The 288,358-nt window shown below is 40.7% G+C and overlaps 4 protein-coding genes and 2 long non-coding RNA genes across 54 annotated transcripts; 3 read left to right on the top strand and 3 right to left on the bottom strand.

Moving 5' to 3' along the window:
* The first annotated feature begins 7,923 nt into the window (after window positions 1-7,923).
* On the top strand, window positions 7,924-14,638 carry LOC102150724 (uncharacterized). 4 transcript variants are annotated; one of them, XR_011429871.1, is made up of 5 exons: window positions 7,926-8,171; window positions 8,378-8,779; window positions 13,168-13,390; window positions 13,982-14,034; window positions 14,172-14,638. It is a non-coding gene; the product is annotated as an uncharacterized lncRNA (long non-coding RNA). The 4 variants fall into 4 exon arrangements; XR_011429872.1 differs by lacking the exon at window positions 7,926-8,171 and adding an exon at window positions 12,045-12,149; XR_011429873.1 differs by lacking the exon at window positions 8,378-8,779 and having other exon boundaries at window positions 7,924-8,032.
* A 60,343-nt stretch (window positions 14,639-74,981) lies between these two features.
* Window positions 74,982-155,587, bottom strand: LOC111769246 (uncharacterized). 2 transcript variants are annotated; one of them, XR_011429869.1, is made up of 7 exons: window positions 155,450-155,587; window positions 154,652-154,846; window positions 82,656-82,702; window positions 81,308-81,360; window positions 79,438-79,559; window positions 76,945-77,056; window positions 74,982-76,378 (listed from the first exon to the last, which is right to left on the bottom strand). It is a non-coding gene; the product is annotated as an uncharacterized lncRNA (long non-coding RNA). The 2 variants fall into 2 exon arrangements; XR_011429870.1 differs by lacking the exons at window positions 79,438-79,559; window positions 81,308-81,360; window positions 82,656-82,702.
* A 441-nt stretch (window positions 155,588-156,028) lies between these two features.
* Window positions 156,029-180,296, top strand: ECI2 (enoyl-CoA delta isomerase 2). 5 transcript variants are annotated; one of them, XM_070244855.1, is made up of 11 exons: window positions 156,137-156,414; window positions 159,916-159,960; window positions 160,047-160,209; window positions 162,408-162,506; window positions 162,740-162,928; window positions 165,327-165,396; window positions 173,029-173,131; window positions 173,900-174,020; window positions 177,664-177,753; window positions 179,189-179,332; window positions 179,971-180,296. In XM_070244855.1, exons 3-11 carry the CDS (start codon window positions 160,102-160,104, stop codon window positions 180,124-180,126), a joined length of 1,080 nt encoding a protein of 359 aa, XP_070100956.1. In that variant the 5' UTR covers window positions 156,137-156,414; window positions 159,916-159,960; window positions 160,047-160,101; the 3' UTR covers window positions 180,127-180,296. The 5 variants fall into 5 exon arrangements, with proteins under 5 accessions (XP_005603601.3, XP_070100956.1, XP_070100958.1 ...); XM_070244857.1 differs by lacking the exon at window positions 156,137-156,414 and adding an exon at window positions 156,424-156,729; XM_070244856.1 differs by lacking the exon at window positions 156,137-156,414 and adding an exon at window positions 156,533-156,764.
* On the bottom strand, window positions 162,088-197,811 carry LOC100630279 (testis expressed protein 56). Of its 4 annotated transcripts, none has more exons than XM_023624390.2 (7): window positions 197,459-197,811; window positions 190,527-190,728; window positions 180,340-180,562; window positions 175,966-176,116; window positions 167,820-167,884; window positions 167,010-167,236; window positions 162,088-163,152 (listed from the first exon to the last, which is right to left on the bottom strand). In XM_023624390.2, exons 1-4 carry the CDS (start codon window positions 197,649-197,651, stop codon window positions 175,985-175,987), a joined length of 750 nt encoding a protein of 249 aa, XP_023480158.2. In that variant the 5' UTR covers window positions 197,652-197,811; the 3' UTR covers window positions 162,088-163,152; window positions 167,010-167,236; window positions 167,820-167,884; window positions 175,966-175,984. The 4 variants fall into 4 exon arrangements, with proteins under 4 accessions (XP_023480158.2, XP_023480160.2, XP_070100960.1 ...); XM_023624392.2 differs by having other exon boundaries at window positions 176,018-176,116; window positions 197,459-197,791; XM_070244859.1 differs by having other exon boundaries at window positions 176,022-176,116; window positions 197,459-197,791.
* On the top strand, window positions 197,802-238,486 carry FAM217A (family with sequence similarity 217 member A). Of its 6 annotated transcripts, XM_023624383.2 has the most exons (10): window positions 197,802-198,189; window positions 199,697-199,929; window positions 204,564-204,668; window positions 205,642-205,729; window positions 207,383-207,467; window positions 207,619-207,632; window positions 208,270-208,344; window positions 208,435-208,502; window positions 223,315-224,501; window positions 235,663-236,149. In XM_023624383.2, the coding sequence occupies exons 1-10, from the start codon at window positions 198,172-198,174 to the stop codon at window positions 235,692-235,694; spliced, it is 1,905 nt and encodes a 634-aa protein (XP_023480151.2). In that variant the 5' UTR covers window positions 197,802-198,171; the 3' UTR covers window positions 235,695-236,149. The 6 variants fall into 6 exon arrangements, with proteins under 6 accessions (XP_023480151.2, XP_070100952.1, XP_070100954.1 ...); XM_070244851.1 differs by lacking the exons at window positions 207,619-207,632; window positions 235,663-236,149 and having other exon boundaries at window positions 207,383-207,481; window positions 223,315-224,781; XM_070244852.1 differs by lacking the exons at window positions 197,802-198,189; window positions 199,697-199,929; window positions 204,564-204,668 and adding an exon at window positions 204,950-205,247.
* On the bottom strand, window positions 228,958-267,254 carry PRP4K (pre-mRNA processing factor kinase PRP4K). 33 transcript variants are annotated; one of them, XR_011429868.1, is made up of 24 exons: window positions 267,010-267,250; window positions 258,388-259,587; window positions 254,977-255,153; window positions 250,244-250,399; window positions 248,811-248,892; window positions 247,291-247,501; window positions 244,029-244,102; window positions 242,779-242,869; window positions 241,980-242,127; window positions 240,458-240,595; window positions 239,648-239,801; window positions 238,252-238,393; window positions 237,694-237,817; window positions 236,893-237,007; window positions 236,638-236,799; window positions 236,151-236,302; window positions 234,714-234,800; window positions 233,323-233,600; window positions 232,861-232,995; window positions 232,303-232,348; window positions 231,701-231,788; window positions 231,371-231,443; window positions 230,878-230,923; window positions 228,958-229,134 (listed from the first exon to the last, which is right to left on the bottom strand). XR_011429868.1 is itself a non-coding variant. In XM_014734704.3 (15 exons), exons 1-15 carry the CDS (start codon window positions 267,144-267,146, stop codon window positions 233,397-233,399), a joined length of 3,126 nt encoding a protein of 1,041 aa, XP_014590190.1. In that variant the 5' UTR covers window positions 267,147-267,254; the 3' UTR covers window positions 232,098-233,396. The 33 variants fall into 33 exon arrangements, 1 of the variants encoding a protein (XP_014590190.1); XR_011429866.1 differs by having other exon boundaries at window positions 228,958-230,923; XR_011429867.1 differs by lacking the exons at window positions 231,371-231,443; window positions 236,638-236,799.
* Between the last annotated feature and the right edge of the window lie 21,104 nt (window positions 267,255-288,358).

Below are 288,358 nucleotides of genomic sequence, written 5' to 3'. Positions count from 1 at the left end.
GAAACGCCTCTGCAAGGCCACAGCTGCCACGTCATTGTTTCCCAATAGACTCACCGGCAAGTCTCTACAGGCACAGAGTACTGGCCTCTCCCTGCAACCACCGAGTCACGTTTCTGGGAGTGGGATCTGAGAAGCTCTGTGTTTAAAAAGCTCAGCCAGCTTTGGAAACTCTTGTGCATTACCATACTCCACGTCTGCAAGGGACAGGGGATGGGGCCTGGGTCGTGTGGCAGACGGACCTGGGTCAAGGGCTGCCAGCTGTGTGACCTCAGGCACATTCTGAAATTCTCCAGGTCTCAGATTCCTCATCTGTAAAAGGAAAGTAATACCATTTACTGCCTCATTAGGCTACATAGAATTAAAAGAGAAAAGTCATGTACAGCACATAGCAGGGTGCCTGTAGTAAAGACTCATTAGAATTCAGCTATTACTAAATCGTTATTCACAAACAAGTGAGCACAACACTTACGAAGCCTGATCTTTGGGCCACACTCCTCGCCAATGTCAGGGGCTGGGTCTCGCCCTGTTATTTTCTCCTCTGATAAGGCTCAGGCTGTTCTCCCTGCCTGGATATCTTTCTCCACCTGTCAACATCCTGCTCACTCTGCAAGGTCAAGTGCCACCTCCTCTTGACACCTGCCTTAATCCCCAGAGTCAAGTGATGGCTCCCTTCCTGAGTCCCCAGCCCCTCATCCAAGCCTCAGTAGGCCTTGTCACAGGCTGATTGGTTGTGGTGTTAATGGTTCCCGTCTGTCCCCAGTGAGCACTGTGTCTGGTGCAGAGGAGATGTTCAGGACATGTTCCCTGAATTGGATGAAATACCCATGCCCGTTCTGGTCCCAGCAAAGCCCTGCTGGACTTCTCTGTGGGTCATGAGTCAGGACTCTGGGTGATGGTGATTCAGCGACAGCGCCTTCTATATGAGGACAAAGGATGACCAGAGGAAATGTTCCTGTCAAGGGAGGCATTCAACCTCAAATGTAATTACTAGGGGATGGCAAAAGGATTCTGGGTCAAGGGTTTCTGAAAGACTCTTTCAGAATCTGCAACAGGCTGCAATGGGAGTCTGGTCGTGATCTCCAGGGAGTCCGCACGGCCCATCCTGACTCTAACAGAGCGAAGCGGGCCAATTCCCCAGAGGAACGAGTGGTAGTTAGGGCACAAAAACATCAGCTGCGTGCAGGGCTATATTAATCATGCTTGCTGCTCCGTGAGGATACCATTTCACAGGATGCTATCGGTGCCTAGGTTTCTTATCACAGATGTTTCAGGGTATTAGGTCAGGCGACAAGAAAGAGGGAAAATTGATGAATGGTGTACTGCTGAGTTATTTTTCTCTTAAATATCTTCTCTTTTTCATCTGTTATAACATCCTGACCCGAAAGGAAATTTCTTTCACTCTCTCCTCTTAATGAAATGTGGCTGCACAGGTTTTCGGTAGACAATGTCACCCACGTGGACCACTGTGAACAAAAATAGAGGCAGCTCTGAGGGGTCGAGGAACAGATGACACAGCTGATTAAAACCCACCGGAAATCTCCAAGCTTCTGTTTACCATAACTTCTGACTTCTCTCCCCACTCTCCCAGGTTTACCAGCACTGTCAGTGATTTAGCAAATGCTGAGGAACTTGGGGACTTGAAATTTTCCTTCCATTGTGCAGGAAACTAGTAATCGCTGGAGAGAAAGAGGTTTTCCATTTCTCTCCACAGATCCTCTTCCTCCCGAAACCCAGTCTCTAAACGGTGCTTCCTCGTGCCCCTCTTTCCACTCTAGACAGCTATCCTTAATAATCGCCTGGTCCTCCTCTGTGGTGGCTCTTAATGTTATTCCTTTCTGTCCTCCCACTGTCCCACTTTAGCCTAGAATTTCATCACTTCATGCCTGCATCTCTGCAACCTCCTTCCTGCTCCCAGACTTCTCACAGGCAACATCAGCCGTGAATCCACATCAGACACCAACAAACTACTCATCCTCACAGTCAAAGCCTTCCATATCCTACCCCTCTGGGCCGTGTCTAATATTTCTCTCTCCCTCCATCATCCACCCATCCATCTCACTCCTATCTATCTATCTATCTACACATCTCCCTCTAGTCTCACACACAGGTCTTTACCTGAATCAGGACCACGTTCCCTCTGCCCCTAGAACACTTCTGTTCATTCCTGAAGCCCTTCCTGTTTTTTCTAAGTCCTACAAGATGCTCCTCAAATAAATCAGAGCTCCATGTCAGCAAATTTAGGGAACGCTGCCCATCCCAGCCCCTCTTAGGGTTCACAATGCACATCTATACTTTAAAAGCCCTTAGAAGTCCTATAGCCAAATATGTGCTGTTCTCTCTACCTAGAATACTCCCCCAAGCCTTTTCCTCTACTCATCTTTTAGGCCCTGCTTAAACGTCACTTCCTCAGGGAAGCCTTTCTGCCCCTCCTCCCGACCTAGGTGAGGCCCCGTTACAGCTTCCGCAGCACCTTCCGTCCCTCCTGCACCCCAGCCAGCCCATTTATAACGGTTGTAATGTCTGCATTTCCCACTGGAATGCAAGTTCCCCAAAGGCAGGGACCACCATTCTTTCACTGTATCTTGTCCCCAACACACAGCACAGTGCCTGACATACAGTGGGCTTACACATATTTATTGACCAACTAAAGAAAAAAAATGTGACTTTGGGAAACGTTGCACCAAACAAATATTTTGACTTCGGAAGTTTCTCCCTTGTTAACTAACAGGCTTTGCCTGCTGTGACACACATTTGGAAGGTGTGTTCCTTTCCCTTTGCCTGAAATGCTTCACCTCCTTGACAGGTAAGGAATCCTAAGCATTGTTATCAGTTAGCACTCTTTGTTGAGAGCCATAGAAAATCCAACTAAAACTAGTCTGTATAATAAAAGACACTGAAAAGTCTAGGGCTAGGACTGGCTTCCAGCAAGGGTCTATGTAGCAAATCAAATGATGTCGCTAGTGGCCTGGTTTCTCCCTGGCTCCCTCCTGTCTCTCCGATTTGCTTTCCCGGCTCAGGCTTCCACCCAGCACCCACACCCTCCCTGCAGCAGCCCCAGGCTCCCTGTTTGAAGTAGAAGGGCAGTCTCACGACCTCGCCCCACATCAAGTGTCTTCCTACATGCAAAACACAGGAAGCTTTCTCCCCATGAAGTCCCGGGCATGTGTGGTCTTCTTGGCTCTGAACCAGTCCTCGTTTAATCCAATCACAGCCCAACTGGACTGAAGCATCAATTCCAGGGAGATGAGAAGGGGAGAGGAGAAGTTTGTCAAAGGAAATGCAGGGTTCTGTTTGGAAGAGGAAGCGACTGCAGGGTGGTCAACAGTCTTTCAAGGCTGGATTGAAGCCTGAACTCCTCCAAAAAGCCTTCCCTGGGAGCTCCAGACAACTGTGAAGTCTCCTTTCCATGATCTTCCATATTGTGCTTAGGATCTGTACCACAAACTTTGCTCCTTTTACATATGTGGTAGATTGTCCTCTAAGTGACTTGGTTACATAAGCCTGTCCTCCTGCTATAAGAGTCACGTATTTCTGCATGACAATTTACCCTCAAATTTAGTTGGGTTAAAATAATCAATTTACTACGCTCATGGATTCTGTGGACCAAGAATTCCCAAGGAGCACACTGGGGATGGCTTGTCTCAGTTCTATGAGTTCAGGGGCCTCAGCTAGGAGGGTTCAAAGGCTGGGAATGACTCAACGACTGAGGGCAGGAATCCTCCAGAGGCGTCTTCACTCATATGTCTGGCAGTTGATGTCAGCTGTCAGCTGGCACCTCAATGGGGCTGTAGGCCAGGACTACAAAACATGACCTCCTCATGTGACCTGGGCTTCCTCACAGCATGGCAGCCTCAGACTTCCTACACGGGGGCTGAGGGCTCCAAAGGCAAATCTTCCAGGAAACCAAGGGGACTCCTGCCTTTTAGGACCTAGCCTCAAAAGTCACAGTAGTTACAAGCCCATCCAAATTCAAGAGGAAGAAACATAAGGCCCACCTCTCATTGGGAGGGGTGTCAAATCATGTTGTAAAAAGTGTGTGGGCTAGGAAGTATCGTTGTAGCCATCTTTGGGAAATACAATATGCCACACCCCATTACATATTTTGAGTATCTTAAGGGCAGGGGCTCTTTATAACTACTGCTTAAACTAGCCATTAAATCTAATAACAGAAATAATTTGCCAATTGTATGTTAATTTAATCTGCAACAAAATCAAATAAACCTTTCTTAGGTTTTCTATTTCAAATGTTTAAAAGGTTTTGCTTTGTTGGAGTATATATAAGAAAAAAGCTTGCGTGCAAGATTCAAATAGAGAGGGAGAAGCCAGGGGCAACCACTTGACTTGAAATAGTAATTGGAAGTAGATTTGGTCTTGGGAAGAAATTGCCTCTAGGAACCGTCCCAACAATTTTCCAAGCTCTGCTTCAGAATCCTCACCCTCAACTCTAGAATCCACGCATATCAGATTGCTTAGAGATTCTCAAAGCTGGCGCAAATTCACTTTCCTCAGGACCTTTGTGAGTGCTGCTTCTCCCAACTGGGAATATGTCTGGTTGTAATGAAGATCAGCTTAGATTTCACCTTCTCCAGGAGGCCTTCCTGGACACACTTCTCTTTTCTACCATCACAAAAATCCCGTCTTTTGGGCATTGCCTGCTTACTTCGTTGTCTCCTCCACTGAGCTGTAAGCTCTGTGAAGACAGAGACAAAATCCATCTTGGTAACCATTATCTGACTGTGACTAGCACACAGGAAGTCCTCCAAAAATACGCAGCAGATGCTGCCATGGCCCCACCCACAGCCTCTTGTCCTCACCATGTTAGTCCAGGCTGGCACAACTTCCAGCTGCTAACACCTCCACTCCCTTGGCTGAGCACTTTCTCTGGCCACCAATGGGGGCTTTGCCTCCTCCAGCGGCACAGCAGAAGTTGCAGGAAGTCACGCTCCCTGGGAGCAGTCCTCCGTCAATGATTGATTGAGTCAGTGTACAGATATCCCAGCTCCCTCTCCCCCGGAGGGATAACTCTGAGGCATGTGCTCTACATCGGATCCCAAGGTCCCAGCATGACTCAGCGCCCACAGTGGCTGCAGACTCCACAATGCACCCTTTATTAGCTGCCTTCCTTTCTCTGTCGTACTTCTCACTCCATAACCAGGATTTTCTTCAGCTTCCCAGTAAAGGACTTGCTCTCAAATCCTTGACTCAGGATCTGCTTCCCTGAGAACCTACACTAGGACAGAATGCTTGTTGAATGAATGAATGAGCCTCTATCTTAGTCCCTGCCCACCCTCTCAACACACCACAGCTGATGCATGAAAGCTGATGCCAGCAGCCATGCACATTCAGAGCCAGGGAGAGCAAAGATTAGAGGGAAATTTCAAACCTTCACTTCTATCTCCATTGACATTTGTAATTGAGACACGCGCACAGAAACATTATTTTACTTAAAAGTGCAATGTTGAGAAGTGGCACTGAAAGAGATGATTAAATCAGTAAATAATGTGGCACCTGGGAATGAAATGAGCTCTGGCACAGAGCCAAAGGCTGGCTAGATCAACTGCCAGACAAACACTACTACTTGCTTTTCATCTGCTCGGCGCTTGACAGGCATTACACGACCTGCCTTCCATCCTGCAGAAGTGGAGACCAAGAGCCACCCCAGTGGGTCACCCAACAACGGAGGGGAGCAGATGCTGCAGGTGGGGACGGAATTCGGGGCTTCTCCCCTTGCTCTCCTCCACAAGCTGTTATGACAATCCGGAAAGTGATGCGTGATGGATTACACGCAGCTCTGGGGTCAGCAAGGTACCTGGTCTCTTATTCCCTCATCACACTTCCCCCTACAATTCTCTATTTTTCTCCCTCCCAGTTAATTAATAGGTGTTTGCTGGCACGGGAAAAATACTAGAAACTTGACAAGTACGAGGCTTAAACCTGCAAGGGGCCCTCAAAGGTCAGAAAAATCAATGGATAGGGATTTTCTCCTTAGGCCACAGCCCAGCCCCATCTATGAGGGGTAAGTGGGGGACAGAAGGGAGAAGTGAGCCCTAGGAGAAACGACATTTGCACTCCCCCCTCCCCAAAGAAATCATCTTTAAATTGAACGTTAAAAAAATCTAGAAGGGGTAAAGAAACCCTAAGAAATCTAAGAACTCAAAGTATTGAGAAAGAGGGAGCTGTTTTGCCAACTTTAAAGTGTGCGTGTGAGCACCTGCACGTGTGAGCATGGGGGGTGTGTTTCCGATGTTACTTGAATCTGTCCCCTCCTTTCTGAGGCTGATTGACAGGTCTCCTCGCTTCCAGTGCCTTCCTCTCCATTCCACTCGCCTACGAAATTTATCAATCCCAATCCTACCACTTGACTCTCTCACCTAAAGTGGCTCCCAGTTGCCTCCAGAGGGTGCATGGAAATACCGGCAGAGCCCAGGAAGGTGCTCTGGAAGCATAAGGGAATGGTGGGGACTGAGGCAAAGGGAACGCCCAGGCCTGGTTTAGAGGAGGTGGCTGGCCATAACCCAGCGCCAGCTCATTGCAGGATCCTGAGTCCATCCACGTCACATCTTCCGATTCTTCCAAGAGGTGCTAAAAATGTACTGACTTTTAAAACTTTATGAGTTAAACAGAACAAGTCCCTAGGATTAGGAAAAAAAAATCATCTCGTGGCCACCAGCTTGCAAGCTCCCGCCTACAGGATAAAGTTAAGCCCTTTAGCATGGCATCCAATGCTGGTCGTGGTCTTATCTATTATTCTTTCTGTCCCAGTTGTCTGGAACTACTTGTTAATACCTTTGTCCCCAAAGCCCCACAATCCCAGAAGCAGCTCTAGTTAATATAGAGGATTGAAAGGGGAGGGTACACGCTTGTCTTGGAGTCCACAGAGCAAGCTCACAGTTTTTGCTTACATTGCTTATTTAAGGTGCCTCTGAAACGAGCTACAGGAGATTATGGGGGGCACCCAGCCCCCCTCGGGCTCCTTCCTGGTGCACATTCCCCTCTAGCTCACCCTCTGAAAGTTTAAAGACCCTGTTTCCTCTAACAGGATGTTCTGCGCTCTTATCCACCCTCGAAAATTTGTATTCATTGTTCAGCATTCGGCCCAGACCTTGCCTCCTCCTCCCTGAAGACTCTCCAGAAAGAATTACTCCCTTTGACTTCGGTCCCTGCACGCGTACACACTATTATATACACCGTCACAAGGCGGTGTAGATATTGCTTCCTGGGTTCGACCCCCGTGGACTGTGAACTGAGTTCCCGCCGCGTCTTGCGGTCCTCAAGGTTCACACAGCCTTTCTTCTACTTCTGTAATCCGACATCTAGAATCATCTATCAACGTCGACGAACGGGCTAGACATTCAATAACTGCTTGTGGAAATGAAACCAAAAGGAGAACCGAGACTTCACGTCGCCAGGCTCCTGACTCACTTCCGCCCGGAGTGCAGCCTAGCCACCTGCCTAACCCACTTACGGGGCCCCGCGTCTCAGAGGCCCGGTTCCGCCCGCAGCTTTCGCGCGGGCCACCTGCCGCGGGGTCGGGACTGCACCGGCGAGCAGGTGGCCAGCAGAGCGCAGTTATGCAGGGCCGAGTCTGGCCAGGTTGGAAAAGGGGCAGCTTTGTCAGGATGCCTGGACCGGCACCTGTGCCGAAACAGAAGGGAAAGGAAAGAATGCAGGGGCTCACCGGCGGGCGGCGCGCAGGAAGCCCGCTGCAGAGCGGGAGGGGCAGGACCTGGGGGCGGGGGAGGGGGTGGGCTCCGGGATAGCCCGGGGGATTTCTGGGGAGGAGGAGTCAGGGGAAAGGCCTTGCACAGGGGCGATGAAACAAGCTTCTATTTTTGGTCGAAGCCAAGGGGAGTGACTGTACCGAAATGCCCCGGCCTTGTGGGCTGAAGGGGGGGGGGGGGGGGTGGGCTGGAACACTTTGCCCCATCCTGTCCTGGGCAGAAAGCAGCAAGGAGACGCGGTGCCCTCTGTGTTGTGGCACCAGCTGGCGAAACCCATAGACAGGCATCCCTCATCCCCAAGTGCCTGGCAGGTGAGCAGAGGAAGGAATTCTGACTCCCAGTCTGATCTGCGTCCTGGACTTGATGGAGCCAGACAAGTCCATAGGAAGGAGGGGGTTACCCTGGAGTCTTTCCCGGAATCACGGCGCGGGCGGAACTTCCCCTGGGGAAGTGAGAAGTATTTGGAAAATGTTTCTTTGAGCAGAAAAGGGATCTCGTTGTCACCTTTGATATTTTAAAGGGAAGTCTTCTTTGTGCCAGGGACTTTTTTTTTTGGCGTTATCTTATTTTTATTTTGCATTTTTTTTAAAGATTTTATTTTTTTCCTTTTTCTCCCCAAAGCCCCCCGGTACATAGTTGTATATTCTTCATTGTAGGTCCTTCTAGTTGTGGCATGTGGGACGCGGCCTGAGCCGTGACTCCATGAGCGGTGCCACGTCCGCGCTGAAGACTGGAACCAACGAAACACTGGGCCGCCTGCAGCGCAGCACGCGAACTTAACCACTCAGCCACGGGGCCGGCCCCTTATTTTGCATTATTTTAATTATTTTTATTTGCATTACTTCAGTTAATCCTCATAACGCCGCTTGGGGGTAGTCTGTAGTACCACTTTCAACCAACAGAAACTCACGTTTGCCCCTGGAGCCAGCCGGCTGCTGGCTGGAGCCGGCGCCCCCGCCCCCGCCCCTTTTCCTGCATAAATTCAAGCCTCCGTTTGGCGACCTGGGAGGGAGGAAGAGGTTGGGGCGAGGCGGAGATCATGAGGAACGGCGGGGAAGGTATCAATAGGATGCTGCCTTTTCTCCCTCCAAGTGCTTCAATCCGATTCGAGTGTGGTTAAGGGTCCGAGGCTTATTCCATTTTTCAAAAATAACTCAGAAGGCCTCGAACTGGGCAGGGCTGCCTGCTGCATTTAGGGTAGAGAAGACCATTCTCTTTGTCTACACAGAAACGGCACTGGTCTGGTGCTCACAGGATGGGAAGGTTTAAAAGAATCCCCAAAACAGCAGTGTCGCGTGGTTGTGGGAACCCAGCGAAGGGCTCTCCTGGAGGCCTAGCGGAAGTGAGGGGGTGGGGACAGATGCGGAAGAGGCAGCAGGGCGCTCCTGTGATGGAGAGGATGACAGACTGGCTCTGGGCCTGTGAGGGGGTTCTAGGGAGGCACAGAAACAAGTAGGGGACACTGTGAAGGGGGTCAGTTTCTGGCAGCCAGACCTGGGGGAGCTCAGGCACTATAATTTGTCATTAAAAGTAAGTGTGAGTTATATTACAGACACAGGCCCATGAGGTCACCTGGGCACCTGGATCACACCGTGATTATAAAGAAAAGGAAACAGGTTGAGAGAAATTAAATTTCACACAAAGGCAGAGGAGTGGAGAGCAGTTGGTATTCGAAATCGGCTCTTGCTAATACTCTGGGAGAGCACATATGTGAGGACCAAGAGCCTTTCATTTTCATCCCAGACCCACCTGTTCTTTTGTGGCAAGTTGGGCAATGGTTTGAATGTTTGGTTTTTGCCTTGGCTTTTCCATCTTTTAGTGAAATTCATATGGTATTTAGCCCTGATAACTTTACTAAAATAGAATCCGTATGATTTAATAAGGAAATATAGAAAGTCAAGCTTGTCTGGTAAAAGAAGACAATGCCTTTAAAGGCAAAGCATCCCATTTTAAAAAGTAGCTGGAGAAAATACAAGCTTCCGTGTTACAGAGAAACAATAATTGTTTGTTATGCGAGTTGGGTAACTGTTGAGGTTTGTGGTTTGTTTTGTTTTTAAGAATAGCACTCTGTTAAGACGGCAATACTCCCCAAATTGGTCTACAGATTCAACACAATCTCTATCAAAATCTCATTTGCCTTTGTTGCATAAATTGACAAACAGATTCTAAATTCCTATGGAAATGCAAGGGACCCAGAATAGCCAAAACAATCTTAGAAAAGATCAAAGTTGGAAGACACAGACTTCCCAATTACAAAACTTATGACAAATCTACAGTAATCGTACTCGCATAAGAATAGACATATACTGAGAGTCCAGAAATAAACTCGTATATTTATACGTAATTGATTTTTGACAAGGGTGCCAAAACAATCCCATGGGGAAAGAATAATCTTTCCAACAAACGGTGTTGGGATAACTGGATATCCACATGCAAAAGAATGAAGTTAGATCTATATCTCACACCATATACAAAATTAACTCAAAATGAATCAGACATAAGTGAAAATGCTAAAACTATTAAACTCTTAGAAGAAAACAGGACTAAATCTTTGTGACCTTGGATTAGAAATGACACCAAAAGCACAAATAACAAAAGGAAAAGTAGATAAATCAAACTTTATCAAAATTAAAAACTTTTGTTTCAAAGGACACCCCCAAGAAAGTGAGAAGACAACCCACAGAATGGGGAAAAATAGTTGCATATCTTATGTATGGTAAAGGTCTTGTATCCAGAATATATAAAGAACTCTTAAAACTCAGCAATAAAAAGACAAATATCTGAATTTAAAAATGGGCAAAGGATTTGAATATGCATTTCTCCAAAGAAGATATACAAATGGTCAATAAGCACATGAAGAGATAGTCAACATCAGTAATCATTAGGAAAATGCAAAGCAAAACCACTTCACACCTACTAGAATGACTATATGCCAAAAGACGGACAAATAACAAGTGATGGCAAGGATGTGGAGATATTGGAACCTTTATACATTGCTAGTGGGAATGCAAAATGAGTTTCCCCTTTGGGACACAGCTGGGCAATTCTTCAATAAGTTAAACACGGAGTTAAACAACAATTCCACTCCTAGGAATATATTCAAGAGAATTGGAAATATATATGCACACAATAAATGTTCACACAGCAGCATTATTCACAATAGCCAAAAGGTAGAAACAACCCAAACATCCATCAACTGATGAATGGATAAACAAATGTGGTATATCCGTACAATGGACAGTATTTAGCTATAAAAAAAAGAAGTACAACATAGATGAACCTTGAAAACATTGTGCTAACTGAAGGAATCCAGACACAAAAAGCCACTTATCATAGATTCCACTCGTATGAAGTCTGGAATAAGCAAATCCATAGAGTCAGGAACGTAAATTAGTTGTTGCAGGGCCCAGGGGGAGGAGACAATGGGAGAGTGACTGCTAATGGGTGTGGGTTTCTTTTTGGGGTGATGAAAATGCTCTGGAATTAGATAGTGGTGATGGTTGCACAACTTCGTGATTATATTAAAACTGTAAAAGAGTGAATTTTATGGTATGCTACTTATAGCTCAATTAAAGAAAAAGCTCAGATGTGGGTCAAAAACAAATAGCAGAAGAATAACACTTCAAGAGGTATGGCCTGGGAGTGCAGCCATCAGCTCCTAAGACATGAGCCCAGACTCTCTCCAGAAAAAGGGCTGGCCTGACCCTCAAAGAGAACTGGAGGCAGGACCCTCCACTGTCCCTCAGGCTCAGGCAGCGAGCACGGCTCCTTACAGCTGGAATAAAGAATCTCCTCCAAGACTCTCAGCTGTGCTCCCCAGGGCCTCTTCTGTGCCAGATGTCACAGCTGACCCTCCAACGCTACTACAGCCCAGAAATCAGCTGTGTCTAATCCAATGGTTTTCTCCCCGCTACCCAGCTCCAAACCTGAATGGCCTTGAAGAATTCAGACTGTAAAGGAAGCAATCCAAAGTTCACAGATAGGACCATTGCAGCAGTTTTTTATAACACTGAAAACTAGAAACAGCCTAACTATCCAACAATAGGGAATTGGTTAGGAAAATTATGGTGCATCCTTAAATGGGATATTATGGAATTACTGAAAGTAATGTCTATACATAATTTTTAGTGACATGGGGAAACATGGTAATGGCAAGCAAAAAACACAACACAAGATACAAAGTCATATGGGAATTATGTTCTCAACTGTTGCAAAAATATACTTACCTTAAGAAATATGGGGAGAAATATTCCATGATATTAATAATGATCATTAGTGGGTGGATATTTTCATTCTAAAATTCTCTTTTCAAATTTTCCACAGTAAGTATGGAATACTTTTGTTATCAGAAAAAAATAAACATTTTGGGGAGAAATTCTAGGTGGCAAGATGGAAGAGTTTTAACAAAGGCCTGGACGCACAGAGGAGGTGAGTGGGAAGACCTCATCGATCTCACAGCCTGTCCTACTGCATCTGTGGGGAGAAGCAAAAGTGGGAGGGGTGACACCAGCTTGGACATGAGCAGTGTCCATGACAGGGCTTGAGGTGGTGGCTTGTGGTTCCAGGACTCCTTCTGCTGGGGGAGTCTGACCCAGTGTCGCCCATGGACAGAGAAACTATGGATGTAGTCAGGCGCCAGTAGCTCTGTGACTAGGCTGATTACTAAGATTGACGATCAGGACTTTTAGAGTTTCTACAGTGATTTCCTATACGTTATTTCTTTTGATCCTTATAGCAACTGAGATAAGGACCATTATTACCCCATGGCATCAACAAGGAAAATGAATCTATATTAGCAAAGGTAACACTAGATGCAGTAACACCCAAAATTATCAATGGCTCAACACAGTAAGTTTTTTCCCTAGTCACAGAACAGTCATGTCTACAGACCACTTCTGGTGTGGTGGCCTTTCACATGGCATTTGGGGACCCAAGTCCCTTCCACCTAGAGGAGGTGCTCAGAGCCTTCTCTTCCCCTCCAGCAGGTAGGGAGAAGCCTGTGGAGGTTACAACTGGCCAGGCCTGGATGTGGCATATGTGCCTTCCATGTACATCCCATTGGCTAGAATCAGTCCCGGGACCGCTGCTAGCTTCCCGTGCCTAGGAGAAAGGAAGCTATCTGAGGGAGAGCTAGCAATCTCTGCCAGAGTCCAAAGAGCATAAAGTCATTGGCTGAAGGTCACACAGCTAGTAAGAGACACAGCAAAGATTCCAAATCAGGGCTGAGTCTCAGTGTTGTCCATCTTGAGGCTCTGCCCTCTTCCAGACCCTCGAAGTCCTTTCCCCTCCGGAATGTTCTCTAGTCTCCTGCTACTAGCATCCATCTAGGGCACTGAGGCTGAAGTGGTCATTGGGGAGGGTAAGAAAGCCTGATGAAAACATGTTAAATATAGTTTTGAGGCTTCCCAGACCTGTCAATAATCCTTGTGCAATCTTTTCTTCCCAGGTTTTCCTGCTTTGATTAACTTCTGCAACTCCCCATTAAACATTAAAAGTGAAGCAGACACCAGTTTTAAGGCCGTTTTCATTACTGTGCTTATGACGTATGCCATCATTTATGGGTTGTTTTTGCAAGGCTTCAGAGGCTCCTCCCTGTGTCTCGGCCGCTTACAGCAGTGGGATCTGCTGCCTGGCGGGGGACGGTGCTCGGCTCTGCCCCTGTTCTGACGGTAAGGAATGTCGTTTACTAGAAAAGCGGAGTATAAACATGAACTTGATTGACTAATCATTATCATTCAACAGAGGGTTAATAATTCAAACATGATTTAAAGAAATACAGATTCCTAGATGTGCTTATTTATTCACAAATATTTATTAAAAGAAACAAGATGGGATCATAATATTATCTTGACACTTCAAACTCATTTTCCCATCTGACTGTCACGTGAATGCTGCTGGGATGGGCTTTCCCGTTCACTGTGTGTAGGTGGAAGCTGGTACACTGGATGGTGAGTGATGGACTTGGGTTCACCTTCTTGCCAACCTCTTGCTCCTGGCTTTTAACCCCTTTGAACCCATTTCCCTGTCTGTAGAATGAAGAAAGAGTAAAAGCTAGTACAAAATAATATTAATGCTTACCTCTTAGAGTCTGGGGGAGAATTGAATGGGTTAATGAATTCATAGCATCTGGGACATGATTACAATGACTGTTTCATAGCCTCAGACAGTAATCTTCTCAAATCCAGACAGTAGTAGGGCTGGGGTTTGCGCCTCCCAGGCCTGAATCTTTCTCTTACTTCTTGCTGCCTTTTATATTCTAGGAAACACGAGGAATCAGGCAGGAAGACACTACACTTGAGCTCATAGTTCACAGGTAAGGGTCCTTTCCATTTAATTCATAAAATATTTCAATCACTGTCTAATCAAACTCCACTACTTTTTAAATTGTTCTTTATTCCAACTTCTTGAATTGATAACTTAGTTCATTTATTTTCAATCTTTCTCACCCAGGATGAATGCTTATTGGAAATACTGGAATTTCTGGGGCCAGCTCTCCAAAATGCAGTAAGAATTTATCACGGTCTCCACCCACCTCCTGACAAGGGCTGGAGGACATCAGTATAGGAGGGAGAGAACGTGCCACCTGGAATCAGAGACCTGAGTAGCAGTCCCACCACACACCAGCTGTCGCACTTCATGCAGCTTCTCCGCTCTGAGCCTCGGGTTCCTTAACTGTGAACTGGAGATACCCATGATATGCTGACTTCCCTCACCATCCTGTGAGATCTGATGGAGTGGAGCCCACTGCAAATTGTACAGTTCTGTGTGATTGTTTTTACTATCCAAACCACAATCCATTGCCCGGCAGTTCTTCAAATAGGAGACAGATTTCCTTCCCTTGGCGATGATCATGACTAATATATTCCGGGATGTGTTGCATTTTCCTGGCCTTAAAATAAAACTGAGCCAAACAAGGACGCAGACGCGGTCTGTCATTCAATTTGGGACCATCTCCTATATGCAAGGCTCTGCGTGAAGTGCTCGAAAGCAAGCGAGGATGGATAAGGTTTAGTGCCTACCCTCAACCAGTTCACGGTCTGGAGGACACCAGCCGTTTATATAAAGTGTTTCATACCTTAAGAGAGGAGCAGATAAACTGTTAGAAAAGTTGAAAGAAGCAGGGGTTACTTTCAGTTTAGTGAAGTCAAGGAAAGCTCCTTGGAGGAGAGACTATTTGAAATATGTCTTAAAAGTAGGCTAATATTTGGGCAAGTAAAGAGAACCACTTGAGTAGAGGCTTGGAGGCAGGAAACTGCGGGCTGTGTATGGAGAGGAGGGGGGGTCCTTTGACTTGACTCCATCAGCTGGGACATACAGAAGAAGGTGGGAAACAGGGACAGAAAACAGGGAACTTGAAGGTTGGACTGATGACTTGTGTTTTAAGCAGGAAATAGAGAATTGATCCAGCAGGAGGTTACAGATGACCTGGAGTGGATGGAGATCGAAGGCAGGCAGAACATTTCTGAGGTCATTGCAGTGGTCCAAATGTGAGGAAATTCTGAGTTAGGACTGCAGCAGCAGAACAAGAAGATATCTTGTAGGTGTAGAATCCAAAAGACCTATCAGAATAAAGAATATCAAAGATCTGGGACTCTAAGAACTGATGAGCAAATTAGGATTTGTTTCAATGTTTTAAAAGCTCCACAAATTCATCCATTCAACAAATGTGGGTCAGATGTGTGCTACGGGCTGAGAATAGAGCAGTGAGCAAGACAGACAGGATCCTTCGTGGGAGTGAGACCCTAAATAGGTAACTCAGTATGGAAATGAGGGAGGAAGTAAGAGAGCACTATGACAGAATGTTCTGGAGGCAGGACTGGGGTGTAGGGAAGATACTCAGGTAAGGAGGTGACATTTTGGCTGAACCTTACCTGATAGGCATAAGACAGACAGGGGAAAGTTGGGGGAAGAGCAGTCTTTGCAACTTTGAATCCAAATAACTTTTTAGGGAATTATCTTTTGGTGTTAAGACATGAGCTCCTGCCTGCTATAGCCCCCAGACAAGGGACAGTCTGTCCTGCAGAGTAGATGACCTCACTTTTCTCTTGCATGTAATAGATTTTCAACCCCTAACAATGTCTTCTTTCTCCCAAAGTGGCTATGGGCCAATTTCCCATCTCTTCCTCCAAATAGCTGAACTTAGGATGTCCAAATGAGTTTTTATTAAGCTTCTCTAAAAGACCAGCTTTATAGATAACATTTAGCACCGAACGGAAGTGTCCCAGAAGTTCACATACATTGGATAATCAAGACTCGTCCATTGATATACGATATAACAAATGTCCGCACTCCATTTATTAGACCACTAGACAGTTTTCACAAAAAGGCAGGTGAATTTTTCAGTCCAAAGGGTGAGTCAACCCATCTGGTATGACAAATGCTGTTTCTGGCTTTATTCCTTGTCTGAGACCATTTGCCAAAACCTTTTTCATGAATCAATAGTTAAGATAATCTAAGCTGTTCCCAATAGATTCCGTAGTGCACTGGTTCCAGGCATAAGACATCAATTTGGTTAGGTTATAAAATTTAATATTCTATAATCTGCAGAGAATCTAATTCATGTACCATCTGGTTTTGGAAGAAAGAGCTCTGGAAAAATTCAGGGGCTTTCAGGATTAACATTTCTCATCTTCTTCCTGATCTCACTCAAGACCTTTCCACTCACACTCAAAGGTCAATAATCTCTCAGGGGTATTGCCCCTTATTTAAAAAGTGGTAAATTCATTCCACCCGGTTCACTTTGTAATACGTCCATGCATTTTCCTCATTGTCTTGCCCTGGCTCCAGCCTCATGAAACGTTCCCTGCTCCACAGTTGAAGTGTGTGTGAATTGTGTGGTGTGAAAACACACAATTGTGTGTGAATATAGCATCAAGTCACAACCTGGTCAGTCTCCCTAAACCTCTTTTTGATTTGATTCGATACTTGGTAACCTGAAAGGTTTACAAAGCACCCTCACTTAACGTCATTTCGCTTTGCTCCCACGCTGACCCTGAGAACAGCCCCGTTTTACAGATGAGGCCATAAAGCCCATAAAGGTGACTTGTCTGAGACCTGGGATCCCTGGTCGTCAGTGTGAATCCTCCCCAGTCTGCATGCCACTGCAGGGTACAGTGATGTTCCCTAACCCCTGCCATCCCAGCCTCTCTACAGAGCTTTCCAACCTCTTCTTCTCTTCTCCCATCTCAAGCGTCGTTCCAATGGACTAGGTGTTGCTGGTGTCCTCTGCGCCTGTCATGCCTCCACGGGCCTTATCTGGCCTCCTTGGATCCCCCTACTAGGAGCCCATGGATGGGCTTCAGGAAGTCTGAGGACCCTGCAAGGATGCAGGTGGAGTTTTGCATGTGTGCTTCTGTGAGTCTGTCTGGGGAAAGAATCCAAAGTTTTCATCAGATCCTCAAAAATTCAATGGCATCCCCCTCAAAAGAAGGGTTAACAAATAATTTTATACATGTCTTCCTTGCCGCGAATGTCGTCTCCACGCCTCTTGACCTATCTCATGCTATGCTTCATAATTTCTCTTCAGAACTTACAACAAAACCAACTCCTGACCCTGGGGCTTCATAGATTTCCCTTCCTGGAATAGTTTAACTATTCTCTTCTTTCCAAATATTAATTCTGAGAGGGAGAAGCCAGAGTATTCCTAGGGTGGCCTTTATATATGCAAATAACATGTGACAACTTATCCCAATTGATAGCAGTTATCTGTAAACCTTAATCATTCCCTTCAGGGTTGATTTAATCCTTCCATTAGCAAAATGCTTCCTCTGAGACGAAGAGCTGAGTAGATATATTTAACTACATCGATACAGTTGTGGTATCAACTATGAAAGGAAAACCACACTGATCTGTAAGGATTGAATAGCGACATTCCAGATGAAAAAAATAAAATCAGTAAAGGGTCAACCACTCCCTAGACACCAAAACAGGCCAATCCCACTGCTTCTGGGGACTCGAGGGCACGTGAAGCTTTGGAAGAACAGATTTGGTTTGGGGAGCTCTGGGTGAGCCATCGGGAGCGGGGAGGGGAGGAGAAGGCCGGAGGGGGCTCCGGCAGAGGATGGTGGGGATGCTGGCTGTGGATTCAAGGCTTCAGCCTCGGCATCCTTCCAGCCTCTGAGCCTTGACACACATTCTCTGACAATTTCTCACTGTATTTGCCTGAAACCTTTCCCGCTCCCTGCTCTAGTCCATGTTCTGAACATGGCATACACTGTCCCCGTCGGAATCTGCTATATTTTCAGTTGCTTCAGGCCACTGTCCCCCTCTTTCTGACCCTGCTGAAGCCAGATTTTCTCATGAGTGATGCTTCCCTTGAAGCCCTCTGCCTAGAGGTGTAGACTGTCTACACCCTGTGTGGCTCTACCTTGGTGCGATCAGCTTCTCCCACCTCCTCAGCGTTAGTCATCAGTCACTATTCTGGGGGACTGGTCTTGGCCACGCCAAGATATGTCTCTTTGGCATGAGGATTATTGGGCTGATTGCTTTTGATAAACTGGACAGGGAAGGAGGCTCTGACGGGTGGAACTTGCTTGCCCTTTGTTAGGAGACATTTACATTGTAAGGTAAATCTCTATCTGTAAAGGTGCCTCCCTCTCTGTACCAGGAAGAAGAAAGGGGATGACCTTCTCTCTAGAAACTCTTAATCAATGCCAAAGGCAAGGACTTAAATCTGCATAATAATCTTATTCCTGTTTCTGGTAACCTCCTGTAACTGACTCCCCCCCACCAACATCCTCCTTTGTCGTTAGCTGAGATGATTTAAGGTGGGAGCTTCAGCCATTTTGGCGAGTTGCTCAGCTTGCCTGACCTCTCCCATGTATACATGTTATAAAGCTTTGTTTAATTTTCTCCTGCTATTCTGTCTCATGTGAATTTAGTTCATTCTCTGGCCAGACGAACCCACTTTGGGTAGAGGAAATGTCTTCCTGCCCTACACTATGAACCCTTCCTCTTCAGGCCCATGGCATCTGCCTCTGCCACCCTCTGCCTTCTTGCCAGCTGGTGCTTCCAGGACATTCATTGCAGACTTAGGTGCTGCCGTGGGCTGAAAAGTCGCCCCAAAAAGATCTGTCTGTGCCCTAATCCCTGGAACCTATGAATGTGAAGTCATTTGGAAAAAGACTCTTTGCAGGTGTAATTAAGTTAAGGATCTTGAGAAGAGAAAACCATCCTGGTGGGCCCCAACGTCTAATGACAAGTGTCCTTGTAAGAGACATGCGGAGGAGAGACAGACAGAGGAGGAAGAGGCCGTGTGGCCACCGAGGCAGATTCTGGAGTGATGTGGCCACAAGCCAAGGAACGCTGGCAGCTCCCAGAGGCTGGGAGAGGCCAGGACTGGAAGGTCCCGGGAGCACCCGGAGGGAGTGCAGCCCTGCCGCCACTGTCGCTTTGGATTCTGACTACCAGGTGGGGACAGAATGAATGTCTGCTGTTTCCAGCCACCCAAGGTGTAATCATTTGTTACAATAGCCACAGGAAACTAATGCAGGTGGCTAACTCCACTACCTTGCATGGAATCACACTACAGGGTAGGTATTGTTACATCCCCCGTGTACAGGTAAGGACGTGAAAGCTCTCAGAGGATGAGCAGCATGCCCACCGTCATGCAGGTGGGAGTGAGGGGCTCGGTGGGACTCCAGTGCAGGTGCCCTGTCTGAGCATAAACCCACGTGCATCACCTCTAGGTGACACTGCCCCTAATGGGTGACATCGAGTCCACTTGGACATAGGGTGCCACTAAGTCTGCAATGCCTGCACATGTCAACTATCCAGGTCACACCCTCCATCCTCTCACACCGCCATCCCCAGACCTGCTCTACCGCTGACGTCACCAGGATGCCACTTGCAGATCACAACCCTCTCCCCTTTTAGCCATCTCACATGCTCCCTCCCACTCCACCTAACCTTTGATCTTCTGCCAGCAGTCCTCAAATCAGACTACATGTATCCTTGGGGGTGTGCAGGGACTTTCCAAGGAGTAAATGGGTATGGGTGGTTTGAGAGAAACCGTATGTTGGATGCTAAACTTACATGGGAACATAACTTGTCTCATTCATCTATTGCAGCAATAATGCTGCAGAACAAACCATCCCAAAATGTAGTGGATTAAAACAACAATCATGTGTTCTCATGGCAACTGTGAGGCTGGTGGAGTGTCCCTTTCTAAGCTGTAGGTCTGTAGTTTGCTGGGCCAGGGCTGGCTTCCTGTTGTGAGACCAGTGCAGTTGACCAGAGCCCTGCACTCAGAAGGACCCTGCAAACATTTGTGTCGGTGCAATGGAGCATGCGCCAAGGGCTGAGTGCCACTGTTCACACACGGGGCTGCCTTCCACCACCTCCCCAACCTCCAGGATAGATGGCTCCTCCTCCATCACTGCCTGTGACCACTGCTGCCCTCTGCCCCTCTTGGGGGCCTGGGCACAGGCACGGGGAGGGTTAGGGTCAGCTGCACGGCACCCTGCAGTGTCTCAGGGAAGAGCAAGGTGGTGGGTATCCCTGCCCCAGACTGACAGTGCCATGGCACATTTGGTGGGTGCTGAGCAGGGACTTCCTGTTAACTCCCAGGAAGTTAACCTCCCAGGAGGTTGCTATGCTTTGGGGGTTGCCTACGTACCATGTGTTGGGGTGACGACCTGTGGGAAAGGGAGATTGACTCCTGATCCCCAAATACTCATTTTGCAGTGGGCCCTGCAATCATGTAGCAGGCACTGGCTGGGCCAGCTCAACTGCATATCTCATTGGGGCCCAGTTGGAGGGCAGCAGTTACCCAGGGTAAGGTCTTCCTTCTCACGGCAATGGCAGGAGCTCTAGAGGCCAAATCAAATTGTGCAAGCATATTGCAAGGCTCTGATCACATTATGTCCACTAAAGCAAGTCCCTAAACCAAGCCCAAGGCCATGAGGCCACGGGAGGCTATGGGCGCATAGTTTTATTAAGGGGCAATAGAGAATGACTGGTCATTCACCCCACCACAGTCCTTGTTTCTAAAACTGGTCTCCCTGAGAGTGAATGAGCCTGTGTCACACTAGTTCTTTCCACATCCCCTTTCACAACTGTTCCTCTCCCACTTTTACCAAAGAAAGGCGTGGGCGTGTGTGTGGTTTTAATCAATGAGGCATTAAATGTAACGAAATTCAATCCTGGAAAAAAGGTTCATGTTCCCAGCTTAATGTTCATAAGAAATATTCTAAAATCTTATTTCAATTTATATAAATATTTTTGTTATGGGGAAATATGATAGGGTCAACAATAAAAAACTTTCAAGCACAAGAATCTAAAATGGGGCAAAATTCTTTAGGGAGAGTGGGACGAAAATATGAAAAGGACTGTTGAAAAATATCCCTTTGCGAAAGAACAGCTGGTGGCTATCAAGGCAGTGTGTCATTTAAATGCGACACATTGAAATCAGAAATACAACTGTTTTATTTTACAATGTCAATATTTACAATATCCTGAAAATTACACCCTTTGCTGCTACCTAAACTTGAAGCAAAGATTTTTAGGCGTTAGCTTAGAAGTGTTAGAGCAGGTACCTGGTTTCTCAAGAGCCCCTCTCGGGGGTGAGCAATCAGAGTTTGAAGTCCTTCCCTTGAGGGCAGGGCATCTTCCCTTCTACCCCACGTCTCACTCCCTTGAGACTTGACTTTCTTCCCCGCCCTCTGAGCCCCACAGGTAATCGGCTTAAACTACTAGCAAGACCTCCCTCCACTCCTTTGTATTCCTATCCTTCCGATCCACTTGCTTGGGGAAAAGTCAGCCTGGATCACTTTCACAATTCCGCTTGTTTGTTTGCTCCTATTCCTGGGCAGCTGAGCCCTGACATAGAAAAGTCTAGAGCCATGACATCTGTATTAGTCAGAATTCTCCAGAGAAACAGAAGCAATAGGAGATATATATTTATATATGAGAGATTTATTGTAAGGTATTGGCTCACATGATCATGGAGTCCAAGAAGCCCCACGATCTACTGTCTGTAAGCTGGAGACCCAGGAAAGTCAGTGGTGTAGTATGAAGACTTGAGAGCCAGAGAGCCAATCGTGTAGATTCCAGTCGGATCTGAAGACCTGAGAACCAGGAGCTCTGAGGGCCAGAAAAGATCAATGTCCCAGCTCACGCATGTCCCAGCTCGAACAGTTCATTCAACCTTCTGCCTTTTTGTTGCCTCTTTGTTTTATTCAGGCCCTCAGTGGATTGGATGATGTCCACCCACAGTGGGAAGGGCAATCTACTTTACTGAGTCCACCACTAACCTCTTCTGGAAACATCCTCACAGACGTATCCAGAAATAGTGTTTAACCACCTATCTGGGCATCCCATGGCCCAGTCAAGTTGACACATAAAATTAACCATCACAGTGTCTATCTGATGGCCCAGCAAATTCATCATTGTCCACCTCAGAAGGATTTGACAATCCTCTTACTTGTCATTAGAAAATAATGTTTTCTCATTTTCATCAACATTTATCCAAATCCTAAGTCCTTACCCACAAACCATCCCCACCTTCCTCATTCTCAGGACACAGACTTGCCTCCCACTTGATTATATTGAGGCCACAGAGCCTAAACGCCCAATTTTCTGCTCTTCTCTGTACTCAGAGGATGCGGTGCTCTTCCCCCTGTTCTGGACCAATCCCTCCATCTTTGCCCTTCATCCATTCCCATCTTATCTTGAGCCTTGCTCTACGACATTTAACAAAGAGTACTCTGCCTTCAGACTCCTTTTCTTGGCTCTGTGACACTACTTTCTTCTGAAGCACATACCATGGTAATACACCGCTAACCATTCCTCTGTTTTTCTAGTCACATCCTCCAAACCCCTGCACCATTCCTCCTGCCTTTGTTTTCGGGCATTAGCTCCTGGCTCAATGAAGACCTTTACACTCTGTTCTGTCCTCATTTTGATAACTTCACCAACCTCATGAATGTCTCCGCCCACACCCAGCCCTCAGATGCCGACTTTCTATCTAGAGCAATCTTTTCCTCCTCCATCTCAGTCACCTGCTCCCAAGATCGCATCCTAAAACTTGTTTTTACTAATGACTACACCATGCCTGAAAGCCCTTCTTCAAGCATCCTATAATCTGACTTCTGCCTCTTCTCCTTTCAGTATATTGGTTCTAGGAACCCGACAACATAATTTTTCACCTTATCAAGACTGCCAATCCATGAGCCACAACTTTCTTTCAATAGCCATCACATAATTATAAACATCAACTTGCAAACAGTCTCAGCTCCTTTGTCCTTTTCTCCCCTCCTCATAGTCATCAGGGAAAAATCCAAGCCTGGTTCAATCCACTCTGGTGTGATTCCATCCAAGCAACCAAACATTGCTCAAGAAAAATTACGCAATTTGGCTGACTGATTGCACAAGATCAAGACCACAAACGTTAAAAACATACTGCCCTCCCTAGGGTTCCCACCACCCCAGTAGGTTTGTTTTCGTATTCTCTGTATAGCTTCGTCCTCTTCAAATCTCTTTCTCTCTCCACTCTCAGCTGATGGTCTTACTTCATCTTTACGGGAAAAATAGACGCCATCTAAAGTTGATGACTCCATATTTAAAAGCCCAGCCTGACGGCCGCACTGCTCCAACACTGTATCTCCAGCAGCAGACTTGACATCTCCATTTGGATGTGTGATAAGCAACTCACATTTGGCATAACAGCACTCCTAATTTCTCCCAAAGAAACTGTTTCTCCCCCAGTTTTCCCGGTCTCAGCAGGCGGCATTACTTTCTACTGGGTTGCTTCTTCAACCAAGTGTTCAGATTCTTCCAATAGGCCCCACTGCTACTTTCTACCCAATATCCATCCTTCTTTCCAAGTTCAGGGGGTCAATGTGAACAGCCAAAGTACCTAATTCCCCAAACTTATTTACAGAGAGGAGTGAGCATATGACCCCAGTTCTAGCCAATAAGATGTACTCGGAAGTCCCAAGGGCAGGTGTCTCCAAGGAAGCTTCTAAAAGGGGAAGACCCAGTGGGTATTACTGCTTTCGCCCTTCCCCCTTTATCTTTCTTCTTGGCGAAGATGCGCACATCATGCCTGGGGCCCGGTAGCCTTCTTTTGAGCAGAACAGAAGTCACCTGGGAAGGACTCCTGCCGCCTGGAGGGACAGCTGTGCTAGCCTCGCACTGCCTCTCCCTGGCCTTCTTGCTGCTTTTGAAAAGACCAATCCCTATTTGGTTAAGCCACTGCAATTAGGTTTCCATTACGTGCCGCTGACTGTAATTTTAGATGATATGTGCATGATACCGACGGTAGGCACAGTCAGCCGTGCCTCAGAACTGCCCTCTCCCCCTCAAGGGAGGCAGATGTTTTTGCTGGGTTTTCATTCCAATCGGCTTATCAAAGAAACAAACAACTGGAGGCAGATGAGTTCCTAAATAGATGTTTTCTTCTTTTTCTACTTAGACGCTGAGTTCCCTTGCTTTGGTTTTGAGTTGCACAAAAATATCTGGATGTTTTTTCCATGATTTCTCCCCTCATATACTTGGAGACTGGCATTTGGGTTCCTCACATGTTTATTTATGTGGGTTTTCCCGTATAAGCCCCTTCAAGTGCATACAGGTCAGAGCTTTCCTAGGCCCAGTTAATTTTTTAACTGAATCCTTACATAGTGCTTACTATGTGCCACGCCCTGTCCTGAGGGTTTTACAAACACGGCCCACTTAATTTTCTTAACAACCCTGTGAGGTAAGTGTAATTTTTATCTCCATTATCCAGATAAGGAAACTGAGGCACAGAAAGGTTAAATAACTTGGTCAAAGTCACACAGCAGGTAAATGGCAGAGCTATTGTTCAAACCCAGGCGATTTGACCTCAGAGCCTCTATGCCAGGCTAAGCCCATGTGAAAGGGGAGGAGGAACCAACCAAACAGAAAACAGAAACAACAACTATACTTGAAGGTATAATCTACTGGGTTTAAAGCACTTTCTAAACCTAAGAAATACAGGAACTAAATAATACATGCTCTCTGTTCTCAAAGAGCTCGCAACAGAGCAGAGGACAGACCTCTCCAGCCACCTACTGCGTCTAAAGCAGGACGGCTTCGGGTAGAGTGAGGTGCGGGGATGTCCCCGGGCCGCGCAGGGACGTGGGGTAGTATTATGACAACGTTGTCCAGGAAACATCTAGACGTCCCTGTCCAGGGTGTGATGGGGGCACAAAGCACCCTTCTTCACAGCAGACTCAGACTCATCTCAGTTAACTGGTTGTGTGGCGCCATCGAGTCACCTCCTCTCTAGGACCTGGACTTCAGCATCTGCAGGGAGGCCTGTGGACTTGGAGACGTCACAGGGGTACCGCCAGTTCTGACAGTCGATGGGGACGTGGTGTTTTTATTACTGAGCCTCACCTTGCCCATCCTGTAAACCTGAAAGCTGAGCTTCGGCCCTGCAGTCGGCTCTGAGGTATTTTTTTAAATTGGGAACCTCTTCGCATGTCAGTAAACATAACACTAATTCAAAATTTTTAATGCCCACATAGTAATATTGTCAGTATGTCCCTAATTTATTTAACCAATCCTGTTTTATTCACAGTTAGATTGCTTCAGAATTTGCTGCCATGAATACCTTTGTACTCATATCATTTGTCAAATTGTTTCCTAAGAAAAAATTCCCAGATGTGAATTTTTTAGGTCAAAAGGAGAGCAAAATTTTCAAGATTTTGGTACATATTGTCAAATTTCTTCCAGACGGTTTGCCCCAAATTACACTCTCACTAGGAGCATATGAGAATCTCTTTTCCTGGTAACTTCATCAACCTTGAGTATTATCTTTAAAAAAAAAGAAAAAATTTTGCTATTTTACTGACAAAATAGTTTTATCATTTTAATTTGTATTTCCTTGATTATAAGTGATGGTACCAATTTTTCATACGATCATAGTTCTTCAGTAGTGAATTGGCTATTTGTCACCATTGCCTATTTTTCCATTGGTACCATTCATGTTTTTCTTTTTGGTTTAGATATCAGCATATTTTTGTATTTTACATTTTATAGCTGTTATATTTTATAGTTATTTTAAAGCTATTAATCTATTATTTATTACATTTGTTGCAAATATTTTCTCCATTTTACCATTTACTCTTTAACATTGTTTATGGTTCTTTAGTTGAACAGAATTGGTTAACTTTCACTTAGACTAGAAGTAGGCAAACTTTTTCCGTAAAGGGCCAGAGACTAAATACTTTAGGCTTTGTGGACATACGGTCTCTGGCGCAACTACTCTGCTCTGCTGTTGTAACATGGAAGCCATTGACAATACACAAATAAATGGACATGGCTGTACTGCCATAAAATTTTATTTACAAAAAAAGATGGTGGGCCAGATTTGAACTTCAGACTGTGGTTTGCCAACCCCTAACCTCAAGTCACCTATACATCTGTTTCTTCATTCTTCCAGCTAAGGATACGGTGTCTGGTCCTTGTAGCTTCAGCCATATCTCATGCTGATTCAGACCTGATCCTTGATGAAGTCCACAACGAGTGAGATGCACGAGCCTGCAACCTTGACCTGTCTTTCTTTCTGGGACAGTGCCCCATCTCTGCCGTTCGGCCAGTGCTGCTTTACTTAGAGAACCAAATGCTGCCATGGCTCTAGGCATTCACTTCAACTATGTCACTGTATGAAATAAAAATCTAAGAGCATCCCTGGCTTTATATTTCTCTTGAGTGTTTCCAAAATATATTTTAGAAAAAGATTATTTCCCATATTTCCAAAGAAGAAGGATGGCTCTCTCTGCAATCTCTGTTTCCATAAATCTGTTATTTTCCCTAATCGCATGTGGCATTCACCATTTGATAGGCTAAGTTCTTGAGATTAGCCCTGTAGAGATGTATATTTTCTCTTTGGTACTTTTCTTGTAATTAGGGAGGTTGCCAACAGGTAAAATATGAGGCCTTGGTAATGGCCTGTGATCTGAATCATTAGAGTCCCTCCAAGTACATTTAAGTGAGAAAAAGAGAGCATCACACTTTCCCTCTCAATTATGCCTTTCATTTTATGTTACAAAAATAATAATTTATTAAGACAGGCAAGTGTTAAGTATTCAAAAGAACTAAAATAACTAAATTTAAATTGATAGGGCACCACTGAAAGCATTCTTTAAAGAAGGTGAAGCACTAATCATGGTGTGAGAAACAGAGTTAATATTTTTGAGGATTTGCTATGTATCAGGACTATGCTGAGAACTCTTCGATTAACTTATTTAACCCTGACAACTCTACAGTGTGTATACTAACACGACCCCCATTTTATAGACAAAGAAGCTGATGCATAAAGATATAAAGTTTCTTGGGGCCAGCCCAGTGGCATAGTGGTTAAGTTTGCTTGCTCCACTTCGGTGGCCTGGGGTTTGCGGCTTTGGACCCTGGGTGCTGACCTACACATTGCTCGTCAGCCATTCTGTGGCAGTGTCCCACATACAAAATAGAGGATGATTGATGCAGATTTTAGCTCAGGGTGAATCTTCCTCAAGCGAAAAGAAGAAGATTGGCAATGGATGTTAGCTCAGGACCAATCTTCCTCACCAAAAATAATAATAATTATATACATGTATTATATATATATATATATATATATATATATATATATATATATATATGAAGTTTCTTGCTTAAGTTCACGCAGCTAGAGGCTGAACTTGAAACCTGGTGTGTCTAAATTTAGGGTCCATGTTCTTTCAATTGCTTTTCTCAGTAATTCTGAATTACAGTTCTTAAAAATTGCTCACCTCCCTCACCCCCAATAATAGCAGTAGTGATAGCAGCAGCGGCAGCCGCTGCCGTTTACACAGTGCTTGGTATGTGCCAGGCCCTGTTCTAAGAACTTTCCATGTACTGACTCTATTAATCTTTCTAAAGACGTTTATTAGGTAGGGACTGTAACTTTCTCCATTTTTTTGATGAGGAAATTGAGGCACAGAAAAGTTAAGTCAGTAAATGTCAGAACCAGGATTAAAACCCAGCCTGTCTGGCGGGCTCCAGAATTTATGCTCTTAATCACGTTGTTTCACTTACAGGATATGTGGAAATCACAGGAAAACATGAAAACCAATAACCAATTTAATGCAATCCTTATCAAAATTCTAATGACATTTTTCACAGAAATAGTAAAAAAAATCCTAAAATTTGTATGGAACCACAAAAGACCCTGAATAGCAAAAGCAACCCTGAGATAGAAGAATAAAGCTGGAGGCATTATACTCTCTGATTCAAACTATATTACAAAGCTATTGTAATGAAAGTGGTATGATTTTGTCATAAAAACACACACATAGACCAATGGAACAGAATAGAGAGAGCAAAAACAAACTGATGCATATACGGTCAACTAATCTTTCACAAGGGCACCAAAAATACACAATGACACAATGGGGAAAGGATAGTCTCTTCAACAAATGGTGTTGGGAAAACTGGACATCTATGTGCAGAAAAACGAAATTGGACTCATACATCATACTCAAAAATCAACTCAAAATGGATTAAAATCTTAAATGTAAGAGCTAAAACTATAAAACTCCTAGAAGAAAACATAGGGGAAAGCCTCCTTGACATTGGCCTTGGCAATGAGTTTTTGGATATGACACCAAAAGCACAAGCAACAAAAGCAAAAGTAAACAAGTGGGACTCCATCAAACTAAAAAGCTTCCGTGCAGCAAAGGAAACAATCAACAAAATGAAAGGGCAGCCTATGGAAAGGGAGAAAATATTGCAAACCATTTATCTGATAAGAGGTTAATATCCAAAGTATATTAGGAACTCATAGAACTCAATAGCAAAAAAACCCAAATAACCCAATTTTATTTGTCCAATTTATCTAATGGGCAAAGGAACTGCATAGATGTTTTTCGGAAGAAGACATACAATGGCCCACAGGTATGTGAAATGGTGCTCAACACCACTAATCATCAAGGAACTGCAAATCAAAACCACAGTGAGATGTTTCACACCTGTCAGGATAGCTACTATCAAAAAGTCAAGAGATAACAAGTACTGGTGAGGGTGTAGAGAAAAGGAACTCTTATACACAGTTGGGGGGAAAGTAAATTGCTGCAGCCATTATAGAAAACAGTATGGAGGTTCCTCAAAAAATTAAAAATAGAACTACCATACAATCCAGCAATTCCCCTTCTGGGCATATATCCAAAGGAAATGAAATCAGCATCTCAAAGAGCTATCTGGACTCCCATGTTCATTGCAGCATTACTCAATATGGTCAAGATATGGAAACAATGTGTGTGTCTGTTGATGGATGACTGGATAAAGAAAATGTGCTGTATATGTACACAATGGAATATTATTCAGCCATAAACAGGAAGGAAATCCTGCCATTTGTGACAACATGGATAAACCTGGAGGACATTGTGCTAAGTAAAATAAACCAGACATAAAAACAGAAATACTGTTCAGGTTGCTTAGATGTGGAATCAAAAAAAAAAAAGTTGAATGCCGACAAATAGAGCAGGGCTGCAAAGGGCTGGGAGTTGCGGGGAGTGGGAAGAAGCTGGTCAAAGGATACAAACTTCCAGTTATATGATGAGTGAGTTCTGAGGATCCAGTGTACTGCACAGCGTGGCAACTATAGTTAACAAAATTGTCCTGTGTACTTGAAATTTGCTAAGAGCATAGATCTTAAGTGTTCTCACCACCGAAAAAACAAAAGGTAACTGTGTGAGGTGATGGATGCTTTAATTAACTTAATTGTGGTAGTCATTTCACAATGTGTACGTGTGTTAAATCATGTTGTACATTTTAACAAAAAACATCACATTGTACAAACTTCAAAAAAAAAACCCAGAAAACCACTAACCACTATCAATCACAGCTTAATTTATCTGTTGTTGATGTGGGGAGGATGCAACTATCTAAATCATATAAAATTTTTCTTCATATTGGACTTGGCCATGGCTTTCTGTGGCAAAAACCCTCGGAAACAACTTTCTTTCTGTCTCAGAACTTCTTTTAGCAAGAAGGTCCCTGATTTCTTCCAAATATAGGGCATTGTGCTGCCGCCTTAGAATTCCCCATCATCTCTTTGACAACCAAGTATTCTTGAATCTTTTTATTCTATATGCAGATGAAGAAGACGAACACAATCCCGCTCTCTATTTAGATGTGTGCTATCAGGCAATCCGGTGATTTCTGTGTTAGGATTCTTCCTCCTATCAGAAGGGAGTCATTTTCCTTTCTTCTAACCTGGGCAAATTGCCGTGTGGTGTTGTGCCTTTAAATTGGTCCTAATATTCGTCCTTCAAGAATCATCAGTAATTTCTGACTTGACATGCTTCAGCAAGAAATCTGTCAGTAAGAAAGTAGGGTTATTGGTCCATAACTTTTTATAACACACTTAAAACAAACATAACAGTTTAAAACAAGGAAGGGACTTACCCCAGCCCAAGTGCAAGCTTGAAACCTTGAGAGGAGAGGGCTGCCTTTGGAGACACTATCTGAGCCATCATGGCTGGTGTGCTAGCGCGAGTTGGTGCACGGACACACTTTTACGCTGTGTCCCAAGACCCTCATTGCTCCCTCCTTCGTCTGTATTACCCCTGCCGTCGGTAAATGTGCCTTCATGCCAACCTCTGAATAAGCTGGGGCTGTACCTAAGGGACTGTGTTTCTGACTTGGCCAAGTTGCTTAAAATGAGCCCTAATGCAATTAAAATGGGATGTTGAGACTGTCACTGTGATGGTTAATTTTATGCACCAACTGCATCAACTTGACTGAGCTAAGGGATGCCCAGGTAGCTGGTGAAACAGTATCTCTGGGTGTGCCTGAGGAGGTGTTTCTGGAAAAGGTTGGCACTTGATTCAGCAGACTGAGTGGAGAGGTCCGCCCTCACCCATGTGGGTGGGCATCATCCAATTTGTTGGGGGCCTGAATGGAACAAAAAGGCAAAGGAAGGGTGACTTTACTCTCTCTTCTTGAGCTGGGAGGTCCATCTTCTCTGGCCCTCAGAGACTGGAGCTCCTGGGCCTTTGGACGTCGGCGCTTCCACCAGCAGCCCATGGGTCCTCAGGCCTTTGACTTGGGACTGGGAGTCATAGCATCAGTTCTCAGGCCCTCGGATTAGAACTGAATTACACCATCAGCTGTCCTGGGTCTCCAGATTGCAGACACCACATTGTAGGACTTCTCAGCCTCCATAACCATGAGAACCAACTCCTACAATAAATCTCCTCTTATCTATATCTATATCTATATTTATATGTCCTATTTGGAGAATACTGACTAATAGTCACTATGAGGAATGGTTGCAAAACGAGCTTTTGATAATGAGAATCTTATTTATGTCACAAGAGGAGGTTATCGCTCTGACTGTGGCCTGTTCCCCCCGGTCTCAGCCAAAGGCCCTCGACAGTGGAGCAGAGGCAGAGGAGAAGCAGCTCAGAGACACTCCGCAGCCTGGGGCGAATGCAGCTGTCGTTCTTTCGGCTGACAAAATGTAACCTGCGAACTGTTCTATCAAACGGCCGTGCTGCTCAGAGGTGCTCACCATTCTGTTATCTCTAGTCCCGCTTTCCGGATTGAAGAGCCTCAGAGGCTCGTGTATAGTTTACAATTGCAGTGAGACCTCAGATCAGTTCCAGTGTGTCAGGAAATCCAATGAGAAGAGACACTGAAATTTAAGTCTTTATTTAAAGCTTGTTGCTAAAACAATTACCTGCATCTTACTTATACTCATATACTACAGTTTATAAGTTACCAGCCACAGCAGATTGTGGGATTTTTTGAGACAGGAAAATAAATTAAGTCCCTGTATCTTGTGGTTCGTCTGTCTGACGGTCCAAGATGAGAAGCCGTGAAAGCCGCGTAACTGGGGGATGCAGGGGCTGCTGTGGTACTGTGCGTGTTGCTGTTTTCTTCTTCACTTCAGCAAAAGGAGAGCACAGCTAAGGAACAGGATGCTGCAACCTATCATTTACTGATAGCGACTTCGTACAAGGCAGTCTGCTAGATATCTAAGGGCTGCACAGAAGCCCAAGACAGCACCCTCTCAAGAAGCTAAATGTCCCCCTGAAAATAACCTTAATGCCAAAGACAGAATGTGCTAATTTTCAAAGGAACACTAGACAGCAGGTGTTGTTGGAGTTCAGAGGAGAAAGACGTGTGCCTGCTGGGTGGCGAGGGAGGGCTTCCCAGAGAGGATGGCATTCAATGAGTCTTGAGAATGGGCAGCCTGGGGGAGGCAGGGATGCGGGAGAGAGGACATTCAGGAGGGGGAAGCACCTGAGCCAAGGCACAGAGCTGGGGGGCCAAGATGTGTTGGGAAGATTGATGGCCGTCACTCGAGCGCAGGGAATGAGGATACAAGGCCCGAGGGGAGGTGGAGGCCAGCATGTGAGGATGCAGAAGGCCAGTCCTTCTCCGTATCTGAAATGCCGTTCTAGTAGATGCTGACCCAGAGTACCTACTAGAGGACCCTCATACGGGAAGGTACTCCTGGGGGAACTTTTACTCCTCCAGCTTCTGAGAGACCTTTGAGCACCACATGGCATTAATATGCTAATTGGTTCCCTGGTGCCCTCAATGAGCAAAGGGGAAATTAAGTAAGATACTATCCACCCCAGCACAGGCGAATGTTAACCAGGAATCCCTGTCTCTCCTCTCTTCTTCATCACCACTTTTTAGGACAAAAACCTTGACAAGCCAAGAGAGAAAGCAACGTCAAAAAGTGCCCCCTCGTGCACCAGAACAAACTAAGCAAAAGACCAAGACTTTGAGGCAGGCGCTGCAAGGAGAAACTTCACACACTAACTTGAGCTCCTGTTCTTTGCCAGACACTCGGCTATGCCCTGGGGACACCACAATGAATGAACCAGTCAGGGCCCAAGGCCTCGCAGAACTTACAAACCATTGAGGCAGGCAGCTAGTAAACAAGGGGAAAGATGGAAGGCAAGTTTAGGGAGCTATGCGAGACCACAGCGGGCACAGGGAGTGCCTGTCTAAGCACTTGCGGCTGTTGGTGAGATGTGAAGGACCAGGAGCATCAGCCAAGAGAAGAGGGTGTCGGTGGGGGGGAAGGCTCCTTGCCCTTCATTCGTGCTCCACCCTCAGTACCTTGAAGCTCCTTTACAATGACTGTGGGTTCTAACAAATGCCCTGAAGGCTGGTACAGTCCATGGATATGAGGTGAGTGTGCAAATATTCTTCTCTCCTCATAATACTCAGGCACCTTCCAGACACCAAACGTAGATCTGTTGGAGGGTCATGAGTATCTGCAGATGCTGCAAGGAGGCTTTTCATTTTGGTTTACAGTTAACCTGGGACAGTGTTTACCTAAAACCACCATGACCCCTGAGCTGTCAAATATAGTGTGTCTGTTCTCAGGCCTCCTTCTCTTCCGCACTGTGGGGTTACCACCTCTCTGAAATTCTTCCTTCCTTGGTTTCCATGACACTGTATCACTCCTGTTCTAATTTTCTGGCCATTTCTTCCCCATCTGCTGTTACTTTTGCTGTGTCGGTTGCAATTAGGTTTGTCTGCAAGCAACAGAGACCCACAATAACAGTGGCTTAAGCAATATAGAATCTCATCTCTCCCTTATGTCAAATTCTGGAGGTCAGCATTCAAAGGCTGGTATAGTGGATCCACAGAGTCATCTAGAGCCCTGGTCCCGTGCCAGCCTCTATTATTCCATCCTTAGGATGTAGTATCCATCCTCACATCCCAAGGAGACTACTGGAACTCCAGCCCTTCACATCACAATTCCAGGAAGCAGGATGGAACATGGGGAAAAAATAAAGGGACAAAGGGTACGTGCCAAATGTCTATGAAGGACAGGTTCCTGAAAACAATTACATGACACTGATTCTTAAATCTCTTGACTAAAATTAGTCTCATAACCACAGCTAGTGACAAGAGAAGCTGGGATATATAGTCTTTATTTCAGACAACTCTCTGCCCAACTATAAATGTGGGTCCTGTTATTGTGGAAGAAGGTGAGGATGGATAATAGCGGACAGCCACTAGTCTCAGCACACACACTTAGATGTGGGCACCATGAGAGATTCTGACTTGGCTGTCCTTTATAGCCCCATACTTGACAGTCTCATCCAACTAGACCTGCATGCAGAGGATGCCCATATTCCCCACTTCTTGACTTTTCTCTTAAGCTCAACAACTGTATTTCCAACTGTCGGCTATATACCTCCACCTGGATATCGATAGACCTCAAACTCAACACCTCCAAAATGCAAAATTTTTTTCAATTACCCAAATATTTATTGAATAATTATGTGGAAAGCATAATACTCACACTCTATGAGACTACAAATTCGGTGAGATGCAATTCACATGTCAAGAGATAACAGTACAGTGGGGCAGTGTGGTAAGGAGTATCTAAAAGACAGGGAGGGAAAGAAGAAGATCCCAGGGCTAAACCTAAGATCTAATCTACATGCTGCACAATTCACAATTCAGGTATTAAGTCTTCTTTGGATGTTTGGTCAAATTCACCAGGGAAGCCATCTGGTCTGGGACTTCTGTTTTTTGGGAGGTTTTTGATTACTGTTTCAATCTCTTTGCTTGTGATTGCTCTATTCAGGTTCTCTATTTCTTCTTGGTTCAGTTTTGGGAGGTTGTATGATTCTAAGAATTTATCTGATTCTTCTGGGTTATCCAATTTGTTGGCATATAGCTCTTCAGAGTATTCTTTTATAATCCTTTATATTTCTGTAGTGTCTGTTGTAATTTCTCTTCTTTCATTTCTGATTTTACTTAATTTGAGTTTTCTCTCTTTTAAAAAAAGTGAAGAAATTCTTTGAGAAATATCTGACTCAATTAGTAAAAGTAACATAAAGATTATAGGTATCTCAGAGGGAGAAGGGAGGGATAATGGAGCAGGGAGCATATTCAAAGAAATAATAGCTGAGAACTTCCCAAACCTGGAGAAGAAACTGGACATGAAAGTACATGAAGCCGATAGAACTCCTAATTACATCAATGCAAAAAGACTTTCTCCAAGGCATATAATAGTAAAACTGGCAAAAGTCAATGACAAAGAAAAGTATTAAGGGCAGCAAGAGAGAAGAAAATAACCTATAAAGGAACTTCCATCAGGCTTTCTGCAGATTTCTCAGCAGAAACCTTACAGGCTAGGAGAGAATGGGATGATATATACAAAATACTGAAAGACAAAAACTATCAGCCAAGAATACTCTATCCAGCAAAATTATCCTTCAGATATGATGGAGAAATAAAAGCTTTCCTAGACAAAAGCTGAGGGAGTTCATCACCACTAGACCTGCCTTACAAGAAAGGATGAAGGGAGCTGTCATGCCTGAAACAAAAAGGCAAAAGTTTACAAAACTTTGAGCATGGAGATAAATAGACAGACAAAATCAGAAAATGGCAGCTCTATATCAGAATAGGTTAGCAAACACTTAATTATAAAATAAAAGATAAAGGAAAAGAAAGCATCAAAAATAACTATAACCACTTCGATTTAGTTATAAATTCACAACACAAAAAAGAACAATTTGTGACAACAAAAATATGGACAAGGAAGAGGAAAGGGATGGAACCTCTATAGGCTAATGGAGATAAGAGTCTACCAGAAAACGGACTATCTCATCTATGAGACCTTTTATACAAACCTTGTGGTGACCACAAAACACAAAAATCACAGCAGAGTCACAAATCATAAATAAAGAGAAAACTGAGATAAGCATCACAGAAAACCACCAAACTGAAATGGAAGACAGAAATACAATGAAAAAGAAACAATGGAAACATAGAACAATCAGACAACAAGATAAAATGGCAGTATTAAGCCCTTGTATATCAATAATTACTCTAAATGTCAATGGATTGAATTCACCAATCAAAAGGCACAGAGTAGCAGGATAGACTAACAAATAAGACCCAACAATATGCTGCTTCCAGGAAACACATCTCAGCTCTAAAGACAAACATAGGCTTAGAGCGAAGGGATGGAAGATGATACCCCAGGTAAATAGCAAGCAAAAGAAAGCAGGTGTAGCCATACTTACATCAGACAAAGCAGACTTCAAGATAAAAAAGATAATGACAAAGATGGCCATTATATAATGATAAAAGGGACATCCCACCAAGAAGACATAGCACTTGTTAATACATATGCACCTAACATGGGAACACCAAAGTATATAAAGCAACTATTAACAGACCTAAAGGGAGAAACTGACAGCAATGCAATAACAGTAGGGGACCTCAACACCCCACTTACATCAATGATAGACCATCCAGACAGAAAGTCAATAAGGAAACAGTGGCCTTAAATGAAACACTAGACCAGATGGACTTAATACCTGTTTAGAGAACATTCCATCCAAAAACAACAGAATACACATTCTTCTCAAGTGCACATGGAACATTCTCAAAGATAGACCATATGTTGGGAAACAAGGCAAGCCTCAATAAATTTAAGAAGATTGAAATCATATCAAACATCTCTTCTGACCACAATGCTATGAGACTAGAAATCCACTACAAGAAAAAAGCTGGGAAGGTCACAATGTGTGGAGATTAAGCAACATGCTACTGAACAACTATTGGATCAATGAAGAAATCAAAGGAGAAATTAAAAAATACCTAGAGACAAACAAAAATGAAAGCTCAACATATCAAAACTTATGGGATGCAGCAAAAGCATTACTAGGAGGGAAAATTATAGCAATACAGGCCCACCTCAAGAAACAAGAAAAATCTCAAATAAACAGTCTTACCTTATACCTAAAAGAACTAGAAAAAGAAGAACAAACAAAGCCCAAAGTCAGTAGAAGGAAGGAAATAATAAAAATCAGACCAGAAACAGAGACTAAAACAACAATAAAAAGGATCAATGAAACTAAGAGCTGGTTCTTTAGAAGATAAACAAAATTGACAAACCCTTAGCCAGACTCACCATGTTTCTATTTTTATGCCAGTCCCATACTATTTTGATTACTGTAACTTTGACATATAGTTTGAAATCAGGAAGTGTGATGCCTCCAGCTCTGCTCTTCTTTCCCAAGATTGTTTGGGCTATTCAGGGTCTTTTGTTGTTCCATATGAATTTTAGGGTTGTTTTTCCTATTTTTGTGAAAAATGCCTTTAGAACTTTGGTAGTGCCTGCACTGAATCTGTAGATTGTTTTGGGTACTATGGATATTTTAGCAATATTAATTGTTTCAATCCAAGAACATGGAATATCTTTTCATTTATTTGTGTTCTTTCAATTTTTTTCATCAATGTCTTATAGTTTTCAGTGTATGGGTCATTCACCTCTTCGATTAAATTATTCCTAAGTATTTCATTGTTTTTGATGTTGTAAATGAGATTGATTTCTAAGTTTCTCTTTCAGATAGTTTGTTAGTGTATAGAAATGCAAATGATTTTTGTATGTTGATTTTGTATCCTTCAACTTTAGTGAATTTATTACTTCTAACAGTTTTTTTTTTTGTGGAGTCTTTGGGTTTTCTAGATATAAGATTATGTCATCTGCAAACAGAGACAGTTTTACCTCTTCCTTTCTGATTTGGATGCTTCCCCCCCACCCCCATCCTTTTCTTGCCTAATTGCTCTGGCTAGGATTTCTAGTACTATATTGAATATAGATGGCAAGAGTGTACATCCTTGTCTTGTTCCTAATCTTAGAGGAAAAGTTTTCAGCTTTACGCTGTTGAGTAGGATGTTAGCTGTGGGCTTGTCATATATGGCTTTTATTATGTACATTCCTTTTATACCTAATTTGTTGAGAGTTTTTATTATGAAAGGGTGTGGACATTTGTCAGATGCTTTTTCTGCATCTATTGAGATGATTGTATAATTTTTATCCTTCATTCTGTTAATGTTGTGTATCACATTTACTGATGTGCATTTGTTGAATCATCCTTGCATCCCAGGGATAAATTTCAATTTATCGTGCTGTTTGATACTTTTAATGAGCTGTTGAATTTGATTTGCTTGTTTTTTTTTTTTTTTTTGAGGATTTTTGCATCGAGGTTCATAAGGAATATTGGCCTGTAATTTTCTTTACTTGGAGTGGCCTTGTCTGGCTTTAGTATCAGGGTAATGCTAGCTTTGTAAAGTGAGTTTCGAAGTCTTCCCTTCTCTTCAACTTTTTGGAAGAGTGTAGGAAAGATCGATGTTAATTCTTTAAATGCAAAATGTAAGTAATTAAATAATTTTCCACATTCCCTCTTTGTTCTTCTGTGTTCCTTACTTTTACACATCACCATTCCTTCCCCACCCTATTCCCATTACCCACAGTCAAATCTTTGCTCTCATGTGCAACTTCTCATCTCCCTCCACATGCTATCTGTGGCTAAGCTCCTATTACCTCTTGCCTGGACACCTGCAGCAGCCTTTTGGAAATTTCCTTACATTCTCTTCCCCAATCTTCCTGACTTATGATTGTCTGATTAATATTCCTGATATCTAGAATGGGTTGCCTTCTCTTACTCCAAAATATTCAAATGTCTCCCTATTTGAACAAAACCAACACTCCTTAATCCTCTATAAAGTGATCCTAGACTCTCTTACACTCGACAAACACCGCTGAGTTTCACCTATGTGTCAGACGCTGTTCCAGGTGCTTAGGTGTCATCGTGGAACAAACAGATTCCCCCCCCAAACTCCCACTCTGTGGAGCTTATATTCCAAACTCTCACTGTTTTGCCTGAGAGTCCTCGTCACACACTTCTTCATTCCAGGGAAACAGAGTCACCAGCTGTCCATTCAGAGCCTGTCCTTTGCTCATGTGTTTTTTGTTCTCTCTAGAATATTCTTTTGCCTATTCCTTTATATCAGTGGTTCTCAATCAGGGTGATTTTTCTCCATACGGGACATTTGGCTATGTCTGGAGACATTTTGATTGTCAAAGCTGGATGGGGTCTAACTGGCATCTAGTGAGTAGAAGGCTGGGATGCTGTTAAACATCCTGCAATGTAAGAACTGCCCCTGCAAAAGAGAATTTTCTGGTCAATAGTACCGACGTTGAGAATCACTGCTCTAGAGCCCACTATAGTCTCCCTTCAGTGCCAGCTCAAACTGCACCTTCGTGAAACGCCCATGATGGCCTCCTCCCCTTCCTGTTTGCTCAAAGCTGTCTGCTCCCCGACTGAATTCCCGGTTACTCTGTATAGCTCTTGAGTGGCACTCATCACTTTCCACAGGCTATAGAGCTCCGCGTGGGTGGGTTCACACCTGATTCATCTGAGTTCTTAGCAGCTGGCCTGGAGCTTAGTCCGCAGCAGAAGGGCACTCAGATGCTCAGGACATGCGTGAGTGAGGAATACCCACCATATGTCTCTGCTCCCAGACTTCAGTTCCCAGGAACTAGGCAGCCTGAAAGTTCCTGCTTCAGAGGGGAATGTGCCAGGCCCCTTCCAGTCATACCTGGAAAAGACTCAACTGGCATCAAGCCGTAAGGAATACTCTGCCTCTACCAGCCTGAAGGGAAGGGGCCAGTGGAAAAAGACTAAACGAACATGGCAAGAAATACGACTCTGTGCAAACAGAGGCTCTTGATAAAAATAATTGAGAGCACAAGGACATGTGGTTAGACGGGAGCTTGGCCAGTTTTATAAGTGGGTTAGGGCAACTAGTAATCTCAGCTGCCCTCAGAGTTTCAGTCCTGACAGTTCAGAAATCAGGAGCCACATGAAGCCACACCCAGGGGCTGGCTCCCAGCCCAGAGGCTCTGTCTGTCCCTGGGCCATCTCCCAATGAAGGCCTGAACACACACACACTGCTGCCTCAGGGTTCAAGACAGTGTGTCAGCCATCACTCAGTAACCCAACTCTTGCTGTCCTAGTCCTTGAGTTGTCTAGGAGGCTGAGGTGTCCTGGCAGGCCTGCAAAACTGCTGCATCCCGGGAAACTGGCTCAGTCATCGCAGGCTCCTCCTGAATCAGCTTGGGCCAGCTCCAGCTTTCTCTCCTTGAGCTGCTCGGAGCAGGGAGCTCTGCTCTGAGCCATTTTTTATCTGCCTGGCAGCTGAAATGGCAAAAAGGTGCATGGAGTCTCAGCTTGGAATCCCTGAGAGCAGGCACAAGGGAGCTGAGGGCTTCTGCAAAAGGAGTGATTGAAGTCGGATGGAGGAGAAGAAAATGGCTCAAAGCTGCAGTCAACGCCCGAAGCCACAGAGTATTTGGGAAGCACTTTATGCTCCATCTGTTCCACCTGGGAGTAACTGTCACTCACCCAAGTTAACGCAGAATGGACCTTACAGTTAGTAAAATAGCGTGACCAGCCAAGTTAATTCTCTCATGCTCTACAGAAGCCTCTGTTTCCACAGGCCGTAATTCACGCTCTATGGTGGGTTGGGTGTGGAGAGAGGATGAGACAGTGGTTTCTCCTCCCCCGGGGATTTGGAGGCTTGAGCAGAGAGCAGGGGAGGGTGCACTTTCCAGAGAGGGGGTGTTAGTATGGGGCCCAGACTCCAGCTCCGAGCTCTAAATCAGCCTCTCAACAAAAATGTGATGCCAACCACAAATGCAAGCCACATATGTAATTTTAAATTTTCTGGCAGCCACGTTAAAAATATATTTTAAAAATTAATTTTAATAAAATATTTCATTTAATCCAGTATGTCCAAAATATTCTTGCTTTAACATGCAATCAATATAAAGAATATTATGAATAAGATAATTTATGTTTTTATCATATGAATTCTTTGAAATTCTCTGTGTATTTTACAGTTACACAGTATCTCAATTTGAACTAGTCACACTTCAGATGCTCGTCCACAGTGCAGGTCTAGAGTAATTCAGCCTTTTCACAAGGCACCAGTGGGTGCCCCAGGCACTAATGTATCGTGTATGCAACAGGGGCTAAAATAGCACCTGAAATGTAATGAGATGGGGGATTTTTTTTTTACATTTATTAGAACTCCCCGCAAGAGGAACACATACTACATGCGGTTGGGAGAAATGCTTTGAAAGGCCTGCTGTGGCAAGGAGGAGGGTGGGAATTAGAGGGGGGAACCCTCACGGAGGATGCTGGGGTAACAACAGATTGACGGCTGAACTCGAACCTCCCAGGGATTTCACTGACCCTGGAAACTGAAAGCAATCTTTCACTATTTTTCTAGGACCAAGACAGAGGAGACAGTGAGATATAAAAACAGTGACTCATTTTATTCCTGGAACAATTGTAACAACTTCAGCGCCTAATGAGAGGGCATTAGGGACATTGTGAACCACTCGCATGAAGGAATAGTTTGCTGTGATTAAAACACTATTTGGAAACATGCGGATACGCCTAATATGAAATGCTAAGTGGGAGAGAAAAGCAGGATTCAGTGTAATTGCTTATACAAGCTGATCTATATTTAATAAATGCAAAGAAAAGAAATGCGCCAAAACGTTGCCGTTGTTTTTACTAGGAAGTAGCACTATGGGTGATTTTTCTGGACTTTCCAGTGCTTTTTTAATGAACACATTACTTTGAGAATTCGGAGGAGGAGAGAAAATAAAAAACAAAACCCAATGACTCATTTGCCAAATTCTCCCACTTGAGTAACTACTACTTACTTGTGTGTGTTTGTAGTGTGTGTCTGTGTAAGTATGCAAGTGTGTGTGTGCGCATGTATGTACGTGAGCGTATGTGTCTCTTTCTGAGCCATCTTCCGAGCCTGATCCCAGACTAATCGGGGAAAGTAACTAATCTTTCCCAGTAAATCTGGGAAAAAGCAACCTTCTTCCACTCTAACGTAATTATTTCTGTAGATTTTGTTAAATTGGCTGAAATAACATTTCCATAGCCATTCTGGTCTCATTTCTAACCCCTACATCCCCATTTGCTTTTTGAGAGACTCTCTCTCTCAAGAACACTTCCAGCTAAGTGTAGAATGGTTTTCCCCTTCACTTTTTGTGTAAATAAAACAATAAATCACCTCTAATCTCCAAGTTCTCAACCCAGAGGCAAAGAACTTGAGATGATTATGAGGCCAAAGAATTAAGCCACATCACTGTCATGACATCTAATCACGTCAGGCTGACTGCACCGCTTTTCAGACAGTCATTTTTCAATTGCCTGTTTTATATTAGACGGCTAAGAGGGAGAAAGAAGCTGACAGTAAATTGAAAGTAGAAATTTTTAACTATTCAGAAAAAAAAACCCAAGTAATGATAAAAAGATTTTAATCATTAAATATTTACGACTACAACATATTCAGCTAAGAGACATATGCTAAGAAGATAAGAGTGTATAAAAGAAAATCATATATTATGGGAAATCTCTTTTTTCCATCAGAATGGCAGATTGATACCCTGAATAACCCACCCAAATAAAATAATTCAAATGCTGAATAGGAAAGCTTTTCAAATCTTTTTTTTAACATTAAGCTTGTGGGAAAATAAAGTATGTGCCAATCTCCAATGTGAAGTAAAACCAGGAAATCCGGAAGTGCCAAAGCCAGCATCCACCCTGGAAAACTTTGGCAAAATTTGGAGTCCTTGAGCTTGTGTTTTAATGATTGCACCAGGTACAGGGGACAGAAGGTGAAGCCCAGCGCACACCCAAGGTGGAGAATGAAAGTGAGATTCTCACAGCAAAATGGGACTCCTAAGAGCTTTCCCACAGTGACGCCCCAGCAAGCAGAGGAGAATGGCAAGGAAACTGACGGTCTCCATCCCAGGGTTGGTAGAAGTAAAATTAAAATAATCCCCTGGGAATTATTAACCACAAGTTGGACTTATTGTGGATTTGGATTCCTGTTACCTATATAGTCTGAAAAATGTCAAAAGGAAAATCTAACTTGAGGGAGTCATTAATTGGTAGTGCGCCAAAGTGATTGGCAGGAAAAACAGTAAGTCCTCAGCTTCAACTTAGACCTCAAAGAATCTCTATGGATAAATTTCTTTTTTTTTTTTTAATTTTTATTTTTTTTAATTTTTATTTTTGTCGGATGTACATCGTATTTCAAATTCTGGATACATTACATCATGCTCACCACCCGAACACTAATTATAGTGCATCCCCTCACATGTGACCCTAATCACCCCTTGTGCCCTCCCCCCTCCCCCCTCCCCCAATGGTAACCACCAGTCCAATCTCCAATGCTATGTGTTTTGGTGAGTTTTTTTTCTCGTTTTTATCTTCTACTTATGAGTGAGATCATATGGTGTTTGACTTTCTCCCTCTGACTTATTTCACTCAGCATAATACCCTCAAGCTCCATCCATGTTGTCAAAAATGGCCGGATTTTGTCATTTCTTATGGCTGAGTAGTATCCATTGTGTATAAACACCACATCTTCTTTATCCATTCGTCCCTTGATGGGCACCTACGTTGCTTCCACGTCTTGGCTATTGTGTATAATGCCGCAATGAACATAGGGGTGCAAGTATCTTTATGCCTTTGTGTTTGCAAGTTCTTTGGATAAATACCCAGCAGTGGAATAGCTGGATCATATGGTAGATCTATCCTTAATTTTCTGAGGATACTCCATACTGCTTTCCATAGTGGCTGCACCAGTTTGCACTGCCACCAGCAGTGAACAAGGGTTCCCTTCTCTCCACACCCTCTCCAACATTTGTTGTTTCCTGTCTTGTTAATTATAGCCATTCTGACCGGAGTGAGGTGATACCTCATTGTAGTTTTGATTTGCATTTCCCTGATAGCTAATGATGTTGAGCATCTTTTCATATGCCTGTTGGCCATCTGTATTTCTTCTTTGGAGAAATCTCTGTTCAGATCCTTTGCCCATTTTCTAATTGGATTGTTGGTTTTTTTGTTGTTGAGCTGTATGAGTTCTTTGTATATTTTGGATATTAACCCCTTATCTGATATGTGGTTTGCAAATATCTTCTCCCAATTGTTAGGCTGTCTTTTCGTTTTGTTAATGGTTTCCTTTGCTGTGCAGAAACTTTTTAGTTTGATGTAGTCCCATTTGTTCATTTTTTCTTTTGTTTCCCTTGCCCGGTCAGACATGGGACTTGAAAATATGCTACTCAGACCAATGTCATAGAGCGTACTGCCTATGTTTTCTTCTAGAAGTCTCATGGTTTCAGGTCTTACATTCAAGTCTTTAATCCATTTTGAGTTGATTTTTGCGCGTGGTGTAAGGGAATGGTCTACTTTCATTCTTATGCATGTCGCTGTCCAATTTTCCCAACACCATTTATTGAAAAGACTCTCCTTTCTCCATCGTATGCTCTTGGCTCCCTTGTCGAATATTAGCTGTCCATAAACGTGTGGGTTTACTTCTGGGCTCTCAATTTTGTTCCATTGATCTGTGTGTCTGTTTTTGTGCCAGTACCATGTTGTTTTGGTTACTATGGCTTTGTAGTATAATTTGAAATTGGGGAGTGTGATACCTCCAGCTTTGTTCTTTTTTCTCAGGAATCCTTTGGCTATTTGGGGTCTTTTGTTGTTCCATATAAATTTTAGGATTCTTTGTTCTATTTCTGTAAAAAATGTTGTTGGAACTTTGATAGGGATTGCGTTGAATCTGTAGATTGCTATAGGAAGTATGGACATTTTAACAATGTTAATTCTTCCAATCCAAGAGCACGGAATATCTTTCCATTTCTTTGTGTCTTCTTCGATTTCTTTCAACAATGTTTTATAGTTTTCGGTGTACAGATCTTTCACCTCTTTCATTAAGTTTATTCCTAGGCATTTTATTCTTTTTGTTGCAATTGTAAATGGGATTGTATTCTTAATTTCTCTTTCTGCTACTTCGTTGTTAGTGTATAGAAATGCAACGGATTTTTGCACATTGATTTTGTATCCCGCAACTTGACTGTATTCCTTTATTATTTCTAAAAGTTTTTTAGTGGACTCTCTAGGGTTTTCTAGATATAAAATCATGTCATCTGCAAAGAGTGACAGTTTCACTTCTTCTTTTCCAATGTGGATCCCTTTTATTTATTTTTCTTGCCTGATTGCTCTGGCTAGGACTTCCAATACTATGTTAAATAAGAATGGTGACAGTGGGCATCCTTGTCTGGTTCCTGTTCTTAGAGGGATAGCTTTCAGTTTTTCCCCATTGAGAATGATATTTGCTGTGGGTTTGTCATATCTGGTCTTTATTATGTTGAGGTATTTTCCTTCTATACCCAATTTATTTAGAGTTTTTATCATAAATGGATGCTGTATCTTGTCAAATGCTTTCTCTGCATCTATTGAGATGATCAAGTGATTTTTATTCTTCATTTTGTTAATGTGGTGTATCACGTTGATACATTTGCGGATGTTGAACCATCCCTGCATCCCTGGAATGAAACGCACTTATCATGATGTATGATCTTTTTAATGTATTGTTGTATTTGACTTGCTAGTATTTTGTTAAGGATTTTTGCATCGATGTTCATCAGTGATATTGGCCTGTAATTTTCTTTTTTTCTGTTGTCCTTGTCTGTTTTTGGTATCAGGATAAGGTTTGTTTTGTAGAAGGAGTTAGGAAGCCTCCCCTCCTCTTCAATTTTTTGGAAGAGTTTGAGAAGGATAGGTATTAAGTCTTCTTTGAATGTTTGGTAGAATTCACCAGGGAAGCCATCTGGTCCTGGACTTTTATTTTTAGGGAGGTTTTTAATTGCTGTTTCGATCTCCTTACTGGTGATCGGTCTATTCAAATTTTCTACATCTTCTAGGTCTGGTTTTGGAAGGTTGTATGTTTCTAAGAATTTATCCATTTCTTCTAGATTATCCAATTTGTTGGCGTATAGCTTTTCTTAGTATTCTCTTATTATCTTTTGTATTTCTGAGGTGTCCATTGTAATCTCTCCTCTTTCATTTCTGATTTTATTTATTTGAGCCTTCTCTCTTTTTTTCTTGGTGAGTCTAACTAAGGGTTTGTCAATTTTGTTTATCTTTTCGAAGAACCAGCTCTTGGTTTCATTAATTTTTTCTATTCTTTTTCTAGTCTCTATCTCATTTATTTCTGCTCTGATTTTTATTATTTCCTTCCTTCTGCTGATTTGGGGCTTTGTTTGTTGTTCTTTTGCCAGTACCTTTAGGTGTGCTTTTCAATTGTCTATTTGGGATTTTTCTTCTTTGTTGAGGTAGGCCTGAATTGCTATAAATTTCCCTCGTAGAACTGCTTTTGCTGTATCCCACAGATTTTGGCATGTCATGTTTTCATTTTCATTTGTCTCCAGGAATTTTTTGATTTCTTCTTTGATTTCTTCATTGACCCAATCATTGTTCAGTAGCATTTTGTTCAATCTCCACATTTTTGTGGCTTTTCTGGTTTTCTTTCTGTAGTTGATTTCCAGTTTCATACCTTTGTGGTCAGAAAAGATGCATGGTATTATTTCAATCCTCTTAAATTTATTGAGACTTGTTTTGTGGCCTAATATGTGATCAATCCTGGAGAATGTTCCATGGGCATTTGAAAAGAATGTGTATTCTGTGGTTTTTGGATGGAATGTTCTGCATATATCTGCTAAGTCCATCTGGTCTAATGTGTCCTTTAAGGCGAGTGTTTCCTTATTGATCTTCTGTTTGGATGATCTATCCGTTGGTGTAAGTGGAGTGTTAGAGTCCCCTGCTATTATTGTGTTACTGTCTATTTCTCCTCTTATGTCTGTTAATAATCGCTTTATATATTTAGGTGCTCCTATGTTGGGTGCATAGATATTTACAAGTGTTATATTTTCTTGTTGGATTGTTCCCTTTATCATTATGTAGTGCCCGTCTTTGTCTCTTATTACAGTTTTTGATTTAAAGTCTATTTTGTCTGATGTAAGTATTGCTACCCCCACTTTCTTTTCTTTGCCATTTGTATGGAATATCTTTTTCCATCCTTTCACTTTCAGTTTGTGAGTGTCTGTAGGTCTGAAGTGTGTCTCTTGTATGCAGCATATACATGGATCTTGTTTTTTTATCCAGTTGACCACCCTATGGCATTTGATTGGAGCATTTAGTCCATTGACGTTTAAAGTAGCTATTGATAAATATGTATTTATTTCCATTTTGTCACTTTTTCTCTTTTCTTGGGGTGTTTTGGTAGTTCTTCTCAGTTCCTTTCTTTTTCTCTTGCTCTCTTCCCTTGTGGTTTGATGGTTATCTTTAGTAATATGTTTGATTTCTTTTGTCTTACTTTTTTTCCTGCTTGTCATAGGTTTCTGGTTTGTGGTTATCATGAGGATCCTATTTAATATACTATGCATATAACAGTCTATATTGAGTAGATAGACTCTTTAGCTTGACCTCTTTCTAAAAGCTCTACTTTCTCACTCCCCTCCTCCCACATTATATGTTTTTCACATCATATATAGTCTTTCGTTTAGTGTGTGTCTATCCATTACCCTCTTATCATTGAAATAGGTGATTTTAGTACATTTGTCTTTTAACCTTCATGTTATCTTCACAGGTAGTTGATCTGCTGCCTTTACTATACTTTTATCTTACAAGTGATTTTATTGCCTGTTTTTTGTTATTGTTGTTGTTTTGGGTTTTTTTTGATAATTTTTTTTTATCTCTATCTGTGGTCATTGCTTTCCCACTTAAATAAGTCCCTTCAGGTTTCTTGCAGAACTGGTTTCTTGGTGATAAACTCCTTTAATTTTTGCTTGTCTGGGAAGCTCTTTATCTCTCCCTCCATTCTGAATGACAACCTTGATGGATAGAGTATTCTTGGTTGTAGGGTTTTTCCTTTTAGCAATTTAAATATGTCGTGCCATTCTCTTCTCGCCTGTAGGGTCTCGACTGAGAAGTCTGCTGACAGACTGATGGGCTTCCCTTTATATGTCACTTGTGGCCTTTCTCTTTCTGCTTTTAGGATTCTCTCTTTGTCTTTAATTTTAGACATTTTGATTATAACATGTCTTGGTGTGGGCCTCTTTGGGCGTCTCTTGTTTGGAGCTCTCTGTGCTTCCTGAACTTGGATGTCTGTTTCCTTCCTCAGGTGAGGAAAATTTTCCTCTATTATTTCGACAAATAGATTTTCTGCCCCTTTGTCTCTCTCTTCTCTTTCTGGGACCCCTATAATCCGAATGTTAGCACACTTGATATTGTCCCAGAGTTCCCTTAGACTGTTCTCAGTCTGTCTAATTCTTTTTTCTCTTTTCTGTTCTGCTTGTGTGATTTCCTCTAGTTTTTCGTCTAGCTCACTGATTTGTTCTTCTGCTTCCTCTACTCTGCTATTGAGTCCCTCTAGTGAATTTCTCATTTCGAGTATTGTATTCTTCATTTCTGATTGTTTTTTTTTTTAATATCTTCCAGTTCTTTGCTGATGTGCTCACTGTGTTCATCCATTCTCCTCTGCATGTCTGTGAGCATCCTCATTATATTTTGTTTGAATTCTTTGTCGAGGAGGTCGCTAGTTTCTGTTTCACTAAGTTCTTTTTCTGGGGTTTTGTACTGTTCCCTTGCTTGGAAAGTATTCCTTTGCCTCCTCATTATAACTCTTTCACTGTGCTATTTTCTTTGTACTAGGTGAGTTGGCTATGTCTCCTGATCTTGGAGAAGTGGCCTTATGTATGAGATGCCTTATGAGGCCCAACAGTGTGCTTCCCTCTCGTCACCAGACCTTAAGAACCAGGAGTGACCCCTTTGTGGGCTACTTGTGTTCTTCTGCTGTGAAAGGGCTGCTCTCTCTGCAGGTACCCAGGGAGTCTGATCTTTCCTTCCCTGGCCAGCTGTTTGTAAATCCGGTTTGGGGGGGCCTCAGCACTGTTGGCTACAAAGTCTATCAGCACACTCTTATTGCAAGTGTCCTCTTAATTGGGTTGGTACCCAGTGTAGCTGGTTGCTAGGCTCAGGGGCATGCAGTTGTGATAGGCCTGAGGCCAACAAGGCTGATGTCAGTTCTCTTAGAAGTGTAGCTGAATGGGGCTAGCCCTTGGCATGGGGGCACTCAGTTTTTTCAGGCTTTGGAAGGTGGGGCTGATCCTTTTTATGGCTATTTGTGAAGCACAAGTCTTCTGCCATTGATAAGCCTCACCTGCCTCTGGACCACATACACTGTCAACACAGTTCTGGTGTGTGCACACTTCTCAACCCCCTGGAGCGTACCCCACCGCCACACTGCAGAGGCCCCCACCTCTGCCCCAATGCCCCCCACAGTTCACTTGGTCCTCACACAAGCCCTGCCCCACAGAGGCAGACACCCTTGCCTGCCTGTAGAGGATCAAGGCACTCAGTCAATGCAGGCTGAAAAGTAGCCTGAGGTCTTGCTGTTAGGTGGGGCCAGTCCCTAGGGTGGGTTGCCTGCCCTGGCTGAACTGGATTAAATGTGTGGTCTAGTGGGTGTGGCAGACCCCTGGGCTAACAGCCCAAGGGATGCAGCTCAATGACCCCCACCGGTGTCTGCATCAGCATGCCTGGACCAGCTCAGAACAATGGCCCCCATCAATGTCTCAGTCTCAGGAGAGGATCCTCCTCTCACCAAGATGCCGCCAGAGCCCACCAGGTGAGTCTTGTTTCACCAGAGGACAGTCAGCCTTCTCTCTGGTCATTTTAGGTTGCTGCAATGAGTGAGTTCGTGCGTGGGCCCTTTAAGACCAAGATCTTTTTGGCTTTCAGCCAATAGCTTTTGTGGGGGTGTCCTGGCTGCAGTTAATAGCCAGCAAAACCAGACAGTAAGACCCCCATCTCAGTTGGGCTGAGTCTGAAGGATGGTTATAGCAGTATTGCCCCCCGCTCTGGACCTCACTCCTCCAGAGAGGGCTGCGTACCTTAGGTTGGCTCCCGCCTGGCCAGCTGAGAAGCTCCGCTGCTCCCAAAGGTGGCTTTTTTCCTCTCTGGCTGGAGTTGCTGCCTCTTCTGCTTTCGTCAGGACTGTTCCTTGTTGTGGGGGTTCTTTTTATATAGTTTTCAGTTTTCAATCCAGTGTGATTCTTCCCAAAATTGTTGTAAGCTGGTTGTGTTCGCGGGAGGAGGCAAATTCAACGTCTGCTCACAGCGCCATCTTGATGAGAACTCTCTATGGATAAATTTCTAATAAAAATGAGCAGTTCACAATAAAAAATAACAAACACAAGAAAACAAGACCCGTTCTAATACCTTTAAATGATGGGTTAGCTATCTGGACTAATCCTCCCAATGAAAAAACCTAAAAAATCTGGCTTAAAAAAAACCCTGGGAGAGGCTGGCTTGGTGGCATAGTGGTTAAGTTCTACGTTCTCCACTTTGGCAGCCCAGGGTTCACAGGTTCAGATCCTGGGCATGGACATACACAGCACTCATCAAGCTATGCTGTGGAGGTATCGCATATACAAAATAGAGGAAGATTGGCACAGATGTTAGCTCAGAGCCAATCTTCCTCACCAAAAACAAAAACAAAAAAATCCCTGGGAGAATCTCTCGCCAACAACACTGAATTGGTTAGGAAAATAAATCCTTCCACAAAAGTATTTTTCCCAAGAAAAGAGAAACACATGTGAAAGTAGGGGAAGGTATAATAATAAGGATGTATGTTTAAGGTGCTCATGGGGCGTCCAAATGAGGACACCCAGTGGCAGCAGAAGATAAGTGACTCAAGTTCAAGAGAGAAATTGGGACTGGAGATATGGCTCTAGAAATTGAGAGCATAAAGAAATATGTAGGCCAACAGGATTTGGCACAATACTTTTCAAGAACTGAAAGAAAAAGGAAAACTTGTCAACCCAGAATCTTATCCTCAGTGAAAATGTCTTTCAGGAATAAAGGGAAAATCAAGACCTTCTCAGATGAAGAAAAACCAAGAGAATTTGTCACCAGCATGCCTACCACAAAAGAATAGCTAAAGCATGTTCTCTAAACAGAAAGGAAACTATAAAAGAAGGAAGCTTGGGATATTAGGATGAAAAAAAAGAACCTAGTAAACCAAAATATGGGTAAATACAATAGGCTCTCCTCTTCTTGAGTTTTCTAAATTATGTTTGATAGTAAAAAATATTGTAGCACTGTCTATTATAGTTCTAAAAAACATTTGTAAAGGCATCGAAGATTTGACAAAAAGCAAGGAGTTATCAAGACTTCTAAAATTCATATCTTGAAATAGAGGTTAATGGACATAAAAAAAAATTAAAAGGTCCTATCTTCTGTCTACTCAGAGTTCTAGAATACGGCAATAGGGGAATAGGAAATGTTCTACAGATAATAGTTGAGAATTTTCCAGAATTATTGAAATACCTCAATGCTCATTTACAGGAAGCTCGATAAATATACCCCCAAATGAACACCTAGACTTATTATGGTGTAATTCCAGAACATTGCATAGAAAGAGATCTTAAAAGGAAGCCAAAGAGATCATCAACAAATAAATAGCAATTTGACTGCTAACCTCTCATAGCAACAATGGAAGTGAGAAGATAATAGAATTAACATCTTCAGTAAACTGAAAGAAAATCACTGTCAACCTGTAACCAGAAAAATTAGCTTTCAATAAAGAGGGAAAGCAAACTATAGAGACAAACAAAAATTAAATGTTTCTCACCAAAACATTCTCACTAAATTAAATTCTAAAGGATGTACTTCAGGTAGAATAAAAGTGATCACAGATGGAAGGTCTGAGATGCAAGAAGGAATAATGAGCAAGGATTCTGGTACGCATGTAGGTAAATTCAAGCAAGCATTGGCTCTATCAAACAATAATTACAATAAGTGAGAAAAATAGACTAGAAGTAAAATAGTGGAAAACTCTGGTATCTGAGTTGGGATGGAGGTGATTAGAGTTCATGAATTTCAGTCTTTCTATCATGGAAAAGGAGGGTAAATAATATAAAAATACAAATATTTAAAAATCAAATATGGAAAACAATAAATCAGATAAATAGTAACCAAAAACTCTGGAGTAGCTATATTAATATCACAGAATACAGACTTTAAGTCAAAGGCTTTAGTAGTAATAAAGAATGTCAATTTAAAAATGATAAAAATCCTCAATTAACCATGAATACATAATTTTAAATTTGTATGCAAGGAATAACATAGCCTCAAAGCATATGATGTAGAAATTGACATATCTACCAAGAGAAATTGACAAATCCACATTTATAGTGGGAGATTTTACTCTTCTCTCAATGTTTGGTAAGTTAAAGAAACAAAAAAAAATGAGAAAGGATATAGAATATTGGAACAGCACAATAAATAAGCTTGTTCAAAGCTACCACATAACATTCAAACACACATGAAGTATTTACGAAAATTTATCACATGCTAGACTTCTATGCATTTCGAAGAATTGATATCTTACAGATCAAATTTAATGATGACAATGTACTTAAACTATGAATGAGTAATGAAAACAAGATGCAATTACGTGTTGTTTACAGAGTTGGAAGTAAAAAGATGGAAAAAATATACCATGGGAACACCAACCAAAGGACAGCTGGAGAAGTTATGTTAGTAATAGACAAAGTAGCATTTAGGACAAGAAGTAGTGCTAGATTGAGAGGGGCACTTCATAATGATGAAAGAGTGACTTGAATAGGACAACATAGAAATCTTAAATTGATATACATCTAACTTTTCGTTAGTGCCGTCGAGTAGATTCCAATTCCCAGGGCCCCTGTGTAGGCAGAGCACAACTCTGCCTGGTCTTTTTGCGCCATCGTCTCACCTCCTGGCACTGTATCAGACAGTGCTCACTGCTATTCAAGGGGTTTTCATGGCCAATTTTTTCGAAATTGGGTGACCAGTTCCTTCTTCCTAATACTTAGCTTCAAAATTAAAAAAGGAAATGACAGAGCTAAAAAGAGAAATAGATTCTCTTTCTCAACTATGACTAGAGATTTTTCTCATGAGTATACAGTTTAATGGATTTACAGAGAGTGAACACACCCAGTTCAAAAGAGAACATTACTTGCACCACAGAAGCTCCTCTCAAACTTCTTCCCAGTCAACTCTCCCTCGGTTGACTTTTTTAACAGACTTTATTTCTTAGAGCAGTTTTAGGTTCACAGCAAAATTGAAGAGAACGTACAGAGATTTCTCACATACTCCTTGTCCCCCACACCCACAGCCTCCCCCATTATCAACATCCCCCACCTGAGTGTTACTTGTGTTAAAATCAATGAACCTACGCTGATGCATCATTATCACCCAAAGTCCATATTTACATTAGGGTTTACTCTTAGTGTTGTACATTCTATAGGTTTGGACAAATATATGATGATGTATATCCATTATAGTATCCTACAGAATAGTTTCACTGCTCCCCAAATCCTCTGTGCTCTGCCTATCATCCCTCCCTCCCCTCAACTGCTGGCAACCACCAATCTTTTTACTGTCTTCATAGTTTTGCCTTTTCCAGAATGTCACGTAATTGGAATCACACAGTATGAACCTTTTCAGATTCATCTCTGTCACTTAGTAATATGCATTTAAGTTTCCTCCATATCTTTTCATGGCTTGATAGCTCATTTATTTTTAATGCTGAATAATATTCTGTTGTGTGGGTGTATCACAGTTTATCCATTCACCCACTGAAGGACATCTAGATTGGTTCCAAGTTTTGACAATTATGAATAAAGCTGCTATAAACATCCACTGCAGGTATTTGTGTAGAATAATTGGAGATTTTAACATATCTCACTTAGTACCTGATGGACCAAGAAGGTAAAAATATCAGCCAGAATATAGTAGATTTAAACAACATGATTAACCCATTTGACCTAATTGACTTATAGATACACAAAACCCAACAACTACAGACTAAAGATTCTTTTCAAAAGCCCATGGAACATTGACCAAGATGAACTGTATGCTAGGCCATAAAGCAAGTCTTTTCAAATTTCAAAGGATTGAGATCGTACAAAATATGGAACTAAGCTAGAAATCAGTGGGGTTTTTCTTTAAGGTTATTAGAAAACACTCAGAAACAGGGCAAGTGACCATAAATTTTTGGAGGGCAAACACACTCAGTCTCCTTTTCTTCCATTCTTGCTTTCTTTTGAATATATATACATATTCATACACATGTACCTTGTACACTGCCAATGAATTTGTCAACAGGAATGCCATGTTTTATTAACATCTCCATAACTTCCTGCAGGTCAGGAAGTTACCCTATATCAGATAGCAATGTCAATTTGACCCCACGTCTCTGCACCCCAAAAGGAGCTCCAGAGCAAAGGCTGCCCTGTAGAAGAGTCCCACGTTGGGTGGAAACAGCTAGGCCCTTGTCCCACCGTCTGTTTCAGTCACTGTCTGGAAGCTGCCCTGAGAGGAACCTGCAGTCAGCCACCACCGCTTTGCTCAGACATTGTCCTGGAGGCTTCTCCAAGAAGAGCAGACCCTGGCTTGAAACCAAAGTAGACCCGAGGAAGAGAACAGCTGGAGGCTGTAAACAACCACACTCATAGCAGCTGGACAGGTTCTTTCTTGAAGGATTATCTGAGTGGTACTTCTCTCTGTCTGCCACAGCCTATACTAGAAAAGGAGAAAGGTTGAAAAGTCAATAATTCAAGTGGCCATGTCAAGAAGCTGGAAAAAGAAAAAAACAACCTAAGTGTCCACTGAATGGATAAAGAAGAGATATATATAGATATAGACATAGATATACAGTGGAATACTATTAATCCATAAAAAAGAATGAAATCTTGCCATTTGCAACAACACGGAGGGACGTTGAGGGCATTATGCCAAGTGAGATAAGTCAGACAGAAAAAGACAAATACCGTGTGATCTCACTTATCCATGGAAGATAAACAACAAACTGAGCTCAGAGATACAGAGAACAGATTGGTGGTTGCCAGAGGGAAGGGGTGGTGGGTGGGGAAAACAGGTGAAAGTGGTCAAAAGGTACAAACTTTCGGTTACAAAATGTATACGTCATGGAGATGTAATGTACAGCTTTGGGACTATAGTATTAACACTGTCTTGCATACTTGAAGGTGCTAACAGAGTAATCTGAAAAGTCCTCATTACAAGAAAAAAATTTTTTTTAACTGTGTGGGGATGGATGTTACCTAGACTTACTGTGGTGATATTTCTCAACCAACGTATACAAATATTGAATCATTTTGTTGTACACCTGAAGCTAATATAATGCTATATATCAATTATACCTCAATTTTTAAAAATGCAAAAATAAAGAAGCTAGAGAAAGAATAGGAAATTAAATACGGGTAAAATAGAAGAGAGGAAATAAAAATAAGAGCAGGAAGCAATGAAATAGAAAGCAGATTAACAAGAGAGAAAAATCACAAAATCAAAAGCTGGTTCTTTGGAAAGACTAATAAAATTGATAACCCCTCAGCAAGACTTATCAAGAAAAAGAGAGAAAGAGAATATAAACTGCCAATATCAAGATTTGGTATATATTTTAAAAATAATAAAAGGCTATTATGAACAATTTTGTGCCAATACATTTGACAACTTAGATGAAATGGACAAATTACTTAAAAAGCACAACGTACTAAAATAGTCACAAAAAAATAGAAAAATTAGGTAGTCTTATATCTGTCAAAGTAATTGAATCCATAATTAAAAACCTTTCCACAAAGCAAGCCCTAGTCCCGATGGCATCACTGGTAAATTCTTCCATACAATTAAGGAAGAAATCATACCTCTCTTATACAAACTCTGTTAGAGATTAGGAAATGAAGGAACACTTTCCTACTCGTTTTATGAGGACTTGGTACCATAATCTGTCAAAGATATTACAAGAAAGTAAAATTATAGGCCAATTTCTGATAGACTAAGATGCAAAACTTCAAAACAAAATAAAAACAAATCAAATCCAAGTGTGGTTTATCCCAGGAATGCAAGATTGATTAACATTCAAAAGTCAGTCAATGCAATTCATCACATTTTCAGAATAAAAGACAAATATATAGTCATCTCAAATGATTCAGAAAAGGTATTTGATAAAATTCCAAATCCATTCAGAATAAAAAACACTCAGCAAAGTAGATCTAGAAAGAAACTTCCTTAATCTGAAAAAAGGAAGACCCAAAAACCTGAAACCAAGAGTATACATAAAGTTGAAATATTGAACGCTTTCCTCTGACTTCCAGACTGAACCAGACAAGAATGTCCACAACTGTCCCTTCTTTCACCTTTGTATTGGTGGTCTTAGTCTCTGCAGTGTGGGCAGAAAAATAAATAAGAGGTATAAGGTTTCTATAGAAAAATGTAAAACTCTCACTTGAAAATAATGGTTGTGTACATAAAATATTCAAAACAATCTATAAACTATTAGAATATATGGCTGAATTTAGCAAAGTTATTAGACACGCGGTTAATATATAAAAATAAAATCATTTAGGAAGTAGCGTCACATAGTCTAAAAGTTGGTTCAAAGTCTTCCCCACACTTGGCAATTTATTTGGCTTCTCCATTCAGGTGATCATCTTAGCGTAGATGGCAGAAAAAATGGCTGGAGCAACTTCCCTATTCCTTGAAGGAGGGTAAGGGGTGGTCCCTAAAGGGGGAGTTGGTCTTTTGTTTAGGGAGACAAATCTTTAGAGTCTTGTTGGTTATGAAAGGAAAGACTCAAAGAATTGGCTGGAATGGGGAGGTCTGGTAAAAGAGAACAAAGGTTCTTTTTACAGTAATAGAAAAGGCTAGCTTCTGTAAGGTAGAGTATGATCTAATTTTGAATGATTTTCAGATCCCTCTGGAAAAAGAGCAAGAAGGTAGTAGAAAGGACCCTGGCTAGGGAAAGTGGACTACAGAAGTATGGCGAGAGGCGGGCCTGAGGAGGGCGTATTGTGAGTTGTCTCCTATTTTATATCTTAATTCCTCTCCGGATGCTCCAGTGGTTTCAGCAAACCTTTATTAACTACTAAGTTAGAGTCAGATTTATTTTAGCATTTTCTTGGGAAATACAGGAAAGGCTGTGATCATGTTGGTCGGTGGACTGGACCACAGAAAGACAGGAGGCAATAAAGAGGCGTAGGGAGAAGGCTGGGAGAGAGCCCGACAGCCAGAAGTGGTCTAGAATAAGGGGACAGCTGGAGTCTGTTGTTGACACTCTCTCTGGAATTCTCAGAGATATTTCGGAGGAGACTGAATTTACTAAAATCAAACGTGGAATGTGGACTCAAGGTATTTTATTTGGAATATCAAAGGAATGGTGACCCCTCAGTTATCTGTAGAATTGGGGACATTCAGGTTACATTTAATTACTATATTGAAAATAAGTAACATTTCTGTGAAAATGTAGCACTACACAGTTTGCAAAGCTCTTTCACTTTTTACTCTCCTTTCACAGATAATTCATGACTGTTTTATTTTCCAAAGCTATCTCAATATTTGGTAGAGGCAATATATTTTTCCTTAAAACATGTAATAATGTTTAAGCAGAACCTAACACCATTTTCAAATAGAGCTACACAGTGATTTCTTTACAATTATTAAGTAATTTATTCTTTACAATAAAGCAAACATCCCAGCTCATTTGAAATAAGATTTTTTTAAAATTGAATTTATACTTAACCTTTTGGGAACATCTTTATTAAAGAGCCTCACTGATTCTCCCTGGTGGCATCTGCCAGACGGCCTCCGAGCCTCCACCTCTCAGATTCTGTGATGCATAGGAATGGAACAGAGTGGATGCAGAGAACCTCAGAAAAACTCCTGCGCCAGCAGAGAGATGCAGCAAATATTCTGTGTGCCTGAGCAAAGGTGAACCTGTGATTGCCATGACAGCAATGGAGGTGGTGTTTGTGACAAGCAGAGGCATCATTAAATGGTATTTGTTTTACCAATGAATAACCTCCTCTGGTTTTTCTTCCCCTAAACTGAAGCTAGTTGATCAGTTCTCTCTTCCTCAACAAAGTCTTAATCTTATACATTAATACAAAACCACTTCCAAAGTATTGCCTAGTGCAGCCCACAGCAGCCAAGGAAAGAAGCTCTGTATATGAACATGAGATTGGGGTTACCTAAAATTCTTTTTTGGGATAATGCTAATGCTAGTGTCAAAGTATAATTTTTTTAAAGTTAAAAACATGGCTTATACAAATATAGAGTGAATATGCTTCAAAAATTTGCTTTATTCATTAATGAAGGAAGTAGCAGAATTGTAAAGCTGGTTCAAAGAGAACTGGAGAGACTGAGCACAGGCAGGCACTGAAAGAAATCACTCTGTGATAAGGTTGTTAGGTTAGATATAAAACCGGCCACCAGTGTATAGGGCAATAAAATCATAACCTTTGTCACTACCTTTTCTAAAGTAGAGAAGTCATGTGCACCTCTACTGGACAAAAATCATTTCCATCTTATAAATCTACAAGTTAACATTTCTATTCCACAGAATCTGAGCCCTAACCAATAGTAGACAGTAAGTGAAACAAGGGAACAATCCCCCCAGACAACGTTTGAATGACAACAAAGGGACATGGTCATTCTTTTACTTTATACCCAAGTTTGGGTATTTTCCCTTAATACTCTGAATACATAAGAGAATGAATAACATAAACTTTAAGCACATGGTTGTACAAATTTAGCCTTTTGAACCTATAAATGGTAACAAGTTTTACTGGGATTTATGCATTCTTTTGGTGTGTCTTTTGTGTAGTTACTTATTTATTCCTGCAACAAGCAAAGAGAGTGCAAGACTGTCTTGTTCTCCTGGGAGTAAACTCTACGAAAATATCTGATCTTCTTTCCTTTGCTTTAACTGACGTCTTTACGGAGGACAGGCCCTACCAGAAGGAGTACAAAGTTCAGAACATTCAGACTTTTCCCTAAATTGGTCAGCCAAATTCAAAGAACTTGATTATTACGTCTTTAAAGAAAAATACAAAGCATCTTCAGGAAAATAAGCCAGGCCAACACGAGAGAGAGAGAGAGAAAGCTTATTCTTCTTGCAATTAATTTCTAGCTTTCTAGTATTATGATTGGAAAAGATGCTTGTTATTATTTCAATTTTCTTAAATTGTGTGTACCAACATACGGTCTCTCCTTGAGAATGTTCCGTGTGCACTTGAGAAGAATGTGTATTCTGCTGTTTTTGGATGGAGTGTTCTTTATACGTCTATTAAATCCAACTGGTTTAGCTTTTCACTTAATTCCACAGTTTCCTTGTTGATTTTCTGTCTGGATGTGAGTGGGTTGTTGAGGTCCCCTACTATTATTGCGTTATTTTTAATATCTTCTTTTAGGTTTGTTAATTGTTGCTTTATGAACTTTGGTGCTCGTGTGTTGGGTGCATAGATATTTATAAGTGTTATTTCTTCTTGATGGAGTGTCCCTTGGATCATTATATATTGACCTTCTATGTCTCTCTTTACCTGATTTACCTTGAAGTCTACTTGTCTGATATAAGTATTGAGCACATGCTTTCTTTTGTTTGCAATTAGCTTGGAGTATCGTCTTCCACCCCTTCACTCTGAGCCTGTGTTTGTCATTGGAGCTGAGATGTGTTTCCTGGAGGCAGAAAATTGTTGGGTCTTGTTCTTTAATCCATCTTGCCACTCTGTGTCTTTTCATTGGAGAATTCAATCCATTTACATTTAGGGTGATTCTTGATGTATGAGGGCTTAGTGCTGTCATTATATCATTCATTTTCTGGTTTTCCTACATTTCCTTTGTTTCTTGTCCTGTATGTTTTGGGCTACACTTTGAATTACGTAGTTTTTTTATGATATGTTTCTTTGTTTTTTCTTTATTTATTTCTTGTGTCTCTGTTCTGCTTTTTTGTTTAGTGGTTACCCTGAGGTTTGTATTCAGAATCTTGTGCATAACATAGCCCATTTTCTGATGGCCTCCTATTTCCTTAGTCTAAACCAATTCAGTCCCTTTCCTCCTCCCCTCCTAAGTTGTTTTTCTCATATTTTATTCCAACTTGTGTTGTGAGTTTGTGGTTAAAGTAACATGATTGTCTTTGTTTTTGGTGTTTTCCTTCCCTTTAGCCGAATGCTATAGTTGAATATTTGCTATCCTATTCTGATTCTGTCTCACTATTTATCTCCTTACTCTGTATTTTGTGACCCCTCTCTCCCTTTTTTCTTTTTTCAGGCATGAGGGCCTTCTTGAGGATTTCTTGTAGTGGGGGTCTCATAGCTACGAAGTCCCTTAGCTTTTGTTTGTCTGGGAAAGATTTAATTTCTCCCTCATATCTGAAGGATATTTTTGCTGGATATTTCTTGGCTGAAGATTCTTGTCTTTTAAAGTTTTGAATATATCATTCCATTCTCTCCTAGCTTGTAAGTTTTCTGCAGAGAAATCTGCTGAAAGTCTGATAGGGGTTCCTTTGTAGGTTATTTTCTTCTGCCTTGCTGCCCTTGATATTCTTTCCTTGTCATTCATTCTTGCCACTTTTACTACTATATTGCTTTGCAGTAGGTCTTTTTGCATTGACAAATCTAGGAGACCTGGAAGCTTCTTCCACACAAATTTCCTTCTCTTTCCCTAGATTTGGGAGGTTCTCTGCTGTTATTTCTTTGAGCGTGCTTTCTGCTCCATTCTCCTTCTCTTCACCTTCTTGAATACCTATAATTCTTCGCTGCATTTCCTCATTGAGTCGGATATTTCTTGGAGACTTTCTTCATTTCTTTTTAGCTTTTGTTCTCTCTCCTCTGTCTGGAGCACTTCAACATGTCTATCTTCGATTATGCTGATCCTCTCCTCTATGCTGTCCACTCGAGTGTTCAGGGAATCCATATTTTGTTTTATCTCTTCCATTGTGTCTTTCAACTCTAATATTTCTGATTTATTCTTCTTTATAGTTTTGATCTTTTTTGTGAAGTAGCTCCTGAACTTGTTGAATTGTTTCTCTACGTTCTGTTTTACCTCGTTGAGTTTTTTGATGATAGCTATTTTGAATTCATTGTTGTTTAGCTTACATATTTCTGTGTTCTCAGAACTGAGTTCTGGGTGCTTGTCGTTTTCTCCCTGGTCTGGAGATTTGATATAGTGTCTGATGTTGGAAGGTCGGTCTTTCCCCTTCTGATATTATTCAGTTGCAGTTATAGCCTATCGCCACTGGGTGGGGGTTGAGAGCCAAGTGTTCTGAGCCCTCTGCCTTCAGCTGAAATCCAAGGCACTGGAGTGGCAGCGGGGTGGGTGGGAGGGGGAGGGGTGCTTTCTGCTGCATGCACTTGGGGCTTTATCAATCAGCTCTTGCTTTGTGGTCTCCTGGGGTGTTGGCTTGATGAGGTCACCCCTGCAAAAGCTTTTGCCCCTTTAGAAGGCTTCCCTCTATGCTGCAAGGGCCTTAGGGCATCCTTGGTGATCCCATGAACAAGCGACCCCTCCCCTGCTCCTTCCCTCACAGATCCTCCTGGGGTCACGATGGTGGTCTTTAGGGGAGAGAGTGAAGATCTCTCTCACCCCATTCCAGCTCCTGCAAGGGGGTCTCCAATCCTTCCACCCTCCATCATGTGGCTGTGTGTCTCTCTGAGGTTTTTGTGTTGTTAGGATGTCCTCTGTTGGAGTACGGATGCCCCTTTTTATTTTATGTTGGAGGGGAGAGAGTCCCAGGCAAGTTCACTCCACCATGATGCTGATGTCCAAAAAAAGCTTATTCTTGAGAGGAATAGTTAGAACTTCATTTGACTTTTTCTAGGAATTTATCTATCAAGTTTACCAGGAAAGACAATGGAGAAAAGGCAAAACAGATTCTGGGGTGGCTACGTGATCTGAGCACGTTTCATTGGTGTCTGTTGCTGCAGGAGTGAGGGGCAGTAATGGTGTTACACAGGAAGTTCCATGATGCGACACAATGGGAGATCCATCCTCTGCTCCGACGCCCAGCAGGCAAGGGCTCTGAACACTGAATGCTGACTACACAGAGAGAACACAAGCAGGAGAGATCTCACACAGCAGGGCAGGATGCAGCACTTAGCTGAGAGAGACAAGGAGTTGTAGCACTGTGCAGCCAGTCCCACTAACTCATGAAACAGGCAGCTGTGACACCCTGTAGGGATATTTGGAGAGAAGCAAAGGTTACCATAAAAATCAACAAATGAAAATTTGGTATTCCAGGCTGGTTGTCCAGGCTGATTTTCAATATTAAATCAGAAGCAACTAATGCCAACACATGTCGGTACTGACAGTCACATCACCTAAAAGAGTGTCATGAGCCCTGTGGGGGCTGTAGGAGGCTGGAGATTCCTATTCCATTGAAAGTGGAAAGCCACTACCCAGGGCCACTGATTTTTGCCATGTAAGAACAATAACCTAGAGTTGCCAAATCTTCAGACTTTTTTAAGCCAGAATCTCAATTTGTATATGCAATCTCCTAGTTTTAACTTTATTTTTTTTTGAAATGTCAGTGAAAGGCAAACAAAACACATCTATGAGCCAACTGTTCGTGACCTCTGCATTGATGGCTCCCTTCCTTCTCATATCCAATATCGCCAATGCTCTACAAAAATCCCTCCTCCAGACCATGTGGTCCCTGTCCCCAAAAGCCTCATCCCCAGATTATCCTTCTGTCTTGCTTCTTTGGATGGAAGACTCTCTGCCAAACTTTTGATTTGGCATCTCCTCAGATTTGCCCTTCAAATCATCTTTCTTGGCTTGATCCACTGCCGTCTTTGGATGAGTGACAGTCCACCTGTGTTTGACCTTGACATCCAAAGAATACACCCCAACTGGGGTCTCATATCCTTACTACTGCTTGTACGAACAGAGATTCTGGGCTAGTGTGTGTGAGAGAGAGATTAGTAATAAGAACACCGAATTGAGTTGCAAGAAAGGGATTTGTTCCAACACACAGGTTGGGATATGAATGGTATGGAACATTGAGGATTAGAACTTGACAAATCAAGACTATTTCCTTAACCACACTGGTTAACAATTACTAGCAGTGGCTCCCAACCCTGGCTGCACATTACAATTACTTAGGAAGGCTTTATAACATACAAGTGATTGGGTACCACTCCAGAGACTCTGATGCAATTTGTCTGGATTATATGATTTGGCATCTGTACTTTTTTAAAGTCCTCCAGTAATCTTAATGTGCAGCACATTTACAAACCCCTGAGTGAGGAAAAGCCCCAGAGTATAATAGTTCAGAAGGTGGACTTTAAAGTGAGCTTGCAAGCAAGCTTCAGTTCTGGCTTTATCACCCAATAGCTATGCGACCTTGGGCAAAGTGCCTATGATGTCTAAGGCTCACTCAATCATGGGACACACAGACACCCACTTCATAAGGTCGTGTGCAATGAGGCACTGTTTGTCAAGTGCTTAGCAAGTATAGAATAAATGATGGTCGCTATTATTGTCAGCAGGTGAGGGACAATTTGGTGACCATTCATTATTTAACAATATTTTAAATAACTTTATTATTTAAAAATGACCCATATTAAAATCCCACTGGATATATACTTAGTAAAATGTGTACTCATTCAAAATATTGTTTCAACAAACGATTTTGATGATGACCTGGAGACTGCAGTTGAAGAAGTCCTTCAAGCATTGCAACATGCAAAACAAATATGATTGAGTCTTATGTATAAGATACTGAACTATCCTAGCAGCCTAGCAAATTCAAATTAAAATAACAGTGAAATGCCTTTTGGTCTATCTGATTGGCAAGACTTTTTTTAATGGCAGCATGAAGAGATTTTGAATTTTATGCACTGATGGTAGGATAGCAAATTGGTGTGCAATTCTTAGAGAAAAATTTGGTGATGTACACCAGAAACCTTAAAAATATGGATACCCTTTGGTTCAACAATTTCACCTCTAGGAGTTAATCCTAAGGCAAAATAATCAGAGATACATGGTTTTATATACACTCATCTTTATTGCAGTGCTGTTTATAATAGCAAAAAGGCTGAAAATAGCTTAGACAACCAATTAGAATATAAATAAATAAATTATGGTGCATCCATATGATAGAATATTACACCATCATTAAAAAATTGTTTTTAAAGATTACTAAATGACATAAGAAAATGCTCACCAAAAACTGTAAGAAATATACGTCCAAGCAGAATAAAATTTAAGAGAAAAATCCAAAATGTTAACAGCAATTATTTTGGGGTGGTAGGATTGTAAGACTTCCACATTTTTCCAATTTTTAAATTTTTTAAAATTTTTTATAATAAATCTGTATTGCTTTTATAGTAAGAAATACCTGTAACCTTTAAACGTTATAGTACCAAAAGAAAGGAAAACAGAATAAGCAACTTCCTTGAAAGAATCCCTTTTTTTTCTTTTGCTGAGGAAGACTACTCCTGAGCTAACATCTGTGCCAATCCTCCTCTACTTTATATGTGGGTCACTGCCACAGCATGGCTGATGGGTGGTTTAGGTATGCGCCAGAGATCCAAACCCACACCCCCAAAGCAGCACGTGCAGAACTTAACCACTATGCCACGAGGCCACCCTGAAAGAGTCTTATTTTAATAAAGTTTATTTGTGCCTTTAGACCACAAAGTAAATAGACCAGTGTCCAAGTAAATTCTATTCCAGATATTTTAGGACAATGTGAGGATCTCTCACCAACAGCACTGAATTGGTTAGAAGAGTAAATCCTCCCCACAAAAGTATTTTTCCCAAGAAAAGAGAAACAGGTGTGAGCATATGGGGAGGTGCAATAATAAGGATCTATCTTTAAGGTGTTCATGGGGCACCCAAGTGAGGACGCCCAGTGGGAGTGGAGATTAATGGACTCAAGCTTGAGGGAGAAGTTAACACTGGAGATACGGCTCCAGAAATTGAGGGCATAAAGATAAAAGATGTGATGAGTTTACTTAAAAATATACATGTAAAAGGAATAGAGGATCAAGGACCAAAATCTGGGCAAAATCATCATTTAAGAAATAGGGCTAGAAAAGATGGCAGTGGTGGCAGCATATTTTTAACCTCTTGAACACCCCCTCCCCATAAAAGTAATAAAATAAACTAGGATGGCAAAACAAAAGGCCTACGGATAATATCTACAATATAATGAGGTTGAAAAAATGTTCCACAGATTCCAAAATCCAAGCAGGTGTAGACACGTCTCTGGCAGTGACAAGATCTGCATGGCAGCAGCACCGGAAGCAGGGGAAGTCGAGGGAAGCAACAGGGCATCCAAGGGACCCAAGAACTCCAAAATGGCCATCAGCGGCCACAGGAAAAGCTCAGCAAGCCAACTTGGAGAACAGCAATGAAACTGGAAAGAGTTTGCACGGTCCAACAGCAGATGAGTTTGAGGGATCCTGAGGAAGGCGCAGGGGCTGAGATGGTCCATTAACTCTGAAAACAAAATAGGCAAAGCTCCCTTCCAGTCATGCCCACACCAAGGAGAAACTGGGAGAACAAGCCAGAGTGAGGGGACAAGGACAACAGACACCAAGGAAAAAGAAAGTTCAGATAACTGTCGGGGAGGGAAATAGAACCAGGAAATACAAGGGGGCAAACTGCCATATCTTTGAACACTGGGTAAAATAATACAAGAGGGCGGTCCGTGAAGTCAGGAAAGCTCTCTTGATCCCCATCTCATTCTAAAAGTCCAGGGAAACTAATTTCATGTAAAAGTGACCGATAAAAATGATTGAGCTCAAAGATATAAAGAAGCAGAATAGTATCTCCCCCCAAAAAACCCAACAAAGACAGAAGTATAAGTTAATATTTCACATAGAGCAAAAAGACCAAAACAATGGTAAAATATATAAAAGGAAAATATACATCTGAAATAGAAATTTCAGAAAGTGATAAAACTCAGTAAAGAATTAGAAATATAGGGGCTGGCTCTGTGGCCGAGTGGTTAAGTTCATGCACTCTGCTTCAGTGGCCCAGGGTTTCACTGGTTCGGATGTTGGGCGCGCACATGGCACTGCTCATCAGGCCTTGCTGAGGTGGTGTCCCACACGCCACAAGCAGAAGGACCCACACCTAGAATATGCGACTATGGGGCTTTGGGGTAAAGAAGAAAGAAAAGAATTAGAAACATGGAAAAATCATTTCATAAATGAAAACCAAACTGGAAGCAATATAAGAATAAATAAACATAGATAATGTCTCAACAGAAATAGAAATTTAAAATTAAAATAAAAAAAGAAGGGAAAGATAAATTGGATTAGGCAGAAAGTGATGAATATAGAAGACGGGTGAGGAAAATGCCATGAATGAATCATAGGAGCCCCTGCAGAAGAAAAGTAAAGCAAGAAAACAGAACAAACACTAAAAACTATAATTCAGGAAAACCTTCCTGAAATAAAAAAGAGGTTTGAAACTACCTCCTTGTGGATGGGGTGCCTCACCGACCTGGGAAGACTGCCTCAGACTCATCAGCATTAAGACAGAGTCTAGTAAAACTATTGGACTTTAAAGAGAAAGGATAAACTTCTTTAGTTATCCACATAAGGGAAAGAAGCATAATCGCTGTCAGATTTTTCATGGCAATACTTTTTCCTAGAAGAAAATGTAGTAACATATTTAAGGTGCTCAAAGGAAGAAAATGGAAGCCAAGCGCTTTACATCCAGGCCAACTTATTTTCAAGTATAAAAGCAGCAAATTGTCATCAGCACACAAGAACTAAGAGAATATTGTTCTCAGGAGTCCTTCTTCAAGATCTACCAGAGAAAAAGCTTTAATCAACCAAATTACCTTGGAGAGACATCAGCTTCAATACTGGCAGTGAGCATTAAACATGTATTTAAATGTGCAATGGAGACTAACTGAAAGATCTGAGGGAGAGAAAATGTAAAATAGCTATGTGTTTTGACAATGTAGACTACAGTATAACCAGAAAAAAGGGGGAAAGCGTATGCAAAAAAATTTAATTTTAATTGTTTCCAGTAATCCTAATGTTTAAAGTGTTGGGATTGTTATTCTGAAAATGTTTTGGGAAAGCAAATTAATAACTTTCTGATATCTAATTCTATCATGTACCTGTCCTTGAGAACCAGGATTCTTGATTTGGGAACAAATTGATACAAATGTAAAATGGACGAGATTAATTATCCTCTACTCCTGAATTTGAAGGAAGTAACAATATGAACTCGTGAGGTACTTTTTAAAATATTTAAATCTCTAATTTTATTTTTTTTTTTGAGGAAGATTAACCCTGTGCTAACATCTGCCGACAATCCTTTTTTGCTGAGGAAGACTGGCCTTGAGCTAACATCTGTGCCCATCTTCCTCCATTTTATGTGGGACACCTACCACAGTATGGCTTGACAAGTGGTGCTAGGTCCACACCAGGCATCTGAACTGACGAACCCCAGGCCACTGAAGTGGAGAATGCAAACTTAACTGCTGTGCCACTGGGCAGGCCTCAAATCATTAAATCTTTAAATATTCTAGTTCTGCCCATTAGAAAGGCTTAGAAATGTGGGGCGCGGCTGGTGGCGTAGTGGTTGAGTTCATGCGCTCCGCTTTGGTAGCCCATGGTTCATGGGTTCACATCCCCCGTGCAGACCTACAGAGCACTCATCAAGCCATGTGGTGGCATTGTCCCACATATAAAGTAGAGGAAGATGGGCACAGACGTTAGCTCAGTGATGATCTTCCTCACCAAAAAAAAAAAAAAGAAAGAAAGAAAAGGCCTGGAAATGATGACCTAACCGACAGCAATGAGCATCACTATTTCCAGATTGTGCCCCATGATTCCAGGCACGGGCCAGAAAATGTACAAGAGGAACCTGGAAAATCATGTCATACGGCAAGAAAGCTATCAAAGACTGCTAGAGTTGATCAAAGAATGCGGGCACCAACCTGAAAAGACTCCCACTGACCAAAGGTCGAACTATTTGAGCATCAGTAAAGGTAATTGCTGTAGTGGGTCAAAATGCATCAAATATTGTTTGATCCCTGAGTTCATAAATCGTACTCCCCCCAAAAAACACCCTAACCCTGGTCAGTTTCATTGGGAGGGCGCTAGACGGCTGATGCAATGTTGAAAACCAGAAAATAAAGGGAAGATTTCAAGCTATTATGCTGTCTTTCCTTTGAAAACTCTACCAGTGGGTAATCAAATAGTAGACGACTGAAAGTTTCTCTTTATAAAATTACTCCAGCTAATAAATAAAGAAGAAATGATGAATAGGACTATCACCATCTTGCAATCTCTAATGAAGTAAAGAATCTAGGCATTGATTGTCAGTGGCTGCTAACAGCACAAAAAGAGAAACAACTAGACATTATATGCCTCTCAGAGAAGAAGAAAACACCACCTACAGTGATATTTTTCCAAAAAAAAAAAAAAAAATCTAGGCGGCACCTAGGAATTAAAATAGACTTAAGAGACATTTTGAAATAAAGCAAAAAGGCAGACCTAAACTGTAGTGTATAGTGATAGCACTGGGTGATAAAATGATAAAGAAAAATAAATAAGTAGTAATTGTAAAAATCAGAGAGTGGCTCCTTATAGTGAGAGGTTGGGGATCATTGGGGAACGTGGCTGCCAAGACTCCATTCCTTGACCTGAATGGTGCTCATGGCCTTATAGAGCACAGTGTGTGGCTTGAGAAACGAAGAGGGCTGGGGACAGAACCCCAACAAGAGCATCAATACTTAAGGGAAGAGTGGAAGAAGAAAAGGAAACAAGGGGGTTGGACAAAGATCTGGAGTGGACAAAGATCTGGAAGGAAACCAGAAAAAAGTGGTTCTGAACCCAAAGGAAAAGAAGGAAGGTGTGACCAAGTGAAATAAGCGTGGTTCCCATGAGAGCCATTAATATCCTCCTTGAGCTCCTGGTAGCATCTCGGAGGCTTGACCACCAACATCCTGAGAAGCTCTCCCTCCACGACTTAGGTCATCCTCCGGTCCTCCTTCTCACCCTCTGCCTGGTTCTTCATTGGCACATTTTCCTGTTCAATATCATAAATTTTGGAATTCTTCTAAAGTTCTGGCCTTATTTGCCATATTTTTTAGCCATTCTCCTGTGCCAGTTTCTAATACTCTCACAACTTTATATCACGTCCAAGGTAGTAAATCTGTGTCTCTAGTTCTAAACTTTCTCTTTAGCTTCCAACTGCTTGCTGAATGTTTCCATGTGAACTCTCAAAGGCACTTCAAGCCCAATATGTATGAAACCAAACCTGTCAGCTGCCAACCATCATTTCCTTCTCCTGTCTGCCCTCATTCTGTACACACTGGTACCATTCTTCCTTTCACACGAGATTGAAGCCCTGTGATCATCCAGGCTTTTCGCTCTCCTTCCTGCCTAAGAAGTGCCATGTCCCATCAAATTTGCCCTCAAAATGTCCCCTGAACCAACAACACCCTCTTTTATTTCTCCTCCTACTTCCCAGCATAGGATCTCCTTTCACTCCCACAGTCTTACTGCAATAACTCCTAAGTGCCACAACCCCCAGCCCATTCCATCATGCCCGCCTCCGGGCTCATCTCCCTGAACTGTAACTTTGGTTGCAAGGGAAAAACAGGATTTTCCTACCATTCCTAAAATCACACCAGTAAGTAATTCCTCACCAACTGCAACAAACTATCACACAAACAAAGGAAAACCAGTAGTATGTTATACATCATGGCAGACATTTTACCACAAGAAAACCCCATAGAAACACAATACTCCTTTATGGTCTCGAGTCCACTGTTGTCAGAAAATAGAACAAGGTATCCCTGTTCGGTTAAGCTCTTGGGTTTCGAACAGATATTCAGAAGGCAAAGCATAGGTGTGAACAGAATGCCCAGAGAAGACAGTCACGGGAACACTGGCTCAGGGAAAGGGGACCTAAGGGACATGTGGGGTGTTGTAACTGACTCTGAAAAACACGGTGTATTTTCACAATCCTTGGCGCAGACACACCACCTCGCTAAACTGGCGCAGAGTCAGAGTCACAGCTGGTTGCAGGAAAATACGTCGAGAGTCAGACTCATACTAGGGCAGCCACTCTTTGTAAGTCTTTCCCGTAATCCGTTGCAGCTTTAGGCCTCCAGGCCACATCACTCTCTTCGTTAGCATAGTAAACAGACAATTATGTGCCTATTGAATTCCAGTATTCAGAAATCTCTGTCCTACTCCACTTAATATTTAAGCCATTTTCTGCAAAGCTGAAAATTACAAGAGAAAGCACAGGGCTCTGTGTGTGTGTCACAACACATGGGCTCGTGTGAATGTGTATGTCGCAGTATATGGAGGAGGAGAGTGGTAGGAATAGGATCCTCCAGGGGTTCTAAAACTTGGCTGAACACTAGACTCGTTTGGGGAAAATTTTGAAATCCCAATGCGCAAGCTCTCCCCACCCAGGTTAGTCACAGCCTCCACAGTAGGGCAGGCATCAGCATTTGTTAAAACTCCCCAAGTGATTCACATGTGTAGCCAATGTTGTAAACCATTGTCCTCTCTGTCCCACTTTTACCGCCCAAGTGAGCTCGTCTGCCTGCTGCAAGGCGTCCCAATAGTCAGGAGGCAAGGTGGTAGGAGAGAAAGGACTTTATTGCAGCTTGCTAGCAAGAGGGAAGCTGGCCAACTCATGTCCGAAAGAACCATCTCCCAGAACAAAAACTACAGGCCAGTTATATACAGGCTGGTCTCCAGGTGGGGGAGGTGGCGGGTTTTTGGGTGGGGCAGACATCCGGTCCCAGTTCCTGATAGTCCTTTGTTTTACTGGATATGCATTAGAGAATGGAGCAGTTGCCCTATACTCTGGTCTTTCAGTGGTCATTGACTCTGGCTATCAGCATAGGCTCTCTGCCTGGGGGTCATCACATTCCTAAGGAACTCAAAAGAACAAAAGTTATCATCTTAAAGCAGCTGGGAGGGGCCACAAAACCTACAGAGCATGTCTGGGCTAGTTAGTCAGAGGTCATTTAAAGTTACAATATGGTTTCTTTTCTACAATATGGCTTCCCTTATGTCAACCTTGTGTTGAGCCAGTATCACCACGTCATCTAACTCTGTCTTCCCCGTGGACCATCATCAACACTATGAACTCATGCCTTCCTATTTCCCATATTTTGAAACTCCTCCTTTTGATGTGAGCTCAGTGAGTCGAGGAGTTGAAAGAAAGATTTCTTGGACTCTCAAGGTCTGGCAGTAGTGCTCTTTTATTTGGAGAATAGTATGGAATAGCATGGGGACAGGACCCATGGGCAGTAGGAGCTGCAAACACGGGTTGAGGGTAGGGCTAAATTTAAGGCATAGGTATGTCAGTTATCTCTTTACAAGGCAAACGAAAGATTATGTAAAAAAAAAAGTCATTAAAATGGTATCAGTGCAGGTGGGGTCTGGTTATTGGGTGGTCCTATAAATTTAGATAAGAATCAGATCGGATTAACTCAGGACTCCTATGCCTCCTGGAGGATGATATAGATCAGTATGTAGAGCAGGTCACCCTGGGCTTCTCTCCCTGGGGCAGCCTTGAGCCTCATCACAGCCAGTGAAATTTTATCCCGTCCAAGTCGCCAAACTGGAGGGGAAGAAGACATTTCCTCTACCCGCTCTGGGTTCTTCTGGCCTGAGAACGAACTAAATTCACATGAGACAGGATAACAGGAGAAAATTAAACAAAGCCTTATAACATGTATACATGGGAGAGTCTCGGGCAACCTGAGCAACTTGTCAAAATGGCTGAAGCCACCACCTTAAATATCATCTTCAGCTAAAGACAAAGGAGGATGTTGGTGGTGGGGGGAGTCGGTTACATGAGGTTACCAGACAAGTACAGGAAACAAGGGTCAGGTTATTAATACAGATTTAAGTCCTTGCCTTCCCCATTAAGAGTTTCTAGAGATAAGGTCATCCCCCCTTCTTCTTGGTGCAGAGAGGGAGACACCTCACAGATGGAGATTTCCTATACAAACGTAAATGTCTCTTAACAAAGGGTAAGTAAATTCTACTCTTCAGGTTCTTTCCTGTCTGCAGGTTTTAAAAGTAACCAGCCCCAAATAATCCTCATCACTTTGACTGGGGTCGAGAACCAGGGCTACAGATTGAGTTCCCCTTGGTTCACCCTGGCATGGCTTTGTTCTTCTCATCGCTTATGCTAATGTAATAGAGCACCCGAGGAAAAAAAGATGGACCTCTGTTCCACCACACGTCCATCTGGGTGAGCAGTGTGGGATCAGTTGCCAAGAGACCAAAGAAAAGACCTGGAGACAGTGAATGAGACATATGAGTTTATTGAGAGTTACTTACAGCCAAGGTCCAGTGGCGTCAGGCTGGACAGTAACATGCACCCGCTACCGCCCCCTGAGAGAAGCTTGCTTAAGGAGGCAGAGGAACAAAGGCTGCCTGCTTGCCAAGGGGGACTGTCCCTGTATGACCTGCATTCAAAGGACCAGCGCCCCCCCACCTTGGGAGGGCCTCCGTATTCCCTCAGACCACGAGGGTTTTGGTGTTAACTCTCCCATGAGAAAGCAGTCGGGTTGGCCAAGCCCAGGCCTGTTATCATCGTGAGTGCTGACTAGTAGCCCAGACAGGGAGCCTCAAGGACACATGGTCTTTAAAGAGGCTTGCCAGCTAATGCCCCTACAGCCTCTAAGAGTAGTTTGGATTGTGTGAGGAAAAAAGGGAGCTCCATACCGGCCTCTTTTCTGGTTCTGTTGGTCCCATTCCTTTGCGACTTTGCTGTACCACCCTGTCATTTGCTGGGATTACCCGTGTGCACCTCACCTCCCCAGAGAGGCTGCAAACTCCCTGAGGGAGGGTCACATCTGACCCCTGACCCCTCCCAGCACTTTGCATCATGCCTTGCACACACTTGGTGCCATATGTATAGTCTTCTGATCTTTCTAGGGTCTTTTACTCCTATTAAATACCAACATTTAGAAACAGTTTAAAATTCAACATGCTTTTCTGTTGCCTCTGACCATATTTTTCCAGTGTAAGCCTGAGACAAATGCCTTCTCCCCTCACCTCTCGTGCAGTTTTTGCCACACCCTGCTTGATAAACTCTGTCTCTCTAGAATGTTCCCTCTTGGTTTGGTTTCCGTGGAAATCTCTCTGGGGGAGAAAAGTGTATTTGCTGAAGGAGAACCATAAAGACCTGTTGCCTCCTGGTGTAAAGAGGTCACCAAGGGAAGTGAAGAGAGAGACAGGAAAGAGCTGCACCGACTCCAGCGGGAAGCTGATGCACTTCAGGCCGCTCCAATCCTGTGTCGACGGGACAGAGAGTTTTTGAAACCCACCTCAAGAGGGAAGCAAATTCACAGGGTTGCCTCGTCACAGGATCAAGCACACCAATTCCAAATGCTCCTATTCCAGGACTCTCTCCAGGGAGTGACCTGGGGCGGCAGCGGGAGGGGATGGTGAGGCTTTTTGGCAAAGAATGAGCAACAGCCTGCCCCAAGGCGAGACGTGTGGATTGGGCTATTATTTAGAACAGAGGGGGCTGGGATGCAATCCCTAGCCATGCCCACAAGGTGTCACAGCGATTCTATGTAAGGTCATTCCACATCCTCTTCATGAGAAGAAAAAGTAACTGCCTTATAGCTAGTTAGAAGTGGTCAAAGACCGAGGAGACGCTCAGAGATCCCAGGAATGTTGCTGCACTGAAAGGAAGCTACGACAGAGTGACAGAAGCCATGCAAACAGAGCCCCCAGCCGCCTGGGACACACTCACCATTCAATAGGACCCAGAGTTTATGACACGGCTCCAAAGATGTGTTTCAAATTTATCACTTTTAGGCACAGTGACAGATGGAGATATTGTAATAGCGGTCCTAATTTTGAAATGCTTTGATCTGTGTTTTCAAATATGCATATACCCTTAAAACTACTCTTGAACATAATAACTAATTCTTTTTCAACCAGACAGTCAGGAACATTTATAAATAAACTGGCAGAGGACATGGGTGCAAAAGTACATGCTCAGCTGTATTTCAGGATTCTCAGAAATCATCCCAGACCCCAGGTCAAAATGTCCATCTCTGAGCCCTCCCAGTTGCTTTGACCACAATGGCAAACTTTTCAATAAACCCCTCTAGCTACACAGAGATAGTCTTTCTGTCTCCTCTGATTAATCATTTAAAAAATACTTACAAGCTTCCACCTAACTATACACATGCAACGTGCAAGCTTCTAAGGAATCAAAGATAAATAATACCGGGGACCTGCTTTCCAGGAGCTCAAAATCCAGGCGTGAAGAGAGTTTTATAACTAAAGTTGGTGGCGGTTGTGGGCCCACTCGGTTATCGGGTGGTATACCTGTTCTGTGGGGGAACAAGGACCGGGGACTTAGAGCACTAGTTAGCATTTATTTGCAAACAAGGGGCCACAAGAGATGCCCCTAATTTGGGGGAAGTATCCGAGGAGGGAAGAACACTTGCCTTTAAGTGATGTCGAGATTCACAGGCTGCACTCTGACACGAGGGCTGATGCTGCCCCCCACAGTTATTGCTCTGGGGTGGTATTCCAGCGGTCCACACAGCAAGCTGAGACTGAGGACCAGCAGAAACCAAATCGGTTAAGCCTCGCTGTTTAAGCCCCATGTACCATTTGAGGCCTGAGCACTGTGGCAAGTCAGGAGGCTAAAGTTTAGAAATCAAAACTCACTTTACTAGGCATGATAGTAATTGACCAGGATACGCCTCGAATAGGTTCAAAATCTGTAACACTCAAACCCCAAGTCCCGATACCAGAGTTCAACACAACCGACTCTGCCTCTCTTTGACCCTTCCTCTTGCTTCCTCCTTCAACTTCTCTGCAATGGTCACTCTGACTGTCTTAGTTTCTTAGCTTCCATCTCTTTCATTACCATCTCATTATTTGACTGTTGAGGAGATGTTCCCACTGTGATGCTAAAACACGTCGCACAGAGACTCGGCTACAATAATCTTTTTGGTGCTTAGCATGCTGCCTAGGGCTAGTTCATCCATCTCTGGGATCCAGTGAGTCCAAAGACTGGTTGGGCCTCTCTCTTCTATCTCCTGCATCTGTATTTTATGAGTGAAGGAAAGTTGAATCTACTAGACATGAGCACTTAGTAACACTTGGGTTGGGGGAGGACTCATTGAAGATATTTCACTCATTGTCATGCACCTGCTTGCATAACATAGTCCTTATTTTTTTTTTTGAGGAAGATTAGCCCTGAGCTAACATCCACAGCTAATCCTCCTCTTTTTGCTGAGGAAGATTGGCCCTGAGCTAATATCTGTGCCATCTTCCTCTATTTTATATGTGGGATGCCTGCCACAGCATGGCTTGATAAGCGGTGCATAGGTCTGCACCTGGGATCCAAACAGGTGAACCTAGGGCCACCGAAGCAGAACTGGCAAACTGAACTGCTGCGCCACGGGGCCACCCTGTAACATATTCTTGAGGGCTAGAATCTTGAGATTGGCATGAAGGGACAGTCCTGAGAGCGACTACAGGTGGTGCTACCTAAATATCCTCTAATGCAATCTTTGAGAAAACTTGTCCTGTAGGAAGTCACTACAGGGAAAGGCCACACAAGAGAAAGAACAGACTAACTTTGTGGGAACTGTTCTGACCCCTTAAGATTTTCCTGGAAGAGTTGTACTTACTAACTTGGGGTGAAAGTCTGTCCTCGACCCAGTTACTCCAGTGGTGACATCTGGAGCAAAAAAGAGAAAAAAAAATAACAAAGATAATACCAGAACTTTTTCCTTTGGCCAATCATATTTATTGAGGGCCTATTATATGCCAGACACTGGACAGGGACTGAAGGTGGCAGAACTGCCACTTTCGGCTGCTGAGAGGGGCAGGAACAAAAAGCCAGTGACCATACAGCAAGAACATTTTGAAGACTGCAGAGGCAAAGCATAATCAGAGCCAAGGGTGCAAGGGAGGATAAGGAAGGCTTTAGAGAAGCAGTAATTCCACGGAGAGTGGTGCCACTGTGAGCCTTGAGTGTGCCCGTGCGGCCCGGGGAAATGGGAGACACCAAGGTAATGACAAAGCAGTGTGGCGAGTGCTATCAATCGAGGCAGGAACAGGGCGGATGCACAGAGAAGTTTCTTCCTCATCCTTGGAGAAAAGGTAGCAAGAAAGGTACAAGCTCTGCATTTAGCAGCGATCGCTCCTGGTGGCCACGTGGGCCCAGGACAGGCGGGACCCGCTGGGGCAGAACGGAGCAGGTGCCGTGTTGCTCCGTGGGATGGACTGATGGCTCCCAGAGATCCTCAGGTGGATCCAAACCGACCGCTTTAGACGCTTACTGGAATTGCTCTCGGTCATCCAGAAAAGAAGGACTCACGGGCAAAGCGTAGAGATTTAAAGAGGAAACTGTGTACAGATAAATGTGGTCTAAAAAGTGTTTAACTCCTGGGTCTCTGCCACCACCTTTCAATTATCTGAAAAGGAATCTTTTAATTACAATTCTTTGGAGTCCTCAGAGCCTTCCGGAATAATCACATCTCGTGGTTGGAACCAGGGGCCTTTCCTTGGGGTAAAAGTGTAATTTAAAGCCCCAGGAACAGGAAAGGGAGCTAGGACAGCTCGGGCACATCCAGCCTGGGCCCGTGGCTGCGCCACTCTGGTGCTGGCGTGTGGGCCCAAAGAGTTGCAGTGGGGAACCCACCAGCTCCCCCACAAAGGAGACTATGGGTGAATCAGTAAAAGGCAACACCAGCTAGCTGGCAGTTCTGGTGTAAATAACACTTAAAACACTGTACTAAGAGCCTCAAAGCAGAAGTAAATGAAAGTCGTTTATCTGAAAATCTGAAAACAACTGTGGGAAAACAGGCAAAGTGGAATGGTAACTCCAGCAAAATTTGCAACAAAAAGAAAAGAAAAGAAAAAAGAAAGAGTCTGAAGCTAACTTTGGAAACATATGTAAAATAAGTAAAACTCCCATCTGTGTCACTAGAATAATGTTTATCATAGATAAACAACAGCGCCACCTACAAAAAACACTTAACAGGACAGCTTCAGACTAATCCTGTAGGATGCTCGGCACAGCGTGGAGTGGCAGCTCGCGCTTCCGGTGCTCTGTGTGGTGGAACTCAGATCACTCAGGGCTGAGGAGGATCACGTGGGAGTGCCCAGAAAGAAAACGCTGAAAGTGGAAATTGGGCAGAGTTGGAGTTTTTACAGGATGAGCACTTTCCAGTGTTCTCAAAACTTAACCAAGGAATGTATTAGGTGGCTCTCTTTGACCTTTAATTTTTCTCACCCTCACTGACCACACCCCTGCCCTGACATTAGTACCATTTCCTATAATTGTATGGTCACTTCCCTTTTTGAGATTTTTCACCTGTATTGTAGTAACGTGCAGCTCTCCCAGGCAGAAATAAAAAGTATTAAGAATTCCATGTGGAGGTTCTTTTCCTGGTTTTGCTCACCCTGAGACTTTAGGTTTTTAACCATGATTGTTGGGGTAGGGTCTGGAGTGTCCAGATATTTACATCTACTAATTACAGCAGTATTGTTTTTTTAAAAACTCAAGATTTTAAGTAGACAACAAAAGTATTAGTTAAAAATGGTTACGCTCACACTGTGTAATAAGAATTACGTCTAAATGACATACGATTATAAATGATACACAGCAGCTTCTGAAGTCAATTTCTAATTTCTCCAAAGAAACCAGAGATAATTAGACTGAGGCCTCCCCCTGGCGCTCACATTGTTCCCAAGTGCTCTGGTTTAAAGAACGACTGATGAGAAAGTTCTAGGCCGCATCACTTCAGTGGGGTACAGGAGTGGAAGACAAAGGGTACACACAATCTTCCAAAGCCTGATAGAAAAGCAAAAAATGCATAAGATTAACAAAGTAAATTGTGAAGTCAGTGCAAGATTCTACTCATTTTTGCACAGTGAAACTGCAACTTTTTCTTCAAGATACACTACGAAGACCCAGGAAGGACCCAAAGCGGCACCATGTTGATAACTCCCAATTATCGACAGTCTTCTCCTTTGCCAGTTTTGTTTCATTTTTTTCATGATAGATTGTGCATTACCTCCCCAAGCCAAAGACCATAGCCTGAAAGAAAATCCAAATTATCTTAAGTAAAACAAGTCTAGGGGGCTGGCCCCATGGCATAGTGGTTAACTTTGGCGTGCTCTACTTCTGTGGCCCAGGTTCTTGGGTTCAGATCCCAGGTTCAGACAGACCTTCACCAGTCGTCAGCCATGCTGTGGCAGCCTTCCACGTACAAAGTTGAGGAAGATTGGCACAGATGTTAGCTCAGGGCGAATCTTCCTCGGCAAAAAAGAAAAAAAAATGCAAGTCTAAAGTCACAGCAAGGAAATGAGGCTGTGCTGAGTAACAGGATAAGAAGCTAGGTGAGGTGAATCACAGGGCAAGAGCCAGGAGAATCGAAGTCAAAGCAGAATGCTAAGGACGACAGATGAGCACATGTAGCAGACAACAAAGTTGAGGATACCATGAGGATTTGGGAGGCCCGTTCTTATGTCAACCTGTTACATGATACGGGGATGGGTTCAACAGCTTTAAGAAGTTGAGTGGTTGGGTCGGCCTGGTGGCACAGCGGTTAAGTTGGCGCATTCCGCTTCGGCGGCCCGGGCTTCCCGGGTTGGGATCCCAGATGTGGACATGGCATCGTTTGGCAAGCCATGCTGTGGCAGGCATCCCACATATAAAGTAGAGGAAGATGGGCACAGATGTTAGCTCAGAGCCAGTCTTCCTCAAAAAATAAATTAATTAATTAAATAATAATAATAATAATAAAGAAGTTGAGGGGGACTAGGACAGACAAATAGAACATGGGACAGAACAGAGAGCCTGAAAGCAGGCCCACACATGTTAGTTTAGTTCCTCTAGAAGCAGGCTCTGAGACAAGAAATGGAGTGCAAGCGGTTGATTTGGGAGACATGAGGAATTGAGATAGGCAGAGAGGCAGTCTGTAAAGGGTGCACAGCTAAACCAGCTACAACAGTGGGCTACGGAACTACCTCCCACAAGGAAACCCTGGGAAAAGGTCCAATCAGGACTCAGAATTATCTCACCCAAGGAGGGAGGGAGTGAACTGGGTCGTTCGTAAGCCAAGCCCTTTCAGACTGTGGTTGGGAACTGCTCCCACTAATTCTCCAGAACTTTCAGGCTTCTGTAGTTCTGCAAAAGTCCTCAGACACAGAGATAAAATGATGGCAATTGGAAGTCATCGGGAGCATGCTGAAAAGGTATGCCACGTGTGTGGTATATCTGGTACACGAAAGAGGTAACCCTACTGATGAATGAGGAAGAAACAGACTACTCAATAAACGATGTTGGGACAAACAACTATCCATGTGGCAAAAGATAAAAGTAGCTCCCTAACTCACACCATACACAAAAATAGAGTTCACATGGATTAAAGACCTAGATGTAAAAGAACGAAGAAATATGTAAAAACCATGGGCAAATATTTTTATGACATCTGGATGTGAAACGATTTCTTAAGATGTGAAAATCACAAATCATAAAGGAAATATATATATATATAAATTTGACTTTCTTAAAAATTAAAACATCTGGATCATAAAGGAACCATAAACAGCATGAAAAGCCAACCTAAAGATTTACAGACATTATTAACATCCAACAAATGTGATAAAGGATTAATTATCTAGAATATACAAACTTAACCCTTTCAATCAGTAAGGGAAAGACAGCATGGTTGATAAATGAGCAAAAGATACAAACAGGATTCACAGAGAAAGAAACCAGTGTCAGTATGAAATCATATGAAAAAATGTTCAATCAATAAAATTCAGGGAAATGCAAATTAAAACAATAAGATGATATGTCACACCCATCAGATGGGCCAAACTTATGTCTGACAACACCAGTGTTAGCAAGGATGTGGAGAAGCGGGAACTTCTTGCATGGTTGATGGGAGAGTGAACGGAAATGATCCCTTGGGAAAGCAATTTTGCAATAGCAGGGTAAAGATGGGCAAGCTCTATAACCAAGCAATTCCACTTCTAAGGGTACACCCTAGAAAAATTCATACATGTAAGCCAGGAGACAGCTAAAAGGATGTCCACAGCTGTTTGTAATAGAGGAAGAAAAAAGAAAAGAAAAGGGAAAGAAAAAATAAAGGGAGAGAGAGGGAGGGAGGGAGGATGAGAAGAAGAATCTAAAAGTTCCTGCGTAGGAGGAATATAGAGCCTGACCTGGTGGTCCAGTGGGTGAGATTCCTGTTCTCACTGCTTCAGCCCAGGGGGCGCAAAAGACCAGGCACAGTTCTTCTCTGCTGTACAGGGGGTCGCTAGGAGTCGGAGTCGACTCAACAGTACTAACAAAAGGAGGAACATGTAAACAGACTATGCTTAATTGTATATGAACTACTGTCCAGCAGTTAAACTGACTGAGATGCATATATGCATACAAACATGGTTAAATCTCAAAAGCATACTGTTGAGTGGGGGTAAAAGGTAATTTACAATGACTACTGAGATTACACCATCTATTTTATGTTTTTAAACAAACTAAGCATGCTGTAATTGTTCGTGGATACAAAAGAGCCAAAACGTGTGAGGGAATCTTGGAGACCCCTGGGAAGGGCTGGAGAGGGGAGACTCCAAGGGGGAAGAGAGCTGTTCAGGAATGTTTTAATGCTTCTTAAGAAGACCTAAACAAATACGCAAAATCTTCACCTACAGTTAACATCAGTGGTGAGTATGTAAGTGCCTGTTACATCATTTTTGTACTCTTAGAGATGTTTGAAATATTTCATAATTTAAAATATTGAAAATAAAGTATCACTAAGTCAGAAGAAGTGGCTTTGGAGCATGGAGAAGAGTTACCCTAGACATCCCCTCCCTGGGGATTTCCCTGCACCCAGCTAGTCCCACGCTCGAGGACATCAGCGAAACCTGCAATGGTCCCTGATGTGCATCTCCTGAACTTTGTCATGGATCTTTCTTTTTCCCCAAATGTGATCAAGCTGAATCAGGTTGATTTGCTAAGCTCAGGACTAGCCAACCTTGTGACTTAGAATAACATTTCATTAATAAATAGTCAAATGATAGTAGCTAATATAACTCTTCTCAGAAATTATTTCATTTATATTTATTTATATATAATCATATATTATATAACATTTTATCATTGCATTTAAAAACTATATTTATACTGTAATCGTATTTATATTTTTGTATATTATTTTATTATATTATTGTATTTTATTATATTATATGTATTATATTATTTTATGTTTTATAATTTCATGCATACAATTATGCACTTATTATTATTGTAATGATTCTCACCCCTATTTTACAGATAAGTAGACTGATGCCAAGGGGTTACAGAGCTTGGTCAGGTCCCCGTGGGTACTAGGGAGCAGAGCTGAATTTAAAGTCTGTCTTTCTCTGAAGCCAGTGTCCTCTTCGTTGCACCAAACTGCTCTATAGGACAGAGCATTCGCAAAGATCACAGTTCTAACCTGAGGCCTCAAGTTTTTATCATTTTGTGTCTTTGATTTTGAGAGTGTGTATTGGAGGGGAAATAAAAAAAGAATTCTCTAGAAAGAGATGAAGAGACCACAGGGGTGTGTCTCAGTTTGGCTGAGGGCAGCGTTGGTAACGGCATCTTGATCAGCGGGCGCATCCTCTTACGCAGCAGGCGGAGTGGCTGCTGGGTTTCCTCTAGGCCCAGGGGCTGGAGCTGCCCAGACCCTCCGTATAGGGAAAGTCAGATTCGGAACACAGGACCTGACGACCAGGAGTGCTGACACTGTCCGTTCCGGCCTTAATCCTCCGCCTTCCTCCCACGTCACCCCGTTTTGTTCCCCTAACAGTGCAGGGCTTCTCTGAGCTCAGAGACAGCGGAGACGGCACCGTGGGAGTCAGCATCAGGCCCACCTAGCTGTGCCATGGCCCCACCTCCCACCCAAACCTGCAAGCTGCCCAGTTGGTGAGGGAGCCCCTGCCTGGTGCCCAGGGGCCAGCCGCCCACGGTATTGGGGCTCCTCATCTGCTCAGGAGCCGACGCTTGGGAGAGAAACTGTGTGTTTTCATCTTAGTTCCTTTTCCTACTTACAGGTTCCATGACTTCGACAGGTTACTTCACTTTTCTGAGCCTCAGTTTCTTCGCTTCGGCAGAGATAATAATAGTAGTTATTTCATAGAGTTGTTGTGAGGAGTAAGGAGAGAAGGGATGAAAAGTGCATATTAGTGAATTGCCTGCCACTGAGGGACTCGTTAAGTATCGGCTATTATTAAACATTAGCTATTGTGAATATGGCCCTTCCCTTCTTGTTGCCCTCAGGCTTCTGAATATTCCCTTCTCCTGGACGCCCCACGGCCCTGTTCTGTCCACCTTATATTGTGTAAGAGCCTTCAGGATGCGTTCTGTCTCCACACTTTCAATGGCTGCCCTATTTCTGCAGTAGGATTTTCTCCCAAAGCCCATAGCTGCTTATGTCCTCTCAGTGCCTGCAGTACCCCAGAGGGCAAAGACAGGACCAAATATTGGATTCTGGATTCTCCTAGTCATCGCCCCCCTGCTTAGACAGATATCCAGCTAGACCTTGCCCCAAGATATGACAGAAATGACAACCAGGTTGTTGGTGTTCTGTGAATAATGTTTGGTTGCCTCAGGGAAGCAAAGTTGGTGACATAAGGAGGTGTGGCAGAAACCATGCCCTCAAGTTTTAGACACATCATGGACTTGGTCACTTCACTGCAAAGGAAGGAGAACACTGGGGCTTCTCAACCTTGGCACTATTGACACTGGGCTGGCTACTTCTTTGCTGTGGGGGCTGTCCTGTACCTTGTAGGGTATTTAGCAATATCCCTGGCCTCTGCCTACTAGAAGCCAGTAGCATCTTTCTCCCCTCCTCTCTGCTCCCCACCTCACAACAACCAAATGTCCCCTGGGTGTGCCAAATCACTCCCAGTGGAGAAACCCACACATGTTCAACAGAAAGAGGATAGACCTGGTTATGGGTGAAAATGAAAGTCGCCTAAACAACTCCATTTCTGGGATATTCCAGGATCCCCAGGGTAAAAATTACTTCCCATTTGTTATGGTCAGGGTTCCCAAGAAATACTACCCATCCACAGTGGTGTTTTCTTAATTAGCAAGTTGCTGAAATAATGCACTAGGGTTTACTGGGTGCCACATCAATGATGCTATGAATCTTGTCCAGGACAAGAATTCATTTTCATTAGTATGAGTACACTGGCTGATTTAGAAATAGCTGACATCAAAATTCCATGATCCCAGAGGATTTTTATTTTGTTTATGCTTACTTGTGCTTTCCACCTTTTCTACACTAAACATGTTTTATTTGTATAAATTTATTATTTATAAGGGCTTTCATCATAAAATTTTGATTTATAGAAATTAGGGAAAGAGACTGAGAAAGGGGTGTAAATAATTTCACCTTTGAGCTTCAGATTTCTCACTTGTAACATGAATTGTCTGCATTATCTGTGAGAAAGATGGGTAAGCAAAAAGACACAGAGGAGAAAAAAGTGTTAAAAACATCAAAATAAAGGGAATTCAAGCATTTCTTTCATTGTAGGAAAGAAACAGAGCATTATGCTGTATAGATTGTGTAACAGACACACCCTAGGGTGACCCCTAATGAGTCACATTCCTTGTGTAAACCCCTGTCCTTAAGTGCAGACATTTGACTTGCTTTTAACCAGTGGAACATGGCAAAGGTGGATGGGATGGCCCTCCTTTGAGTGGATTGCATTATGTGGCAAAGATGATAGGATGTTACCTCCTAGAGTAAGTTATGCTCTTGGCAAATACAATAGGATAGTATTCTCGTGAGTATATTATGTTATATAAGACTCTTAGTAGATGAGAGAGAGTTTTTGCTGGCCTCAAAGAAGCAAACAGCCCTGTTGTAAGCGGCCTGTGGCGAGAACCACATGGCAGGGAAATGCAGGCAGTCTCTGGTAGCTGAGACCCTCAGTTCTACAACTATGAGGAACCGAATTCTGCCGACAACCATGTGATCTTGAAAGAGAACACCAAACTGCAGATGAGAACACAGCCTGGCCAACACCCTGAGCAGAAGACCCAGTTAAGCCACGCCCAGATTCCTGACCCGCAGAAACTGAGTTGATAAACATATGTTCTTTTAAGCTGCTATATTTGTGGCAATTTTTAACACAGCAGGACAAAAGTAATATAGATAGAACTTCACATTTAGAATGCATCAGCAAAAAAATTGGTGGATAAAAATCTCAAGAAAAAAGTAAAATAAGAATTCTGGGTTAACATGGGAGATTGGACATATCATTTCAGTCTTTCTAAAATCTCAGTAAATTAATAGTGAAGAAGAGTTTTTAAATTCCCACAAGGATGGGGACAACAGGCATGGCTCACTGAAAGGGGCTGATTCTTCATGACGCTCTGTTATCTGTGTTTTTATTATGCAACTCCTCACACTAGAGGGAGAGTGAATTTCTTACTCCTTCACATACTCAGCAAAAATATCCTTAAAAAATAACAGCAAAATACATAAATTGAGATAATTCATCACGAGGTAGCCTGCACTAAAAAGAAACACTAAAAGGACTTCTTTAGGCAGAAGGAAAATGATCCCAGATATAAGTGCAAAAATGAGGGAAAGAATGAAGAGCACTAGAAAGGGCATATATTTAAAATATACATGAATATTGACCATACAAAACAATAGTGGTTATGTCTTGTGAAGTTTTAAATATATCTCGAATTAAAATTCAAGAGAACAAAAAGGAAGAGGGGGAATAAATGGAGACAAACCATTCTAAAGTCCCAGCTTTAACAGGGAAGTAGTAAAAGAATTTGACTGTGATTGGTCATAGATGATTATTATAACCTCTGGGATAGGTACTAAAAGAAGATGTTTAACTAACAAATTGAACTTTTTTTTTCTCCTGAGGAAGATTAGCCCTGAGGTAACTACTTCCAGTCCTCCTCTTTTTTGCTGAGGAAGCCTGGCTCTGAGCTAACATCTGTGCCCATCTTCCTCTACTTTATATGTGGGATGCCTACCACAGCATGGCATGCCAAGCGGTGCCATGTCTGCACCCAGGATCCGAACTGGCGAACCCCGGGCCACCGAGAAGCGGAAGGTGTGAACTTAACCACTGAACCACTGGGCTGGCCCCCAAATTGAACTTTTTAATAGAGTAATAAAAAAAAGATTAATCCAAAAGAAAGCAAGGGAAAAAGGAGTTCAAAATAGGTGGGTCAAATAGAAAACAAATAGTATGTGGCAAATAGAAGCCCAAATATATCTCCATTAAACTTCAATTAATAGACTAAGATAATCAGACTGCATAAAAAGCAAAAAACAAACAAAACATAGCTACATACTATTTTCAAGAGAGCCCCGTAGCTATTCTATAATCAAGCAAAGTAGATTTTATGACAAGAAGGACCACAAGAGATGAAGAGGGTCACAACACCATGATGAAGTGATCATGCCACTAGGAAGATATCACAATTCTAAATCCATATGCATCTAATAACATTGCTTCAAAATACATAAAGCAGAGATTGACAAAACTAAGAAGAAATAGACAAATGTACCATCATAGTAGGAGATTTTAACACACCTCTCTCAATAACTAATAGAACATGAAAGACAAAAATAAAAATCAGTAAAAATATAGATACTTTGAACAACACAAATAATTAACTTGCCCTAATTGGCATAGCTAGAACACTGTACCCACCAATTATAGAATATAATGAAAATGAAAACTTCAGAAAATCCATCAGTGAAATCTTCTAGACTGTTTAGGACGAAATATTGCCAATCATATGCAAATTCTAGGAGAGAATAGAAGAAGAGGAAACACTTCTCAAGTCGTTCTACTAATACACCATAATCTTGATATCAAAATCTGACAAGGACATAGAAAGTAAAATTACAGGCCAAACTCTCTCATGAACACAGATTAAAATTCCTCAATAAAACATTAGCAAAATGAATCTAGTGACATATAAAAAGAATAATACATCACAAGCTAGTAGGTTTTATTCCAGGAAGGTAATGTTGGCTTAACATTTGAAAATTAATATAATTGAGCACATTAACAGAGTAAGATAGAAAAATCATATGATCATCCCAATAAATGATGAAAAAACATGATAAAATTCAATGCCCACTTAAGATTAAAAATAAGTCCTAGTGGGGCTGGCCCAGTGGCGCAGCAGTTAAGTTCTTACGTTCCGCTTCTTGGCGGCCTGGGGTTCACTGATTTGGATCCCCGGTGTGGTCATGGCACCGCTTGGCACGCCCTGCTATGGTAGGAGTCCCACATGGAAAGTGGAAGAGGATGGGCACGAATGTTAGCTCTGGGCCGGGCTTCCTCAGCAAAAAGAGGAGGATTGGCAGTAGTTAGCTCAGGGCTAATCTTCCTAAACAAATAAGTCCTAGCAAACTAGGAAAGAAAGTAATTTCCTTAATATAGTATAGAAAATTTAGAAAATACTACAGCAAACATCATGTTTAATTGTAAAATGTTGACTTCTCACCTCCCCCATCCTGAGAGAAAGAATGAGACAAAGACGTCAGCTATCACCACTTTTGTTCAACGTTGTACTGATAGGTCTTAGCTTGCGAGAAGGTCTTGCAATAGGCAAGAAAGAAGGGGTGGAGGGTATAAGGTTGAAAAGGAAGAAATAAAACTCTCGTTACTTGCAGACAACAAGTTTGCATACGTACAAAATCCAAAAAGAAAACTTTACAGATAAATTATCAGAATAAAGAAGTAAATTTAGTAATGTTGGAAATAAGGCCCAATATGCAAAAATTAAGTTGATTTCTATATACTACCAAATAGATATTAGAAAATGACATTTTAATCTGAATAGACATTTTTCCAAAGAAGGTATACAGATGGGAAACAGGTACATGAAAATGTGCTCAACATCACTAATCATCCGGGAAATGCAAATCAAAACCACAATGAGGTATCATCTCACATCTGTCAGAATGTCTATCATTGGCCTAGAGGTTAAAGGTCACACTCTCACCACTTCAGTATTCTGGGTCCATTTCCCAGTCGTGGAACAATATCAACTTTCTGTCAGTTGCCATGCTGTGGCAATGGCTCACATAGAAGAACTAGAAGGTATACAACTATGTGCTGGGGCTTTGGGGAGAAAAAAAAAAAAGAATGGCTATCATCAAAAAGACAAGAAATAACAAGTGTTGGTGAGGATTTGGAGAAAAGGGAACCCTTGTGCGCTGTTGATGGTAATGTAAATTGGCACAGCCTCTACAGAAACAGTATGAGGTTTCCTCAAAAAGTAAAAATAGCACTGCCATATGATTCAGCAATTCCACTTGTAGTTATTTATCAGAAGAAAATGAAAACATTAACTTAAAAAGATATGTACACTCCTATGTTCATTGCAGCATTATTTACAATAGCCAAGATACAGAAACAACCTGTGTGTCCATTGATGGATGAATGGATAAAGAAATTGTGGTATATATATACAATGGAATATTATTTAGCCATAAAAAAGAAAAAATCTTGCCATTAGCAACAACAGGGATGGACCTTGAGGGCATTATGCTAAGTGAAATAAGTCAGACAGAGAAAGACAAATACCATATGATCTCATTTATATGTGGAATCTAAAAAAAGAAAACAAAAAGCAACCAAGCTCATAGATAGAAAGAACAGATTGGTGGTTGCCAGAGGTGGGAGGTGGGGGGTGGACGAAATGGATGAAGGGGGTCGAAAGTTACAGACTTCCACTTATAAAATGACTGAGTCCTGGGGGTGTCATGTACAGCATGGTGATTAGAGTTAATATTACTGTACTGCATATTTGAAAGTTGTTAAAAGAGATTTTGAAAGTTCTCATCACAAGGAAAAAGAATTTGTAACTGTGTGGTGATGGATGTTAACAAAACTTATTGGGTGATCATTTCACAATAAATACAAATATCAATCATTATGTTGTACCTCCAAAACTAATATAATGTTATGTGTCAGTTATACCTCAATTTTTAAAAAAAGAAAATGACGTTTTAGAAATACTATATAAATAGCATCAGAAAAAATAAATATGTAGAATAAATCTAAAAAAAGATTTATAAGACTTCTATGCAGAGAACTACAAAATATTTTAGAGACACAATTTTAAAAGCCTAAATAAATAGAGAAAACTTCCATGTTCATGGAATGAAAGAAAAATATTGTAAATACATCATTAGCACCAAATTGAACTCGAATTCAATGAGATCCAAATCAAAATCTCAGCAGGATTTTGTTGTTTTGTTTTGGTTTGGGTTTGGTTTACTGTGGAAAGATAAGCTGATTCTAAATACATGTGGAAATGTAAGGGCCTATAATTACCAAGACAATCTTAAAAACAGAAGACACACACCAACGTATATCAAGGTCTATTATAAAACTACAATAATTAAAATAACATGATATTCTTGAAAGGCTAGACAAATAGACCGATGGGATAGTATAGAGTTCAGAAACAGATAGGGAAAGAATGGTCTTTTTAATAAATGGTGCTGGCACAATTGGCTATCTTTTATGGAAAAATAAATAAATCCTGGCCACTACTTCACACCATACACAAAAACTTAGTCCAGAAGGACTTTTGAAAATCTAAGTATGAAAGGTAACACAATAAAACTTCTTAACAAAACAGGAAAGTATCTTCATGACTCTTGAGTAGGCAAAGATTTCTTACACAGTACATTTTAAAAATCAACCCTAAAGGAAAAGATTGATGAATTGGAAAAGCTAAGAATTTCCTCACATTGAGAAAAAGCACATCATCAAAAGAAAGAAAATATTAGAAACCATATATTTGATAAAAGATTCATATCTAGAATAAAATGATCTATTGCAAATCAATAAGAAAAAGACAGATAACCCAATAAAAAAAAATGGGCGATAACTCAAATAGGCACTCCATGAAAGAAAATATACAAATGACCCAAAGATATTTAACATCATTAAGTTAGTCATTAAGTATATGTAAATTAAAAACACAATGAAATACCAACACGCATCCATTAGAATGGCTCAAATTTAAAAATGGACAATATCAGGTAGGGCTGGGAATGTGGCACAACTGGAATTGCTGGTGAGAGCAGCAGTTGGTGCGTTCATTCTGGAAAACGCAGTGCCAAGTAAAGCTGAAAAAACATGCCAAGACAGACGAATCCCATTCCTACATATTTGCCCAATACAAATGCACACAAATTTACATTAAAAAACATGAACATTAATGTTGACAACAACATAACTTGTGCAACAAGAAAGAGGAAGGCATAACATCCAAGAAAGCAGGGATGCAACACAGGAAAAAGACCATGGGAATTCCAAGGAGAGCAAGGCAAACCCCAGGATCACAACTGCACAGCGGCCCCGAGGGCAGCCCACCTGGCAGAGGGGAGGGAGGTCTCTGCAGGATCCTTTGGAAGTAAAAATGGAACCAATCGATTATTTGATGTGAACTGCCTTGAGGAAAATAGCACCATGAGGCTATGAGATGTTGAGATGTAGGGGAAGAAGTGGTAATGAACGCAAAGAAAATTAAGCAAATAAAGACATAGGCAACTCTTATTTTCAGGGAAAAGAGAAGATATGATCATGGTACACTACAACTTGAAGCAGTGAAAATTATCTCTATGTGTATTCTTTTTTTTTTTTTTTTTTGAGGAAGATTAGCCCTGAGCTAACTAATGCCAATCCTCCTCTTTTTGCTGAGGAAGACTGGCCCTGAGCTAACATCTGTGCCCATCTTCCTCAACTTTATACGTGGGACGCCTACCACAGCATGGCTTTTGCCAAGCGGTGCCACGTCCACACCCGGGATCCGAACTGGCAAACCCTAGGCCACTGAGAAGCTGAATGTGCGAACTTAACCGCTGTGCCACAGGGCTGGCCCCACTACGTGTATTCTCAATATTGTTTCTGCCAAATTAGAGGACTAGGTGGGGGGTGGGGGAGGGAACTCAAAGATAAATTCATCGTAAGAAAGATAAATCTTTGTTTGCCACAATAGGCAGTCAATAGACAATGTCTAAATTTTGGAAATAGATGTGCAGAGGCCAGAAGAAATAGATAAAACAATTGAAAATGAGGGTCTCCGGAGTGGGAATTGGGGGAAGAGCGGCACGGGGAAGCACTGCATTGTCACAAGCCTTTTAGAACTATTTGATTCTTTTAAAATTCTGTGCTCGGTACTTTGATAAAACAAAAATTAAGTAATTAAACAAAGAAAGAATGAAGTGAGAAAAAAAGGCTAAAAGAACGTAAACCAATATATTAATAGTGCATGTCTCTAAGTCATGTGATTAGAAGTTATTATTTTTTCTTTATACTCCCCTGATTTTTCTACAATGGCCATTTTTAAGAATAAAAAGATATCCAGGGGCCAGCCCCGTGGCCGAGTGGTTAAGTTCGTGCTCCGCTTGGTGGCCCCGGGTTTCACCGGTTTGGATGCTGGGCACCAACATGGCACCACTCATTGGGCCATGTTGAGGCCGTTCCCACAGAGAAGAACCAGAGGGACCTACAACTAGAATATGCAACTAAATACTGGGGGGCTTTGGGGAGAAGAAGCAGCAAAAAAAAAAAGGACAGAAGATTGGCAACAGATGTTAGCTCAGGTGCCAATCTTAAAAAAAAACAAAAGACTGAATTCTTAGGTAGGCTATTTGGTTCATCTGAGGTCATAATTGTCCTACCTCCAGAAACTCCAGAGGGAGCCACCAAAGGTTGCTCAGCAACAGAATCAGAGCTCAGGAAGGGGCCTGGAGCCTGGCAGACGTGACACTGCTGGGCCAAGAGACAGCAACCATGTGGTCCCAGCAGTGCCCAAAAGGGCACAGCAGGCTCGGTTCTAATTCCTGAGTCGGTCAATACACAAGTCTGATGGTAGGGTGGCGGTAGAGGGCAGACGGTAGTGTCTGGAAGCCAGGCAGAGGCTGAGCTCTCAGGAGCCCAGCGGCAGGCTGCCATGGTTCAGATCTATCCATCTAAGACGTCCCGCCTTCTGGGCCTTTAAGGCCCAAGCAGGATCTGGTTTCAGCGAGAGTCCTTTTAAGCTTGAGACAGGTGCAGCCTCCATCTTAAAGGGGACATTAGAGGACCATACTGTACTCAATGAGTTCAGAAAACGTCAACATGGGGTTCTGAGGATTCTCCCCAGGCTCTAAACCGTGGGCTTCCTGGTGGTGGGAGACACCTGGGGGCAACTCAGGGAGCCCAGTTATTGTCACTGAGCCCCCGGAAACTGGGCTCAGAGGAGTGAATTCATTTACAGCCCATGTTAGTTCCCTAGCGCTGCCATAACAAAATACCACAAACCGAGTTCTGGTGGCTAGAAGTCCAATGTCAAGGTACGGGCAGGGTCATGCTCCCTCTGAGGTACCAGAGAAGGATCTGTCCACGCCTTTCTTCTGGCTCTGGTAGTCTTTGGCTTGTGGCAGTATAACTCCAGTCTTCACATGGCATTCTTCCTGTGTGCATGTTTGTGTCCAAATGTCCCCTTGTTATAAGAAAATATCTTTATAAAGTCATGTTGGATTTAGGGCCCACTCTACTCCAGTATGACCTCACATTAACTCAATTACATTGCAAGGGCCCTGATTCCAAATCAGATTACATTCTAAGGTCATGGAAGTTGGGACTCGAACATATGCATTTTGAGGGGACACAATGCAAGCCATAACACAGCTCCAGACTGATCAGGATGATAGGGTCCAGATTCAGTCTCAACCCGCAGTGGGGCACACCAGTGGCTGAGGGAAGCAGAGACAGGATGAAAGAGCAAGGCTGCACCACCCTCAGGTGCATGTATGAGGATGGATGAGGGGATGCATTACCCATTTGATTTCAGAGCAGTCATGGGAGTTCGGCAGAGCAGGGTGGCACAAAAGAGTCCTCGTTACCATTACGATTGTGGTCACCAAAATCACAGCCCACGAGTGATGAGCACCTCCAGAAGTATGCTGTTTCACGTGATTCAACACAGTTAATCCTCATCTCAGACAAGTGGGGGAAGGATGACTACTGTTCCCATTTTATAAATGAGGAAACTGAGGCTCAGAAAGATTGAGTAGTTTGTCTAAGCTCCCAGCAATTAATGAACGGACAAAGGATTCACTCTCGGCCTGCCTGGCTCTAAGGTCTGTGCTCACCATAACCACGCTCCCTGTGCCAATTCCCACTGAGAGAAGCACTACCTGGATCCCTGGTGGAAAGATGGTGAGGTTCAATGGGACCCACGCCGGCCTTGATTGTGGATGTCTGCCACAGACGTGAGAGTGGGGAGGTAGCGCACGTGTGTTGTGTATACTCCACCCCAGTGGACAGAGCACTAAACAGGGAGGCCAGGGAGCTGGGTTCTAGGCCTGGCTCTGCCCTCTCTATGGACTACAGGTGTCACTCAGCTTTCTGTGTGTCAATGGCCTCAGAGATAAAACAAAAACAGGGAGATGACTTGGAGACAAGTCAACAGGGAGAAAATTCCCCTTCTTGCCCTAAAATTCTATGGTTTCTATAAAGAAAATGATTCAATTACTCCTCCTGTCTCCTGAAGAACAATGTGTCAATGTGCATATTTGTACATAAAGGGAAAGGAGATTTTATAGAAAAAAGTACACATATGTCTATCTGAACAGGATTACCTAGAGCAGTTGCAGGATTTCTTTCCTAAAAGATGTGTAAGTTTGTCAGAGAAACATCTGTGTGGCTGTTAGTAAGAGCCAGTGGGATAGCCAACGTGCAGAAGCATGTGAATGGCGGGTGTTCCGTGGACAGGAGCTCTGGGCACCCATCAACATCCCCCTAGCACGTAAGGAGGAGTTCCTCCATCGTTCACTGCTCAGGCTGGGTGAGCACAAGTGGGAGGCCATTTGCATTCATCTCAACCACTCAACTGTATTCTCCATTTCACAGGGAAGCTGGAAGGATTAACGATTGTCTGGCAATTTAACATTTGTAAAGCATTTTGTAATCCTTGAAGAAAAGACACCACATATCTGTGAGGTCAATGGCAGCCTGAAATAACAACCTGGTCTTGCTTTCTCCTGAAGAACCTGCCAGTAAACTCTTTATACAAATCCTGTCATGCTGCTGCGAAAGAATTTCAAAGAAAAGCCATGAGAACTTCTCCTACCGTTTCCCCCTGAGATTCACCATCATTCTCAAAACAAAGGTCTTTATGTCTGAAGTGTTCAGACCTGGAGAGCTCCAGGCAGAATCTCACCATGACTTTCCATCTGGCTCCTCTACGACTTAGCAGGCACATTTTGGTCCAAAACTCCCAGTGAGGACAGGGCAGGCCACTTCTTGCCTTCTCTCCCCTACATGCTCTACTCTATCCTAAGCCCCTGCAGGACAGGAGAATCCAGGCAAAGTGTGAGCTGGGAGACGGAGGTGGGGGGCCTGCCCTCTCAGGCTCTCCTGAGGGAACTAGTCCTGATAAACATGAAGACATATTACAGCCCCTCAGTAATTAAAACAGTGTGGTATGGGCACAGCTCCAAGGAATATGATGTAGGACAGCCAAAACAACTTGAAAAGGAAGAACAAAGTTAGAAGACTAACTCTACCTGATTTCAAGCCTCATTATAAAGCCACAATAAACAAGACGCTGTGGTTTTAGCGTAAAGGTAGACAAACTGATGAACAGAACAGAAGAATTCAGGACTAGAGCCACATATATATGATCAATCAATTTTTGACAACAGTACTGAGGCAATTCAGTGGGGAAAGAATAATATGTTCAACAAATGATTTTAGACAATTCAGTATCCATTTGCAAAAGAATCAGTCTGGACCCTTACCTGGCACCACATGCAAAAATTATCTGGAAATAGATCATAGACCTAAGTTTAAGAGTCAAAACTATAAAATTTCTAGAAGAAAACAGAACAGAAAATCTTACTGACCTGGGTTTCAGAAGGATTTCTTAAATACAAAACAAAGGGCACAAAGTGTAAAAGTCAAACCAAATAAATTTGACTTTATCAAAATTAAAATTTTGCCCTTCAAAAGGAAATGAATATGAAAGTAAAAAAGTAAGACATAGATGATGAGAAAATATTTACAAAACATATATGCAACAAAGGACTTGTATCTAGATTACATAAAGAACTCTTACCGCTCAACAGTAAGAATTCCATTAAACTGGTTAAAAAATGCCCAAAAGATTTGAACACATGCTTCACCAAAGATCTACAGATAGCAAATAAGCTTATGAAAAGATGCTCACCATGAAACATCATTAGGCAAATGCATATTAAAATTTAATAAGATACTACCACACAACCGCCTGAATGAATAAACTTTAAAAGACTGACATGCCAAGTGCTGGCGTAGCATGTGGTACAGGTAGAGCTCTTGTATGCTGTGAGTGACAGAGGAAAAACGTACAGCTGAATCTCAAAATCATAATGTTGAGTGAAAGAAATCAGACAAAAGAGAGTACATACTGTATGATTCCATTTTTGCAAATTTCTAGAAATTGCAAACTCCTCTATGGGGACAAAAGCAGATCAGGGGTTGTTTGGGGAGGGAGGATTCCAAAGGGCACAAGGAAACCTTTGGAGGTGATGGATATGTTCACTATCTTGATTGTGGTGATGGTTTCACAGGTGCTCACATATGTCAAAAATCATCAAACTGTACGCATTAAGTACTTGCAGTTTATTTTACGTCAACATAACACAATTTTTTAAAATTCTGTCTTGACCCAGTTTTGAGGTCATGGCTAGAGGTCAGTCCATCCCCCTTCTTGAGCTAATTAAGTCCACACCCACAACACCTCCCTTATCAGACTCTCACACTCCAGGCCACCATCCGCCCACCCTAATCACCCCAGGACCAGGTACTAAACAACCAGGGACACCCTCTGCCCCAGAGCTCCCTGAACTATTCAAACTGGCCAATCCTAAGGCTGTTTACCCCCCCTCACCTGTCCCTTCCTGCAGAAACCACCATGAAGGCTCCTGTCCCCAGCTCCCCTCCCCCTCTGCCTCCTGAGCCACCCTAGTGCTTCCGTGTGGCCCTGCATGGTGTTGTGTGTCCTCCCCAGGGAGCAGTGAGCATAACAAAACAGTAAATTTTCTGATTGCTCTCTCTTGCTCTGCGTGTGGTCTCCCCATATCCTACTCAAGGTGATATGGTTACAGTCAATTATACTTCAGTAAAGGTGTTTAAAAACAAAAAAGAGAATGGAAAGATATTTCAATCCACCCATCACTTTACAGAAGAGAAAGAAGAGGAAAGGAGAAAGCCATCGTCATCCCTGGGTGTGCGGCAGGTGAAGGGGTGCAGGCCCTGAGCCAACCCAACAGCTGGACAAAGGGAAAAATTTTCAACTGGAACGTGTCTCTGAAGTGCGTTTAATTAGAGGAGAAGTGCGTGGGAAAGGTGGGCATCTCGGGAGCAGAAAGCATACTCTTGCAAAAGAATGACAGCAACAAAACCCAGGGCAAATAGAATAGAAGTGGTAGGTGGAGAGCAGAGCACGCTGTGAACAGCGAATGAAGAAACAGCAGGACCGACAGGCTCTGATTAGACACTGAGGCGGACCCGAGGGAGCTGACAAATGCAGAGGGCGGTCAGAGAGCCTGGACAAGCCCGCCAGGCCCGTCTGACCAGAGGAGGCTTTCCCTCCGGGAGACTTGGGCAGCCATAAGGATAATCCGATAATGACGGTCCCGGCAAGCAAAGGGAGCAGCGCATGGAGACGCGCACAGGCGACTCGCCCACATGCCCACGCGATGCGAGCGGCACAGAATGTTCTGTCTGAGCCCTCCCACTCCCACCAGCAGATCAAAGCAGTTTCTCCCTTTCTTCTTTCTCCCAACACCTGCACTCCCCTCACTTCCCAGGGGCACTTCTCTGCTGCACGTTTTGACCGCCGAGTTCCGGGCCGTGGACGACTGGGGGGCACAGAGGCCGCGGGAAAACTCTGCCCACCCACATCATATCAGTTTTAAGCTCCACCTCAACCTAGAGGCTGAGCTGAGCTTCTCTCTTTAAACTTTCCGCCCTAACTGTGTCTACGAGACTGTGAGACGGGCCCTGGGGGGTGCTCGCTCATTTCTCCAAAAATCAGCTCTTCAAAAACCCATTCACCAAATGACCAAATTCACTAACAGGCTGATTCACCAAAAGCCAGTTTACTGGATTGTTGATTGAGGCTCACAAATTATTGATTGTGGCCCTGTTTTCCGGGGCCAGGGGCTCCTCCCAGGCTCCAGGGGCCAAAGCCGTGGAGTAGGAGCCTTGGCTGGGGTGGCCGCTCATCCTCCACGCACGGCTCTGCCGAAAGCCTGTACGTACAGCTGGCTCCTGGCCCAAGGATTTGGGGGTCCTGGGTCCCCACTGTTGCTTTCTTAGCCTCTTGCCCAGGAGATGTGACCCCTGGTACCCCATTCTGGGGTCCCCCAAGTGGTCTGCAGCAGCACCACAGGCCTCTGCGTTGGAGGTCCAGGATGGCAGCCATCAAGGGGCGAGTGGGCACAGAGCCTGTTTTCCAGGCTCCCCATTTGCAGTCTAGCCCGAGATCAGCGCAGTGACCCTTCCGCCTGCTGCTCCTGACAGACAGACCTAGAGGGGCAGCTGCCGCGCGCACCCGCCGCAGGCTTCTCGGCTGAGACGAGGGGAGCTTCCCCAGCTGCCTCTGGCCGTTTATGGTCCCCTTTGCCAGGTATCTCATCCTTCAACAGCTACCGGCCTCTACCTTCTACTCTGTCACATAATCTCAATATTGCACAAGCTAAGCCTCTACGTAATTTAATACTTTTGAAATATGCCTTTACTCGCACTGGAAATATATCCTGCAGATTTTCCCATGGTCTCCTTGGAACAGCGCCCCTTTCCCTCAGAAGCTAGAAAGGATTTGTCCCTCAGAGCCATCACATCTAGATCTCACAAATACAATGCGAGCGGGCTGCCTGCGGTCTGAACAGCGCAGACGCCGAATCCATCCGATTCAGATGCGGGCGTCAGCCCCTCGGTGAGGACCAGCTCGCCGGCCTGTGCCGCCCGCGCTAAGGCTTCTGCGGAGACTTAGAGAACCTGACTGCTTTCATAGCAGGACGTTCATTATGCAGCTTTTTCCCAGAATTTTTACAACTTAACCGACCACCACGTGTTACCCATGCAGGGGTCGATTCCATTCGGGAATTTCCCGGGCTGCTTCTCTTCCCGGCGCCCTCCGGCCGCTGCCTCCCTCCTCGGCCACATCTCCGCCCCGCGCCACTGCAGGCTGGACCCGGATGAGACCACGCAGCCCTCCCCGGTCCCCCGGGCTTCTTCCACCTCAGAGAAGGGAGAGCCCACTCGATATTGAAAAGCTGTTTCATCAAAATGTCTTGCCTCTGATCTCTCCCCCAGATTTCTTCAGCAGGAAGAGGACGGTGGCAGGGTGCCCGGCGCTCTGCCTGCTAACGGAGAGAGGCGGCGTGTTGCTGGATCAAAGGCTCTCTTATTCCACTTTCTCCATGAAGGTGTCTTTCCCGAAAGCCTTTCCAAGCAGTAAGAAACCTCCTTCTGTTTTATGAGGAGAGCCTAAAAAGGGACAAGAACATCCGCGGCGGCCTACTTCTGTCCAGGTGAATTTGACCGTTGAAAACCCGTTCAATTTAGCGCTCTGAGATGAAGACTTGCTGTTTTCCTGGCCCATTTAACACCTCTGAGAGGTATGGAGTGGAAGAGCAAAGTTCAAGAACGAATAGAATCGACATCAGTGTTAAAAATTAGACCGACTTTCGTTCCCACCGCGAAGACTGGAGTCAACACCTCCTGAGCTGCTTTGTTAAGAGCTGGGATTCGGCTGAGCTCCAGCTCTGGAGGCGGATGCTCTTCCAGGGATGTTGGGAGTTTCACAGCAGAGACTGGCACGAGCCTGATTTCCCCAGACCACACCAGTCTGGGACAGTTAGGGCCTTGGATGACAATCCCACTAGGTGTTGGCCCCAGTGAGCTACCCTCACCCTCCAGTTGTCCCCTCCCCGCCTTATGGACCCCAGATGTTTCTCCTTTTAACTATTTTTGCTTTTCACTATTCAGAGGTTTCTTTATAATCTCTTGCGCCCTGCTGGGCCTCTGCCATTCCTAAAATTCAAGGAGGATTGCCTTAAATTATTACAGGCCTTTCAGCCAAGGAGTGTCTGGCTGGCCTTTGAGCAGCCACTAGCGGGGAGCTTAGGCCCCCTTGTGGCTCAAGCGTCTCTTTAAGTTTTCAGCTGGGACATAAAAAGTCAAAACTAAAAACAGACTCCAGAGAGTGGTCATAGGCTAGGAAAAGAGTAAGCACACCCTCGATGGCTACACTCTGGAGAAATAGGTTGAAGTCAAGGACTGGGTTAAGACAGACAGTTCTAATCTGGATGTGATCATCTGAAGCCAAGGACAGTCTGAGATCTGAGGTGACAGGCTCGGGAAGAGGCAAGGGAAGGAAAGGGGGTCGTACTGGGCGGCCAGTGCGTGGTACTGAAGGCACAGGTCTGGAAACTGAGCCTCTGACAGCCCCTCCTTTCATGGTCTAAGTAGTCGAGCCTGAATGACTACAGCCTCCAGCGTGGCTCTGATAAATCAGATCTGTAAGTCCATCTGCTGAGAAATGTCAAGCACTGTTGGAGTGACAACACCCACTACGTGCATACACCATTCCTCCATAATGCAGGCTGGGGCACTGTCCTCCAGCTCTCGCTGACTCACGTCGACAGAGCACCCCAGATATGAGGACACAGCATTTGTCAGAACTTCTTTCGTTGTGGATGACAGAAACCCAAGAATAGCTTAAGCTATTTCTTAGGAATTTAGTTATTTATTATAAATTATTTATTAAACAATTAAGAATTTATTGGAAAGAACTAGAATGCATCATGTGATCCAGGGAAGGGTCGACCAGCAAGCTATAAGAAAAAATGTGTGTGTGTGTGTGGACGTTAGGAATAACTGGAGTCAGAGTCTGGATGTCCCCTGGATTCTTCATCTCTGTGCCTCCCTTCATAGCCTCCATTCCCCCTCACTGCTAGACAGCTTTCTCCATGGGGCAAGAAACATGGAGGCAAACCCCTGAGTCCCACATCTGGCTCTCTTACCTTCACAAAGACTCTGTGTTTCACTGACAATTCAAGACATTCCGGGAGGACTCGGACATGCTCAGTGTGTCAGAATGCCTACCTGACTGATCACTTGTGCTCGAGGGGATGGGGGGCTCCTCTTATCCCACCCATAACACCAAGAAACAGTAGGGGGCAGGGGAAGAGCACTCCATGAATAAGGTCGCTCCCAAGAGAAGCTCAGAGCTGGAGTAGAGGAGCCGCCGTTCCCAGAAGAAGGGAAGGGCTAGGCGTCCAGTAACACAGATGTCTGCCCCAAGTTCAGAAAGTCCTTCGCGTGGATAACTCTACTTCCCCTTAAGGCTCAGCTCAAGAGAATGCTCTCTGACCCAGTCTGGATTAAGCTCCCTGCCTGTGTGCTCCCCAGTGAAACAGCACATAAAACATTGACAAGCTTAAACCAGTGTTCCTTCCTTAAAACAGGTTGTTGATTAATCAAACCTTGCTCCATAGCAGAGACAGCACCGTGCATGTGCCAGGTGGGAACCCGTAGCCCCAGGATGTCCCCAGAACCAAGAATCTTCAAAATGTTGCCACCTGAGCCCTTTACAAAGTGAGAAATCTTTCAATAAGGAAAATCCGGCTTCCAGCAACTCAACGGGTTTGATGACCATGTATGGACTGATTCAAGACTAGCCAATCAGCTTACATGGGCCCAGCTGTAGCCTAGTGGCCCCTAACTCCTTAAATTTCACCCCAAACCTTGGCTTGGGAGACAGATTTGAGAACCTTGCCTCCTGTCTCCTTGTGGGTGGACCCTGCAATAAAGCCTTTTCTTTCTTTCTTTATTTATAAAGCGGGTCCCATAGTATTGGCTTCTCTCCGCATCAGGCAGCGAGCCTTTGCTCAGTAACACCCAGCACATACATCTGTCTCTACACCCTTTCTGGTCAATGGCCTGACACCCCTTCCCCAGACTGTGCTCTCCTTGAGCATGCAACTGTAGCCAAACATCTTTGCATTTCTAATACCTAGCCTAGTGCCTAGCACCTGACATGCTTTCCATAAAAATTTGTCAAATAATGCGCCAAAGAAACATCAACAAATAAGGGCTATTACAGTGGTGCCAGGACAGAGGCTACAGACCTCCCAGCTGTAAGGCAGCTCGGGAGCCATTTGGTGCAGAAGATACACTTCAGAAGACCCTAAGGGCAGCCGTCACATGCCAGCTCAGAGAGACCAAGGGTATTCACAGAATCATCAAGAAAGGGCTGAATTTTGTTCAGTTTATATTGCACAGAGCAGAGAAATTCTATATTTTTTAACGATTTTTATTAAAAATGGAGAAAAAGTAACTATTCCTTTCCTTGATTTCTGTGAAATTGTGCTTTCCTGATTCCCTTCTCTGCTTATTTTTAATGAAGGAATACAAGAAGCACTTACCACATGCCAAATAGGACACAGAGATGGCCCCAGGCATCAGGGCTATAAAGGCATTCACAGCATGCCAAGACTGGTGGGGGCCTTTGGGAGCAGAGGACAGAGAGTTCTCGGCCAAGCTTGGGCATCTGGAAGCTTCCAGAAGCTGCCCTGTATTGGGTAAGAGGTTGTTGATTTGAGGTTTTTGTTGCAAGCACAGAATCTGACTCTGGCCAACTCAAGCAAAATGGATCATATTAGAAAGACTCTGATGAAGACAGACCCAGGAAAGGCAAGCGTCAGAGCCCATCGGGATCCAGGGGTCCAACCGGCATCTGCCAGAGCTTCACAGCTGAGGGGAGGAGCTCCGAGCATTTCTTGTCCTTCCTTGTGTCGCTTCTGTCACCTTTCCAAATCCTGAGATGAGGATCTAGGAGCCCAGCGAGAGGCCCACGCCTTCCCCTTGGCCAAGGGAGGGCAGAGCCTGAAACTGGCAGATCCACAGTCCTGCACATAATGGTGGAGAGAAAACGTCCCTAAAGAGTAAGGGGGAAGAGACGCTGACAATGAAACAAGAAAAGACCAGTAGCACAGCAGGGATTAGCTGAGTGAGGAGGAAGGGGAGAGCTTGGCAGTTGTATGGAGATGCAGCTGCTTGTATTATTGGAGAAAAAGGCCACTGTCGGGGAGTGACAAGATGGAGCAAGAGGAGTGGGCAGGTGCTGACCGCAAAGGGCGTTCTGGGCCACGTCGTAGTCTGTGCTTCATCTGACAGTCCGGGAACCACGGGCAGGTGTGAGGCAGGGAAGTAACGTGATGCGACTTATTTAAAAAGGTCCCTGACAGAGATGGGACTGACGGGGAGGGGGCCACCTGGAGGGAGGCAGACATATTAGGAAGCTCTTGCAGGATCCAGGTGAAGAGGGACGAGCAGCAAGGCCAGAGGTGGGGGAGGGCAGAGGGGCTGGGCCAAGATGACCCAAGGGGTAGAATCCCAAGACTCGATGGCTGAACGAGGGAGATGGGGGCAGCGAGTCAAGGAGGAGAACAGGATTTCTGGTTTGATGACTAACTGTGTGGTGGCGGGGGATGGGGGGGGTGGGGGCAGAGCTGGAGAAGCAGGCGGGGCAGAGCGCAAAACAAGGTGAGTTCAATTTTGGACATGCTGAGTCTGAGGCTCTCGTGAGGCTGCCCAGGCTCTTACCACCTCAGATCTACCCTGCCCCACGTATAAACAAACAACAGCAAAACTGCCATTATTCCTTTGTTCATTTACTCATCAAACATTTACAGACTGCCTATAACTGTGCAGGTGTTGGGCACATATTCTTCCCGCGATCCCTCTCTTCAAGGACTCGGCATGCAGCAGAGATCCGCTGACGGGGCCGCGCAGCACAGAAGGCGATGAGTGTCTCTGCACATGGGGCGAGAGCTGCAAGGGGCTCCCTCATTTACTGTTTGACCTCAAGCCAGACCTGGGTGGAAGGAAGACTAGCGATGATTTTAAGTATTATGGTACTCTTGAAGTCATTTTTCTTGTGATCCCCAAAGTGTATATTTACAACTCTCCAAAGGTCTTCGATTTCCACACTGTGAAATTATCAAAAAGAATTCTTCTTTCATAATTCATTTTAGTTTGTTACAATTACTATGTATATTTATAGTCACACATGTGTAAATATCACATTGCTGAACACCCAGTAACTGAAGAGGGTTTGCAAATAGCTGCAATAAACAACAAGTTGGTGAAAATGTGACTTGGTAGAAAGCCAAAATATTAAAGGAAGTGCAGTCACTCTCGCCCCTGCCACATGCCCCGACACCAGAGCAGCCCTTGGGGGTGCATCCTCAGCAGGAAATCCAGAAACTCCTCTGTGGTGCCTCCCCCCCTTCCTCTTCCTGTTTTCCAGTCCTGGACCCAGAGGATTATTTCTTGTGTCTTCATAGACACACACACCCCTGTAGTCACTTGTCCTCAAGAAATGTTGGTGCCAAATTCATCCTGGGAAATGCACTATGAAAATCTCTCTTCAACCATGAAGCACGTTGTGAAAAGTAAAAGACAAACATGAAGGGAGCGGCTTTCCGGGAGCCCTGGGTTCAGGAATGCCATGCACTCTTGACTGATGTCTTGCTGCTCTCTAATTGGAGGTGCACATGGTCTAACTGGTGTCTGACAGGTGGGCACTAAAGATGTCTTCTAAATGTTTCCCTGGCACCTTGCCCTCATGGTTAATTTTCTGTATCAACTTGGCTGAGCCATGGTTCATAGATATTTGGTCAAACACCCATTACCTTTTGTATTTCTGAGGTGTCCATTGTAATCTCTCCTCTTTCGTTTCTGATTTTATTTATTTGAGCCTTCTCTCTTTTTTTCTTGGTGAGTCTAGCTAAGGGTTTGTCAATTTCGTTTATCTTTTCAAAGAACCAGCTCTTGGTTTCATTATTTTTTCTATTGTTTTTTTAGTCTCTATTTCGTTTATTTCTGCTCTGATTTTTATTATTTCCTTCCTTCTGCTGATTTGGGGCTTTGTTTGTTGTTCTTTTGCCAGTACCTTTAGGTGTGCTTTTCGATTGTCTATTTGGGATTTTTCTTCTTTGTTGAGGTAGGCCTGAATTGCTATAAATTTCCCTCGTAGAACTGCTTTTGCTGTATCCCACAGATTTTGGCATGTCATGTTTTCATTTTCATTTGTCTCCAGGAATTTTTTGATTTCTTCTTTGATTTCTTCATTGACCCAATCATTGTTCAGTAGCATTTTGTTCAATCTCTACATTTCTGTGGCTTTTCTGGTTTTCTTTCTGTAGTTGATTTCCAGTTTCATACCTTTGTGGTCAGAAAAGATGCATGGTATTATTTCAATCCTCTTAAATTTATTGAGACTTGTTTTGTGGCCTAATATGTGATCAATCCTGGAGAATGTTCCATGGGCATTTGAAAAGAATGTGTATTCTGTGGTTTTTGGGTGGAATGTTCTGTATATATCTACTAAGTCCATCTGGTCTAATGTGTCCTTTAAGGCGAGTGTTTCCTTATCGATCTTCTGTTTGGATGATCTATCCATTGGTGTAAGTGGAGTGTTAAAGTCCCCTACTATTATTGTGTTACTGTTTAAAGTAGCTATTGATAAATATGTATTTATTGCCATTTTGTCACTTTTTCTCTTTTTTGGGGGTATTTTGGTAGTTCTTCACAGTTCCTTTCTTTTTCTCCTGCTCTCTTCACTTGTGGTTTGATGGCTATCTTTAGTAATATGTTTGATTTCTTTTGTCTTACTTTTTTTCCTGCTTGTTATAAGTTTCTGGTTTGTGGTTACCATGAGGATCCTATTTAATATACTATGCATATAATAGTCTATATTGAGTAGATAGACTCTTTAGCTTGACCTCTTTCTAAAAGCTCTACTTTCTCACTCCCCTCCTCCCACATTACATGTTTTTCACATCATATATAGTCTTTTGTTTAGTGTGTGTCTATCCATTACCCTCTTATCATTGAAATAGGTGATTTTAGTACATTTGTCCTTTAACCTTCATATTATCTTCACAGGTAGTTGATCTGCTGCCTTTACTATACTTTTACCTTACAAGTGATTTTATTGCCTGTTTTTTGTTGTTGTTGTTGTTTTGGGGTTTTTTGATAATTCCTCTACTCTGCTATTGAGTCCCTCTAGTGAATTTCTCATTTCGAGTATTGTATTCTTCATTTCTGATTTTTTTTTTTTTTTAATATCTTCCAGTTCTTTGCTGATGTGCTCACTGTGTTCATCCATTCTTCTCTGCATGTCTGTGAGCATCCTCATTATATTTTGTTTGAATTCTTTGTCGAGGAGGTCGCTAGTTTCTGTTTCACTAAGTTCTTTTTCTGGGGTTTTGTACTGTTCCCTTGCTTGGAAAGTATTCCTTTGCCTCCTCATTATAACTCTTTCACTGTGCTATTTTCTTTGTACTAGGTGAGTTGGCTATGTCTCCTGATCTTGGAGAAGTGGCCTTATGTATGAGATGCCTTATGAGGCCCAACAGTGTGCTTCCCTCTCGTCACCAGACCTTAAGAACCAGGAGTGACCCCTTTGTGGGCTACTTGTGTTCTTCTGCTGTGAAAGGGCTGCTCTCTCTGCAGGTACCCAGGGAGTCTGATCTTTCCTTCCCTGGCCAGCTGTTTGTAAATCCGGTTTGGGGGGGCCTCAGCACTGTTGGCTACAAAGTCTATCAGCACACTCTTATTGCAAGTGTCCTCTTAATTGGGTTGGTACCCAGTGTAGCTGGTTGCTAGGCTCAGGGGCATGCAGTTGTGATAGGCCTGAGGCCAACAAGGCTGATGTCAGTTCTCTTAGAAGTGTAGCTGAATGGGGCTAGCCCTTGGCATGGGGGCACTCAGTTTTTTCAGGCTTTGGAAGTTGGGGCTGATCCTTTTTATGGCTATTTGTGAAGCACAAGTCTTCTGCCATTGATAAGCCTCACCTGCCTCTGGACCACATACACTGTCAACACAGTTCTGGTCTGTGCACACTTCTCAACCCCCTGGAGCGTACCCCACCGCCACACTGCAGAGGCCCCCACCTCTGCCCCAATGCCCCCCACAGTTCACTTGGTCCTCACACAAGCCCTGCCCCACAGAGGCAGACACCCTTGCCTGCCTGTAGAGGATCAAGGCACTCAGTCAATGCAGGCTGAAAAGTAGCCTGAGGGCTTGCTGTTAGGTGGGGCCAGTCCCTAGGGTGGGTTGCCTGCCCTGGCTGAACTGGATTAAATGTGTGGTCTAGTGGGTGTGGCAGACTCCTGGGCTAACAGCCCAAGGGATGCAGCTCAATGGCCCCCACTGGTGTCTGTATCAGCACACCTGGACCAGCTCAGAACAATGGCCCCCACCAATGCCTCAGTCTCCGGAGAGGACCCTCCTCTCACCAAGATGCCCCCAGAGCCCATCAGGTGAGTCTCGTTTCACCAAAGGACAGTCAGCCTTCTCTCTGGTGATTTTAGGTTGTTGCAATGAGTGAGTTTGTGCGTGGGCCCTTTAAGACCCGGATCTTTTCGGCTTTCAGCCAATAGCTTTTGTGGGGGTGTCCTTGCTGCAGTTAATAGCCAGCAAAGCCAGACAGTAAGACCCCCATCTCAGTTGGGCTGAGTCCGAAGGATGGTTATAGCAGTATTGCCCCTGCTCCAGAACTCACTCCTCAAGGGAGGGCTTGTACCTTAGGGTGGCTCCCGCCTGGCCAGCTGAGAAGCTTGCTGCTCCCAAAGGTAGCTTTTTTCCTCTCCAGCTGGAGTTCCTGCCTCTTCTGCTTTCGTCAGGACAATCCCTTGTCATGGGAGTTCTTTTTATCCAGTTTTCAGTTTTCAGTCCAGGGTGATTCTTCCCCAAATTGTTGTAACCTGGTTGTGTTCATGGGAGGAGGCGAGTTCATCATCTGCTCACAGCACCATCTTGATGAGATCCCCAAGATTGTCCTTCTCTATCTGCCTTATTTCACTTAACATAATTCCCTCAAGGTCCATCCATGTTGTTGCAAATGGGATGATTCTGTTCTTTTTTTCTGCTCAGTAGTATTCCATTGTATATATATATACCACATCTTCTTTATCCAATCATCTGTTGATGGGCACTTAGGTTGCTTCCACCTCTTGGCTATTGTAAATAATGCTGCAATGAACATTGGGGTGCATGGGACTTTTGGAATTGCTGACTTCAAGTTCTTTGGATAGATACCTGGTAGTGGGATAGCTGGATCTTATGGTAGTTCTATTTTCAATTTTTTGAGGACTCTCCATACTGCTTTCCATGGTGGCTGCACCAGTTTGCATTCCCACCAGCAGTCTATGAGGGTTCCTTTTTCTCCACAACCTCTCCAACATTTGTTACTATTTGTTTTAGTTATTTTTGTCATTCTAATGGGTGTAAGGTGATATCTTAGTGTAGTTTTGATTTGCATTTCCCTGATGATCAGTGACAATGAGCATCTTTTCATGTTCCTATTGGCCATCTGTATATCTTCTTTGGAGAAATGTCTGTTCATGTCCCCTGCCCATTTTTTGATTGGGTTGTTTCATTTTTTGTTGTTGGGTTGTGTGAGTTCTTTATATATTATGGATATGAAGCCTTTGTCAGATGTATTACTTGCAAATATTTTTTCCCAGTTAGTGGGCTGTTTTTTTGTTTCAATCCTGTTTTCCCTTGCCTTGAAGAAGCTCTTTAGTCTGATGAAGTCCCATTTGTTTATTCTTTCTATTGTTTCCCTTGTCTGAGAAGACATGGTGTCTGAAAAGATCCTTTTAATATTGATGTCAAAGAGTGTACTGCCTACATTTTCTTCTAGAAGCCTTATGGTTTCAGGTCTCAGCTTTAAGTCTTTGATCCATTTTGAGTTTATTTTGGTGAATGGTGAAAAAGAATGGTTAATTTTCATTCTTTTACATGTGGCTTTCCAGTTCTCCCAGAACCATTTGTTGAAAAGACTTTCTTTTCTCCATTGTAGGCCCTCAGCTCCTTTGTCAAACATTAGTTGTCCATAGATGTGTGGTTTTATTTCTCGGCTTTCAATTCTGTTCCATTGACCTGTGCATCTGTTTTTGTACCACTACCATGCTGTTTTGGTTACTGTAGCTTTGTAGTATGCTTTGAAGTCAGGGATTGTGACACTTCCAGCTTTGTTCTTTTTTCTCAGGATTTCTTTAGCAATTCGGGGTCTTTTGTTGCCCCATATGAATTTTAGGATTCTTTGTTCTATTTCCGTAAAGAATGTCATTGGGATTCTGATTGGGATGGTGTTGAATCTGTAGATTACTTTAGGTAGAATGGACATTTTAACTATGTTTATTCTTCCAATCCATGTGCATGGAATATCTTTCCATCTCTTTACGTCGTCATCCATTTCTTTCAGACAAGCCTTGTAATTTTCATTGTATAGGTCTTTCACTTCCTTAGTTAAATTCACCCCAAGGTATTTTATTCTTTTTGTTGCGATTGTGAATAGTATTGTGTTCTTGAGTTCTTTTTCTGTTAGTTCGTTATTAGAGTATAGAAATGCTACTGATTTAGGTAAATTGATTTTATACCCTGCAACTTTGCTGTAGTTGTTGATTACTTCTAAAAGTTTTCCAATGGCTTCTTTGGGGTTTTCTATATATAAGATCATGTCGTCTACAAACAGCGAGAGTTTCACTTCTTCCCTCCCTATTTGGATTCCTTTTATTCCTTTTTCTTGCCTGATTGCTCCAGCATTCCTAGCATCTAGTGCAGTATCTGGTCTCATTAAATGTTTGCTGAATAACTGGATATATGAAATGAGAGTTACAGGGACCATTAAACAGGTAAAACAGGAAAGTATTCATTGCATTTTGCAATAAAGGCATTAATGACCTTAGCAATAGTAATTGCAACATCAGAAGAAAATGGCAGTACCAAGAGTTTGTATAACGCAAAAATTGCTGGTATTTTTAACAAAAAGTGGAATGTGGTGGCCACCATTTTTTTGGGTATCACTACACCTTATTTTAAATTTTATCCAATTTGCTTCTGGGAGTAACAGGAGTTTTTCTCATTATTCCACCTAAGGAGATTTCATGTGGTTTCCAAGGGAAATAACCATTCTAAGTGCTTTTCTTGTTTAATTAGTAATGACCAGTGTTTGTAGAGAGGGAAAGCAGACCCAGTACCATAGCTTTCTACTGCAAAAACACTGCCCCCTGGCCCGTCTGCTGGGGAGCCTCTTTGCAGGGGTGTTTACCTCTCTACATGGTATATCAGTGCCTAGAATCCCTTGGGTAGAGGTCAAGATCCTTAACTCAGCAATCTTCGCCTGCACAATAGGATGACGGGGCAAATCCTCTCCTAGATAAACACTCTACCATTTATGATTATTTGTATTGAGGTCCTAATCAACACAAAGCACAACAAAAGGCAGCAAAGAAAATATGAAAGAAATACAAAGCTTGGCTGCTCATAACCCAGATGAAACAATCCATAAATAATTGAAAACGGTACCTCCCTAAGCACTATGTTCTACACTCGAGTGCCTCACAGCCTTGCAGATACAATGAGAATTCAGAGATGGGAGAGATAAAAGAGGGTCGGAGACCACATCAGAGAAAATATCGGGGTGACACTTTAGTTGGTGAAAGATGGCTGGGCTTCAACAGTGGACAGAGGAAGTCACTTTAGACGTGAGGAACAGTGTGAATACAAGGATGAGGTTTTATAAGTCTTGCAGAGCAGGGAACAGGTTGGATGGCAGAAGCTGTATCCAGAAAGACGTGGAAACTGAAACAATGGTTCTCAGTTCCAAGTGGGAGAAGAAGGGGTTGAGCAAAATGAGCTAGGAAGTTTCTAAAATGCAGAGGCCACCTCCCCCCACCAGAAGATAACATAAGGCGATGGGTATGACTTGACAGACCTTCCCAGGTGATTCTGAGGCCCCCAACCCCCTTCTGATGGGTGACAGCCCAGTGATTTTCAAAGTGTGGGCCCTATGCATCATCTGGTAACTTACTGGAAATACAAATGTGCATGCCCCATCCCTGACTTACTGAGATAGAAACTCAGCGTCCTGTGTTTTAACAAACCCTCCAAGCGCATCTGATGCATGGCAAAATCTGCGAAGCCTGGGCAGGAGGCCAGTGCTTTTCCCCATGGCTGCACAGTAGAGTCAGTGGGAGACCTTTTAAAGATTTGATTTAACTGTTCTGGGGTGAGGTCCCAGCATATACTTTTCAAAAGCTCCCAGATGATGAGCATACAAGATTGAGAACCCCTGAGCAAGACAGTTGAGCCAAATCTATAATGTGGAAAATAATCAAGGCAAAAATAAAGTCCCCTGGGGCTGGCCTGGCAGCATAGTGGTTGAGTTTGTGTGCTCCACTTCAGCAGCCTGGGCTTCACAGGTTCAGATCCTGGGCATGGACCCACACAGTGCTCATCAAGCCATGCTGTGGCGGCATCCCACATACAAAATAGAGGAGGATTGGCACAGATGTTAGCTCAGTGACAATCTTCCTCAAGCAAAAAGAAAAAGATTGGCAACAGATGTTAGCTCAGGACCAATGTTCTGCACTAAACATAAATAAATAAATAAATTAAGTCCCCATTTGGAATCAAAATGAAGGACTAATACTCAAACAAATACTCGTGCATGAATGTACGCAGCAGCACCATTCACAATAGCCCAAAGGTAGAACAACTCAAATGCCCATCAGCAGATGAATGGATAGACTAATTGTGATCTACACATATAATGGAATATAATTCAGTCATAAAAGGAATGAAATATTGATGCATGCTAGAACACGGATGAACCTTGTAAACATTGTACTAAGTGAAGGAAGACACACACAAAAGGCCACATGTTGTGTTCTCCCATTTGTATGAAACATTCAGAATAGGCAAATCCTTAGACACCAAATGCAGATTGGTGGTCGCTTAATGGGGTTTTCTTTCAAGGGGATGAAAATTGTTTTGGAACTAGATAGTGGTGATGGTTGCACAACATTGTGAACGCACTAAATACCACTGAACTGTACACTTTAAAATGGTGAATTTTATGTTTTGTGAATTTTGTTTCAATAAAAGAAATAGGGATTAAAATATATATATAAACCCTTCTTAATAAGAGGACACTGTGGAAAGGGACTTGGGCGTATAGTATAGTTTTCCCCCATGCTCCTGTTCCTGCTCTCCCCATATCAGTGGAGAGGCTGGTTTTGTCTCTCCTACCTCAGGTTGAAGTTTGTGGCTTAAAGTCAAAGTCTTCTGTGAAAGCCTAAGGTGTTTGCAGTGGCCATTTCAAGGGTTGATGAGAAAGAGGAGGAATGGGGGATGAAGTTTGAAGGTAGCTGGAGAATTGCAGAAGACATTTTTTACCAGGCTAGGTGGAAACAAGGGACTTTGGACCCAAGAGAAAAGGGGCCAGACCACATTGCCTGGTGGCCCTTCTGGGAAGATGGCAGACCTCCAAGGGGCTGACAGGTGGTCTCACCTCTGCAACAATTCCCAGAGGCCCCTGAAACCTGGTGCAGGTGTAATCAATGTAGCTGCTGCCAGAGACTTGTGACTAAGAGGATCCGTCTTCTCCCAATCAGGTAAGCTTGTGACCCTAGAGGAGGAGATGGAGCCCCATTAAGGACTAGTGTTGAAATTCTGCATTAGGCAGAATGGGAACTTTGAATGGAGTTTAATTTGAATTTAAGTTGATATTTAAAGACGAAGAAATGTGAGTCTTTTTGCACACCCACATGAACTACATTAACAGAAGTACCCTGTCCAGAAGAAAGCAGTAGAGGTGGCAGTTCAGCTCTACTTCAAGCTGTCAGACCACATCTGGAGTGCTGTGGCTAGGGACATTGACAAAGACAGCTAAAAACAATCATTGTAATGGTTATAGTGGTAGCTACCATTTACCATGGGCTAGGCATTCTTTCAAGCACTTATGCCGTTATTTTCCATTGTCTTCCCTTACATTCCATTATCTTAATGCCATCTGACAAATTTGGAAACCCACTTAACAAATACAGTAAGTGACAGAGCTAGGGTTTAAACCCAGTTTGAGCTCTGACTCGGTCGGGTAGTGAAACTTGAAAGCAACAAAGATTCCGAGGGTACTCAAAAACTGAGCCAACTGAGGAGAGGCTGGAAAAGAAACTTTTAGACAAATGAAGCTGTCATCAAATGCCCACCATGTGGGTCAATCTAGAACCAATGACTGGAATTGATAAGGAGGCAGGTTTTGACTCAATGGAAGATTTTTAAATGGAAAATTGAATTCTCTACCAACTTTTTTGGTTTGTGACAGAATTTTGGTTGTGTTTCTTAGTTTTATTTCAGTGAAACATGTCTGCTTTTTATTTTTTTTTAAGGATATTCACCTTTTAAATGTAAATGTTTAAAAGAAGGAATTGATGCATTTCCACAACTGACATCCAATTCAGACCTCATTCTCTCCCCCTCTTCCACCCTCCTCTTTTCTCTTTTCACATTCTTGTATTGTTCTGATAAATGGTTGCTTTTCAAAAAAAATATCTAAAAGAGCTTTCTAACATTCATACTGGTACTAGTGGGACAAGTGAGAAATAATGCTGGAGAAGCAAAGGGGGACCACATTCTCCTGGCTCTCGGGGGCCAGGCAGAGGAAGAGAAGAGGGTAACATGAACACTGGACGGAGCCCCGCAGGGTGACAGTGGATGCCTACAGGTTACCCAAATCCCCGTGATGTCCATGCCGCAAAAGGGAATGTAACTCTGTTCATCAGTGGGCACCATCTGTTCCTCTTCTCATCCACCAATTCCCCAGGGAGGAAGGAAGAAGAGGAAAAAAGGGAGACAAAATAAGAGAAAAAAGGAAAAACAGAAAGAGGGAGAGGAAGAGGCTAAGAAGGAAAACAAAGAAAAGAAGATACTCAGTATTTAATAAACACTTATCCCTATATTTCCAAGAGGGAAAAAGCAATAGCTTTTTCAATTTTCCTTATATATATATATATATATATATATATATATATATATATATTCACATATATGTGTTTATCAGATATATACACATACACACATATATACATATTATAGATATGTATATCTGCACATGTAATCAATTCAGAGATGAAGGAAAAGAAGTCAAAGAGCAGGTGAGTTGTATCATTTTATTTAAGTAATGTCTGGCTACCCCCTCCAGACCATAAACCCCCTTAGGGTGGGCATTATGTATATCTTACTGACCATGGAATTTCCCGGTCTAATCTAATACCAGACATAGAGTAAGCTCTCCAAACCAATTTGTTGAATTGTTTTCTGAAGAAAAACAAAGAGTTACTCCAAGCAAGACCCTGAGCATTTTTTAGCATCCCACAGGAATCGGTGTCCCTGGTGGGAAGGCTATAGGGGGCTTGTTTCCCCCACAGCCCTTCATCGCCACCCCAACGAAGGAAGGGGTGAAGGGCTCCTCTTCAGGCTGGGGAGCATGATTTACCGGTAGTCACTCTGAGGTCAGATGTTGTTTCTGGAATTTCATGGACTGGTGGACCCCTGTACTGGGAGGTGATCAGAGGGACACGGCGTCAAGCCTCCTTTCTCTGTTGTTTCTGACAAATAAAAATGGCAAGCAATAGGATATATTGGAGTATATGAGGAAGCCATTTGGTATAAACCTAATTCGGCCTGACTTTGTTTTTTTTTCCAAAAGGGCCTGACTGTGGCTGTTGAGCACCCATTGTATATCTGCTTAGCCATTTCCTATGGCCAGAACAAAGGCCCTTGAGATAAAGGTGCAACTTCCCCCCACATTAGCATTTCCTTAGGGATAAGCATTTTTCCTTAGGCTAGGAACTGATCGCTGCACTCACCTTTGACCACCCAGCTCACCTGTGACCACTCAGCTGGAGACAACAGACCTGCCACCCTGCTGTGTTCACTGAGACAGAAGACCTACCTGCTGTGTCCATCAATCGCTGTGCCGACAGAGCAGTCTCGCGACTACTGTAAAACGGACATTTCAATCCTATGTGAAACATCCTCTCTGGGGGTATATAACCATTCTGTGCACCCCACTTCTTTGATGCCCTTTCTTCCTTCGGGAAGAAAGGCCCGGGGTTCTAATCCTCAGATCTAAGCTCAGAATAAACTCACCCAAATTTTCATTTATAGATTGGTTATGGATTATTTTTGTCGACATTTCACTTGCCTACCTTTGTCTATGTTTCTAATTTGAGGGCCTGCTGTCTCAGTCTGTTCAGTCTGCTGTGACAAATTGCCACAGGCTAGGGGGCTTAACCAACAGACATTGATTTCTCCCAGTTCTGGAGGCTGAAGTCCGAGATCAAGATGCTGGCAGATTCGGAGTCTGCTGAGAGCCCACTTCCTGGTGTTCACAGCATCTTCTGGCTGTGTCCTCACATGACAGAGGGAGTGAGGAAGCTCTTTGGTCCAAAGCTCTCTGGAGCTCTGATAAGTGCACTAATCCCATTCCTGAGAGCTCCACTGTCATGACCCAATCACCTCCCAGGGGCCCCCCATCCTAACAGCATCACCCTGGGGATTGAATTCTGGGGGGACGCAGACAGTCTATAGCACCTACTAAGAGGTTATGGAGCTAGAAATATGGGGGGTTTTCCCTTTACAGCCCAGATCACACATTTTCACACAAATATGAAATATAATAACTACAGCATTAGGCCTCAATATTAAGGGGTTTGAAAAAATGTGTGTAGCTTTTCTTTTAGTGTTTTATTTTGAAAATAGATTGTCTAGAACATATACTTAAACCCACTGTGGTCATGTCCTTTCAGTTCTGTTATTTCATAGTTTAAAGATTGACTAATTTCTATATGTCTCCTCCTCTCTACCTGCCTCCCCCATCCTGCCCAACACATGTTCACACAGATGCTCACACTGATCTTATTTCTTCTTTAATTAAGGAAATGAGAAAGTCATTGGCTGAGCAGTGGTCTACTTAAATGAGGTCCTGCTCCAGTCATGGCCAGCTCTGTGTCCTCAGGCAAGTCGCTTCCTCCCTCCTCTGGCTCTAACTTTCTCATCTATAAAAGGAGTGAGGACTCACTTAGATTTCTCCTGCCTCCACGATCATTTATTGTTCTTCTGCATGCACGTACAATGAACAAAAGAACTTATGCAATGCAGAATAAGTACAAATTTTAAAAAGAATGACTCACAGTAACATTGGGCATGTTAGCCATTGTTAATTGTTCTGAACAGGCTGATCAGTTCAGGGTGGAAGCATAAAATTGAGAGTCAAAAGGCTGAGGATAGGCTCTGACCCTACTAGATGCTTTTGAACTTTCCTACCCAATTATTTATACTGTGTGTCTGTCTCTAGAGATAATCTTATGGGTGAAAAATTAAAAACAACACTTCTTAAAGCAGCTTCTACTGTTCTAACTGCAAATTTTACATCAAATCTGGAGGCTCCAAAAGTAAAAACAAATAAACAAAAATTCCTTATACCTCATCATTTTGTCCCTTTAAGTTAGACTTATGTGTAGATAACCCTGAATACAAGGAGTTTCCTCTTATGAAAGATTATGCTGTATGTGTAGTCATGAGTGCCCAGCTTGCTTTAATTCTACTGAAAGAGCAAGTTCAAGTGCTGGTGGAGTAGGTCCCCTTAGACTAAAGAGGCTGGAGAGAAATAACTCATCCTAAAGATAGAGGGTCCCAGGCAAAATCTTGGTCCAATAACAATGCCTCAATAGTCAGGGTATAATTTTTTGTCTATTGCTATTCTCTGATTCCACCCATGGGAGAATAGTCTTAAAATTGATTTCTGAGTACTAATATTGATATAGGTAAGACCAATACAAAGCTTTGTATTTTTTACTAGAAAAATAAATATTTTTGGTGTAAGCAGAGAAATGAGTACATATAAACCAAATTAATTGAAGCAGAAGAATTTTAATAAGCAAAAGAATCTGGAAAGTGCTAAAGCTGGAAGAAAGTCATATTAATCAAGACTGGGCTGACCCACAGAATGATCTAAATATCAATATTTCAGAGCGTCAGATGTGCTGTTAAATCTGGAACTCAGAATAACAGAGGGTCCCCCCAATATGAGAGGTACATACGAAAGAAGATGACATAAAACAGTCAAGAGAAAAAACGATTTTGAGGAGAGCTCCACATCCAATTAAGTCGTATGTGGGCAACATATAAGCTGGTTTTATGTCCCTGGAGCACAGTTTGGCAGCATATAATGACTGTTTTGAGATGCCGCACACCCTTCGAGCCAGTCGTCCATACCAAGAAATATATTGTAAGGAAATAAACATGCAAATCACAAATATGTGGCTGCAAGATAGTCTCATAGCTCTGTTTACAAAAAGGAAAACTAAAACTTGGCCCAAATGTCAAAAAATAGGTTGCATATTAAATGATAGATAACACATCAATACAATGAAATATGATTCAGCAATTACAAACAAACAACAGAGGCTTTTAAAATCAATTACAGTTCAGCCATTCAACTAAAAGTGACTTGTGGGAAGAATAAGAAGACTTCTACTTCTAGACAGGATGGAGCAAGTGAGACCAGATTTACCATCTCACCTGAAACATCTGGAAAAAATGGACAAAATACATGAAACAATGGTTCTCAGGCATTGGACAATAGGCAGAACCGGACAGTCATCCCAGAGAGAAGGGAAACAAATAAAGTGATCCCTACAATTACTCCATCTTACTGCCTTGAGAAATATTTCAGACCATGGCACAGAAAGGGGGAACTCAATCAGAGGCCAACGGTCTCCCTGAGTTGAGGAAATGGAGCTAGGAGTCCAGGGGGACCAAGGCAGCTGAAGTTCACAGGGCAGAGTAGCCAGAAGGAGAGAGCTGAATGAGACCACTTCATTAATATGCAAATGGTTCTCCCAAGGTACATGAACGTGAGGAAACTACCCAGTGCAGGGGAAAGAACTACCCAAAGGGATTAGAGGAAACAACTACCAATGATCTCACTGGACCAGGAATAGTGCCTGCTCCCAACAGTCAGAGTGGAAAACATTATAATTCACAGAGATTAGATGTGATAATAAGAAGGGTTTTGTCCTAATAGTGGGGAAAATTAACACTAGACTAAACAGTGTTCTGATCATCCCCAGCAAAGCTTAGAAGCAATGTCTAAAAGAATAAAACAATTTCTTTGATAACTTAACCACATTCTAGAACAAAGCTCAAGAATATCTATAGAAATATAAAGATATCCAGCACTTATCAAGGTAAAATTCACAATGCCTGCCATCCAATTATAATTATCAGGCATGCAAAGAAGAAGGAAAACATAGCTCATTATGAAGAGAAAAAAGCAGTCCATCAAAAGTGCCCCAGAAAAGAGATTGATGATAGATTTAATAGATAAAGTTATTAAAACAGTCATTATTACTGTATTCCATATGTTCAGGGGACTGGAGGAAAAATTGAACATGTTAAGACCCAAATCAAACTTCTAGAGATAACAATACAATGTCTGAAATGAAAAATTCACTAGGTGAAACTAACAGCAGTTTAGACACCGCAGAAGAAAAGATAAGTGAAACTGAAGACAAAGCATTAGAAACCTAAAATAAAACACACAGAGAAAAAAGAGATTGAAAAGTGTACAGAGTACCAGTAGGTTGTGGGACAACTTCAAGGAGATTAATGTACATGGAATTGTAGACTCAAAATGAGAGAAGAGGGGATGACAGAAAAAAAAATTCAAAGAAATAGTTGAAGATTTTAAAAATTTGTTGAAAACTATAAATCCACATGTCCAAGAAGCAACAAACTTTAAGCACAAGTAACATGAAGAAAACTATACCAAAGCATACCATAATCAGATTGCTTAATATTAGTGATAAAGAGAATACCTTAAAAGTGTCTAAAGGAAAAAGACCTTACCTACAGAGGAACGAAGATGAGGATGATGGCAGATTTCTCGCCAGAAGTAAAGAAATTCAGAAGACAGTGAAGTAATACCTTTAATGTATTGAAAGAAAGAAAAAAACTGCTGTTAAACTATTCTTCACCCAAAAAAAAAATCTTTCAAAAATGGTAATCCAAAGTTAAATACATACACGAGTTGATGCTAATTGTATCAGTGTCTGACTGTTACAATCACCACAACTTAGTGGCTTAGAATAACACAAATTTACTATCTTTCAGTTCTGGAGGTCAGAAGTCTAAAATCAGTCTTAGTGAGCCAAAATCAAGGTGTTGAGTGGGGCCGCATTCCTTCTGGAGGATCCAGAGGAGAATCCTTGCCTTCTCCAGCTTCTCGAGGCTGCCCCAATCACTCCAATCTCTGCTTCCTTTGGCTCTTTCTCTGAATCTGACCCTCCTACCTCCCTCTTATAAGGACCCTATGATTTCATTGGGCCCATCCAGATAAACCAGGATAACCTCCCATTTCAGGTTCCCTAACTTAGTCACATGCACAAAATTCCTTTTTCCATGTAAGGTAATATCTTTACAGAGTTAGGACATGGATATCTTTGGAAGTCAACCATTCAGTCTACCATGCTGATATAAATAAATGATAACATAAATTTTTAAATGGGAGAGAAGAGGTGAATTTTCCTTACAGAAAAAATACTATTACAAACAATTTAAGTAGATATTCCTCCTTGCTCTTTCTTGAGCTTGAGCTGGACTTAGTGAGTTGCCACCAAAGAACAGAGTAGGCAAAGGGGAAAATAGTCACTTTACAGTGCAGAAAGCTACCTAACACTACCTTACCCTACCTTACACTACCTTAAACACCACCTTAACCAAGTGATGAGGTTAACATCACCAGTGAGGAGTCATGTGGATAGAACGTACCCCTGATATGATATGATAAGAAGGTATTCACCTCTGTAGTATTCTTCCCAGAAACCCATGACCCTGGTCATGAAAAAAACATCAGACAACACCAAATTGAGGAACATTCTGTGAAATACCTGACCAGTACTCCCCAAAACTGTTAAGGTCATGAAAAACAAAGAAAGGCTGAGAAACTGTCACAAACCAGATGAGACCAAGAGTACATGATGGCCCAATGCCATGCGGGATTCTAGTTGGGATCCTGGAACAGGAAGAGAATATTAGTGGAAAAACAAGTGAACTTTGGATAAAATCTACAGTTTAGACTATAGTAATGTGTCACTGTTGGTTTCTTAGTTTGACAGGAGTACCATGGTATTGGCATCAGGGGAAACTGTGTGAGGAGCATATGAGAGTGCTCTCTATTATTTTTATAACTTTTCTGTAAATCTCAAATTATTCTAAAATTTAAAAATTAAAGTCAAATAAAGACTTTTTCAGACATACAAAAGCTGAAAGAATATATCACTAGTAGACCTACACTACAAGAAATATAAAAGTCCTTGAGGCAGAAGGAAAATGATGCCAGACGGAAACCTGGATCTACGCAAAGGAACTAAGAGCACCGGAAATGGTAACTCGATGAGTAAATATAATGCCTATTTTTCCTATTATTTATATCTCTTTAAAAGATAATTAACAATAACAGGGCACTGTAGCGTGTATAACATAAGTAGAAGTAAAAGATACAACAACAATAGCACAAACGTTGGAGAGAGGAAAAGAAATGGAAGTATGTGGTTTTCAGATTCTGATACCACATGTGAAGTGGTACAATACCACTTGAAGGTAGACAGTGACAAAAGTTAAAGATAGATGCTATCAAGCCCAAAGCAACCACTAAAATACACAACAAAAAGTTACAGCTAATCATGGCTAATAATCGAGCAAAAGGGGTAAAATGTAATGGAAAATGAGATAAAATGTAACCATAACCCCAAAAACGCAGAAAAAAGAGGAAGAAGGGAACAACAACAAGAAAAACAGATGGGAAAAATAGGAAAAAAATGGCAAGATGGACGATTTGTACCCAATTTATAATCACATTGAATGTAGATGGTCTAATCACTCCAATTAAAAGGCAGAGATTGTCATATTGAATTAAATAATTAAATATGTCCGACCAAATGCAGACTTCAAGAAACTCACTCTAAGTAAAGAAACACAAATAAGTTAAAAGTAAAAGGATGGAAAAAAGATATATCATGCTAACACTAATCAAAGGAAAGCCAGAGTGCCTATATTGTTATAAGACAAAGTATTTCAGACCAATAAATCTAGAGATAAAGAGGGTCATTTTATAATGATAAAGGGGTCAAAATGCTGATTAAGAAGAGATAATATTCCTAAATATTTATGCATTTAATAGCAGAGCTTCAAAATACAGAAGTAAAAACTGATAGAACTGCAGTATAAACAGAAAAATTTACAGCAAAATAGTGAGAAATTTCAATACCCTTCTCTCAATAAGTGATAGAACAAATAAATAGAAAACCAGTAAGGTTAGAGAAGACCTAAACAGTACTGTCAGACAGATTGACCTAATTGAATTCATTTATAGGATACTTCATGCAATGATTGTAAAATATACATTTTTTTAAGTGAATGTAAAACATTTACCAGACAGACCATATTTTGAGCCATAAAACAAGTCTCAGCACATTGTAAAGGGTTCAGGTCATACAAAGTACCGTCTCTGACCACAATTAAAAATGAATAGTGGAAAAGCCTCTGAAAAAAATCCCAGATATTTGGAAACCAAATAATATACTTCTAAGCAACCCATGGGTCAAAAAATAAATCAAAAGGGAAATTGGAAAGTATTTTTACTAGAATGAAAATGAAAACACAACATATCAAAATTTGCAGGATGAGATTTAATAGAGATCAATTTATAGCACTATACACATATATTAGAAAAGTCTCAAAGCAATCACCTAAGCTTTATCTGAGAAACTAGAAAAAGAAGAATGAATAAGCACAAAGTAAGTAGAAGAAAGGAAAAAATAAAGATCAGAGAAGAAATCAATTAAAAAATAATTTATGGGAAAATACATAATGCTATATGGAAATGTTTGTACTAGATTTTTAAAAGAAAAACGATTATAAAACATATTACAGCATAATCCCATTTAAAAAGTAAATAGAAAAACCTGGAAGGATATACACAAAAATGATAACAATGGTTATCTGTAGTTGATGGCATAATTGATAACTTGTATTTTCTTTAAACCAGTGTATTTCCCCAGAGTAGCTGTGAAAGCAAGCTGGCACCAATATTCGATATCTCATTGATCACTGAGGGGCAACTAACCTGGCTACAAATGCAGAGTCCACTCGACCCTCACACTCCCTTTGTGTTCACTCTCAAGGAGGCAGCTGCTTCTCTGGGGAAGGAGGGTGGTTTTCTGTCCAGGGTGTCCTTCTGCTGAGATATCACATTCCAAAAGGTGGTTCGTGCTTCTCACCTTATTTATTTTTAATTGGAGCTGTTATTACCAATTATTAACCTAGAATAAAATTGCCTCGTGGTCCTGATCCTTGTGCAGAGCAAGGAAACTAAAGACGAAGGGCTCAGGAGTTTGGGGACTTGTAGTGAACGACCAGTAACCGTGCAGGAATCAGAGCAAAGGTGTCTTATCATTTTTCTCTCTATAGGGTCAACGCCATCAGCAAAATTAGAGTCCATCTCCAGGGCTAAGAAACCCACGCCTCTGTGTGAAAACAAAACTGAACATCCCTGTCGTTCAGAGAACGTATCTTGACTCTTACTATATATTTAAGAAAAAGACACTGGGCATCTCCTGTGTGCTGAGCCCTGTTCTAGGGACTCAGGACTCAAAGCGAATGCGCCACAGCCCTGCTCGCTCATTGCTTATGAGGCGATGAGCAATTCCAGGTAATTGCAAAATTTTAAAACAATGCAATAAGTGTTATGGCAACAGAAGTACAGAATGCTGTGGGAATGCTAGGTACTCAGGAGTGAAAACATTATAAAACTAGTATGAACACAATGAACAAAATTAGCCTTGAGACTTCTATTTATTTAATTCCCAGCACAATGAGGAGCACATATTATTTAAATGTTGAAATGACTCAACGCAATATTACTCAATATAGGCTCTCGTCCTCTGTTTTGTTGTTGTTATTATTGGTGGCGGTGGTGGTGGAATTTATTTCAATTCCTGAAAGAAATCAGAACTTATTCAGTTGAATTAAAAATGTGCATGGATGAATAATACAAGCTACTTTTCAGATCCCACTTCAATTATAGTTTTAGAGATGGTTTTATTTATGATTTTCCCCTAAAATTTGTTAAAACAAAACTTCATAAAGAGTGTGCCTTAAAGAAAGTTATTCACTAGGAAACCTGAAAGTCTTTGTCATCACTGAGATTTTTTTATCACGTAAACCTATATTGGACCAACCACAAAGGCAGCCCTGTTTGCAGTGGTGGACTCTAAAGGCCTTTCTTTCCCCACCTTAGTTCCCACTTCAGCTCACCTGAGAACAAAGTTTACATAATTACAATAATGACTGAGTATCGATTTAACTAGAAATTGTAATAAAATTTCATTGGGAGAGGAAAATTGAATGAAGGGAGAGGAGAGAAAAGAGTAAAACTCTTTACCTTCTACAGCATGAAATCAACTGCTAATCTCTAAAATGCAGATATCAAGAAACTTAAAATAAGAATATTACTGAGAAATAAGTGAAGAAAGAGCTCAAGGAGTTAAAAGCATTACCTCTGAGAAAACAGCCTCAAGATACCCGGGAGAGAGACGTATCAGGGACAGCTAGTTTTCATTATGAGTTTTATAGTCCTGTTGACTTTTTTAAACTTTGTATAAGTATTACTTTAATTAAAAAAATATTTTATGTAAAAGAAACAAAAATTTTAAAAGGAAAACTGCCCAGGCTTGGCTGATCATATCATTTTATAGATTGGGACTGGTGAAAAGGTCTTTTTCAATAATATTTTCCTAACTGAAAGGTTTTCTAGACGTCACAGCCATAAGGGAAAGCGCTGCTCCTAGAAATCACCTGGCCCCTGTCTCTATTGCATTTCCACACCTTCCATCTCTAGCTATAGAGAACATTTTCTAATCTCTGGGAACCAGATGTAGAGATGCAAAACATGCACAGTGACAAGGGAAGCATAAATTTTGGGCATCATACATTACAGTTTGTAAATGCCTGAGAACTATTGAAGGCGCTGACAAGTTCTGAGGCATTAGTGGTATTTTGGTAGATTTCAGCAAGACATGAGTGAAAGTCATTAATTTCAGATTTACTACCTAATACACATTTGTAGAGACACAAAATTACATGTCATAAAAAGTAATTAAAAGACATGTTGGGTCTGGCAGTGTGGTTGACTTTCATCACATCACTTCTTGAGACTCAGGTCTGACCTTCTGCTTTCCTCTGAAGCACTTACATTTCATCACACTCCTGCAACTCTACCTTGAATTAGATATGTTCACCTGTACAACTACGTGGACTCCAAGCCCATATTTCCAATTAGCCACTCTCTTTACAGGCTTCCAAACTTTGCTGTACATTAGAATCGCATGGAGAACTTTAAGTGCTCCCAATACCCAGATTTCATACCACACCAGTTACATAAGGATGTTGGGGTGTGGGAGCCAGGCATCAGTACGTTTTAAAGATTCCCCAGAGGGTTCCGGTGCACAGCAAAGTCTGGGAACTACTGCAGTATCATAGTGACTTCATGGATGTCAATTTTTCAAATATTAAATTGTGCCAACATACATACAAGGTGTTGTTCTCACTCTCCTTTGAGTGCCTGAGTTTAGGGAAACCCCCCCTTATATGTTATCATTATCTTCAAAAGTGGGAAGTCAATAGGGCAAATACCTAAGACTCAAAAAGCAAAAAGCAAAAATAAGGATACTATTTAGAAAGATGGAGGGCAGTGAGAAAATCAGCTAAGAGAGTTGAAAGTACCTGTCGCGGGGGTGAGGGGGTGTTGAAGATTGCTCTTTGCCTTGACAAACCTTATAATATTCGGTGGCTCTTTAAATCATACACATATATAACTTGAATAAAAACTTAAAATTAAAAAAATTCTAATGGGAATCAGTATGATATACATTTCTCACTAATACTTTGTGTAATAGATTCCTTGGTGGAATGCAATGATGTGCAAATTCTTGCTACAAGGTCAGTACTGGCAAACTAACAGCTTCCAATGAGAGGCCAGCCACATATGGTTTGTTCTTATTTATAGCTTTTATGAGGGTTCATCTTGGAATACAGTTATTGTATATAGTAAAATTCCAGCACAGATCCTCAAGAGTTTAGCTAATCAAAATAATGTCCCGATTGCCATGTATTGACTAATAACCTTTGTTATTGGACCATACATAATATAACTATAGCAATATAAAATATCTTAATCTCACAACATTATCAGCTCTTTTATTAGAGATTCATTTATATTTCCTAATATATGTTTTCTGTTAAAAATAAGCCATTACTGCCTGTGGGGGAATACTTTGGTAACCAAATTTAATTAAGGAGCTACGAACAGGAAAGGGAAGGTAGAGAGGAGAGGAGGCAAGAGGATGAAGGTAAGGACAGGACAACTTTGACAATTCAACCTGTGAAATTGGGGCATGAAAATGATCAATTCTACACAGGATACCATTCTTTGTTCTCCTTGTAATTTACATCTAATTATCCCCATTCTTGCTGTTACATTTATAAATCCTCTGTCTACAGTCAATCTTTTATTTTTCCAATGTTCAACCCTGTCATAACATGAAAGTCAGTCATATTTCAGTTAAAATTTTGCCTCATTCAGCCTCACTCATCCTTCGGTAAATTAAAATGTTTTACTCCCTAAGTTAGCTTTCTTACTTATAATTTGCACACAGTCCCTTTTAAGAGAAAGAGAACACAATCACCTACTCTGCATTGCCTGAACTGTGTACCTTTCTAATTACCTTTCTGCTTCACTGAGCATCTCTCTCTAAATTATAGGCTTCTTTCTTGTCCATTATAATCACCAGGAGTATCAGTGATCTGCCCTACCCTATGCTGCAGTTAGTTTCTGAAAGCACACTGTTAACTAGAATCTATCTGATAAGAAAAATTTCACAAAGGAGATGATATAGGCATCCATTTATAAACACACATACACAAGCACATAAGAAATGAATCATTCAAATTTTTTTCCCTAGTCCAAGCAAGGAAACGTGAACAGAAGTTCTAGCCAAGTCACCTAACTTCTCCTTTTGCGCTAACCTACCAAGAAAAGATTGAAGACCCTGGACTTCACCATGAATGTGCCTTACATGGCTTAAGTCATACTCCAACAGACTAGGAGATAAATGAAAAGTGGGAACTCAGTAAAGAAAAGGTACCAAAGTCCATATCTCCTTACTGGGCTGAATGGTACCCTTTAGTCCCCTGAAAAGTATATGCAACATGTGCACATGTGAACACACACGTTATCCTTGGAAGACGTATCAGAGCCTCTAAGACTTTATTAGATTCCCATGCTACCACTTTACATAGATTGAGAATTACTGGTGTAATATAAAAATAATTTCATTGAGCCCTGAAACTAAAGCGTAGCACTAAGCTAAAATTGTCATTATAGGGATGATACTAAAATGACTACAAAAGACAAAACTATCCTTTTTAAAAAAGATTTTCTTTTTCCTTCTTCTCCCCAAAGCCCTCCAGTACATGGTTGTATATTTTAGTTGTGGGTGCTTCTAGTTGTGCTATGTGGGACATTGCCTCAGCATGGCTTGACAAGGGGTGCTAGGTCCGGGCCCAGGATTCGAACTGGCAAAACCCTGGGCCACTGAAGTGGAGCGCACGAACTTAACCACTCAGCCACGGGGCTAGCCCCAAGACAAAACTATTCTTAAAAAATATTTTAATAATGAAAAATTGGTGATAATTTTTGGATAGGTTGTACATATGTTTTAGGTATTTTTCTATAATTATGGTGTATTTCAACTAAAAAATGCTTTTTAAAAAACCTACACATCCAGACAGAAAGAGAAATCCGTATTTGTAACCCCTAAACAAATTTTAAAAGACTAGAAATTGAAAAAGAAAGGATTAGAGAAACAAAAGCATGATAAATGTGTTGTCATACACAGGGATGAGTTTAAAATGTAGATTACTTTTGATTTTGATAAGTCAAGAAATGCATGTTTAAGTATACACTTAAGAAACTTAGAAACAACCATCTATCATTGAAATCACCACACAAGATAAAAAGAAACCAAATATAGTGTACATATAAAAGAGAAGGAGAAGGAGGAAGGGGAGAGAGAGGTGGAAAAAGGGAAAAGGAGAACAAAGGAAGTAACAAGAACCCACGTGCACATACAACACACATCACACACACACCACACACACACCACACACACACCACACACACACTATACATACACACACACACAGCAAAACTATCACATGGAGATTAAAAGAATTCTCCTCTTGGGACAAAAGGAAATTTAAAATTACTGACCATTTTCAAACGACATCCAAAACATATGGAATGTGGTCAAAATTGTACTCAAAGGGAATTCTCACACTTAAATACATTCATTAACTTGAAAGAAAGAAAATAAATAATCAGCCCAAAAAGTAAGGAAAAACAAAACAAAGAGGCATCTTCAAGAAAAGCACAAGAAAAAACAAAAAAAGTCCACAGTAGAAGTTAATAAATTAGAAAACAGAACACTTATAGAATTGACAAATATATCCAAATATATCCTAATTAGTTGTGTTGTAAGAGGAAAACAGAGAAACAAAAAGCTAAAATAAGAAAACATGTAAATAGAAAATATGATGGTGGGAGGCAAGAAGTTGATTTTTAAAATACTATGTGTAATTCTACACTAATACATTTAGAAACACTAAGCAAAATAGGGATTTTTCTTCAGGAAAATAAATAATGAGGAAGTAAAATCACCAAACAAGAATCAAAAACCTGTGTAGGTTTAACTGAGAGAGAAAAAGAAAGAGAAAGAGATTAGATATGTGTATATTTTATTTGTAAATATATTTATTTTTATATATAAATAAACATTATATGCCATATATTTATCCCACTTTACATGCATTAGGATGGCTACCATCAGAAAAAATAAAAACAACAAGTGTTGGCAAGAATGCAGAGAAATTAGAATCCTTGTGCATTGCTGGTGGGAATGTAAAATAGTACAGTGGCAACGGAAAACAGTATGGTGTGGCTTCAAAAAACTAAAAATAGAATGACCATGTGATCCAGCAATTCCACTGCTGTATATATACCCAAAGGAATTAAAAGCAAGAACTCAAACAGATGTTTGTAACAACCATGTTCAAAGCAGCATTATTCACAATAGCTAAAAAGTAGAAGCACCTCAACTGTCCATTGATGGATGAATGGACAAATAAACCATGGTATATACATACATTGGAATATTATTCAGCCTTAACAGGAAGGAAATTCTGACATATGCTACAACATGGATGAACCTTGAAATAAGACAGTCACAAAAGGATAAATACTGTATGATTCTACTCATGTAAGGTACCTAGAGTAGTAAAAATCATAGGGACAGAAAGTAGAATGGTGGTTCTCAGAGGTTGAGGGGAGAGAAGATAGGGAGTTTCAGTTTTACAACATGAAAAGTTCTGTAGATGGATGGTGGTGATGACAGCACAGCAATGTGGATGTACTTAATGCCACTGAACTATCTGATTAAAAATGGCTAAAATGGTAAATTTTATGTGTATTTTCCTAAAATTAAAAAAAAAAAAAATATATATATATACACACATGTCTCAAAAGCTCTGGTCTCAGATAGTTTTACACTTCGATGACATTGAAACTTTGAAGGAATAGATAATTCTATGTTATCTAAGCAATTCTTAAGCATGGAAAATTGCCCCTGAATAACTGATACCAAGGCTTATCAAAGATAATAAACAGAAAAATTAGAAAGGTAAATATCACATTTGAATATAGATGTCAATGTTTCCATTAAAATGTAAGTAATTTGAATTTAACAGTATATTAGAACATTAATCCTCCACTATAAGCAAGATCTAACTCAGCGGTAAGCACTTTTTCTATAAAGGGTCAGATAGTAAATATTTTAGTCTTTGAGGGCAACCTACATTTTCTGTTGCATATTTTTCTTACGTTGTCCTTCCTGTTGTCCTTCCTTTCTTCCTTCCTTTATTTCCTTCTTTCTACAATGCTTCAAAATGTAAAAGCCATTCTTAGGTCAAGGGCAGTACAAAAACAGGGCCACTGGATTGGCCCAGGAGCTGCAGTTGGCCAATCTCTGGTCTCATCTATGAAATCAAGAATAGCTTAATATTAAGAAATGTATTGGTTTAATGCAAGACATCAGTAAAAAAGAGAATCTTTTCATTAATACTAAGAAAGTATTCAATAAAATCTATCATCCATTCCTGTTAAAACTCTCAATAACTGCAACGAGAATGATAATTCATTAATATAGAAAAGATTTTCTCTCCTAGACCAAAAGCCATCATCATACTTAAAACCCTGAAGAATGTCCTCTGTAACCATTACTATTTTATAATATTTTGGAAATTGTAGCCAATGCAAAAGAAAATATGAAAAAGAAATAAGAGTTATATTAAGAAAAGAGAAAGGAAAACAAATGACATTATATGTGGGACAATATAATTATATTCCTAGTGATCTAAAAGCCTATTCTAGACTTTGCAGAGTACCCTTTTGGAAACTTCTCCCTTTTTCTTGAAACTGCCCCTGTGTCCTACCATTCTGTCCCTTGTGGTCATTTAGGAAAGTTCAGGTTAGTAAAATGGGATCCTCACTCCCTGGCAACAGCTGACTGAGAGAGGAAAGCCCCTAACCTGAGCTGGGCTAAGCAAAGCCCCTTCCACAGATATTTGGACTTGCCCCTACCTTAGTCTTTTTCTGTATACCTAAACCCTGATACACAAAACTCTGGAGCAGTTGGTACCCATGCTTTACTGAGAAGCAGGAGAGAACAGCCTGCAGAGAGAAGAATAAAGAGGACATACAGAGAGCAGTGAAGACAGGATGTGGAAAAGAGTGTCCTGATCACATTCACTTCCTGGTTCCTATTCATACCAGAGACTCTTTCTTGTTCTTGGACTCCATAAAGCATTCTTAAATCCTCATAATAAATTTCCCTTTTTGTTTATGCTAATTCAAGTTCTTTTGTATTACTTGCATCAGAAAATGTTTTAGTTTATGCAGCCAGAGAGTCCAAATGAATTAGCTGAAAACTATTAGTGTATTTCTTAAATTTTGAAACAATATCAAACTTACAAAAAAGTTGAAAGTACAGTACAAAGAACTTTTTTCCCAAACCACTTAAGAATAGTTGTTGTAAAACTGTAACAAGAGACAAAGAAAGGCCCTACATAATGATAAAGGGAACAATCTAACAAGAAGATATAACACTTGCAAATATCTATTCACCCAACATAGGAGCACCTAAGCATATAAAGCTTATTAACTTATTAATTATTAACAGACATAAAAGGAGAAACAGACAGTAACACAATAATAGTAGGAGACTTTAACACTCCACTTATGTCAATGGATAGATCAACCAAACAGAAGATCAATAAGGAAACATTGGCCTTAAATGACACATTAGACCAGATGGGCTTAGTAGATACCCATGGAACATTCCACCCAAAATCCACAGAATATGCACTCTTTTTGAATGCACATGGAACATTCTCCAGGATAGATTACATATTAGGCCACAAAACAAGTCTCAATAAATTTAAGAAGATTGAAATAATACCAAGCATCTTTTCTGACAACAAGAGTACAAAACTAGAAATCAACTACAGGAAGAAAATTAGAAAAGCCACAAATATGTGGAGATTAAACAAAATGCTACTGAACAACAATGGAGTCAATTAAGAAATCAAAGGAGAAACAAGAAAACACCCAGAGACAAATGAAAATGAAAACATGGCATGCCAAAATCTATAGGATACAGCAAAAGTGGTGCTAAGAGGGAAGTTTATAGCAATACAGGTCTACCTCAACAAACAAGAAAAATCTCAAATAAACAACCTAATAGCGCATCTAAAGGAAATGGAAAAGAAGAACAAACAAAGCCCAAAATCAGCAGAAGGAAGGAAATAATAAAAATCAGAGCAGGAATAAGCAAAATAGAGACTAAAAAAATCAATAGAAAAAAATCAATGAAACCAAGAGCTGGTTCTTTGAAAAGATAAACAAAATTGACAAATCTTTATCTAGACTCACCAAGAAAAAAAGAAAGTAGGCTCAAATAAGTAAAATCAGCAATGAAATAAGAGAAATTATAATAGACACCTCAGAAATACAAAAGATTATAAGAGGATACTATGAAAAGCTTTATAGCCAACAAATTGGATAATCTAGATGAAATGGATACATTCTTAGAATCATACAACCTTCTAAAACTGAATCAAGAAGTAGAGAATTTGAATAAACCAATGACCAGTAAGGAAGTCAAAACAGTAATCAAAAACCTCCCCAAAAATAAAAATCCAGGACCAGACAGCTTCCCTGGTGAATTCTACCAATAAGACTTAATACCTATCTTTCTCAAACTCTTCCAAAAAATTGAAGAGGAGGGGAAGCTTCCTAACTCATTCTATGAAGCCAACATTACCCTGACACCAAAACCAGACAAGAACAACACACAAAAAAGAAAATTATAGGCCAATATCACTGATGAGCATCGATGCAAAAATCCTCAACAAAATACTAGCAAATCAAATACAACAATACATTAAAAAGATCACACACCATAATCAAGTTGGATTTATTCCAGGGATGCAGGGATGGTTCAACATCCACAAATCAATCAACATGATATATCACATTAACATAATGAAGCATAAAAATCACATGATCATCTTAATAGATGCAGAGAAAGCATTTGACAAGATACAGCATCCATTTATGATAAAAGTTCTGAGTAAAAACGGGAATAGAAGGAAAATACCTCAACATAATAAAGGCTATGTATGACAAACCCACAGCTAAAATCATTCTCAAGGGTGAAAAAATGAAAGTGATCCCTCTAAGAACAGGAACAGACAAGGATGCCCACTTTCACTACTCTTATTTAACATATTATTGGAAGTCCTGGCCAGAGCAATCAGGCAAGAAAAAGAAAGAAAAGGGATCCAAATTGGAAAAGAAGAAGTGAAACTGTCACTATTTGCAGACAACATGATTTTATATATAGAAAACCCTAAAGAATCCACCAAATACTTTCAGAAATAATAAATGAATATGGTCAAGTTGCAGGATACAAAATCAACATACAAAAATCAGTTGCATTTCTATACACTAACAACAAATTAGCAGAAAGAGAAATTAAGAATACAATCCTATTTACAATTGTAACAAAAAGAATAAAATGTCTAGGAATAAATGTAACGGAAGAGGTGAAAGCCCCATATACTGAAAACCATAAAACATTGCTGAAAGAAATTGAAGAAGACACAAAGAAATGGAAAGATATTCTATGCTCTTTGGGTTGGAAGAATTAGCATAGTTAAAATGTCCATACTTCCTAAAGCAATCTACAGATTCAATGCAATCCCTATCAAAGTACCAATGACACTTTTCAAGAAATAGAACAAAGAATCCTAAAATTTATATGGAACAACAAAGGACCCTAAATAAACCAAGGAATCCTGAGAAAAAATAGCAAAGCTGGAGGTGTCACATTCCCTGATTTCAAAATATACTACAAAGTCATAATAATCAAAACAGCATGGTCAGGCACAAAAAACAGACACACTGACCAACAGAACAAAACTGAGAGCCCAGAAATAAACCCACACATCTATGGACAGCTAATTTTTGACAAGGGAGCCAAGAAGATACAATGGAGAAAGGACAGTGTCTTCAATAAATGGTGTTGGGAGAACTGAACAGCCACATGCAAAAGAATGAAAGTAGACCATTATCTTACACCATACACAAAAATTAACTCAAAATGGATTAAAGACTTGAATGAAAGATCTGAAACCCTGAAAGTTCTAGAAGAAAAGATAGGTAGTACACTCTTTGACATCAGTCTTAGCAGCATATTTTCAAATACCATGTCTGAGCAGGCAAGAGAAACAATAGAAAAAATAAACAGATGGGACTACATCAAACTAAAAAGCTTGTGCACAGCAAAGGAAACCATCAACAAAACGAAAAAACAACCTAACCATTGGGAGAAGATATTTGCAAACCATATATCTGATAAGGGGTTAATATCCAAAATATATAAAAAACATATATCTCAACAACAAAGAAACTAACAACACTAATTTAACTAACATCAACTAATTTAAAAATGGGCAAAAGATCTGAACAGACATTTTTCCAAAGAAAATATACAGATGACAAACAGTCACATGAAGAGATGTTCAACATCACTAATTATTAGGGAAATGCAAATCAAAACCACAATGAGACACCACCTCACACCCCTCAGAATTGTCATAACTAACAAGACAAGAAATAACAAGTGTTAGAGAGGATGTGCAGAAAAGGCAACTCTCATATATTGCAGGTGGGAGTGCAAACTGGTGCAGCCACTATAGAAAACAGTATGGAGATTCCTCAAAAAATCAAGAATAGAACTACCATATGATCCAGCTATTCCACTGCTGGGTATTTATCCAAAGAATACAAAAACAAGAATGCATAAATATATGTGCACCCGTATGTTCATTGCAGCATTATTCACAATAGCCAAGACTTGGAAACAACCTAAGTCCCCATCAAGGCACGAATGGATAAGAAGATGTGGTATATGTAGACAATGGAATACTACTCAGCCATAAAAAAGATGAAATCTTGCCATTTGTGACAACATGAATGGAACTTGAGGGTATTATGCTAAGTGAAATAAGTCAGAGGGAGAAAGTCAAATACGTTGTGATCTCATTCATAAGTAGAAGATAAAAAATAACAACAAACAGGGGCTGGCCCCGTGGCTGAGTGGTTAAGTTCACGTGCTCCACTGCAGGCAGCCCAGTGTTTTGTTGGTTTGAATCCTGGGCGCAGACACGGCACTGCTCATCAAGCCACGCTGAGGCGGCGTCCCACATGCCACAACTAGAAGGACCCACAACGAAGAATATACAACTATGTACCAGGGGGCTTTGGGGAGAAAAAGGAAAAAAATAAAATCTTAAAAAAAAAATAACAACAAACACACTGATACAGATATTAGATTGGTGGTTATCAGCAGGGAAGTGGGGAGGGAGGAGGGTGAAAGAGGTGCCTAGGCGCATGTGTATGGTGATGGATAGCAATTAGTCTTTGGGCAGTGAACATGATGTACGCAGAAATCAAAATTAAATGATGTACACCTGAAATTGATTTAATGTTATAAACCAATGTTATCTCAAAAAAAATAATGTAAATTCTCAGCCCTCATCTCAGATCTGCAGTGTCAGACTCTCTGGGGTGGGCCCAGGGATCTCGTTTAACAAGCTCTCCAGGTGATTCTCATGCATACTGAAGTTTGGGAAGCTCTGCGCTAGTCTACTTTAGACCTCAGCAGCTCAAGAAATGCTATTTGTATCAAAAATCAGAGGAGGGCTCTTTGTATCCCTGAGTTTCTGGCACTTCATTGCCATATTGATAGGCCAGAAATCTCTCTATGGCTTTCAAATATTTAGATAAATGATATCTCTATACTATGTTATTAAAGAGAAGTTCAAAATGTTTCGTACACTATATTTCATATAACTGAAGATGCCATCTATTGTAAAGTTATTTTTTAACGTACCACTATTATTTCATGTACCACTAAGAAAGAAAAACATTGCCAACTAACCTATGCTTTTCCACACTTAGAAATTTTACTTTATATCTACTGAAGAACTCTGACTGAATTAGATGGTATTTTGTTATGCAGTACTCTCATGCCTAATAAAAAGGAAAATATAAATAAAATAAACTGATTAAGATATTCCTAAAACTAAAAAAAAAGAATAGTTGTTATAATAATCCCTCACCTCTGAATACTTGAGTGAATATTTCTTATGAACAAGGACATTCTCCTACAATGCAACAACACAATTGTAAAAGTCCCCACCACACCCCTACACAGGCACCAGCCTTTCTCTACCCACCTTATGGGTTTAGGATAGAATTTTTCAGTAACAAAAAAAGAGTAAGAACTACCAAACAGTTTTAAAACATTGCAAAGATGTCTGGATACAAGATAAATTAGACTTTTCTCTTTGAGTTTTTAATAACACACACTTTACCATTAGGGAATACAATCTGCAAATATAAATAATAAAACCTTTATCATAGAGATGGCTGTCAGGGGAAAAAGTGCTATTGTATGTCTGAAACTTTCTGCTCTGATATTTTTTCCCACTGAAATACTGTTTTATAACATAATTTTTCATAATTCAAATTTTCTTAGAAATACATCAATCATATTAAAACAAGAGTCCTTTTATATAAATTTTGTTGCCTCTCTATATGCAGTAACCAGTCAGAAAATATCTCTAATCTGACTTTTGGGCTCCAAACCGATATTTCCAACTCCCTACTTTATATCACAATTTGTATTTCTGACAATCATCCCACACTTAATAGACCCAAAACTAAATTTCTGATTGAGTTCTGTCTCCCCTCCACTGCTCCACTAGCCAGGCTCCACCATCTCCAGGGCACCAGGGTGGTCACCCACTGGCTCTCCAGCTCCACACTGTCAACCTCTCCAATCCATCCTCCACACCAGAGTGATCTTGTACATCAGTAACAAGTAAATCAGATTGTTCTCATTCATTAAATAAATGAAAAGACAGGAATCTTACTAATTTAAAAAAATAGGAAAGCAAAACCTACCATTCTTTTTTTTTTCCTAGAGAAAATATGACCAATGTTATTTGGGGTGCTTTCTAGAACATCTGAAGGATTGAGGCTATTCTTGCCACCATATTACCCCCTCAGCAGACCAGACCACAGTGCTTGCATGTCGACACCAATATGCACTGGATCCCCGCCTGCTGCAACCCTAGGGACGCAACAGGGGCCAGGGAAAAACCTAGAGACCTGGTGTTCATATGAGGGAGACAGTCCACAGACTGCGGTCAAGGTATCACTGACTAGCTACCCTAAGAACTCAAGGGTGTGTTTAGATATTTTAACTTTTTCCAAGTTGTTCTTTTTCCTTTTGTTACGTTAGGGAGATGAAATCACCAACCAGCCTGAACCAGACCTAGCCTCACCAGGAGAGCCACGCCCATGACTTTTGCCTGATTTTCAATGCTAAGATCTCTCCAGGAGGAGCTTAGGCCTTATTGTTGTAACCTGCAGTGTGTGAGGAAGCATGTTTTCCAACTGAGCCTGTGCAAGATAATGCCCAGCTCTCCCTTTTGAATATTTATTCCCCACCCAAAATAAATGTCCATGCTTCCCTTTGTTTGGGGATGCTAGGACTCTGGAAATGGCTCCTCATGGTCTCCTATTTGCTGCAAATATCCTTTACTTTGTGAGACAACTACTTCTAGTGGAGAGTCTGATTTAACTTGCCAGGAGGGAACCCATTTTGGTTTCAGTAACAAAGGGACAAAGGCAAAGACAGGACTGGCAGGAAAGGAGAGGTTTTGGTAACAAAGGGACAAAGGCAAAGACACGATTTACAGGAAAGGAGAGAGACGGGACAGAAGACAACTGCAGTCTGGACACAGTGAATCATACTTTACATTTTCCAACTAAACTCATCAGTTAGAAAATAGTAAACAGTTTGAGTAATCTGACCTTGAGCACATTGACTAGGGGATTCAAAAATAAACAACTTTAGTTGTTTCTGAATTTCCCAAAAACCTTATGCGTTGAACTCTGCAGTGTAAGTGACAGGCTGCTGATGTCCTTCGTCAGGACCGCCATCTTGATTAGGTCAGGTCAGTGCCAACTCTCTCCTTAGAACTTCTCTCATACAATGATAATTAAAGCAGTCACTTTAACATTTCACAAAGAGCTGATTCAAGCATGGATCTTTAGAGGCCAACAGTTTTGCCCTGAGGTTGTATTTTCAGTAAAAATACTTTCCTCTAATTTAACTAGGATTACACCATCGCTGGAACACACCCCACTTGCTCTTACAGCTGGGAGTTGGGTTAGGCATTCACCTCGGACACAACTGCTCCCTACCTCACTCCACCTGTGTAAGGCCTGCCCATGCTCCCAAGCCCTGCTAAGATCTTAGCTCCTCATGGATCTTTTCAGAAGCCCTCATCACTTAGGAGGGAATTCTCATTGTCTCTTTCTCACTTCTCTTTGATTGTACCTCAATGATACTACAAAATAACCACCTGGACCTTAGACAGAAATCCACCTGAGCTCATTGAAAACCTTAAAACCAGAAACACTGCCAAGATGCACATAAGATCTGAAGCAGCTGGCTCCTTGGCAAAGCCACAGGAGTGACTCCCTGCTACAACCCAGCTTTGCAGCCCCTAAAACCCAAAGTCAGCCAGACGCTTTACACCTTCACAACAGCCCGCAAGGGAGGCCTTTACCTCCCTGGTGCATTTCTACAGGCCATGGGGCTTTCAGGGCTACTTGCTAATAATTAAATTTACAAATATGAACAAGTTAACTTTCCAAATTAACTTACCTATTTATCTGAATCTTGCAGTAGATGGGAAGTTGCTGAGGGTGGAGATACTGTCTTGTTCATTTTGATCACTCTTAGTACCAAGCTCAATTGGGTGCTCAAGAACTGCGGTTGAATTTAATTGTCTTAACTGTGACTTAACACCTACATTTGAAAGTTTAATACGGATTTTTTATAACAGTTGCATCGTATTAGATTATTATATAATTATTACCTAATTTTATTCCAATATGCCTCTTAAACTTAATATGTTAAAACGGATTCTTCATTCCCACTCAACTGTTCCTCTCTTACTCTCCAGTTTTATCTCAATAGTATCACCACATCTTTCAAGCCAAACACCTAGAGGTTATCCTTAATCCCTCTCTTTCCTTCATGTTCTATATCCATCCAAACATCCTAAGGTCCTATAGGCTCTCCCTCCAAAGCACATGCCGAATCGACCTACTTTTCTCCATTTCACTGTTCCACCTTGTTTCAAATTCCTCTGTTATCTACACTACTACATTGACCCCCTAACTATTCTTTCTCTCCTAAATCCATTTTCCAACACTGCAGCCAGACTGGTCTTTTCAAGACATCTTCCTACTTAAAATTTTCTGATGACTTCTCTTTAATCTTAGGATAAAATCCATAACCTACAAGGTCCTAAATGATCTGGTCATTTCCTTCTCTTCCTTCTTGGCTTTGCCCATTCTCTCCATCACTTGCTAGATTCAAGCCACATTAATCTTTCTTCTGTTTCTTAAATTTACCAACCTTCTTCCTGCCTCAGGGCCTTGGCCGCTGTTTCCTCTGCTTGGAACATTCTTCCCTCAGGTATTCCTGTATTTAGCTTCTTATCATTATCCAAGTTTCAACTCAAATCTGACCTCCTTTGAGAAGTCTTTCTTGACAAACCTCTTCCCAGAACCTTTTAAAATCAGTACCCTGATGAATTTTCTACACAATATTTAATACCTGGCAATTGCTTTATTTGTCTGCCTACTATTTTTTTCCACCCTCCACTAGAATGTGAGCTCCATGAAAGCAGACTCTCTCTGTCTGGTTCACCACCATCCCCCTGGTGCCTAGGACAGGCCTGGCACACGGTAACTGCTCAATAAGCCCCTCTTGAAGACATAAAGGAATGAACTCCAATTTTCAATATCTGTAATTGATCCAAAAAAGTAAACATTTTCCTGTGGAAAATTTCAATAAAAAGGAATAAACTTATCCAGAAAACAATTTAATATTTTTAAAATGGGCTTGAGATCTGCAATTAGCTCTTAATATGAATTCAAAAAGGTATAGCAGCAACAGAGAAATTGATCCTGGCTTCTAAAAACTAATAAAGCTGAGTACAAAGTTTAAGAAATCACTGCCTAGAAATCCACAATTAAGCAAATTAACCCCAGTTACATTAACAAGATTTGTGGCCTTTGGTGTATCTGCCATTACTTTATTTGAGTCAAGAAGGAATTTATTGCCTTTAAATACCCATCAGTGAGAGAAAAGGTGAAACAGCCCATGGATCATCTCATGTCTTATCTACTATTTCTCTTTAAAAATATATCCTTCTGCTGAGTCCTTATTCCCTTGAATACATTATACAGTAGGACTCTCTGAAAAACATATAACTTTAGAGCTGTCTATCTTCTACGGAGTTCTTAAAGAAGATCAATAGTGCATACTATGGTGTATTTCCCACAATAGTGCATACTACTGATTTAAAGCCCACGATTTGCCCTGTAGTCTGGACTTTCACTCATAAAAGTAGATAAAATATCTTTTAAAAATAGAGCATCTTTCCCCACTCCCCACGTACCCACATTCTTTCCACATTCCTAAGGCCTTCCCTGACCACTCCAGTCCACATGGCAGCTCCCGTCTCCAACTCTTCGGGGTCTGCCTATACAAATAGTTTCTTGCTGTTTGCTGAGCCAAATAACAAGCACTTTGCATTGTGAACATTTATTCAGTCTCACAATGTACCTGGCACTTGGGCCCACGAGAATGTTTTGGAACAAGTACAGTTGTGTAAGAATATTCATTATCTAAGCACTGCTGGGCAAAGGGACAAGTAGGGGCTAAGGTCCAGCCAGCTCAGTTTGCTAAGCCAGGTGCTGGCTAAGCCATGTGCTCATGGGGCTGCATATGCCCAGCTGTGTCATCCTTTCTAATTCAAATAAAAATGTGCCACATGAACTAGTACTGACTTTGATCCTCTTTTTGAGGGGAGGAAAAAAGAAAAGATTCCTCAACTTCCCTTGTCCTAAGACCTGCAAAACAAGAAGGTATGTCTCTTCTCAGACCAAACTTCAGCTCCTTTAATTGAAAAGAGATAGAAATTGCAGGACATCAGAGGTCAGTGACTGGATCAAAGGGTTTTTGTGGACCCTTCATTCCAAAACAAAGTTATACTAGGCAAAATTCAGATATTGCCCACACTGCTTCCAGCTCTCTGCCTGAAGGGGTACTCTTCGGTTGTTTGGATGGCGCTCCTTATTTAATTGAAAATTGATGACCAAGGGAGCACCATGCTTTCCAGCTGAATGTCTTCACCCTGGTGGGACATCATCCCCATCCAAAGCGGGCAGGTACTCATAGCCTTTTGACTTACTCTGGGGCAGAAATTATGGGCCTGTGAGAATAGTTATCATAACTCTCTTAACTCAATTGGTTCAATGAAGGACAATTATTTTCTAGTCTTATTTTTCCAGTAGAAAATGGAAAGCTAGCTCATACAATTTGTAGATCAAGAGAGGTTTTTTCCCAGAAAATTTGCAGAAATTATCTATTCTCCTCATTTCTTACAACATACAGCTTATCTTCTTGGAAAGAGACTCACAAATATTTGGAGAAATTGGTTAAAAGTAATCGACAACTGGGTATGTACTGGGTATATAACATTATTCACAAAAGCAAAAGCTGGAAGCAACCCAACTGTCCATCAACAGCTGAAGGAATAAACAAAACGTGGTGCACATGTATAATGCTGTGCTGCTCAGCTTTAAAAAGGAAACTGACACACACTGCAACATGGATGAAACCTGAGGACGTTACAGCAAGCGAAATAATCCACTCACAGAAAAACAAATCATGTGTGATTTGACTCCTATGAGGTACCTCGAGTAGTCAAATTCACAGATACAGAAAGTAAGATAGTGGTTGCCAGTGACGAAGTTGGGGGAGGACTGGGGAACCATGATTTAATGGGTACAGAGTTTCAGTTTTGCTAGATGAAAAGACTTTCGGAGATTGAACGCACAACTTAACACTCCTGAACTGTGCACTTAAAACAGTTAAGAAGGTAAATTTTCCTTTATGCGTATTTTACTACAGTTTAAAAAAACCAATAATTACAATTCATTAATTTCATCTGTTTACTTTAAGAAAATAAAAATCTCCAAATATTAACGTCAGATGGTCTTAGACCCTTAAATATATTTTCCTGAAAGTTTTCCATCAGTACCTCTCTAATCCGCGGTCCTTTTCCATTTATAGCAAATTCATTTATCTAAATTCAATTTAACATAGATTAGACTCATTTGGATTAAAATAATATGGTGTTTGATTTTTTGATACAATATTTGTTTTCTGATTTATTTTTTAAAAAGGTATTACTTACCAGAAACTCTGTATATTTTCACAATATCCATGTCCTTGGTTCTCTGCTCACCATAAGAGTAACCAGCAGAGAGAACATTGTGGTTCAGAGTCTGAGCTTCCAGATCAGACAGCCACTAACTAACCCTGAGACTTTGCGCAAGCTGTTAGAGACTCTCTGTGCTTTAATTTCTTGATCTGTAAAATAATAAAAATAATTGTACTGACCTCTAAGGTAATTTTGGATAATACATGTGGCACATTATGGGTTATTGATATTGTTGAACTTGAGTTATTGAACTCTTATTGATGTTGTTGTTGTTATAGCAAATATAGACCCTAAGACCCTCCCTTCCCTGTGCGTGGCTTCTTGAACCAGTTCTGCTGGAGCCTCACTCTCCCTTCTCTGTATCAGAAGAAAGAGCAGAGACCTAACTCTCCACAGCTTCTCCTCCACACTCTTCACTCTGTGAGTACCCAGAGCTCTGCATGAAAGCCTCAGTCTCACTCCAACAGAGTCCTCTGCTACTGCTTGACACACTCTAAATGATCAATAATGTCTGTTGAAGGACTGATTGAAGAATGAGTGAATCAATCAATTTTCCAGCCTTGCTAAACAGTGCCAACATCTTCATGAAGCAGTTGACCATAGCAGATGAATGGCAGATCATTCCTGTTATATCAATCACGTTAATAAAGGCTTTGTTTCAACTTTCTGTGATTGACAGCAACACTTAATACATTAATCCCATCTGGCCTGGGTACCTATGGAATCTCTGTAAGGTGTAGAATTAGATTTATGAGCACTGCCTCCAATTATAATTGGACTAAAAATGTTGGGAAGTATGAAATGTACACTACATTTCTGCTCCATAAAATTCCACTGATGCTTAAAATGAAAAGAGTTATTCAAGATAATAATCACATTGTAATAGACAAAGTATATTGGCTAAATTCAACTTGTGAATTTTCTATCAAAGAATCAACTTACTTCAATTTAATTCAAATTGTCCTGCATGATCAAACACACTGAAGACACTGTTGGGGGAGGGGATAGAAAAGGAATCAATAGTCCTAACCTAATCAGCAAAGATCTAATAGCCTAGCTGAGGACCCAAGACATCCCTTTGACATGGTATTGTCAAATGCAGGACTGCCCAATGTATGACTGGACAATGAGGGTGGAGGAGCACAACAGACAAGCTGGAGCACAAAGCATCACAGACAGAGAAAATCCAAGTGGCCAAATGCAAGATACCAAACTCATGAGGCAATGTGAAATAAAACCAATAGGAGTCAATAATTTAAAGTAGCCATTATAATCTTCCTCCATGAGGTAAATGTGAGCACTTCTGAAATGGAAATAAAGATAGACATTGTCAGCAGAGAGAGATAAACTATAAAAAAGTGCCAAATAGAAATTTTAGAACTGAAAAATAAAATATCTAAAAGAAAAAAATGAACTAGGGAGGTTCAACAGCAGAATAGAGATGACAGAGAAAACCATCAGTGAATTTGAAGACAGATCAATAGAAATTATTCAGTCTGAAGAACAGACAGAAAAACTATTCAAACACAGATAAACAGTCAAAGGGATCTGTGGGGCAATATCAATATCATTAGAGTCCCTGAAGAAGAGAACAATATTGTGATAGACAAAATGTTTGAAGAAACAGTGACTAAAAACTCCACAAATTTGGTGAGAGACATAAATTTATAGATTCTATAAGTTCAGTGAGTCCCAAACAAGATAAACTCAAAGAAAACCATGCTTATACACATAAAAAATCAAACTGCTGAAAACAAAAGATAAAGAAAAATCTTGAAAATCTCCATAGCAAAATGATACATTACACATAGGGAAACAATAATTCAAATACTACAGATACTAGAGAATACTAAAGATCTCTATCAGAAACCATAAATGCAGTGGTCTAAAATCTTTGCAGTGCTAAAAGAAATGTCAACTTGGAATTCTATGTCCAGTGAAAATATCCTTCAGAAATGAAGGTAAAATAAGGTTATTCTCAGATGAAGGAAAACAAAGAAAATTCATTGCCAGTGTATCTGCTCTAAGAGAAATTGCTAAAGGAAGTTAAGCCTGAAGGCAAATGTTCCCAGGGGAAACTTGGAACTTCAGGAATGAAGAAAAAGCAATAGAAATAATAAAAGTCTGGTTAAATGATATTTTTCCTTTTTAAGGTTCTCTAAAATATGTACAAAGTTTGAAAGCAAAAAATTTAACATTGTCTCGGAAGGTATCAATGTATTGTATGTAAGTATAACACATACGACAACTATAAGATAAAGGGCGGAGGATAAAGAGACCTATATGGTTGCAAATCTATGTTTTACCTGAAGCTGTAAAATATTATTCTAAGTAGACTGTGAAAACTTAGTCATGTATATTATAATCTCTAGAGCAACCAGTGGAAAAATATATACAGAGATATAGACAAAAAAGGTAACAGATGAAATGGAATGGAATTAAAATGGAATACTAAGAAATATTCAAAAGAAGGCAGGAAGGGGGAAGGAAGAACAAAAACAGGGGAGACAAACAGAAAAATAAAATGGAAGGCCTAATTCAACCATATCAGTAACCACATTAAATGTAAATGATCTAAACACACCATTTAAGAAACAAAGATGGTCAGATTGGATTTAAACAAAAAACAACCATATATTGTCTACAAGAAGCCTACTTCAAATACAATGATATACATATTAAAAGGATACCAAGGAGTATCCTTAGTATTCTCTAGTATCTGTAGTATTTGAAACAGATAAATCACACAAACCCCAATCAAAAGAAAGCTGTACTATCCATATTAATATCAAATAAATTAAACTTCAGATCAAGAAAAATTATTTTTCAGGAATAAAAGGGACAATACATACTGATAAAAAGGTCAATTCATCATGAAGACATACAATCATCAACCTGTACGCATCTAATAACAGAGCATGAAGCAAAACTTGATAGAACTGAATAGAGAAATAGACAAATTCACAATTATACTCAGGAACATCAACATTTCTGTCTCATCAATCTATAGAACAAGTGGACAGAAAATCAGTAAGTGACATTCAAAGAATATCCACCCAACAACTGATAGAATACAAACTTTTCTAAGACACATGGAACATTTGCCAAGATAGACCACACACTGGGCCATAAAACAAACTTGAACAAATTTAAAAGAACTGAATTTATACACAGTATGTTCTTGGACCATAATGGAATTAAACTCCAAGGCACAGGTTCTTCAGTGACTCCCAGAGTTGCCCAGGTTGAGCCTCAATTGCCCATAGAGGTAATTTGCTGATAATTTACCCTTTATGGCTACCTTTGCTTCCCTGTCTTACTTCCCTACTCTCACACCAATGTTTCCTGGGACCATTTCCCAAATAAACTCCTTGTTTGGGGTCTGCTTCTGAGAGAACTCAGGCTAAGCCAACTGCATATATAGTTAATTCTCATTATTTGTGGAATTTAGATTCTCTAGAGTCACCGTGAACACTGAATTAGCGAGGAGTGAACCACATTGCTCCTAGAGAAAATACAGGGTTAGGTTTCTGTGAACCTCTGGTCACAAGAATTTCATCTACTGATCCATGCATGACCTTGTTTTATGTGTGTTTCTGTTTAAAGACATCTTATTTAATATATATTGTTGATTCATTCAGGTCAAACTCATTCCAACAGTAGAATAACTCATGCCTACAGGAAGCCTATCCAACACACATTTTTTCTCCATAAGGTGCATAACACCCTTCTTGCACTTAGGTACACTGGACAGAACTTCAGCATTACACTTGGAGGACATTTTAAACAGTGAAATCACCAACAAAAAACATAAAAATGTGGGAAAACATGATACTTAATGTCCACGATAAGGACACTTATAGTATGAGAGCTGGAACAGGAAGTCACTGCATCACCTTGCTCAGCCTCAGCTGGGAACACGCATGTAGGGAAACTCAAACTTTCTGCCACACTGTATACATTGTCTGAATAACTGCAAAAGCCCCATGAGTATTAATTTTGAGATTACAAATAAATTTTAGTTGAATTTTCAAATACAGAATCTGAGAATAATGATGATCAACTGTATCTTTTTAATCTTTCTTAAAGTCTTAACTTGGTGATTTATGGATAGACTTTTTAATTTACTTCTTATACAGAAAGGAGAGACTGGGTCAGCATTGCTAGTCGATAAAGATGTCATCTGCTCCACCTACCATGGATGCCACTCCCTGACCTCTTTCTCAGCCCTAGAATCAATGTAAATTATGTAACATTGTGCTGAATATATAGCTTATGTCAACTTAAAGAGAAAATTCACTAGTTGTTTTGCCCTCAAAATGAGTTTATTCAAAAACAGCCAAAAGAATTGCAATTCAGGATGTGCGTGCTATGGCAAACCATAGGCAAATCCAGAGAACTAAGAAAGGTAGCTTGCTTTTATAAAGAAAAAGGAGGAGTAGGTAGGAGCTATTCTAAATGAAAGTCCATTGGTGGAAAGGAACAGTTCAGGGTGGCAATGACTTCTCATTGGCTGAGCTAGAGCATTTCCCACTGGCTGGGCTCTTGCTGGGGAGAGAAATCTTCATTCTGTAGTAAAGTAGTTCTACTTCCTGTCAAAGATGCAAGCATATGTCTTTGCCTGTTTGAAGTAATTGATGATGTATGATAGGGCATGAGAGCTCCTCCTGCAAGCCTTCCAGATCCAAGTTAGTTGAGATTTCTCTTATTCATTTCACTTTTGGTCAAGATCTTTCTACAAAAGCATAGCTGATCAACAGTTAGTACAGAGGTATAGGACCTCTGTACATGTGGTCTTGTCCCTTGGTGGCAGGAGGAACCTTTCTTGGTTTTTGTGTCCCATGTTGGAGGGAAAGTGCATAGTGGTTGGAAACCATTTAAGCCATATCCGAGTACACGGAAGGTTAGGAGGGAGAACTCTCAGGTATTTCTCATCTAAAGTCTATGTTTCTCCAATGTTGTAGGCATCAAAGATCATCTCTAAGTGCTGAGCAAGCATCATCTTATTGGGCATGCCCTTTTTACAGAGCTTTGATAGGCAATAGGGATAGAACTTCACAACAAGTATACAGATTAAGATCAAAAGGAATAATATGAACTCAGACTACAGGATGATTCTAAACCAGGAGCCAAGATCTGAAGTTAACTAGCTGAATAAAGCAAAAGTTGGTTGTCAGGTGAAATTTGTTGTAACTAATATGTTTGCTTTCTAATCTTATGTAATTGGGTTCCTACTTCCCCAGAGGGCTTTATCCATGTGCAACAGAAGGTGTTTGCCATTGCACAGACATCTCCTTGCTGAGCGAGTAATCAAAGGCACTATGATTGCCCAAAACTACCTTGGCCAATGAGTTAAGCAACCATTGATGAGCTGAAACTGTTCTCCCCATGGAGGCAAACCCAGAGTCACATACGTCTCCTGGGAGTTCTCGTTTAGGGTGACTATGGAGATTTAATCGGAGAGATCAATGAGAGGTCTCTGGTCATGTAGAGAGAACAGGATAGTGAATATGGCAAGAGCACACTGTCTTTGTATTCTCTGGTTGTCAAAGCAATGAGTTGCCCAGGCATAAAGGCCATTACTGAAATCACCACAGACGAAGATGTCACCGGGGGTGTACATAAGGTTCCCATATAAGTGATATTATCTATAGACTCGTTCATCAGCATAAAGGCATTAGCATTATATAACCAAGTCTCAGACACTATGTTGTTATATCCCAAGGGCTTGCCTAAATACACAGACATGTTAAGAAATATACAAACAATTTGACTTACACTGATGGTTCCACAAAACTTTTTTATACAAATATTCAAAAGATCTTGTTTTCCCCTTCCAAGTTTGGGTTAAATTAAAGCAAAGGACAAGTTTAAGCAGGCTTAGTGTCCTGACTCAGTAAAATGGGCCAGGAGAGCAATTTAGACAAACAAGCATCTGGAATCCCAGTGAAATCACATATGGGGTGAACTAAGGGGTCATTACTATCTTGGACAGACCAAGGTTTCTAATAACAGATCCAGCAATCAGAGAGGTTTTCCCCTTTCTCAAAAGATCAAAAAACGCAGACAAGGTCATTGCCCTTCCAGGAAAGAGATGGAGAAAACAAGGTAAGAAACAAGAGTGAAAGAAAAGTATAGAGGACTGGTCCAGTCATCTTGAGAAAGCTGTCTGCCTCAGATGTCAGCTGCTTCTCTTACCAGTGTTTTTGATTTGGAGGTCCCAGCACTCGCACAGGACCAGAAGTCAGGTAGAGCCTTCTTTAACTGTGCGATGTGTACCCAAGGCTTGAATCCCTGAAGTCTGACTACATCTGGATAATGAGGAGGACCTGGTATGTCCCTTCCAAAGATATTTCAAGGGCAGTAAAATTCGAAATGTCAGTTTGCAGTATCATAGCCAGACATTTAAAGAAACTAGAAGAATTAGGATCCAGTCAAACTTACAGGAATCTACCAAAACCTTAAAGATGATTAAGTAGAGGACTAGAATTTAATACCTACAAAGGTACGAGCATAATTTCCCTCTCCACAACTACTCCCATTTTTATTAAAGATAATCATAGTAAAACTAATTTGTTTGTATTAAACTTGGCCTGATGATTTGTACGAAGGCAGAAAAAATAGTGATTGACCATATAAGCTCTTTTTTAAGATTGCTTCACTGCAACCTTGTAAGCAAGGTGCTAGGCCAATTTTTCAAGCAGTTCCTTAAAGCTCCCTGGTCATATCTGAGTCTATGCACATCTTTCTTGAATATAATACTCTAGTCAAAGCCTTAGTAACACAGCCAATGTTTCCAATTGGATCTTGTTACAAGGAGAACAGACATTCACTGAGGCCATGCAAATGCATATATTATCATGAAAAGAATACTTAAGAGTTTCCAAATTCTGCAGGGATCAGGTAGAGAGAAAAAGATAAATGCTTCAACTCTTGTTGCAAAGATACACTTTACCAAATTGCTATAAGTTATAGGTAGCTTAAAGGGGATGAAGAAAAGGAGTCTTTTACATCTGCAAAACAAAGCATCAAAGCAATTAGTCCTCCACTCAAGTTCCAGAAACTGCTGCCCAGTTCAGTGTTATCTTAAAGTTATCAAAACCTGTATTCCAGAGTTCTTGTCAAAGTCTTTCCACGAATCTCTTTGAAAATGAAACATATTTGTAAAAGCATCAGAGTAAAAGAATAACTATCTGTAACTGACAAAAAGCAAGGGGTAAAAGCAATTGAGAAGGAAAATTGGGTATTTTGTGACATACATCTTAGATAGTAGCTAGAATTACAGGTAATAACATTATATTAGGACATATCATATTTTTAGGAATTTTATACAATTTCTAGAGCACTTTTTAGTAACCTTCGCCCATAAAATATAACCTAAAAATGCTTATTATTGCTTATTTGACCACGCTTCTCATGTGACTTGACATACCAAATAAGCCTAATTAGTGTAATATCTCTCTTTCTATAAGGAGAGGAAACAAATCTTTTGAGATGTTCCTGATGCCTACTAGAAAATCCCAAAGTTACATCCAGGTCAAAAAGACTTCATTTAGAATTTGAATATTTTAGGAAGCTTGTCAAAAATATCAAAAGGTTTGGACGCTTGACCAAATGGGATCACAGATCCTTATGAATTAATACGTAAGTATCTATTTGACCAAAATATAAATAAAAGTTTTCAAAGGCAAATATAAATGGTTACATGATTGTAAGCAAAACCTACCTTTTTTAATACTAAGAAGACTCAGTTCTTTTAAGTAATTAAAGATTTGATGGAAACAAGACTGGAAATTATTTTGATAAAACACAAAGTCCCTGTGTTCTAGGTGTATTACTTAAAGGTAAAGAAGCTTTCACAATCTGTTATCAAAATTTTACCTATAGCCCAAGAAAATCTTTTTTTTTAAAGATTGTTGCTCAGCTAACATCTGTTGCCAATCTTCCCCCTTTTTTCTCCCCAAAGCCCCAGAACATAGTTGTGTATTTTAGTGGTAAGTCATTCTAGCTCTTCTATGTGGGACACCGCCACAGCATGGCTTGATGAGCTGTGCGCAGGTCCACACCCAGGATCCCCGCAGCTGAAGTGGAGCGTGTGAGCTTAACCACTCGGCCACGGGGCTGGCCCAAATCTTTTTTCAACAGAAAAGAAAGCCAAATTTTAATTTTCCACCAGCTTATTTTGGTATTAAAACTCATTTTCATCTTAGCCAGCTTGACTAAACGTTAAAATTACTTTCCCAAGACTCCTTTCCACAAAACTTCTAGACTTTTTTACATTTAGATTTTGTCCCATGTTTTCCTCTTTCCCATCCAAAAATAACCAGCTGTTCCTTAGGACAAAATTATTCTCTTTTCCCTCAACAAAATGCATTTCTATTCCTCATACTTTGTTTTATCAAAATACACATCCTACTTTCCTTGCATATGGAGATGTTTACCTTATTACATATGTTGATTAGAATTCTTAACCCCTAGAATCCTTAATTCCCAGTGAAACACTAAGAAGTAAGCAATTGTGACCTATATTTTATATATATCTTGTGGCTCGGTGAGTTTATAAACACCTTTTATAAATTTCTAGAAACATATGCCTATTTCATAGAAAATTTCTCAGCATGTCATAAAATGTGTTCACATGTTCACTAATAGACTCAAATATCTTAGCCTCTCAACCATAGGAAGCCAAAAGTAGATAAATCTGCATTCAGTAATAAATGTTCATCTTATTTGGAAGTGATTTAGATATTCAATGATTATCCATTATTTAGTTCAACTTAGTATAAAGTTTGATCTTATTTACATTTATTTAAAATACATGCTTTTAACAAGCATGCTTGGGTTACACATTAAATAGCCAATCATCTTAAGTTACTTTCTTGCTGATAAATTTTATAACAGAATAACATGAATTTAATAAACCCAGAAAGAATGAAAGTTGTATGTCTGCATTATATTCAGTGTTGATTACTCTAAAAACATGCCTGTTTCAATTAAACCAATAACCTTAAGCTAGCTTCTGTTTAATAAAGATTAATCTTAGAGCATATAAACTTGAAGACATTTGGTCTGCTTTCTATTTCTGAGGTTTAGGAATACTTAATTTATAAGTGCTTAATTTCAAGCCAACTAAACAGAGCTCTTTATAAACTTGCTTTGGCAACACCATCCAAAGGTAGAAAATATCACATTTTCAAAACATACATAGACACATATGATGAGGATTTTTAGGCTGCTTAATTTTAAAATGGCTTATGATGAGGATTTTTAGGCTGGTTAGTTTTAAAACTACAGATGAGATTCAGGCTCCAAGGAGTGGAATTTGTTTGCCCCTTTGTTGGGAAACATTTACATTTGTAAGGTAAATCTCTATCTGTAAAAGGTGCCTCCCTCTCTGTGCCAGGAAGAAGAGGGGATGGTCTTATCTCTGGAAGCTCTTAATCAATGCCAGAGGCAAGAACTTAAGTTGGTTGCTGTCTGGCAATCTCATGTAACTGGTTTAGGGTGGTGGCTTCTGACCTTTACTTAATCCGATTTGATTCTTGTCTAAAAGTCATGGGATCACCCAATGACCAGACCCCACCTGCACTGATACCATTTTAAATTTTTTCATGTTCTTTCCTTTGTCTTGTAAAGAGATGAATCATATACCTATGCCTTAAATTTAGCCCTAACCCTCAACTCGGGGCAGCAGCAGGAGCTCTGACTGCCCGTGGGTCCTGTCCCCACGCACCAGCTCTGCCTGCCCATGGGTCCTGTCCCCATGCCAGCGGGGGCAGCACAAGCGGCAGCAGAAGCTCTGACTGCCCATGGGTCCTGTCCCCATGCTATTCCACTCTCTAAATAAAAGAGCACTACTGCCAGATCTTAAGAGTCTAAGAAATCTTTCTTTCAACTCCTCGGCTCACCGACCCCGCATCACATAGACAGACATAAACAGAGATCTCATTGCTTTCATTTTAAAACTTTGGCTATGACTCAGTACAGTGATATAGAACTCAAAAGAACAGTTGGATCCAAATTATATTTCTGGCAGATGGGCTAAGGTGAGCTTACTTGTTTAAGTGGCCAAAGTCTTTTACTGAATATTTTAATTTGCATGCTCTAAGGATCCTTTTAGAGCTGTTGTTGGAGTCATTTTGTCTATTATCAAAAGTCTGGGGTAACTGCTATTTAAATTTTTCCTTCTAGTTGTTTATTTGCTCCAGTTAACTTAGAAATAGTAACTAGGGGTTTACCATGACACATAAAAATGGCAAGCAATAGCATATATTGGAGAACATGAGGAAGCCATTTGGTGTAAACCTAATTCGGCCTGACCTTGTCTTTCCGAAAGGGCCTGACCGTGGCTGTTGAGCATGCATTGTATATCTGCTTTAGATATTCCCTATGGCAAGAGCAAAGGCCCCTGAGATAAAGGTGCAACTTCCCTCCCCCTCCCAACGTTGGCATTTCCTTAAGGATTAAGCATCTTTCCTTAGGCTAGGAACTGATTGCTGCGCTCACCTGTGACCGCCCAGCTGGAGACGACAGACTTGCCTCCTGCTACGCCCTCCGAGATAGCAGACCCACTACCTGCTGTGTGCATCAAGCGCTGTGCCTACAGGGCAATCTTGTGACTATTGTGGGAGGGACATTTCAATCATATGTGTAATATCCTGTTTGGGGGTATATAACCACTCTGTGCACCCCACTTCTTCAGTGCCCTTTCTTTCTTAGGGAAGAAAGGCCCCGGGCCATGGTCCTCAGATTTCAGCTCAGAATAAACTCACCCAAATTTTCCTTTATAGATTGGTTATGGATTATTTTCGTCGACAACCATTTGAATCCTCAGGGGGTCTGATCTTAAAGGAGCATGTTTTCACAGAGAGAAAGAGAGGAAGATGATGTCAGGGGTAGAGCCTGAGCACAAGACGGCTGCTGGGGTGCAGCCTGAGACAAAGGAGTGTGGGAAGACAAGATGGCACCCAAGACAAAGACGGTGGGGGAACGTGAGGCTTCAGAAACCATTTTGTTCTCCCTCAGTGTTTTAGGTGTTTTGGCTAATTTAGACAAGGTTCCATGCCGTGAGGTGATTTCAGAGCTTTGTGCACGTCCAGAAGCCTCCAAGCACCAATGAAAATAGACATACCATTCATTTTGCTTAACTTTAGAGCTGTGGTCTTCCAATTTGGTTTTAGGAAAAGCTAGTTTGGGGAGATCGAAAGTTCCCCCACATGGCCATTGCAATTCTGGACTGCATTTGGTCTGTTTAGCCCACTTAGTTAAAAACGCACATGTAAGGGCCCCAAAGTTCTTCAACATAAAGCTGACCAGGGGTCCCTGAAGGAGAGTTTCCCTCAGAACATTGAGATGGCAGGGATCCCGTTTCTGAAATTTCCTCTGAAAACCCAAGAAAGTCACTACAGTCCTAGCCCTTATCCCTAAAGGAGGCTAAGAACAGAAGAAAGTTGCTGGATTCCCAGCCCTGACTCCAAAAGGAATCTGAAAACCAAAGAAAACTCCTGGATTCCAGGCAAGGCTGAGCCCCAAAAGGAACTGTGGTTCCTTCAGAAAATAACTGAGTACTCACCAAGGACGATGCCTTAAACCCAAGGTCAGAGCCTTCAACCTGGAGGACGAAGTGCTGAGAGGACAAAGCCTCTCCTGATCCTGAAGACAGCCTGAGAGCTCAGAACACAAGGAGAGCAGAGCCCGGAATCCGAGAGAAGACTCACCAAACAGAGGCAGGCGGCAACTCACAGAAGCGATGAGCACAGGGGCTCAGTGTGGGTACCTTGCTCAGTTCTGGGGGCTGCCAACTATCGGGGGTCGCCTCCTTCAGATCCCACTTTTATGATACCATATATATCAGCTTAAAAAGCAAATTCCCCAGTTATTTTACCTTCAAAATGAGTTTATTCAGGAATAGCCAAAAGAATTGCGGTCTGAGATATGCATGCTATGTAGAACCATAAGCAAATCTGGAGAATAAAGGAGGGGAGCTGCCTTTATAGAGAAAAAGGGGAGTGGGAGGGGCTATTCTAAAGCAAAGTCCATTGGGGGAAAGTAGCAGTTAAGGGAGGCAACGGATTCTCATTGGCTGAGCTGCAGTGTTTCTGATTGGCTGAGCTGTTGCCAGGTGGAGAGAGAAATCCTTCTTCAGCCGTAAAGTAGTTCTACTTCCTGTCTAAAATGCCTGCTCTTGTCTCTTCCTGTTTGGTGTAACTGACAATATATGATAGAGTGTGAGAGCTCTCCCTACAGGGCTTCTCCTCTCCAATTTATGTAAGGTTTCTCTTACTTATTTCCCACTTAGGATTATTTTGTGCTCTCCTCAGCTGACTTTGTCTTATAGCCTGTTCTTGTTCTTTTCTATGCATTTGGACAGGTTGTAAGTTAAGCTTTGCTGTAAACAAGAAAAATTGGAATGACTCTGGAAAAAGCAGCCATTTCTTCCACAGTAATATCTACCAATTCCGATAGTTCTCAGAGGGAGATAAGTGAGTGACATCAGCATCATGGCAGAGTGAACTTGCCTGGGACTTTCTCCCCACTAACATCCTACAACAAAAAAAATCCATATTCCAACAGAGGCCATCCAAACACAACACAAAAATGTCAGAGAGACACGCAGCCATACAACAGACGGCAGAGAGACTGAAGTCCCCCTTCAGGGGAGGTGGAATGGGGTAAGAGAAATCTTCACTCCTACCCCTAAAGGCTGAGATCCAGGACCATGGGAGGCCTCCAAGAAGGAAGGAATGAGGGGAGGAATGTTCATTCATGGGAACATCAAGGACTCCCAAGTGCCCTTGCAGCCTAGAGGGAAGCCCTTTACCAGGGCAAAGGCTTTCACAGTGGGTGACCTTATTAAGCCAACACCCCAGGAGAGCAGAGGGAGAAAACCGAGAGAGCACGCAGGAGAAAGTGCCGCTCAGCCCAGCTCCTGCCCCTGGGATTTCAGCTGAAGGCAGAGGGCTCAGAATACCTGGCTCTTAACCTCCACCCAGGGGCAATAGGTGGTAACTATAAATAACACCAGGATGCTAAAGAACAGAGCAACTCCCTCTAGCAATATCAAACACTATATTAGATCTCCAGACCAGAGAGAAAATGACAAGTACCCAGAAATCAGTCCTGAGGAGACAGAAATATGTAATCTAAGTGACAAAGGATTCAAAACAGCTATCATCAAAAAATTCAATGAGGTAAAAGAGAACATAGAGAAACAATTCGACAAGTTCAGGAGCTACTTCACAAAAGAGATTGAAACTATAAAGAATCAATCAGAAATATTGGAGATGAAAGACACAATGGAAGAAATAAAACAAAATACAGACTCACTGAACACTCGAGCAGACACCACGGAGGAGTGTATCAGCATAACCAGAGGGGGATAAGTGATGGAGATTTCTTTGCTAAAGAAGAATAGTTGAAAATTAAACCTCAAGGACAAGTTTGGTGTAATGTTTGTGCAGCACAAGAAAATGTGGATAAAATAGCATTGGGTGCTGTCATCATGCAGGTCAGGGAACTAAGGCTGAGGTGTAATGGTGAGTCAGATGTTTGCTTCTGAAAAGTCTTTCTTCTCTAAATCATAACAACCAAGAATAAGAAAGAACACTCAAAAGCAGAGAAGATTCCAGAATATTTTCAATAGCTTTGACATGAACATGTAAGACCGTGTAGGAAGATGATATGAAGACTAACTGGGGGTGGGGGGGAGGTAAAGTAATTTGATAAAGTAGGCATAATAATAACAACACAGGTTTAATTGATCTCAAGCAGTGTCACAGAGCTACAGCAGGAAACAGTTATGGCATGGAACACAGAACACGGACCAATACTCTTTAATGACCAACACAAGAAGATATATAGTCCCCCCAGAAATTTATACTTAAGTAATACCATAGTTTCATTGGTACCAATTTTTCTAGTTCATTTTAGCACAGGAAGCTGGCAATAGTCAAATTTCTTTTCCTCAAGTTACCACTCAGTGACAAAGAAATATTTTAAAGCTTAAAAACATTGATATTAATTCCGACAACTTAATAAAAAGGTAGCAATTTACTCACAACTTATTATCAAACATGGAAAAACATGGCCTCAATAGAAACTTTCAACAGCTCATCCATCACTCAACACACATTCACGGAGTATTTTGTGTCAAGAAGTGTGTTAGGAAAGGGGGTTTACTCTAAGAGGAGACTTCTTCTCCAGATGTGCCCTTGGGTGAGTAACGAGACAAATTACTAAGCAGACATGTGCGTAGTGACAGAAACGCTATGAGAGAGAGAAGCCCAGGAAGACTATAGGAACTCAGAAGGGGAGCACTCCCCAGCTGAGGGTCAGAGAGACTTCCTGGATAAGATGGTGCCTGGACTGAGAGAACACGGTACTATGGAGAGTCAGGGAACCTGAGCGTGCCAAGTTCATCTGAGACAGAAGGTTCAAGGGTGGGGCTGGTGAGAGATGAACTGGGCAGGTAAGCGTGGGCCAGATTTTGAAGGCCTTACGGGACAGGCTAAAAGATTTGATTTGTTCAGAAGGCAAAGGGGAGCCACTACAAGATTTTCAGCGATGGAGGAAGATTAGGGGAGAATGATGCAGGTAGTGTCAGATGTTCAATTTAGGGAGATCAGTTAGGAAGCAGGTAGAGAATGGGCTGCAGATTTGGGGCTAGAGTCAGCAAAACTGGTTAAGTGGCTGTTACAGTAATCTAAGTAATGGTAATCAATCAAAGTAACAAAAACCCAAACGTGATGAGGGCCTGAGTTAAGGCAGTGGTAAGGGAAAAGGGGAAAATGAAGAAATATTTAGGAGACAGAATCACTAGGACTTGGCAACTGATAGAAGTGAGGCATCAGTGAGATGGAAGGAGTCCAGGATGCTTTCAAGTTTCTGGCTTACAGTGTTAATTGGACGGTGCTGCCAGAATAGTTCCTCGTGACTTTTGGGGGGTTTTTTTGTGAGGAAGATTGGCCCTGAACTAACATCTGTGCCAACCTTCCTCTATTTTATGTGGGATGCTGCCACAGCGTGGCTTGATGAGCCATGCTAGGTCCACACCTGGAATCTGAACCTGCGAACCCTAGGTCGCCAAAGCAAAGAGCCCGAACTTAACCGCTACATCACGGGGCCGGCCCCCCTCATGACTTTTTATATGTCATAATAACAGTATCTGATGGTTTAATGTCGGAAATAAAAATAATCAATATGACTGCCAGGAGAATCACAAATGGTAGATTCTACTCTGTGACCTTAAAAAACAAACATTTAGCCCCACCACTGAGCACAACACTGTGAAGTGGACATCCTGGCCCCTAAGATTCAGTATAGCAGAGGACAACTCCTCCTGTGACCACTAGGGGGTCTAGGATTCGCTGTGTGCAAAGGCAGCATCAACTGCAGTCCCAAGTAGACCCCTCTGCTCCAATCAATACTCTAAGACAGCATCTAACCAGATAGGACAGACCCCTCCCAAAGCCTTCATAAGCACCAAAAAACCTGAGCATATAACAGGGTGGAGATTAGAACTTTGGATGAGGTCTAGACTGGTGGTCTGCAATCTTTACTCTTGCCCAGGAGCATTACACTCTGAGGATGTACTAGGCGTATACGTTTGCACTAAGAATTGGATAACCAGACACACTGGTTATATCTTCAATGGCTCTCCCCTGCTCGTAACACAGAAGCCAAACTCCTTAGCATGGATAAAATGATCTTCATGCTCAGGTGGAGTAGCTACCAACTCACAATGGTTCCCTTTTCCTGAGAACTGGTCTCCTCACCCACAAGGCCATGGTTACCAGGTTCAAATGGCATGGCCCGGACTCCCAGCTACAGTTTAGTGACCAAAGGTGGACCCAAGATGAACTCACTGCCAGAATATCTGTCTTCTCAACCATCTTCCCTCCGTCAAACTCTAGCATAATAATAGGTCTTTAGCAAATGTCTGCTGGTAGAGATACAAATGATTTGTCCAATAAAAAAAAAAAAACTGCCCCAGTGGTTCCAGTTTTATCGCCCTGCAGGACATTAGTCAATTTCATTTCTAATCTTGTAATCTATTCTGGCAACCGTTTTCACATTGACTATACAAACCGGTCTTTCAAATTCTTCTTTTCCATCCAGCTGGTTCCCCAATTAATGAGCTGAGTAAATCTTTGACAGTTGCTCCTCTAATATTTCTTAAATTATACTTTGACCAAGATAGCTAATCTCCCACACTCCACTTTTCTGTGTGAAATATAGCAGGCTGAAGCCTGGGAAGAGTTCATTTGTATTACGAAAGGTTTCACAGACCAAATATGCTTACCAGTAAGGGACTTTTTAAAAATAGTAATATTTCTATGAGAAGTGTCTCATCTTCTGGAGCCCAGTGAATCTTCCAGTATCTGCAGTTTCTGACCAGTGCATTTCCAGTACCCCCAGGGTCCCCTAACCCAGCCTGGGAGAGGGTTGGGGTCTTTGACAGATTCCGCTCAGCATACCAGCCACCACCTTGTGACACCTGAAGAAAGGTTTTGGAGTAAGTCCAAACTGTTCTCTATGGGCTTCGCTCTTGCCTCCACCACACTATTACCTAAATCTGCCTGATGAAGCACAAATAATAATGGGCCATCAGGACAGAATAATAAAATTACTTGGGACTTATGAGGACTGACTTGAATCACAACTCTGACCGCTTGTGAAACCTGTGGACAGTTAGCCATTAATGACTATGTAGCTAGTTGGTCAAGTTTTTCTTGGTAATTATTAACTGCTGCCTTTAGCTGTTCTCTTGCCCACTGTTAGCTGTGCTGCTTAGGCAACACATTACCCAACGCCCACTAGGTTCCTTAGGTAACATCCCTGACACCTGGGTCACCACAGTGATGGATACGTGAGTTGTTTTTTAGGAACTAAGGTCAACTCCTGTCCGGCTCAGGCCAAGGGAGACCACTAACCCACCAACTGGATCTGTGCAAGTGTCCAATAGGCGACCTCCTGCCCGGGAGCTGAAAACTCCACCCTCAGATCACGCCAACGCCACCATTTTGTGAACGTGCACCAGTGAAGAGCCACGAAGCTTGACCACCCTGCAGGGATCATCAGTTACCTCACCCTTCCTTACCTCCAGTCATCTATGCAGCCATTGGACCATCCTGACCGCTACCCCATAAACAGCCCGAATCCCCATTTTGTCGGAGGCAGATTTGAGATTTGTTTTCCCCTCTCCTCTCTTGGCTGCCTGGGGAATGAACGCTTTCTCGCTGCAAACTCCTTGTCTTGGTGATTGGCTGGCTTTCCATGCGACCGGCAGAATGAACCAGGTTCCGGAACACTTGCAAGTCCCAAATCTTTGGACCAGTCACCTTAATCACGCTTTCTAAGCCTCAATTTCTATATCAGCGAAATGGGGCAACACCTTTTCCCTACAGGGTTGCGGAGAGAATTGCAACTAGCCCGGCTCACTATAGGTGGTCCGCTAATGTCAGCCTCATTACGAGTCTGACCGGCCTCAGGCGCGCCTGGATACTCCACCTCCAGCACGCGGGCTAAAGCAGTGATTTTTTTCCTTTTCTTTTCGGTTCTCCTGGATCTGGGCGAGGTGAGAGCCAAAGGCCCTTCCAACTCTTAAGAACTCTTTTCCAAAGAACAGTTTGTTAAATGCTTCGACAGAACTCAGAGACAGCCACAGACGGTTACTGCCATGAAAGCATGCGCTGAAGACATTCGAGAGACACTTCCGATGCCCAGGCGCGCCGCCGGGTCTGCAGACCTTGCGTCTTCCGGGGCGAATACCGTGTTTCCCCCGCGCACCCCGCCTCGGGTCCCCCCTCCCGCCTCCGACGCAGCGCCGGCCGCCGGCCTGGGGGCAGCAGCGCCTCCCACGGCCGCTCCCGAGGGGCGGCGCGGCGCCGCGGAGTCCGAGGTTTCCGGTGCCCGGCGTCGCTCCTCCCAACGCCCCGCCTGCCCGGTCCCCAGGCCCCGCCATCCCCCGGGCCCGTGCCCAGTCCGCCCGCGTCCGCGCCGGGGCAGTATGGCTGGGGCGGCCGTGAGGCTGGCGCGGCGCTGGGCTGCGAGCGCTGTCAGGAGGTAAGCGCCGAGCCCGGGGCCCGAGGTCGCCCGTGGGACGCTGCCGTCCTTGCGGGAGTCGTCGCCTTCTCTGTTGTCCTGTCTCGGTAGCAACAGGGTTAGGCTGTTAACGGTTTCCAGGGAGAGCGTGACATCGACCGTCCTCGAGGCGCACCCCGCTCCACGGTGGGGCCCGGAAGGGGCGGGAAGGACGCGTCGGGAGGTCTGAGCCGCCTCCCGCCCGCCGGGTGTGCGTCCCCTCGGCCGCCCTGCACGCAGCCCGCCGAGCCTGCTGCTGGGCGGGAACGCGGTTTGCTGAAAGCAGGTGGAATCCAGGCACGCTTTGGTTATTTGCTGAACGCTGTGAAAATGCAAGTCATTGTCAGTGTTGGGTTAAACGATTTGCTTTTTGGAGAATACTTCTGCTGTAATGTTAAATGGCAGGATACAGAAACTACGTAGAAACTGATGCGGGGTCGGTGAGCCGAGGAGTCGAAAGAAAGATTTCTTAGACTCTCAAGATCTGGCAGTAGTGCTCTTTTATTTAGAGAATAGTATAGAATAGCATGGGGACAGGACCCATGGGCAGTCAGAGCTTCTGCTGCTGCTTCTGCTGCCCCCGCTGGCATGGGGACAGGACCCATGGGCAGGCAGAGCTGGTGCGTGGGGACAAGACCCACGGGCAGTCAGAGCTCCTGCTGCTGCCCCGAGTTGAGGGTTAGGGCTAGATTTAAGGCATAGGTATGCGAGTCATCTCTTTACGAGACAAAGAAAAAAAAGTTAAAATGGTACCAGTGCCGGTAGGGTCCAGCCATTGGGCGGTCCCACAACTTTTAGATAAGAATCAAACCGGATTGAGTAAATGGCAGAAGTCACCGCTCAAATATTATCTTCAACTAAAGACAAAGGAGGATTTTGGGGTGGGGGTCAGTTACATGAGGTTGCCAGACAGTAAACAACTTAAGTTCTTGCCTTCCCCATTAAGAGTTTCCAGAGATAAGGCCATCCCCCCTTCCTCCTGGCGCAGAGAGGGAGGCATGGAGATTTCCTTCACAAATGCAACTGTCTCTGATCAAAGGGCAAGCAAATTCCACTCCTCGGAGCCTGCTTCTTATCTGTAGTTTAAAAAGTAACCAGCCTAAAAATCCTCATCAAAAACCGTTTTAAAATTAAGCAGCCTAAAAATCCTCATCAGAAACCAAAATCGAATCTATGCATAGGGAACAAGAAAGCCCTGGAACTTGGTGGCTGCTGATGCGGGGTCGGTGAGCCAAGGAGTTGAAAGAAAGGTTTCTTGGACTCTCTAGATCTGGCAGTAGTGCTCTTTTTATTTAGAGAATAGTGTGGAATAGCATGGGGACAGGACCCACGGGCAGTCAGAGCTCCTGCTGCTGCTGCATGGGGACAGGACCCACGGGCAGTCAGAGCTCCTGCTGCTGCTGCATGGGGACAGGACCCACGGGCAGTCAGAGCTTCTGCTGCTGCATGGGGACAGGACCCATGGGCAGTCAGAGCTGCTGCTGCTGCATGGGGACAGGACCCATGGGCAGTCAGAGCTCCTGCTGCTGCATGGGGACAGGACCCATGGGCAGTCAGAGCTCCTGCTGCTGCCCTGAGTTGAGGGTTATGGCTAATTTTATAAGGCATGGGTACGTGACTTATTTTTACTGGAAAAAAGAAAAGATGATGTGAAAAGTCATTAAATGATTTCAGTACAGATGGGGTCTGGTTATTGTGCGGTCATACAACTTTAGATACAAATCTGGCCATATAGATCGGCATGTAGGTGAGGATGCCCTGGGCTTCTCTCCCTGGGGCAGTCCTAATTCATACCATTAAAAAAAGTCCACTGGGTCATATAGTTTGGCATGTAGGCCAGGTCACCTTGGGCTTCTGTAGCTGGGGCAGCCTTAATCCACATCAGTTGCCTTGAGGTGGTGGACTTACGAGCAATGTTCCCTATTTTATATGTTAAATGGTTGTGTTTTGTATTTAACTCACTTTATTTTGAAATAAATAAGTTTGCACCACATTTTGTGAGAACTTGCACATTTGCATTTAGGCTTTCAGTGGATGTTAATTTTCCTTTCGGTTTTCTACTTGGAACTTGCCAGGTGCCAAATTCATGTAGGATGCAGAGTTTTTCCCTTTTGGGGGGAAAAAAACCTAATTCAATTACCTAATATTAAGCTTATTGAAAGCTGATTTTATTGAATTACACACTAATATTTCAAGGTTTGAACCTAGAGTCCATTGTACTCTTTGAAAGTTACATAATTGCAGAAAAGGTGATACATTTGTTAGGCTGACCTCTACCTGTGTCATTTTAATCATCTTTGATGCTGTTGGGGTGGGGGAAATCCCCTTCCACTCTTCTTGTGTTCTTCTGGCTGGACTAATACACAAAACCCAATTAACGGGAAAAAACCCAATTTAATTATATGCCCACAAGAGAATCATGAAAACGATACTCAGAGAGTGAACGAAGCAGACGGTCTGTGTATCTTTTTACACAAAGAAATAATGTTGTGAGGAATTGTCAAGACCAACTTAGGTGTAGGGTAGGTAATTAGTGAGGAATTTAGACAGAGTTTAGGTCTGAGAGGGTGAGCGAGCAAGGTTTGTTCACACAGCCTCTCTGCCCTGAGTCCCCAGCTCTGTGTTGAGGCAGGGAGAACCCCTCTTGGTGGGAGATTCATTTCCTGCTTTCAGGTGGAACAGAGACAAGAGGGTCAGAATGCCCTTTTTGCTTCTCAAGTAACTTTAATTCCAAATAATCAATATGTCGTTGTGGGATGTTTTGGGGTGGCCTGCCCTGGGCCCCACAATGCCATTAGCTTTATTATTGAGACATCACTGTGAAAATTCAGGTTTTGCTTGTGAGCTCAGCACTATGATTTGAAGTTTTCCCCTCCCTTCTGCTTACTGTGTGTGCTTAAAAACTGACTTACCTGGGCGTGCTTGCTGTTTCTGCTCTCTTCCTGGCTGGTTAAACATTGTGGGGTGAGGATTGGGTATGTCTGCTCAGCTGGCATCACAGCCTAGCATCCACAGCAGGTCGATTTCCCCCAGGTAGGTCCCCCACCTTGCTAAGGTCCTTGTGTGGAATGCCAGCAACTACTCATCTGTCCTTTTGAACACTTCTAATATCTTCACCCATCTCCCCTCCTTCCACCTGTGTATATGTTGGGACACATGTCTTTCTGAGCAGAGAGAAAAACATTGACCTGATAATAGTTTATACTTTGTTAATTAGTGAACGCAGAAGCTGTTTCTGGACTTTGGATCATGACTAGCTTCTTTCTGTGCTGTTTACCCTGTGCTCTCAGTCTCCTGCTCACGTCTCTGTTGCACACACTTCATCTACTTTTTGAGTGAGCCAAAATTTATGTGGACATTCCAGTACTGGCTGCTTTTATCTATATGTAATTCGAGTTACAACCCAACCGTGCTGGGTTGCAGCTTTCTTTTTCTTTATTTAAAAATTACTACAGTTAGGTTACGTATTGGTTTCTTATCTAGGGATCATTCGGGAAACCACTAACCATCGGCAGCCAGCTTGCTGGGGTAAGTATAGGGAAAATATTTATAGAGCAACATAGCATTTTGAAGGTAGGGGCTGGGAACAATTAGAAACCAGTCTCCGTTTCCAGTCCTGTGCAGGACGCTCGTTTCCCAGCACTTAAGCTGCACGTGGGTGGAACAGCAATGAGAGCCAGTCAGAAGGACTTGGAAAATGCAGTGAATCAGATGAAACTCTTGAAGAAGGATCCAGGAAATGAAGTGAAGCTGAAACTGTATGCGCTATATAAGCAGGTAAATGTCTAAGGTCTGATATAATTTAGAGACATTTGAGGCTGATGACTCCTCACATAGCTTTGCTCCGTGTTTTACTAAAATGCAGCTTTAATATTTTTAGGGTTTGTATTGTTCCCTTTCCTCTAAAGAGTGTATACATGAGAGTTTTGTATATTAGACTTTGAAATACTATTAAGGCAAAAAGTAACCCCTCAGGATCATTCCAGAGTAAAACAGACTTAAAAGATTTTTGAAACAACCAAATGTGTAGACCTTATTTGGTTGCTGATTGGAATAAATCAACTGAAAAAGGTATTTTGAGACAATTGGGGAAATTTGAAGATGGACTGAGTGTTAGATAATACCTAGGAATTACTGTAAAGGGCATCATGGTTATATAAGAAAATGTTGACATTTTAGGAAGGCATACTAAGTATGCAGGGGTGCAATAGTGTGGTGTTGGGGATGACTAAAATAATTAAGCAAAAAAAGAAAGAAGAATGGATGAAGCAAGTATGACAAAAAATGATAGTAGAAGTTGGTGATGAGTATTGGGAATTCATTATCATATTCTACTTTTGTAGAATTTTATAACAAAGTTCTAAAACTTAAGTTTTTAAGTTGTAATGTCTAAAGACTACCCTGGGAAGTCAGCCCCTCTCGGCTCCTGTGTATTTACCTGTTTTTCTCTGCCTATTGGTATGAACCTCTTTTACTTTTATAAGGGTGTGTAAAGAATTTAACTTTGCCCAAGAAGAGGTCTGGCCTTTGCCCTTTGGCTTCTGGGAAGTGCTCTCTGAGCCCTTGAGACACCGCGCCTGGTGGGAGTGTGTGTGTTTGCCTGGACCGTCTAACAGTGTGATTTAGGGTGGGCCTGCCGGCACCAGGGGGCAACAGTGTGATTTAGGGTGGGCCTGCCCGCACCAGGGGGCAACAGTGTGATTTAGGGTGGGCCTGCCCGCACCAGGGGGCAACAGTGTGATTTAGGGTGGGCCTGCCCGCACCAGGGGGCAACAGTGTGGTTTAGGGTGGGGCTTGGGGTTACCCAGTCAGGCATGCCTGAGTGATGAAGCTCCAGTGAAAACTCTGAATGCTGAGGCTTGCATGGGCTTCCCTGGGGGGCAGTACTCCGTGTGCGTTGCCACACCTTCATCCTGAGACATCCTCTGTCCTGACTCAGAGTGTGGAGGGGCTTACTTCCTCGGACTCCGGTATGCATCTCCTCCTTTGCTGATGTTAATCTGTATCTTTTCCCCATAACAAACCATAATTGTGAGTAAAACAGCTTTCTGTGAGTCACTCGAGCAGATGATGAACCCGAGGGTGGTCTCAAAAGCCCTTGGCCTGCCATGTGGCATCAGACGTGGGCGCAGTCTCGTGGCTTGTGCTGCCTCTGTTTTCTCAGGGGCTAGCTCCTGCAGGTGACTCTTGTCTCTTTGTCTTTGGAAAGTCTCAGCTTCCTTTACTGCCTTTGTTTTTCAGAGGTGGCTAATTATATTACAAAATTAAAAAATTTGCAGTGTGGTTATTAAGTGGAGTTTTAAATTGCCATTTCTAAACAGTAACTGAGTGGGATATTTTATTCATCTCAAAACACTCACTCCACCTACCCTCAAACAAGTAAACTTTAGTTGCACTTTGCTTTCTATTTGCGGGTCCCTCAGTCAAGTCCCCTAAGGGCCAGCGGCCCTGACAGCCCCGCCCTGCTCCCCAGCCACAGCTCTGTGCTCAGTTACCAGAAATCGGCCATTGAAGTAGTGGTGGGTGTTTGCAGCTCTGAGTGGCTTTCAGAATATGCTTTGGGTCCCAAATGTTTGTTGCCTAGTTACCTGTGATGATTGTTGGCTTGAATATTTTGATTGTGTGTGAAAAATGTGATCATCAATATAAAACTAATGAGCTATTAGAATTTTTTAAAAAGTGCTTTCCCAAAACCCGTATCTTGCATTATTGTCATATGCAGGCAGTTATAACTTATTTTAGGGATCGACAGCTGATAGCATATTTTGTCTCTCCAGTCTTTCTCCTGTTGTTTGTGCATATTTAGCAGCAGCATGAAAGAGAGGGCAAGGGGAAAGCTCAGACCAAGTTCCGTGCCTTGTGACAGTGTTTGGGAGGGGAAGGTGCGTTCATGCTTCCCCTGCGCGTCTTATGGATCTTAGATGGGTAAGGCTCCAGTTCGCATTGACCAGTAATTGCCCCTCTCCTTTTCACAGGCCACTGAAGGACCTTGTAACATGCCCAAACCAGGCATCTATGACTTGATCAGGAAGGCCAAATGGGAAGCATGGAATACTCTTGGCAACCTGCCCAAGGTAAATTTACTTGTTACTTTGAGTTTGTTTTACTGGCTGTACTCGTAAAGGACGTTGGGTGCTTCTCGTTATCAAGTGATGATAACTGGAGCCTTCGGGATCTTGAGGTGCCTCTGCTGAATCAGAACCTCTGTTCTCTCTTCATTGCAAGGTGCTATTTATTAGCATAGGAGGTTTCTTAAGATACTTGTCCGTTGACCATTGGCTGAAGCGATTTGTCATTTTCTCTTCAGGAAACTGCCAGGCAGAATTATGTGGATTTAGTGTCCAGTTTGTGTTCTTCATCTGAGTCCTCTAGCCAAGGGAAGCCTGGAGCAGACAGGGAACAACTGAGATATGAAACCCTGGTGGTGACCTCTGAAGACGGCATCACAAAGATCATGTTGAACCGGCCCAGCAAAAAGAATGCAGTCAACCTTCAGGTAACATTAGCTACCCTGGAGGTTTGTCCTGCTTTTCTTTTCTTTCTCTCTTTCACTCAAAAGCTATAGTGTTTCCACATCATTCCTATTTTTCTGATATCTCGTTTGATTTGTGCAGGAAGATCAGTAATTGTGGATACTTCTTCATACAAAACTTGTATTCATTATTTAGAATTTGTGAGCTTCAGGTGGGTCCTACATGCCCAAAAGGCACTGCAACTTTCCTAATGATGGAAGCACAAAGAAATGAACACAAATGAAACATACATTGATAAAAGAGAATCTGGGTAGAGGTTCTCTAAGGTTGGTATTGACTGTCCCTGGAAGTATCTTCATGTCCCTTAGACTTGAGAGTGAGCACTACTCTGCTTGCGTGGAGCTTTATTTTGTACGAGTAGAGGGAGGAAGGATAAGGACTTTATCTTAAATAGATCATGACCCAGCTCTGCTTGAAATGAGCTGTTTTGCAGAGGCAACTAGTCTGCTAGTTCAATCTGTCATTGAACTGGGATGAAAATAAAAATAACCACTTCAGCAACCTAAGTGTCCATCGATGGATGGATTAAAAAAACGTGGTATATAGGTGCACACACACAATGGAGTACTACTCAGCCATAAAAAGAAGGAAATCTTGCCCTTTGTGACAATGTGGATAGATCCTGAGGGCTTTGTGCTAAGTGAAATAAGTCACACAGAGAAAGACAAATACCTTATGATCTCCCTTTTATGTGGAATCTAAAACAAAACAAAACCAAGCTCATACATACAGAGAACAGATTGGTGGTTGCCAGAGGTGAGGGGGGCGGGGGGTGGGCAAAATGGGTGAAGAGGATCAAAATGTACAAACTTCCAGGTATAAAATAAGTAAGTCGTGGGGATGCAATATACAGCATGGTAGCAATAGTTAATAATACTGTACTGCATATTCGAAAGTTGCTAAGAGAGTAGATCTTAGAAGTTCTCATCACAAGGAAAAAATTTTTGTAACTATGTACCATGATGGATGTTAACTAGACTTATTGTCGTGATCATTTTGCAATATATATAAATATCAAATCATTGAGTGCCTGAAACTAATATAATGTTATATGTCAATTATACTTCAATTAAAAAATCACAATTAAAAAAATAACCCTTTCAGCCCTTTCCCCTTGAAAATTATAGGGAATTAATTGGATGCTTGCTGCTGAACGAGGAGTAAAATTCGAAGGGTCTCTAACCCCTTCCATTGGGTTTATCATCTGCATTGTAGTAGAAGGAATATGCTAACTTATAATAGTCTTAGATAAGAAGTCCATAGAAGCTGTGCCATTCAATTAATGAAGCATTTAATTCTCAAAACTTTATTTCCTTTTCCCCGACTCATTTCTATGTAATCATGGTAAAAAAAAAATAGTCACCACTCCTTAGAGTGCCTAATGTGTATCAGCACTTGCCCTGCAGAGATTTAATTCCACAAAAAGCCTACGTTATTATTATTTAACAGTAAAATAGGCTAAGTAGTAACTTGCTCAAATTCACATAACTAAGAAGCAGGAAAACCTAAGTCGAAATTCTGATTGTCCGTCTTCTAACCCTGGCTCTTGCCATTACCCTGTCATGCTGTGTCATCATAACAGTAATAATAATGAATTACTTCCTTTGTCCCTCCCTCAGTGGAAACGATTTCATCTTATTGATATATTATATATTATGTAGAGTTCATTGATTTATTTTTTCAGTGTCTCTGTGTCTGTAAATATCAGCCCTCTGCATCATTCTCTCCCATATTGGAGTCGCATCTAAGGTAGAAACTGTACCTGTTTTAAATGCATTAAAAGCTATAACAGCTACATGTCCAAGATTTTTAGAGATGTTGCTGATTTCCAATATGAGGCCCATTGCCCTCTTGGAAATCCCAGCCTTTTAACACTCACACTTCCCAGACTGCCTGTGACACTTGTGCTCTTTCTTGAGGTCCCAACCGAAATGCTGCTTTCTTTCTTGATGGAAAGCTTTCTCTGGCCACCTCCCATCCTACCCGCCCTAGAGAAGCATCAGCACCTCCTCCGAGCTGCCTGCTGCTTTGTGCTTTCCACCCACTTTAGAGCTAAGCCCCTCTCTTAATTCCAAAAGCTCAAGGGTCTTGTCCAGTTTGTTCACTTGGAAAACGTGAATATATATATCCTCCAGCATCTGCTGTAGCACTGGGTACATAATGCACACCACATAATTCTTGAAGGACTGGAAGTCTTCTCCAGTGCATAGGGCCACCTTTTTGGTTATATAAATACAACCAGCATAGATGTTTGGCACTTTGCAGAGAGCAGGCTTGCAGATGCTCATTTGGGGAACCCACTGGGTGATGGTTACCATTTTCAGAGTTGTTTGCTTTTCCTCGTCTTCCCTCTTTACATAGATGTATCAAGAAATCGTACTTGCACTTAAAGCTGCAAGCCAGGATGACTCAACCATAACTGTTCTAACAGGTAAGACATTTTGTTGAATTTCTTAATTAAATTTCTATTTTGGGGGATTTCCTACTAGATAAGAAATGGAGTAAATAAGTTCTAAGATCTTTTCCAGTACTGAGATACTCTAATTCTTAAATATATACAAAATATGATAGAAACAGGATTGATATCTTTATCCTGTAAAAAGCAGACACAAATTAGGAACAAAAGTATTAAGACCTGCTAGATAAATCAGTGAGTAAACCGAATAGACAATTTCTATGAGAAAGTCCCGGTATTAAACAAACAAGGAAAATGCAACCTCATTAATAATCACAAATACAAATCAAAATGATGAGATGCCAGCTTGTTCTTATCTAAATTAGTAACATTTTTAATTATACCCAGTTTTGACAAGGTTATGGTAGAATAAATGCTTCTGATACCTTGCTGACAGCAGTGTAAATGGCTATAAAAAGTGTAAATAGCTAAAGAAAAGGGCCTTTGGCAATATATAAAATGTACACATCCTTTGTCACAGGAATCCCATTTATGGGAATTTATTTTAGAGAAATTAAGCAAGAAAAAGGAAAGGTCTTATGCAATGAAGATAATTATTGCAGCATTTCATATAGTTGTAAAAATGTTAAAACATTCTAAATATGTTGCCATAATAGAATAATAAAGAAAATTAGAGAACATCCACTAGAGTATATATTTCACAGGCATTAAAAATTATCATTGTGAAGACAGACAATATAGGAAATGTTTAAGCTATAATAAAAAATTATTAAAAATTATATCAGTACTGTCATTTTAACTGGCAAATATTCTGGGTGCCCATGGACCTCGACTAATGAGAACCTGGCAAATGAAAATCATTGGAATCAGAAGAGGCACTCTGTATAGCGGTTACGACTTAGGCTCAGGACTCAGATCAACTTGCGTATAAATCCTGGCTTCACTCCTTACTACTTGTAGACGACCTCTGCTTCCTGCGTGGAGAAGACAGTGTTTTACTAACCCTGTTGAGTGGCCGAGTGATGCCATGAGATAGTGCAGGTTGGGGGCCTGGCACACGGCAGGCACTTGAGAGATGGCAGCTGTTACTGAGTGTTGGCATGGCAGAAGCAGGGGTGATTTTATTTTCTTTTAATAGTCATTAAATTTGTAGCATAAATAATATAGAGAGGTATCAGATAGCTTTTAGTAAAAAAAGACAGTGGAGGAGAGAGAGAAGTCTATGGCTGATTCGTGGGCATGAGGGAGGGAGGAATTGAAGATGCCCTGGGATCTCCTGTATACACCTAGGTAATTTAGGAGAATGAGATAACAAAAACAGTGGCCGAGAAGTGGCATTGATTTAATTTGTACAGGAGAAGAATGTTTTATGTTTTTTTATTAACTATTTTTTAACTAAAAGTATAATATAGGCACATGAATTTAAAAAAATCCAAAGAATCTGAAAAGGTACATAACAGAACTGAATCTCACTCTCCTTGGAACCCCAGTCCTGCTCCCTAGACAAATTCCGTTTTCACTGATGCCGTCCAGAAGCTGTCTGTGTAACTGCCCACATGTGTGCTTGTCTCCCTCTACTTTCTTTAAAACAGAAAAGGAAGCATATAATACACACATGTTATACCCACCTTCCTTCCTTAACAACATGTCCTGAAAAATTGTTTCCATCTAAGTTGTTCTCTTCAGGACTACAAAGTATTACATTTTTTTGATTCCACGATTGAGTTCGTCATCCCGCTGTTGATGAGCACGTAGGTTGTACTCACTCTCTTTTGCTGTTAAAAGGATGCTGCAGTGAGTATCCTTGGATGTACGCCTTTCAGCTGACACGCAAATATATCTGCAGGGTCCATTCCTAGAAGTAAAACTGCTGAGTTTAATAATAATGATACTAGTGGATGACATTTGTAAAATACTTTGCCTAGCACTGTTCTAAGCACTTTAATTCTTTTTAAAACTTTTTATAATTGTTAATTTTTCTAAACTTTCACACAACAACCCCATGAAGTTAGACCGTATTACTCCTATCTTACAGGTGAGAAAAAGTGAATGATTAAATTTTGATAAATAGTGCTTTTACTATAGTTATTTTCCATATATTTTTCACTTTTTGGTTTCCATTTCCTCTTTGATCTAAGCATTATATAATAATAATAATAGTTCCTTTAATTTCCAGAAAGAGGTTTTTTCTTTGGTTTTTCATTTCGGTTATTAATTCCTAGCTTTACTGTATTATAATCAGAGGTTACCAGTTTTACTAATTTTACTTTTTAAGAATCTATTAAAATTTTGTGTATATTGCTATATATTGAAATCCCTACCTTGAGGATAAAGAATTGGAAAATGGCCAATTTTTTTTATATCATCCAGGAACACTTCAAAAGTAAGTTCATTCTTTATTTTTAAGGTGTAGAGTTAAAAATATATCTTACACTTACCTTTCTAATTTATGTTATTTCAATTGGTCAAATTCTGGGTTTTTTTCTAATTAATCCGTCTTGGACTGAAAAAAAGTAAATTAAAGGCATCTGTTACTATGGTGTTTCTGTCAGTTTCTCCTTAGTGTCAAAAAAAATTTTGCCTTAAAGCACGTGTTGATCTTATTGGCACTGGAAGATTTATGAGTAGTTAGGTCTTTACTGTGTATTTTATCCTTTGTTACAAAATAGCCGTCTTGGTCTCATTTAACGCTCTTGCCTTGAAATCACCCTTATCAAATATTAATACCATAACACCTGCTTCAGTACTCTTTGCACTTGTCTGGAAAAGCTTTACCCATCCTTTTAGCTTTATGCCTTTCGAATTATTATTATTTTTTTCCTCTGCTTTATCTCCCCAAACCCCCCCGTACACAGTTGTATATCTTAGTTGCAGGTCCTTCTAGTTGTGGGGTTTTTTTTTTTCCTGCTTTATCAAATTATTTTTTTATTGGCTGTGTCTCATACAGCACAAATATGGATCTTCCCCCTTTGCTCCAGCCTGAGTTTTTCTTGTAAAGATCTGTTTCCCTGCTTAGCTATATGTATATGATGGATAGGCTAGGTTTTAGTTTGGCATCTTTCATGCTTTCTATTTACAATGCTTCCTTTGATTATTTTTTACATCATAGACTGTATTTTCCTTGTTTTGTTTCTGTGTGTTTTATTTCTCATACTTTGGAAGTTTTTTTACTGCTTTTAGGAATTACTTTTATAGCTTCATATGGTGCACACTGACGTCTCCACCTTGTATTACTCCCTGGCACAGTGCCTGTGGGTTTCCCTTGTGAAAGGTGAGGAGGTTAGCATGAATTTCTGACACCCCTCACATCTCTCTTCCAAGTGTGTAGTCTGTTAAGTGGAGCTCCATTATCTTCTAGTGTCGGATGTTGCAGGAGAAGTTTGAGGCTACTGTTACCGAACCTGAGGTGAGTTCACTCACCTTCGTGCAGCAAGCCAGTCTCTGACGCTGAGTGTAGTGGAAGAAAGTAGGGATTTTATTGCCAAGTGCTGAGCAAGGAGAATGGGCAGCTAACGTTGTAATCCCAAACTCCCTGAAAAGCTACAAGGAAGGGTTTTTATTTGGAGTTTTAGGTAGGGGAGAGGGGAGCATGTGGCCTTCAGGGCTAAAGTTTTAAGAGTCCTCTGCACAGGCGTTGACTGTCTTTCAGATTTCTTCATGGGTCACGTGTGCAAATTCCCAGGGGTGGGGGGTGTCTTTGTATTGCATACAGTGGACTTTTAGTCTGTGACATCTAAAATTTATGCTCGGTCATTTTAGCTTCTCCGTGCCCCTCTGCGATGCTTGGTTAGGCAGGGGCTGTCAGCAAGCCCCTCTCTCTTCAGTGGTCCTCCTGCTCTCCTGCAAGGCAAGCTCAGAAACTTGATTACTTTGTTTCCCACATGAACCTTGTGGATACCAGTACAATTTCACCCTAATCCAGGGAAACTTGAACTCCTCTGTCTTCGGTTTCACTATCATTATTTTTGTTTTCAGCACCTTTATCAGATCATTTTTTTCCCTGGAAGACCAAGGGCTACTTTCACATTATCACTTTTCCCTAGGAAATGCATATCCTCTTTAAACTGATTATTAAGGCCTTATTTTAAGTATTCTTTGATAATACCTCTCAATATTTTTGTTTCAATTGATCTGTTCTCTTTCAAAGAAATTCTAGTTATGGAAAAGAAATGTCTGGTCTGCTGGGACTATTATCCATTATTTTCTCTGAATTCTTAACTCTATTTTCTAATAGAGTTTAATAACTCATTTATTTTGCTCAGTTGTCTCAATCCTGTACTCTAGGTTACTGATTGTGTTTTTAGCAATGTCTTTTCTTTTTACTGCTTATAATGGCATCATCTCTTTTTTTTTTTTATTTTGGTGAAGAAGATTGTCTCTGAGCTAACATTTGTGCTCATCTTCCTCTATTTTTTGTATGTGAGATGCCACCACAGCATGGCTTGATGAGTGGCGTGTAGGTCACGCCCAAGATCCAAACCCGCAAATCCCGTACCATGGAAGGAGAGTGCGTGAACTTAACCCCTACACCACTGGGCTGGCCCCAGCATCATTTCTTTAATGGTTATGGTTTTCTTTCATTTTTTCCCCACCCTCTCTCAGGCTGTTTTTGTTGCCCATCACTTCTATTTTGAGCCGTCTTTCACAGGACAGCTCAGCTCTTAATATGTTTTATATATATTGAGGACCTGCATAAGAATTTGTTTAGAAACAAAGTTTCATAGCTCATAAAGTTATTGAAAATAGTATTTATGACACTGTTTGCTCCTGGTAAAAATATAGGAAAAATTAACAAATCTGTTACGTAAAAATACTGCTGAAATAGAATATACCTCCATGTTTCTCAATACCCTAAATATGACTGTCCAAAGGCCTACTACAAAACAAACACGTCCTTTGAATTTTTCCTTTGAAATTTGCCATGGACGCCATTCCAGTGTGGTTTCTCCCTTTTCCACAGGCCCCCACTGACCTCATATCATTAAATCCAGAGGCATTTTTCAGGCCTCACCTGACTTTCCCTCCTTCTTAAACATCTCTAGGTTCCAGGGCACAGCTTGCCCCTGGTTTTCCTCCTGGCTCTGGCTGCTCTGATCCCCTTTGCAGATTCATCCTCTCTGTGGCCATCGAATGGGAGAGTTCCTGAAGGCGTAGTCCTAAGCACTCCTCTCTTCTCACCCTATGCTCTCCCCGGACCCTCTCATCCATGTCTGCCACTCAGCAAAAGTCCACATGGCAGTGATTCCCACGTTTGCATCTTCAGGATGCTTCAGGGAGTTCCAGACTGGTGTACCCACTTGGCACCTCCTCATGGGTGTCACCTCCACATCTCTCTCTCTGGACCTTCTTCAGTGTTCCAAATCACAGTGGGTGACTCCCCATCCGCTGGTATGTTGATCAGAATCCTAACATTCCTTATAGACACTTGTCCCTCTCTTAGCTCCCATGTGCAGTCTAATCCCATTTCACTCCATCAATATCTCTGAAATCAGTCCTTTTTTTCCTGTCTCCTCTGCACTGGTCCAAGCCACTGTGGACTCTTTTCTGAACTTAAATAAGCCCTTATCAAATCTGTCCACATCTCCTTTCTCCCATGCCCGGTCCAGTCTCCTCACTACATCCAACATAATTTTTTTTCAAAAAAAATTTTATTTCTCCCCCATTGAAAACTCTTCAGTGGCACCAAAATAATTCAGTAGAGAAATCTGTTGAAAAATGTTTCAACAAGTAGTGCCAGGGCAACTGAATATCCATAGGGGAACTTCAGTCCCATCTTATACCACACAAAAATTAACTCAAAAGTTATCTAAGCATTAAACCCAGAAAGATACAGCTTCTAGAAGATACCATAGCATGTCTTTGTGACCTTGGATTAGGCAGGGATTTCTTGGACAGGACACAAAAAACATTAACCATAAAAGAAACAATTTACAACTTAGACTTCATGAAAATTGTAAATGTCTGCTTTACCAAAAGAAAATGAATATGTAAGCCACAGGCTGGGAAAAAAATACTTGCCCTACATAAGGCTGATTACGGACTAATATTCCAGAATATATAAAGAACTCCTACAAATTAATAAGATAAACACCCACATTTAAAAACTAGATAAAAGAGGGGCTGGCCCCGTGGCCGAGTGGTTAAGTTCGCGCGCTCCGCTGCAGGAGGCCCAGTGTTTTGTCGGTTCGAATCCTGGGCGCGGACATGGCACTGCTCATCAGACCACGCTGAGGCATCGTCCCACATGCCACAACTAGAAGGACCCACAACGAAGAATACACAACTATGTACCGGGGGGGCTTTGGGGAGAAAAAGGAAAAAATAAAATCTTTAAAAAAAAAAAAAAAAAAAACTAGATAAAAGACTGGGACACTTCATAAAAGAAGATATGTGAATTGCCAATAAACACAAAAAAGTGCTCACCGTCATGGTCTTCAAAGAAATGCAAATTAAAACCACAGTGAGATACTTCACCCACTAAGATGGCTAAAATCCAAAAACAGAGGCTGCCAAGTATTGGTGATGATGTGAACAACTGGAACTCTCATACAATTCTGATATGAGAACACGCTGGAGAAACGTTTGGCAACGTGTTATGGAGTTCAACATACATCAGCTCCACGACACACCAGTTACTCAAGATGCGTTGAACATTCGTTCCTAAAACCGCTTGTGCAAGAGCAGGCATGGTGGCTTGAGTCACAGCCAGAACAGGACAAGTCCAAATGTCCATTAATAGACGGATGAATAAATGAGTTATTGACCATTCATATGATGGAATGCTACTCAGAAATAAAAAGGAATAAATAAATGATACATATAAGAACATGGTGAATCTTTGAAACATAGTTCAGCAAAAGAAGACAGACAAAAGAGTACATTATTGCATGATTCCATTTAGATAAAGCTCTAAAATAGACAAAATTAATCTCTGGTGATTGAAGTCAGAAAGTGATCTTGTGGGGTGTGGAGGGTGGCGAAAAGGGGATCGGGAACTTTCTGGGATGATGGAAATGTTCTTTATCTTGTTTTGGATTGTGATCACATGAATATTTACAGTTATGAAAAATCATTGAACCAAGTGTTAAAACTGGTCATTTTATTGTATGTAAATTATAATTTAATTTAAAACAAAACACTTTCAGTGGGTCTTAGAATAAAGGCAAAACTTCCTAACAGACAAACCCGTGGTCTGTCCTGCCTGTGCTCGTCCTGCAGCAGCTTCCTCTCCCAGGCTTTTCTACTCTGGCACAGTGGCGCTGCTCAGCTCGTCATACACACCAGGGTTACCCCCCCTCCAGAGAACTTTGCACGTGCTGTTCCCTTTGCCTGAATATTCTTCCCAACCCTCTTTTTCTAGCTAACCTTGCCTGTCCTTCAGGCCTCAGTTCCGTTGTCCCTTCCTGAGGAAAGTGCCTCCCTGAACTCGCTGATTAGAGCAAACGCCGTTAGCACTCGCACATCAGCACCTGCACGTCTCCTTTCTGTCATAGTTGTGCTGCCTACATTTCCTCGTGTGTTTTAAACCATAAGTTCGGGCAAGAGCCATAGCTGGTTCACCCGTGCGTTTCCAGGACGCGCATAGAGCCTGGCACATAGTGGGTACTCGGTAATTATAGGATGGGTCGATGTTGATTTTATTTACAGGAAATGGTGACTATTACTCCAGTGGGAATGACCTGACCAACTTCACTAATACTTCCCCTGGCGAAATACAGGAGAAAGCTAAAAATAGTCTCATTTTAGTGAGGTAAGAGTGACATTTGTCTGATCTCGGAGGGCTCATCCTTATTCATCAAAGTGATATTTAGTTGAGCAAAAGTAAAATAAATATTTGTTTGGGTCAGTGTAATTAATTGTGACTTTGAACAAGCATATTTCTCCAAACTGCCTCTTATCAATACGGGGGCATTCATTCTATCCCTTTAACTTCTGTTACCTGTTCATCCTGCTGCTTTCCATAAGATTTGATTGGAAAGCGTAAAAGCAAACTACAGTTATAAGTGAAATTCGCTGGTATTGAGGCAGAGGAATTGAGCACGTTCCCGTCCAGCCAGAGGAGGGCATGACTTCCGCGGCTGCCGGGGAGGGAGACGAAGTAGTCTCAGACCACGCCCAGGTCCTGAAGGCCTCTCTCTTCCCCTCTCGTTTACCCCTGCTGAGTCTCGGCTTCCCACTGAGCTGTACCACTGCAGCATGTGCTCGGTCAGCCATCCTGATCTCTAAGTCCAGCTGGCTTACAGCGCTGACCTCACTGCCTAGAATACAAGATCTGAGCCAAGGCAGAACTGCAGGACTCACTCTATGAGCTTCCATCAAGTGCCGTTCGGCGAGCGTCCTGCATGCGTCCTCCGTGGGAGACCAGGGAGGTGGCGAGACAGGGAGCACGGCTGCTCGATGTAGAGGAAACGGCCCGCCCGCCCAGAAGAGTTTGTTTCAGACTCTTACTGTCTTGCCTGTACTTCAGGAGTGCTGCTTGGGAATATTTAAACTTGCTTTTATATTTCCATTTCTGTAGGGAATTCGTAGGCTGTTTTATAGATTTCCCTAAGCCTCTGATCGCAGTGGTGAATGGTCCAGCTGTGGGAATCGCCGTCACCCTTCTTGGGCTGTTTGATATCGTGTATGCATCCGACAGGGTAAGTGAGCTCCCAGAAACTTATCAAGTCATGCGATTGAAAATGAGATCCTTTGACGTCTCCTTTACTGTTGCCTGTAGCAAATGGATTAGGTATGGCTCATGGTAGGATGGACTAAATTTAAATTTTTCCCAAAGAATTAGTTTAGCTAATTTGACTCATTTTATTTTTTCCTTCATTATTAACTTGCATTTTCCTAAACACCAATAGTGTAGTGAACATTGTTCCCAACTCCTTTGGTTCTAGATTCTAACCAAATTACACAATAGTTATTCAATTTTCATATTACTCTAAAATATGAAGGACCTTGAAAGCCTGTTATCAAGGAGAAAGAAATAACTTTGCAGGTTATGCAAGTGGACTATTTGATACTTTTTTCCAAGTAAATGAATTCTGGAATTTAGAATTTTAGAATGAGAAGGGACTTTCGAGCATAATCTACTCTCACTGCCTCTTTTCCGGTAAGAAACCTGAAGCTCAGAGAAGTTACTTGCCCAAAAAACAATTCAGCCTTGTGTTCACCACTGAATTAATAGATTTTAATTTCTCTTCTTACTCAGTAGTAATATATGTCATAGTAGAAAATAAAATTTTGAAAAATATGACAAAGTACAAAGAGAAAAATTAAGTTAAAAATCACTCCTTCTCCTACACTCAGAGCTAACCAGTGCTAGCATTTGGGTTATTTAACCTACCTAACTTCACCAGGCCCAACTGCAGGCAGCCTAGGCTGTTTCCCGTTTTTGTCATTATAAACAAAGGGGTGACGAACATTCATCTTAGAACTTTCAGCCCAGAACTTCTGCTGTCGAACTCATCCCGCCTGTAGGCTTATCAGATTCTTAGAGCGACTCTTGCTTATGTGGTGATAAAACTGGCTGATCTTCAGCCTTGTGGGAAACATTTAGTTTTTACTGCTGAAGAGATTCCTAATTTTGTTTAGAGATATTTTCCCCAATGATAGACAGGACCAGAAATTAGAGTTCTGGATTCCGTTTGATCAGATTGGCAATGTTGTCAGATCGAATTTCTTATTAATAATTTTCCCATAAAAATAGCAAATGAGATTCTAGGTGTCAGGCCAACTAACCTTGATAGGTGGACATTTCTGCTCAAAGGGAGAAATCAGTAGTCTTTGGTCACAGTCTGTGTGTTAGCTGACAGATTAAGCGACCTGGTGTGAACAGGAGTAGGAGTTCCCAAACTGAACTTGGGGGTCTCATTCTTCGGTACTTGGAGAGTAAATATTATCTTATTTGAACCTTGCCCTGGTTCTCCCACTGAATTCAAAATGCCTGTCATATACATCATCCTTTTAAAGATTTCTAGGACTTCTATCTTATGTTACAATTTGGAGTTAAAATTGAAACCAGAGAGAAAAAAATATATATATATATATATAGTTTAAATGCTAAAAGATTGGCCCAAAGAAAATAGTTGACAAATAGGGACCACTGATAGGAGTTCACCCAACTGAATTAAACCAAAGTTCAATGTAAAATCAGAGAAAGATGCAGAAGAAGGAACATGTGAAGAGGAATTCATTTATAGGATTTACCATTATTGGCTTCATGAATAAATACCGTATTAAAGGTAGGTTAACATTTAACCCATATAACCGCACTATTCTTTATTGTGGACGATAGTTAATGCCTGTTAGCTTCTCTGTCAACAAATGGTACATTTCCTCTGTGAGTTAATAAAAAGGTGGAAATCACAAGCATCATGAATATTTGAGCGCTCACTGTGTCCCAGGCACTCCACTGATGCACAGTATGAATATTCACTTAATGCACACGACAGCCCTATGAGATAGCACTCTCATCCCCATTTTACCAATGAGGACACTGTGGCACAGAGGGGTGAAGAAATTCGCAGTCACCAAGCAGTCTGATGCCAGAGCATCTACTGCTCTATTTCTGAAATAAGCTAAATGCCTACTTACAATAATGCTTATAAATAAGTTAAATGCTGCTTATTGTCGGCTTTGTATGTACTTGCTTGTGGCCCCATATGTAAGGTCGGCATTTTTTTCCAGTTTCCTGCTTATGTTCCTTAGGCTGTGATTTCTTAGTATGGTTTCTTGAATAAGCTTTCTTTGGGGGGAAAAAAAGAAGATAGGTGACATTAATAACTTTATATTTTTATTATTTTGATTTATTTGCTGCATACATGATGTATTTATATCTTTTAACAATATTAATTGCAAAATAACACCATATCTGATTATCGGAAATGAATACATATTAGTTACATATTGTCAATTATAAATTAATTTCCTTTCATAAAGACTTTTTATTCATCAAGGAACACAAAAATATTTCTTAAATGCTGAAAATGACTTTATATTCTAAATAACTAATATTGAGGTAGATTCTAGTATTTAAAGCCAATTAACCTCTGGAGCAAAATCAAGACAAATGACAGATTGAGGAAACAATTTTTCAACTAATATAATAAAGTTAATCTCTCTAACATAGTTTTTAAACTACATCTATAAAGTGATAAGATCAACACCTTAACATAAAAATGAGCAATGGAGAGGAATAAATAGCCCACAGATAATATGTATAAATGGCTCTTAAACACGTACGAGAAAGACACCATTAAGAAGATGACCTGAAACCAGAATATATAGAGAACTCTTACAACTCCATAATAAAAGTATAACCAATGTAACTTAAAAATAGCGCATAAAGTATTGTAACAGTTGCTTCACCAAAGAAGATATACAAATGGCTAATAACTACATGAAAAGATGCTCAACCCTATTAATCAATAGGGAAACGTAAATTCAAACCACAGTGAGACACCACTACACACCTACTAGAATAGTTAAAATTAAAAAGACTGATGATAACAAGGTTTAGCAAGGATGTGGAGCAATTGGAATGCATACACTGCTGGTGGGAATGTTAAATGGTACCCCATTTTGGAATATAGTTTGGCAGTTTCTTATAAAGTTAAATGTTACATTTACACACAACTGAGCACTTCCACCCCTAGGTGTTTACCCAAGAGAATTGAAAACATAGGTTCTTGCAGAGACATATACGCAAATTATCATAACAACCCTACTTGTGATAGCCAAAATACTGGAAATAATACCAATGACATCAACTGGTGAGTGCATGAACAAATTGTGACACATCCATACAATGAAATACTACTCAGAAATAACCAGGAACAAACTACTAATGCATGCAGCAGCCTGGGGCCTCAGAAGCCTTACACTAAGGAGAGAAGCCTACAAAAGGACAAAAGACTACAGAAGGTGTGATTCCATTTATATGACATTCTAGAAAAGGCAAAACCATAGGGACAGAAAACACATCAGTGGTTGCTTGGGGGTGAGAGGACGGGACTGACTGCAGAGGGACACAAGGGAACTTTTTGGGGTGATGGAAATAGTCTCCATCTTGATTATGGTGGTGATTGCATAACTGAATACATATGTTAAAACTCATCAAACTGCATACTTTAAGACAGTGAATTTTGTGTATATATAATAATACCACAATAATCATGATTCTTAAAAAGTATTGTTCAATTAAGTATTGTGAAGATATAGACAAATAGTGATTTTTAAAAATCACATATGAAGAGATGATTTTCTTTTCTCTCCTTTCTTTTCTCCAAATAGGCAACATTTCATACTCCTTTTAGTCGCTTAGGCTTACATCCAGAAGGATGCTCCTCTTACACTTTTCCGAAGATAATGGGCCCAACCAAGGTAACCTTTGGAAGCCTTAAGAATAAATTTTCATAAGTCATCTCTGTTCCAAAAGTAATCCCTACTAGTTTTCTTTCCTTCAATAATGTAGACAAAAGAGAGAGAAGTGAATTATTTGCTCCCTAACTCTAGGCTTCGTTTGAAGTATAGAGGAGCTGGGCTATGGGAAATGTCTAGTATGAGGGAGAATTAAAAACTCTCTGCAACTCCCGAAACTGGGATGCTGCTCTTGCAGCTGTGCCCAGGGCAGCTGCGTTGTGAGCAGCATGGGCCTCATCCGCTACAGCTGTGTGGCGTTAGTCAGTTGAAGGACCAGGGCTGTGCCAGCCTCCATGGGTCTGCTGAGCTCATTCGTCCACTTAATTTCCTTATGGATGAGCAGCATCCATTTGAAAGTGATATGAGGACATCTTGACTTCCAGAGTCATGTGAAGTACCAGTAGATGTGAGGCCTCATGGACGTCTACCACTTCTGAAGCCACTCCCAGTCACTACAGCCTTTCCACCAGCCTGTCTGACTGCCGTATTAAGGCTCCCGGAGTGGTTAAGTGGCAGTTCGGATCTGTCACTGTGTTCATGGAAACCTAGTTGCCCAGGCTGTGTGTGCATGACTCCAAGGGGATCATGACAAGACTGGAGAGCCAGGGGCTGGGGGAAGGCTCAGCAGATGCTCTTTGAGATCTGAAAGGGGAGAGTGGGAATTGAGCCTATTTTCATTGCTATTAGGTTTTTGTTGAAAATATATATATTTTAAATATCTATTCTGTCACCTACCCTGAATTGTTATACAGATTTAACTTTGAAAGTTTGGGCAGAACCAACTCTAAGGCTTAGAGCATTTGGCTCTGAAATAGTCTTTACTTTTCTGGACGAGAAATTGCAAATGTAGAGAAGGATATCCACCTAATGACCTCGGTTTTGTTAGAAACTGAACGTTAGTCTTTTTCCCTTTCCTTTGGTCAAGTAGAACTAACCTGAGTACCCGTGCAGGTAAAGAAAACTGTCAGCGCTGGACCACTGGGTAGAATGCCTAGGGGATTTTGAAGGCTAGTGTTTCTAAAAGTGGAGTGGCATTCCTTATGATGATGATTTTTGTTTCTTCTTTTATAATTGTTTATAGTGTATAAGATGGAAAATCACAGCTGCCAGGGGCTATAGAATCAGCATCTGCTTCAGGTCATTTCTGCCCCAGGCTCCCTACTCTTGCCTCTCCAACGCAGACACCCACAGAGGCAACAAGCCTCCAAACCTGCTAGGAGCCTAAGATGGTCTCAGCACACACCATTGCCTATTGAAGTCATTAATTTCTCCCTTCATGAGAAATACTCAAAAGCCATAAGTAAATTTCCCTATGTCCACTGAAATTCAGTTAAGTCTGAATTTAACTGAGCCTTGTTTAATTAAGGTAATGTCCTAATCGTGCTTTTCATTTCAGGCAACAGAGATGCTTATTTTTGGAAAGAAGTTAACAGCAGAAGAAGCATGTGCTCAAGGACTTGTTACTGAAGTTTTTCCTGATCGTACTTTTCAGAAAGAAGTTTGGACCAGACTGAAAGCATATGCAAAGCTCCCCTCAAATGTTAGGATTCATTTTCTTTACTTGTAGGAGGCATGGAAATAACTTATTTGCCTTAAGAGCATAAGCAATTAGAAAACCAAGACATATCTTGGTTGACTTTAAGTACATCTAAATTTGAGATTAAAAATAACCATAATAATATTAGAAATACTGATTTTTACAAAACTTATCAAATAGTCATTTCATTTCTGTGACATGAAGACAGAAGGACAGTTCTTCCTGGGGATGACTTTGAGGGGGGTGGTAGGCAGTGTTTGCTGAGCGCTTTTATTCTTGAAGCCAGTGAGAACCAGCGAGGTTGACTTTTAGGAGATTCCTACCATGTGGCACTTGAGGTTTTGTATGTGAAGCTAGTGACTGATTGCTTTTATATTCTCGCTGCTCAAAATATGGTCCTGGAACCAGAAGCTTTAGTATCTATGTGGAGCTTTTAGAAATGTGTGATCACAAGCTCTTCCCACATGTGCTGGGATTATTTGTATGCACATTAAAGTTTGAGAACTACTGTCTTATATCACACATACATCTTAAGGTGTAACAAGGTTAAATGAACAATAGAGAAACGAGAATCAGAATTATAAAACAATCCACTCCTGTCAGAATACCTCTTAACCTTATTGTTGGTTTTGTTTTGACAGGTCTTGAGAATTTCAAAACAGGTCATCAGAAATAGGGAGAAAGAAAAGCTACATTCTGTTAATGTTGAAGAAAACAGTGTCCTCCAGGGAACAGTGCTGTCCGATGAAGCCATGAACGCGGTCATGAACTTCTTATCCAAAAGAGCAAAGCTATGATGCCTCCTGCAGCAGAGTGAAGCGTCTCCAAGGAAGGGATGTGCCCTTATTCCTGATTTCCAATACTTGATCTAAATATACTCTACTATGCCTTTTGTCAGTGCTAAAATATCATCTGTGATGATCATATTTCACTAGAGTCCTGATTAAAAACAAATTATGTAAAACAAGCTTTAAGAATTTATATAGGTTTTTGGTAATAGGGAGTCTTACATCTTTTGACATGAATCGTTGTTGCCAGGAGCACTGAAACATTGTGCCTGGGATCCTGCTTTGCAAAGCATTCACAGCATTACAAGCTGAAATCGTGTCTTCAAACACCACTACAGCACTTTGCCGGCCACAAAGGGTAACTGACTGAATTGGTCCAAACACTGACAGCCTCTCGGTTATCGACTCCAGATCTTCACTAGGTTGCATGTTCTTATTCAGCCACCTAGCAAGGGAGAAAATGAGAGGAGGAGTAATACTAGAAAATAAATAAGAATCATAGTTTCATTTTTTCCCCGTAATTTAATAAAAAGGCATGAAGGGAGAATTGGGTCATTTCATTGGACAGCAATGCTCTGTATTGGTAAGTCTCTCCTTATTTATTAAGTAGTTTTCATTCTTGTTTAATGTATTTTATAAAAGGCATACCTGTAAGCTGCCTTAACTTTCCTTGCAACTTTCTGTTTTGATTACTGCTACATGTATCAGTTGACAAGGATGAGGGGGTAATTCCATGGCTACATAATTGGCATGGAATATTGTGCTCTTCTAAATATCCTTTCCCCCCGACCCTGAGGAAGATTTGCCCTTAACTAACATCTGTGCTAATCTTCCTCTATTTTGTATGTGGGTCACTGCCACAGCATGGCTGCCAGTGAGTGGTGCAGGTCCCTGCCCAGGAACCAAACTTGGGCCACCAAAGTGGAGCATGCTGAACTTAACCACTTGGCCACAGGACTGGCCCCTCCTCCTTCCTTTTTAACCTTTCCTTCAAGCGTCAGCATCCAAGTAGCCAACCCTCCAAACCTCTAACTTTTTAGTTCTTAATTTTTTTATTTCAGTAATCTCAATCCAAAATGTTCAGTCTCATAGAAAAATATATGAATAGTAGTAACCATTAATGTTTATTGAGCACTTACTGTTTCTTATTAGTACTCAATGCCCATAATCACGTTTTATCCTCAATAAACACCACCAAAAATTAAAAATGAGGTAGGTACTGTTGCAACTACCATTTTACAAGCAGGGATCCAGAGGCATAGAGATTTGAGTAGCTTTTCCAGAGTCAAACTCCCAGCTTGTGTTGTTGTTGCACAGAGTTCCAGTTCCACTGTGTCACCATGAGCTAACAACTACTGCCCATCCTTCCCACTAACTTCAACTAAAATCTCTGCACAGAATATGAAAAACAGCTACTTGATGATGCTAAAACTAAACAAAAGCAGATGGATCATGTTAAGGCATCAGAGTATGGAGAAGCAGCTGTGCAGGGCTGAGTTTCTCAGATTGTGGGAAATAAGGAGACACTTGCTGGGATCTCTTTCCTGAACATGTGACTTATGCCTCAAGGGTAGACCTCCGTTGTGGAGCAGTGCAGTGATGGCCATGGCATAGCTGGCTAAATAAAATTCGAGGTAAAGAAAAACATCTTTTTTAACCAGCAAAAGAATCCCCTGGGGATTAAAGAGTGAAAGTGAAAGGAAAATCCCAGAGCAGAGAGAGAGAGAGAGACGTTGCCCTGATTTTGTCTAAGAGCCTGTGCAAGTCTAAGGTTCACGAGTGAGACAAACTCAAATCACCATAGTAAAGCCTTTGAGAACTGAACTGGGATTTTCACCACCACCTATACAAGATCAAGACAGAGCTTATAGTCTGAACCTAATCAGGTTGATTACTTGCTAAAACAAAAATATCAACATTTTCCTGACAATTGTAAGAGGACCCACAAAAACATCAATAGTCTCCAGATTTTAACAGGACTCAGGGTCCATGGAACATAATATTCCCAATGCCCATAATGCAATCTAAAATTATTTGACATACAAAAGACCATAAAATGAACACTCTCAGATGAAAAAAGACAACACCAGTCAATCTTGAGATGACCTAGTTGTTAGAATTGTCACACAAATACTTTAGAGCAATTCTTATACCTGTGCTCCATGTAGTAGAGAAAAACACACTTGAAATGATTAAAAGTATATGAATTCTCAGAGAAACACAAACCTCAAAAAGAGAACCAAATAAATTTACAACTGAAAATCTGAAATTAAAAAAAATTATGGAGGGACTCATGAGAGAATCTAGACAAAGGAAGGAGTCACCGTGGAAGATAAATCAATAGAAACTAAACAATGTGAAGAACAGAAAAAAAATATTGAGAAAAGATGAATAAACAGTGATATCAGCAAGATGGTGAGCTAGGAAGTTTCAGGCCCTCATTTCCCCCATAGAAACATTAAGTAAACAACTACAGGAACCAGTCAAACATCTACAGCAAGCCAATGTCCAATTGAGAAAAAAATCATGTTAAAAGTCACAGGAAATTTTGTGTTGTTTTCACTCACTCTTGCCCTCCCCACTGCCCTGTGTGGTGTGGTTGGGAGGAATCGGCCCCATTCCTGGCTGCCTCCCTTGGGACAGAGGAGCAGAATGGAGCTCGTTTGCAGCATTGCCCAAATGCTGCCTCTGGGCTGTCTGAGGGAGTGATTGATATCTCGCCTGACTCAAAGTTCAGACAGGAAACATTGGCAAAGTTTGAACCTCAGGCTAGAAACCACAGAGAGTAGTGGCAGGCAATGAAACACATGAAAAGTACAAGCTAATTGCAGAAAAAGAGATTACAAGCAGAGGAATACAATAGAGCATTTAAGGCCCTGAGGAAAAGCTGGAGTGAGATTCTTCAGGAAATTAAGACATTTGCAAACAGCGGAAAATAAAAAATAAAATATACCCACAGGCCTAGAAAGCAGCATGCCCAGAAAAGACATGGGAAGGCTTGGGTGGATCTCAAGGTTCATGGGCCCATTAATTAGAGAAGGTCTTACACACCAGTGTGCCAACACTGGGAGAGAGGACTGTTTTATCAAATGCCCAATTTTCAACGAATGTCATAAGACAAGTAAAGAAACAGGGAAACATGGCCCATTGAAAGGGAAAAAATCTCCAGAAACAGTCCCTGAAGAAACACAGGCATCAGACTTTTTAGACAAAGCCTTTAAAACAGCTGTCAAATATGTTCAAAAGCGCTAAAGGAAAATATGGGCAAAGAACTAAAGGAATCAGGAAAACAATATATGAACAGACAAGAATACCAACAAAGATGTAAAAAACATTCTGTAGCTGAAAATTACAATAACTGAATTTAAAAATTCACTAGAGGCGTTCAACAGCATACTTGAATAGGTAAAAGGAAGAATCAGCAAACTTAGAGAGGTCATTTAAAATTATTGAGCTTGAGGAGCAAAAAGAAGAATGAAAAGTGAACAGAGCTGAAGGGACTTATGGAACACCATTACGCAGACCAATGTACACACGATGGGAGTCCCAGGAGGAGGAAGGAAAGGGACAGAGCAAGTATTTGAAGAAATAATGGCTGAACACTTATCAAATTTCAGGAAAGACATGGATATAGAAATTCAAGAAGTTCAATGAACCATAAGTAGGAAAAACACAGATGCTTACATTGAGACATATTGTAATCAAATCTGTCAAAGATAAAGAAAAAGAGTGAATCTTGAAAGCAGCAAGAGAAAAGCAACTCATCACATAGAAGGGATTCCCCAATAAGACTATCAGCAGATTCCTCCTCAGAAACCTTGCAGGCCAGAAGGCAGTGGGATGATATATTTAAAGTGCTGAAAGAAAAAAAATCATCAACTGGTATCTCTACATCTGGGAAAACTGTCCTTCAAAAATGAGGGAAAAATTTAATAGATTCCTATACAAAAGCTAGGGTAATTCATTACCACTAGACCTGCCCCATAAGAAATGCTAAATGCTCCACTTTTCACTTTCTACAGGATTTAAAAAACAAATGCATAAGATATAAATCTATGTTAATGGGTATACAATATACAAAAATATAATTTGTGACATTAATAAGGTAAGTGGAGGTGCAGAGCTGTAAAGAGTAGTTTTTGTATGCAGTTGAAGATAAGTTGGTAACAATTTAAGACAGATCATCGTGACTTTAGGATGTTATATGTAATCCTCATAGAAGCCACAAAGAAAATATCCATAGACAATACACAGAAAGAAATAAGGGGATCAAAATGTGTCACTGCCAAAAATCAACTAAACACAAAGGAAATCAGTAATGGAGGAAATGAGGGACAAAAAATACAATATAAGACATACAGAAAACAAAATAGCAAAAGTAAGTGCTTCTTTATCAGTAATTAAGTGTAAATAGATTAAACTCCCCAATCAAAAAAACACAGATTGACAGAATAGAATTAAAAAATCAGAATTCAACTATATACTGCCTACAAGTGTCTCACTTTACATCTAGGGACATGAATAGGTTAAAAGTAAAAGGATGAAAAAGAAGATTCCATGCAAATAGTAATCAAAAGAGAGCAGGGATGGCTATACCAATATCAGGCAAAATAGACTCAAAAACTGTTATAAGAGATAAGGACATAATATAATGAGCAAAGGGTCAATACAGAAAGAAGATATAACAATTATAAACATTTACACACCAAATATTAGAATGCCAATATATATAAGCAAACATTGGCAGAATTGAAAAAAGAAATAGCCCTACAATAATAGTAGGAGACTTCAATACCCTACTTTCAATACCCTACTTTCAGTAGTGGATAGAAAATCAGACAGAAGCTCAATAAGAAAATAAAGGACTTGAACAACACTATAGACCAATTGGACCTAACAGACGTATATAGAACACTACCCAGCTATGACAGAATACACATTTTTCTCAAGTTCACATGGAACATTCTTCAGGAGAGATCATATGTTAGGCCACAGAACAAGTCTTAATAAATTTTAAAAGATTCAAATCATGAAAAATATCTTTTCTAATCACAGTGGACTGAAACTAGAAATTAACAGCAGAAAGAAAATTGGAAAATCCACAAATATGTAAAAATTAAATAACACACTTTTAAACAACAAACAGGTCAAAGAAATCACAAGGGAAATTAGAATATATCTTGAGACAAATGAAAACACAAGACACCAAAACTTATGAGATGAAAAACATTAGTGCTAAGAGGGAAATTTATAGCTGTATGTGCTTACATTAAAAAAACAGAAAGATCTCAAATCAACAACTTAGCTTTACACCCCAAGAAACTAGTAAAAGAAGAACAAACTTAACCCAAAGCTAGCAGAAGGAAGGAAAAAAATATATAGATTAAAGCAAAGAAAGAGAATAGAAAAGCAACAGAGAAAATCAACAAAACTAAGTTAGTTCTTTGAAAAGGGCAACAAAAATGACAAACTATTAGCTAGACTGACCAAGAAAAACAGAAGACTTAAATAACTAAAATCAGAAATGAAAGAGGGGACATTACTACCAATTTCATGGAAATACAAAAGGTTACTATGAACAACTGTATGCCAAAAAATTGGATAGCCCAGATGAAATGGACAAATTCCTAGACACACAAACTACCAAGACTGAATAATGAAGAAATGGGAAATCTGAGTAGACTATAACTAATAAGGAGATTGAATCACTAATTAAAAACCTCCCAAAGAAAGCCCCAGGATCAGCTGGCTTCACTGGAGAAGTCTACAAAACATTTAAAAAAGAATTAACACCAGTCCTTTTCAAACTCTCCCAAAACACTGAAGAGAAGGGAATACTTCCTAACTCATTTTATGAGGCCAGCATTACTCTAATACCAAAGCCAGGCAAAGACCCTACAAGAAAACTACAGACCAATACCCCTTATTAATATTGATGCAAAATCCTCAACAAAATAACTATAAAACCCAAATATAAAAGCATATTAAAAGATTATACACTATGACCAAGTAAGATTTAGTCTTGGAATGCAAGGATGGTTCAACATATGAAAATCAATCAATGTAATATACCACATTAACAGAATGAAGAGAAAAAAACACATGATCATCTCACTTGATGCTGCAAAAACATGTGATAAAATTCAACACCCTTTCATGATAAAAACACTCAACAAACTAGGAATAGATGGAAACTACCTCAACATAATATAGGCCATATATGAAAAACCCACAAGTAACATCATACTCATCCATGGTTAAAATCATACTTTGGTTTTATACTTAATTTTTTTTAAATCTGGTGCAAAACATTACTACTGAACAACCTTCATTCTAGAGGGAAATTCAGAGGGGAAAGACAGTAGCCAGCTGTTCCCAAGGCCAACCTTGTCATGCAGTCACCTTTGGGCCATACCACCCTTGGAGCTTTCAGTATATCTAACGAAAGGTTTCTGTGAGTGCATTCCTCACCCCCGCAAACAGAAAACACTAGAGATCAGCACCCCAACAAGATGACATCTTTCTGAGACTGAAACCTTTCCTTCTCAGATCAGAAGCAAAACAAGGGTGCCTGCGTTCACTACTTCTATTCAACATAGTACTAGAAGTTCTAACCAGAGAAATTAAGAAAAAGAAATAAAAGGCATTCAAATTGGAAAGGAAGAAATAAAATTATCTCTGTTTGCAGGTAACATGATCTTGTATGTAGAAAACCCTAAAGATTCCACCAAAAAAAGATAGAACTAATAAATAAATTTATCAAAATTGCAGGATACAAAATCCACACACAGGGGTTGGCCTTGTGGCCGAGTGGTTAAGTTTGCACACTCCATTTCAGCTGCCTGTGGTTTGCTGGTTTGGATCCTGGGTGTGGATCCAGCACTGCTCTTCAAGCCATGCTGTGGCAGCATCCCACATAGAAGAACTAGAATGACTCACAACTAGGACATACAACTATGTGCTGGGGCTTTGGGGAGAAAAAAAATCTACACACAAAAATCAGTTGCATTTCTATACACTAGCAATCAACAATCCAAAAAGGGAATTGAGAAAACTGTTCAATTTACAATGGTATCAAAAAGAATATACTTCGGAAAAAATTTAACCAAGGAGACAAAAGATTTGTATAATGAAAATTATAAAACATGCTGGAAGAAATTAAGTAAGACATAAATAAAAGGAAAGATATCCCATGTTCATGGATTGGAAGACTTAATATTGAGATATTAATACTACCCAAGGTGAGCTACAAATTTAATGCAATCAATCAAAATTCCAATGGTGTGTTCTTACAGAAATATAAAAATCCATCCAAAATTTATATGGAATCTCAAGGGACCCCAAATTGCCAGAACAGTCTTGAAAAAACAAAACAAAGTTGGTAGACACACTTCCTGATTTCAAAACTTACTATAAAGCTACAATAATCAAAATAATGTGGTACCAGCATAAAGGTAGACATATAAACCAATGGAATAGAACAGAAAACTCAAAATAAACCTTTGCATATATAATCAGATGATTTTCAACAAGGGTGCCAAGACCATTCAATAGGGAAAGGATGGTATTTTTAATAAATGGTGCTAGGAAAACTAGATATCCACATGCAAAAGAATGAAGTTGGACTCTTTACACCATATAAAAAAGTTAACTCAAAATGGATCAAAGACTTAAAAGTAAGAGAGATAAAAGTATAAAATTCTTAGCAAAAAAACTCTTTAGAAGTTTTCTTAGGAAAAACTTCATGACATTGGATTTGGCAATGATTTCTTGGATATGACACCAAAAACAGAAGCAACAACAAAAAAATAGGTGAATTGAACTTCATCAAAATTAAAAACTTTTGTTCATTAAAGGATACTATCAACAAAGTGAAAACCCACAGAATGGGAGGGAATATTTGCAAATGTGTCTGATACGAGATTAATATCCAGAATATATAAAGAACTCCTACAGCTCAACAACAACAAAAAATAAACAACCCAATTAAACAACAGGCAAAGGACTTGAATTCACATTTCTCCAAAGAAGATACACAAATGGTAAATAAGCACATGAAAAGAAGATCAACATCACTAATCATTAGGGAAATGCAAATTGAAACAACAAGATATTATTTGAAACCCATAAGGATGACTATTATCAAAAACAAAAACAAATAATCAAAAAAATCCAGAAAGTAACACATGTTGGCAAGGATGTAAAAAATGTGAACCCTTGTGCATTGCTTATGGGAATGGAAGATGCGCAGCCACTGTGGGTAACAGTATGGCAGTTACTCAAAAAATTACATGTAGAATTACCATATGATTCAGCAATTCCACTTCTGGGTATATACTCAAAAGAATTGAAAGTAAACACTCAAACAGATCTTTGCACACTCATGTTTATATCAGCATTATTCAAAATAGCCAAAAGGTGGAAGCAACCCAAATGTCCATAGAATGGATCAAACAAAATGTGGCACATACATGCAATGGAACAGCATTCAGCCTAAAAAAGGAATGAAATTCTGATGCATGCTACAACATGGATGAAACTTGAAGACGTTATGCTAAATGAAATAAGCTAGACACAAAAGGACAAATATTGTATGATTTCACTTATTTGGGGTACTTAGAATAGGCAAATTCATAGAGACAGAAAGTAGAATGGTGGTTGCAGGCTCTGGGGGGATGAGAGAATAGAAAGTTATTGTTTAATGGGAAGATGAAAAGGTTCTGGAGATGGGTGGTGGTGATGGTTGCACAATGTGAATGGACTTAATGCCACCGAACTGTACACTTTAAAAACTGGGTACAATGGGAAATTTTATGTACATTTTACCGTGATAAAAAATATTTTTAAAAAGCAATGTGATTCACCATATTAATAGAAAAGATAAATACGACCAACTTAATGGATACAGAGAAAGCATTTGTCGAAATTCAATATCCATTCATGATAAAAACTAAGCAAACTAGCAACAGTAGTGAACTTCTTCAAACTGATGATCTACAAAAACCTATGGCCAACATAATACTGAGCTATTTCCCCCTGAGATTGAGAACAAGTCAAGGGTGCCTACTTTTACCAGCCTCACTTTTAAAGAAAGAAAATAAATGCTTGTAGAAGGAAATATGAGTAAATAAGTATTGTTTCTTATGTTCTAACAACCTAGCTATATTTTCAGAAACAAAGCAGGATGTAAAGTAAGATATATTTGTTCATGTGAAGACATTATGGTCTGAAATTGAGGTGTATAAACTTTCTGTGGTTGTGAAACTTCACCTATTTTTTCTTTATTTATAGGTCTCCAAAGTATGGTCAAATAATTTTAGCTTGAGTAGTCAGGGATCATTGTTTAAAATAACTTCTACCTTTAATCTGGACAAAGATTCAGTGCCTTGCATTGTCTAAGAAGAAAATATATGGTTCTAATTCTTTTATAACATGTCTTTCCCTTCTTTAAATACAGATTTTTAAATCAAATTGTCAAATTATGCCACTGAGGACACTGAAAACAAAAGTAGACATGGAAATTATTTCAGTGGAGCAATGACCCCAGTGGGTGCTTCCGGTACAGGCAAATTCATGAGCTGGAATTCTCTGTGTTTGTTACCTTCAAAGCAGAAAGAACACTGTCTTTATAGCTAATTATACATTCCTCCTGTCAGCCTGGCAGCAACATGTTTTGAATACCTACTATGTGCAAAATGTAGGAAGCACTTATTAGGTATTGTACAACAATACATGTAGCAACACTAAAACAAACATAGAAACACCATCTGTCTGGCATAATCGGGGAAGGAAGTGTACCAACAAAGATAACTTGCCAAGGAACCAAAGCTTATAGCTTTGAGTGCCAGAATCCAACCAATTCCACATCCCCACTGTTACTGCCTGGTCCAGAGGCCAGGATCCCGCTCCTGCTTCCACCCTTGCTCCCCTAGAGGCCAGGGAGGATTCAAGTCAGGAGGTGTCATGCCTCTTTTTAAGACCCTGCAATGGCCTCCCATTTCTGTCAGTGTAAAATCTGGCAGACTAGAGATAAAGCCGAGGTTCTACCATTCATAGGATTGTATCCTAGGCCCCTGGTCATGCTAGGGGTGCGCTGGTGCTTCCTGACGCATACAGCATAAAAGCCCCACAGCTCAGTGGTTGGGTCCCTCTCCAAAAATCCCACTCCAGCCCTGCTGGATCTCACTAACCTAGAATGCAATGGCCTCTGGGGGACCCACACATCTGCTCCTGTCTCCATGAGTTTTCTCCTAATGAGGGGTCCTCCAGACACTTGAGGTGTGTGAAAATAGGGCTAGTGTGCTTTTATACAGAGCAGTGCTTGTTTTCACGCTGACCATATATCTCAAAGACCACATTAAGTCACTTTTTAGCTAAGACATAAAGAGGGGACAAGATTACACACCTACCGGACAACTATGGTTGACAATGGAGGGTCCTTCGTGTTTTTATTCCACAAGTAGCATTTCTTCCACCCATGACTTACATTGTTGACAGCTTTTCTTTTCCACAGGGGCATATTGCTTGGCTTTGGGGTCAGATTAATCTCTTTTGGAAACTTATGTCTTGCTAAGATCCTTTCTAAGCCAGAGAGTTCAGAATTCTTCTCACCTAGTAGTAGAATAAGCATTAATGCAATTCAGCATTCCTTTCCATCTTTGCACAGCAAGAGTGACATAGCATTAATTTGAGAAAGAATATTTATGCCACTTAATAATTGCTATTTAGCTCTTGCCATTCCTTCATTCCAAAAATATTACTGAGTAACATGTAGACCTTAGCCTGGTCCTAGACATCTTATAGATGCACGGCAATAAATGAATGAATGAATGAACAAACAGATTTGCTGGTACCACCAGAAATACTGAAGGTTATCTGTGGAATTTGTGCATGATTCTCAAACTAATGGCACGTTACTGTGCCATTATTTTTGTCTTCAGAGGTATTAGCCACACTCTGCATTTACATCACATCCACTGCTTCACACTGACCTCAACTGGCCCTAAGCAAATTGCCCACCTGCAATGAGACAAAGAGCTTGTGCCAGAATGTAATTCAATACACTGCTTCCTTCATCAAAACGATCTTGCTACAAAAGAAGGAAGAAGGGAAGAAAGGAGAGTCGGTTGAACTACATAGTGTGTTTAGGGACACAGCTGACTTATATTGTAGTGGAAGCTTCTTATCTCTTTGCCAGCTGGTAAATTTGAGAACCAAAGCCAGTCTGCAGGCTACATTGTGAGTAGCTCTGTAATCCATGTGGGTGCTGTAGAAAATAAGAGAGCTGTCATAAACCGAATGCAGGAAGAGAAGCTAAGCCTCAGAGAGATTCAGTGTGACCCTCCATAGGAATTGGATCAGCACTCGCCAGTCCCTGTTATTGTCAGGCTGGACCACTGATGATTCCTCCCAGACGGAGCAACTGGTAGAGACCCCAAAGAACCAAGAATTGGTTCAAGGGATCATAACATGGCAATCTGACTAAACGTATAATGACTCGATGAATAAATTGATCCTTAGAGACCTGAAAACCACCGGATGAGTCAGGAACAGGGCTGGACTCTGGGGCTCCTGCCCACTGGTCTAGGGCTGAGCCCAGACGGCTTCCACGCCCTGCTGTGAGCAGCACCGTCACACCCCCAGGCACCGAGAAGCTCTCACAGGCACATTCAAACAATGGGAATCGCATAGAGTTTGCTTTGGTTGTCAGAATTTCAAAACTAAATTTAATATTCAGTTAAATTACTTAACTCAATTTGGGTATTTGGTGACATCCAACTAAATTTTATTTCTTTTTTGCTTCAAATGAATTGGTTTTGATTGCCTTATTGTATACACATATTTTAACATTGTAAACTGCCTCAAATCCTTTTTGTAAGCAGCTATGGATAAATTAGATAGAATAACATTTAACAAAAATTACAAATTCTCATATTCTCCAGTATGAATAATTATATTTAGTACTGCACACCAAAATAAGATAAAGACTCAGAACTCAATGTGAATATTTAATTGGGTCTTATGGCCAGCCTCATCTGAAATTATAAGCAAGTTTCCTGGTTTTGAAAGAAAGTACAATGAGCATAGGAAAGCCTCAAGAAATTATTGGAAGTAAAATAACATTGATTGTAAATTTATAGTTGAGATTTTGGAGATAGTGGACTGTAAACTGCTTGTATGTTTTTTTTCAATTTCTTATTTTAATGCGTTGAATGCAATACAAGTTTGATGGATGGATGGACGGACAAATGGATGGATGAATTAGTAATCACAATACAAATCAGCATAGATAAGGTGTATAAACCAGTACACAAGCCACCGTGTGTGTGTGTTTACTACAGACAGTAAAAATAAGTAACTTAAAACTTTGGGCTTTAAGATGGTTTGTCTTCTTCAATGTGTAAACGAAAGTTAGGGACTTTTGTGGCCATTGGTGGACTGCCGGCACGGGAACCACACACACTGCTTCTGAAATGGCCCCCTGGGCCTCCTCCTCAAGCCCACTTGATCTGTGGAAACCACCCTTCCTGCCCACCCCGCCTCTCCCTGGATGTCCCCACCATCCAGTTAGGCAATTTCCCAAAGTATTTGGTGGGAAAAAGCAGTGAATTAACCAAGAGAGGCATCTTCTTAAGCATTAAAAATAACAAACAAAACTTTAAACTTCCTCACACTTCCTATTTTTTGGTTTGGCGCCAGTCAGTCCTTTAGGGAACTGGTATGGAGAAGGTATTAAACATCATAGAACAAGTGCTAAGGAGCTCTCAGGATAAGCCGCACGTGGCTGCACTGGGGCATGGGCAGGAGGAGGAGGACCTCTCACAGAGGCTTGTGATGATTTGAAGACAATTGTCTGGACAGCAGTATATCTTTACTAAGATAATATAATGGATCCTCATCTCTTAGTTTTATGTTGTTCTTATGACTTAACTTGCTTTTATTTAACATATAGAAGAAAAGCCTTGGGTTTTAGCTATAAATCTTTGGTTCTTTTTCTTTGTCCTTGTAATTGCTCTGTGTAACAAATATAGTCTAATCCAGGCAGAGCTGCCCTGCAGATGGAGAGGGGGATGGCAGGGGGCAGGGCCCTGTGTTTAAGGTCAGATGAAATTTCTGCTAGAAGGAAGGCTTTAGACACAGCGACAGTGAGACACGCATATCTGTTATCAAATTCATAATCTGACAGATGAGAGTGTGAAATAGGGTCACTTCAGGATGCAGTTTCAAGGCAATCACTGAACATTTGGAAATGGTATTTTGGAAAGAAAGCAGCCTTTTAGTGAAGAATTCAGGACCTCAAAGGCTAACATCCCCTCACTGACTGGATTCTGCCTCAGGCCCAGATCCTCCAAAGCACAGACTCAGGACTCAGAGCAAACGCTTCCTCCTCCCAAACAGCGAACGCAGTTCACATCAGCTGCATCCTGCAACTCTTTCCATTGTTTCCAACCACAGCAAAGAATCACTGTGGCCAAACACCTCTGAAACAAAGGCACCTCAACAATAACGGGCAGCAGTTTTACGTGGCAGGAACACTCCTGGTTGCTAAAGGATTTTCAATATCTATTAATGCCTACATTGGGATGCTCAGGGAACAAAATCTAAACCAAAATATAACTGTAAAATCACTAGAAAATCAAACACACTTCACATAAACACTCCCTGCATTTTCCATTTTACAATTTCACTTTATTTACAAAAATACATGAAAAGATCTTCATTGGAATAAATAAAATCAAACAACTTAAAGAAGTATACATAGAAGGAACATCTTTCTTCTTCCAATCTCTATTCTTTCTCCAGAGGTAGCCACCATCCTGAATTTTGAGCGTCTCTTTCCAGAACTCTTTTCTATGCAATTACATACATATTTATACTGTTCCTCTTAATAAAAGGAACTTTAAATTGGATCAGGAAGGCCTGTAGGGAGAGCTCCCATGTCTTATCACACATCATCAATTAGTCCAACCAGAAAGAGAAGTATCTTGCATCCGACAGGAAGTGCAACTACTTTACTAGGAAGGAAGATTTTTTTCCCTGCCTAGCAACACACCAGCCAATGAGAAATGCCACAGCTCAGCCAATGAGAAATGCCTCAGCTCAGCCAATGAGAAACACCACAGCTCAGCCAATAAGAAATGCCTCAGCTCAGCCAATCAGAAACACTGCAGCTCAGCCAATGAGAAGCTGTTGCTGCCCTGAACTGCTACTTTCTCCCAATGGACTTTCCTTTAGAACAGCCCCTCCCACTCCCCCTTTTTCTCTATAAAGGCAGCTCCCATCCTTTGTTCTCCGGACTTGTCCATGGTTCACCATAGCATGCGCATCCTGAATTGCAATTCTTTTGGCTATTCCTGAATAAACTCATTTTGAGAGAAAAATAACAGGTGAATTTGCTTATTAAGTTAGTACATACAAATACACAGTCTTCTTTTGGCATAAATGGAATCATTGGTTCTTATTCCACAGCTTGTTTATTAAAACTTGACAGTATGTTTTGTAGATATTTTAATGTCAACTTTGTTTTTAATAGCATTCCACAGTATGGATGCAGTTTATTTAATCATTCTGCTATTGAATGACATTAGGCTGTTTACAGTTCCCACCATTATAAACAATGCTGCAGTGCACATCTTCCTTCATGCATCTGAGTACACAGGTGTGAGCATTTCTCTAGGATACTAACTCGAGGTAGAATTGCTAAGTTGCAGAACATGTATATGTAATGGAATGTTAAAATAAGAATTTTTCTTTTGTCTGTTTTGCCCTAAGGCCACACAATCTGAGAAAAATCCGGTAGGTGCCACATACCCACCTATGCATAACATACCTGCCTATATAAGGAAAAGCTAAATGTTCTTTAAGGCACTTGAAGATTTCTTTAGGCAGAGTTGTTGTAGTGCTGTGTACTATAGCATCTCTCCTCCCCCTGGCAAATGAAGGTACTTTAAGAGAACTGCCTGGGGAACTGGGCTGTGTGCCCTAGCACTTGATGCATTAGTTTCCTAGGGCTGTCATAACATAGCACCACAAACTGGGTGACTCCAAACAGCAAATTTATTGTCTCACACTTCTGGAGACTAGGAGTCCAAAATCAAGGTGTCATCAGGGCCATGCTTCCTCTGAAACCTCGAGTGTTTGCTAGTGATCCGTCGTGTTCCTTGACTTACAGATGCATTGCTCCAATCTCTGCCTCTGTTGTCATCTCCCCGTGTGTCTCTCTCTTCTTTTAAGGACCAGTTATATTGAATTAAAAACCCACCCTACTCCAGTATGACTTCATTTTAACTTAACTATGTCGGCACCTCTGTGAAGAGCCTATTTCCAAATAAGGTCACGTCCTGGGGCACAGGGGGCGGGGCGGGGATGGTTAGGACTTCCACATACCTTTTTGGAGGACACAATTCAAGCCTTAATACCTGGAAAAGTGTAGGGGGAAGTGGCCACAGAGAAAACAGGTCAGTGTTGTAAGCCAGTTGTACTTTACCAACTGGCTGAAGGTATGGAGGACAGGGGTGCACATTTTCTATGGGTTATATGTAAACCCCCTGGAAAGTAGTTGGTTTTGAGTCATCTTAATAGGATCTCAAGAGGGCTTCTGTCAAAGGGTGAGGCAATCTCAGTTGCAACAGGATGGAAGTGTACCATACAAAAGCTGGGGCAGGAGTGGGGACGGAGGAGGGGAAGTGTCAGCAGGAACCTGTGTAAGTGAGAGACCTCCAGCAAGGGGGAATTGCCAAAGAACCCACAAATGCCCCCGGAGAGAAAAGGTCAGCTTTTAAAAGTTGCCAACCCAGAGAGCACGAATGCCAGGTCACAATCTGATATTTTACCAGTCAAGGAAGAGCTTTTCAACTCCTCCACCCTACCTTGTCACTGTTAACAGTAGCCAGTGAAGGAGAAGAGAAGAAAGAAAGAGAAAAGAAACCCAGCACACTGCCAGGCCCTCACTCCCAGCTTCTGAGTCTCAATCAGGCCAGAGCGGTGGGGAGGAGAGAGGTTTTAAACTGGGTAATGGTGGTACAGTTTGGATATTAGAATGCACTTTTTATTATCTGAATACGACCAGGAAAGCTATGAGATCTGCTCGTAATCTCACCCAAAGCTGAGGAGAGAAGATAAACAGAATGGGTCAAAGAGGACAGTTGTGAAAAAATAAAAATAATAAAAATTATTTTCTGCTTACTCTTTATCAAGTTCAACTCATTCAATAAGCCAATAACATATATTTAAAATGTTTACAAAGACTTTCAAATTATTCTCAAAAAAGCCTTAACCAATTAACATGCCATCGATAGTTTGTGAGGGTATTAATTTCCCCACATGTTCATCGTTACTGATCGTTTTAAATTTGACCAGTATGATGAACTAAAAATATCTCCTTGATTTATCTTTTATTTTCTTCATTTCCAGAGTGTTTGAACATCTTTCATGCTTACCGACGATTTGTATTTCACCTTGTGAACTGCCTGTCTGTAACATTCACCTGTTCTATTAGGTTGCTTATATTTTTCTTGATGATTTTTATGTAATCTGGATATTGGGATTGATTCACAATACTGTGGATTCAGGGATAGGGAGTAATCAAAATGTCAACGGTCAAATTTGCCATAATGTTTTAAAATCACTGGCCCAGTCCCCGCCTTCCCACCAGGACTCAAGTCTTCATCACTGTAGCAGTCACTACTTTGCTTCCTAAGCTCATGAACACAAGTGGCTGCCACCTACCTTTGCCCTTTACTTAAACAAGAACAACACAGGAGACAGGCTCCACCCAATTCTGCAAATCAGTCCAGTTACCAACTGTCCTGGCGGAATGCCCGGAGTGGTGAGCTACTCCAAACTGCAAAAAGTGAAGGCTGCTTATAACCCTCAGGGGAAATGCCCAGCTTCTCTCTGGGGTGGCATAATCCTGGCAAAGGCGAAAAGAGTGGTAGGAAATAGAGCGAAGAATAAACTTCAAAGCCTGACCTTCAACTTGGAAGTTCTCTCACTAATTGTGAAATCAAATTGACAGCTGAAATTGTAATTTTAGTGGGATATTTTCCACTTTGAATCTGCTTTCCGTCTTTCCACTGGTATGCTTTACCTAAAGAAGAGTGACAGTTAGACCTATCTTGGTTCATGAAGGACTTCTTAAACAAAAGGAACATAAAGAAGTGATGGTGAGTCGGTGCTTGGGCCCCTACAGCACAGTTAGTACAAAGTGGGCCAGGAGACTTGAGGACTGACCACATCTGCAAGACAGAGAATAAGTGCTCACTTATGGCTGAAAGGAGCGGCAGTGTGTATCAAGATCAAGTGTGTGCTTACACTTCACACCTACCCTCTACCCACATACATTTTTCTCGGTCCTCCTCACTCTTGTAGGAATACAACAGCTCCATCAGATGATTTGGAAGCAGCTTGTGAAGGTTAGATAGAGTCTCAAAGGTGTGACGCAGAACGTCAGGATGGTCATAGTCTTTCGGAGTCTTACATTTGTCAAGGACTGGAAGTTTTAGTACAGTCTTATCATTCCTGGCTGTCCCCATGATGACTCACTGAGTTACAGAGAAGAACAAATAGAGGATCTGAAGAGTGGAGACCATTGCAATTGTTCTTTCTATAAGCTTTCCTCCATCTCCAAGAAGATAGCGTGGAATCTATTTTCTGGTCTCTCATTCCTTAGCATTCTGAGAGTCACAATGGCCCAGATCTTAGCCTGGAACCCTGAGTGCTCATCCTGCACCTTCAAACCAGTGGAAATCAGGCCATTGAAAATATCCTGACAAGTCTTAGAGGGGTTTTAGGCAGGAACTCTAGTTTCCTGTGTGAACATGGACAACATCTGAGGAAGGCAGTGTGGAGTTTCCCCTTTCCTAAAGGAAAGAGGGGAAACACGGCGTGCACACACCCAGTGTTACTTTCCCATCTGGCACTGAGTAGAGACCTTGAACCCCGTGTGAACATAAGTAGGACTCCACAGACCTACTAGGCCCTGAGGGACAGTAGTTACATCAGCACAGTCCTGCGGCAGACCTGAGGAAAGAGCTTCATCATCCAAACTGAGAAATGTCCAGATTAACACAGGTAAGAAGCCAGATTGCTTCTTATTTCTCTTATCCAAACTAACACCGAGGAAACAAAGCTAAAAAACAAAAATGCTCAACTTGAGCTTTGCTGATAGAAGACATTCTTCATTGTGAACCCAGTGCAGAGGACAGAAAAAGCACTAAATAACCTTAAACCACCAAATTTGATAGACAGCCCTGAGCAAGACAGAAGCTGCCAAGAACTACTCCCAGATTTTGGGGGCAAAAGTGCAAATAATAAGGTTCGTTATAGCTACTCCTTAATCGCAACATGCTCCGTCAACAGAGCCAGATCCACCGTAATTGTTCTACCCTGTGAACTGGCTGGGGAGTCACACAGCAAAGTGGAGAGAAGCAAGGAAAGCTCTGTGGGCCAAGCGTACGCTGGCAAAGGCCGAGAGTGTTCGCCAGCACTTTACCAAACTTAAAACCCGTGGCCAAGACTATAAAAACATGATTATACGATATGATACATCAGTGTCCAGAGCAGGAGATATAAAATTCCACGTCTTAATTTTCAACTGCAAACCTAAAACGTAAAATTTTTAAAAATAAAAAAGTATACTTTAAATACAAATATATTTAAAATATGTTATAGAATTAAGCAGAACCACTTGAATATATGTGATTCTCATAATTTCACAGGTGTTTTTGGGAAGAGAAGGGAATTGGTGGGAGTAAAGGGGGTAGAGTATTCTGATAGCCAGAGGCTTCTTTCTTCCAAGCAAATTTCAGTGTATACTCATTTATATAAATAGGAAAGAGCAAACCATGTTTTAAAGCATTCAACTGGCCAAGGAAGTGATCTATTAAAATGTGATCCCTTACACTCCATGTACATTGACCCATATGTTCTTACTCGTTGCTTTAAATAGCAACTGATGGAATGGTTCCAGCTATCTGAAGTTTATTGACCTTGGCTGAAATCAGAAGTCGGCCACAATTATTACAGTTTATTTTTAAATAAAGTATCTGATGGATAAATGCTTTTTGCAGTGGGTAAGACTTCTTCCAGGCAGCAGTGTCCTCCATTTTTTTTATTACGGTGTGGTGGAAAGAACACTGTTCAGGACGGGAGTTAAGCGTTGCGAATGGAGGCTGGCAGCGCCCTGCTGCTAACTAGCTGTGTGATCTTCAAGATCACAGCCGGCCAGGTCTCAGGCTTCAGTGCTAATGTTCTTTGATGAAACAAATCCTTCCGTTTTGGATTCCACTTATTTCCAATTCTATTCTTCAATGACGAATGTACTTACCTTTTCAAAACCGTGTTTGTAATGTATTATTATTTTCTCACAAGAAAAGCGTAGCAAGCAAAGCACCCTCCTTGGCCAGCGCTCCTCATACTGCGAGGACAAGCTGCTAATGAAGGGCCTGTGGTGCCGCTGAGGCACCAGCAGAGCGTTCCCAGCTGAACTGATCCCCCAGCAGAGCAGCTGCAGGAGTCTGGGTGTTTATCCAGTTCCCGACTTTTAAGTAAACAACAATTTCTTTTCTTTGTTCCAAAGAGGGCTGCTGTGTCTCCGGAACTCCTTCCCCTTCCCCTCTGCCACGGTGGATGTGACAAGATCAGCTGGCTTCCAGAAGGCAAAATATTCAGTAACGTTCAAAGAGAAAAGATCATCTCCAAGTTTCTTAAAGAAAGCATTCTAAAGAGAGTGTTCCGTTCAAAGCAGATGAGGTGGGAGGGTCCCGATGACCAGGAGGACGATCCAGGCTGCAGCTTTCCCAGCCCCAGAAAGTAAGTTCTGATCCTGAAACTCAGGCCAAAAGTTCACATGAATTCGTGATGACAGGCTAAGAAAACGCCAGCTCCAAGCTATAGGCATCTGAAGGACAGGACGACTTATAAAGCAATTCAAACTGCAGAAAGCAAGTCTTGCAGAAAAATCAAAATGAGGGTAGAAATATATAATTGAGAATTATTCAAAAGTACTAGCTGCAACATATGCAGATGTGGAATTTACTAATGTATGTGTTTATCTTACTTTGGGGAATATATTCCTATACAATACTATCACTTTTATTCTAGGAATAAATAGATTTAAAACAAGATTTCTTGTATTTTTGCCACAAAACGGTGGCCTCCCAAATAAGACAGTGCTAAGGGAGCAAAGTGTTAAAGGTTCATTTTTAAAACAAAAAACACAGCTTCAAACTATAAATGCTTTCATACATATTTCTTTAAAAGGAATTATACAAACACAAGAAAGTTGAGATATTTAAGATAAATGGAGTGCTAAATCGGGCATAAATACAATTGACCATTACTGAAAGACAAAGCAGAATCTGGAAAAGAGAAAGAAAGGCTAGTTAGCTGAACTATGGTCTAAATACAAATTGCCCATAATTGAATTGAAATGTTTCCCACAGACTTCACATCTTTATCTGAAAACAAAAAGGCATAATATTAGTTAGAAAATATTAATTGACTTTCTGAAGATATTTACACAATTACACTGAATAAGATCCTGTGGTAGCACATGACCAGCCATGACCTCAGCAGCCCTGCAGGGAAAGACGGAGGGAGGAGGAGGCAAAGGCATGGCAATGTAACAACATGAAAATGGAAGCCTTTCCCTCCAGAATAAATAGAAGCTAAACAATGTTGTTACTGACATTTCTTTGCATAACCCTGGACAATGAAATGGAATGTATACAAAACTGCTTTCCAAACTAGTTATCTAATGTCAATATTGTCACCATTGTCATAGTAGGAGAAACTCAGGTGGGCAGAAAGGCATGCTTACCCACTAAGTGACTGGCCCAAGGCTTCCTTCTTCCCACCAATTCAGACCACCTCCATTGCAATTAATGGAAGAGCTTGTTAAAGGTCATGAGACAGCGGGCCTCTACCTTACCCTCCTTCACTGGGTTAGCTAAAGAGATACAAGGTTAAAGCAGGGTGAGCCGGAGGCTACCACTCAAAACTGAATCCCTGGAGCGGCCTTGGGATGGCCTAGAAGGAAAGTGCATTCTCTCGGGTCTCGGTGAAGACTGATGTTAGAGCTGAGCCTGAGCTGCTGTGGAAACGGCTCACGGTCCAGCTAACCCCCTGGACTAGAGCCAAACCAGACCCCAGGGTTTGGAGAGGGTATCATTCTCATTGTTTCCTTTCTATTTCACACCACCGGAACATTTCACACTGAGTTCTTCTCTCTCCAAACCTTGTCTCCTCGCCACTTAGACTAGATGCCCCCTGTAAATACTGTACACGGACTATGCTGTCACTGTGGTTTTAAACTTGTAATACTAAAAATTTATCAATTCAATGCGTGATGGCGGGGCTGAGGGGCAGGGGCGGAGGCTTGATTTTGATGCTGATGTCATAGCATTCACAAAGTCTCCAGAGGAAGGAAGAAGAGTCAAGCAGCGATGACAATAGGAAAGGAAGATTCTTAGGAATATCTTCTGTCAAGGAAAAAAAGAGAATCTTAGACGATATATTTACGGACGACAAAAAGTTCTGAGAGGGACTTTAAGGGATCAGGAACCAGCTCAAGTTCTGAAATGACAGGAAAAAGCACAAACAGAAAGAAAAAGCAAGGAAGATGGGAGATGTGTAAGCTAGACATGTGAAATGCACACTCGTGCACATAGACACACCTAATGTTTATCTCTTTTCCAGAGAACAGAAAACCATTTCCCAGCTAGATATATTTGTAGAAAGTGTTAGCTGGAAATATGTGGACCCCAATATTTAACCAATTCACTATTTTTTCAAGTAATTTTAGGTTGGGAAAAGTTACTTAATATATTTAAGGCTCCAGTTACTCATTTATACAATAGGAATAACGGTAGTACCAACTTCTTTGTGTTACGAGTATTAAATAGATTAATCTGCGTAAAATGTTCAGCATTATGCCTGGCACATAGGAACCACACCATACACTCTAGCAAATGCTATTTTTTGAGCAATTAAATTAGCTCAAAGATTTATTGAGTGCCCATGATGTGCTAGCACTCTGCCAGATAGAGTAAGGCCAGGTCTTGCCTTCAAGGCATGTAAAGATAATGAGTGAGATACTGTAAATCAATAATTATAACGTAACAGTGAGTTAGGAATTGTAAACAAATCATATACATATAAACCCAAAATAGGGATCTTGGAGGAGGTAGCAATTTACTTTTCCTGAGGGGTCAGGAATGATGTTTTGTGAGCTAGATCTCTATAAACAGGACTTACCTAGGCTGATAAAAAGAGGGAGGAGATAAAAAGGAGGAGCTATCATAAGAAAAGTAAAAATGACGTATGTCTTGAAGGAGAGCGTTTAGTAAAATGCAAAGTGCCTGGCGTGTCTGCCACGTAATAGGCACCAGAAAGGTGAGGAGCAGACGCTTCGAGCCTGGCTGCGGAATTTGGAGTTTATTCTTTGGCATAAAGAGGGCATTAGAGCAGGTCTGTGTTTCAGAGCAGCAGTATGAACAGTCTGAAGGAGGAGAGCACCCAGGAGGGAGCTCCGAGGAGGCCTATGCTGATCTTACCCACATTCACCTGTGTTTATGGTGCTCCCACCACGTGGCCAGCACAGTTTGAAAGGGATGGGGACACAGCAGTGAACTAGACAGGCAAGGCCCCTGCCCTCAGAGAGGTTTACATTCTACAGGTATGAGACAGAAAAGAAAAACGCAAACAAGACTAACAAACAGGGCCGTGAGGAGTACAGAGAAGACGTAAGAACAGGGTGTTATGAAATAGAGTCACGTGGGTGAGCAGGACTTCTCTAAAGTGGAGCCAGGGAAGGCCTTTCCCAGAGGAAAGGGAAATGCCGAGGAAGGAGACTGACACCTCTGGTCTGGAGGAGGAGGCGGGGGATCAAGGATCTGAGAAACCCCTAGAATGAGTTGTGTTCAACATCTGGTACATATGTGCATTTTTCTAGGAAGATTCACAAAGGAGCACAAGATCCCTTCCCCCCAAATGTTAAGAACCAGGGCATTTATTTGCTTAAATGAAACATTTTGGGGTTTGAATCTAGAGCTGGGTGTTCAACCCAACAGAAGGCAATAGTATCAGCAAAGGACTGCAAAACTTTTTCCTCAAATGTCAATGCTTCATTATAAAGCATTATGCAATGCTGCATTATAAAGAACATATGTGACAAACATTTTTAGCATTCATTTACTCACACATATCACAGTCGCAAATATGTAAATAAATATTCACTTACATATTTACTTACATTATTGTCAACCTACAAAAACAGAAGCCCAGTTTAAGAGGCAAAACGTTTATTTGGGATCAAGGAATCGCAATTCAGAGAGCACAGATTCAGGCAGAAAACCAAATAGTGTCCCAGAGAGAGTAAAAGTCAGGGGCTTTTAAAAGCAAAGACGGCAGATTGTATTACAAAGGATTTTAACTGGAGGTGGAGGCAGAGAGCTGGTCTTGGCTAAATACTGATTGACTATTGATTGTATCTTCGGAAAGCCCACCAGCCTCGGTCTTTCTGATCAGGATGTCCCTTCTCCTGCTGACTTCTCAAACAATTGCTTGTAAAACAATCACCCTTTTGGACCAGTCCAAATGTCTGGCCTAGTCGGAGGTTCAAAGGGCGAGGCAGTTTCTCTGGAAAGGCAGTTTCTACTCCATTTTAAAATAGCTCCACTAAAGTCCATTTTGACATTATATATGTATGTATAACATATCCATGTTATATACGTGTGTACACGAATGTATTCCCTCCCCTCCTGCCCCCAACACACACGCTTACTTCATGCAACTCAAGTGAGAGAGATGCATTTGGAGGGCAAAATTGGCGTCCCACGATCTAAATGTGACCTAGACACAAAACATCAACTTTTGTTCTTACTGCTGTAAGACCAATGACCGACCTGGAACTGACCAGAATGGGCTTGCTCTCAGCAGGGATGCCGTTCTCCTTCCATTGTAATTATTTAATATATTATGTATTATAAGCAAGGATGGAACTCCTCGCATATCCACGCAGAGACATATATTTAGCTTAGTCTGGAGCAGGCAAGGGGGGGAAGCCAGGGGCCCACTGGGCGCCACGCGGGGCCCGCCGCCCGGGGTCAGGGCCAGGGCCGCGGAAAGCCCGGGAGGGCGGGGCGCCGGCGGGCTGCCGGGGGCGCCGAGGCCGTGCCCGCGGCGTGCGCAGCCCGGGGCGCCCCTCCACCGGACGGCCGAGACCGCGCGGGGCGCAGGGGCAGGAGCCGCGGCCCCGCGCCCTCCCCGGCGGCGTCGCCCGTCCCGCGGGCCTGGGCGGCCGCCGCGGGACCCCGGCCCCCGAATCCGGCGGACTCGGCGGGCGTTGCGGGCCCCGGGCCGCCTCGGGGGGGACCGTCCTCCGCCGAGGGGGCGGCGCTGGCGTCCGGCCGGCGCGCGCTGCCCTCCGTGTCCTCCTGCCGCAGGAAGGCCGGGCCGCAGGCCGCGCACGCGGAGGGGCCCGGGCCTCGGGGCGGCGGAGCCCTAGGAGACGACGGCGGGGACGACACGTGGGCCTGCGGCGCCGCGGGGTAAGAGGCCGGCCCGCTGTCCCCTCGCCCTGCGCGCCCCCGGGCCGCCACGCCGGGAGGGGGGCCCTCTCCCCGGCCCGCCCCGCGCCTGCCCGCACCTCCCTCCGGCCCCGCCCGCTCTCCGGCCCTTTGTGATTCCCCGACCCCCGCAGAGCGGGCCCTGCCCGCCCCCGACGCCGTCCGCGGCCGGGCGGCGCCCCCTGCTCGGCAGCCTGCGTCCTCCTGCCATCTCCCATCCCGGTGCCTGGCGGAGAGCAGGTGGAGTCATACTTACTGATTCCAGACCCACCGGAACTGTATTTCCCGTTTCTTCAGGATACACCTTCCCTCTAGGAGACCAAACATTGTGAACGATTAGCAAATACACGGAATACTGCGGTGGCTTTAATTTGTGATTCTTTCCAGATAGCCGAACCTTAACCCAATGATCGCTTGTTCTTTTAGGTTCCCTAATGCTGCTCCCGTAAACAGTGGTGCGCTTAGAGGGCGTGCGAGTTTGGTGTGGAAAGCAGTGTTGGGTCCCGTGGGCCTTCCCCTGTCTCTGAAACCCGCCCGCGGTGCCTGCGCTGCCTGTGGAAGGTTAATCGGCTTTCCAACGCAGCGCCTGTTCGCAATGATTAAAAGCAGAGTTCATGGCCCTGTTTTATAAGTTCCAGATAACTCACCTGTTTTTCTGATTTGTATTTTATCTTCCTATCTGCTATCTCCCTTCTCACCTCACACCGTAATTTCCTAATCTTCTGCGAGTTAGATCTTCCAATTTGCTTTTATGTAAGCCCTCTTTTGTTGTCTGGCTCGCCCCTTGCTTCTGCTTGATTCTATATGACCACCCCCGCCCCGCCCCTCTAGTCCCTTTCTCATGCCTTCCAAGCATTTTCTGAACCTCCTTTAGATGGGGAGCCAAAGCTCATGCTTTCTTTTAAATCAGTGTCGTACCTCACCCATGGATGTGCCTTTTCCACAACCTGTATAGGATTTTAAGGAAACAGAGGAGCAAAATGGGGAGAAGAAATGGTGAGACCTGCGGTGCCAGCCTGCGTGTGTCCAGCGTCTCTCAAGAGGTATGGCGGCGGTGGCCCCGGGCGTCGGGCCGCGGCTCCCGTGTGAGGGGCTGCTGCTGTCGACCCCCACTGCTGAGACGCCTTGCTGCTTCCTATTTGTGAGCAGTTTGTACTGAGTTTTCCTCTTGGCACATTTGGAATATCAAATGGAAAATTTTTATTTGTTTTAGCAAAGGAAAAGATAACCAGCTTCTCTCCAAATCTCAAAACATTTCTAATTGCAGTTGGGTATTGTTAAAGATGCTACCTTGATCAGTCAGGCAGTGCTCACCTTTTTTATTTTCTCGCACATATTTTGTGAAAACTATTGGTGAGGCAGGCGGGGTATCAAAAAGGAGAACCACTTCCACCCTGGAAGGAGTCTGCGATCTGGCTCGCGTCGTGTGTAGTTGTTCGTCTTCGTCACCGGTTGGCCACTTTGATCCCCCTGTTTTTGTGTATGATCCCAACAGCACAGTTTTCGTCAGCTTCCCTTTACCACGTTAATTTAAGGATATTTCTCTCACGTGGTACTTTGTACATTAGTGCGGCAGGATTACATATGTAGCCGAAAGAAGCTTCAGAATCCGTCAGGGAGGTTTTAAAAATACAAATAACTGGGCCTTACACTCGTCCTACTGAATCAGAATCTAGAGTATTTTTTTCTACTATTATTTTTAAAAAGCTCTCCAGGTGGTTCTCATCTGGAGCCTAGACCCAATACATGTTATCTCTGAGAGCAGAGAATTGTTATTTTTCAGAAACCTCCAGAGAAAGATAATCTGCAGCCTGCTTTCCAATGTTCAACTATCCTTCGTGTCAGGAGATAACTTCTTTGTGGATCAATTAAATGCTCATATTGTATTTAAGCTCATTTCTCCCTCTTCCTCCTCGGTGGGGAGATGATACCTAATAGTGCCTAAAATTTCATTTGTACATTGCTTAGAGTATAATCTACAAAGGATTTTCTCGTTTGAGATAGAAAACCACTGAATTCATTCCGAAAAAATTACTTTTTTAATAAACTAATCACCCCTTCACCTTCCCTTTTCCGGGGTAAGTTTTTACACACTCCTCACATTTTTTTCCCCACAACACTCAGCACAATGTCTGGAACTTAAATATTCAGGAGATATTTGTACCTTTTCCTCTTCTTTTTCTGGCTTTCTTTTGAATATTTCTTGAGTGTTTCTCAACATCTGGAGTCCAGAGTGAGTAGTGGGGCTGGTCAGTGTTGTGTATAATGTGAGATCAGTGAATTTTCTTTGGTTGATGGAAAGATTTTATAGGCTTTCAGATACAGTCCTCAGATACAGAAATTTGGTGAATGTGCCGTTGTGTACCAGGGACACACTGAACTGGACACTTTGTTATATTTTTTAAATCAATTTTGAAAACCTGTGTGCCGTTAGTTTTAATAAAATGAGAATGAAACCATAAATTGCTGTAAACACCTTTCCATTTCCTGACTAATAGGTGTTATCTAGCTGATAAGGATTTGGTAAGAGAACATTGCTGGCTCCTCAGAAATGCCGATGGTGTCCTTAGAGGAGGGAGGGGTCAGGAAGCTTGTGCCTTTTGTCAGCCTTTACCCAAAGGACGTGGAAAGTTATGTACTTGAGCTTTTAAAATTTTCCTAACATTAAGTTTATCCTGAAACAAATGTTGTTTTAGAACTTATCTTACTGGCATTTGGATTCAGAAGTACCTGCTCCTGCGAATAGAAACCTGCCACCTGGAAGGGACAGCCCAGCAGGTGGTAAGACATCCTCCGTGTGTATTGATGCCTCTAGGAAAACTTGGATTCCTACTTAGAGTCTCATTAACACTCAGAGTAAAGGGGATTTGTTTTTAATATAATCAGTTTTATGTAACTATTAATTGTCATTTTTTTATACACATTCTTTCAGGCAAAATTAACAAGGTAAGGATAAATGTTTAATTCATTCATAAAATGCCATTTTAAAATTATATGTATGTTCTGTAAAAAAAATTTCTTCCCTCAAAGTTAAACTTTAAATTTCTGTATAAATCTTCGAACAAGTCAAAGCCTTTACTATTTTACCGGGGTGCAAATTGGTCATTAAATTACTATTGTATTAAATTGTTTTTTCAATATAACAATACTATAAGTGGAAATTAAACTCTTAGTGAATATGGTGTTTTCTAGTCATTGCCAAAAGGGAAGTGGGCTCAGCACTTAAGATGTCTTGAAGCAGTTGAAATGGTTAATATTTTGTTTTGAAGTAATGAGAAAATTAATCTTTACTTTAGCTTTTTTGATCAGAATATAAAACACTTAACTCTTAGTAAAATAGAGAAAAGGATATCCAAGGCTCACTAGTTGACACTGTTTAGTTGGTATTTATACCAGATTATACTAATTCCTGCTGCAGTAAACAAATGCTGTGTGTCTGTATGTAAGCAGTGTCACAGGACTTTGCTACATATTTCTTGGCTAGAACTATATATTTCTTGGTTAAAACAAGAACTATACATTCTTAGAACAAGAGTAGGGAACAGACATACATTGTGTTTAAAATTCTGCTGCTGCTTTCTAGAAGCATTTGGAAATTCCAGTAGAGCAACTGATGCTAGATCTGAATTTGTCAGAGCACACTCACCAAAGAACTCAGGTGGGATTTTATTCATCCTACTCTTAAAGGATTATTTTTTTAAAATGCATGTGGTTACTAAAATGTTGTCCGTGGTTTTTCTGTTCTCAGAGTGGTAGACAAGGAACTTTTCAGTTATGGAGTTACCCTCTTAAGGAAGGCAGCACTGTGGAGAACAGGTGAGAGATTTATTTTTGAAAAGCCCTAAATTAATGAAGTAAATCTGAATACAGTTAAATACTCCTCTGAAATACAAGGACAAAGAAAGAACCAGAAGAAAAGAGTATTGTGTGCAAATAGTGAGAAATTATAGAAACTCACCCTAAAATAGGAAGTGGCTGGCAGACACCAGAGATAATCAGTTTAGGGGAAATTAAGAGTTTACTGTGCCCTTACAGTGAGGGTTTCACTGGATAGTTTGGCCTCTTGTTGAGGGGAAAGGACCTGTGATAGGAAAGTCATACTCCATGTGCCAGGCAGGCTTTTAATCCCGTACGTGTACCGACTCATTTAACCCTCACAACAAACACTCGTGTAAGGTGGGTGCTATTCTCACCATCCTTATTTTACAGCTGAGGATGTTGACACAGGGTGACAAGCAACTCGCCCGAAGTCATACAATTAATGAATGGTAGGACCAGGATGAAAAGGAGCCTGGCTCATGCTCATAATCACCACAGTCTATTGGTTCTCAGACCTTCCTTGGATTTGAATTCTTATCTTTTGGTTCTTTTTTTTTTTTTAGAGCTTTTTTTTTATTGAGTTCATACTAGTTTACATCAATGTGAGATTTCAGCTGTACACTATTTCTTGACTGTCCCCACATAGGTGTTCCCTTCACGCCCTGTGCCCACACTCCACCCCCCTTCCCCTGGTAACTGCTGAACTGTTCTCTTTGTCTGTGGGTTTGTTCATACTCCACACATGAGTGAAATGATACGGTGTTTGTCTTTCTCAGTCTGGCTTATTTCGCTTAGCATAATTCCCTCCAGGTCCTTCCATGTTGTTGCAAATGGGATGAATTTGTCTTTTTTCTAGCTGAGTAGTATTCCATTGTGTATATATACTGCATCTTCTTTATTCATTCGTCCCTTGATGGGCATCTAGGTTGCTTCCAAGCCTTGGCTATCGTGAATAGTTCTGTGATGAACATAGGGGTACATATGTTGCTTTGGAACTGCTGATTTCCAGTTGTTTGGATAGATACTCAGCAGTGGGATGGCTGGGTCATATGGTATTTCTACTTTTAGTTTTTTGAGGGAATCTCCATACTATTTTCCATGGTGGCTACACCAGTTTGCATTCCCACCAGCAGTGTGTGAGGGTTCCCTTCTTTCCACACCCTCTCCAACGTTTGTTATTTTTAGTCTTAGTGATTATAGCCACTTTAACAGGTGTAAGGTGGTATCTTAGTGTAGTTGTGATTTGCATTTCCCTGATGATTAGTGATGTTGAGCATCTTTTCATGTGTTTATTGGCCATCTCTGTATCTTCTTTGGAAAGATGTCTGTTCATATCCTCTGCCCATTTTTTGATCAGGTTGTTTGTTTTCTTATTGTTCAGTTGTGTGAGTTCCTTATATATTATGGAGATTAACCCCTTGTCAGATATATAATTTGCAAATATTTTCTTCCAATTGGTGGGTTGTCTCTTTGTGTTTTTTTATGAGGAACATGAGCCCTGAGCTGAGGAAGACTGTCCCTGAGCTAACATCCGTGCCCATCTTCCTCTACTTTATACATGGGACGCCTACCGTAGCATGGCTTTTTGCCAAGCAGTGCCATGTCCGCACCTGGGATCCGAACCAGTGAACCCTGGGCTGCCGAGAATCGGAACTTGTGAACTTAAACTGCTGCGCCACCAGGCCGACCCTGGGTTGTCTCTTGGTTTTGATGCTGGTTTCTTTTGCCTTGCAGAAGCTCTTTAGTCTGATGAACTCCCACATATTTATTTTTTCTTTGTTTCCCTTGTCTGAGAAGACATGGTATTCGAAATGATCCTTGTTAGTTCAATGTCAAAGAGTGTACTACCAATATTATCTTCCAGAAGTTTTATAGTTTCAGGACTTATCTTCAAGTCTTTGATCCATTTTGAGTTTATTTTTGTGCATGGTGTGAGATAGTGGTCTACCTTCATTCTTTTGCATGTGGCTGTCCAGTTTTCCCAACACCATTCATTGAAGAGACTGTCTTTTCTCCATTGTATGTTCTTGGCACCTTTGTTGAAGATTAGCTGTCTGTAGATGTGCAGTTTTATTTCTGGGCTTTCAGTTCTGTTCCATTGATCTGTGTGCCTGTTTTTGTACCAGTACCACGCTGTTTTGATCACTATGGCTTTGTAGTACATTTTGAAGTCAGGGATTGTGATATCTCCAGCTTTGTTCTTTTTTCTCAGGATTGCTTTAACAATTTGGGGTCTTTGGTTGCCCCATATGAATTTTAGGATTCTTTGTTCTATTTCTGTGAAGAATGTCGTTGGGCTTTTGATTGGGATTGCATTGAATCTGTAGATTGCTTTGGGTAGTATGGACATTTTAACTATGTTTATTCTTCTAATCCATGTGCGTAGAATCTCTTTCCATCTCTTTATGTCATTATCAATTTCTCTCAGTAATGTCTTATAGTTTTCATTGTATAAGTCCTTCACCTCCTTGGTTAAATTTATTCCTAGGTACTTTAGTCTTTTAGTTGCGACTGTAAACGGAATTGTATTCTTGAGTTCTCTTTCTGTAAGTTCATTATTGGAGTATAGAAAAACAACTGATTTTTGTAAGTTGATTTTGTACCCTGCAACTTTACTGTGGTTGTTAATTATTTCCAATAGTTTTCCCTTGGATTTTTTGGGGTTTTCTATATATAAGATCATGTCATCTGCAAACAGTGAGAGTTTCACTTCTTCACTCCCTATTTGGATTCCTTTTATTCCTTTCTCTTGCCTAATTGCTCTAGCCAAAACCTCCAGTACTATGTTGAATAGGAGTGGTGATGGTGGGCATCCAAGTCTTGTTCCTGTTCTCAGGGGGATGGCACTCAGTTTTTGCCCATTGAGTATGATCTTGGCTGTGTGTTTATCATATATAGCTTTTTAATGTTGAGATAATTTCCTTCTATCCCCATTTTGTTAAGAGTTTTTTTTTTTTTTTTATCATAAATGGCTGTTGGATCTTGTCAAATGCTTTCTCTGTATCTGTTGAGATGCTCATGTGGTTTTTATTCCTCAGTTTGTTGATGTGGTGGATCACGTTGATTGATTTGCGGATGTTGAACCATCCCTGTGTCCCTGGTGTGAATCCCACTTGATCATGATGTATGATCCTTTTGATGAATTGCTGAATTTGGGTTGCCAACATTTTGTTGAGGATTTTTGCATCTATGTTCATCAGCGATATTGACCTGTAGTTTTCCTTTTTTGTGTTGTCTTTGTCAGGCTTTGGTATCAGGATGATGATGGCCTCATAAAATGTGTTAGGCAGTGTTCCATCTTCCTAATTTTTTGCAATAGCTTGAGAAGGATAGGTATTAAATCTTCTCTGAATGTTTGGTAGAATTCCCCAGGGAAGTCTTCTGGTCCTGGGGGTTTATTCTTTGGGATGCTTTGATTACTGTTTCAATCTCTTTCCTTGTGATTGGTCTATTCAGATTGTCTGTTTCTTCTTGATTCAGCTTTCAGAGGTTGTATGAGTCTAAGAATTTATCCATTTCCTCTAGATTATCCATTTTGTTGGCATATAGTTTTTCATAGTATTGTCTTATAATCCGTTGTATTTCTGTGGTGTCTGTTGTTATCTCTCCTCTGTCATTTCTAATTTTGTTTATCTGAGCTTTCTCTCTTTTGTTCTTTGTAAGTCTGGCTGGGGGTTTGTCAATTTTATTTATCTTCTCAAAGAACCAGCTCTTTGTTTCATTGATCCTTTCTCCTGCCTTTTTTGTTTCAGTAGCATTTATTTCTGCTCTGATTTTTATTATTTCTCTCCTGGTGACTTTGGGCTTTGTTTGTTCTTCTTTTTCTAATTCAGCTAGGTGTAACTTGAGATTGCTTATTTGGGATTTTTCTTGTTTGTTAAGGTGAGCCTGTATTGCGATGAATTTCCCTCTTTTTTTAAAAAAAATTTTTATTGAGTTAATGATGGGTTACAATCTTGTGAAATTTCAGTTGTACATTGTTGTCTGTCAGTCGTGTTGTAGGTGCACCCCTTCACCCTTTGTGCCCACCCCCACCCCCCCTTTCCCCTGGTAGCCACTAATCTGTTCTCTTTGTCTACATGTTTAAATTCCTCATATGAGTGGAGTCATACAGAGATTGTCCTTCTCTATCTGGCTTATTTTACTTAACATAATTCCCTCAAGGTCCATCCATGTTGTTGCAAATGGGACGATTTTGTTCTTTTTTACAGCTGAGTAGTATTCCATTGTATATATATACCACATCTTCTTTATGCATTCGTCTGTTGCTGGGTGCTTAGGTTGCTTCCACATCTTGGCTATTGTAAATAATGCTGCAGTGAACATTGGGGTGCATGGGACTTTTGGAATTGCTGATTTCAAGATCTTTGGATAGATACCTAGTAGTGGGATAGCTGGATCTTATGGTAGTTCTATTTTTAATTTTTTGAGGAATCTCCATACTGTTTTCCATAGTGGCTGCACCAGTTTGCATTCCCACCCTCAGTGTATGAGAGTTCCTTTTTCTCCACAACCTCTCCAACATTTGTTACTATTTGTTTTAGTTATTTTTGTCATTCTAATGGGTGTAAGGTGATATCTTAGTGTAGTTTTGATTTGCATTTCCCTGATGATCAGCGATGATGAACATCTTTTCATGTGCCTATTGGCCATCCGTATATCTTCTTTGGAGAAATGTCTGTTCATGTCTCCTGCCCATTTTTTGATTGGGTTCTTTAATTTTTTGTTGTTGAGTTGTGTGAGTTCTTTATATATTATGGATATTAAGCCTTTGTCAGATGTATTACTTGCAAATATTTTTCCCAGTTAGTGGGTTGTTTTTTTGTTTCAATCCTGTTTTCCCTTGCCCTGAAGAAGCTCTTTAGTCTGATGAAGTCCCATTTGTTTGTTCTTTCTATTGTTTCCATTGTCTGAGAAGACATGGCATCCAAAAAGATCCTTTTAATACTGATGTCAGAGAGTGTACTGCCTACATTTTCTTCTAGAAGCCTTATGGTTTCAGGTCGCAGCTTTACGTCTTTGATCCATTTTGAGTTTATTTTGGTGAATGATGAAAAAGAATGGTCAATTTTCATTCTTTTACATGTGGCTTTCCAGTTCTCCCAGAACCATTTGTTGAAAAGACTTTCTTTTCTCCATTGTAGGCCCTCAGCTCCTTTGTCGAAGATTAGCTGTCCATAGATGTGTGGTTTTATTTCTGGGCTTTCAATTCTGTTCCATTGATCTGTTCACCGGTTTTTGTACCAGTACCATGCTGTTTTGATGACTGTAGCTTTGTAGTATGTTTTGAAGTCAGAGATTGTGATGCCTCCAGCTGTGTTCTTTTTTCTTAGGATTGCTTTAGCAATTCGGGGTCTTTTGTTGCCTCATATGAATTTTAGGATTCTTTGTTCTATTTCTGTAAAGAATGTCATTGGGATTCTGATTGGGATGGCGTTGAATCTGTAGAGTGCTTTAGGTAGAGTGGACATTTTAACTATGTTTATTCTTCCAATCCATGTGCATGGAATGTCTTTCCATCTCTTTATGTCATCATACATTTCTTTCAGAAAAGCCTTGTAATTTTCATTGTATAGGTCTTTCACTCTTTAGTTAAATTCATCCCAAGGTATTTTATTCTTTTTGTTGTGATTGCGAATGGTATTGTGTTCTTGAGTTCTTTTTCTGTTAGTTCATTATTAGAGTATAGAAATGCTACTGATTTGTGTAAATTGGTTTTATACCCTGCAACTTTGCTGTAGTTGTTGATTACTCCTAAAAGTTTTCCAATGGATTCTTTGGGGTTTTCTATATATAAGATCATGTCGTCTGCAAACAGCGAGAATTTCACTTCTCCCCTCCCTATTTGGATTCTTTTTATTCCTTTTTCTTGCCTGATTGCTCTGGCCAAAACCTCCAGTACTACGTTAAATAAGAGTGGTTATAGAGGGCATCTTTGTCTCCTTCCTGTTTCCAGGGGGATGGCACTCAGTTTTTGCCCATTGAGTATGATGTTGGCTGTGGGTTTGTCATATATGGCTTTTATTATGTTGAGGTAGTTTCCTTCTATGCCCATTTTGTTCAGAGTTTTTATCATAAATGGCTGTTGGATCTTGTCAAATGCTTTCTCTGCATCTATTGAGATGATCATGTGGTTTTTATTCCTCAGTTTGTTGATGTGGTGGATCACGTTGATTGATTTGCGGATGTTGAACCATCCCTGTGTCCCTGGTATGAATCCCACTTGATCATGATGTATGATCCTTTTGATGAATTGCTGTATTTGGGTTGCCAACATTTTGTTGAGGATTTTTGCATCTATGTTCATCAGCGATACTGGCCTGTAGTTCTCCTTTTTCATGCTGTCCTTGTGAGGCTTTTGTATCAGCGTGATGTTGGCCTCGTAGAATGTGTTAGGAAGTGTTCCATCTTCCCTAATTTTTTGGAATAGCTTGAAAAGAATAGGTATTAAATCCTCTCTGAAAGTTTGTGTAGAATTCCCCAGGGAAGTCTTCTGGTCCTGGGGTTTTATTCTTTGGGATGCTTTTGATGGCTGTTTCAATCTCTTTCCCTGTGATTGGTCTGTTCAAATTGTCTGCTTCTTCTTGACTGAGCTTTGGGAGATTGTAGGAGTCCAAGAATTTATCCATTTCCTCTAGGTTAGCCATTTTGCTGGCATATGGTTTTTCGTAGTATTCTCTTATAATCCATTGTATTTCTGCAGAGTCTGTTGTTATTACTCCTCTTTCATTTCTGATTTTGTTTATTTGAGCTTTCTCTCCTTTTTTCTTTGTACGTCTGGCTAAGGGTTTGTCAATTTTATTTATCTTCTCAAAGAACTAGCTCTTTGTTTCATTGATCCTTTCTGCTGCCTTTTTTGTTTCAATAGCATTTATTTCTGTTTTGATTTTTATTATTTCTCTCCTTCTGGTGACTTTGGGCTTTGTTTGTTCTTCTTTCTCTAATTCAGGTGTAGTTTAAGATTGCTGATTTGGGATTTTTCTTGTTTGTTAAGATGTGCCTGAATTGTGATGAATTTTCCTCTTAATACAGCTTTTGCTGCATCCTATATGAGTTGGTATGGCATGTTATCATTTTCATTTGTCTCCAGGTATTTTTTGATTCCTTCTTTAATTTCTTCAATGATCCATTGCTTGTTCAATAGCATATTGCTTAGTTCTCACATCCTTGTGCCTTTCTCATCTTTTTTCTTGTAATTAATTTCTAGCTTTATAGCATTATGATTGGAGAAGATGCTTGTTATTATTTCAATTGTTTTAAATTTGTAGAGGTTTGCCTTGTTTCCCAACAAATGGTCTATCCTTGAGAATGTTGCATGCGTGCTTCAGCAGAATGTGTATTCTGCTGTTTTTGGATGGAGTGTTCTATATATTTCTATTAAGTACAACTGTTTTAGCTTTTCGTTTAGCTCCATTGTTTCTTTGTTGATTTTCTGTCTGGATGATCTGTCCATTGATGTGAGTGGGTGTTCAGGACCCCTGCTGCTATTTGTTATTTTTGATATCTTCTTTTAGGTGTGTTGATAGTTGCTATATGAACTTTGGTGCTCCTGTGTTGGGTGCATAGATATTTATAAGCGTTGTTTCTTCTTGATGAAGTGTCCCTTTGATCATTATATATTGGCCCTCTATGTCTCTCTTTACCTGCCTTATCTTGAAGTCTGTTTTGTCTGATATAAGTATTGTGACACCTGCTTTCTTTTGTTTGCTATTAACTTGGAGTATTGTCTTCCACCCCTTCACTCTGAGCCTCTGTTTGTCCTTGGAGCTGAGGTGTGTTTCCTGGAGGCAACAAATTGTTGGATCTTGTTCTTTAATCCATTTTGCCACTCTGTGTCTTTTTATTGGAGAGTTCAGTCCGTTTACATTGAGGGTGAGTATTGATGCATGAGGGCTTAATGCTGTCATTCTGTTGCTCGTTTTCTGGTTTTCCTGTGTTTCCTTTGTTTCTAGTCCTGTGTGTTTTAGCCTACCCCTTGACTTCTGTAATTTCTTATGCTGGGTTTGTTAGGTTTTTCCTTATTTATGTTTTGTGTCTTAGTTCTGTTTTTCAGTTTAGTGGCTACCCTGAAGTTTGTATTCAGAATCTCGTGTATAACATAGTCCATTTTCTGGTGGTGTCTCACTTGCTTAGCCTAAACTGTTTCAGTCCCTTTCCTCCTCTTATTCCAACTTGTGTTGTGAGTTTGTGGTTAGAGTGATAAGATTGTCTTTGCTTTGGTGATTTCCTTCCCTTTATCCTAATGCTGTAGTTGAATATTTGCTGTCCTATTCAGTGTCTATCTATTTGTCTCCCTACTCTGTGTTTTATGACCCCTTACTCCGTTTTTTTCTTTTTTCAGGTGTGAGAGCCTTCTTGAGGATTTCTTGTAGTGGAGGTCTTGTGACTACAAAATCCCTTAACTTTTGTTTGTCTGGAAAAGATTTAATTTCTCCCTCATATCTGAAGGATATTTTTGCTGGGTAGAGTATTCTTGGCTGTAGATTTTTATCCTTTAAAGTTTTGAATATGTCACTCCAATCTCTCCTAGCTTGTAAGGTTTCTGTAGAGAAATCCGCTGAAAGTCTGATGGGGGTTCCTTTGTAGGTTATTTTCTTCTGCCTTGCTGCCCTGAGTATTCTTTCTTTGTCATTCATTTTTGCCATTTTTACTACTATATGCCTTGCAGTAGGTCTTTTTACATTGACAAATCGAGGACATCTGAAAGCTTCCTCAACACACATTTCTCTCTCAATCCCTAGATTTGGGAATTTCTCTTCTATTATTTCGTTGAGCACAATTTCTGCTGCATTTTCCTTTTCAACGCCCACAGGAATTCCGATGATTCTTAAGTTGCTTTTTCTCATTGAGTCAGATATTTCTCTGAGATTTTCTTCAGGTTTTTAATTCTTAGTTCTCTTTCTTCCTCTGTCTGGAGCCATTCAGCCTGTCTATCTTGCATTATGCTAATTTTCTCCTCTATGGTGTCTACGCAGGCATTCAGGGAATCCGTATTCTGTTTTATCTGATCCATTGTATTTTTCATCTCTAGTATTTCTAATTGATTCTTTTTTATAATTTCAATCTCTTTTGTGAAGTAACTCCAGAACTCGTTGACTTGTTTCTCTATTGTTCCCTTTACCTCATTGAATATTTTGATGATAGCTATTTTGAACTCATCTTCACTTAGTTTACCCATTTTCAAGCCCTCAGGACCTACTTCTGTATTTTCATTGTTTTCCTTTTGGACTGGAGCTTTTATAAATTGGTGGATGGTGGAGGAGAGGTTTTTGCGCATGATGCTATTATTCGGTTGCAGTTACAGCCTGTTGCCACTAGATGGGGGTCAAGAGCCTTGTGTTCTGAGCACTCCAACTTAAGCCATGATAGCGGTGTGCATCATGGGTTGAGGGAGGAGGGGCACTTTCACTACTGCTGCCCTGGATTGGATCGGCTCTCACTTTCTGGTCTCCTGGGGCCCTGGCTTTCTGGGGTTCCCCCACGTGATAGCTTTCCCCCATTAGAGGCTTTCCACTGCACCAGCGGTGGGAGTCCTGGATGATCCCGTGGCCCTGCGGCCCCTCCCCCGCTCCCTCCAGCACCCACGGCAGCAATCCCAGTCTCTAGGGTAGGGAGCGAAGTTTTCTCCTACCCCGTTCCAGCTCCTCCCAGGGTGGCTCCAGCCTCTCCGCCTTCCGGTGTTTGGCTGCTGTGCGTCTCTGACGATTTCTGTTATTAGGATTTTTTCTTTGGTTGGAAAGCAGTTGCTCTTTTTCATTTTAATTTGGAGAGGAGAGAGTCCCAGGTGAGCTCATGCCACCATGTGGCTGACGTCACCCCCAAGATCATCTGAATTTCTCTCTTAATACAGCTTTTGCTGCATCCCATATGAGTTGGTATGGTATGTTTTCATTTTCACTTGTCTCCAGGTATTTTTTGATTTCTCCTTTAATTTCTTGAATGATCCATTCCTTGTTCAATACCATGTTGTTTAGTCTCCACATCTTTGTCCCTTTCTCAGCTTTTTTCTTGTAATCAATTTGTAGGTTTATAGCATTGTGATTGGAAAAGATGCTTGTTATTATTTCAGTCTTCTTAAATTTATTGAAGCATAGTCTGTCCTTGAGAATTGTTCTGTGTGCACTTGAGAAGAATGTGTATTCTGCTGTTTTTGGATGGAGTGTTCTATATATGTCTATTAAGTCCAGCTGGTTTAGCTTTTTGTTTAATCCCACTGTTTCCTTGTTGATTTTCTGTCTGGGTGATATATCCATTGATGTGAGTGGAGTGTTGAGGTCCCCTACTATTATTGTGTTGCTATTAGTATCTTCTTTTAGGTGTGTTAATAGTTGCTTTATGAACTTTGGTGCTCCTGTGTTGGGTGCAGAGATATTTATAAGTGTTATTTCTTCTTGATTGAGTGAGCCTTTGCTCATTATATACTTCCCCTCTTTGTCTGTCTTTACCTGTCTTATCTTGAAGACTACTTTGTCTGATATAAGTATTGCAACACCTTATTTCTTTTGTTTGTCATTAGCTTGGAGTATCGTCTTCCACCCCTTCACTCTGAACCTGTGTTTGTCATTGGAGCTGAGGTGTGTTTCCTAGAGTCAGCAAATTGTTGGGTCATGTTCCTTAATCCATCTCGCCACTCTGTGTCTCTTTATTGGAGATGTCCATCCATTTACGTTTAGGATGATTATTGATGTGTGAGGGCTTAATGCTGTCATTTTATCGCTTGTTTTCTGGTTTTCCTGCATTTCCTTTGTTCCTCGTCCTGTGTGTTTTGGTGTACCCATTGAATTATGTAGTTTTTTATGATGTGTTTCTTTGTTTTCTCCTTATTTATTATTTGTGTCTCTGTTCTGCTTTTTTGTTTAGTGGTTACCCTGAGGTTTGTATTCAGAATCTCGTGTATAACATAGTCCATTTTCTGATGGCCTCTTATTTCCTCAGTCTAAACCAATTCAGTCCTTTTCCTCCTCCCCTCCTGAGTTGTTTTTCTCATATCTTATTCCATCTTGTGTTTGCGTTTGTGGTTAAAATGACAGATTATCTTTGTTTTTGGTGTTTTCCTCCCCTTGAGCTTAGTGCTATACTTGAGTATTTGCTATCCTATTCTGATTCTGTCTACTTATTTATCTCCTTACTCTGTGTTTTTTGACCCCTTTCTCCCTTTTTTTTTTGCCCCAGGTATGAGGGCCTTGTTGAAGATCTCTTGCAGTGGGGGGGTCTTGTGGCTATGAAGTCCCTTAGCTTTTGTTTGTCTGGGAAAGGTTTTATCTCTCCCTTATATCTGTAGGATATTTTTGCTGGATAGAGTATTCTTGGCTGAAGATTTTTGTTCTTGAAAGATATGTCGTTCCATTCTCTCCTAGCTAATAAGGTTTCTACAGAGGAATCTGCTGAAAGCCTGATAGGGGTTCCTTTGTAGGTTATTTTCTTCTGCCTTGCTGCCCTGAGTATTCTTTCTTTGTCATTCATTTTTGCCAGTTTTACTACTGTCTGCCTTTCAGAAGGTCTTTTTACATTGACAGATATAGGAGATCTGGAAGCCTCTTCCATACAGATTTCCCTCTCTTTCCCTAGTTTTGGGAAGTTCTCTGCTATTATTTCTTTGAACATGCTTTCTGCTCCATTCTCCTTCTCTTCACCTTCTTGGATACCTATAATTCTTATGTTGCATTTCCTCATTGAGTCGGATATTTCTTGGAGACTTTCTTCATTTCTTTTTAGTCTTAGTTCTTTTTCCTCCTCTGCCTGGAGCATTTCAACATGTCTATCTTTGATTGTGCTGATCCTCTCCTCTATGATGTCCACTCGAGTGTTCAGGGAATCCATATTTTGTTTTATCTCTTCCATTGTGTCTTTCATCTCTAATATTTCTGATTGATTCCTCTTTATAGTTTCAGTCTATTTTGTGAAGCAGCTCCTGAACTCGTTGAATTGTTTCTCTACATTCTCTTTTACCTTGTTGAGTTTTTTGATGATAGCTACTTTGAATCATTGTCATTTAGATTACATATATCTGTGTCCTCAGGACTGAATTCTAGGTGCTTGTTGTTTTCTCTGTGGTCTGAAGATTTGATGTAGTGTCTGATATTGCTAGAGGAAGTGGGTTGGATCTTATGCATCCTGATATTATTTGGTTGTAGTTAGCACCTGTCATCACTGCGTCGGGGTCAAGAGCCGCGTATTCTGAGCCCTCTGCCTTCAGCCGAGATCCTAGGCAGTGGAGCTGGCGGTGGGTGGGTTGGCGGAATGGCACTATCTCCTGCATGCACTCCAGGCTTTCTCACTCTGCTCTGGCTGTCTGGTCTCCTGGGGTCTTGGCATGATGTGGTCACCTCCCACCCCACAAAAGCTTTCGCCCCATTAGAGGGCTACCTTCTATTCTATGAGGGCCCTAAGGAGTCCTTGGTGATTCTGTGAACACGCATCCCTTCCCCTACTCCTTCCCTCATGGATCTTCCCATCTTCATGATTGCAGTCTTTAGGAGAGGGAGGGAAGTTCTCTCTTACCCTGTTCCAGCTTCTCCAAGGAGGGGCTCCAGCCTCTCCGCCCTCCATTGTATGGCTGTGTGCCTTTCTGATGTTTTTGTGTTGTGTTAGGATGTCCTTTGTCAGAGTATGGATGCCCCTTTTTGTTGTATGTTGCAGGGGAGAGAGTCCCAGGCAAGTTCACTCCGCCATGATGCTGACATCACTCCCTTAATTTTTGGTTCTTAAACTTTAGTGTGCATTAGGACCAACTGGAATGCTTCCTAGAAACTCATGTTTCTGTTATTTGGAAATTAGCATTTGTTACTCACTGTTATGTGTCCCTTTTACAGAAATTGTATATTTAATGGAGACCTTGAGCTCTATGCCATTCTTTTGTACCCAGTTTTGACAATAGGGTGGCTCACTTGATAGCAGCTATCTCCTCGTCAGAGGGTCAGTTTTTGTGAGGCTCAGGATAAAACTCACCTAAGGCTGAAATTCAAGGGGGGAAACCGAGCAGTGCTGAGGGGACTCTGGTGACTCATGTGCTAAGGGAATGTCGGAGCTGATGGGGACAGGAAAGAGTACTAGAAGGAACTCAGCTGGGAACGGGATTTCAAGGCAAGCGATCAGTGAAGGGCACTGGATTTTATCATGCTGACAGACAGCTAACATGAATGAGTCAGGAGAGGGCAGTGGCTAGGATTATGGACATGGGCTCCCACTACCTGGATTTAACTCCCAGCTCCACCACTTACTAGATGCATGACCTTAACCACTCTGTGCCTCAGTTTCCTTATCCATAAAAGGTAGAAAATAAAAGTGCCTATCTCATGGGGTTTATGAGGACTAAACAGAACAATGTGTTTCATAGGTATTTGCTATTAATATTGGGAAGGCCTAATCATGTTACAGAGTTGGAAGCGTGGTATCAATGAAATATTTTATTAGAGATTTTTCTCCTCAATATACTGTCAACAAGTAAAGAGAATAAATGATAACTTTCATTTAGTGTTGACCATTCTACAAAGTAGATTCATGTAATTGTCTTGCTTCTCAGTGCACCTCCGAGGAAGATATTATTTCCATTTTGCTCACTGTGGCAAATGGGTTCAAACCCAGGTCGTCTCCCTGCTCTTTACTAGACTACATGGATTGTGGCTGTTATCACTTGTAGATTTACAGTGACTTTCCTATGGTTTTTCAAGTCATTATACCTAATATTTAGCTAAATGAATACATTTTTACCATTTTCTCTAGAAATTAAGTATTTTTCAAAGTCCTTCAAGATTACTTTGTTATCTTTAATGTAAACTGGCTTTGAAAGAAGCAAAAAGATAATGAGACTATATATATGTCAATGCATCAAATCTTTCAATGTCACTATTTCTAGTAGGCTTTTTAAAAAAACGAACTGTAAACTCGGTTTTCTATGGCCTGGCTTTTTTGAAGTTTTTATTTTAATATAATACTTAGAAGTATTACTCCTAAAATAAAAGAGCACCATTAGATGAAAATTACTATGCACTCTATCTGGGATAATTTTTGCTTTATAGACATTGTTTTTCTTTTTTGTTAGAATACTTTTAAAAAATCACAATGGCTAAAGTAGAAGCCTTTATTAAGTAACCTAACTACATTCTTTAAGAGTTTCCTTCTATCTAATTCTGAGTCAACAAACATTTCACTATAATTTCAGTTGGAGTTGGATAGCCTCCTTTTCAGACGTCATAATTGCATGTATAATATATTCATAGACAAATAGATGTAATAAGCCACTTTTAACCTAGTGGCCATTCATAGCCACAGTTAGCCATAATGTGGCTAATTATGATCTAGTCACCTGTCCATGCATAATGGGATACCTAGTTAATATTTTATTTTGTTTTTTTGAGGAAGATTAGCCCTTAGCTAACTACTGCCAATCCTCCTCTTTTTGCTGAGGAAGACTGTCCCTGAGCTAACATCCGTGCCCATCTTCCTCTACTTTATACATAGGACACCTACCACAGCATGGCTTCTGCCAAGCGGTGCCATGTCTGCACCCGGGATCCAAACCATGAACCCTGGGCTGCCGAGAAGTCAGATGTGTGAACTTAACCACTATGCCACTGGGCCAGCCCCCACCTAGTTAATATTTTAATCTATACTTTAAAAAAATGTATATAGTTGTATATAATTAGAACATATTTGGAAATGAACATATTTCTGTTACAGATAGATATATATATGCCATTGGGAACTAAACAGTAACCAGTCTTTGATAAAGATTACTATTCATTATCATTTTAATAGCATTTTAATTCTAGTCAACAAACCATTCATTAATTAAATCACTTTTTTTAAGGGATTTCAAAAACTCTTCAGTGGAAACTGGCTCTGATATACCCAGTAATCCCACAAGCCTCTTCACTCTGAACCACTCACTAGCAAGTGCTTCAGCTGATAAGCAAGTTGGTTCTTACCCTGGACTGCAGATGCCGTTAGGTCTCTGCTGGCCGTATGCTGACGGAGACTTTTTTAAGGACAGAAATGAGCCTCCTGTTAATTTATGTTCAACTATAGAAAACAACAATGGTGAAACTTTATCTGCTCCAAATTGGAATTTAAAATACGGAAACAGCAGTGTGGAAGAAAATTTAACAGATGAAAGTGATTTGTCAGAAAGTGAAAAAGCAAATGATACTTTACTTAGCTATTTTAAAAAGATGGACCTGAACTTAAAGCCAGAAACAATAGAAAATGTTGAAGAATCTTTCACAGAGGAACCGAGTGAAGTATTTCCATATCCTGATTTTCTCCCTCCTCCTTTCAGTACTCTGGACTTGCACAAATTAGCGCTCTCAAAATCTGAAAATTGGAAAGCAACAGTGGAGCCTCCAGAAAGCTCTATTGAACATTTGATAACTCGTTTACTGGAAATGGAAAGATTACAACATATGACTATACAAAGAGAGAGGCCAAGACTACAAACGGCCTCCTGTACTCCAGCAGTTACTGAACGACCCTCTTCCTCTAAAGCTATACCCAAAATGAGACAGCCAAAACTTGCTGACTCTCTGAGTCTTCAGACAACTTGTGTAGATAAAAGTCAAGAAAAAAGAAAAAACAATGCTGGTTCTTGTAAGCTTGAACAAAATGCTTCAAAATGGAATTGCAGCAATGCTGGCAAATATAAATGGAATTCTAGATCACCGTCTCTAAAAAGTTCAACCACCACAAAACAATTGATTGCAACTTATGATGACTTTAAGAATCCCAAAATCTCCATTTTAAATCCATGCCAAGAACTCTCCACCAAGCCTACTACTACCCAAACAACTCAATTACTGGTTAAAATGGTCTCAACAAGATGTCTGCCACCTAAGTCTCCAATACCAATTTCACCTATTCCTCTGTCTTTTCCTGAAAATCAGAGGGAAGAAATTAAGGTACCAAGGACCAAAAAGAAACTTTACCAAAAAAACATAGTATTGAACAGACCATTCTACATTCAGAAGCTAAACTGTTTATCATCTTCGTTTATGGCTAAGGGTAAGTGCTCACTCATTGATCAAAAATAACTGTTCTTTCAATGTGAGCAAATCTAGTCCAAGAAGCCCGGCTGAAATACGCTTCATCATTCCAAGATACAGATATTAAACACACACACACACACACACACAGTCTTCGATGTGATATGGAATAGGGCTTGTGACAGTCTCTGCTGAGACGTGTAATACAAATCCAGGGCTTCCATACTAACATATTTGAGAATCTTTTGCATGTTATGTTTCAAAGAAATGTTTTACTTAGTAAACTAGTCTATTCCAAAGATTGTTCTTCTGTCGTGATTGTTTTCCCAGTACAGCGCTATCCTCAGTGAACGGTACAATCGACTTCCTGCTGCTGTAGCTACTCTTTTACGTGTCCTATCATACAGTCCTAAGAATGCAGTTACCGCTAACAGTGACTTTTTTTCAGTTCTTCCCACTCTGGTACCTTTTTTTCTTTCCCTTCCCACCTCCACAAATCTCCTTTGTCTATCATTTTGATCTGTCCTTTGGGTATTTATTTGCTTGGCCATTAAAAGCTAAAGAAGTTGCTGTTTGGTTAAACTAATACATAAGACCCTCTCGGTCCTCCTGGGAATCCCTAGAAAGTTCCCCTGTCCCAGGCCCTTTGTCATACACGTGACAGCAAGATCAGTCTCTTTGGGGCCCAACTACAGGTTTAGACATGAAACAGCCCTCTTCCTCTTGGATCCAATAGTTTTTAAATGTCAAAGGAAAAATGAGAAAAGGTCACTGTCCGCAGAGCATCCAAACTCTCACGTTAATAGAATTTTCCCCAAGGCTCTTAAGGAAAAGTCTTAACTCCTGTTTATTGAAACTCAGGCAGCTAGAGCTTACGTCATTAACTGGTGGAAAGGGAAACTACATGATTGACACACTTACTGCACGTAAGAATCAGGGAAACAAACAAGTGGAGTCCTGGGCCCTATTGCAGGCCTATGGAAACAATCTTCGGGAGTGGGGCCCAGGGACCTACATTATAAGCGAACATCCCAGGTGATTTTAATACAGGTGGTTCTTGGATCACACTTTGAAGAGCATTGTAAAGGGAAAACTTAATGTAACGTGCCTAGATGGGAGTTTGGATATTTTAGGGGTGCGGGGGGGCAGGGTAGTGTGCTTTGGTTTTAGTGGCTGGTTGGTAAATTCGAATTCATTTTTCTTTTCATTTCTTTTCTTTTTTTTGAGGAAGATTAGCCCTGAGCTAACTACTGCCAATCCTCCTCTTTTTGCTGAGAAAGACTGTCCCTCAGCTAACATCCATGCTCATCTTCCTCCACTTTTTTTATACGTGGGACGCCTACCACAGCACGGCTTTTGCCAAGTGGTGCCATGTCCGTACCCGGGGTCCAAACTAGGGGAACCCTGGGCCGCAGAGAAGCAGAACATGCAAACTCAACCGCTGTGCCACGGGGCCGGTCTCTCGTTTTTCTTAAACATTAAAAAAAAAACACAGTGAAAACTTCAAATATTACCCAAAGGTAAAAATGAAAAGCAAAAAGCCTCTGCCTGCCCTCACCTCCCCACACAAAGGCGGTTGATACCAAATTTTATCATCCCCCCAAATAAGATGGAATATTTGAATTAGGGATGGGCAAGATGAAGGACAATTCAAATAAATGTTGAAGACCGCTACTGTAGCTTGTTTCCTCTAACCTATCTTTAGTAAAACAATAAGGCTCAAATAGTTTTCTTAGAGGCAAGGGTCAAAGAGAGTATGCTTAGTTTTCAGGTTAATTTTGAAGAATTTTCTGGAACCATATGAACACAGCAATGGAAAATAAACTGTTCAGGATCCCACAGAATTTTACCTAAATCTCATACAATTGGTGTCACTATCCAAAGTAGTGTAACATCCCTTTCAGACAATTATAACAAAAAGTGGACTTAACGTTTCCACTCAGTTCCAACTTGCAGTCATCTTTCTTGTTTCCCCTGCCTTCTACTATCTTTACTGTCACTCTTAGAATTCTAGCGGGTCTTGAACCTTTTTTCCCAGCCCTTTGTGCTCATTCTCATCTCTGCTTTACCTGTTTGGGTTTTATACCCTCACCTTTAGGGCTGTAATAATGTACTTTCTACTCATAAAACCTTCAGGAAGGCACACGACTGCTTTGCTCACCACTGACTGTATCCTGGACAATCACTGCCTGGCATCTGGTAGAGACCCTTCGGAGTATTTGATCACGGAATGGACTTCACCCATCACTGAGGGGCGTTATACACGACAGGGCAGTTACAAGCACTGGCTCCATAGCCAGACTATCTGAATCTGAACCCAGGCTCTGCCACTCAACAACTCTAACCCATCAGGCAGGTTCCTTAACCTCTCTGTTCCTCACTGTCATCATTTGTAGGGGAGGGTGGAATACCTTTAATCTCATATAATCATGTGAGGATCCTGAGTACAGTGCCTGACAGTCAGAAAACATTGGGGAAAACAGAAATGACGCAGGGGGCAGAGTGAGGGGGATGAGCTGCCACAGCACTGAAGTAGCCACCACTGGAGCAACGACTCTCTACATAAGTTGTCTTCCTTCTTACAAGGCACGTACCACGCATGCACCAGGCGCCAGGGACGTGGTATGAAGTAATGCAGACACAAAGCCTGGTTTTCTGAAGACCAGTGTGGAATGGACATGAGAGATGGGACACAGGAGGTGGGGAGGAGCATTTTAGAGGTTTAGGGAATACAGGATCAGTCTGTCAGGGGTTCCATGAAAAGGATCTCTGCACTAAAGGATCGTTTTGGTCCCTTTGAATGTGGGGGGAAAAGTGATTTTGGGCTTTTAATGGCTTAGAGAAAATTAAGGGCAACTTTCCTATTGGAAACATGACAAGTTATTTAGGATGCCCTTAGACCTAAAAATAGGAGCTACTGAAACACCTACCAGACAATTTCCAATTAGAGCCCAAAATTGTGTTAAATGGAATTACTCAAAAAATGTATTAGCATTGCTGATTTCAATTATGAGGCAAAGGGATTAACAATTTTAACATGTCACGATTACTTAGTAAAAGTATCATTGCTGGGATTCTTCTAGGTAAACTGAGTCCCCAGCATGAGGTCAGAAGTGGTATGCAGGAAGTCGACGTAGCCGTTGCAAGTTCATCTTGTAGAATGACGAGGTACAAGACTTGGCCAATACATGTGAATTGGGTGTAGAAAAGCTCACCACTGGATGGCAGGGCACTAACTATAAACAAATTCAAATTTGGCTATTTTTTCAGACCTGTTAGAAGCTAACTTATACCACTTATTTTTGAAAAAAAATTTTGGCAAAGTTCGTAACATAATTATATTCAGGAAATTTTAGTTAAACTCAGCCTCCTGGCTTGCTCATCAATTTCCATGTTTAGCTCTCCAGTACTGGTATTTTTTCTTAGCTCCTTTTTGGATCTTAACTGAGGTAGATTCTGACTTCCCCATGAGTAAGAGAAAGCGCATGTAAAAAGAGATATTTCTCCTGAAACAATTTGCAGCCACCCCCTCCTGCCCCTGTACACCCTGTATTTCACTTTCCCCAACAAACACAGGATCTCACAAGCCTTCTCAGTCAGTCACTTTAGGTAGATGAACATGCAGCTCTTAATCCTCTGCCAGCCCAAGGAGAAAACTACAACCAGGGCCTTTTCAAGGCGGCTATCCAGAGCCTCTGACATTGGGCCTCTTTGGTGATAAAAACCAGGACTTGACCAAACTAGCTTCTGCTGGCCATTTGGTGGCAGGCAGCTACAACTGGGTTGGCCATACTCTACAGTGACACTCTGTCCCTCCCTACCCCAATCCTGCTTGGCCGTGCTCGAGATTCACACAACGCCCTGTTCCTCTTAAGCATCTCATTCACTGTTTTTAAAAGCTGAAGACAGATCCTTTAAGAGAAGAAAATAGTGGGTTGACTGAGGCTAGGAGGCCAGTATTTGTCAGGCTCCTCATCAGCAATGAACCAATTTAAAGCATCACAGAAAAGGGAGTTATCTCACTACTACTTATGTTTCTGTTGCTGGGAAAACCAAGTCAGAAATATATGTAACAAGAACATCAACAGAACACCCTTTCACGTGTGTTCTGTACTTAGTTGCTTAGAAAACGTTTTGATGTTTGTCAGGATGATCACGCCAAACTGGCTGCTCCCAAGCTGCAGGTCTGGGGAAGGGCAGACGCTGCCCCGCAGCTGGTCAAGATCCCTCCACACCTCTCCCCTTCACTGAGATTCACGAAGCAGCAGATGTCTTCTAAGATCTTTTAAAGTAAATATTTAAGCTTAACCCAGCAGTTCCCAATTATATGTGGGCACGGACACTTTTCAAAGCATGTCCATGAACATCAGTGAAACAGCATCTAAGAAACATCAGGTAAGAAATGGTGTTTTTTAACTTAAAACTAAATGTAAAATATCAAACTCAAGCAAAGGAAAACTCACGAGACAACATGGTAACAAGCGGCATATTTTATTAAGTTCCCAGGAAGTTGACTGGGAACATTGCTGCTAAAATGCACGTTACAATTCAAATGATATCATGAACATTAGGGTACATATTATTTTCAGAGCTCAGCTTCCATATCTTGATCACTAAATGGAAAGATTCTTCAGAAGAACAGGCCCTTAACCCTACATATAGAAGGAGAAGAAAAATTAAAGATGCCATGATGATATCTATCAAAATAATTGGAAAACATTTTAAAAGTCAATTTAGTGTACATTACTGATGTGTGAAGAACACAAATGAATTTGTAGTGCACATTTCTCTAAGGAGAGCACTCCAGCTGGAATGATAGAACTCATGTTGCATACGTGCTTGAAACTAGTATACCATGAAGAGAGAAACACTTTATGAAGCCCAATTTCTAATGACATCATTATAACTAATGGAAGGAAATCACACATTTGAACATCTGGTTTCTTTCCTATCTCTAACATTTAACACAGCATTCCTTAACTGCTTGGCCTGAATTTTAAGCTATGTGATTCCTTTGTTTCATTTCAGAGATTTTATTTATACCTTGCCAGCTAGAGTTCTGCTACAAAATGATAAAGGACAGCTAAAGCACAGTAGGAGGAATGCAAATATGGAAAAAAATCTTAGAACATTACATTTCACTGCCTCTACCACATACCATAAAACATTATATAATTTTTTCATATTGTAAAAATGTCCTGAGTATTTCTTTTAGTTAGGGAAAAAAGTTGTAATTATAATGGCAAAGAAAAAAAACTCATATTATTTTAAAACAATTATTTTGATAGAAAGAAGTCGAGTGGAACAAGCTATGCACTGGGGAATAAAGAAAGAGGATGCTATTATAAAGGGAGTGCAGGTGAATACAAATCCTGGAAGTATCTGAAAATTTATGACAAGATGCTCCCTTCCCTTTAGAACCTCGAAATTCCAACCTAATTTCTGACAACCTTCGAGAGTAAGTTCTAGCTAGAGAACAGTGTCTAGATGTTTGTTTTCTACATCTGAACTGTAGAGAGAATTATGACATCTTAAGATGAGAACGATGTCCCAAGACTTAGGAACCCTCACATCTGACAATCACTGGATGTCATTTTTGCCATGAGGTGTCATAAGGCAAAAAATTCACGAGACAGTTGTATGTGAAAACTATACAGCTACTCTGAACACAAATGCAGGTTTGTTAGGGATCATTCGCTAAATGACCGCAATTTCACAGAGAGCTTGCTCAGTTCCAAATTTCTACCTCAGCAAGATTACAAATTCCAAGAGAATCATGTATATGTATATAAAGATCGTCTACAGGGTTCCTTTCAAGTAGATAAACCTAGGAATGCTAAATTTGGGGATATCAAAGATCTAGTGTATTACTTATTTCCTGTAAGAAGAAAAACCGACAATGGCTCCAAATATTTTGCCTATTTTGAGACCATGGCTGGAGCACTTGTTAAAACAAGTTACTAAAGGGGAAGTTGGAGAATAAAGTATTAAAGGAGCCGAGCAGTGTTCTTAGAGCTCCAGTTTCTATTCTTTTGCATCTACCAAGAAGATAAGCAACCTAAAGACTACTTTTCCATGTATGCTGTTTAGGTGGTTGCTGTTTTTCTAATAATCCTTAGGCACCAATTTTGACAACCATGTTATGTGGAACCTCACCATCCAAGAATCTTTTCCATCACTACATTTGACCACGGTTTTTTTGTCAGGGGAGGAAACAGGGAGGAGAGGCAGGAAGGATGATAAAACAAGCACTTTACAGATGAACACCACAATAGCACCACTACTCTAAGTACCAAACATTAATGAAACCCAAATCATAATGCTGAAACTAAAAAATTAGACAAAAATTAAATGGAGGATTCTTTTTTTTTTTAAATCTTTTATAGGACAGAAACCTTAGCTCATGTCTTCTGGTTGTCATCATCTTCCACTCAACTGCACCTAAAACACAAAGAACAAGTAACAAGCAACTTTGTTTTTTAAGAATATGTAATAGTTCTGAAGGCATAAGATGAACTGTTTCTAGTGGGAGTTAACTTACTTAAATAACTAAACAAAATGGAGCCAAGAAAATCACAAGAAGCATAAAATGTTAACTATTTCGAGTGAAAATAACTGTAAGAAACTTGAATATGCAGCATATTATCACCAAAATAAAGTAATAATGGTGGGAAAATCACTACCCGCTTCATTAAGGTAGAAAAGCTGCATCTGTGAGGCCTTGTTTAAAAGGCTTCACTCCACCTGAAGATGAAAGCCACCTTGCACTTATTTTATTAAGGCTAAACCATGAAGAGACGGGGTGTGGACTCAAAGTTGGCTTATTATAGCATCTACCACCTTCCTGGCTGCAGTTCATTTCATGTCTTTAAATGGAGCAAAACCCACCAGAAGAATGCTGCTATTCTCATTTTCCATTCTTGAATGCACGAAAATGTGCATGCTTGTTGTAATTAGGTGCCTGGGTGAATAAAAAAATCCCATTTACAATTTAAAAAATGTTATTTAAACCCCTAAAATCTGATTATTTTCCACATTCCTCAGGGAAACAAGCATTAATTTTACCACCCAAACAGAAAAGACTACATACATTTCTGAAAATTCTCTTCTACCATGTTAAAAATACGAATTCCTTTGTGTTGCAAAACCAAGCTGATTTACATGATTTTGTTTTAAATTGTTGCTAAATGTTTATCTACACATGCTGTCAGAAATAACCTTGTTAAGAAGGTGAAGCTGGTGTCTCAGCAAATCAGACCCCTTGGAGAAGGCGTTGAATGGCCTGAGCCCCGTTTTCCTTTTTTCTCTTTCCGCACCATCAAAAGGAAAAGTGAGAAAATAGCAGAAACATTAGTTAAATCCTGAATTATACCCCATAACCTACAGGAATTATCTCACTACACTGTAAGCTGACAATATTTGTAGGATTTTCTGATGAAATAATTAGGATCCGAATTATTAATAAAATGATAAACTTTTGGCTAGGTTTACATCTTAAACAATTCTTTTAGTTAAAGACTTAAAAGGAAGAAACGAAAGATTGCTGTTAACTATTTAGGGTTTACCTGACTTACCAGCACTGAAGACAAAAAACTTTTAAAAATGGCTACAAATGCCTTGTTCACAAAAGACTTTATTATCTAGTGATGCATACTGAGAACATACAGATATCTGCATGGTCCACTTCACATGCAGTAGAACAATCTTCACTTTACAATAAGTGAGTGTCAACTGTTTTATGCAATAGACAACACTTTAAAGTCACATTCTTAAAGAAAAGTTTCATTTACAAAAGAAATAAAAGGTAAAGAAGCAATTACCGCTTTTAAAAAGCAGCTGCTTTGTTCAAGAGTGGAAGGTTTATGCCTGTATTGAAAGACAACATGATCACAAATAATGAAAACAATGAACAAATGAAAAACACTTTTACCATAAAGCAGTACACTTTCAAAATGACATACAAATAGTTAAAAATTTCATTATGTCATCTATCTAATTTTTAAATATGAGGACTTTCAGAATCAGGCCTCAACATCTGTAATTAGTAAATGAAAACTACGCATTGTTTCTATGTCACTAGGAACTGTATTTAACAAAATGTATATAAAGTCTATAGCAAGTTGATTTAAAAAAATTAAAGTTAATAAGAAACAGTACACTGAAGGCGCTCTATCCATCAAGCGCATACTCTTCAAATTTTAAATGTGATGAACAGAACAGAAACTGTAACTATGCCACAGTTGCAATGCCAAAAAATAAAACAAGATCAGTTACCACACATGCAGGGAATTCTGCCACAAAGCTAATATCCCTCATTTGTCAATTGTTCCAATAAAATAACATCTTAAAACACCAGTGATGTTGATGGTTTAGCTTACCTTCAGTGTACTGAATGTTGTACACAACCTGCTTTAAAAGAGGAGACCATCCCTGCAGGCAGGCTCAAGAAGGAACAGACCCCTTTCGGCACTGACTACACCAAGGGCATGCTGCTGTGGCCTGCACACACACACCTAGGAAAACGTGAATATAAACAGCATTTATGCTGGCCATTTTATTTGACGACCAAAATGAAGCCAAGTCTGCTAAAAATAAATCAACCACCCAGTATTACTACTCGTTTTATAACAGATGCTTTTCTCTTTTATGTGAACTGCAACCATATACATTAGCACTGTAAGTTTGTGCAGTCTTGGCAATTATAACAGTTCTACAGTGAAATTTCACATAAGACACAATAGATTAACTAACATTTCTAAAAGAAAAATCACCCTTGGTGTTAATTCAAATATATCATGCTTCCTCAAATTTGCTGGAGAAATACTTATAAGTTTATATACATTAAGAAACTGCTGTGAAATTTCTTCAGTCTTTGTATTTAATTACTCAAACCCTTGGAGCTTCTTCATCTCGTTTAAATTTTTTCCTGGATGAAGGCATGCTGTAGGGCCTGGTTGATGCTAATCCGTTTAGCTGGGTCCAACATTAGGATCTGGTCCAACAAGTCCTTTAGCTGGTGTACTTTTTTACGTTGGTCTTCAGGAAGTCGCTGGCACCCGATCAAGTCAGCCAACAGGTCCTTAGTTGGATTAATGGTGCTCATGACAGTAACTTTCTCCTAAAAATAATTTTAAAAATGCATCTCTCTAAATAAGTTACTAAACATAACTTAAATCAGACTCTATCAAAAATATTAGTATGTAATAATATATAAGCCATTATCTACTCATTTAAAACTTTTACATGGCTTCCTGTATCCTCTACATCTTTTCAAGAAGCAACCAAAAAACTTAAATGAAAAACCCTAATTTAGCATGATAGTTTTTTTTTAACCATTATGTAATTTAATTTTGTAAAAAGATCAAATGAGAACAGAAAGGAATTCTATGAAAATTCAAAAATATAGTTAACTAATTGAAAGTAATTAATAGTAAACACAATGTGTGAACTGTACTCTCCCTACCCTGAAGTGGTAACAGACAGACATGTAAATGAGCCAATACCATGAAATGTTATTAAGTGCTCTGACAAAATTAGGGACACATACTACAATGGGGCAAAAATAAAGAAATCCTTACCACAACCTGGAGGTTTTAGAAAGCCTCATACAGAAAGTGTATTTCAGCGGAGGCTTCAAGTTGAGTAATTTTTTTTAGGGGATCAGGAAGTATAGGAGGCAAGGAAGCTCAGGATGGTCTGTAAACAAAGGCATAAAGGTCTGCAACAGCAGGCCCTTTAGCTACTGCTGAGTGTGGAATGGTGAGGTTTATGGGGTACACTGAGGGAGGGGAAGCTGTGGAAGATAGCAGAGTTCCTATCACGGAGGCCTTCGTCACTCAAATTTAAGCATATTTTATTTTATTGGTAATAGGGAGTGAACAAAAGGTTTTTAAGCAGGGAGAGTAACATGATCAGATTTTCTCCAAAAGATCACTCTGGCAGTCGTCCCGAAGCTGGATGGGAGGCCTGAGCGAGAAAGTGATCCAAAGGAGAGAAGAAGAGTTTAGGACTAAATATGACCTATAATATAAATAAACTCATCATACTAGAAACAAACATTCAGAAATCTCATCATCTCTTTCATAATCTGTTCAGTTTTATTTAGGAATTGGCCAAAGACAAAAAGAAATTATTTTCAGTGTTTTGAAATATTCATAGCTCCTAGTACCAACCAGTACTCAATTTAACAATAAAACAATCATTGAATGTAGCACACTTAAAAGAGACTCACCCTCTCTGTTACTTTATCAACTTCTATGTACATGAAGTTGAGGTTTTGATCAAAATGTTGGTCTTTGAATACACCTTTCCGAATCATCTGGCAAGAAAACAAAACAAAACTTGGGTTCTGAACTATTATCAAAGAGACAATTTAATACATAAGTCACACAAATATTATGTAGTCTCTCTGGGTTTGTTTTCTCATTTGAAAACGATCTGAGATTCCTTGCTCTGGAGAACTTATTAACAACTTTGGAAAAGCTAAAAGAAATGCTGTACCTAAATCCATTTAATAACATGAAATTATATTTTCCCAGGCAGTGACTTAAACCAATTATATCAAGTTGTGCTTTCCCTATTCAAAACTGAGAGTTAGACAAAGACTTAAAATCATTTGTTCCTAGATAGAAAAGTATTACACAGTTGGAGCTTTTTCTCTGGGCAGTTAAGAAACCTAATGACATTGTACAAACTATGTTTCAATAGCCCTAACACGATACAGGCCAGACCTCATTAAAACAAACATCAACAGGGCTAATTTCTGTGTAATTTATTTTAAACAAGTCCAACATAACAGAATTTGGACACTACCTAAAAAATATAATGGCTTGCTCACCTATAAGGAGAAAAATCTGAATCTCTCTCAGAAATTCAGCAAATAAGCTGAAATTGTAAGTCTAAGGTATGCCCCTCAGACATTTTTATAAACTCCTAAAGTTCTTGATTCACGTTAATTAAACAGAAACTGACATTTTAGCTGAAGCATTAAAGGTGAGTTTTATGTCAGAAAGATGGTTATTTCCAGTAAATTTTTTTGGTACTTTCCTTTCCCAAATAACTTCCAATCTTTAATAAACTGATTGCCATCAAGTTCCTCTTCCAATATTCACTCATTCATTCTGAGTACTAGGTCCTTCCTCACATGTAACTAACCTGACCTGCATCTTTTTTCATTCCAGCTCTCAAGCATGTTTTGTGCTGTTACCAATAAGGGTGTGCTCCCGAGAACATTGCTGCTTCTTTGACCATCACTGAAGGACAATCAATGGAACAAAGGATGAATGGAGATATGAAACAGTCATATATATATATGGTGCTTAACAAATGTATGCTGATCAATGCTCTCTTCTTCAATCCCAATTCCACCCTAAACTATAGGCCCCTACTCTCCTGTTTAATTCAACAAAGTAAAGAAAAGCACAAAGACAGATTTGAAGGGGTAAAGAAAAATGCAGTTCTCTTACTCTCTTTTGATAGCTCGTGGCTGATTAGAACCGCTAATTTAAACACCAGAAGTGCGAAAGAGCTAAGGAATCCTGGTAGCTATGTACCTGCCTCTTTGAAATTGTTTTATAGACACTAGTGATGAATAAATGTCAGCAATCCATCAGTCTATAGGAAACTACTGCTGAGACCTGGAAAAAACAAGCTCACACTAATGTCCTACCTTATTTGGCATCTTTCCTTTGAGATCCATGGCGAGCTTCAACATATGGTTATTGGTTTTGCCAGGAAATAAAATTTTTCCAGTATAGAGTTCATATAAAGTACAACCTACAGACCACATATCTATACCATAGTCATAGCTTTTACCTATAACTGAAAACAAAATGAAAGTCTCAATATATGATGATAAAAACAAATCAACTACTATTTATTTCCATTAATGGGGAATTAATTTAGCTTAGAGTAACTAACCACAATCTTAATACCTCACTTTGGCATTACTTTCATGGTTTTCCCCACTAATTCTTAACAGAGACTCTTAAACTTAAAAACCTTAAAAAATGGGAGAGTGGGGAGGAAATGAAGGGGCAGAAGAAAACTTCTCTTTTTCATTTCACCTTTGGTAGAGGTGCTAATCAGACTCAACCAAGGCAACAGGAAGAGAAAACACAAAGGTCCCATACAATCCATAAATTTGATAATCAGACCTTGAGTAATCAAGAGCAGTCTTCTAAAGTCGAGGATTTTCCACAACTGTTTTGCTACTCTTGCCAGACATGATCAAGACTCCTGTCACAACTACCACCATTCCACCTGAGGAGGATGAACTTGCTATGGTTCCCTTCCTCATGAATGACCTCGTGCAGCTGCTGAAGTGCGATGGAAAACAGTACTTAGACATTACACATGCTGTTTCCACCGCATATGATGGCCCAGGTCAAACAACATTTGAACAAACTTACTGATTTCAGGAGCACGATAGAATCTACTGACAAGATAAGGTGTTATGTCATTATCTGCAACATGTGACGCTGACCCAAAATCGCAGAGCTTTAAAATAGTTTTTGATTCATTTACCTGCAAAACATTGTATCAAGGAAGTTCAATTCATGCCAAGAATAATTAAGACAAATAATCAGATAAAAATAATTAGCTTGAGAAGTTATTTCCAATACTGAGAACAAAGTCATTCATTTTTAAAATTCCTTTTCTAATTATTTTATAAGTCAATTACCTAATTATGAAAAATTAAGAACTATCAAATATTTGATTATAACTAGTACAAGAACTTTCTTCAGTGAGGAAATATGGGATAATGCCAAGTAAACTTAATTTTAACCAACTCTGTTCAAAAAGGCTGGAGTAGTAAGAGAAAAATCTCATTGAAGTAAAGTGTCTTCTAAAGATCCCCAGAATACCTGAATAAAGTCAAGTTACTACTTAACGTGAAGACGTTCATAATAAGGGATCAGACTTAGATCAACTTTCAATTGACTTAAATTAGCTCTCAGTTGCCAGAAAATTATGACGGCAATGAGAGCAGAAGGATGATTCAGATTAAACTTGGACAAAAACACTCTTCATCGGAAGCTGCTAGACCATCCCAAATTTAGCAATTACCCTCAAGTCTAAACATATTACATCCCTTAAATATAAAGAAAGTATTAGTGAAGAAAATGTTAAACATATTTCGCAAAACTGATAAACAGGAACTCTATATTAGTCATTTGTTTCTTTTTTCCTTTGTAAATACTTCAACATACACAGTAACAGTGACATCTGCTGAGAAAGGCTGGAGTTGCTCCCATGACTGCTGCCACTCATGCGTCAGAAGCATGTTCAGGATTAACAAGTGAAGATAATTCACATTCCAGAGTCCCTTCCCCCCTTCAAAAGAGACACACACAAATTCCGAGTTGGGACTTGAACTTGGCCTACGGTTCCCTCCCCAAAGAAACAAAACACCTCAAATAAATAGTCCTAGGCCCTCTCTACTGGGATATCGTAAATCTTGGTCAGTGCTACAGATTGGTCCATTACAGATGATATCCACAGAATTCAGCTAATAATAGAAATGCTTATTTTTAGCTGCCACATCAGTAACAATTCTCTTCATCTGGGGATCAGAAAAATAGGTATCCTCACATAGAAAAGTACTTTACAAGCTTTTAGAAGTATAAACTGCATTTAGCTACTTAAGAATGCAGTTTCAATATCCAGAGAAAACCCCAGGACCACTTTAAAATTAGAATCTCTCAGTGGAACTCTTGAGCTGGCTAGGATGCCTTAAACAATAGCAGGGTATCCACACTCAGGTATACCTTAGTTTGGCTACACAACTTCTAGTCCCCTCATGAGGAATGTGGTACTTCTACCAAATGATGGCTGAAATCGTGGGCTAAAAGCTGTGGATTTTCATTAACAAACAGCTCCATGTGGTCTCTGAGGTCTATTTTTTCCTTCCTCAGGAAGAAAGAAAAAGATTCAGTTTCTGAAATCCATGTGAAAACCCATACTAGTTTAGCATTAATGCAAAAAAAAAAAAAGTTTTAAAAACAAGAACTTCTAAGATACTGGCAAATGCTGCATTCTTTAATCTCCATGGTTGTTACACAGATGTTCACTGTACAATTACCTTTAAATTGTACATATTTTATACCTTCTTTGACATGGAAGGTATATTTCACAATAAAATAAAGAAAAAAACTGAGGTAAAAATCAACTACGAAGTTGACTAGGAAAGTCTACAATTCATTCATAATATGCCTACCATTTCACTGTAATTACTCAGCTCCTCTAACCCCAAGTTCTATTAGATATCAAACATATCAAAATGGAATGCCTCATTATTAATGTGGTAGTCTGGAAGATAGTATTTTAAGATATTAAAAAGAAAAGATCTGAACTAAAGAGCTAAGTTATAGATGAGGAGTCCTTAACAAACTTTAATTAGACCAAAATCTTTTTGAAGTGTGGAACACATAACTGGCAGACATGCCCCCAACTATGACCACCACAGAACAGGGTGAAGAAATGGGGCCAGGGAGGGAAAGGGTGTGTGCGCGCATTAATGACTCCATTATATATTCCTAAATTTCAAAAACATAAACGTTGTGAAATCTGCATATTACCACACCAGAAGTCATTAGTTAGGACAGGTCAAGACTGTGAAAGGGATGTCTTTCAATACAACGCCAAACCACAACTGAGCTTTACTGTGTTCGGGCCCTCAGAAGCCACAGCTTCTAAAGCAGTAAGAATAAAGGAAAAAGAATTATTCCTAGGCACCTTTAAACTCAACTCCATACATCTGCTTAAGAGAGGGTAATTCCCTTAAATGTGCCTACCTCCGTCAGCCTATAGAACTAGAGAACAAAGATGTGTGAACACTCCTTATTTCAAAACAGCAACATGTGCAGCAGTTTTTTTAGGTGTCAGAGGAAGCCCACCATTAAAGCACTCTTGGGATTTGTGTGTCCTCTAAATCCACCAATCAAAAGGAAACACTGTGACAGCAGCCTAGTTCCTCTTCTGTCCTTTACTACAAAATTTCATGGCCCAATTGCCAAAAAAGTAAAAACTGGTAAAGTCACTTGTTATGGGTAATTACTATACTGAATTATTCTTCTAAAACGTCATTTCTAGAATAACACAGTGGTAATCACATTACTGGTAAGAAGACAGAGATGCACAAGGCTGTGTGACTGATTGACTTACCAAGATATTGTCAGGCTTGATATCTGCATGTAGGATATTGCATCTTTTGAGGAGTTTCAATGCCAAGAACAACTGCTGACTGTAAGATCTTACAGCTTTAATATGAAGACCAACATCTTTACCATATTTTTTTAACACCTCTCGTAAATTCATACTTTTAGGAGAGAAAAAAATAAAATTAGGGGTTAAAAGCAAAATGGGAATAAAGAGGGCAAAAACATTTTCAAGTATAAAGTAAAATCAAGTCCAAAATGTGAATTACGATGAAAATATTCTGGTCAAGAACCACTTCCTAAACCTTTGATAAATTATTCTATACTGAAATGAGGGCATACGAAACTGTATGTACATAGTGATTTTCCAAGAAAATTCTACTTCCAAAATAAATAGATGGACAGATACACAATGGTAAAGTTCCTACTGATTTCAGAATGGGTTTACATTTGAAAGCACAACAATGAAGCCATACTTTTGAAGATCAAAATTGTACGTCTACTCCACTATTCCCATTTCTTTCCATCCTGGCTTAACCCTCCTTTGAAGTATTTAATTTTCAGAGAATCTCTGCTGAGCTGAAGGCTACATGAGATCAGTGACTGGCCCACAGTATGCAGTCAATTAATGTTTATACATTAATGATTGTAAAGAAGGCAGCTCCTAACCAAAAGTTAAGAAACAAAAACCAGAGCTAACTAACTGGAAAAACAAATCATATACCAAGAAAATGTGTCATGGTGTTTATCTAAAATGAGGTTGGGAGAGATGAAGCAGCTAAACTTTCACTTTAACGTACAGGTTTTGACACTGTACCTTAGAGGCTCAAATACAAGACAGAGATGTTGTTTGTGATAAAAGTGTCTGAAGAGTCGCAAACAATGAAATTTGTCATCAGGATCAGCGTCATTAAGTTTTTTCAAGAATTCTAGTTCTTTTAAACCAGTTTTTTGCCTGAAAAAAAAAAATTAGGTGAAAATTGAATACATTCAGAATTTAGGAAAACTAAATGATCCATATCTGCAAAGTCCCAGTCTGACGTATCACAGGTGATGTGTTAAGTAATTTGTATTTTTTTAAGTACTAACAATAACTCTGTTGAGCAATGTGACAAGTCTCTATATCATTCACACAATACTTTGTACTTAGCCAAATACTGTTTTCACGGAGTTAATTTCCAAAATAATCAATAAACAAAATAGAAACATTAAGGAACGAACCCACCTTTCTTGAAGGGAAATCAATCTTGCACGTTGTATCTCAAAACATCTTGATGAAAATACTATTTTTAACAAAAATGGAACCACATTGTAGACAAGTCTTGGTTCCTTTAAGAGCCTAATTATGGATGTCTTATCAAATATTAATATTAGGTTATCCTCTGAAATTCTAGTTATAATTTGTAAATAGGCTACATTTTAAAGTTAGTGTCTATAATAGAGGTTGGGGATGACCATCAAAACAAAACAAAACTTATTAAGACTTGGACAGCCTATGACTTTACTGTAAATCTACACTTCTTTATAGTGTTTCAAAACTAATGGTAAGTTGATTTTAACATCAGCTCATTGTATGGGATAGATTATGCATTAAAACATATAGCGAGGCCTGCCCAGTGGTGCAGCAGTTAAGTTCTCATGTTCCACTTTGGTGGCCCGGGGTTCACCAATTTGGGTCCCAGATGTGGACCTACGCACTGCTTGGCATGCCATGCTGTGGTAGTCATCCCACACATAAAGTAGAGGAAGGTGGGCACGGATGTTAGCTCAGGGCCAGTCTTCCTCAGTAAAAAGAGAAGGATTGGCAGCAGATGTTAGCTCAGGGCTAACCTTCCTCAAAAAACAAAACAACACATGGGTATGGCAATTACCTCTATTCTATTAAAGGACAAAGATAAAAGATTATAAATAATCCCCAGAACTATCTGATAAATCAGTTTTCTATTTTTGCAGGCCATCATATATGCTCAGTGACAGCTAACCAATATGATCCTTTTATTTCTTACCTCTAGTCTTGCGTTAAAGATATTCACAACAAAAGATGGCCATAAAATAAGCAGCAGAAGGAAGGAGTTTAAGGTGATACCAGTGCACAAAGTTAAGTACTGAAAGGCTCTGAAATGAACTAAATACAATCAGCCTACAGTTCTAGTGCTTCACCTATAACACATGCTAAATATGTTAAAAATCCAGTCCAAAAGAACTGCTTCTGTCATCTTATACTTGCAGGACTTGTTTTACAAGATTGTGTTACACTTAGTAAAAACAGCATTTAAAAATATTCATTTGTGAATACTTGTGCTACGAAAGGTTTCATCACAGGTGTTTTCGGAACTTACATGAGTTCGTTGTTTCTAATGATCTTTACGGCCACTTCTTGGTTAGCTCTGGCGTTGTCTCTGGCTCGTACAACATTACTGAATACACCTTGACCAGTGTAGCCATATACATTGTAGCGCTTATCCAGGACTTCACCTATGTTCACACCTAAAAAAGTAAATTAAAAAATTAGAATTTTGACCATAATAAATAGATTACTAAACAAAACTAGGAGATACATATAATAAATCAAAAAGTAGGAAACAGCGCAGTCACTTTAAAAATGTGTCAAATCTCTACTATGTGCTTGGAGGATCAATGCCACACCCGCCCTGGTCACTCCTTCATAAGGTGCTTAGAGTTACATGCCCACTTCCAACCATTACAAGACGACCTCCTGCTGTCCTCTCAACTGGCCACGATTTGACACTGAGTAGGGAAGAAACATGCTCACTGCAGTCTCCAACTGTAGTCCTGCATGACTGGCAGCCCAAGTTCCTTCTATGTCATTTTTTCTTGGTTTCAGATCAAGAGAGCAAGTGATGCACCCATTCATTCTGGAGGATTATCTCATGGCTGAAAATAACTTCAAGTAGATTTAAGTTGCACATCAAGTCTTTACCTCACTTCAACTTGTGATGCTTCTGGGCTGCTTCTAGAATACAACATGGGTTCATGCAGCTGCTAATGTGCCATACTTGTTAAGCGATGGCACTGTGATGTGACTTCCAGAGTTCTCCAACGTGTGACTGCATCAAGCAACACACTTTTACAAAATGTTACAATGAACTCTAAAATTAGTAAGAACTGTGAACTTACGATAATAGCCTTCTGCATCAGTCCAGTTATCCCTGAGGTTGGGATTCTCTTTGAAATCTTTTCCAATGCCAGCAGCCCGAAGACGAGCACTCTGAAATTAAGAAGGCAATGTGAGCTATTTACCCACTACTTGGGCAGACATCTGAAGTACTTCCTTTAAAAGAAAAATGGGTGAAACCAGATAAAATTGAATAAAAACATTTTATGCCAAATTAAATACTCTATCACTTATGCAAATGCAATACAGCTAAAACATTATTACCAAAGTCTCTTGCATCACAATAATGCTCAGGAAAAAATTAAGTTATCTTAAAAAATTTCCAGGAATATGACTAGAGCATTATAAATTAAAATAAAACTCAAACAAAACCAGATCTCATCTTCTTCAGCTACTGACAGAGGAGGACAAAAATTAGAGAGGAGCACTACGTTAACAATCAGTGTCCAAATCTCTCTCCGACCAATTATCACATTTCTTTTATGGCCCTGCCCACATAACAGCTCTTTCTCTGTTGTCATGCATGCACGAAATGTCACTGGCTGCAACAGTTGAGTTTGTGTGGGATTAAGAATATCTGGCACTTCTGAAGAGTCTCCATGACATCCAGAAGATCCTTCAGTATCACCCAGGCCAAGGAGGGGTGCTGATACTTTAACTGGCTCAATAATCATCTCATCCTCTCTTAATTCATCTTTTTTCCGGTGTTCCTCTTGCAAAATATATGTATGTGACACATTACCTACACCAATTACCAAAGTCTTCAGGGTTCTGGAGACTGACTGCTTATCCTATTTCATTTTTAATTTCTCTGTTGTATGTTTATCCTCCCCAACTCTCCTTACCGAAGTCTTATTTCTCATGTTCTCTTAAATTTATAAGGAAAACGGTCTCATACTTTTGAATGTATTTTAAGACTTTTTCAAGAAAAGGCACTAATAAATCTTTAAGAAAAAAATGGTTAAAGGACCCAAATTTCTTAACACTCCTTATAACATTTCCAACTCTTCAATGAATTCTATTAGGTTCCAAATCTTTAAGTTCTCAATCACCTACAACATACAAGCCCAAAGTGGACTCTGTTCTAATAAAGGCTCAGAAATTACTGACATCATCCTATCTCACCTAAGTACTATTGTATTAAAATTTTGACCTAATGCTTTATGCTTCTCTATATATGTATATACACATAAATACACATTTGTTATATATACTTTTAAAAGTTGTATTTTTATGACTTAAAATTACTTACATCAAAATATGCAGCAAACATATCATCAGATTCTGTAAACATATCAGGTGCCAAGAGCTTCTTCTGAGATGAACCTTAATGGAAATTAGCATGAATATTTGAAAAATGAAGAGAGATACAATAATTAAAACATACTAAGTGAATGGAAAATCACTAATAACAATTTAACCCTTTTTTCTTCTCACACATCAGTTTTCCATTAATACTCAACTTAAAATCACTTTATAATACTTAAGATTTATAAAGCTATCCACTTTTCACTAAAAGGATACATTCCAGAAAATTGAAAGACCTAAAAGCAGTACTTTCACCAACATCAGTTAAATTAGTATGCTAACAGCGAAACAATGATTATGTATTAAAATGAATGCTCTTCTTTAAAAAATTTATTTCTAAATTGCAACCTAAATCTCAAAAGGTTAATATCCCCACTATAGACAGATAAAGATCTATATATAGTTCTCCCCTAAAAAGTCCTAAAACTCTTAGAAAACTTGGGGGTATATATATATATATATATATATAGGAGTTCCCAGAGAAAAAGAATACACTGGCTTTAAGCATATGAACATATGTCCAATCTCACTTACAGTAAGGGAAATGCAAATTAAAATTACATGATACCATTTCTCTCATATGAGACGAGCTAAAAATCCAAAAATATGACAATATTCTCTTAAAAGGCCCTAGATAAACACTCAGGCACTGCTTGTGGGATGGCAAAACTGTACAACCCTTATAGACGGGAATTTGGAAATATACAGCAAAATCACATATTCATTCACTCTTCTGATCTAGCAATCCCATTTCTGAGAAACTATCCCAAAGACAGTGGCAAGCATAAAAAAATGACTTAATGCACAATGCTATTATAATTAAGGCTCCAATGAATAGCCAGCAACTGGACGCAATCCAAATATCCACCATTAGAAGACAATTTGAATAAAATTTGGCGCATTCACTTTACTGGAATAGAGTGCAGCTGCAAAAAGGTATGAAGGAGATCTTTTCATATAGATGAGTATATAGCATGTTTTATGTGCATGCATATATAGAATACAAATACATACACATACAAAAGACGTTTTAATAATTTAAAAAATCCATAAAACTCCTAAAAATCAAAAGCAAATGGAAACAAACCTAAACCTATCAAATCGGTGGTATAACCATATACAAGAGAACTATTTCAAATGACATTAAAATACACTTGTGACTATATACCCGGGAATGTACCCTAAGGACAAAAAAACCATTACATCTTCAAACTGCATTGGGTACATTTAATATTGATGATCATATCGATAACTGTGTATAAAAATTTCAAAATAATACCCTGAGTAATCATGTTATTAGGAACCAAGTTTTTCACTGTAAAAGAGACAGAAATTATAAAATCAAAGTAGTTAATACAAATCTTACAATTCAAATAGGATTGGCAATATCAACATGAACTCCTCCTTTCCAAAAACAAATGTATTTCCTAGCTTTGTCCACTGAAAAGGCCCAAAAATAAAGGGCACCCATAAGTGCCCTGTGATCTCTAAATGGCACTGCCTATTAAACAGAACCAGGGATCCTTGAAGCAACAGCCGATTCTGTTCTGGGGCAAGATATGTACAAGGTGAGCCTGTGTATCTTACTGTGTTAGAACAGCAACAGACTATGCCAAATCTGGCCCCTTGCTTGTTTTTGTATGATGATCTATTTTTACATTTTTAAAGATGTAGAGAAAAACATGACTATTTTCTGACACATGAAAATTATATGAAATTCACATTTCAGTGTCCATAGTTTTGGAACACAGCCATACTTAGTCATTCATGCTGGCTGTGGCTGCTTCTATACAATAGCAAAACTCAGTAGCTGAAATAGAGAAAAGAAGTCTAATTACAAAGGCCTAAAATATTTACTAACTGATCCTTTACAGAAAGTTTGCTGATCCCTGTCCTAGAAAGTAAGAATGCTACACTATTTAATACTGAAGGGTTTGGGTCAAAAAGACATTAGAAACCAACTTAAAAGGGCTCCCTCCCCACCTTGGCTCTTGAAGAGAGAACAATTTGAGCTTCAAAAAGAAAAATGACAGCAATAGATTGAAAGACAAGTACATCATGTACAAATTTAAAAAACCCAACAAAAACAACCAAAATCTAATTGGTCATCTCTGGAGGTTGCTGGGCAGCAGTTCTATTCTGGACGATAAAACAAAACAATCAAGCATTTATCCTACCTTTCTTGTACAAACTATATTTTGGGGTAACCAAAGAACAGAAACCTTTTCTTTTACAGAATTAGAGTTAATAATTCAAAGGGAATGATAAAAATAATAATAATAAAAAAATCACCACTTTGGGAACCCATCCCATGAAATAATGGATCAAAGTAACAATCAGCAATGACGGCTAAACCTGTCAGGTGAACAGGTGAAGGGAAACTTCCGTTGCATAGATGGCAGTCACCTTATCTAAACAAACAACCTCAATGTCAATAAAGATAGGACAAACACACACCACATGCCACCTGACACGATGCTAGTATACACTACATATGAAGCATTTTGCCAAAAAAATTAAATATAAATCTATTCAAGTCTCTATTTAAGTCTCTGACACTACTAGTTCTCAAGAAATACTGACAACAGAGGAAATAAGATAAATGACACAAGAATGTGGCCAGACAAAACCAGAGTGGAAAGTTTTATACAACACACAGCCCTGGTATCTTCACAAGTAAATGGCAAATGGCGGGGGACGGGAAAGGCTGAGAAAAACTATTAAAGACTAAGAGAGACTTAAGAGCTATATACCCCACATAAAACAGGTGTATTTTATTTGGATTTCGATTCAAACCAACCAACTGTAATCAGACATTAGACATTTTTAAATTATCAACTTTATTAAGAATAACCAATGTTTTATTAAAAAGTCCTCATCTAACAGATACACAAATTGAAGTATTTACATATGAAATGAAATCACAGCTGGAATTTGCTTTAAAATAATTGAGAGCAAGCAAAACAAAAGGTAATAAATATGTGGGAATTCACATACTGTTCAGATTATGTGAACTAATAAAAACTATTTATAGAGAACATTTTCTAGGATACATTCAATACTATATTATTATAATGTTTAGCAGGAGCAATATTCCTAATCCCTTTCTCTTTTCCCCATCCCAAAATAATCTCTCTCACTATGAAGTTAGAGAACTAAAAATTCAGAGAAAAGCCACAGTCAAAACAAAAGCCTAACTTACTCACCATTATTCTGTTCAACTGTCATTAGGTTATGCTTGGCTTTTACTGAGGCCTCAAATGTATCAACATTCTCCCGTTCATACTCTTTAACATCAGCAGCTACCCTTTCCAGAATGTCGTCTGGAGAAGGTGACCGTGTACGAGTACTGCTCTGGGGGCTGCTTGGTTCAGACGGCACGGACATGTTGCTATCTTCAGCAAGATATTTATATTTCTGTAGTAACAATACAATATATTATTTTCACAAAATCTGATACTACCCAAATATATTTACTAAAAGGTGCTGCATTTAAAAGTTAAGGGTGTCAAATAATGTTAAAAATTTGTTATTAATGCCTTGATTGAATCAGATCCACAATCCCTTATATATAATTCCAAAATCCACAAAACTCTGAACAAGTTTTTCTATGTTTGGTGCACATTTATTAGGTGGCAAAACCTGACAAGAACAGACACGATGCTATTTACAGCCTTATTTATCTCCCCCATTGCGAACACAACCTGCCTCACTGCAGAGTCTAATGTGTGTGATGATGGGGTGCTGTTCTAGACCCCAGTGATGGGGCTAAGTAATATAGAGGCACCATATTACCTTTCTAAAATTCAAATATTTCTGAGTTCTGAAGCACCTCTGGCTCCAAGGGTTGGAGATAAGGGATTATGGACCTGGGCAAGAACAAAAAAAGATTCAACCAAGTCTTTAGGGATACCAGTTTAATTAACAATTTTATCAGTGCCCCAGAAAAGTAAGTTTCCTCTGGAACTCAGTTTTGCCTTCCATCCTCTGGTGATTTAAGTTCTTTCCTTTGCTCTGACATACCATTCCCTAATTTATGGTTTGCTATGTATATTTAGGTGAGCTGCCCCAACTGTCCTTTCCTTTTGTGTACTGTCCTCACAGTATCCAAACATTTTTCCTGTCTTCCAGAATTCTTCCTCTCAACTCCATCACTCACCAAGCGCTGGCCAAGGAAGAAGTGACAATCTTCCAAGTCAGCTAACCTTATCATTAAACGACCATATCAAAACCTATGTATAACCCATTTCTCCACCCTATTTTCTTAATCACCTTGCTTCAAACTAGTCTTAAATTTTTGAGATGCTCCATTTAAATAATTACATTTGTGTTAGAAAGTCCAACATTTTATTTGACACTAAAAATAATGTTTTTTTTCCACACAGTAACAGGCCTAAACTTTGCTAAATGAAATTTCTCCAATTTATTCTATACCCATCTATGAGGGTTTATTGTTCATTAATTAAAAAAAAAGAAAGCAAACTTTAAATTTTACGCCTTACAAAATAAGTTTATATCAGAATCCTGCATATAAAAAAGGGCAACACTTTCAATTTTATTAAGAAACTTTCATTTTTTCAAATCGTACAATTTTATATACACCCTTCTTTTTTCAAGACTTAGTCAATTGTTACTACCGTCACTTCTTTGTTGAAGAAGAAAACCTTAATTTTACTAGAAGTGCTTATTTAAAGAGGACTATGAACATTTCACTAAAGTCAGCTACCTGAACAATGGCCTGCCTTTGTATTCTTCTCTGTTCTATCAGGGCTTCTTCATCTTCTTCTTCTACATCAAAGTCTTCGAGGCTTAAAAAAATTACACACGTACACGCACAATTAATTTCAAACATCCTTTGAGATTCCAAAACCATAATTTCATACATTTTAAAAATAAAAGCTGGAAAATGAAAGTCATCATTAAGATTGTGCAAAAGTCTTAAGCCACCTTATTCTCTTTATCCCTGTTTCTAAACTGTCCCAGTGCCTGGTTTGGAATCCTGGCAAATAATTCAACCTTCCATGTCTCATTTTTCCCCTCACCTGTTTCATGGCACCAAAACTGAGAACAAAAGAATGATCCTTAAGTTTTAAAAAAGCCATCACTGGCTCTGCCATGACTTTAGTATCAGTAAAGTCATTTTCTCTCTCTAGCCTGTTTTCACACCTATAAAACAAGAGGGCTAGTACAGATCAGTAAATTGGTACCTTTTCTGAGTCACAGAACCCTCCGAAAGCAGATCCTGTGCTATCAAAAATGCACATATAAATGTTTGCATAGAATCTCAAGAAGGTTGCTGTCCTCCAAACAAAGCCCTTGACTGGTCCCAATTCTCCCCCAAAAAACTCCCCCACAATCTTTATGATCCCTCCCAGTGCAGCCTTTTATATGATGGGAATGTTCATTGCAAAACAGTAAGCAAAATGCACCCTGTTGGTATTAGGATCTATGCAGAACATCCTTTCCCCACTCAACTTTCTTATCACCTAACTCAAATCAGGCTTTCTTAACCTTAGCACCATTGACGTTTTGATAGTTCTTCATTGTGAGGGCGTTGTCCTGTGCACTGCAGGATATTGAAACGTATCCCTGTCCTCTAGCCACTAGATGACAACCAAAGATGTCTTTAGACATTGCCAAAATGTCCCTGGGGAGGCAAATCACCTCCGGTTGAGAACCAATGCTCTAATTAGTCTTATTTATTTTTGAGATGTTCCATTTAATTAATTTGCTTTAAAAGAATTCCCACACTATTTTATCAGACACTGAAATGTTTCTGCATTTTCCACATTATAACAGGCATAGTTGCCACCAGACAGACTCAACTGCAAAGTATGTATCATTTTACATAAACTGAAAACTTTAATCTTAGCATAAAAATTCCCCCCCACCCCAAAAATCAGTAACTAAGATTGGCAAGACTATCTAATATACTTGTCATTTCTAATAAAAATAAAGAAGGGAAGGCTCATGATAAAGTGATGGGTCAATATTCACTCCAGCCAAACGACCTATGAAATATGCACAAAAGATTAATCTTTAAATTCAGGACCAAATTAATGGATTCGCTTATGATATTCAGGTGGAAATTAAAGATTTCCGAGTCAAAACATTTTGTATTTCCCTAAATTGGAAAAAGGAAAAAATGACCATTCTTACTTATCATCAGATGAAGATTCTTGCTCAATTTTCATTCCTTCAGAAAGACTTCCTTTAAATTTATCTTCCTTTACTTTGCTTCTGCTCCTACGTCTACGACCACCTCGTGATCGAGACCGCCTTCTCAAGCGTGATCTGCTCCTCCGACCTCTGTCCCTATTTGAGGAGGAAAAAATATATATATATATTTAAAAGTCAGGGGCCAGCCCCATGGCCGAGTGGTTAAGTTCGCATGCTCTGCTTCGGCTGCTGAGGGTTTCACTGCTTTGGATCCTGGGTGCGGACATGGCACCGCTCATCAAGTCATGCTGAGGCGGTGTCCCACATGTCACAACTAGAAGGACCCACAAACTATGTACTGGGGGGCTTTGGGGAAAAAAAGGAAAAATAAAATCTTTAAAAAAAAAAAAAAGTCAATTAAAGTCAGGGAGGCACTGGGTGTGTCGGCAGCAGTTGAGGAGAACCCTCTGTACTTTTCAAAAGCAATTTTGCTATGGACCTAAAACTGTTCTAAAAATAAAATCTTAAGAAAAAAGGGTCAATTAAAATTTTAACACGAAATAACATAAATCAGAAAGATTGGGATAATCAACTTAACTGAAAATGACTAAAACATAGAAACTGTTCTTACTGACTGCAAAGCGGCAGAAGGGAACTTGGGGGCGATGGATGTTCTCTACCTTGCCTGCGGTGATTATGTGACTGCATGTGTTTGTTAAAATTCATAACTTTACAGTAGAAAGAGTGAATTTTACTTTATGTAAGTATGTTTCAATAGCCCTGCCATTTCGGAGCCCAGGATCTGAACTGGTGAAGCCCCGGGCTGCTGAAGCAGAGTGCACTAAGCAACTTTTGTTCTACTTTCAGTCTAGGAGATCTTCTCATTCTACCTTCTTACCATTCTATTGATTTTTTTTTCTTGTGCTCATATATGTTATTTCTAAGACCTTGTTGGCTGTTTTTTTTTTTTGACTTTTTATAAAGATTGGCACCTGGGCTAACATCTGTTGCCAATCTTCCTTTTTTCCTTCTCCCCAAAGCCCCCAGTACATAGTTGTATACTCTAGTTGTGAGTGCTTCTGATTGTGCTATGTGGGATGCCGCCTCAGCACGGCCTGATTTTTTAAAAAATCACTGCTCATAAAGCATAGGAAGACAAATGCGACAAAAATTCTAAGTTTAATTAATATGGTCCTCATATATTTCTACAACTGACTAAAGGTTAAACAAATAGAAACTAATATCATAGTTCAAGCATTAAGGGTAAAGTTTATGTTACAAAGATGATGTGAAACTCCAAACAGAAAAAGCTGTGAGTCTAGAAAGGACTGGCAGACTCCCTGTTAATGTCACATCTGACCACCCTGCTTGTCTCAGATTTATTCTGAAACCTTACTAAAACGACAGTAAAAGGAACAATTAAAAAGAGAATCCTCAGGCAAAGAGAATGCAAAGAGGTATGATAACACAGATGACAACAAAATCTTGACATGTACAAACTGGATAGAAGAGTAGTTAACAAATCAAATCTAAATAGTAATCCAACAGGAACAGACTAGGTAAATAAGAAAAGTCAGTGCATGCCCCAAACCCCAGAAAGCCTCAAGAATTGGAGACACCATATCCTCTGAAGGGTGGAATGTGAGGTGAAAGCTGAAAAGAAAGGTTGAAAGCCTTTAGGAACAGCTTGACTTTGTATATTCCCCTTGCTGACCCTGGGGAAAATGCCAACTATTCCTCCTCACATTCAGGCATCATACTGAAGATTCACTTTATAAAGAGCTGCTGATTGTTGTAAAAACTGGCCCAAGGTATCAGGGAGGCACTGTACCAAAAACAGAATTAATGGGAAATCTACCATCATGAAGGACCAGAACTCCACTGGGAGGCATGTCTATACTTTCTAGCAGGAGATAAGAGGATTCTGGAAAACTCATGAGCCCAAAGACAAGACCTACAGTCACTGACATGCTAAAGCCTCTACCTCCTCACCCTGAAGTGATACCCACTAATCCACAAGTTCCCCATTGTCAGAATAGAAGAAAGCTTCCATTCAGCCTTCTCAGGGCCTAACTTGTAAATCAGCAGGGGCAGCAAAGAAGAATCCAGCTGTCTGAGGAAAGTCTTCAAGCAGAAAAAGCAAACAAGCAGCAAAAAGAATCTGGAAAGAAACAAGGTATAGGTAAAAGAAGAAAACTATAAACAACAAAAACTCCACAAAATAAACTCATTATCATCTTTGACATAAGAGATGCTATTTCCATAAAACAAGAGTAAAATATTATTTAAAAATAAACAGGGGCCAGCCCCTTGGCTGAGTGGTTAAGTCGCACACTCGCCTTGGCAGCCCAGCATTTCGCCAGTTCGGATCCTGGGCGTGGACATGGCACCGCTAATAGATTATCTTTATGGTTCCTTCCAAATATGAGTCTATAATTCAAAGTATACAATTTTTTTGGACTAACTAGATGTCTTCCAAGGAACCTTTTCAAACAATCTACTCTAATATGCTAGGATTCTTTAGAAAGGTTTGGCCAAAAAAAGAGGAAAACCTGGGCCAGCCCTGTGGCCGAGTGGTTAAGTTCGCACGCTCTGTTTTGGCAGCCCGAGGTTTCAGCAGCTGGGATCCTGGGAGCGGACACAGCACGGCTCATCAGGCCATGCTGAGGTGGCATCCCCCATAGCACAACCACAGACACTCACAACTAGAATATACAACTAGGTACTGGGGGGCTTTAGGAGAAGAAGAAGAAAAAAAAAGATTAGCAACAGATGTTAGCCCAGGTGCCAATCTTTATAAAAAGTAAAAAATAAAAAAAGAATAAACAGCCAACAAGGTCTTAGAAATAATATATATGAGCACAGGAAAAAAAATCAATAGAAGGGTAAGAAGGTAAAATGAGAAAATCTCCTAGACTGAAAGTAGAACAAGAGGACAAACAAAAAACATGGGAACAATACAGAAGGTCCAACTGGAAAAAGAAAGCAAACAGAAACCAAAAAAAGAGAGAAAACTTCTCAGAAGAGGCAGTCAAAACCTCCCTGCTTTAAAGGGCCTAAGCGCCCAGCAAAACAAATGGGAAGAAAGAACTACACACCAAGGCATATTATAGCAAAATTTCAGAATAAAGGACATTTATCATAAAAAGAGAGGGATAGAGAAAAAAAGCATGTCCCGCAAAAAATGCCCAAGCATCAGAATAGGACTTCTCAATACCAATACTAGAAACTAGAAATCAGTAGAACAATTTCAAAATTTTTAAGGAAAAATGATATCAACCTAGAATTCTACTCCTTGATAATTTAGCAATGAGAATAATTTAGCATCTGTGAGACACAGGTTCCAATAAATGTCCTTTGCATGCACTTTCCTCAGGAAACTACTGGAGAGGCATTGTACCAAAGCAAGGAGGTAAAACATGAGAAGACAAGGGATACAAGAGATGGAATCACAACATAAGAGAGAAACAAGGGGCACCAGCCCTGGTGGTCTAGTGGTTAAGATTCGGTGCTCTCACCACTGTAGCCTGGGTTCATTTCCCAGTCACAGAACCACACGACCCGTCTCATACTGTGGAGGCAGCTCACAGAGAGAACTAAAAATGAACAACTAGGATGCAGAACCACGCGCTGAAGCTTTTATAAAAAAGGAAAGAGAGAAACAAAGGAATACCAAGAGGACAGAAAAGGGAGAACAAATCCTACAATGATAACTGTGTAGGCAGGCCTATCAGTCAGTCTGGAGCCAGAAGGCTAGGAGCACCAGAAGGGCCTCTCTTCCCGCTTCCTCCATCTGCTCAGCAATGAACAATGTGCATGTGATCTTAAGAATTACTCTATTATATCTGGAAACATACAGAAATGCCATGAAATCAGGCAGAAAAGAAACGTGTGTTGTGAGGGGTGGTATTAAAAAAACTGATTGTACGAAGTAGAAAATAAAAAGATAATACGGCATGTACATTCTTCCAACATGTACATTCTTACACGAAGTATTTCTACTCTAGGATTGTAGTATACAAAAATACTCAGAGATATGTAAAGACATATCCACTGGTTGCAATATAAGCCTTGGATGTGCTGTTTCTTAAAGTATATTCATGTATTAGTTCAATTAAAAATGTTAAAAGATTGGCAAATGAATGTGCATTTATGTTTTAGGTTGAAATACTTAAGGTCGAAGTGTATTTTTTAAATGATTCCCTGCTTTAAAAACCAATCTTTTTGATTAACCAACTGACGACATGTGCTTCACATAAAATGGTTTCTACCACTGTAAAGTAACTAGGTTTTTGTCCAAGGAGTCTTTCGCCTTTGCTCAGGATATCATCTAGAGGTCATGTTCTTAAGGGGACGAAATACAGAACTGCAACGATAAAATGACAGGAAACTGGGCTATTTATTACCCTATGATCTATCCTGCTAGTTAAAAAAAAAATCCTAAGCCTAGCTCATTTACTATTTCTCTCTTAAAAAACAGAAAAATGTCCTACCGTTAAATGAGTGAGTTTTAAATAAACTCAGTCGTTTTAAATTTGAGGGAAAATTTTATTAAAGAAAAACCAGTACGTGTGAAATATCACACGCTGGTAAAAGGAAAACTATACAGCATCACAGCTACAATTTTTCAGAGAAATGGTCTTTAAGAAAACCTATCAAGTGCACTAACAGAGACCTTCAAAAGCATTCAGAGTTTAATGAAGCAAAAGACAGCATATGTAACACATCTTTACCTTCTCCGAGGAGACCTGCTTCTTCTTCTGGGAGACCTGCTACGTCTGAGTGGGGAACGAGATCTCCTTCTAATGGGAGATCTACTGGCTCTTCTTCGGGTTGGAGACCACCTATTGATCGGGCTGGCATCTTTTGACCTTTCACGTCTACTGAGGATATCATCTCGAGGTCGTGTTCTTAAGGGGACCAAATACAAGTTAATAAAAAATTAAATCAAATTAAAATAAATGAATTTCTTCTACATGTAGACAACATCTTAGGAAAGGGCATGCTAACCTAAAGACAGTAAATACAAAATTAACATTTTGTAACAAAACTTAAATTCAGATGATCATAATGACACTTTGGTGTTATGGCAAGGCACACAATAAAAGGTCTATTTCGCCTGGTCTCACAATTTGAAGAATTATTAAAGGTTATTCATACTGGTAAAGCCACTGATTCTAGTTCCAGACAAACAACATAGAATCTGGCGGAATTTCACTAGTTAGAATGTCAGGGAACCTCCTTAAATATTTCCATACGCTAAGTGCTTTACATGTGCAGTAATTCCTTCTTATCCAGTTTTGCTTTCTTCGTTTCAGTCACACATGGTTAACCAGGGTCCGAAAATATTAAATGAAAAATTCCAGAAATAAACAATTCATAAGCTTTAAATTGCGTGTGGCTCCCAGTAGCATGATAAAATCTTGAGCCATCCTGCTTGGGACGTGAATCATCTCTTTGTCCGGCTGTCAACGCTGTATATGCTACCTGCCCATCAGTCACTTAGAAGTCATCTCAGTTATCAGATCGACTGTGGCAGTTACTGCGGTGCTTGTGTTGAACTCACCCTTATTTAACTTAATAATGGCTCCAAAGTGCAAGAATACTGATGCTGGCAATTTGGATATGCCAGAGAGAAGCTGTAAAGTGCTTCCTTTAAGTGAAAAGGTGAAAATTCTTGACTTAATGAGGAAAGAAAAAAAACCACATGCAGAAGTTGCTAAGATCTATGATAAGAACGAATCTTCATCCATGAAATCTTGAAGGAAAAAGAAATCCGTGCTATTTTTGCTGTCACTCCTCAAATACGTAGGTATAGGAAAAAACATAGTACATATAGGGTTGAGTACTAGTCCCAGTTTCCAGGCACCCACTGGGGTCTTGGAATGTATCACCCTCAGACAAACGGGGACTCCTGTAATAGCATCTTACAATCAACATTCATCTTAGAACAGAAGAAATATAAGTAAGAGTTTAGAGAAAAGGACAGTCCATCTAGTCAGGGAAGTACACACTGGTATAACTCTCCTGGAAGGAAATGTGGCAGTAACTTTCTAAAATGTAAATGTATATAACCTTAGACTTCACAATTCCACTTCTTGACTTTATTCTACAAAGAAACCTCACACGTAACTAGTGCATATCTTTGCATACAGTCGCAAAAAACTAGAATCAACCTCAATTTTCCTGTTTCAACACAGGAATGATTAAATATATTATGGTACATCTACACTGTAAAATATCATGTTGCCGTTAACATAAAGACCTTAAAAAGATCTTTATGTATTGTCACAAAAATGTCTCATGAAAAAAGCAAATCACTGTTAAAATGAGTAGTATGACTCCATTTTTATGAGAAAGAACATATTCATACAACTGTATATGCGTAGAAAATGGGCTAGAAGGATACACTCTTCTTAGGAGTGCTAGTGGAGGAGGGACGGATTTCTTCTGTAATTTAAAGAAATACTTTTGTTTCAATTATCAACTTCAGCCCTCAACAAACTTACATTTTCCTTCTCAAACTGAAAGCAAAGTGAAAGAGGTCAGGATCACTAAGAAACACTTTAGCTAACATAATCAGTACCACTAACGACTGCTTCAACACAGAAAGCCGAAGGAAGAAGGGGGTTGCTTCATTACAACGCCACTTAGAAGACAAGAATCAAGAACACTGCTCAAGACAGAGCACTTTGAAATCAGGATTCTTGAAACTTCGTGGAAAATATGATAATCTAAACTTCAAGGTCAACTTATACTTATACCCATACACAGTAAACATTAATATGCAACAGTAAATTGGCCAGAAATTCATAGCATCTTTACATAGGATAAGCTACCATTCTTTTAAGCGAAATCTGGTTAACTTCACATGCCTAATTACTGAATACAAAAATATTTAAAAATCAGTTTCTAAAGTAGTTTAGACTCATCTGAACAACGCCTGCCCCTCCCCACCAAAATCGTTTCGATGTCATAAGTTAAATAACCTCAATCTGTTTTCTCATTTACAAATTAAGTATGAGAGTCACTCCACCTCATGAGGAGAGAAAATCACAAGAATTTATGAGAAAAGAACTGATGGACCAAATCTATTACATAAATATGAATTATTTTTATTATTATTGGTAAAAAATAAAATCATTCCTTACACTACTCTTCCTAAACTTAAAAGATTTTTTTCCAACAGTGAAATTCTAAGTATATGAATTAGTAACAGAAACAAATTTCCACTTTCAATTTAATTATATTCTGGGGGCCTCCCAAAACTGTAGTTCTAATTTATATTGTTAGAATCAAAAATCATGCCACTTCAAGAGAATGGACAGATCACAATCCTTAAACTGATGGCACCTTTTTTAAACCTAACACTTTCAGCCTATATAATGAAGTGTCAAACAAAATAAAGGAAACCTCATTTAAAATGAGATTGGGAGGCCAGAAGGGGGAGCCCTCACACTTAGTACTCGAAGATGTCAATTACTATCCTAGCAGGAGGAAAGATTTCCTCTTGCCCAGCAAATCAGCCAATGAGAAATCATCACCACTCTGAACTCTTACTTTCCACTAATGGATTTTCCTTCAAAACAACCCCTCGCAACTTCCTCCTTTTTCTCAATAAGTCCTCTTCTGAGTTTGCTGGACTCATCTAGGGTTTTGCTGTAGCTTGCTTGTCCCAAACTGCAACTCCACTGCTATTACTGAATAAACCCATTTTGCTGGTAAAACAACCGGTTGTTTTATTTGCTTATGTTAAGGGAAGCAATAACCTCCACTCTAGAAACTAACCCCCTCCATAAATATATTTATGTATATTTATGTATATGTATATTTATGTATATTTATAAATATGTATATTTATCAGCCAAATTACTTGGCCTCAAAAGTAGTGATTCTGCAAATTAGGTACTAAATTTAAGAATCTAAAAAAAAAAAAGAACCTGATCCTGTCACCAAGTTCAATATTTGTAAATCACCCACAGTCAAGATACTCATTGACAAAGGTGCAAATATTAACACAGCAGAAAAGATATACTTAGAATTATAAAACTCATTACTATCTCACTTTTTATTGTCCACAAGTTCTAGCTTCTTTAAAATCTGGTGCATGGGTAACAAGCATTAACGTTCTGAAAATAAATTACCTTGGAGAAGAAAGTCGTCTCCTTTCTGGTTCTCTTCTTTTTCTTTCCAAGGATCGACTCTTGGCTCTTCTACCAGGAGACAGAGTTCGAGACGGGGACTTGCTCTGCTTAGACCTTCTATCATTTAGAAGTGGAGATCTACTTCTTCTTGATTTATCACGTTGTTTCGGAGACAAACTTCTTCTTTTAGGACTACGACCAGGTCTTCTACTGGGTGACCTATTTTCTTTCCCAGAAGAAGCATCTTTAGAGGGAGATTTAATTGGCTTCTTTTCTTTGTCAGTTTCAGACCGTTTTGATTTTCTCTCTTTGGACCGTGACCTCCTGTCTTTGGATTTACCTCTTAAGTCAACTGGGGACCTGGATTTTTTTCCTCGATCACGACTTCTACTTTCATTTACAATTGGGGATTTTTTTCTATCTTTTGACTTACTTTTATCTTCAATTTTAACCTTGTCATCAGTAGGAGATCTGGCCTTCCCAATTTTCTCTTGAGATCGCCTCCTAAGGGTAGGAGATTTTGACTTTCTTGCTTGATCTTGAGACTTACTTCTTTTGGATGGACTTTTGGACTTTTTCCTCTCCTTGGACTTGCTCCTAGGTGCCTTCTCTTTCACTATTTCAACACCTCCCTTACTTTTCTTTTTATCAGACCTATGTCTAGTCCGTTCTTTGGATCTGCTTTTACTTCGCTTTTTTGTGCTATTTTTATTGTCCGTAAGTTCAAGTTTGCCCTTCGTACTTGAGGATCTAGTACTAGACCTATTTCCATTTCTTGCCTTTTCATGAATCTCCCCCTCTTCTTCAGAGCCAGACTCGTAACCCTGTAATATGAGCCCCATCCCAGACTGGACCTTTCCTTCCATTAACTCATTATCAAGTTCAGCTTTAATCAAGGCTCTCTGTTTTTCCAAGTCTTCCAACAAAGCTAAATCATCAAGTTTAGTTCTTTTTGCTGGAGACAAACCTTCTTTGTCAGAAGCATCAATAACCTCTTTTCTTTTGTGTTTCTTATGTTTATGCTTGTGTTTATGTTTTTTATCCTTGTCTTCTTCTGAGGAATGTTTATGTTTCTTATGTTTACTTCTGTGTTTATGCTTCTTTTTTTTGTGACGACTGTGCTTATTTTGAGATTGGTCTTCTGATACTTCTCCATTTTCTTCATTTACACTCTTTTCAGAATTATCAGCATCTTCCATCCTATAAATATATATAACACATTTTAAGATCATATCATTCATCAAGCATTCAGCCATAACAAAATAATAGTAATGATAAAATACATCTCAATGTAATACATGAAGTTAGTCACTAAAATACTTTCAGCACAGCTTCAGACATTTTATTTCAAAGATATACAGCAAGAACTGAGTTGAACAGTGATTTACCTTTCATCTGTTTCTAAAGGTTGAACTCAAATACCAAAAGTATTACAAGAAATACATAATGGAAGGGGTTAAAATAATTACGCTTAATAGAAAAAGGGAATCCAAACCAGGTACAGTAGAATGTCGTTAATATTTAAACTCTCTCAGTAACTTGATTTTTAAACCAGCATTTCCCACATAGACTTAAGACCAAAAGAAGCTCTTTTCTTTTTCTATAAAACATATTAATATTGATGTATATTGGGAGAGTAATCTCTTTCTCCACTTGAAATTCAGAAACATACTTTTTTAAAAAAATCTCTAGAGCCAAAATTGAGCTCTAGCCAAAATAAGCACTCCATCAGTGTGCACTGATGGTTGATACTGATGGTGTGAACACATCCCAAGGGGTTAAAACTTCAAAGTGAAGTGACCAGGTGTTAGGATTCTTGGCCTCTAAGGGCCACTGAGCAACCATGTGATATGAGGTTAAACCACACTGAAGGGTCTTTTGCAGGTCAACAAGTCCAATATGAGCAATTTCATATAGTTCAACGCAATATTTGTTTAGGGGGCAATTTAATCTTTCTGAATTTCAAATGACAGATTAGTTACCCAAAATGTGTTCATATTAATAGATGCCATGCGAAAAAAATTTTTTTAACTAAATTAAACGGGTGGCTTTTGTGCTTAAAAGTTTGGGTTATGCTGGGGCTGGCCCCGTGGCCGAGTGGTTAAGTTCGCAAGCTCCGCTGCAGGCGGCCCAGTGTTTTGTTGGTTCAAATCCTGGGCGCAGACATGGCACTGCTCATCAAACCACGCTGAGGCAGCATCCCACATGCCACAACTAGAAGGACGCACAATGAAGAATATACAACTATGTACCAGGGGGCTTTGGGGAGAAAAAGGAAAAAATAAAATCTTTAAAAAAAAAAAAAAAAAAGTTTGGGTTATGCTGAGTTAAAGAGTTTATGATTCTAATTATTTTGCTAAATCTTTGCTGTTCAGTAATTCCAGGTTAGATACATGTAAGTTTCTCCTGTAAAGTCACTCTATACTAAACCATTACGTCCTAGAATATAAGACCAAAATCAGACTTTAAATTATCTGGATTCAGGCCATCATAGCATTTTTTGGAGGAAGATATGGATTATTTTGTCCAAGTCCTTCAAATTATATACTCCTGTACTTTTAGTACGTTTATTATTATTAGTGCCATATACTACAAATAGCTCCTTGCAAGTTATGAATTAATGAGTCTATTCATTCAATCTCTTTCAACATTTAAGAAATCACCTACACTTAATGTAAGCATTAAGCGAGGTAATAGGAAAACAAAGGTGTACAAGACCACTATTTGCCTCCCTCAAGGAAATTACAGACAAGTGGAAAAGTCACATGAAACACTGGAGAGGTGCAATGATAAAGACATTACTAAGGGCATTATGGGAACAGTGAATTGTCACCTAAAACCACTGGAGTCAGAGGCCCAGGAACTGGAAGGTTAGGTTGCTGGATGCAATGATGTAATGTCTCTAATGACAATGCCATTACAGCACAAGTTGGAGAAGAGTCTGGTCCTCCAGCCAGGTCTTAGACTTTAATAAACCTGGAGGGGAGTGGGGGCACGACACACTGGAGGTATGCTTGAAAAGTTATTAGTTGACAATGAGGGGGGTGTGGAGAATGTGGAACATGTAACTACCACACAGCAAGAACTTTGAATTTTGGGGTGTCAGACTGCCAATCTCCATTTCTGGTACTCTGAACTGTGGGAAAGGAAAAAGTATTGAGGAGAGGTGCAGAGAAAGCTGTGTCTTCTTGTGAGAGCCAGGTTTTAGTTTGTGCTGACTTCTCTCTAATGGGGTAAGAAAAGACATAGGATAAATATAGTAGTGTTCTCTGAACCATCAAATTTTCTCAAAGACTTGGAAAAAGAAAACATATCTTTGTCGTTTAAAAAAAAACCAACATGGCTCTTTTATGGAGGGGGGAAATCACACATTTAAGAAAAAGGCACAAAAACATTTCAACTTAGTTCTTTATATAAGCTAAATCCTTAGATAGGTACCCACCTCCCTTCCCCAGAAATCCCCCATCCCACAATCCAGAAGGTGGGGTATGTCTCTTTTCCTAAACCTTGACTTACCGGGCTAAAAGTTTGAGAAAAATTAAATTAGGCTAATTCAAGATACGGAGATAGGTATGGAGAACATTTTTAAAGACTGAAAATGTTTTAGAGGTATATAAAAATCTAAGTGCCCAAAGTACAAAATCTGAGTCAATAAACTAAAACTCAAACTATCTAATGATCCTCTAAGTAAGTGTCCTCAAGAAAAAGGATAGTTGAGTGGCGAAGTAATCTCCAGAGCTAGACGACCTGGGTTTAAATCCTGGTCTTACGACTTACTAGTTATGTGGCCTTAGGCAAGTTTAAGATCTCTCTGATCTGCAATCACCTCATCTATAAAATGAAGAAAATAATAATACCTACCTCAAGGCATGCTGTGAGGATTGCACGAGTTTATAGATTTGTTAAAGCTGTCACAATGCCTAGCACAAACCAAGTGACCAAAAAGTAAGCTGTTATCGTTCAGATACTGGATAAATATACGTACTCACCACAACACTGTGGAGCTGGGCAGGGCTGGTACTAAGAATGTTATTTTAAGGAATACTATCAAAGATCAGGAATTCTAGAGTCAAATTATCGTGTCCAAATGCTGCCTCCAACACGACACTTAGTGTAACCTTAGGCAAGTCACTCCTCTGTGCCTCAGTTTGCTCAACTGTAAAAACTGGGAATATAATAGTATTGACAAATCACAGGTTTGTCACATCGAGTCTATACATATAAAAAGCTGTCACACAAAGCGCTCAAGAAATACCATCTCTCCATGTCTCCATGACAGATGAGACTTTAAGGTTCAAGGAGGTTAAGGGACTTGCCTAAGGTCACAGATACATGAAGTACGTGAGAGGGCTGGTATCAAATTCCAAGTCTGTCAGGAGCTCTTCCATTTGATCAAAGATGCTTTTAAAAGTCGGATCATATCACTACTCTGCATGAAACTTGATTATTGCTTCCTATCTCATTTAGAGTAAAAACTAAAATCCTCGACAAGGTCCTATACTACCTGCCCACCCTCCCCAACACTTTGAACCTAATTCTTTCCTCCCTCACTCACTCTGCTTCAGACACACTGCTCTCCTTAAACAACAGGTATACTCTGACCTCAGGGCCTTGGTACTTGTACGTGTTTCCCCTGCCCAGAAGGCTTTCCCCAGGTGTATATATTGTTGGTTCCTTTGCCTACCTTAGGTCGTTGCTCAAACTACACTTTCTCAGTCAAGTTTTCCTGATCAATTCATTTTCAGCACAACCCCCAGTCTACCACACACAGATTCCCCTTCTCTGCTTAATTCTTCTCCAAAGTAACTGCCACTTCCTAGTATAATTCTTGTCTGTCTCTCTATTATAACATAAGCCCTTGAGAGAGCAAAATTCTCACATTTTGTTCACCGTTCTATCCCTAAGGCCTAGAAGATTATCCAACCTATAGTAGGTACTCAATAATTATTTGTTGTGTCAAAAAAAATGATTTTATATAAACAACATACAAAAGCTGTACTCATCAGACTAAAGCTGGTTTATCCTGGCTATACTATACTCTTAGCTCTTTAAAGCAAACATTTTGTTTTTGCTCAGTTACATCCCCAGTGCCTTACACAGTGCACAGACCCATTTGTTGAATGCAACAGCCCAAATGATTAAATTTAATCACTTCCCTCCCCAAGGAAAACCTGCTCTTTGGACCCTTTTCTAAGGCTTTCCATAGTTTACAAGTCTTGCAAGGAATTTCAAATCAAAATTCTTAAGAGATTACCCATAGAGGAAGTAACTGCCTTCAAAAGAAAATCTAGCTCCTAAAGCTTCTGAGAATCAGATCTTCATCATGACGTCCAGTGATATCGAACAGTTATTCCCACGAGTGACCCCAGTTTCTACTATAACTTAATGAACGTTATCTCAAGAAATAATGACTAGGTTATTTTATAATAACATAACCCAAATAATAAAAAATGCTACAAGCACCTTAGGGCCAATGAGGTTAACCTTAACAATCCTAGAGTTCTCCCACACTGGAGTTAAGCACATAGCAGAACTTCACCCCCCTCACTTGATCTCTCAAAGCAAATTTCATAGAAAATAACAAGTAAAGTCTGACTGGGTAAACCAGGAAAACTTAAACTCAATGAATCAATGACATAACATATTACATATAATGAGCTTGTGCTAGGGCACTTAACTTATATTCATTATCAACAACTTTCCTCTAAAGCTTTAGGGGAAGCTTTCTTGTTAAGAAAACCTAACAGTCGTCTCGGATAGTTCATATTAACAATAAATACAGCTATATAAATACCACATATATAAATTTACATTTTGCAATTTAACACTACACATTTAGCAGGTGTACGTCTACACCAACCTGTTCTACAACACGCTTGTCATAAAACAGTACTTATTGACAGCTGAGTAACACCACTCAAATCATATTATTTGGAAACAAAGCTGAATTCAAAGTGCAGACAACATGGGAGTGTTTAACAGTATTTATTCATTCGTTAAGTGCAATGTACAAGTTTTACCCTTCAAACAACCTAGATCTTGGGGCATGTGGCACAATGTAAATAGCCATGGGACAACTTTAAAATAAAGTGACCAGTTACTAACCACTAGTGTTGTTTTCACTTCCTCTTTCTCATATTTTTTCAAAGAATATTCTTAATGACCTGTTATTTGGGAGGTATTCGATTTATGCTTCAATGACAGAGAATGGTGAGCAAAGTGAATGCCACTGCTCCTGTACAAGGAAAGTAATTAAGCTTATTTCTCTGACAAATTAAACTACTTTAATAGAGAATTAACGTACATATAAAAATAAGAATGAATCCAAAAGACCAAGTAGTCTTAAACACCTCCACTCCCACTTTTTCAAAATCAGGTGTGAGAAATTAAATTTCAAAGAATTACAACTGCAACATCAAAAATGGACTTTTCTGAGACACTGGAAATAAATAAAAATGATTTCAAACCTTAAAGGCTATTTTTAAAAGGAGCCACAATGTACTGTGGGAGATCAGACAGCACAACAATTAAGAGCAGGGTTCTAGAGCCAGACTGCCTGAGTTTGAGTCCTGAGCCTATCACTTAGTGTGATGTTGGGCAAGTTAATTTCCCTGTGCTTCAGTTTCATCATTTGTAAAGTACGGGAAATAACACTATCTACCTCCATAGGGTTGTTACAAGGATTAAACGAGTTAGTATTTGTCCAGCGCTTTCACCAGTACCTGGTACTTGGTAAGTGCAAGTAAGTCAACGCATATGAAAATTTAAATATTTAAAACCATCAAAAAGGCTGAGCTAAAGAGACTGACAAATGTAAAAGCCACTAAAAAACCTTCAGGGAGCTTAAAAACTATTTTTTATATTTTTTCTAAATGTTCTAGTTTGAATAGATTCCATATAATTGTAAACTATACTCAGTGTCCTCTAAAAAACTGTTTAGACACTATATTCCAGCATTCACTAACAGCAGCATGCATAGTACTTACTTTCATATCAAACTTATTTTCTTTGTTAAACATTTTCAAATAAGTGAAAGCGGGACACACATAGGCCAAATATTCCATTTACATCAAGTGTTCTGTGGGGAGGGGAGGTGGAATTAAAGACTATCTCAGAGTCATTCATATTAGAGACCTAAAAAATGTTATTTATCATTATTAAATTTAGTATTATTTGAATCTGTAAATAAAATATGGCCAAACCACTCCTCCAAACGAATCTAAACCGTCCTTGAAATCAAATAAATGGACATAACACGGTAGAACTTTAAACAGAGTACTAGAAAAATCAGCTGGATAGCATAAGATTTGTATTGTATTGGCACAAATACTGTAACCGTGCCACACTGCGATCTCGATGAGAAACAAAAGGAGGCAAAGTCTAGTTAAAACTTTAGAATTCGTTTGCTCTCTTCTATGTCAAATTGTGACGATAATAAAGCAGCTTTCAAAAGCCCTTAATGAAAAACTTAGTGTAATTCTGTCTAGCTGAGTAAATCAGATGACTGAGTCCAGACTGGATGCGCAGCAATGAGCGCCGGGCCGTCTGGTGGCCAACATTTGTCCTCTCTCTCAGTCCCAAGTTGCCGGGAGACTCCATCTACCTCTTTCCTAAGATGGCAGGAAACAAATCAGATAAACTGGTGCAAAAAACGGTCGCTATAGGAACACTATTTTTAAAATCCATTGTCTCTTTTAGGTTGCGTTTTTCTAGCATAAACACGAAAAACGAAATATTGCTTTTAGTTAAGCAATGGTTAGCCTTTGCAGCATATACAAATATGTTTTCACTCGGCCGCTCCGATTCTTCTATTAGCTTAATTACGACATAAAGTGCCTGGGTTTGGAAGTAGCTAACAATTTCCACTACTTCTTCCACTCGTACTCCCAAAGCAGCGCTACAAACTCAGGCCAAAAAGGCCAGGCCTCAAAACCAAAAGACTCGATCTTACTTCGCCTCAAGTTGGCAAGTTGGCAAATAAGCTGCCAACAGGGAGAAGGGAAACAAAATCGGAGGATGCTGGAGTAAACAGTCCAGGGATGGCAAGAAGTACCCGCTCGTCACAAACTATAGCTCTGGGACGGTCCGGGAGTGGCCCTGGCAGCACCCCTTCTCCTCTCTGCTTTCAGGTCCTGAAAGGGAAGCCAGGAGCAGGGCGACCGAGGGGACTGCATGCGGAGAAGCATCGGGGCTGGCCCCGCGGCCACCACTGCCCCTCGGGGGCCGAGGCCGAGGGCGAGGCCGCCCAGGGCTGCGGCCAAGATGCTGCGCGGTCCCCGAGGAAGCAGAGACGGCGCGCCGCACCGCACCGCAGCGGCAGCCGCCTCGCGCGCGGGACCTGTAGAGGCCGCTCGCGCCCTCGCCTCCCAGGGCAACGCCGCGCGGAGGCCGCGACCGCCCTCCACCCAACAGCCGCGGCCTCCGCGAAGCGGAGCTCGAAGCTCGAAGGCCGCCCGCCGCGCCGCACGCCTCCCGTCCTACAGCATCTCGCGCGGGGAAAGGCAAAGTTTGGCTCTCGCTGTTAGGCCCGAACTTTCCCGCCTGCCGGTGCAAGTCTCCGCCGTTTCCCACTCGGCAGTCCCCGGGCTCCGGCCTCCAGCACCACTCACGGAGACTACTTACTCGGGCTGTTCCCGCAGCGGCTGAGTCTCCGCGGCGGCCATCTTGAACTTCCTGACTCCTCGGCGGCGGTGGCGGCGGCTGCCCGGACGGTGGAAGCCAGTGGAAGCGGAGGAAGAGGGAGCGGAGCCGGCGCGCATGTGCTAACCGCGTAGGGAACCGTGGAGCTCTGAGTCCGCTCGAAGAATCCGGATATAAAAGTGCATCCGGGGACAGGGCGCGCGAGCGTCATGACGCAACTTCCGGGACGGGCGTGAGGAGCTGTAGGCGGTGCCTGCTAAGGGCTTAAAGGGGAGTGTCGGGTTTACGTTCTGCTACGTGTTAGAACCGAACGCCTGTCGCGGGTGGTGTTAGAACCGAACTTGGTGGAGAGGGGAGCGCAGGGAGTGGGAGTGGGAGTTGGGGTGGGGTGTCTTGTGTGAGGTTCTGAGAACTGATTTCAGTGTGGGGAAGTTGGGTAGAAGTTCTCAAACCACGGCGAACAGGATGCTTTTGCGTCTGGGCTGGGTTGGGGACCTGGTGAATGCCTCTTTACTGGCTGGATAACTCAATCTGAGGAGGCAGTAAGGGAAAGTTTGTACACAGGCGTTTTGAGAATACTGGAAAGTTTGGACCGTACCCAAAACGTAAATGTTTTTTAATACGGAACTATTATTGATACATTTATTTGAAACTTTTGAACTTTGCTTCAGCTTTTACTAAGCCCAGGGGTAACAATGCAGAAGTCATTAGGTTCGCTGATTCTGTAAATTGAATTTTTAAGTACTGTTTCTGGCCTGAATTAGTTTATATAATTTTGTTTTTCTGTAATAATGTGCTGTACAGAAATGGCATTAAATGAAATATTCTATGAGAAAACAATTACTGGCTCTTGGAGAGCTTTCAGCACTACATAGGTTTTCACATCCCTCTCTCTCTCAAAAAGAAAGTATCTTTGTCCATACCCTGGAACCTGAAAGCAGGGTGATGATCACTTTCATTCTTGAAATTAGCTCAGTTTGGGTTTGTCCTAGAAATTTGAGCTCGGAATATCTGAGTTTCTTATATATCTCTTATTTTCAGAAGGGGAGAGTTAACAAATATTCTTACGGAATAGGTCCTTGGTTGGCTGAATCCTGAAAGGGTGAAAATCTAAGCATTTCCCTCTCGTGGACTATTAATATGGAACACTAAATTAATCCTTTGGATAATTACTGATTTTTGTGGATTCCCCCACCCCACCCCCATTGTAGTATTTCTTTATATGGTCCTTAATCATACTGTTTTCTTTGTGAAGGGTTTCTCTCTTTATCCTAACAATGAGAATTCAGGTATAATAACTTGGAAAACTTCTTTCAAAGGAAAAAGTTTTCAGAAATACGTTAAGAATGGTTTTTACTTTCAACTGTATATTTATTTCTGTAGTAATAGTGTGTAGGTCGGGATCTGAGAGTTCTAATCGTTCCTACCTCTAGATTCTCGTATCTATATCTGTTTTCAAAGGTATTATGAATTCAGCCTTGTATTTACAGTTTGTTATATTCTCTGACCCCTCCTCATGAAGGCAAGGCCATGTGTCATAGTGTCAAGAATGGCTCAAATATGTTATTAAAATAACAAAAAATTAGATTATTTTAAAATAATTTTAAAATTAAAATAAATGAACAGCGTAGTACAAAACTATTACACATCTCTTCTTGGAAATAAGTGCAAACCTGTTTAAGAGATTTCATCTTGGATATAAAATAGAATAATATACGACAAAAGAAGCCTAGCAAACTGGCACTAAGGGGTAAGGTAACTTGCTTATGATGACTTGGTTCCTAGGTGCCACCTAAAATCTGCCTCCCAGGTGTGTGCTCCCCTTCTTATGCTGCCTCCCACAGGAACGTCATTTGTTCAGCACCCACTTAGTGAGCACCCGCCCACACAGGTCTTTGATATTCAAATGTTTTTTGAGTAAAGGTAGTGGAAAGAGCACCGATTGGCACCCAGAAATACTTTGCTCTCTGAGTCCAGAGGCAGTGGTCTTTTCCTTGTTGCTGATTAGGGGAGAGCTCAAAGGCCGATCTCAGACTCCTCGACCAGAATATTCTCTGCCTGTCTGCTGGATGATTCTTTGCAGCCCGCTTAACGTGCGGGTTAAAGTTAAGCACACCGAGTCCGGGGAAGGATAGGCGGGGAGAACAGGCGCTCAGGTTGTTCAGGTCTGAAGCCAGACTATGACAGGCTCAGGGTTAGACTTGGACAAACCATTCAAGTTTTTTTTAAAAGAGCGTAGTAAAAATAAAGTTTCAAAAACTGATGCTGGCAAAAACATTTCCTTTAGAAATTTCTCGCCAAATTCACTTGCAGGTACCACCAGTTCAGAGAGTGCACTAGGAAGAGGAGACGTCAAGGGCTCACTCAAAACTATTGCTGTTGTAGTTTTGGAAGAATGGGGTTTTTGAAGATGGAGTTAACATTAAAGCAAACATCCACTTATTACTTTAATCATTCTGCAAACGTTTATTAAGCCACGGTTATTAAACGTAAACCCAATTTCCCATTTTAAACTTTAAGCCCGACGTTTCCTTCTCAGTACTTGGCCTCCCAGAGTTCGGGGACCTTTGCACGAGAAAGCCGCCCCCGCAGGAGCCTTTCAGTCTGACGGGCGCCGGAGCGACAGCTTGTCGACCGTACCCGCCCGCCGGAAGCCCCTGGGGCGCCGGGCCTGGGCGAGCGCGCTTCCCGGCGGGGTCGCGAGCGTGCGTGCGTGCGTGCGTGCGCGCGTCCGATGAAGCGGGAGGGCGGGTCTGAGGGGAGCCGCGGGCCGCCGTGCGCGCAGGCCCCGCCCTGAGGCGGTCCTGGGCCGGGCGCGGGCTTGCGGTCAGTGCATGCGTGCCCGCCGCTGGGGCGCGGCGCCTCGTGTTCGGGTGCCGAGGCGGCTGTCTGCAGCAGGTCGGCCTCGGCGCTGCGGCCGCCATCACAGTCGAGGCCGCTTCCGGGGCCCGGCGCCGCTGCTGCCGGAGACAAAGCCGCGGCTCTCGGCGCCCCGCCGCCAGAACGACCAAAAGAGCTCGCTGGTCCCGAGACAAGGTTTTGGGGACAAGCTTGCATTTTTGAACACTTCGACTTTTTCTTACCATGTTTGCTTCCTTTTAAGTATTATTACAGTCTACAAGTTACATATTCCGGGAATAGTTTGAAAATACTTTTGAATTATGTTCCTCCCGTGGGAAGGGATTATTAAATTTGGACCATCTAAACACATTGTCTTCATCAATCCCGATAAACTCAGTGGGCTCTTTCTAACGTAACTCCAGACAAAAATAAAGAGAATCATAAAACCCTTCGAAGAAAACTCCCGGTCCGTGGAGAGTCCCCAGATGCCAATTTAGAACATGTAGATCGCCTTTTAGATAACACTTGAAGTTTTGCCTAGTTTAGATCTAGACTTGGAATTCGTAGCTGTTTGTGAAGACACTTGGCTGAGTTTTTTTCTTTATTGCAAAACAAAAACTTCTCCCTTTGTTCAATGAAAATTAATTCGGCTTTTTGTTGTTCGTTTTAAGCAGTTCCGATGTGTTCTTGAAAATCTGGACCAAAGAACAAAGCCAAAGAAAACGAGATGAAAACCACCGAGTGTTCGATTACCCAAAGCGAAGCCACATTGACGTCTTGGCTTATTGGCCTGTTTCCGTATGAGATACTAAATTCTCACGCACTCATGTATAGAATGTGACAGTTTGCTTTCTCAGGTACCATGCCCATCAATTTTTACACAATTCCAGTTTTAGTAAACATTTTTCTAACGACACGAGGTCCCTTTCCTTTGTTACTGGATGTCTAGGTCGTTTCAGCTTGCGCTGTTGTGTATGACTGTGAGGAGGCAATATCTAGAATAGCACGCAGAACATGACTTTCAAGTCAGATAGGCCTGGGTTCGCCACTTGCTCTGCAACTTCAAATAACTTATTTAACCTTTCTGAGCCTCATTTTACACATCAGTAACATGAGGATAATAGTTCTCTTCACGTAGGGTTATTATGAGAATTAAATAAAATAGTGAAACTGCTGGAACGTGCTAGCTATTTCTGTAGGCAAGTTTTGTTTTAGTTTCTTTTGTTCTAATTTTTTTGTGGCACACATGGTTTACTTCCAGATTTTGTATAAATACTGTCACCACACTGGGTGTAAAGGGTTTTATACACAGCTTTTTAGTATATTTTACATAAGTAATACATAAACACATAAATAATACATAAATTAGAAATAGTGGAATTTTAAAGACTTTAGTTATTGTTGAGTTGTCCATTTCTCCCTTCATTTCTGTCAGTTTTTCCTGCATATTTCTGGTTCTCTGTTACTAGGTGCATTCAAGTTTATCAATGTTTTATCTTCCTATTTGAGCGACACCTTTATCATTACAAAATGTCCCTCTTTTGTAATATTTTTTTTTAAATTTTGAAGTTTAGTTTGTCTGACATTACAGCCATTCTAGCTTTCTTGTGGTTGCCACTTGCATAATTTGTGTCAATAAATCTAAAGTGTATCTCCTGTAGACAGCTTATAGTTGGAGCTTGGTGTTTTTCTTTTTAGTCTAGTCTAACAATCTCTGCCTTTTGATTAGATTGTTTAATCCATTCACATTATCAACTTAAAAAGCAAATTTGCAAGCCAGCCCTGATGGCCTAGCAGTTAAAGTTCAAGGTGCTCTGCTTCAGTGGCCCAGGTTTGGTTCCCTGGTGCAGAACTACACCACTCAACTGTCAGTAGCCATGCTGTGGTGGGAGCTCACATAGAAGAACCAGAAGAACTTACAACTATACACAACTATGTACTGGGGCTTTGGGGGAGGGGGAAAGACAAGAAGAAAAAAAAGAGAAGGAAAATTGGCAACAGATGTTAGCTTAGGGCAACTCATCCCCTGGAAAAAAAAAATGAAAAAAGCAAATTTGCCTGTTACTTTACCTTCAAAACGAGTTTATTCAGGAATAGCCATAAGAATCGCAATCTGGTGTGTGCAACCTGTGGAGAACCATAGGCACATCTGGAGAACAAAGGACAGGAGCTGCCTTTGTAGAGAAATAGGGGGAGTGGGAGGGGCTGTTCTAAAGGAAAGTCTATTGGGGGAAAGTAGCAGTTCAGGGCGACAATGCTTCTCATGGCTGAGCTGCAGTGTTTCTGATTGGCTGAGCTGAGGCATTTCTCATTGGCTGAGCTGTGGTGTTTCTCATTGGTTGAGCTGAGGCATTTTTTTTCTCATTGGCTGAGCTGCGGCATTGCTCATTGGCTGGTGTGTTGCTGGGCAGGCAGGGAAATCTTCCTTGGTAGTGAAGTAGTTCTACTTAGTGTTGAACGTGCAAGCCTCCATCTCTTTCTGTTCGGTGTAGTTGAGAATGTGTGATGGGGCATGGGAGCTCCCCCTGCAGGCCTTTCAGGCTCCAGTTTAGTTGAGGTTTCTTTTATTCATTTCACAACATTCAACATTATTGATATAATTGGATTTATGTCTGCCATTTTACTTTTTGTTTTCTATATGTCTCATATGTTTTTTCTTCCTTTATCCCTCCTTTACTGCTTTCTCTTGCATAAAGTGAGTATTTTCTAGTGTAGCAGTTTAATTTATTTATTACTTTTTTTTTTTTACTTTTTTGGGGTTATTTCCTTAGTGGTTGCTCTGGGGCTTACCCATATACATCTTAACTTTGTGGAATCAGCTTCAGATTTATAGTAACTTAATGAGATTCTCCAAAGAGATTAAAAACCTTACTCCAATATAGTTTTATTTCATTTCCTACTTTTTGTGGTATAACTGTTATATATTGTATCTATAAATGTTACAAATCCAACAATGCATTGTTACAATGATTATATATTTTAAAGAAGTTGAAAGAAGAAAGGAGAGCAAGTACATATTTATAACTTTTGTTATATTGACCTTCTTATTTATTATTTCTAGTTCTCTCCATTTCTTGTTATTGTGGATTCAAGTTATCATCTGGAGTAATTTCTTTAGCTCAATACAGCTTTGTGCCTACCCACCTCCTTTGTAGTGTTTTTAGCAAATATGTTACATTTCTATATGTTATAGGCCATTTTGTACAACTGGGTTTTTCATGTGTGCATTTCTAAAACAATTTTATTGAGGTATAATTTGCATATCATAAAATCACCTATTTTAAGTGGGTACTTCAATGATTTTTAGCAAATTTACGTAATTGCCAACTGTCACCATAATCCAGTTTTAGAACATTTTCATCACCCCGATAATATTTCCTCATAGCCATTTGCAGTCACTAACCATTCCCACCCCCAGGCAACCACTAATAGACTTTCTTTCTCTATAGGTTTGTCTTTTCTGGACAATTATGATTCATTTAAAAAAAATTTATTTTTAGTACATTCACAGTGTTGTACAAATACTATCTCTATCTAGTCCCAAACATTTTCATCACTCCAAAATAAAACCTACACCCAATAACCTATACCCCATCTACCCAGCCCCTAGCAACCACCGATCAGTATTCTGTCTCTATGGATTTACCTATTTTGGATATTTCACATAAATGGAATAATACATTATGTGACCTATTGTATCTGGCTCCTTTCACTTAGTATAATATTTTTGAGGTTAGTCACCTTGTACCATATGCTGGTACTCTCTTCCTTTTTATAGCTGAATAACAGCCCATTGTATCTATATATATATTGTTTTCCATTGTGTATATATATATATATATACAATTGTTTTTTAAATGACTTAAGAGAAGAAAGGAGGAAAACATGCGTTTGTGCTATCTTTTGTAATTATCTAATTACTGGTGCTGTTTGTTTTTTGACCCCAATTTACTGTCTGGGGTCCCTTTCAGCCTGAAGAACATTCTTTAGTATTTCTATTAAATATTCAGGTCTGCTAGCAGCAAGCTCTCTCAGTTCCTGTTTATTTGGGAATGTCTTTATTTCATCTTCATTTTTGAAAGATGGCTTTGCTGGATATACTATTATTGGTCGACAGGTTTTTGTTTGTTAGTTTGAGCATTTCAAATATGTTAATCTCACTGCCTTCCGCCTTCTGTTGTTGCTGCTGAGAAGTCTTCTGTTAATCTTACTGAAGTTCCTTTGTAAATGATGAATTTTTTCTCTAGCTACTTTCAAGATTTTCTCCTCGTCTTTGACATTCAGCATTTTTACTATGATGTATTTATATGTGGATCTTTTTTCATTTATTTTACTTGGAGTTCTTTGAGCTTCCTGTATGTATAGATCATAGTTTTTAAATAAACTTGCGAAGCTTTCAGCCATTATTTCTTCCTTTATTTTTCTGCTGCTTTTTCTCTCTCTCCTTCTGATAGTCTCAGTATGTCTCTGAGGCTCTTCAATTTTTAAAAATTTCTTTCTCTCTGTTCTTCTGATTACACAGTCTCTAATGATCTATTGTCACATTTGCTAATTTTTTTTTCTGCTAGTTAAATATACTGTTGAGCCCCTCTAGTGAAATTTTCACTTCAATTGTATTTTCAACTCTAGAGTTTCCACTTGTTTTTAAAAAATAATTTCTATTTCTTTATTGATATTCTCTGTTTCACGTGACATTGTTATACCTTCCTTTTCTTCTTTAAACATGGTTCCTTTAGTTCTTTGAACATATTGCAATGGCTACTTTGAAAGCTTTGTCTATTAAATCCAACATCTAGTTACTCTCACAGGCAGTTTCTATTGCCTGCTTTTTTCCCCCAGTATATGAGGTCATACTTTCCTGTTTCTTTACATGTCTTATAATCTTTTGTTGGAAGTTAGACGTGTTAGATAATATGTTTTAACAAGTCTGGGTACCACTCTCCCCGCCAAGTCTTGTTATTGTTATTTGCTTGTTTATTTGTTTAGTGATGCAATTATTTTAGTGGAGTCTGTCCCCACCCCCCAGCTCCACCCTCTGCAGTATAAAGCTTCTGATAGTGCTCCTTAGGGTGTAGCCTTGAGTGTTCCTACAGTCACTCTGGGATGACAGTGGTTTTGGCAAGGTTCTCTTTGTCTCTTTTCCTGGCTGTACCCAGATGTTAAGCTCCACTAATTGCTGGCTGATTGTTGTATTGTTTTCAACATTACCCTAGGGCATATATTACTTCACAGACTAAACCAATGAAAGTCAGGCTCACTCAAAAGGATAGTTTCTGAGGTCAGTGTTTGAGATTTGGTCTGACCCCAGGTAGTCAGACCAGCAGTCTCTTTCCCTAGTTGTCTCCAAGAAAGTAGCTGGCCTACAGTTTAGCCTATCTGTCCAATGACTTTACCAATCTCCTCCCAGTTGTCTTCCTCCACAACCTCCACTGTTTTTGAGAGCATCGTTAGGCTTGAACTTCCTATACTCTGTTGAAAATGAAGTCAGTTCCTTTGGGAAGAGATTAGGAACTGTTTTACAGCCTACTACACCCTCCTGGCAAAATCTCTGGTCCAGCTGGGGTCTCGAGCTGGGAGTGGGGACAATGGCGTGCTTCTTTCTGAGTGGCACCTTGCTTTAGGAGCTGAGCACTCACTGGAGGGCGACAGCAGTAGCCTCAGTTCTTCTCTGCTTGCTTCTCCCAGCACCACTGCCTTAGGAGCCATGGCAAGGTCAATCAGGGCCAGTTTTCTCAGTGGTGCCACATTCACAGTAAAGCCTTCATCACATAATTGGGAGCTGGGCAGAAGAGAATCCCCACCTCTTGGCTGCATTCTCCTGGAACTTATCTTAAGCAACAGGGAGCTGGGGGCAGAATGAGAAATACTGGCTTCCCCAAAAGACAGCCCTCTGATGGGGAGTGGGAGGAGACAGAACCCTGTGTTTTGGGCTACAACAGTCTGGGGTGGAGTTTCTGTCTCTGAGTTGGGAGAGTGAGAAGGTGGGAGCAGGTCTCGCTTCAAATACCACAGACTCTCACTGATTTTACCAAATTGTAGTAGATTTTCTTGAATAAATGTTTCTTCATTTGCTGCATGCCCTTAGGATAATTTTTAGAAACTAAAAATGATTGTTTTTTAAATATGTTTTACCAGTTTTGCTGGGGAATGGGTTCATGGAGCTCCGTAAACTGCCATGCCAATTAAATGTCTAATTGTAGATGTCAAGTAGGCAGTTGGATAGACAAGTCGAGTTCAGGAGTGAAAATAGGGCTGGAGACAGAAATTTTGGAGACACTGTTACCAAGCAATGGGCTGCTCTGCTCACCACAATCTGAGCCCATCAGTCCTAAGACGTTAGGGATGGAGAGAGGAAGTTTTATTTGGATTAGCTGGCGTAATCTGGAAGATGGCAGACTAATATCTCAAAAAACTATCTTCAAGGATTACAGAATCTTGAGGCAGTTAGGGAAAATGGGCAGTAAGGAGGGGGTTTCCTTCAGGCATGACAAACTCCAGGATCTTTTATTATTCTGTCATCTGTGATGAATATCTTGTAGGTATGTTTCCCACCTGTGGTTGGCCTGTTCCTGGAGAGAAACTCATAGAAGAAAGTTTTAATTTATCAAGCTATTGGGGAATACATATATAAGCAGAATTCATAAATCAGGAGAGCATGTGAAGTTTTTTAGAGTACGTGCAGAGCAGTGAGTAGTCACACAGAGGAGGGACTGGGGCCGTTTAGCATAATCAGATGGCCTCACTTTTGCTCACTTACAACATGATGTACGCATGGCATTTTAAGCAGTGAGATTGAATGAGCTTACTTAGGCTCTGTGAAAGAGGGTAGATGGAGAACAGTGTAGGCAAGATTTTAAAGGTCATGCTTATTGAAGGGAAATGGAGACACCATGGACAATAAGACCAGAGCAGTTTTTGGGCAGACATGACTCAGCATGCCCGCTGCAGGCAGCGCATGCTCCAAACCGAGTATGTAAACATATCTTATGTAACCTGCTACTGGTTGTGTGCCACTTTTTTTTTTTTTTTTTGAGGAAGATTAGCCCTGAGCTCACATCTGTTGCCAATCCTCCTGTTTTTTGCTGAGGAAGCCTGGCCCTGAGCTAACATCCGTGTCCATCTTCCTCTACTTTATATGTGGGATGCCCACCACAGCATGACTTGCCAGGCGGTGCCATGTCAGCATGCGGTATCAGAACCGGGGAACCCCAGGCCACCGAGAAGCAGAACGTGTGAACTTAACTGCTGTGCCACCGGGCCTGCCCCTGTGTGTCACTTTTGTGTGGAAGTCATATGAAAGTGGCAGGAGAAGCCACCGGGGGTCTCCCTCCCCCTGTCTGCCGCAGGATAAAGCATGTCTACACCGCCATCGGCTCTGCGCATCTTTTTCCAACTCCCTGAACCCTGGGGGGTCCAGTCCTCGGCTGTTCCCCTCCTGAATACGCTTATTTTAAGGTGATTAGCAATAAGCATTATCACTTATGTGCCATTAGAGAAAAACTACTAAAGGTACATAAACAGCTAGGAGACATTTAGTAATTTCCTTACCTGTTCTGCAGCTAATAAGAGCATGTGACCTGGGGCAAGTTGTTGAGTTGTTTAATCTCAGTTTCCTCAACTAAAATGAAGGAGTGGAGCCAGGTGACCACCAAGGCCTCTTTGTGTCCTCCCCACGCCACTTCTATGATTCTTTAAAATCAAATAACTACATATTCTTTAAAATTAAATAAATACACACTTTTGTTTTCTCAAACTCTACGTACTGATGTAAATTCCCATACTCGGTGCTGGCAAGAGTTTAGTGAAAAGGGCTTGCTTGTATGCTGCTGGTGGGCATGAATTTAGCAATGTGAATCAAAATCCTTACTGTCGACGAAAATAATCCATAAAATTTGGGTGAGTTTATTCTGAGCTTAAATCTGAGGATTATAACTCGGGGACTTTCTTCCCGAAGGAAGAAAGGGCACCAAAGAAGTGGGGTGTACAGAATGGTTATATACCCCCAGAGAGGATGTTTCACATAGGATTGAAATGTCCCTTTTACAATAGTTGTGAGACTGCTCTGTCGGCACAGCGATTGATGGAAACAGCAGGTAGGTCTTCTGTCTCAGTGAACACAGCAGGGTGGCAGTCTGTTGTCTCCAGCTGAATGGTCACAGGTGAGCTGGGTGGTCAAAGGTGAGTTCAGGGATCAGTTCCTAGCCTAAGGAAAAATGCTTATCCCTAAGGAAATGCTAATTTGGGGGGAAGTTGCACCTGTATCTCAAGGGCCTTTGTTCTGGCCATAGGAGATGTCTAAGCAGATATACAATGCGTGCTCAATGGCCACAGTCAGGCCCTTTTGGAAAAAACAAAGTCAGGCCAAATTACGTTTATACCAAATGGCTTCCTCATATACTCCAATATATGCTATTGCTTGCCATTTTTATTTGTCATTACAAATGTAAATGCAATTTGACTCAGTAATTTCTCTTTCAAGACTCTTCCTCAACTTTATGTTTTGTTGCAAAGTACTCTACCAGATATACTCCAGAATTTTTAATATTCACTAAAGGTCTTTACAGCACTAATCTAAGTAGAATTTTGATGTATATGTCATTTCTCAGTGACTTTAGAAGCTTTTTGAAATTTAGGCAACGATGATTTAATTTTTCAGGTAAGATTAATCTGCCTAGAAGTCAAAGCATTTTGTATTAAAAAATTCTTTTTTAATTGCAGTTGAAAACACAGAAGTTGGTGAAGTAGACCTCTGTATGCTATGTTCTTCAACAGGCTATGTTCTTCGAAAGGTGAATTGATAAACAAACTGTGGTATAGCCATACACTGGAAGGCTATTCAGTGATAGAAAGAAATAAACTATCAAACCATGTAAAGACATGGAGGAATCTTAAATGCACATTGCTAAGTGAAAGAAGTCTGAAAAGGCTCCATACTCTATGATTCCAACTATATGATATTTTGTAAGAGGCAAAACCATGGAGACAGTGAAAAAATCAGTGGTTGCCAGGGGTTCAGGGGGAGAGAGGGAGAGCAAAGAGGATTTTTAGGGCAGTGAAACTACTTTGTAGGATACTATAATGATGGATACATGTCATCACACATTTGTCCAAGCCCATAGAATGTACATCACTAAGAGTGAACCCTAATGTGTAAACTATGGACTTTAGTTAACAATAATGTATCAATTTTGGTTCATTATATTGTAATGAATGTACCACACCAATGTAGGATGTTAATAACACGGGAAACTGAGATGAAGGGGCAGGGGAGTATATGGTAACACTGTACTTTCTGCTCAATTTTTCTGTAAACCTAAAACTACTCTAAAAAATAAAGCCTGTTAAACGGGGCCAGCCCGGTGGTGCAGCTGTTAAGTGCCCACGTTCCAGTTCGGCAGCCCGGGTTCACCGGTTCGGATCCCGGGTGAGGACATGGCACCACATGGCAAGCCATGCTGTGACGGACAGCCCACATATAAAGTAGAGGAAGATGGGCACGGATGTTAGCTCAGGGCCAGTCTTCCTCAGAAAAAAGAGGAGGCTTGGCAGCAGATGTTAGCTCAGGGCTAGTCTTCCTCAAAAAAAAAAAAATTAAAATAAAAATAAAGCATATTTTAAAATAAAAACTCAGCTAGCAAACTTGCAAGGTAGACCTCTATAGTTTGCAAGTGTATGGGAGGAGTATCTTTGTATTAGTTGGTGGAGTCACAGATAACTAGATGTCATTTCAGCAGCATTATTCTCTCCATATTCACAATAGATTATTTTTAAAATTTTGTCTTGTAGTGAAGATTTAATACCAGCCGTTTTGTGTGTCAATTATATCTCAACAAAACTAGAAAAAAAAAAAGAATTGAACACCAACCCTTTAAAATACCTTTTCATACATTTTTCTCTGTTTCTTTTCTATTTATAGGTCTGCACTGTTAAATTAATGAATTCAAATGTAAATTCCAGTACATTTCATGTGACCCTGACATTTCTTAGAGGAAGTATATTGTCCAATTTTTTGTCTTTCTCAGGGGACAACTTTGAAGCTCAAATTGCAAGCCTGGTAGAAATACTTTTATTAGGGGTATATAGGTGCAAGCTTTGCTAGTTTACTAGCAACACAAAGAACAGCCTCAAAGAAACGTTTTAATTTCCTTTTAAAGTATAGGTGCTATCACAGTTTTGAATCAGAAATGAACACTGACTCAAATGAAAACTTCAACAATTTAGAGGGCAGATTAGTCAGAAAACCAAGAAAATCTGGAAAAGATGCCTTTCCTGTTATCAATGTATACAGTGTTTCCAAACCCAGATTCTGTGTTCGGATCCTGACCCCAGGTGGTCATAGTGACAGTCCTCATGTGCCCTGACACGTGAAGCAAGCACACTGTTTGAAGAAGCTTGGCAATTCCTGCCAAAGGGCCTTTCTCTCTTGTGGCTAATTTCCTCTGACCTAAAGGTAGGTAGGAAAGATAAAAAGACCCAGTCTGAGCACTTTATAGCTGTTGGTTTATGCGGAATTTCTAGTGTACAATCTCAGAACCATGGTAGAATCGTGTCCAAAGTAGTTTCAAAACAGAGAACTGATAAAAGGCAGAAAAGAATGAAGAAATGACCTTCACCTCTTAGAACTGTGATGAAAGAAGCCTTGTATGTAGCCTGATATTTTAGACCAAAGTTGTACTTAAATTACGTTGTAAATGTCAAAATAGACATTTTGAATTTACACATTTCTATAGTAATTGACATATGACTGAGTAGAACTCAATGGGAAGACATTTACAATTTTACATGATAGTGAAAACTATCATCAGTGTTTGATACGGAGGAAATTTTATTGACACAAAATAATTGGAGGGAAACATAGGAATCAGTCATCGAGGAAAGGAATCAGTCATCATAGTGTTTTTTCAGTGTCCAAAACGTTTGGCTTTCTGTGAAACTGAACATGAAAGAATTCTCAGGAGACTTCTCATTGTAATAACTTATTTAAGTCTCTGCACAGTAATTTTACTGGTGAGTTTGGAACATCTCTTTTTGTTGTTGTTGTTTTATTCACTCACCTTAAATGAAATCCAGCAATGTGTATTTTGGATGTGAACGGTCATGGCACCTGTGTTTCTTGGTGCAACTGGTTATGGTAGCCTCTTGTAGCTTGCATAAATTGAGGCAGTTTAATAGAATTAGGTATAATCAAAGTATGTGGGAATAGAAAATGATTTTCTAGTGTATGCATTATATTGCCTTCTTTCAATCTTTGTTTGGTTATATGTCCATAATTTTGAAGAGTTAGAAACTTTTCTATATATCTAGACAAGCCTGCAGTCTGTCTGCCATTAGTGCATTGTAGTGAAGAATACAAGGACTAATCATGCAGTTTGGTGCCACAGCCTTGGTTTGGTGCCAACGGTTTTACCACCTTTGATTTTGCACCATCAGTACAATGTCAACACAGCCAAAAAGGCAAACAGCATCTTAGTGTTATTATGAAAGTAGTTCTGACACTGTAGAGCCCATGAAAGGATTTTGGGACCTCCCCTAACGATTCATGGGACCACACTTTGAGAACTGCTATGGTAGTTAGAAGAGTTAGTCAAACAGAGCAAATAGGGAGGGATTACTTTTGCCATTATTATTAAGCAGAACGTTGTGCACCAGTTAGCATTGGCAGGGGAGGACTCCGACTACGCAGAGATATCAAAGCTCATCACTGTGCCAGCCACCAGGAAAAGAAGTCCAGACACTTCTGCCTACTGCTTCTTGCTGTTGGATTCACCAAGGATAACACAACATAGTTAAGCACTGGATGCAGCAATGCTTTTTCACTCACATGAGAAAAGATAGCCCAAGATCAGCTCCAGTAGTGTGCGTTGGTCTCCCATGGCCAGTAGGTCACCCTGGCAGAAAAAATAGCTTGGATGCACCCCTCTTGTGCTGCTGCAGAAGGACCCTGACCCCTCTTCTGTGGAGTCTGAAATACTGAAAGCTAGGAGCATGTCTGAGGGCCCTTGAGACACTCACTTAAGCAGAACAAAGGAGCACACATTGAGCCTGAAACAGGGAAATAGATTCCCACACAATGCGATAAGTTCAACACAGGTTTTGTAGGCTCTTTATCTTGATAAGGCAGTGTTCCAGCCCAAGGCCCATTCTTCTGTGGCTGAACATGAAGGACCGTGAGCATGACATTCCCTTTCCTAACAACCATGTGTGACATGCTACCACTACTGTCTTACCTACTGCTCCTCTTTAGCTAACTTGGTCTAGTTGCTTTACTTTGCTTTTTGTTAAATTATTTTGCCCTAATGTATTCTTTAATTTTTTTTCTGTTGATAATTGTAAAATTTAATTGTATGCTTTAAAAAATTAATAGGGGAGCGAATTAGGCATAATTTAAAAATTATAACCTAAGAGTAGTGGATCTAAAGTAGTAAATAAATGCTGGACAGGTAGGTATTACAAGTTTTCTCAAGACCAAAGGAAGGATAAAGTCAAAACTTCCAGGACTTATGCCCCTTTTATGCATTGGGGAAGCACGTCATCAGTTTTCTCATTGCTTCCTCAAGTTATTCTCTGCCTACTATTGAAAAAGAGATAGGCAGCCCCAAACGAAGTCATTTGTGGTAAGCCCATGTCACAAAACCAATACTTAATACCTAACTTAATTACAGTTTCAACCTCCTCCAAGAGAGGAACCTTAAGTTAGTCATCTGGAATTACGTGGTCAGCACGAGTGAGGTAATCTGCCTGATAGACACCTGCCATCCCCTAAGGGAAGGTGAGCTTTCCTGAAACAATCCACTCTTTGCTAGTAGCTTCCTTATTCTGTCTCCTTCTGCCAACAAAAGCTTTCATTTTCTAGAGCTCTTTGGAGCTCCTTTCTATTTCCTAGACGGGATGCTGTCTAATTCATGAATTGTTGAATAAGATCTTTAAATTTTAGTTAGCTGGAATTTTTTTAATAGATTTGATGTCAGTAGTGGGAACCAAAGGACAATTCTGACAGCTTTGGAGACAACAAGAAACACAGGTGTGGTACCCATGAACAGTTTAAGTTCTCTGCCTTTCTTGTGGTTTTTGCGAGCAGTGGATAATTTCATCTCAGTTCTGAGCTCCACTCTGCATTGAGCTCCTGATCTTCTGCAGTTTCCCATTTGATTGGAATCCCCATCCATTGGTTCAGTCCCCAGATTCTACTTCAGGAACTCCTGGGGTGCAACCCACAGTTCCCCATTTGGTTGGAATCCCTCCCTAGGTTCCACATTAGGAACTGCTGTTAGTTCAGTCTGCAGCTTCCCATTTGTTTGTAATCTTAGTTTTCAGTCCCCGTTTATTGGGGTCTGCTGGTTCAGTCCTTTCCCTAGTTCCCAGTCCCATACTGGGAATAGCTGGCGGTATGCACATTGCCTTCTTTTGGCCAGTCTTCAGTAACATCTTGTTGGTTACTGCTGGTACGTTAATGTGCACGTGAGGTAAAGGCTATGACTAATGGGAATCTTGGAAGCCAGAAGCTGCAGAATTGGTGGGCATGGGTTGAGCACTTAAAAGCTCATAAAGCACTCACCGCCTAACTCTAAGACTCCTATATCAGGATAAGCTGATCATAGAACAGCTTAGATTGACACTAGGTCACCCACCAACCTCAAGAAAATTTCCTTGCAACAAGGTACACTGAAAAACACCACACAGTCTACAACCCAGCAGCACATCCCCTTCAGGTATTAGTTTGGCTCCAAGAGAATCAAAGGCTTAGCTAAAAAAATGGATTCTTAAATTCCAAGGAGTTGAGTGTGCCACCTTCCAGCACACCTGCTTATTTTATGTGTAAGAACTGTGGTCCAGGGAGCTATAAATATCTACAAAAATGGAAAAATCTTACTAAAGACAACCTAAAATTACAATGGCCCGTATGGGGAATGTTCCAATTAGATAAGATCATTTATTTAGGAAGTTCAGTTAAAAGTAGGGGTTCCAAAATCAAACAAACAGAATGGGATACCTATTTTAATTAGCATGCAGAAGGTTCCAAAAGGTTTCAAGATTCAAAAATAGCTTCAATGAAAGTTTCATTGTAAAAGGCTAATGAAAAATTAAAGACACAAAAGATATCTAAAACAACACCTAGGCCTTCCTCATTACATGCTCCTAGGGGTCTGTCATCAAAACACTGGCCCAGAAATTCAGGTTTCATGTGTAATCAACTGGGACACTGGGAAAAAGATTGTCCTCAAAGGTTTTGTGCAAATCCTTTAACACCAACTTGAATGCCCCAATATCCACCTTCCAAGGTGGGCCCCTGTATGGGCCTCTTCCATAGTTGATGAGACTGATAATTGATGAGGTTTTCTGGTAAACTGCTATATGTTATTCCCTTAAGTGGTGAAGGGGAAACTAAAATTAAAACTAATGGATAACCGGGGCTGGCCCCGTGGCTGAGTGGTTGAGTCCACGCGCTCTGCTGCGAGCGGCCCAGTGTTTCGTTAGTTCGAATCCTCTGCGCGGACATGGCACTGCTCATCAAGCCACGCTGAGGTGTCGTCCCATATGCCACAACTAGAAGGACCCACAATGAAGAATATACAACTATGTACCAGGGGGCTTTGGGGAGAAAAAGGAAAAAATAAAATCTTTAAAAAAAAAAAACAAAAAACTAATGGATAACCTTGCCAAATTCTGGTAGATACTTGAGCCTGCAGAAGAGATTCTAGAAAAACTGGCAGAAGCCTGGAAAGGGTGAGAATTTTTACCTGTGTCGGTTCCCCCCAAACAATTTAAATTCAACTTCTTTTGTAACTAGTGAAATTTCTTTATTATTGTATCTGATTCATGGCTAAAATGTTAGGACAGAAACTATAAGGTCTCTGTTTACATCTCTCTGTCTGTTTATGTGTGTCTCCCTATATATGTTGTAAATGTGTGGTATTTTCTACCTCCTCATGGTATGGCCAAAATTAATTTATAAAAGAACTCTATTTAATTGACAAAGAAAATTAAATGCTTATAATAATTAAGTATTTATAAAATTCTCAAAAATGTAATAGAAACTCAGCCAAATATGTTCACATGGTCTTGGAAAATATTCAATATTAAAGCTAATTTAAGTTTCTTGGCTTAATTAAAGTAGACATGTCTTTAGAGTTATCAACATTGAATATAATTCAGACATACAACTCTTACTCTACCTGTCAAATATCTTTTATTAGTCAAATAAGTTCATGTTATCTCTGTTACAAAATTGATCAGCAAGAAAAATAACTTGGTATGATGAAATTTTCATTAGTAAACTAAGCATATTGTTGAGGACAAGTGAATTAAATAGATGTAAGTGGGATAAAAGTTCTTAGGTGAACTTTTTAATAGTTTCCCCAAATCTCTTTGTTAACATGAAATCTTAAAGTTTTGCTAAGCTGAATTAAATGTGGGTAGTCATTGAATATCTAGATCATTTCCAAATAAACTATGAAATCTTTAATTACTGAAAGTAGGTTTCTCTACTTTTTGGCTTATTACAGAGAAATTAAAGATATTTGGATCTGTTAGTAAGAGATTTTGTGCCACATTAAAAAAATTGTGCTATAAAAAAGGTATGTTTCCAAAAATTATGAAGTATATTCATAAATTTTTCAATCTAAAGTATGCTGGTGCAGCTGAAAGTTTACAACTGCTTACTTCTTAGTTTTCACTAGAAATTAAGGTGTTTTTTTGCTGAGAAAGATTTGCCTTGAGGTAACATCTGTGCCAATCTTCCTCTATTTTGTATGTGGGTTGCTGCCACAGCATGGCTGCCGATGAGTGGTGTAGGTCCATGCCTGGGATCTGAACCCCTTCCAAACTTAGCCACTAGGCCATGGGCTGGCCCCAGAAATTAAGGTTTTTGAAGGTTAACAATTCTAATATATGTAAGCTACTAGAAATAATTAGGGAAACATCTCTGTATGCAAAGAAAGTAGGATGTGTGTTTTTAATAAGAGAAGGTGTGAGGAATGGAGATGCATTTTTGCTAAGGGAAAAGAAAGTAATTTTTTCTAAAACGAGGCTGATAATTTCAGATTGGGGAAGAGGAAAAGCATAGGACAAAATCTGAAGGGATATTAGAAAAGTTGTAGAAAGTTGTAGAAAGCAATCTTTGGAAAGGAATTTTATGCAACATTTGTGTCTTATCAAAATAATTTCCTGTGTTTCATGTTGTCTTTGATTGCTTAATAAAACTGAATCTCCTCTATTAAAAGAGCTAAGGTGGGATTTATTTTTTTACAGCTATGTCACTATCCGTATTTGTAAAGTCTTTATTTGTCCCTTTGGTTAAGTGGATAAGTAGATATTGTTTCACAGCAACATATGATTCTAGTTGACCGAGTGTTTTAAGACCTTTTGTTACTTTTGATTAATTCCCCAAAATCAAATTCTGAGTGAAGTCTTTCTGACCTGAAAGTAACTTTGGAATTTTTCAGAAAGCCTTTGGAACATCTCAAAAGATAGCTTCTTTCTCCTTATAAAAAGAGAGATGTTAAACTAATTAGGCTTATTTTATATGTTAAACTACATGGGAAGTATTGTGAAATAAGAAATACTACTAAGCCTTGTTTATATTGTATTTGTATAGGTATACATTATAAAAATTTTAGAAGTTATTTAAAATTCCTAGAAATCCTGGCATAATGTTAGCAGTCATAATTCCAGTTATTATCTTAAAATTTATGTCACAGAAATAATCAAATTTCCTTATCAATTCCATGAGAATGAACTCTCGGCAGATCTTTAACCATGGGCATTTTAAAGTCTTTTTTCATTTACAAAGAGTTAGTGTTTTACTCTGATGTTTTTGCAAAAGTAAGACTCATGGAAAGGACCTCACCAAGTGCTCCTGACCACTGACACAGCTGTGAAACTAGAACTTGGATACTCATCTCATAGCTGAAGAAGGCTCCGCCTGACATCTTGTCCTATGCAAATGCTAGAGACCTCAGCATCAAACTGCCTGGGAAGAGAAGTAGACAACACCAAGTAAGACTGCTTCCTCCCAAGATGTCAGATCAAGAACATTTCTATTTTCTCCTTCCCTCTCTTGCCATCCTTTTCCTAATTCTTACACCATAAAGCTCTTTATGATTCTTTTGTCCACCTTTTACCTTATTCTGGCCTGAAAAGATAATGCCGTTGTTCACATATCTCAGCCCATTGCAAAGGCGGGTATCCAATCTCCAAATGACTGTTGGATTTGCCATGACACTGGTGATTCTATATTTTTGCGCATTGTAAACTTCTCCCTGATTTCCAATGCCTCAGTTCCTCTGGAACAAACTCAGCCCCTTCTCTGTTTTGTCAGGCTCCCTAACCCGGGGGTCCATTTCCCTGTCTCTGGTTAACAACCCCAAACCCAGGGAAACTTGTATCCAGGTTCTGGGTAAAGAAAGGGACACAAGGCAAGAGTAACCAAAATAAAACCACCTGTGTGGTTTATAGACCCTTCAATTTTACTGGCCTCTATGGCTGTCACCTTTCTTGTCCTGAGCCAGAAACTCAAATGAGAATTACCAGGAGGCATTCATAATTCAAAATTAGCTTTCTTTGACAGACCTACTGCACTGGCTAGAAGTAAGTGCAATAAGACTATCATCAGGAACCTCTCCTTAACTCTTCTTAAGAAAATGATTTTATTGAGATCATATTGGCTTATAACATTGTGTAAATTTCAGGTGTACATTATTATATTTCAGTTTCTGTATAGAGTGCATCATGTTCACCACCAGTAGTCTAGAGTTTATCCATCACTACACATACATGCCCTTTGCCCCACCTTCCCCTCTGATAACCACCAGTCTGTTCTCCTTATCTATGTGTGAGTTTATCTTCTACGTATGAGTGAAGTCATATGGTATTTGTCTTTCTGTGTCTTTCTATGTTTTCTATGTCTATGTGCATAGCACAGTACCCTCTAGGTCCATCCACGTTGTTGCAAATGGCACTATTTTGTCTTTTTGTATGGCTGAATAGTATTCCCTTGTATATGTATATCACATCTTCTTTCTCCATTCTTCTGTTGATGGGAACTTGGGTTTCTCCCACATCTTGGCTATTTTTGAATGATGCTGCAATGAACATATGGGTGCATATATCGTTTTGAATGATTGATTTCATATTCTTTGGATAAATACCCAGTAGTGGACTAGTTAGGTCATATGGTATTTCTATTTTTGACTTTTTGAGAAATCTCCATAGTGTTCTCCATAGCGGTTGCACCAGTTTAGTTTCCCACCAGCATGCATGAGAGTTGCCTTTTCTGCATATCCTCCTCAACATGTATTATTTCTTGTCTTGTTAGTTATAGCCATTCTGACGGATGTGAGGTGATATCTTATTATAGTTTTGATTTGCATTTCCCTAATAATTAGTGATGTTGAACATCTTTTCATGTGCCTGTTGGCCATCTGTATATCTTCCTTCGAAAAATGTCTGTTCATACCCTCTGCCCATTTTTCGATCAGGTCAATCATTTTTT

The sequence above is a fragment of the Equus caballus genome, chromosome 20 (genome assembly GCF_041296265.1).
Source record: "Equus caballus isolate H_3958 breed thoroughbred chromosome 20, TB-T2T, whole genome shotgun sequence".
Classification (NCBI taxonomy): domain Eukaryota; kingdom Metazoa; phylum Chordata; class Mammalia; order Perissodactyla; family Equidae; genus Equus; species Equus caballus.
This window is presented reverse-complemented; position numbering and strand designations above follow the sequence as displayed.

What these genes read in the sequence shown, in the direction of transcription:
- LOC100630279 (XM_023624390.2), bottom strand. Translation starts at nt 197,651, where the DNA reads ATGGGGACAGCCAGGAATGATAAGACTGTACTAAAACTTCCAGTCCTT. An exon ending in TTGTCAACCATAGTTGTCCG is followed by an intron (nt 180,563 to 190,526) that starts GTAGGTGTGTAA and finishes CTCCCTTGCTAG; the next exon opens with GTGGCTGAATAAGAACATGC. An exon ending in AACGATTCATGTCAAAAGAT is followed by an intron (nt 176,117 to 180,339) that starts GTAAGACTCCCT and finishes TTCCCCCCAAAG; the next exon opens with AAAGCTTATTCAAGAAACCA.
- ECI2 (XM_005603544.4), top strand. Translation starts at nt 156,029, where the DNA reads ATGAAAGCATGCGCTGAAGACATTCGAGAGACACTTCCGATGCCCAGG. An exon ending in AGAATGCAGTCAACCTTCAG is followed by an intron (nt 162,929 to 165,326) that starts GTAACATTAGCT and finishes CTCTTTACATAG; the next exon opens with ATGTATCAAGAAATCGTACT. An exon ending in AGATAATGGGCCCAACCAAG is followed by an intron (nt 177,754 to 179,188) that starts GTAACCTTTGGA and finishes TTTTCATTTCAG; the next exon opens with GCAACAGAGATGCTTATTTT.
- PRP4K (XM_014734704.3), bottom strand. Translation starts at nt 267,146, where the DNA reads ATGCGCGCCGGCTCCGCTCCCTCTTCCTCCGCTTCCACTGGCTTCCAC. An exon ending in TGTTTGCTGCATATTTTGAT is followed by an intron (nt 242,870 to 244,028) that starts GTAAGTAATTTT and finishes TCTTAATTTCAG; the next exon opens with AGTGCTCGTCTTCGGGCTGC. An exon ending in CTATCGTGCTCCTGAAATCA is followed by an intron (nt 236,303 to 236,892) that starts GTAAGTTTGTTC and finishes TTTTGTTTTCAG; the next exon opens with TTATAGGTAAAAGCTATGAC.
- FAM217A (XM_023624383.2), top strand. An exon ending in TGGGCCTGCGGCGCCGCGGG is followed by an intron (nt 204,669 to 205,641) that starts GTAAGAGGCCGG and finishes CAACCTGTATAG; the next exon opens with GATTTTAAGGAAACAGAGGA. An exon ending in ACACTCACCAAAGAACTCAG is followed by an intron (nt 208,345 to 208,434) that starts GTGGGATTTTAT and finishes TTCTGTTCTCAG; the next exon opens with AGTGGTAGACAAGGAACTTT.